The sequence below is a fragment of the Dermochelys coriacea genome, chromosome 20 (assembly GCF_009764565.3).
Source record: "Dermochelys coriacea isolate rDerCor1 chromosome 20, rDerCor1.pri.v4, whole genome shotgun sequence".
NCBI classification, from domain to species: domain Eukaryota; kingdom Metazoa; phylum Chordata; order Testudines; family Dermochelyidae; genus Dermochelys; species Dermochelys coriacea.
Genome location: NC_050087.2, coordinates 11,372,034 through 11,638,439, shown reverse-complemented (window position 1 = coordinate 11,638,439; position 266,406 = coordinate 11,372,034). Strand labels below are relative to the sequence as shown.

Genomic DNA, 266,406 nt, shown 5'->3' with positions numbered 1-266,406 from the left:
GCATGGCCACTAGGGTGATCTTGGGCTAAGCTCAAGATCTTTTCCCTATACTTAGTTAGAACTAAGATCCTTTCATGGATTGAGAACTGGTTAAAAGACAGGGAACAAAGGGTAGGAACAAATGGTAAATTTTCAGAATGGATAGGTGTAACTAATGGTGTTCCCCAAGGGTCAATCCTAGGACCAATCCTATTCAACTTAGTCATAAATGAGCTGGAGAAAGGGGTAAACAGTGAGGTGGCAAAGTTTGCAGATGATACTAAACTGCTCAAGATAGTTAAGACTAAAGCAGACTGTGAAGAGCTTCAAAAAGATCTCACAAAACTAAGAGATTGGGCAACAAAATGGCAAATTAAATTTAATGTGGATAAATGTAAAGTAATGCACATTGGAAAAAATAACCCCAACCATACATACAATATGATGGGGGCTAATTTAGCTACAACTAATCAGGAAAGAGATCTTGGAGTCATCATGGATAGTTCTCTGAAGACATCCACGCAGTGTGCAGCTGCAGTCAAAAAAGCAAACGGGATGTTAGGAATCATTAAAAAAGGGATAGAGACTAAGACGGAGAATATCTTACTGCCATTATATAAATCCATGGTACCCCCACATCTTGAATACTGCGTACAGATGTGGTCCCCTCATCTCAAAAAAGATGGGTAAGGAATGGTGTCCCTAGCCTCTGTTTGTCAGAGGGTGGAATTGGATGGCAGGAGAGAGATCACTTGATCATTACCTGTTAGGTTTACTCCCTCTGGGGCACCTGGCATTGGCCACTGTCAGTAGACAGGATTCTGGGCTTGATGGACCTTTGGTCTGACCCAGTAAGGCTGTTCTTTATGTAACTGTCCCTGAGAATGCCAGTCTTCCTTGTGCCCACCAGAAAGCGTTTCCTTGTATAAGAGGAGTTCTTCTATAACAAACCTGCATCTATTAGAAGAGCTGAGAGGCGGTAGGTCATTCTCTGCCACCGTCCAAGCTGCCTTGAGGCTTTCATCTGCTTCCTGCTCTGCCTGGAACTGCTCCCTTGATGCTGGAGACATTAGTTCCTAACTGGGTTGTGGACTTGGGCTTGGTCCCACTAGAAGCGATGCAGGTGATGGGGGGGTGTATCCATCGATTGTTAACCACTCTCCACTAGTGAACTAGGTTGTATTTCAGGCTCCGGTTGAGCTTTTTGCACCGGTTTAGGTGCTGCTGCAGTGCAGGCTCTCTGGCACCGTATGGTACTGGCTCCCCTGACTCTTGTGGGGTTGCAAGCACGGGCTCTGGTGCTGACTGCTCCACCAGTTCTGATCCTTGGGTTGGTTCTGGCTGGGTCCCAGGAGCTGGATCTACAACTGCTGCCATAGACTTTGGTCTGGGGTCTGGTTCCACCACCTCTGGCTGTGTCCCCGGGCCTGTGGTATCAGGGGACATAGACTGGGTCCTTGTAGGAGACTCAGGAATGGAATTAGGTGTGGAGGCCTGTTTAGCCTGGCTGTGGGTGATCATCCCCACCCTTTTTGTTAGCCTAAGTCTTCTCCCAGCAGCATGGGAATGGGAATGGGATTATTGTCATAGACTGCAAAAGTCCGTATTCCTGACTAGCCCTTGTACTGGACAGGCAACTTGACCGTAGGCAAGTTAAAAGAGTTGGCCTTCCGAGACATTTCCTGATCTACTTACATATCTGGGGTTTTAGATGAGTAGTTTCTAGGTGTTAAAGGGTTGCACCGTCACTTGGGCCTCTTGGTCGATGAATTTGGGGTCCACCAGGGATTGGTGAATAGTTGACACCTGTGCTCCAGTGTCTTTCCACGCAGTAATCTTCCTCCCACCCACACTCAGTTTTCCTTCGCTCTGGGGGTATTTTTGAGGCATCTGGGCCTGAAGGCTCTCGGTGGGATGGCTGGAGAGTAGGGCGGTAGGACAAGAGGGTATCTGGGGTTTCCCTGACTGTGTGGAGGGCTCCTCTTTGCAAGATGGGGCCTTGGGCTGACTCTGATGGAGGGATGTTGTCTCGGGTTGCCCCTTCTGGTATCTGTTCCAACTGCTACAAGCTTTCTTCTTCTCTGCCATCTCCACCCATTTACAGTTTTGGGCTTCCCATCAAGGATGTACCTTTCTATTTCCTCAGGGACACCCTCTGAGAACGGCTCCGTTTGCAGTAGGAGAGACCGATCTTCCCGAGACTCAACATGTGCTCCGGATATCCTGGCGTCCCAATTTTTTACAGTGTGGTGGGCGTGCTGGGAAAATGCCACATCTGGTTTCCACCGTCGGGCTCTGAGCCACTGACGGGCCTGCTCGGAGGTTAGTTCCATCTGAATTCTGGCCTTGTGTTTAAAACGTTTGTACTTGTTCATGTGTTCTTTAGGCATTTCAGCTGCCACCTCTGCTAAGGGTCCACTGAGTTGTGGCTTCAGCTCCACAATATACTGGTCTGGAGGAATGTTGTACCCATGGCAGGCCCTTTCAGAATTTTCTAAGAAGGCTTTTGTATCATTGCCTACATTGTTTGTGAGGAATTTCTTGGAATGGGGAGTGGTATCTGGAGAAAGATTGTTAGGGCTACCTGGTTGATCCACCTTAGCCATTTCCAGCTCTAAGAGCTTCAGCTCCATTTCCACCTCCAAGTGCTTTGCCTCTCTCTTCTCCTCCACTTCCAAGCGCTTCGCCTCCACTTCCAAGCGCTTCATCTCTCTCCTCTCCTCCACCTCCAAGTGCTTTATCTCTAGGAAGAAATTCCTTTCTTCTGCAGTTAGAACTCAGTCTGGGTTAAGGGCATCTCTCCATCCTGGCACCGGGATCTTGGGTTGGGGAGGGCTAACCCTTCCCTCCTGAGAAATCCCAGGTCCCCCATCCCCTCCCTGCATTTCTATCATGGAGCTGGATGTCTGGGCTTGATCTGGGTCTGTCTTCTCTGTGGCATGCTGCTTAGGGAAGACTGGTTGCTCTAGGGTTTCCGTGCCCGACTGCAACCTCATGCACAGGGCTGCCCTGCTCTAGCCTAGCTATTTCATTGCCATGAAGCTAGAAAAATATAAACTGCTTGTTGGGCTCCCTGGCTTTGCAGGCCAAACCCTTTGCGGGCCTGTTCCCCCTCAGGCAGCAAAGAAAAGAAAAAAAAAACAAATTCCCTGGCTTTGCAGGCTGCCAAAAGGAAAAAAGTGTTCTTTTAAAATCCTGAGGTCTGTGCCTCTGGTTCAAAGTGATCCCACCTCTCTGCCACCAAGTCAAGGCTGATTGCCTACTCTGGCACTTCAAGTGCAGAAGGTGGGGGCCCACAAAAAATTAATACTTACCACTCCAGGTTTGACTCACAAGGTTACAGCTTTTTTTTTTTTTTTTAATCTTGGATGGGTAGATGCTGCCACCACCCAAGTGCAGCAAACCTTTGAGAACCCAGGGAGGCGCACTTGGGAATTCCTTCCTGTGGGGTGCCCTCAAGCCCTTTAACCCCCGCTCCCCCGGGGAAGAGCTGAGAAAGGGTGGGGGGAATGGAAATCGGCTGTTGCTACCAACTAATTAAACATATGCACAAACCTCTTAAGACACAAAAATCCAATACTGTTCTTAAAAAAGGTAAATTTTATTAATTAAAAAAAAGAAGAAAATACATCTGGGAATTTAGGCTTTTGCTAGATTAAAATAAACCAACTACAAGGATTGAGCATCAAAAATAGCTTTCTTGAGGTTCAGCTTAAAGGTTACAAGCAAAACAAAAGCACCTGGGGTTAGCACAGAGGAATCCACAGCCATAAAGAAATAAAAGGGATAAACCTAATCTTGTCTTCGTAGACATTTTCTGATCTACTTACATATCTGGGGTTTTAGATGAGTAGTTTCTAAGTATGATACTGATGATTTTTCATACCTGGCCCAAGCTTCTCACAGTATAACTGCTCCATCTGCCTATGCCCGAGAACAACCACAGACAGACAAAAGGGGAGTCTTGTTTCAATTTTAAAAAGTTCTAGCCTTCCCACTGGCTCTTTTGGCCAGATGGCCACTCACTTTCTTTTACCTATGCATAGCGGTAAGACTTTTTAACCCTCTACAGGTAGAGCAATTAGCGAACAGCTACAAAGGGGGATTTTATAGCTATTGGCTGGTTGGGTGTCCATAAAAGGGAACTACCCCCCCTTCATTTATCACAGGGGGTTCCCTGTAGGGTGGTGCACCCCCCCCAACACTGCCCTGGAGCTGCCTGGGTTGGGGTCCCTGTGGGAAGTGCAGCCCCCATCACTGCCCTCAGGCTGGTTGGGTTGGTTGCCCTGGGGCTGGCTGGGTTGGGGGTTCCTGCAGGGGGGTGCATCCCTCCCCACCCTGGGGCTGGCTGGGTTGGGGGTCCCTGCAGGGCTGTGCACCCCCCAACGTTGTTCTGGGGCTGGCTGGGTTGTTGGGGGATCTCTGCAGGGCTATGCACCCCGCATGTTGACCTAGTGCTGGTTGGGGTGGGGTCTCTGCAGGGCTGTGCACCCCCACACTGCACAGGGGCTGGCTGGGTGGGGGTCCCTGCAGAGCAGTGCACCTCCCTGTGTTGACCTGGGGCTGGCTGGGTTGGGGTCCCTGCAGGGCAGTGTACCCCCTGACTCACCATGTGCAGGTGGTGTAGGGAGCCCCTCAGCCCGGCCCCAGTTCGGGGGAAGTCCCTCGATAACACGGTACCTCCTGTAGGGCACTTCTGAGCTTCTTTAGCTGCTGGAGGACTCAGTAGCTCTGTGGTTGTATCACTCCTGTTCCCAGCTGTGTGCAGGGCTGGTCCGATCCACACACCCCATTCCTGCAGGACAACCTGGGGTGCTTGCCTGTCACGGCTCTGGCCAGCAATCCCACCGCTTTATCACAGTAGCAATACTGGGGGCTTTCCCTTGCTGCCTGAGCTTTTAGGGTGCACATGGAACTGGTTCTCTAGCGCTTCTCAGTGCATGCCAGAGCCAGACACTAGCTCTGGTTAAAGTAAGAGCTGAGACTTCTCTATGTTCACTGGACTCCAGGAACTGGGGCTTGAAGAAGAGCAACAGAAGTCACCAGTGTCAAAACGTGACCCCCTAAAGGCTTAGGGAGGCAAGTAAAAGAAGCCCAGGATGATTAGTTTATTTTAAAAAACTCTTTGTTCTTAATCTCTTGATTTTGGAATGTGTTGCTGACTTTTGAAAAAGATGGCTCTGGGTAGTATTTAGAGTTCAGGGCTGTTGTTGGGTGTTCCTCCCCTCCCCAAAACTATTTAGTTATGGCTTCCCTGCTGCAGCATTTCTCAGTCCATAAAGGGGAAAGGGAATCCAGCTTTTGTCCCAACCACAAAGAGTAGAAATGTTTAAAAAAATAAAAGCTGATTGTGACATTGCACTCCATAATGTTTTATGGAATTATGCTTATGAGTGTGAATATGATGTAACTGGAATATGCTTTATGCAAAAGATCTCTTGTAAGGTATCGTTGCAAAGTTTGTGATCTATTGAGTGTGTTCATCCCATTTGTTTGCATGTGTTATTTCTATGGCTGGAGTTAGGAAAATAAGATATAAACTTGTATTACTGATGTAAGCATATTACGTGGAAGCCATTAAAGGTGCTTCAGAATCAATGACCTGTAAATGCCTCTGTTTACTTGCAAACCTTCCTGGGTACGTGCGGGCCAGCCCTTGAAAAATGGAGGCTGGGGTCTCACATTGACCTTATACTGGAATCCATCTTAAACCTGGTGCTTTTCCATTTAGAAGGAGGAGTGGGGACTCAGAGAGACAAGATTCCTACCTTGTGCCAAAGCTATAAAAGGGGGTGGAACAGAACAAAGGGGCTTCCAGTCATGAGAAAACCCCTAGTTTCCATCTAAGATATCTGCTGTAACTAACAAGAACTGTACCGGGAAAAGGATTGGGCCCAGACTATGAAGGAGTCTAGTCTGTGAAAGAAGCTTATTGGAACAGCTCTGAGGGTGAGATATTACCTGTAATCAGTTTCTTAATGTGTTAGGCTTAGACTTGCGTGTTTTTTCTTTATTTTGCCTGGTCACTTACTTTATGCTGTCTGTTATTACTTGAAACCACTTAAATCCTACTTTTTATACTTAATAAAATCACTTTTGTTCATTATTAATGAACCCAGAGCAAGTGATTAATACCTGGGGAAGCAAACAGCTGTGCATATCTCCCTATCAGTGTTATAGAGGGTGGACAACTTATGAGTTTACCCTGTATAAGCTTTATAGAGAGTAAAACGGATTTATTTGGGCTTTTGATCCCATTGGAAACTGGGTGTCTTGGTGCTGGAGATAGGTAACCTGCTGAGCAATTTTTGGTTAAAATCTGCAGCTTGGGGGCTTGGAGCAGACCTGGGTCTGTGTTGTAGCAGGCTAGCATGTCTGACTCAACAAGGCAGGGTTCTGGAGTCCCAAGCTTTGGCACGGAAAACAGGCACAGAGGTATAATCTCATCACATCCGGTGACAGTCCCAAGGGTGTCTCTGTAACCAAACCCATCACACTGATTTTGCTGTCAGGAAATTTCTGTCCTTCCTCTCCTGTCTTACATGACAAATACATAGTTAAAAATTGTAGGGATTTAGCATTAAGGTGGAATTTATGATTGCATGCAAATTAACCAGTGACATAACTTTTTAACATGTCGCACATGGAGTGGTACCAAATTTGGCAGCTGTTGAGATAGTCTACAAGTGAAGACCCTGATCCTGCCAAAACTTCCCACACTGTATAGGCTGAAAACTGAGCATGTGCATAAATCTTGGTAGAATCAGAGCCTAAACAAACAACAGAAAGCTCATTAAGGGAAGGGATGTTGCATACAATCAGGGTGATAGCTTGCAAATGTCATGTTAGTACCATGATGTTTTGTGTCTTGCTTAGAGACCCCAAACTGAGACTAGATCACCTAGCACAATGGTTCCCTAAATAGCTTGGAGTATAAATAGGGTTGGTTTGGTTATAATGCAATATTGGGTATTTTTTGCTCTATTTTTATTTATCTACTTTAAATGTGTGACAGGGCGGGGGTGGCTGGCTGTGGGAGGCGCTAAGGCAGGCAGGGGTGAACTAAGGGGCAAGGAGCATTGAGGGGAGCAGGTAGAGTGAGAGCATGAGGGAAGAGTCTAGAGCCAGCAGCCAATCAGCAGAGGGATGAGAATGTCTAGAACTGGACCAGCCCCTGTGATGACATAAGTGCTTGAAATTCCCTGCTGCTGCAGCTGCTCCTGCTGGTTGGAGGCTTGGAAGGGATTCTCCCTTACGCAGCTCTGTCTGGGTGCTGGATGCCTCACACCTGTCCCTGCCTGCAATGTCCTAGCCTCTGGGCAAGAGATGGGAACAAGTCGTGGTGTCTGGGCTACATGCATGGTGGCTAGGAACAAAGGAGATGGGGGTGGGCTATGCACTAACTGCCCAATAACAGCTATGTGGGTGAAACCAGACAGACACTACACATTACACTCTCAAATGAACTTCCACAGACAAATGATAAAAGACAAAAATACCCTCTCTCCCATGGGTGAGCACTTTTCACAAAGCGACCACTCTGTATCTGACCTCTCAGTCCTCATCTTCAAGGGAAACCTGCACACACGTCTCTCGGGAGTTGATTTTTCACACCCTTGAGAGAGAGAAAGCTATGCCAATGTAAGTTTTCTGTGTAGACCAGCCCTGAGCACCTTTCTCAGATCTGAACAAGAGCTCTGTGATAGCTCCAAAGCTCGTCTGTTTCATCTTCAGAAGTTGGTCCAATAAAAGATATTACCTCATCCACCTTGTCTTGCTCTTGTTAGGATTGGGGAGAGAAAGACACAACACTGAGTGTGGGAGCACTGATCTAGGGAGCAGGGGACACACTTAATATATCCAGAGATTTGAGCTTTGGGGAAGGGGAGATTGTGGTGTTGACAGCCCCACAGTGTTAAAAAATTATGAGTCAGACCTCAAAAAAAACACATGCTTCTGGCTGAAAAATCATGATTAAGAAATACATTTTTGGCTTAATTTTCATAGAATCATAGAATATCAGGGTTGGAAGGGACCTCAGGAGGTCATCTAATCCAATCCCCCGCTCAAAGCAGGACCAATCCCCAATTAAATCATCCCAGCCAGGGCTTTGTCAAGTCTGACCTTAAAAACCTCTAAGGAAGGAGATTCCACCACCTCCCTAGGTAATGCATTCCAGTACTTCACCACCCTCCTAGTGAAAAAGTTTTTCCTAATATCCAACCTAAACCTCCCCACTGCAACTTGAGACCATTACTCCTCGTTCTGTCATCTGCTACCACTGAGAACAGTCTAGATCTATCCTCTTTGGAACCCCCTTTCAGGTAGTTGAAAGCAGCTATCAAATCCCCCCTCATTCTTCTCTTCTGCAGACTAAACAATCCCAGTTCCCTCAGCCTCTCCTCATAAGTCATGTGTTCCAGTTCCCTAATCATTTTTGTTGCCCTCCACTGGACATTTTCCAGTTTTTCCACATCCTTCTTGTAGTGTGAGGCCCAAAACTGGACACAGTACTCCAGATGAGGCCTCACCAATGTTGAATAGAGGGGAACGATCATGTGCCTTGATCTGCTGGCAATGCCCTGACTTATACATCCCAAAATGCCATTGGCCTTCTTGGCAACAACGGCACACTGTTGACTCATATCCAGCTTCTCGTCCACTGTAACCCCTGTTCCTTTTCTGCAGAACTGCTTCCGAGCCATTCGGTCCCTAGTCTGTAGCGGTGCATGGGATTCTTCTGTCCTAAGTGCAGGACTCTGCACTTGTCCTTGTTGAACCACATCAGATTTCTTTTGGCCCAGTCCTCTAATTTTCTCTCCTTTCTGCTTTCTGAGCCTTTAAGGTTACACTTGGGTCACATTTTTAAGCATTACTCCTCAACATGGAGAGCTGGAGACTTAGGGTGTGTCTATATTACAAGCACTGCGCCCGTGCTACTGTAATGTAGACACTACAACAATGGAAGGTGTTTCTCCATCACTGTAGTAAATGCACACCCTTAAGAGCTGGTAGCAAGGTTAATGACAGAATTCTTCCATCGACCTCCCTGAGTATACAGGGGCGGTTAGGCTGACCTAACTATGTCGTACAGGGCGCAAAATTTTTCACAGCTCTGAGCAATGTAGTTAGGTTGACCTAAGTTCTAAGTGTAAAGCAGGCCTCTTTTTTTTTTTTTTTAAATAAAGTATGCTGCTGTTCTCACTCAGTCTTGTGACTCCAGAAGCTGGGGCTTTGGGGGAAAAACCACCAAATATTGGAAGACTTGTGAGAACTGGTGTCACTGAGACAGCCCTATGGGATGGGGAGACGGAACTGACCATGGCGATCATTGGCTGTTGGGAAGGAGAGGCTATTCTGTTGCGGGAGTGGGAGTGTGGGAACTGATTTTTGGAGTCTATTGTGTGGTGGCAGGAATTGGTTTTCCAGAGGAAAAGAGATTTGGGGGAACTATTTTTGGGGTGGGATGGTTCTTTGAACAGGGAGATAACAGATTGTGGGATGGGATGGGATGGGAGAGAAGAGTGTTATGTAGTGGGGAGGCTAGCTTGTGGGGTACCATTCACAAATCACCTCTTACCCTTTGACTCAGCCCCAGGGTTGTGGTGGGGGAAATAATCATAATTGTTGGGTCTGGGGGCCCTGAGGAAGGCTGGGTGGCCAAGATGAGCTCATTAGCCCTCTGAGTTTTTCAGTGGGCCTGCAAGACCCATTGGTAGCAGGATTGATAGGGAGAGGGGTCGTGCATGAACTTGAAGATGCTGTGAAGTTGCTTCAGTGGGAAGCTCCAGGGCATGATGCAGGCATGTTTATTTTGTTTGGACTTCTGTTGCAGTGTAGGGAACAAAACAAGAACCTTGCTGCAGGTGACACACTGCTGGGGGCAGCAGCTGGCTTAGTGCTTGGTGGAACTTCTCTGCTAACTCTTCCACATAGCACTTAATTTTATTGATAAAGGGCAGCCCCCTGGCTCCCGGCCCAGCCACAGCTCCACCACCAGCCCTGGCTCCGCTCATGGCCCTGTGTCCAGCCCCAGCCCTGGCCCCAGTCCCGGCTTTTGGGTGGGGGGAAGGAGAGGAGGATGTGGACAGGGGTAAGAGGGGAGTGTGAGGTAAAAAGTTTGGAGACCACTCATCTAGGTTGTAAAAAGAAAAGGAGTACTTGTGGCACCTTAGAGACTAACAAATTTATTAGAGCATAAGCTTTCATGAGCTACAGCTCACTTCATCGGATGCTAGGTTGTATTTCCCTAGTTTGTTTATGAGAAAGTCATGCGAGACAGTATCAGAAACCTTACTAAAGTCAAGATATACCACACCTACCACTTTCCCCACATCCACAAGGCTTGTTACCCTGTCAAAGAAAACTCTTAGTTTGGTTTGACATGATTTGTTCTTGACAAACCCATGCTGACTGTTACTTATTATCTTATTGTCTTCTAGGTGTTTGCAAACGATTGCTTATTTACTCCATTATCTTTCCAGGTACTGAAGTTAAACTGACTGGTCTGTAATTCTCCAGGTTGTCCCTATTTCCCTTTTTATAGATTGGGGCTAGATTTGTCCTTTTCCAGTCCTCTGGAATCTCACCCATCTTCCATTACTTTTCAAATATAATCATTAGTGGCTCTGATATCTCTGCAGTCAGCTCCTTGAGTATTCTAGGATGTATTTCATCAGGCCCTGGTGACTTGAAGACACCTAACTTGAGTAAGTCATTTTTAACTTGTTCTTTCCCTAATTTAGCCTCTGCTCTTACCTCATTTTCACCGACATTCACTATGTTAGACGTCCAATCACCACCAAACTTCTTGATGAAAACAGAAACAAAAAAGTTGTTTAGCACTTCTGCCATTTCCACATTTTCAGTTATTGTTTCCCCTCATCCTCTCATTGAGCAACGGGCCTACCCAGTCCTTGATCTTCCTCTTGCTTTTAATGTATTTGTAGAATGTTTTCTTGTTACCCTTTGTTATTAGCTAGTTGAATCTCATTTTGTGCCTTGGCCTACATACTTGTGTTATTTGTTTATATTCATCCTTTGTAATTTGACCTTGTTTCTACTTTTTGTAGGACTCTCTTCTGAGTTTCAGGTCATTGAAGATCTCCTGGTTAAGCCAGGGTGGTCTCTTCCCATACTTCCTATCTTTCCTACACAGTGGGATAGTTTGCTCTTGTGCCCTTAATAATGTCTCTTTGAAAATCTGCCAACTCTCTTGAACTGTTTTTTCCCCTTAGACTTGCATCCCATGGGATCTCACCTATCAATTCCCTGAGTTTGCCAAAGTCTGCCTTCTTGAAATCCATTATCTTTATTGTGCTGTTTTCCCTCCTACCATTCCTTAGAATCACAAACTCTGCCATTTCATGATCACTTTCACCCAAGCTGCCTTCCACTTACAAATTCTCAATCAGTTCCTCTCTATGCGTCAAAATCAAATCTAGAACAACCTCTCCCCTGGTAGGTCCTTCACCAAAGGATCTTATGTAAATTAAGTTGTCATGTGGAAACATAATGGGAACTGAGTATTCAAATCAGGTGGCTTTGAAAATCTCAGCCTTATTTTCCTGTTGTATAGGGTGACCATCTGTCCAGTTTTTAGAGGGACAGTCCCATTTTTGGGGACTTTTTCTTATATAAGCACCTATTACCCCCCACCTCCATCCTGTTTTTTCACAGTTGCTATCAGGTAACCTTACTATTGTACTAAACTAACCAAAGATGACTGCTGGGCGGGGGGATGGGGCAAGTAGGGGTGCTACTCGTTGCCTAGGGGCATCTGTTGCTTGCGGCTCCTTTGCATGACACCTCCCATAAAGTGACTCCTTCCCTGGGTGCATACAGGGCTTGGGCAGGCTGTACCTGCTGCAGGGAGCCTCACATCAGAGTGAAACCAGACTCAACGGCTTCCTGCCAGAGATACAAAGAATACGAGAAAGGAGTGAGAAACCACAGCCATCCCCCTATGACTTGTCCCCAGCACTGAATGGGCTGTGATTGCTCTTGAGAAAGCATTGTGCCTTGCCAGCACCCACCACCCCAGCTCAGCGGGCGCCCCCCCAAGCAGTGCACCTGGGACTGACTAAGCAGAAGCAAGACACGAAACCTCTTTGGGACTGGCGCCCCTGCTCTTGCCACTGCCTGAATGGCAGGGGCTCTGGTGCGGGAGGAAATGGACCACACAGCAGGGACAGACAAATTGGAGCTCCTTCCTCTTCTATCGATTCAGTTTCTTACATGGGCACCTCCTTATCCGGGGGGCATCTGAGCGCCTCCAAGAGAGGAGAGTTCAAGGAAGAGACTCGGGGGAGGGATAGCTCAGTGATTTGAGCATTGGCCTGCTAAACCCAAGGTTGTGAGTTCAGTCCTTGAGGGGGCCATTTAGGGATCTGGGGCAAAAATTGGGGATTGGTCCTGCTTTAAGCAGGGGGTTGGACTAGATGATCTCCTGAGGTCCTTTCCAACCCTGATATTCTATGAATCTATGAGTCAAGAAGGAAGATCCTCTCATGGATTGAGAACTGGTTAAAAGACAGGGAACAAAAGGTAGGAATAAAGGGTAAATTTTCAGAATGGAGGGGGTAACTAGTGATGTTCCCCAAGGGTCAGTCCTAGGACCAATCCTATTCAACTTAGTCATAAATGAGCTGGAGAAAGGGGTAAACAGTGAAGTGGCAAAATTTGCAGATGATACCAAACCGCTCAAGATAGTTAAGACCAAAACAGACTGTGAAGAACTTCAAAAAGATCTCACAAAACTAAGAGATTGGGCAACAAAATGGCAAATTAAATTTAATGTGGATAAATGTAAAGTAATGCATGTTGGAAAAAATAACCCCAACTATACATACACTATGATGGGGGCTAATTTAGCTACAACTAATCAGGAAAAAAATCTTGGAGTCATCATGGATAGTTCTCTGAAGACGTCCACAAAGTGTGCAGCGGCAGTCAAAAAAGCAAACAGGATGTTAGGAATCGTTAAAAAAGGAATAGATAATAAGACAGAGAATATCTTATTGCCCTTATATAAATCCATGGCATGCTCACATCTTGAATACTGCATAGAGATGTGGTCTCCTCATCTCTAAAAAGATATACTGGCATTGGAAAAGGCGTTGATATGACGAGATAACTCTGCCCTTCAGAGTCAGGTGAGCATTACTTAGTCTGTCCAAGCAAGGTTGAGCAATTCCCCTGGTGGGGCCTCATGCAGTTGAGTTATTGCATTGTAGCTCCTTTGCTGGACAATGGCTGTTGATGGCTTGTTTGACACCTTACCTGGGTGTTGATTACTTTCCTTGCTGTTGCCTCTGCGCAGCTAATATCTGGCTGATTCCCCCAATTTACAGCATGTTTTAGAGACAACCATACAACACAATCTCATAACTTCCTATGCATTAATGATAGACATATATGGATAGAGAAATGACTTTCAGCAGATCATAACCTTTCCCCTGATACCTTACAAGGCCTGCTTTATATGCAAGATCACAATTATATGAAAATGAAAAATATGGGGGTTACAGCACACTCCCCCAAGGTATAAAATGTCACATCCTCCCTGAATTCACCTCACACTCTTTAATGTTCTTATCATCTTCTCACCCCTGGGAGGCAGGGTAGGGGTATGGACTATGGAAAAGTCCTCTTTGTACAGATGGGGAACCTGAGGCACAGAGAGATGTGACTTGTCTGAGGTCACACAGGAAACTCATGGCAGATCAGGGAATTGAACCCAGGTCTCCCAAGTCCTTAGCTAATGCCTTAATCACTGGCCCATCCTGCCTCTTACCAGGGCCTTAGCTGGAGACACTTGGGCTTGTTACGCCGGCTCCTGAAACTTGTCCTAGTTGAGAGTCAGTGCTGTTGGCTGACTCTTCTAGAGAAGAGAGAAATAGGCTTGTCTGGATATTCCTCATTCCTTTGTCTCCTTCCAAATGCCAGGCAGCTCAACTTTGCCTTTCTGGATTGTCCTAGTGAGCTGGTTCTTGCAATAATGGAACCTCTCTGTGAAGAAGGAAGACAGGAAGGCCTGATACAAGGTTGATCAAACCAGAAAAATCCTGTCTTCTTGGTCAATAAAGAGCACCCAGACTTACCTTTGCTCTCCCCTCCCTGATCTTCTATAGGATCTAGGACAGCATAAACGCTGGATGGAAGGGATACCAATAACTCTGGCTGTACCTGAGACAGAACAGGAACAGTGGATACTGTGAGATCTCACCTCCTGGAGATGACTATCTCATGGATGCAAATGGATACATTTAGCCAAAGCACTGGGCAAAGGACCTCGAGCCCATTGACTGATTGCTCAAGCCAATCTGCTTTGGTACTCAGCTTCCCTTTTAGTGTGCAGAGAAGTAAGGATGATGTTCTCTGCCTGAACAGGAGGGAGAGGATATTTGGTTCTTTCTTGCTCACTGATCTGTGGCATGGCAGTAATGAAGTGAGGGCTCAGATGCTGTTCTGTATCACCCTTAGCTCCAGGTAGCCAACACCGAGTCTCCTCTCCTCCCTCATTCAGGTGCTTTGCACTGTTTATTTCTGCCTGCAGAAGTTCTGCAGTTCTCCAGTTTTGTGTATAACCCATGCTGGCACAATCTTGTCAGAACCTCACAGATGTGGTGGTCATGGCTTGCTTGGTCACTGGAGTAGATCATAGAATCATAGAATCATAGAATATCAGGGTTGGAAGGGACCCCAGAAGGTCATCTAGTCCAACCCCCTGCTCAAAGCAGGACCAAGTCCCAGTTAAATCATCCTAGCCAGGGCTTTGTCAAGCCTGACCTTAAAAACCTCTAAGGAAGGAGATTCTACCACCTCCCTAGGTAACGCATTCCAGTGTTTCACCACCCTCTTAGTGAAAAAGTTTTTCCTAATATCCAATCTAAACCTCCCACATTGCAACTTGAGACCATTACTCCTCGTTCTGTCATCTGCTACCATTGAGAACAGTCTAGAGCCATCCTCTTTGAAACCCCCTTTCAGGTAGTTGAAAGCAGCTATCAAATCCCCCCTCATTCTTCTCTTCTGCAGACTAAACAATCCCAGCTCCCTCAGCCTCTCCTCGTAAGTCATGTGCTCTAGACCCCTAATCATTTTTGTTGCCCTTCGCTGTACTCTTTCCAATTTATCCACATCCTTCTTGTAGTGTGGGGCCCAAAACTGGACACAGTACTCCAGATGAGGCCTCACCAGTGTCGAATAGAGGGGAACGATCACATCCCTCGATCTGCTCGCTATGCCCCTACTTATACATCCCAAAATGCCATTGGCCTTCTTGGCAACAAGGGCACACTGCTGACTCATATCCAGCTTCTCGTCCACTGTCACCCCTAGGTCCTTTTCCGCAGAACTGCTGCCGAGCCATTCGGTCCCTAGTCTGTAGCGGTGCATTGGATTCTTCCATCCTAAGTGCAGGACCCTGCACTTATCCTTATTGAACCTCATTAGATTTCTTTTGGCCCAATCTTCCAATTTGTCTAGGTCCTTCTGTATCCTATCCCTCCCCTCCAGCGTATCTACCACTCCTCCCAGTTTAGTATCATCCGCAAATTTGCTGAGAGTGCAATCCACACCATCCTCCAGATCATTTATGAAGATATTGAACAAAACGGGCCCCAGGACCGACCCCTGGGGCACTCCACTTGACACCGGCTGCCAACTAGACATGGAGCCATTGATCACTACCCGTTGAGCCCGACAATCTAGCCAGCTTTCTACCCACCTTATAGTGCATTCATCCAGCCCATACTTCCTTAACTTGCTGACAAGAATGCTGTGGGAGACCGTGTCAAAAGCTTTGCTAAAGTCAAGAAACAATACATCCACTGCTTTCCCTTCATCCACAGAACCAGTAATCTCATCATAAAAGGCGATTAGATTAGTCAGGCATGACCTTCCCTTGGTGAATCCATGCTGACTGTTCCTGATCACTTTCCTCTCCTCTAAGTGCTTCAGGATTGATTCTTTGAGGACCTGCTCCATGATTTTTCCAGGGACTGAGGTGAGGCTGACCGGCCTGTAGTTCCCAGGATCCTCCTTCTTCCCTTTTTTAAAGATCATAGAATCAGAGAATATCAGGGTTGGAAGGGACCCCAGAAGGTCATCTAGTCCAACCCCCTGCTCAAAGCAGGACCAAGTCCCAGTTAAATCATCCTAGCCAGGGCTTTGTCAAGCCTGACCTTAAAAACCTCTAAGGAAGGAGATTCTACCACCTCCCTAGGTAACGCATTCCAGTGTTTCACCACCCTCTTAGTGAAAAAGTTTTTCCTAATATCCAATCTAAACCTCCCCCATTGCAACTTGAGACCATTACTCCTCGTTCTGTCATCTGCTACCATTGAGAACAGTCTAGAGCCATCCTCTTTGAAACCCCCTTTCAGGTAGTTGAAAGCAGCTATCAAATCCCCCCTCATTCTTCTCTTCTGCAGACTAAACAATCCCAGCTCCCTCAGCCTCTCCTCATAAGTCATGTGCTCTAGACCCCTAATCATTTTTGTTGCCCTTCGCTGTACTCTTTCCAATTTATCCACATCCTTCTTGTAGTGTGGGGCCCAAAACTGGACACAGTACTCCAGATGAGGCCTCACCAGTGTCGAATAGAGGGGAACGATCACGTCCCTCGATCTGCTCGCTATGCCCCTACTTATACATCCCAAAATGCCATTGGCCTTCTTGGCAACAAGGGCACACTGCTGACTCATATCCAGCTTCTCGTCCACTGTCACCCCTAGGTCCTTTTCCGCAGAACTGCTGCCGAGCCATTCGGTCCCTAGTCTGTAGCGGTGCATTGGATTCTTCCATCCTAAGGGCACTACATTAGCCTTTTTCCAGTCATCCGGGACTTCCCCCGTTCGCCACGAGTTTTCAAAGATAATGGCCAAGGGCTCTGCAATCACAGCCGCCAATTCCCTCAGCACTCTCGGATGCAATTCGTCCGGCCCCATGGACTTGTGCACGTCCAGCTTTTCTAAATAGTCCCTAACCACCTCTATCTCTACAGAGGGCTGGCCATCTCTTCCCCATTTTGTGATGCCCAGCACAGCAGTCTGGGAGCTGACCTTGTTAGTGAAAACAGAGGCAAAAAAAGCATTGAGTACATTAGCTTTTTCCACATCCTCTGTCACTAGCTTGCCTCCCTCATTCAGTAAGGGGCCCACACTTTCCTTGGCTTTCTTCTTGTTGCCAACATACCTGAAGAAACCCTTCTTGTTACTCTTGACATCTCTTGCTAGCTGCAGCTCCAGGTGCGATTTGGCCCTCCTGATATCTTTCCTACATGCCCGAGCAATATTTTTATACTCTTCCCTGGTCATATGTCCAACCTTCCACTTCTTGTAAGCTTCTTTTTTATGTTTAAGATCCGCTAAGATTTCACCATTAAGCCAAGCTGGTCGCCTGCCATATTTACTATTCTTTCGACTCATCGGGATGGTTTGTCCCTGTAACCTCAACAGGGATTCCTTGAAATACAGCCAGCTCTCCTGGACTCCCTTCCCTTTCATGTTAGTCCCCCAGGGGATCCTGGCCATCTGTTCCCTGAGGGAGTCAAAGTCTGCTTTCCTGAAGTCCAGGGTCCGTATCCTGCTGCTTACCTTTCTTCCCTGCGTCAGGATCCTGAACTCAACTAACTCATGGTCACTGCCTCCCAGATTCCCATCCACTTTTGCTTCCCCCACTAATTCTACCCGGTTTGTGAGCAGCAGGTCAAGAAAAGCGCTCCCCCTAGTTGGCTCCCCTAGCACTTGCACCAGGAAATTGTCCCCTACGCTTTCCAAAAACTTCCTGGATTGTCTATGCACCGCTGTATTGCTCTCCCAGCAGATATCAGGAAAATTAAAGTCACCCATGAGAATCAGGGCATGCGATCTAGTAGCTTCCGTGAGTTGCCGGAAGAAAGCCTCATCCACCTCATCCCCCTGGTCCGGTGGTCTATAGCAGACTCCCACCATGACATCACTCTTATTGCACACACTTCTAAACTTAATCCAGAGACACTCAGGTTTTTCCACAGTTTCGTACCGGAGCTCTGAGCAGTCATACTGCTCCCTTACATATAGTGCTACTCCCCCACCTTTTCTGCCCTGCCTGTCCTTCCTGAACAGTTTATAACTATCCATGACTGTACTCCAGTCATGTGAGTTATCCCACCAAGTCTCTGTTATTCCAATCACGTCATAATTCCTTGACATCACCAGGACCTCCAGTTCTCCCTGCTTGTTTCCAAGGCTTTGTGCATTTGTATATAAGCACTTGAGATAACCTGTTGATCGCCCCTCATTCCCAGTATGAGGCAGGAGCCCTCCCCTCACAGACCTTCCTGCCTGTGCTTCCTCCCGGTATCCCGCTTTCCCACTTACCTCAGGGCTTTGGTCTCCTTCCCCCGGTGAACCTAGTTTAAAGCCCTCCTCACTAGGTTAGCCAGCCTGCTGGCAAAGATGTTCTTCCCTCTCTTCGTAAGATGGAGCCCGTCTCTGCCCAGCACTCCTCCTTCATGGAACACCATCCCATGGTCAAAGAATCCAAAGCCTTCTCTCCGACACCACCTGCGTAGCCATTCGTTGACCTCCACGATTCGACGGTCCCTACCCAGGCCTTTTCCTTCCACGGGGAGGATGGACGAGAACACCACTTGCGCCTCCAACTCCTTTATCCCTCTTCCCAGAGCCACGTAGTCCGCAGTGATCCGCTCAAGGTCATTCTTGGCAGTATCATTGGTGCCCACGTGGAGAAGCAGGAAGGGGTAGCGATCCGAGGGCTTGATGAGTCTCGGCAGTCTCTCCGTCACATCACGAATCTTAGCCCCTGGCAAGCAGCAGACTTCTCAGTTTTCCCGGTCAGGGCGGCAGATAGATGACTCAGTCCCCCGGAGGAGAGAGTCCCCGACCACCACCACCCGCCTTCTCCTCTTGGGAGTGGTGGTCGTGGAACCCCCAACCTCAGGACATCGCATCTCATGCCTCCCAACCAGCGGAGTCTCCTTCTGCTTTCTCCCCCCAGACATATCATCTGGTCCACTCTCCGCATTGGTACCTGTGGAGAGAACATGAAAGCGGTTAGTTACCTGTGTCTGTGTTACTGGAACCCGGACATTCCGCTTACCTCTTCTGGAGGTCACATGTTGCCAAGCTTCTTCACTGGCCTCTTGGCTCCTCTGTGCAACCTGCTCTATATCTTTAGAGCTTTGTGCCCCTAGAAGGCTATCCTGAGTTTGGTCCAGAAAATCCTCAGTCTCTCGTATACAACGCAGGGTCGTTACCTGTTGCTCCAGACCTTCAATCTTTTCTTCCAATATGGAGACCAGCTTGCACTTTGTACAGACAAAGTCGCTTCTGTCCTGTGGAAGAAAGACAAACATGGCACATCCAGTGCAGGTCACAACAGCTGAACCCCCCCCTTCCATATCACCTACCTACTATGAGCTTCCTCAGAGACGTTGGCAAGATGTAAGCCTCACTGGGCTCACTCCAGGCGAACTCCCAGGCAAACTCCTGCTGTGAGCTGCTCTGCTGTCCCCGCTGCTCAGCTGGTTCGCGAGGCTCTGGCTATTTTTAAACAGCCAGGCTTCCCTGACGCAAACACACAGACACCCTAATGCCCGCCCCCTGCAGGCTAGCAGCCAATCAGACACTCACTCAGGCTCTCTCCCTGCCCTCCCAGCAAACACACGCTCGGATACTTCCTCAGCAAGCAAACACACACACTCGGATACTTACCAGTCCCAGGCAAACTCCTGATCAAGATATCATCTAGATTTGTGATCACATAGTAGTCTAGGATGTCTCAAAGTATGTTGTTAATTAGGAACTGAAAGGTGGCATGGGCTGAAGCGCATTACTAGATATTCAAAATACCCAGGCCTATTTCTAAAGGCTGTCTTCCACTCATACCTCACCCAAGTGGAAACTAGGTGACATGGTCCCCTGCAATCCAATTGGGGGAACATCGTGGCCAACAATTCTCTATACAAATGCTCTGGAATTAATAGCAATGGGTAACAATTGCATAGTTATTTAGTTAAGTGCCCTGTGATCCATACAAAGTCTCAGTAAACTGTCTTTCTTTTTAATGAAAAGTAACAGCACACCTGTGATGGAAGTAGAGCGGCAGATAAAGTCTTTGTCTAGGTTTCCTGGATGTACTCTCTTAAGGCTGCTAACTCTAGCTCAGACATAGAATATATAGGTCTGAATGGAATTTTAGCTTCAGGTTGAAGGTCTATGGAACATTTGTAATCATGATGCAGGGGTAATGCGTCTGCATTTCATTTTTTGAAAACGTCTGGTACTGTTGGTATTTTATGGGAAGGCATGGTTCATCATGGAGAATTGGTATTTCTGGATCCAATAGAGTGGCCACCGTGTGGGAGAGCCCTCTGTGTTCTTAGATCAGGGTTCTCCAGCTTGTGTTCTAGGATACCAGATTCTTAAACTGGAAGATGGTTCTCCCTACAGAAGCTAGATGGGAAAGAGAACCTGGGCTATGGAAAAGGCCATGAAATTATCCCCTGCTCCTGAGTCAGTCAAGGCTCTTTGCACTGCAAAGGTCTGCTTATCCTGCAGGATCCACAATTGCAGGGCTGGCAGAGATTTTGACAGGGCATATGGGTGCTTGAAGTCCTGCTCTTCCACAGTAGCAACAGAGGTTTCCTATCTCTGGTGCTCCAGAAGGGGCTGCCCCTCATTTATCTGCATGAACTCTGACAAAGTGTGGAATGTAGATGCGGGCTTCATGCATTCCAGTTGTTCATGAAATATGGTGTCTGACCTGATGAAAGCCTTGAACCTGGCAGGAGGGCTGCCCATGCCAGCTTGTCCTTTAATTCATTACAGAGACTGAGCTGAAATTGATGGAGGAGTGTGACATCATTCTGTGTGGTGTCTGCAGACAAGCATCTAAATTGTGTGGCATAGGAAGGGGCTGACACCAGAGTTTGCTGAATATTACGTAAGTTGGTCTCTGCCGTGTCAGCTTTACACAGGTCATAAAAATGGTGGCAAATGCGTGCAGGAAAGAATCCCAATTGGTCAGCACTGAGTGGCCCTGCTCTAGGAGGGGAGAGGTCCATTCTAGGGCTTCTCCTATAAACAAGCTGCCCCATCTTGACCTGGTCCATGGCATATTCCTGGAGCCTAAACAGGAGTCTTCACTGGGTAATAAACCCATGAAACTTGCTACAGGTGCCATCCTATCTCCCTGGGAATGAAACTCTGGGGATGGTCACCCAAGCAGGTGTTGTAACGGGAGACACGTGGGTACCCGCAGCTGTCCCAAGTGTTGCAACTTGGGAGCAATTTAGTTTCCATCTAAGATATCTGCTGTAACTAACAAGAACTGTACCGGGAAAAGGATTGGGCCCAGACTATGAAGGAGTCTAGTCTGTGAAAGAAGCTTATTGGAACAGCTCTGAGGGTGAGATATTACCTGTAATCAGTTTTTTAATGTGTTAGGCTTAGACTTGCGTGTTTTTTCTTTATTTTGCTTGGTCACGTACTTTATTCTGTCTGTTATTACTTGAAACCACTTAAATCCTACTTTTTATACTTAATAAAATCACTTTTGTTCATTATTAATGAACCCAGAGCAAGTGATTAATACCTGGGGAAGCAAACAGCTGTGCATATCTCTCTATTGGTGTTATAGAGGGTGGACAATTTATGAGTTTATCCTGTATAAGCTTTATAGAGAGTAAAACGGATTTATTTGGGCTTTTGATCCCATTGGGAGCTGGGTGTCTGGGTGCTGGAGATAGGTAACCTACTGAGCAGTTTTTGATTAAAGTCTGCAGTTTTGGGGACGTGGCCAGGACCCTGGGTCTGTGTTGCAGCAGGCTAGTGTGTCTGGCTCAACAAGGCACGGTTCTGGAGTCCCAAGCTGGCAGGGAAAATGGGCTCAGAAGTCATTTTAGCACATCAGGTGACAGTCCCAAGGGGGTCTCTGTGACCAAACCCATCACATAATCAATGCTTTTTTTGCCTTGGTTTTCACAGACAAGGCCAGCTCCCAGACCGCTGCACTGGGCAGCACAGTATGGGGAGGAGGTGAGCAGCCCTCAGTGGTGAAAGAACAGGTTAAGGACTATTTAGAGAAGCTGGACATGCACAAGTCTATGGGGCCGGATGCAATGCATCCAAGGATGCTGAGGGAGTTGGCTGATGTGATTGCAGAGCCATTGGCCATTATCTTTGAAAATGTGTGGCAATCGGGGTAGCTCCTGGACGATTGGAAAAAGGAAAATATAGTGTCTATCTTTAAAAAAGAGAAGAAGGAGAATCCAGGGATCTACAGACAGGTCAGTCTGCACCTCAGTCCCTGGAAAAATCATGGAGCAGGTCCTCAAGGAATCCATTTTGAAGCACCTGGAGGAGAGGAAGGGGATCAGGAACAGTCAACATGGATTCACCAAGGGCAAGTCATTCCTGACCAACCTGATTGCCTTCTATGATGAGATAACTGGCTCTGTGGATATGGGGAAAGCCATGGATATGATATACCTTGACTTTAGCAAAGCTTTTGATATGGTCTCCCACAGTATATTTGCCAGCAAGTTGTAGAAATATGGATTGGATGAATGGACCATAAGGTGGATAGAAAGCTGGTTAGATTGTCAGGCTCAATAGGTAATCGTCAAAGGCTTGATGTCTAGCGGGCAGCCGGTATCAAGTGGAGTGTCCCAGGAGTGGGTCCTGGGGCTTGTTTTGTTTAACATCTTCATTAATGATCTGGACGATGGGATGGATTGCACCCGCAGGAAGTTTGCGGATGACACTAAGCTGTGCAGAGAAGTAGATACGCTAGAGTGTAGGGATAGGGTCCAGAGTGACCTAGACAAAATGGAGGATTGGGCCAAAAGAAATCTGATGAGGTTCAACAAGGACAAGTGCAGAGTCCTGCACTTAGGAAGGAAGAATCCCATGCAATGCTACAGACTGGGGACCAACTGGCTAAGCAGCAGTTCTGCAGAAAAGGACTTTGGGATTACAGTGAATGAGAAGCTGGATATGAGTCAACAGTATGCCCTTGTTGCCAAGAAGACTAATGGCATATTGGGCTGTATTATTAGGAGCATTGCCAGCAGATCGAATTACCCTCTATTCGTCACTGGTGAGGCCACATCTGGAGTATTGCGTCCAGTTTTGGGACCTCCACTACAGAAAGTATGTGGACAAATTGGAGCAAGTCCAGCGGAGGACAACGAAAATGATTAGGGGGCTGGAGCACATGACTTACAAGGAAAGGCTGAGGTAACTGGTCTTATTTAGTCTGCACAAAAGAAGAGTAAGGGGGGATTTGATAGCAGTCTTCATCTACCTGAAGGGGGTTCTAAAGAGGATGGATCTAGGCTGTTCTCAGTGGTGGCAGATAACAGAACAAGAAGCAATGGTCTCAAGTTGCAGTGCAGGAGGTCTAGATTGGATATTAGGAAACACTATTTCATTAGGAGGGTGGTGAAGCACTGGAATGGGTTACCTAGGGAGGTGGTGGAATCTCCATCCTTAGAGGTTTTTAAGGCTGGCTTGACAAAGCCCTGGTTGGGATGATTTAGTTGGAGTTGGTCCTGCTTTGAGCAGGGGATTGGACTAGATAATCTCCTGAGGACCCTTCCAACCCTAATCTTCTATGATTCTAAACTCTACAGTGGGAGCCCTGGTCATGCAAGTGTGTCGGGCCATTAGTTGTCTCCTGCTATATAGGACTGTGACTCCCAGCAACGTGCAGGATTATAGTAGATGGATCTGCAGCAATGGGGTTTCCGAATGGCAGGGGGCGTTATAGACCGCATGCATATCTCTCTTTTGGCACCCACCCACCTCGCCACAGAGTACATCAACAGAAATTGTCACTTTTCTCTGGTTATGCAAGAGATGGTAGATCACCAGGGACACTTCCCTGCATCAACATTGGCTGGTCAGGGAAGGTGCATGATACTCACCTCTTTAAGAACGCAGGACTGATCAGAAAACTACAAGCAGGGACATTCCTACCCAACTAACAGCTTACCATTAGTGAAACTGAAATGCCAATAGCTATTCTGGGGGACCCAGCCTATTCCTTACTACCCTGCCCACCTGGACAGCACCAAGGAAAAATACAACTACCCGCTCAGCTGGTGCAGAATGACCGTTGAATGTGCGTTTGGTAGATTGACAGGACGTTGGGGGTGTTTACTTACAAGATTAGATCTCAGTGAGAAAAACATCCCAATGGTTATAGCTGCCTGTTGTGTCCTGCAAAGGGGGAAAAGTTGCCAACTGGGTGGAGGTGCAAGAGCTGTCTGCTGAGTTTGAGCAGCCAGACACAAAGGCCGTTACAAGAGCTCAACATGGAGCTGTGTGGTTGAGGGAGGCTTTGAAAGAGCGCTGTCAAGTCACAGTAGTGGTCTATGCTGGACTATTCTCTGGCGCTGGAGCTTTGGGTTCTAACAGGAATTGTGTAGTGCTTGCTGTACATTTATAAATATTAGATGTGTTTTACTGAAGCTATGAATTATATGGTGCTTGAATCATAGAATCATAGAATCATAGAATATCAGGGTTGGAAGGGACCCCAGAAGGTCATCTAGTCCAACCCCCTGCTCAAAGCAGGACCAAGTCCCAGTTAAATCATCCCAGCTAGGGCTTTGTCAAGCCTGACCTTAAAAACCTCTAAGGAAGGAGATTCTACCACCTCCCTAGGTAACGCATTCCAGTGTTTCACCACCCTCTTAGTAAAAAAGTTTTTCCTAATATCCAATCTAAACCTCCCCCATTGCAACTTGAGACCATTACTCCTCGTTCTGTCATCTGCTACCATTGAGAACAGTCTAGAGCCATCCTCTTTGAAACCCCCTTTCAGGTAGTTGAAAGCAGCTATCAAATCCCCCCTCATTCTTCTCTTCTGCAGACTAAACAATCCCAGCTCCCTCAGCCTCTCCTCATAAGTCATGTGCTCTAGACCCCTAATCATTTTCGTTGCCCTTCGTTGTACTCTTTCCAATTTATCCACATCCTTCCTGTAGTGTGGGGCCCAAAACTGGACACAGTACTCCAGATGAGGCCTCACCAGTGTCGAATAGAGGGGAACGATCACGTCCCTCGATCTGCTCGCTATGCCCCTACTTATACAACCCAAAATGCCATTGGCCTTCTTGGCAACAAGGGCACACTGCTGACTCATATCCAGCTTCTCGTCCACTGTCACCCCTAGGTCCTTTTCCGCAGAACTGCTGCCGAGCCATTCGGTCCCTAGTCTGTAGCGGTGCATTGGATTCTTCCATCCTAAGTGCAGGACCCTGCATTTATCCTTATTGAACCTCATTAGATTTCTTTTGGCCCAATCCTCCAATTTGTCTAGGTCCTTCTGTATCCTATCCCTCCCCTCCAGCGTATCTACCACTCCTCCCAGTTTAGTATCATCCGCAAATTTGCTGAGAGTGCAATCCACACCATCCTCCAGATCATTTATGAAGATATTGAACAAAACGGGCCCCAGGACCGACCCCTGGGGCACTCCACTTGACACCGGCTGCCAACTAGACATGGAGCCATTGATCACTACCCGTTGAGCCCGACAATCTAGCCAGCTTTCTACCCACCTTATAGTGCATTCATCCAGCCCATACTTCCTTAACTTGCTGACAAGAATGCTGTGGGAGACCGTGTCAAAAGCTTTGCTAAAGTCAAGAAACAATACATCCACTGCTTTCCCTTCATCCACAGAACCAGTAATCTCATCATAAAAGGCGATTAGATTAGTCAGGCATGACCTTCCCTTGGTGAATCCATGCTGACTGTTCCCGATCACTTTCCTCTCCTCTAAGTGCTTCAGGATTGATTCTTTGAGGACCTGCTCCATGATTTTTCCAGGGACTGAGGTGAGGCTGACCGGCCTGTAGTTCCCAGGATCCTCCTTCTTCCCTTTTTTAAAGATGGGCACTACATTAGCCTTTTTCCAGTCATCCGGGACTTCCCCCGTTCGCCACGAGTTTTCAAAGATAATGGCCAAGGGCTCTGCAATCACAGCCGCCAATTCCTTCAGCACTCTCGGATGCAATTCGTCCGGCCCCATGGACTTGTGCACGTCCAGCTTTTCTAAATAGTCCCTAACCACCTCTATCTCTACAGAGGGCTGGCCATCTCTTCCCCATTTTGTGTTGCCCAGCACAGCAGTCTGGGAGCTGACCTTGTTAGTGAAAACAGAGGCAAAAAAAGCATTGAGTACATTAGCTTTTTCCACATCCTCTGTCACTAGCTTGCCTCCCTCATTCAGTAAGGGGCCCACACTTTCCTTGGCTTTCTTCTTGTTGCCAACATACCTGAAGAAACCCTTCTTGTTACTCTTGACATCTCTTGCTAGCTGCAGCTCCAGGTGCGATTTGGCCCTCCTGATATCTTTCCTACATGCCCGAGCAATATTTTTATACTCTTCCCTGGTCATATGTCCAAGCTTCCACTTCTTGTAAGCTTCTTTTTTGTGTTTAAGATCCGCTAGGATTTCACCATTAAGCCAAGCTGGTCGCCTGCCATATTTACTATTCTTTCGACTCATCGGGATGGTTTGTCCCTGTAACCTCAACAGGGATTCCTTGAAATACAGCCAGCTCTCCTGGACTCCCTTCCCTTTCATGTTAGTCCCCCAGGGGATCCTGGCCATCTGTTCCCTGAGGGAGTCAAAGTCTGCTTTCCTGAAGTCCAGGGTCCGTATCCTGCTGCTTACCTTTCTTCCCTGCGTCAGGATCCTGAACTCAACCAACTCATGGTCACTGCCTCCCAGATTCCCATCCACTTTTGCTTCCCCCACTAATTCTACCCGGTTTGTGAGCAGCAGGTCAAGAAAAGCGCTCCCCCTAGTTGGCTCCCCTAGCACTTGCACCAGGAAATTGTCCCCTACGCTTTCCAAAAACTTCCTGGATTGTCTATGCACCGCTGTATTGCTCTCCCAGCAGATATCAGGAAAATTAAAGTCACCCATGAGAATCAGGGCATGCGATCTAGTAGCTTCCGTGAGTTGCCGGAAGAAAGCCTCATCCACCTCATCCCCCTGGTCCGGTGGTCTATAGCAGACTCCCACCATGACATCACTCTTGTTGCACATACTTCTAAACTTAATCCAGAGACACTCAGGTTTTTCCACAGTTTCGTACCGGAGCTCTGAGCAGTCATACTGCTCCCTTACATACAGTGCTACTCCCCCACCTTTTCTGCCCTGCCTGTCCTTCCTGAACAGTTTATAACCATCCATGACTGTACTCCAGTCATGTGAGTTATCCCACCAAGTCTCTGTTATTCCAATCACGTCATAATTCCTTGACATCACCAGGACCTCCAGTTCTCCCTGCTTGTTTCCAAGGCTTTGTGCATTTGTATATAAGCACTTGAGATAACCTGTTGATCGCCCCTCATTCCCAGTATGAGGCAGGAGCCCTCCCCTCACAGACCTTCCTGCCTGTGCTTCCTCCCGGTATCCCGCTTTCCCACTTACCTCAGGGCTTTGGTCTCCTTCCCCCGGTGAACCTAGTTTAAAGCCCTCCTCACTAGGTTAGCCAGCCTGCTGGCAAAGATGTTCTTCCCTCTCTTCGTAAGATGGAGCCCGTCTCTGCCCAGCACTCCTCCTTCATGGAACACCATCCCATGGTCAAAGAATCCAAAGCCTTCTCTCCGACACCACCTGCGTAGCCATTCGTTGACCTCCACGATTCGACGGTCCCTACCCAGGCCTTTTCCTTCCACGGGGAGGATGGACGAGAACACCACTTGCGCCTCCAACTCCTTTATCCTTCTTCCCAGAGCCACATAGTCCGCAGTGATCCGCTCAAGGTCATTCTTGGCAGTATCATTGGTGCCCACGTGGAGAAGCAGGAAGGGGTAGCGATCCGAGGGCTTGATGAGTCTCGGCAGTCTCTCCGTCACATCACGAATCTTAGCCCCTGGCAAGCAGCAGACTTCTCGGTTTTCCCGGTCAGGGCAGCAGATAGATGACTCAGTCCCCCGGAGGAGAGAGTCCCCGACCACCACCACCCGCCTTCTCCTCTTGGGAGTGGTGGTCGTGGAACCTCCAACCTCAGGACATCGCATCTCATGCCTCCCAACCAGCGGAGTCTCCTTCTGCTTTCTCCCCCCAGACATATCATCTGGTCCACTCTCCGCATTGGTACCTGTGGAGAGAACATGAAAGCGGTTAGTTACCTGTGTCTGTGTTACTGGAACCCGGACATTCCGCTTACCTCTTCTGGAGGTCACATGTTGCCAAGCTTCTTCACTGGCCTCTTGGCTCCTCTGTGCAACCTGCTCTACATCTTTAGAGCTTTGTGCCCCTAGAAGGCTATCCTGAGTTTGGTCCAGAAAATCCTCAGTCTCTCGTATACAACGCAGGGTCGTTACCTGTTGCTCCAGACCTTCAATCTTCTCTTCCAATATGGAGACCAGCTTGCACTTTGTACAGACAAAGTCGCTTCTGTCCTGTGGAAGAAAGACAAACATGGCACATCCAGTGCAGGTCACAACAGCTGAATTCCCCCCTTCCATATCACCTACCTACTACGGAGCTTCCTCAGAGACGTTGGCAAGATGTAAGCCTCACTGGGCTCACTCCAGGCGAACTCCCAGGCAAACTCCTGCTGTGAGCTGCTCTGCTGTCCCCGCTGCTCAGCTGGTTCGCGAGGCTCCGGCTATTTTTAAACAGCCAGGCTTCCCTGACGCAAACACACAGACACCCTAATGCCCGCCCCCTGCAGGCTAGCAGCCAATCAGACACTCACTCAGGCTCCCTCCCAGCAAACACACGCTCGGATACTTCCTCAGCAAGCAAACACACACACTCGGATACTTACCAGTCCCAGGCAAACTCCTGCTGTGAGCTGCTCTGCTGTCCCCGCTGCTCCGCTGGTTCGCTGCCGCTCAGCTGGTTCGCGAGGCTCCGGCAATGTTATAAAGCTCCTTGCTTTACATTTATACATATGACTGGGTGTTTTCTTGAACCTGTGAGTTCTGTAGTGCTATACATTTACAAGTACTGGGTGCATTGGGTATTACTACGCATTCTGTAATATGTGTTGTGAACTAATAAAGATAATCATATTTTTTAAAAATAGAAATTTATTAAGTGGCAAATTCAGTCTAGAAAAACAATGTGCAAAAAAAAAAAAAGCAGTTCAACACCAACTTTCAACATAAATGAACAGAACTTTAAAACTGAAAAGGCAGTAATCATTGCCAGTCACTTTAGTGCATTAATGTAGTCTGATCTGGCTATGCATATACTGACCTGTGAGAACCACAGCTGGTGTATGTGAAGCTGTGGCTTTCCTTGCTGTCTCCTGGCATGGAGTGGTAGGGTAAGGACATGGCCCATGATGTACGTGTAATGTTAAGGGGTGGAGGGAGCTGTATCATGGGGTTACCCAAAGAGTGGAGAGTCTGGGATTTTTAGACCTGTAAATCAATGAGGGTCTGCAACATTTGTGTTTGATGCCTGAGAAGCCCCATTGTGTCCTAGTGAATCTCCCTCTCCTTTTCCTGCTGGGACTCTGGGCCTTTCTCCTGTCTGCTCTGTCCTTCCCCATGTCGACTCTCTGGGCCCTTTCTTCTCAGTCAGATGCAGCACTGGCTTGTAGGATCTCACTGAACATCTCCTCCTGAGTTCTCTTCTTTCTCCTCCTCCTCAAGGTCAGGTGTTCTGCGGGTGTGGAGAGGGCACCGCTCAAGGCCACCAAGGCAGCAACTGCTGATAAAAACAGATCGATGTATTATGAATTTACAATCACAACAGAAAGGGAAAGATATGTTTCAAAACGCCCCTTCCCTTATTGCCATAAAACTTTTAATAAGAAATGTTTATTAACACTTCAGCTTTGCAATGCCTCTGCACAGCACACTCTTGAGCCTCAGCAAGACTGAGTGTGGCCCATGGGGGTGGGGGGAATTTTCTGTTGCATGGAACAATAACATTTCGCTCCCTAGTCCATGGGTACAAGCAGTGGCACTATCTTCCAGAGGTGATGGAGATTTTAGCTGATATCATGAGGGTGAGAAAGGCAGAGCTGCTGTTGGTGTCCCAAAGCTGCCGGGGGATGTATGCTGCTAGCCTGTTTACCATAATGATACCAGAGTGGTGTGGGAAAGCTACCTATTGCCGAGGAAGAACTAAGGCAGCCATCCCTAGAAACTTTGGGAGAAAATTGCAGAATATCTCCATGAAAGTTTCACTGAGATCTCTCAGGAGGATAAAAGGAACAACTCTATGTGCATAAACAAACTGCTCTGCCTGGAGCCCCCTCCACATCTAACCCAACAGGGTAATGAAAAGCAGATAACTCTACCTCTGATTGTTGCCCCACTGCCTCTTCTCGTACAACAATGAAAAGTTGATACCAGTGTCTTGTTAATTTGTGGCTGGGCTGGGCTTTAAACATAGTAAGGAAAAATGCATGCATGTACTTATTTATGAATGTCAAGGCTAGAAGGGACCATTGTGATCATCTAGCTTGACCTCCTGTATAACACAGGCCAGAGACCTGCCCCAAAATAATTCCTACAGCAGATTTTTTAGAAAAACATCCAATCCTGATTTTAAAATTGTCAGTGATGGAGAATCCACCACAACCCACAGTAAATGGTTTCAATGGTTAACTACCCTCACTGTCAAAAATTAATGTGTAATTTCCACATCTGAATTTGTCTAGCTTCAACTTCCAGGCATTGGACGGTATTAGATCTTCCTCGGCAAGACTGAACAGCCTATTATTAAATATTTATATTTATCCAAGGGCCCCTCCCCTTCATCAGGCTCTTCTATGCTGGGCTGGCAGCACTGGCTAAAGTCGCAAACCAGTCCTTGGTCATGGAATAGCTGGATCCCCTGCTGCCTCTCCCCCCTCCTTCTTATCTGTCTCACTGTTAACAGCAGGGTCTTGGTTCTGGGCTCCTCTGAGGTATCCATGGCACTCTGCAAGGTGCTGGTGGGGTCTCTGGCTAAATTCCCTCTAAGCTGCATGGCTGTGCAGCTGCCTATTAAGCCCCGTGCAGTGGCTTAGGGCTGCGGCAGGGAGAGATGCCTCTCCCACAGTGCTGACCTGCCGCAGCGGGGAGAGGCACCCCTTCCCACCAGGCACAGCACAGACCTGCCACAGCGGGGAGAGGCACCCTTTCCCACAAGTCCCGCCATGGCGGGGACAAGTGCCCTTTCCCGCCAGTCCCAGCACAGACCTGCCGCAATGAGCAGAGGTGGCAGGTTTGGATAATTTTTGGTGGTGCCCAGAACGGGTCCAAGTCCCCCTGGCCTAAGGCTCTGGGAGGGAGTTTGGGTGTGGGAGGGGGGTTGGGCTCTGGGAGGGAGTTTGGGTGTGGGAGGGGTGAGGTGTCGGGCTCTGGGAGGGAGTTTAGGTGTGGGGTGTGGGCTTTGGGATGGGGCAAGGGGTTGGGGTGCAGGAGGGCATCAGGGGGTTGGTGCTTACCTCAGGTGGTGCCAGCTCCCGAAAGCGACCCACACACCCTCTGGAAGTGGCTCGGCGCAGGGGCAGCATGTGGAGACTGCCCCTGCGGGGCTGCAGGGATGTGCCGGCCACTTCCCAGAATGGTGTGGAGTGAGCAGGCAGGAAGCTGCCTTAGGCTGAGTCTACACTACCACTTTCAGTGCTAAATCTTTAGTCATTCAGAGGTGTCAAAAAACACCCACCTGAGAGACAAAAGTTTTAGTGCTGAAAAACGCCAGTATAGACAGCGCTTTATCTCCAAGAGTGTGGCTCCCGGCAATAAAGCTACCACCCTTCCTTCGGAGTGGTTATTTTAAGTGTGGGTGGAGGGGTCCTTCTGTTCTCTGTGACCCTTGGACAGTGGGCTCACAACAGAACAGTCATTGTTGGACATTGGGGGACAGCTGCTGCAGGACTGTTAGGGCAATATTCTTCATGCAGTACCTACATTTGTGTTGCATCAACCTCAATAGGTTGTCCATGGCTCGGTGCCATTTGGGGAGCTTTTTTTTTTACTGAATCACCATAATGGGACACTCATGTTAGCCAAAGACAAATTTGAGTGTAGACACAAGTACAAATCAGTCGATGCATAGTGACTTACATCAACATAACTTTGTAGCATGGACTAAGTTTTTCAGGTTCTCCTGGTCTCTGCTGAGGGCATACAGCAGTTTAGTCTCCTGAGGGCTGCAACATTTCAGTCTAACTCAAGCTATTTAGCTAGGGGGTAAATGGGTGAAAATACATGGCCTGTGCTAGGCAGGAGGTCAGACTAGATGATCTAAGGGTTCCTTTGGGCCTGAAACTCTATGAAACTATGACAAACAGTTGCCTCCATTGCAAGTGAGAAAGAATGTTGGACTCCAAGTAAGTGTCCTGCAATTGGTTAAAGAAGCAGCTCTCTGCCAGCTGCACTGAAGTCGCACATCACAACCATCCTGTGTGCTAGCCTTGCCGGAGGTAGAGAAGATATGGAACAGGCCCAGGGATGAGCCTGATGACCTGCTTCTTGAGGACACCCAGAATGCTGCTGCCAGCACGACACTCACCTCCCCAGTCACTGGCAGCAGTTGCAGCAAATGCAGGCTCCAGCGGGCAGCTCCATTCCAGCAGCAGGTCTCCAGTGACAGAGAGTGAATCATCATGCATTTGAGCTGACTCCTGGCTGTCTCTGCTGGGCCAGGCGTGTCAGTGGCTGCTGTGTGTTTGTATTGCACTTTATTTAATGAGAAGGGGGTAACAACATCACTGGACTAGTGAACAAATGCATTGACAGCCTCTGAGTTGCGACCTGGTGATGCCACTACCCAGAGGCTGGTATGGGCAACTCTCACTGGCTGCAGTCTGGAGAGCCCCTCGTGTCCTGGTTGTGCTGGGAAGGAAGCTGGTACCTGGCTCCTCAAGCACTAGCCACTGACCATTGCAGAATGGTGAGGCTGGCAGGGAGCCATCAAAGACTGTCCAGGACTCTTGGGGCCAGCAAAGAGTGTAGGCGAATGACCAGAAGGCGAAGGTGTTGACCCGAAGGGTGGCACACCAGGGAGTGAGAAGGACGACTCCACTGGCCAGGCCAGTGGTTAGAGGGTAGCCTGGGCGTGGGAAGATCTGAGTTCAATTCTGTCTACCAGACACCCTGTGCCCATCATTAGGTCTCTCTGTGATACCAGCCCTGCCCCCCAGAGCATTGTGACTCTACAGTAACGGGGCTGTCTAAGTACCATCAATCGCTCCAGCCCCTTGTTACTATTGTGATGAAACAGGGCTTGGAGCTGGAGCCTGTGCTATTAGGAGAGCAAAGGGTCAGCATCGCTGCAGTACCTGGGGAGAGCTGTGCACTGCTGCTTGGGGTACATCACTGACCAGTGCTTGGCCTCACACTACAGAAGGGGAGAAGCTCTTGGCCCCTTGGCTGTAGCTGATGGCTCATCATGAAAGCCCCAAACCAACTGACTGCTACTAAGTATGTGTCCATGGGGCCAGAGGGTTGATCCTGCTTTAGAGCTGCGGCTCAACAGAGGGAGTGCAGCAGTGTCTTGTATGCAGATGAGTAATGGGAAATTCCCCACCCTCTGCTACTGGGCCAGGATTCCCTGGTGGCCAGATCAGGAACAGACCAGTCCCCTTTTGAGCTGCACCAGGATTTCTCTCAGGAACTGAGGCAAACAGAGAAGGGAGGCAGGGTTTGGGGTGTGGGCAACTCAAAGGCTGCAGGGGCAGGGGGTTGTAGAATCTACCACCGACCATGGTCCCCCTCCACTCCACCGATTCCCTCCTGCCTACTCCTGGGAATAGTGAACAACACTGGGGGTCCCACAGAGAGCGTAAAAACTACCTGAGGTGGACCCAAATGAGAGCTGAAGCTAGAGGAGGACTCGCTCTGTAGGGGGAGGGGGGACACAGAGGCACTAATTCCAAAGGGCTGAAGGGAAGGATCTGAGCACAGGCTCCGCTCTCCTTGGGGGCAGCAGATAGTTCCCTCAGCCTCTCCTTATAAGTCTGGTGCCCCAGCCCCCAATCATTTTTTTTGCCCTCTGCTGGACTCTCTCCAATTTGTCCACATCCCTTCAGTAGTTGGGGGTCCAAAACTAGACGCAATACTCCAGATAAGGCCTCACCAGTGCCGAATAGAGGGGAATAATCACATCCCTTGATCTACTGGCAATGCTCCTAATACAGCCCAATATGCCATTGGCCTTCTTGGCAACAAGGGCACACTGTTGATTTATATCCAGCTTCTTGTCCACTGTAATCCCTAGGTCCTTTTCTGTAGAACTGCTGCTTAGCTAGTCGGTCTCAAGCCTGTAGCGGTGCATAGGAGTCTTCCTTACTCTCGAGGGCAGGGACTGTCACATACGGGTAGGGCTTATGATGGAGCCTTGATCCAAACTGCTGCTGCAATAGAAATGAATGAGTCCATTGAAGCGAAATCACTTTGAAAGTCACTTAGTTGTAGAGGGAACAACTGTGCTTTTCTGCCGGCTTTTCTCTGTGAGAATAGCAGTACTGGAAGGTGTTAATGGCTGCCATCAGTCACTGTGCTGCGTTAAGTCAATGCGTGTACCAAGCACCCTTCATTCAGGCTAAATGAAGGAGCGATTAAATGCCCCTTTGTGTAGTGATAGTTGGAAACAGAAGCCATTGCCCAAGGCACTGGCCAGCCATGTGGGTCTGAGGACTTATTGCAAATGCAGGAGCTGGGCCGTGACTGGTCGCAACTATGCATAAGGCAAAAAGGGTTGGGAAAGTGGGAGAAGCAGAGGTGAGGGCTGTCCTGAGAGGAAGCAGAGCCAGAGCTCTTCAGGCACAGGACTGGCTGGTGGAGCCGGCTAGGAAATCATGAGCAAGAAAACTGCCTGTTGCTGTTTGTTCCTGCTGCATCGATCGAGACAGGGTTTGTTGCAATCCTGTTTATTTCCAGACAAAGAAATATAGGACTTAGAGCATCTTTTCTTCTCCTCATGGAAACAGTGTTGCAAGGCACTGAATACTGGGAAACTGCTTGGGCCAAAGAGATGGGTAGAAAAAGCCACCGGGTGCTTTGGGCCAGCCCATCTCCAGGACAGGGGCACCCAAGCAAAGTGTAACTGATGGCATCTGACTTACATTTGCAAGGTGGTGCTCTGGTCATATCAGAGTTAAATTTCTTAAGCCTGTCACCCATTAACTCCTAGTCTGGGCTAACGATTCAGCTGGACTCTGAAACCCATGTCATGAAAACGTAACCCATGAGAAACAAACAACTTCCATCTTCATTCTTGCCTCTAACAAGGGGCCTCAACCCCACCCCCGGGGAGAGGGGTCTTGCTGGTTGAACTTCTTTATGACCGCGTGTAGTGGTGGAGGGATGTGCCTTTTACACACTGCAAGGGAGACACCAGTTGGCAGACAGGAGAGAACCACCCCAGTAGCTGAGGGATATAGCATGATGCACAGACATGGGAATTGATTCCAGAGCCACCTATGCTGCTGCCACCAAAAGGCAAGGCCCTAGAGGTTTTGAGGAGGGAGCGGTGCCCAACAGGATTGTCCTGTGTGAACATGGTCAGAGCAAGGGGGGCCTGAGACAGCAGACCAGCCTGGTGCTGCATGAGGTTCCTGGGGCTGAGGCTGTGGCCCAGCCTGGCTCATGGAGGGAGGAGCAGCCTTACCTCAAAACATGCCCCTTTGGGGTGGTGGGGGGCAGCCTTGCAGGTTTATATCGTTGTTTTCAGGTAGGACTATGGCATGATTCACCATCCTCTGCTCAGCCTACCCTGATCCCTTGGTGAGCTACTCATTGACCCTGGGAAATGGACGCAGCCTCTGGAGAGGCAGAACAGCTGCTGTGATCTTCTGTGTGTGTGTATGTGTGTATAAGTGAACACCCTCCTGGGAAGACGAACAGCCACTGTGAGCTTGTGTGTGTTTGTACGCATGTAAATGACCTGCTAACTTGGCCCCCCCAGGAGGACGGCATGATGTGATTCTGTGCAGATTTCTGAAAGCCTGATGTGCACCCAGGCTAGCCTCACAACTCCCAGCTAGGCCATGTCTACACTTCACATGTTGGGCGACATAATTTATGTTGGTATACAGCTGCCAAAGTTTTCATATGGCTTGTGTGTGTGTACCTACTTGGCTGCTTGTGCCCACAGTGCATATACTCACTGTGTGTGCTTGTGTGTCTGCACAGTGTAGTGCACCACAGGTGGGTATCCAAGTGTGCCATACACCACCATCCAGTGCAATGACTTTTGGGAAATTTTCATGTGTTGAGGGGTAGAAATGAGTTACACAGGAATCTAGGGATCAAGTTCCCAGCATGCAACTTTTGCCATCCCATTATGACATCCAGATCCCATCATTTTTGCAAATTTTTTAAAAAAGATCCCACAAACCCGCATAGCACTTTTTAGCCTCTGTCATCTTGGACAGAAGCTGGTAGCCTGAACAGCTCTGCACTGTTTTCATGAACATTGAAAATGCAGGCTGAGTGATCCTGTGGTATTTACAGACCCGCAGGAGGAACTGCAACAACATGGGCCATGACAATGTCGTCAAAGGCTGATTGCTAAGGGACATAGTGAAACCCGTTCAAGACTGGTGGTGGTAGAGCAGCTGCAGACAATGGAACGCTGCATCTGCACCTGTGAAATGAGCCCTGCCTAGTGGGAGCGCATTGTAATACAGGATTGGGATGATGAGCAGTGGCTGCAGAACTCTTGGCTGCGAAAGGCCACATTCCTAGAACTGTGTGCTGAGCTCACCCCAACCCACCAGAATGAGCTGCACTGACACTGGGGAAGCGAGCAGTGATCACACTCTGGAAGCTTGCAATGCCGGATTGATACCAGTCAGCGGGAAATAATTGTGAACTTGGAAAATCCACTGTGGGACTGCTGTGATGCAAGTGTGGAGGGCCTTTAATTGTCTCCTGCTATGTAGGACAAGGTGCAGGGCAATGTGGATGGATTTGCAGCAGTGGGGTGCCCGAACTACAGTGCGGGTGATCGCTCGTATATTCCTCATTTGGCCCCCAACCCATCTTACCACAGAGTACATCAACACAAAGAGCTGGTTTTCTATAGTTATGCAATCAGCAGTGATGCTTCATCAACATCAATGTGACCTGGTCAGGGAAGGTGCATGATGCTCACATCTTTAAGAACACAGGACTGTTCAGAAAGCTGCAAGCAGGGGCATTCTCCCCCCACCGCCCCCAATGGGTTATCATTGGAAATATTAAAATGCCAGTAGTGATCCTAAGGCCCAGCCTACCCCTGGCTCATGAAGCCACGTACCAGCCATCTTGATAGCACCTAAGAAAAGATACAACTACCAGCTCAGCAGGGGCAGAATGGGATTTGAATGCACTTTTGGCAGATTGATCAGACACTGGTCGTGTTTACACAGCAGACTGGATTGACATGAGAAAAACATCCCAATGGTTACAGCTGCCTGTTGTGTCCTGTGTAATATTGGTGAGGCAAGGCAGAAAAAGTCGCTGCCAGGTGGAGGGCGGAGGCGGAGGCGAAGGTAGCTGTCTGCTGAGTTTGAACAGCCAGACACAAGGGCCATTATGAGAGCGCAGCATGAAGTTCTGTCGTTGAGTGAGGCTTTGGAAGAACACTTAAACAGCCAGCCATATTAATGTGCTGTGTTAGACTGTTCTCTAGGCATGAAGCTTTGGGTGCTGGAAGGATTTGTGAGGTGTTTGCTGAAGATTTATAAATATTACACTGTTTTACTGAACTATGCGGTTCTTACAGTACATTTACACATATGCCTGGGTGTTTTCTTACTAATTTGTATTCTGAGGTACTGTACACTTACCCCTATTGGGTGCTTGGAATATCGCTATGCATTCTACAGTATGTAGTGTAGAAACTAATAAAGCAGATTTTATCACTCAAATTTCTATTATTTGAAAAAGAAAAAAAAACCATCAAAACAAACATCTACCATAAATTAGCAGAACTTCAAAATTAGAAAGGCACCAAACATTTCTGTCCATTTCAGTGCACAAACATAGTCCCTTTTGGCTACACATACACCAACCATGGTTCTCCCAGGTCATTGTACGTGAAGCTGTACTGTCCCCTAGTATGGAGGGGTAGGATAGGGATGGGCAATGTTGGAGTGGTAGGGAGCTGCTAAACTGGAGTTCTCCAAGGACTGTAATGGGTGGCGAGTCTGTGAATGTTGGATCTGTAGGTCAAGCGGAGTCTGTAGCTTGTGTGTTTGCTGCCTGAGAAGCTCCTTTATATCCTGGTGCATCTCCCTCTCCTTTTCCTGCTAGGGCTTCTGGGTCTTTCTCCATTGTCTCCTGATCTCTCTGTCCCGCACCATGCCATTGCCATGTTGGCCCATCAGGCATTTTATTTGCAGTCCGATGCAACACTGGCTTGCAGGATCTCATTGAATATGTCACCCCAGTTCTTGTTTTTCTCCTCATCAGGATCAGGCATTTCGAGGCTGTGGAGGGGGCACCCCTCAGGCTGCAACGGATAAAACAGACAGATGCATCATTGGATTCACAATCAATGGAAATTGGGAGTTTTCAGAAATCCCTTCCCTTATTCCCATTTAAAAAAAATAAGACATGCTTATTTGCACTTCGCCTCTGCACAACACAGGCTCTAGGCCCAGCCATGGTGAGTATGGCCCATGAAGGATGGGGGGTGGGGGTGGGAAAGGAGAAAGGCACTAAGAGTTTTGATTGTATTAAATAATACAATCCTGTTTCCATGGGTATGAGCATAGGGCACTGGCACTGAATATTGGCACTGTTGTCCACAGGCGGTTGTGATGTTAGCTGCTCTCTCACTCCTGAGGGTATCAAAGGCACAAGAAAGCAAGGCTGTTGCTGGCATCTTGAAGCTGCCCAGGCCCATATGTCACTAGCCTGTTTACTGCAATGGAGCCAGCTGAACTCATGTCTGAGTGGCATGGGACAGAATCCTACAAGGGAGGAGGAAATAAGGCTGCCATCCCATGAAACCTTCAGGAGAAGATTGCAAGAGGATTGCAGAGTACCTCCATGGACATTTCATTGAGATCTCTCAGGAGGATGTGAAGAACATCCCTAAGTATATAAACAAACTGCTCCACCTCCCCGCCTAATCCTATAGAAGAATGAACTGCACATGCCAACTACTCTGCAGTTTGTTGCACTGCCATCACTCTTGTACAAGTAAAACAATGAAAAGTCGATACCTATGTCTTGTTAACGTGGGGCTGGACTGGGGGCCACCTTTACATTTAAACGCTGCAAGAGAACATGCATGCGCACACTTACTCGAGGTTCTTCTCCCCTCATAGGGATTGTCCATGCCCAGCTGGAGGGACAGGCTAGACTGCAGTGGAGTCTTGAACAGGTCCTGGCTCATGGCATAGCTGAACCCCCGGCTGCCATGTCTCCCTGATCACAGGAATGGTTTCTGTCTTGGTGTCCTTGGAGGTAGCCGCTGTGGTCTGTGGGGTCCTGGCAGGATCTCTGCCAAGTACGGCAGGCAGATTTTTGTAAAACTGGCAGCTCTGGGGCTCAGCGCCAGCTTGATTGTTGGCCTCCCTGGCTGTGGTCTGCGTGCTGCTGTTCCTTTGCTTTCATGTGGCACTGCTGCTGATCCCGGTCATATGCTGTCCCCTGCATCCCCTGTGCAATCTGGTCATAGATGGCCACATTTCTACAGCTGTTCTGTAGCTGTGCCTGCACAGCCTCTGCTTCCTGAAAGCCCAGGTGATCCCATATCTCCAGTCTCCTGCAGGCAGGAATGTCTAGTGCATGGAGCTGGCCTGGTCCGTTGGGCAGTTGCACACAAGGGAGTGGAGCTAGGCATATACACCATGCTGGGCCATCAAGAAAAGGCATTTCAAAAACATGCAGGAGGCTTTAAAGGTGTGGGCAGGGCTGCCAGTCTCCATGACTTGAGGTCCTGAGGTCCCTTCCAACCCTGATATTCTATGATTTGTGACAAAGTTTCTCCTCTACCTTGGTAGGTCTTGCAGTTATTGGCAGATTTGCTCACCTTGGAGCTTCACGGCAGCCCTCAGCTTGGCCATTTTTCTGAACCCACAGTCCAGGTTGGTGGGGCTGCGTTTTCTGAACCCACAGTCCAGGTTGACTCCTCCTGTGTCTGACCAGAAGTTGGAAGGATTTGGGGAGAATCCAGGCCTGCCCCGGCTGCCCCTCCCCCGCCTGCCCCTCCATCGCCCCCCCAAGCCTCTACCTCAACCGCCACTGTCAAACCACCTGCCACCGCCACCGTTGGAGCACCGGCAGCGGCGGGCACCAGGGTGACCTCTGCTGTTGCCACGTCCCTTGCCCCCTCAGATTCTGGGGGAGCGCCCCCAGCCAGCGGGAAGGGCCAGGGTAAGAAGAAGGGGACGGGCCCTGCTAAAAAGACCAGGCCCTTCACGGCAGGGGCTGCCCCCACTGCCGCGGCCCCACCACCGGCTGCGGCATCCCTACCTGCTATTCCCTCCACCAGCTCTGCGGGTGTCCCTCCCCTAACCCCAGGGCGTATACCCAGGTGGTGGCAGCCCCCCCGCCTGCTGCTACATCATCTCTCCCGCCCACCCCCTCCGCTACCAGCTGTAGCGGCCGGGGCCCCTTTCCCACCATAACCAGGAAGCACGGCGTCCGTTGCCTCCTGGGGCCCACCTCGCCCCATGTGGAGACGTATGTGCAGGCGTTGGCGAGGGTGGTGGGGCCCACGGCCATTGTGGCGGCCTCCAAACTGTACGGGAAGGTCGTCTTCTTTATAGCATCGGAGGCCGCCACCCCGGAGGTGGTGGAGAAGGACCTGGCAGTGGGGGGGGGGCGTGTTCGTTCCCTTGGAGCCGCTGGATGACCTGGGCGTCTGCCTCGTCCTGACCTCAGTCCCTCCCTTCCTTCCCAATGCAACCTTCCAACCCCGCCCTCCATCACATCCTCTCGTTCCGCCGGCAAGTGCAGCTTCAACTGCCGCTGGCGGTGCGTGACGGAGAGGCGGTTGAGGGGTCATTCCTGGTCCCCTACCAGGGGGCCCATTACCAGGTACATTATTCCATGGGGGAGGCCCGGTGCTACCTCTGCCGGGCGATGGGGCATGTCTGGAGGGACTGCCCCTTGGCCCGGCAAGGAGGGGCATCCGGGACCCCCGAGCCCTGGCGGGGCACCGGCCCCATCATTGCTGGTGCCCCTGGCTGCCCGGCACCCGAAACCACCCCTCCTCCTTCCCAGTCCACCACTGCTCCCGCTCAGGCCCAAGGGGCACCCACTATGCCCAGACGAGCGGGAGAGCCCCGCCCCCGCTGCTTGCAATCTGGCAGGGCCTGTGGAGGAGGGTGCAGCAGGGACACCGTTGAGCATGGGAGAGGGCCCGCCCCAAGGGGAATCTTCCCTCCCTCATGCTGCCCCACCATTACCCCCCCGAGTCCCTGAGCCATCGCCCCTGCCCCCTGACATCAGCCGTGCTAGCCAGCCCGCGGATGATGCCATGGAGGGGTCCAGGGGAAGCGGGGCAAGCGGAAGGCTCGAGCTCCTCCCCTCCCATCTGATGCAGAGGCCCCCCCAGAAGACCAGGAAGGGGGGCACCAATGCCGAGCCTTCCGCTTTGCCCACGGGTGTGTTCCATCTACCAGTGCTGGCTGGGGAAGACGTGGCAGCACTGGAAGGCAGTGTCTCCCCTCCACCAGAGTCCGTCCCCTCCGAGGTCCCCGAGGGAGCTCCCCCCGCCCTGGTACCATCTGAAGCCCCTGTGAGCCCTGAGGTGACCGTTGCGTTGGGTGCCAGCAGGGAGAACCCCAGGGTGGTGGAAAGCGATCTCCCCTCCATATACGAAGAGATCGAGGCCCTGGGTCTGACCCCAGTCACCCAGGGGGAGGACGACCCTATGCCAGCGGGCCTCAATCTGAGTGACCTCACTCCAGTCCCCCTTTCCCCATGCTCCCTCCCCCAACCATTGCTTCCGCTCCCACCTCCGAGGAGCCCCTGGACTCCTCCATCAAGCCAGCTGCAGAAGGCACCCCACTGACGGCCACCGAGCCTGTTCAGGCGACGGCCAGTGCCACATGGCCGGGAGGCGAGCCACCAGGGGTACCCCTCGTTGGTGTGGAGCAATCGATCTCCTTCCCAGGTGGGCCCTACAGAAGATAGTCCACCTCCTGATGCCGTGGCTGCCAAACCCACCATAGAGCCTGCACCCGGCATCGCTGAGAGCCCCCTCCTCACCCCCTCAACCCTGGAGCCTGATCGGGAGGTGCCACCATCCAGCTGCTTGGCTTCTGAAGCCCAGAATCTTGTCTCTGCCCCTACCCCTGTCCCTGATCCCGGTCCTGCCCTTGATGCTGACCCTGTCCCTATCCCGTCCACCTCCCGCGATGTTATTGCCGCCCCAGGGGCTGTCTCCTTCCCTTTTCCAGCAGATGACCCCCAGGGAGCGGCCTTTGTATTTCTCTGTCCCAAACCAGTAGGGGCTGCTATCCTCCCTCCGCCACCCCCTATTGCCCCAGGGTTCAAGGCGGGCCTAGTGGCGCCAGCCCATCAGGCACCCCATCGGGAGTCTGCACCCTGTCTGCCCGTCTCGGTGGGCAGGGGTAACCAGGAGACTGTAGCCCCACCTCCCCCATGCACTGCGAGAGGAGTTGTGGGAGTTTTTAGAAGACATCCGTGGCTCCCACAACAAGGTGCAGCTCGCTCTCCAGCAATGGGGTGATTTCCATCAAATCCTCCGGGCCATGAGGGCCCTCATGTGGGAGGGTAAAAGGACCAGAAGCAGGCCGCTGCGGCCTACCAGCAGGTCCGCCTCTTCCATGATTCCTTACTCACCTATGGGGTGGGTTACGGACTGTTGCGCGGCCTGTTGGGAGCCGCAAGCATCCCTGCCAGCGAGAATCGCCCCCAGCCCTCCTCATGGCACCTATCACCATCGCAACGCTGAACACCCAAGGCTGTAGGATGGTTCTCCGCAGGTGCCAGGTGCTCTCCTTCTCCTTCCTTTGGGGGGGGGAGGGTACTCTGTGGTTTTCCTGCAGGAGACCCATACGGATCCAGCTGCCAAAGACAGCTGGTGGCTGGAATGGGGGGACAGGGTCTACTTTAGCCATCTCACAGTTCGTATGGTTGGAGTGGCGGCCCTGTTCTCCCCCGACCTACGGCCCGAGGTGCTGGGGGTCGCTGAGGCTGTGCCGGGCTGTCTGCTGCACCTCCGGGTCCATATGGAGGGGTTCGTGGCCAACCTTGTTAATGTCTATGCCCCGACATCGGTCCCGGAGCAGCTGCAATTCTATCAGCAAGCGTCCGCCTTCCTCAGCATCTTGGATCCTCATGAGTGCCTGGTCCTGGGTGGGGACTTTAATACCATCCTCGAGGAGCGTGACTGCTCGGGGACTGAGCAGTGCCCGGCCTCCGCGAACGTCCTCCGGGAGATAGTCGAATACCACTCCCTGATGGACGTCTGGTGCGACCACCACCCGGATGATATTTCCATGTTCACCTTTGTCCAGGTGGAGACCCATCGATCGTGCCACTCCCGGTTGGACCGCATTTATTTATCATGCTTCCATCTTTCACGAGCCCACTCCTCCAGCATCTGGCCGGCCCTATTTGCTGACCATCATTTAGCCACCGTGACGGCCTCCCTCTGTGCAGAGAGGCCAGGGCTGGCCTATTGGTATTTCAACAACAGCTTGTTGGAGGATGTGGGTTTTGTGACGTCCTTATGGGAGTTCTGGCTGGCCTGGCGAGGGCAACGGCATGCCTTTCCCTCGGCGTGGCGGTGGTGGGACCTGGGGAAGGTGTACGTCTGGCTCTTCTGCCGTGACTACTTGCGGGGCGCCAGCTGATGGAGGAATGCGGTGATAGAGCAGTTGGAACAGGAGGTCTTAGAGCTGGAGAGGCGTCTGGCCACCAGCCCCGAGGATCCGCCCCTCTGCGGAGCGTGCGTGGAGAAGCGGGAGGAATTCCAGGCCCTCGAAGACCAATGGGTCCGGGGTGCCTTGTTTGATCCCGCATTCGTCTTCTTTGGGAGATGGATCGTGGCTCCCGCTTCTTCTATGCCCTGGAGAAAAGGAGGGGGGCCAAGAAACACATCACCTGCCTTCTGGCAGAAGACGGCACCCCCCTCATGGATCCGGTGGAGATGTGCGGGAGGGCGAGAGCCTTCTACACAAGACTTTTCTCCGTGGATCCAACCGATCCTAATGCTTGCAGAGTGCTCTGGGAGGAGCTCCCTACGGTCAGCATGGGTGACCAAGACCGGCTAGAGCTGCCCCTCTCTCTGGCCGAGTTCTCGGAAGCCCTCCATCGCATGCCCACCAATAAATCTCCAGGCATGGACGGGCTGACCGTGGAGTTCTACCGCGTGTTCTGGGACATCCTCGGCCCAGACCTAGTCACCGTCTGGGCTGAATCTTTGCAGAGCAGGGTCCTTCCTCTTTCATGCAGGCGAGCTGGGCTCGCCTTATTGCTGAAGAAGGGGGACCTCCAAGATTTACGAAATTGGTGTCCTGTCTCGCTCCTCAGCACGGACTACAAAGTCGTGGCCAAAGCAATCTTGCTGTGGCTAGGGTCTGTGCTGGCGGACGTGGTCCACCCAGACCAGACCTACACTGTCCTGGGCTGCAGCATCTTTGACAACCTATATCTGGTCCGGGACCTTTTAGAACTCGGGTGTAGGGATGGTCTGTCGTTCACTCTCTTGTCCTTGGATCAGGAGAAGGCATTTGACAGGGTGGACCATGGGTATCTCCTGAGCACTCTACAAGCGTTTTCCTTCGGACCCCAGTTTATGGGTTTTCTCCGGGTGCTGAACATCTCCGCAGAGTGTCTGGTCAGGCTCAACTGGACCCTGACCGAACTGGTCAGCTTCAGACGAGGAGTACGGCAGGGGTGCCCCCTCTCGGGCCAGCTGTATGCTCTGGCAATCGAGCCCTTCCTCTGTCTCCTCTGCAGGAGGTTGACAGGGTTGGTGCTGTGGGAGCTGGAGCTGCGGCTGGTCCTGTCGGCATACACCGACGATGTGCTCCTCGTGGTCCAGGACCCAAGCGACTTGGCACGGGTGGAGGCTTGCCAGGCCATCTATTCGGCAGCCTCCTCCGCCCGGGTCAACTGGGTCAAGAGCTCTGGCTTGGTGGTCGGGGATGGGTGGCAGGCGAGCTCCCTCCCACCCTCGCTTCAGGCCATCCGGTGGAGCGCGGGTCCGCTGCTCTATCTCGGCGTTTACCTTTCTGCCATGCATTCCTCGCCGCCAGAGAACTGGCACTGTTTAGAGGGCGGGGTGATAGAGCGGCTCTGGAAATGGACAGAACTACTCCGGTGCCTCTTCCTTTGAGGGAGAGCGCTGGTGCTTAATCAACTAGTCCTGTCCATGCTCTGGTACCGGCTCAACACCCTGGTCCCAGCCCCGGGTTTCCTGACCGACCTATGGACATCGATTCTGGAGTTCTTTTGGTCAGGACTGCACTGTGTCTCTGCAGGGGTTCTCCATCTACCCCTGGAGGAGGGAGGGCAGGGCCTGAAGTGTCTGCACACTCAGGTCCATGTCTTCCACCTCCAGGCCCTGCAGAGGCTCCTTTATGGTGCAGGTAGTCCGGCGTGGAGCATACTGGCGCACGCCTCCCTGCGCCGCTTCCGAGGGCTCCGATACGACCGGCAGCTCCTTTATCTCCATCCGAGAGGTCTTCCGCGAGACCTCTCCGGGCTGCCGGTCTTCTACCAGGACCTCCTCCAGACCTGGAAACTCTTTTCAACGACCAGGTCCGTGGCGGCCTCCGAGGGGGCAGATCTCCTCACAGAGCCCCTGCTACACAACCCCCAGCTCCGTGTGCAGGAGCCGGAGTCCCGCTCAGTGCGCCAGAGGTTGGTCCTGGCAGAGGTCACAAGAGTCGGAGACCTCCTGGACTATGACCGGGGAGACTGGCTGGATCCCCTGACGCTCGCTCAGCACATGGGGCTCTCCAGACCTCTTACTCCCCGACGCATACTTCAGGAGGTGAGGGCCGCTTTGCCACCCGCTGCTCAGGTTTACGTCGACCGGGTCGTGCATGAGGGCACGCCCCTCCCACCCTCCATCCCAGACCCGCCGGACCTTTTAATTGGGCCCCTGCCCCGTGGACTCAACCAAGCCCCCCACCCCTTCACCGTGAGCCGGCTGCATGAGCTTCAGCTGGTCTGCTTCCAGACTGCACCAAGGAAACATCTATACACACTTGTGCTCCATACCCTTCACGCCCTCATGTCCCACCCCGATACAAAATGGTGGGACCTCCTGCCACCTTTGGAGGGTGAGGAGTCCAGGTGGGCCAGCCTATATTCCACCTTGGTCCTGAGGCCTGCTGGGGATATCAGTTGGCGGCTCCTTCACGGAGCTGTGAGCACGGGCATGTACTTGATGCGGTTCACCCCTATCCCAGACACGTGCCCCTTTTGCGGCCTGAGGGAAACCCTGGCACACATATATTTGGATTGTGCCAGGGTGCAGCCCCTATTCCAGCTCCTCACCAATATTTTATTAAGTTTTTGGTTGCACTTTCCCCCTCACCTTCTTATTTATGCACTCCCTATCCGTGGCCCCACAAGGTCAGGGGATCTCCTGGTCATCCTCCTCCTGGCCCTGGCTAAAATGGCCATCTACAAAACCAGGGTGAGGAGGTTGGCCAATGGAGTCTCCTGTGACTGTGGGGCCTATTTCCAATCCTTGGTCTGTTCACGCCTCCGGGCAGAGTTCCTCTGGGCAGCGTCCACTGACTCCCTTGACACCTTTGAGGAGCAGTGGGTACTGTCTGGGGTTCTCTGCTCGGTGTCCCCGTCCGGTTCCCTTCGTTTGACCCTTTGACCACACTCCTGTCCCTGTTATTTCATTAGTTGTCCCCCATATTTATTTGGTGTCCAGGTCCTGTGGATCCCGCTCTTAGGCTGGGGGGGATCCTTTAGCAGTGGGCGGGCTTCACCAGCCCATTTCCCGGATCCATTTTATGACCCAGGTAGTGGAGTTTGCAATTGTGACCAAAGCTGTCACTGTGGCTGGAAATGGGGCATTGTGGGACATCTACTGGAGGACTGTTGGGGCCATGCAGTGTCTAGATTTGCAAGCTTCACACTCAGTATGTTGATCATGGCTGATAGTGGTTCAGGCAGGTGGTTTTACTGCATGGCTGCAGCCACATACACAAATAGGGTGACACAAGGTGCTTAAGATGATCTAACAGTGTAGTGTAGCCCACCCCTCAGACTGAGGGCGAAGAGGCAGTGAATCAGGTATACCTCTTCCCCAGGAGCTGGAGGAGCACTGTGCACTGGCCACCCCACATTGCCTGTAGCTGTTAGCTTGCCTGCTGTTTGGTCTTTGGCAGGCTGGCCGCACTCCAGAGCCGAACGCATACATCGTTCATGAGGAGATGTAAATCCTGTGAACGAGGCCTTTAGTGCCTCCTGGAGGGACCAGCTGGAAAACCTCCCAGGCAGATACTGCCAACAGGTCCAGAAACCAGGTTAGCAAGAAACTCCGGGCTGCGTGTGGACGAGGAGGAGGTTAGGGAGCCAGGGGGCATGTGCAGTGCAGGTCTTGTGGGGCCTCCAGTGGCAAAAGGGGCTGCAAGGACAGAAACAAAAGACACAGGTGCTTAAGCCACACCTTGGCATTTAGCTTGGAGGAACAAGTGCCTTGTTGGTCATATTCCAGTGCTGGCAATATCCCTGCCTGATAACAAATACGCTAAGGGTGGTAGAGGGACTGCATATCACCTGGCCCTTGGACACCCTGTGCATCAGCTGAAACCCATGGCTCCAAATGGCCATCTTTGCAGTTGGCTGGGGAGAAGCTTCACTGCAGAAGAAGGAAAGACCGTGCTACCCAGCCAGCTCCAGGGATAGAGGGATGCTGCTGGAAGAAGGAGCAGGCTATGGAGGCTTCAGAGAGACATATATAGGAGATGCTGTATTCTTGAGTCCCCCACAAAGCATCATGGTGGCTTCAGAGCCTGAAGGTGCCAGCCCTTGGATACAGAGGTGGAGCTGTGGCCATGTGACTTGGGGAGCAGGGGAAAGGCTCATGACAAGGACAAGCCAATTCTGAAGAACAAGATTGACTTGTCCTCTCTATTAGTGCCCAACGAGTGGAGCAGTGAGAGAACAGTGCGTCAGAGCCTCCCATTTATCCCCAGCAACTGCAGCCTGGGCTTTGAGAGGAAACATCAATATTTTGCCCTGGAGGACTGTTGGCCCCACTACAGAGTGAGCATTAACCTGCCTGAGCCTCTCCTCTTGGCAAAGCATGTTGGGAAAGAGTAGGATGGGCTAGGCTGAGGATGGCTTTGAAAGCCAAAGCTGTGGGCGCACAGGGCAGGACTCACGCACCTCTAACTCTCATAGAAAGCCCTGGCACTCTCCAGCCCTTGGAGCCCGCTGTCCTGCTCTGTGGGTTAGGGTACAGTATTCACAGCTGGGATTTTAGGAGTGGGTGAGATGTGGGGCCATGTGCTCCCAGTGGTGGACGGTGATAGGGGATATTGGTCAGATGAGTGGACCAGGAAATAAGAGGAAGTTACTCACCTTGTGCAGTAATGATGGTTCTTCAAGATGTGTGTCCCTATGGATGCTCCACTTTAGGTGTCTGTGTGCCCCTGCACCTGTAATTGGAGATTTTTGGAAGCAGTGTCCCGTTGAGCCCGCGCATGTGCTCTCCCTCCCTCGTGGTCTGCCTCGAGGCTATTTAGCACTGCATGGATGAATCTCCCTCACTTCCTTCTCTACCACAGAGCCCTATAGAGAACTCCAAAGTAGAGGAGGGTGGGTTGTGGAGCACCCACAAGGACACACATCTTGAAGAACCATTGTTACTGCACAAGGTAATTTCTCTTCTTCTTCGAGTAGTGTCCCTATGGGTGCTCCACTTTAGGTGACTCTGGAGCAGTACCCACCACTGGAGGCTGGGACTTCGGAGCAGAGTCTTTTACTACAGCGAGTACTGTTGAGTCGAAGATGGTGTCAGCAGCCAAATCTTCAGTGATCGCATGATGTTTTACGAAAGTATGGACAGAGGCCCCAGTCATTGCTCTATAGATTGGGGAGATAGGGGTATCCATGTGGAATGTGATTGAGATAGGAACTGATCTCATGGAGTGCGTATGGATGGAAGCAAGTTGCGCCCTTGCTAAGCGATTAATGCAACTAGAGACCCATTTGGATAGTCTTTGAGGAGAGCTTTTGGATCTTTCTGTGGATGAAAGGAAGAGTTTAGGGGATTTCCTGAAGTCCTTAGTCCTGTCTAAGTAGAATGCTAATGTCCTTCTAATATCTAGCATATGCACAATTGTCTCCCAGTTGCCACAATGTGGTTTTGGGAAAAAACAGGGAGATGGATCTGTTGATTCATATGGAAAGTGCAGAAAAAGTAGGGAGAAACTTGGGATATGGCCTTAGAGTTTTTTGTTTTTTAAAGACAAAGGCTGTGAAAGATGGGTGTGCCATCAGGGCCTCTATTTCTCCTATGTGCCTAGCTGAGGTGATGGCAATTAGAAATGCTGTCGTCATGGACAGGTGTAAGAGAGAACAAGTTTCCCTGGACTCGGAGGAGGTCTAGTCCAAGCCCTGAGAACTAGATTAAAGTCCCAGGCTGGAGCAGGTGGTGTCACATGGGGGAAGAGAGTCCCAATGTCCTTAAGGAGTCTACACATTAGTGGTTGAGCAAACTCCAAGTGGGAAACCATTTTTGCCATAAGATGTACCTGAAGGGAGCTGAGTGAGAGTTTAAAATGTAGTGCAAAATCAGAGGGAGGAAAGATGAGGTTGGATCTGTCCGTTTGGAATGGTACAAACTTGGAGTCGTTTCCATTTTGTAGATAGGTATGTGGAGTGGTCAACTTGTGGTTGTGTTGCAACGTGTGTTTCAGCTTGTCAGAGCAGTCTGCTTCTAAGCCTTGGAACAAAGAAAGATCCAAGCCTGGAGGCGGAGGACCCATGGGCTGGGGTGAAAGATCAGCCCATTGTTTTGAGAGAGCGGGTGAGGAATGGGCTGACATCAGAGGAACAGGAGGGCGTATTGCCATCTGCGTCAGGTAAGGGAGCCAGACTTGTCATAGTCAAGAGGGGCAATCACAATAACTCTCACTTTGTTTCATTGAATTTTCAACAGAATATTGGATAGGGTAGTAAACTGGGAAAAGACGTACAAGTGGGCCCTGTCCGCTGGGAAGATGAGGGCAACTGCCAGTGAATGTTTTCCCAGAAGGTGGCTATATCTTGAAGTACCTGTGAATTCAGTATACGCTCATTGTCGTGAGAAAATTCCAACGGAGACTGTTGATTATTCCGTTCTGTATCCCTTGTAGACAGACAGCTGAGATGAGCACATTGTGATGGGTGCATCAATTCCAAAGTTTGAATGCTGTCTTGTAGAGGGAGGGAGATCTGGCAGCTCCTTGGCAGTTTATACAAAACATACAGGTCACATTAAGTCCAGCATAACCTTTGTGTGTTGTTTTTGATGAAAGGCAGAGTTTGTGCACAGGCACTCCTGACAGCCCCTAGCCCCAAAAGAGTGATATGGACGGTCATTTCTGTGGAAGGCCATTTGTCCTGAACCTTGTTGTTGTGTAGGTGAGCTCCCCAGCATATTAGGGAGACATGTGTCGCAGGGTGGTGAATATGGGCAGTGAGAGGAGCGCTCTCGCTTGTACTGCATCAGGTTGGTGCTGATAAAGTCCAGTCACTGTACCGGGGTTAGTGTGCCACTACAATGAAGTGAACCTTGGAGACTACCCTGTGTGGAGCAGTCTGTACCTATAATGATCCTGTCCCAAAGATAAGCAGTAGGAAATCTCCTGTATGATGGTTGTATTGAGATATGGAAGTAGGCACCCTGTAAGTTCAGAGCTAGAGATCAATCTCTTTGCTCTAGAGCTGGTCCTAACTGCTGTGAAGTAAGGTAAGGTGACTTCTGAGTGGCGTGACAGGTGTATAGATGGCCACTGATGCTGTAAGGTATCATTGCTCAGGACCCCAACCAGCTCATCAAAGTGCTTATAAGAGGCAGTTTGAGAGGTCATGGACTAGGATGCAGACTGTTCTCACTTTTGAGCCCTGGGCCTTTTACACTATGGATCATAACAGCACAGAGATGGTGAGTACTGAGAAGATTGTGATCTGTGGTGTTGTTGAGAAGTATATCTTCTCTTCTGTTCCACAGTGTAGATTCCTAAGGAGTGTAGTGCAGCCCGAGAATCCTTCAGGATGTGAAGAGAAAATCTGTCTTCTCCGCAAAGCGTTTGGCCCTTCAAATTGGAAGTCTGTAGCTCTTTGGACAATCTAGAGAGGTGTAGCGAACAAAAAAAACCCCACAACCCACCTCAGTACCACTGTCATGGAGACTGGGTGGGCAGCTGTAACAGCTACATCCACTGATGTCTCTAGGACTGGTCTGGCTATTAACTGACCTTCTCTAAGAATGAATGGTCTGAATCTGTTCTTTTTCTGTTTCCAGTAATGTTTCAGAAACATCCTGGGTTTCCCAAGATTAACAAAATTGTTTTGGCCATGACAGTTTGGTAATTTATGACTCTAAACAGTAATTTTGTCGATGAATATGCCATCTTGTGAAGCCTGATCCCATGAAGTTGACTTGGCATTATGTTGCTTGCTTCATGCATTAACCACATCCACTATGATGGAGTTGGGTTGCGGATGTTGAAAACAAAGTCTGCCTCTTTGAGTAGAGATGTAGGGTTGTTTTTGTTTACACTCTGTTGCTGGTTGGTGCGATGGAGGCTGGCTCTGCCAGATGATTTTAGTAGGATCTAGAATCAGCTCATTAATTGGGAGGACAGTTCTAGATGAGAAGGTAATGTGCAGAATTTCCACCATCTTGTGATGTGTATCTGCCACCTCCTGTAAGGGAATTTGCAGCTCGTCTGCCACTGTCTTGGTAAGAGCCAGAAAGTTCTTAAATCTTCATCTAGTGATGAGGGGTGGGCAGCACAGTCTCATCTGGGAGAGATGAGGAGAAGTGTGCTGAAGAGGTAGCTTCCTCTTCAGGTGTGTTTTTTTTCCCCCTTCTCCCTTCTTTCCTGTTCTAAAAAAGCTTTCTCCTATCCTGGTTCAGGTGCTCTCCTGCCCTGGCTCAGGTGCCAGGCTGTAGGAAACCATCTGGTGGACTCTCCCTGAGAGACACCGGAGACGGTTGCACCATGTGTGTGTATATACCCGAAGAGTTACAATATGGCCTTGGGAGGGAGAGGCAGGAAGGCAGGCACGGGCGATTGGCGTGATGGAATTGGGGATGACCGTTGTAGTGTGGTGGTGGGCCACCATGAGGGACCAGGGAATGATCTCCTCCTGGCCAGTGTCAGATTTGTCAGTGGGTAAGGGTGCTGCTGACTGGGGTATTGGCAGTATACAGCCCACTGCTAAGAGCGATTCTGGGTGCCGGGATGTGCTTGATACCGGGGTCCTCGGACCAAGTAATGGGGATTGTGGTTCTTCCCCAGTCATCAGGTCTCCAGGGTACCAAGCTCATGCAGTACCATGGGTTCATTTGGTACCACAGAGGAGGGTCCGTGGTACATTGTCAGTACCGATAGCTGAGCAGAGCACGCCCTAAATGAGAGTTTTGCCCAGTACAAAAAGTTTGTTGGCGCCACTTTTTTAGAGACGGTATGTTAATTGTCTCTCTCTGGGTACTGAGGCCACAGGTCTCCAGAGTATCAGAGCAGCTGTGTTACCCCAGAGGAGTGTCTGTAATTGGTATCAATGGTTGGGAAGGTGCAGAACACTTCCTAGATGGGAGTTTTGTTGCATCTGGTACCAAAGGGTTTCTCTCTGCTGCTCTTTTAGAGATGGTACGGTAACTGTCCCTGCTCCTTAGGGGACAGTACTGTTGCTGGTGTCTCGGTGCAGAAGCAGAGCTGACAGCAGGGCTTCTCTGTGCTGCTCTTTTAGAGCTGGTACGGTAACTGTGCCCTGTCCCTGCAGTAGTTGCCCAGAGTAGAGCTCAGAGCAGCTCAGAGCTCACAAAAGCCCCTTGTCAGGGCGCAGGGCAGCGCTCAGAGCAGGGCAGAGCTGGGCACAGGAAGCCCCGTCTCAGGTTTCAGCTTCCAGAGCTTCAGGGCCCAACTCTGAACTGTGCAGCAGCTGAGCTCACAGCAGGAGGCGCCTCTGCTGGTATTGTCCTACCGAGATGGCCCCGCTGGGGAACACCCCCTGGCTGGCCAATTGCTCAGGGTCGGTGCTGAGATGGCCGCACTGGGGAACACCCCCTGGCTGGCCAGTGGCTAGGAGGAGCCTTTCCAGGGGGAGTCTGCTGGTAGCTGCTGCTTCTTTTTCTGGTTTCACAGTAGCAGCCCTGTTAGTCTGTATTTGCAAAAAAGAAAAGGAGGACTTGTGCCACCTTAGAAACTAACAACTTTATTTGAGCATAAGCTTTCGTGAGCTACAGCTCACTTCATCGGATGCATTCCAAGTGAGCTGTAGCTCACGAAAGCTTGTGCGCAAATAAATTTGTTAGTCTCTAAGGTGCCACAAGTCCTCCTGTTCTTCTTTTTCTCTCTCTTCTCCTCTTCACCACTTGACCCCTTTTGAAGTGAAGGCTCCGGGGATGATCCCACCGGGTGAGTCCCCTGCAGACTGAAGTGTTTTCTCTAGAGGGAGGAATTTTTACTTCAGCTCCCAGCTCCTGTGAGGCTGCAGTTTTAGGTGTGGCAGGTAAAGCGCTTCTGTGAGGGTCTCCCAGGCGCCATGAGTGTCTGGCCATTACAGGAACTGACTCCTAGCAGGACAGGCCCCGCTTGGAGCAGAGAGAGCCAGGCAAGCCCCTGGGCAGGGGGTGTCATCCTCTAGCAGGGAGGAATATGCAGAAGAACATCTCTTTACTTTTTTTTTTAAACTGAAAAAGAAAATAATTAAGGGTCTACTAGATGCCTGGGGGAGGCGGGGGGCAGCCCCCAGACAGGGAAGGAAAGTGAAGTTCTTTTCCTTTTTCTCTTTTCTTTTTAAACCAAAGGAATAAAATAAAATAAAACAAAACCCTAGCCTGCGTATTTTTTAGGGAGAACAAAGGTAACAAAACCACCACTTATGCTAATGACACAGATAAGGAAGGGACAAGGGCTCCTTCTGTCAGAGGCCAAAGGCGGTAGAGAAGGAAGTGAGGGGGGTTCGCCGTGCACCTCAACAGGACACTGCTATCAAAAATCTCCGATTAGAGGTGCAGGGGCACACAGACACCTAGAGTGGAGCACCTATAGGGACACTACTTGAAGAAGAACATGGAGTTCCTGAGAAAGTCTGTTGGTTGCTCTTTTAATGATACTTCCTCGGATACTTTTTTGCACCTCCCCCCCCCCTTTTCCATCCACCCACTCAGTTTGCACAAGCCCCAATTGCCCCTTTGCAACCCTGCCTTGCACCCAGAGGTGACATTTGGTGGAGGGAGTCACCCTCCCCACCCCAGATTTCTGCCAGGGTGAGAGTTGAGCTGAGTGTGGCTGAGGAAAGGCACTATGCTCCTCCTGAGCCCTGCTAGGAGGCACCTGGAGAAGGAAGAGAGATGGGGTGGCCGTGCAGCTCAGCCAGAGGGGGTGCGGGGAAGCCCTCTGAGTCCTGTCCCTTCCTCACCCGCAGCTGCAGTTATCTGCTCGACAGTAGGTGTCTGGAACCCACCCCAGCCTGCGCTGTGTCTGCAAAGGGAGGCAATGGGAGAAATGGGGCAGGAGCTTTGAGAGGATTGGGGGCAAGGTGGTGCCACCACGGAGAGTGTGTGGGAGGCACTAGGGGATTGGGAAAAGACCAGAGGCAACATGTGGGGCCATCCCCCAACCTTTAAATTGTGACACCCCTCATCAAGAGTTACAGGTCATTTCTGCTTGCACCATTCACCCCCTGCCACAGCTGCTCCCTTCAGCCTTTGCACCTACCCCCCTTCCCAGACTGAGGGTTGTCTTGGGCTTCTCCTGCCAAACTCCAGGGGATTTGCTGTGGCCCCTGTTGGGTCCCCTATGCCCTGGCTGCAGCAGTGCAGTGATTCAAACTCTTCTCTGGTTTTTGATCATCTCTGCCCCTACAGCAGCTGCACAGCCAGCAGAGCTGGAGTCTGTCACATATTCCAGCCAGTGTGTGCAGCTGCACAGCGGGTTTTGTTGTGCAAGAGGCCTGGATTTTAATTGTTGAAAGCAAGTGAAGGGTACCCAGAGCACAGCTTGGTCTCTAACACTAAGCAGAAGCTGGCGATACAGAACCCATCATCAGCTGGCTGCGTTTAAAGGTAAAACACACCCCACAGTTTGGGATTGCTAACACTTGTCCCCCCCACGCCCAAGGACACAGGTGGCACAATGGTGTGCTGAGGGATGGTAGAAACGGGCTCCGGCTGGAATCCCTGGAGGAGTGTTTTGTTGGGTAGCTCTGAGGAGATGAGGCTATTTCCTGCTTCCTGGGTTCCTTAGTGACTGGAGATTGCAAACTAAACAGCTCAGCTCTACCAAAAAAGTGAACACAGTGGTACCAGCCTGCAGCTCTGCAACCTCAACCTATCATATGGCTGGGCCTCTCTTCTGCTCCCAAAAGCTGCCCTGATTTGCCTGGGCCAGCACAAGCACAAGCTCCCCTCCTATCTGATTTGGCAGGTCCTGCCCACCAGCTGGGCTCTGAATTCCTAGTTCCTTTGGCCACACTCTCCCTAATGTCAGGTTTCAGAGTAGCAGCCATGTTAGTCTGTATTCGCAAAAAGAAAAGGAGTACTTGTGGCACCTTAGAGACTAACAAATTTATACGAGCATAAGCTTTCGTGAGCTACAGCTCACTTCATCGGATGCATTAATGTGTCATTCTCTTCCCCACCTTGTAACCTGAAGAGAGGCTCAGCTACCAAATCAACTCCACCTTCATCCTGCCTTTATCATAGCAGCATGGGGGTGGAGGGTGTGCTTCAAAGAGCCCAATGCTGGTAACAGCTGGCCAGCTCTCAGGGGCGCTGCTAAGGCTGCTTACCACACTGGTAACTTCCCAGCAAGAAGAGACGCTGCCTTGTCCAGCTTTATGACTTTTCTCTGTGTTTTGTCAAAGGGAAAAGGAGGAGATTTGGACAAGACCTCAAAATACAATCAATGCCATGAAATTCTTTCTTTGGACAGTTACAGGGAATAAGAAAAACTCAAAGCTCACAGTTTCAAAAGCTTTCACTGTATTTCCTAGTGTGTGTTTAACAAAAGTCCAGGGGGGTTCTGAGAATGGAGCTCAGCAGGGAGAATTACGCAACCCCCAAAACACAACTGACTGGTCAATGTAACGGTAACCAAAGGGTTCATAGAATCATAGAATATCAGGGTTGGTAGGGACCTCAGGAGGTCATCTAGTCCAACCCCCTGCTCAAAGCAGGACCAATCCCCAACTAAATCATCCAAATCAAATCCATTTATTCAAATCCAACTCCTGCTGGGCCCAAAGTCACCCCTCTCCAAAGAAAGCAGCTGGACAGGCCTGTGGAACACCAGGAGCAGGGAGGGAGGTAAGCTGCAAAGCTTTCTGGAGTTAAGTGCTCACAGGCTCTGGCACAGCTGAAGGGTTCACTTTGACCAGCTGTCCCCAGGTAACACTCGACCTTGGCCCTGCCTCTGCGAGGATTTTACACCTTTTTTCCAAGCATACAAATGGCCTGAAGGTGGGAAATACCTCAGTTCACTTCCACTCAGGGCTCCCAAAGGGGATCAGAGAAATCAGACTTGACTTTTTCCTCTGCCCAACTCATTCACACGGAGGGGGAGGCAGCATCAGAGAAAACAGATATGGTTTCCTATAGCAGGTGAGATGAATCGACAATCCCAACTCTTAGCAGAATACAAGCTTCAGCTCAACTACAAGATATAGGAGACATGGGCTGAAATTCTCTGGCCTGTTCTGTATGGTTGGTGGGAGGCCTTAACCTTGATGAGATGCACAGAGGAAGCCAGCATTCCTAGGGAGTCCTTCTATCAGTTTCTGAGCTCCTTGCAACGTGAATATGCCTTAGCTTTGTGTTGCATGAACTCATGGGGCGTCCCCATGGATGGATCCTCATTGCTGGCTGCCTTCTGACACCTGTAGTAGGCAGAGGCAATGCTACCCCTTCCCTTCTGGGCAGCTCAGTTACTGTGTGAGTGGAAAGATTCAGTTTAAACTGGTGTTTAATGATTGATTTTTATGAGATTAGCTCTGTCTAGAAGACATGCTTTTATCCAGCCCCTGTGAAAAATTCTACAACCTCTGGCTACAGCTGGTCAGATCAGTCATAGCCATTACTTCTAGCATCAGAGTCTGTGAATTGAAATTGGTGTCCATCGCTGTAGTGAAGAAATGTGAATTACAGTTACAAGGTTTTACTGACTCTGGTTTGAATGTTGCCTTCTGCGGCCATTCCATTCTGAACCAGTAATGGGGAGTAAGGGGGAGGGCGATTTCCTGCTAGTGCAAAAATCTAAGATACTTGGAAAAACATCTGCAGAAATTCCTAAAAACGAATCTTCACAAGCTGACTTATTATGGTCAGTAAATTAAGAGGTAACAATTCATAGAAAACTCCCAACTGGGTTTATCTATCAAAGCATCACAGAAGGAATTTTGCCTCTTAAATTGTGATGGTCCTCTGTGCAACCAACATCCGATTCCCACTCCTTTCTGTCTGGATAATATAAATGCACACACTGTAGGATGCTTATCTTGGTTTCCAGAAGAGAAGTTTAATCTAATTTACATATTCCTAGGTACATTAATAACCAGAATATGCCCAATGAAAAAAGTTAAAAGGTAAATTCCTTCCAAGCTCTGCTCAGCTTGGGATTCCAAATAAAAATGAATGCTTGTTATTTCTACACAAAACTAGAGTTAAAAAAGTTGAGGTTCTATGAAGCTAGACATAAAAAGCAACAGCAAGCAGGGCTGTATGGAGAGAGTCCAGGTTCTCCTGGAGAGCACTGGCGACCACCCCTGCTTCTGTTTTGGAGTCTGAATTGGCAGGAAAAGTGTTAGTAGCACTCAGCACTTCCCCAAAGAACCCTGGAAGCCCATGCCCGCTATTGCACCTCCTGGGATAGGCTTGGCTGGTATTTACACACCTGAACTCAGACAGGAGTTTACACACCCACCCTTCAGACAGGTGGGGTGGGAGGTTGCACTGCGGAGATCTTAAGACATTCTACAATTGAAGGCTAAGAAAGGAAAGGAAGGCAGCGTGCAGCCTAAAGCTACCCCCTCCGCTAGAGGTGGGTCACCGCCACGGGAAGCTAACAGAAACAGGAACCCGCGGGGCACTGCACAATCTCAAGTGAAATGGTTAGGACGACAACTGGACAGCGAGAAGTTGGGGGGAGGGAAAGAATGAATGTAGACATTACGAGATGGGCGGAGGATCAGTAAATCCATGACTTGCCATTTAATGTGTGGGATAAAGTTGACCAATGATGTATTGTCTCGGAGGGGGATGGATAACATGCAGCGCAACCCAATAAGAATGGATTCTGACATCTACGTGAACTAAATTCATCATCGTCTAAGGAATTGAATATAATTAACTCTAGGGCCATATACATAATTAACAACATTCACCATCACAGACAGAGTTGCTTTCTCCTCTCTCCCTCTCTTGTTACAGATGGCCTGATGGACCGTCACGTTTGCAATTCTCATCGAAACCTGAATCGCAACAGAGCAAATGCATTCCCCTCCCTGGGACCAAAGTCTCTGGACTAATCTGCATTCATTAGAGGGATCCCCACATTCATCCCTCTTTTGCAGGGAGCTCCCCTTCCCGGATGGGAAAACAAGTCTCATTTCACACCCTCCCTTCGTGACGGGAGCATGGCCAAAGTGTATCAAGATTCTGTGCAGCAGCCTCCTCGCCTGCTTCAGGGAACCCCCATGGGGTCCCGACTCTAGTCTGTATGGATTGTCTCCCCCAGGAGAATGTCTTATGTCACGTACTGCTCAGCATTGGCACTCCCATGCTATGCGAGTCAGCACAGGGGAAGCTGGGCTCCGGGAGGCTGCAGAGCCCAGCAGTAAAAATTTAGCTACCTCCCCTTGGTAACTGTCTGCAGCAGAGTCCTTCAGCATGCTCCTTTGGACATGTGCTCGTACAAGAGAGGGGCAGAGGGATGCCGGCCAGCGGGCTCCGTTACTGAGCCTCAGCTATGGCCTGCACCTCGGGGGCCTCTGGCTCGCTGTGCAGGGGGTCGGCTTTGGAGAAATTCATTTCCAGGATGTGTCGCTGAAGATGTCGCACCCACTCCTCCTGGATGGAGAGAGGGCCCTGGAACTCCACCTCGCAGAACCTGCACGCAAGGGAGGGGAAGGGGGAACAATGTCAGATCCTGGATTAGATGCTCATTGAATATTTCTATTATGGCTCCTGTTGTTCTGGGCACTGCAGCCCAACTCTAAGGAACAAACTCTAAGGAGAGGGGATACAGATGTGTGCAGTGCATCAGAGGAGGTTGTTTAATTAACTGTCAGGACTTTGCATTGACTGTCAGGCATCCAGAGAAACCAGTCTTGGGGGAAGCAGCTACCACTGACCTCAGCACCAGACAAAGACAGACATGGCCCTTTCTGGAAACCAAACGTTACCTTAAACTCCACACATGGCCACTACTGGGAAGGACCTTAAAGGAAGAGGGGTCCCATAGCCAGGACTGGCTGTAGTTACACAGCATGAAAGGGCTCAAAGACTAAAGGCACTAACGGCAGGCTGAGGGACAGCTGCTGGTATTAGGAATCATTGTGAAATGCTACACGTAGGTGGGGTCTCTCTACATGTACTGCACAGTCGTTGCCAGGAGTCCCTGCCCCCAAGGAGAGAGTGCTGTGGACTGGGTGCCATCCAGTACTCCGGATGGGGGAGCATGGATCCCTCTCTGCAGACATACCTGCACTTCAGGGTGTAGATGTTACCCACGAATTTCACCAAGGATGTCTGCGGAGGCCTGGGGACCAGCGAGGGCACTGGTCTCATCCTGGGCGGGGGCTGGCGAGCTTCCTCCATTTTCTGCTGGAAGTCACTGGCCTCCTCCTCTCGGGAGAGGGGGGCCTCCAGGGGCTTGGCTTGTCTTCGTTCAAACTCTAGGGCAGAAGAGGCATCTTAAGAACACAGCGCCATTGGCAGGCACATGCCACCCAGGCTACAAGTTTGATGCTGCGCTGCAAGGGCTTACGATGCCCCCCCCCCGCCCCGCTTTCCATTCAAGGGCACTGGCCGTATGATCCCACCATGGGCGGCACATAATGGCTGGGGGAAGAGGAAAGGCAGTGGCGGATTATTGCACTGGCCCATGGGGCCTGTGCCCAGGGGCCTCTGGCAATTTGGAGCCCCTGGAAAAATCTCTCTCCCACCCCCCAACGGCCTCAGGGCTGGAGGAGTTCTCACTCCCAGTGGTGGGGGCTCAAGGCTACTGGGGGCAAAAAGGAGCAAGCAGGGGTGTGGCCTCGGGGGGAAGAGGTGGAGTAGGGGTGGAATGGGGATGGGGCTGCAGGGCATGGGGCCATGGGCAGAATGGGGGAGGGGCTCCAAGCTTGGAATTCTGGCCAGGGCTGAGAATTTCATCGTGGTCCTGGCCAGGGCCAAGCTTTCAGCCCCACCAGCCTCGGACCATGCGGGGAGAGGCCAAGCTCCCAGCCCCCTCCTGCCCGGGGGCCACAGGGGGGCTGAGAGCAGCAAGTGGGAGCATGGCCTCTGCCGGAAGAGGCAGGGCAGGGGGCTAGCCTTCCCAAGAGGAAGCTTCACCTGCTGCCCATGGATCCCACCACCCCTCACCAACAGGAACTGTGTCATCATGCAGTGGATTGGCTAGGGAGGGAGGACCGGAAACACAGGATGCCGACTGCCCACCTGTGGGCTCATCCTTCCCTCCCTGGGGGTGGTGCTCTGGACAAGGGTATCCCAAGCTTTGCCAGCCCACAGCACCTCCAGAGAGTCCCCAGGGTAAAGGTGTTTGCATGCTCCTGCTTGGCAGCGAGTTCAGGGGCAATAAGAGGTGGCTCCCAACTCACTGTTGATGTTCTGGCGATGCTCCTCCACCTTCACCAGTGACAGCGGAGAGGTGACCATGGGTCGCTCGCCACCCCCACCACTGCCCCTATCCAGGAGTTTGCTGGGCTCACTGTGCCCCATTTCGCCCACCAGGCTCTTGCTCATCAGGGGTATGGTGCCTGGCTGCAGGCCCAGGGGCAGCCTCTTTCCCGTGCTGTCCTGCTCCCGTGAGTGGGATGAGTTGCGGAACTTCTTGGTGAAGGGCCGGCCCCCCTGGATGTAGCTGCGATAGGCTCCGGCCTTCTGGGGCCTGTGCTTGATCCACTCGCTCAGCGTCTCGATGGGTGAGCCGTTCACACACCACTCAGTCACACCAAACTGCCGCAGATGAGCCCGGGCATGGCTGGCCAGTGCCTTGCGGTTCTCGAAATAGAGGCCGCAGAGCTCACAGCAGGCTTCACTGGCTGGAGACAGAGAAAGCAGGGAATGAAAGCTTGCAGAGGGCCTGGGAAGCAGTTGGCAGCCAGCAGGGCACCACCCAGCAGCTGGAAGGCAGAGAAACACTGGGGTGCTACAATGCAGCAGGAAGGAGTTGCTTGCTCCCTGGTTCTCCCACCAATCCTTCTCCTCCTCGGTGGTGTCTGTTTGGGGCGGGGTGACAGCATTTCCATAGGCTGTGGAATCTGCTTTGGAGCTTACCCTTTACCATCTGTAACCTACAAAATGGCTGGATCTGTCACGTGACCCAACTCCCCACAATCCTTTGCATCTGCAGAGGGCTGTGGGATGGAGTGGGCTGCATGATGATTGTTGGCCATTCTGTGAGTCACAGACCACTAGCCCAGGCTACCCAGTAGTGAACTGGGCTACTTTGGCTACACGGTGTCCGGAGACCACCGGCAAAGGTCTTTGTAGTCCACTGAGAGCTGCAGGGGGCTTTCAGGCCAGGAAACGGAGGCAGCTAAACTAATCTTGCTGCCTGTGCCCTGAGGTGGTCTCACTGCTTGTTCAGCCAGCTCCCTCTGGGTGTTGGTCTGCTCTGCAGCTGGGTGGCTACTTCCCAGCGCAAGTAGACAGACAGGTGCTAGCTCTGCTCAGGCTAGTTCTTATAGCAGTGTAGCTGGGAATAGCACAGGTGGGCATCTCTGACTAGCCATCCGGATACATATCAGGTGGTCTGGGCAGGTTTGTATCCAGGTGACTAGTGTGAGCCATCGCTCCTGCTACCCCAGCTACATTGCTATTGTTAGCCGCTCGCTTCAGCAGAGCTAGTGCCACTACCTGTGCTGGGAAGCAGCCTCGCAGCTGCAGTATAGATGTACCCAGGGTAAGGGCTCAGAATATCCTCTGGTACCAGACAAGCTGCTCCAGTGATGTGACAGGTTTGTGGCACCAGATCAGAGGCCCAGAGCAGCAGACTCCACAGTCCCTTTATGCTCTCTTGGTTTCTGGGCATGGGGTAGCAATGGAGGAGACAACAAAGCAGGAAGTCTTTCTGCTGGGAAGTGCGAAGGAAAGCGTTAATACCCCAGCAGGGTGCTACCTGTCCCCCTCCATGGGATACAGCTCAGCAGGGCTCTCCACCCGCCCATCCCTCCCTATAAGATGGAGCCCTGGCATGGCACTCCACTGGGCCCTCTATGAAGGGACACAGCCCCTGCAGGGCTCTCTGCCTGTCTCCCCGCTACGATGGAACCCTGGCACAGCTCTCTGTCTGCCCCCGCCCCCACTTACATGTGTGTGAGGGCTTGTCATGAGCTGCCTTGGCTTTGAAGGGCAGCTCAGTCTGGATGTAGGTCTTCTGCTTCACTTCACCATGGCCCCCAAGCCGCTCCTCCTGCAGTGGCCGCTTGGTGGAGAGTGGAGTCAGGAAGCCCCCGTGGGGTTTGCTGGTGAGTGGCGAGAGCGAGATCTCCCGACTCATGCTGGAACCACTGGGGCTGGGCTTCCCCGTCCTTCCACCCAGCGGGGAGAGGGACATGGCCTGCAGCATTTTCCCAGGGGACTTGAGGGCTGCACCTTCCTCTGACATCGGCTTGGGGGGCTCAATGCTGGAAGCATGGGGCTCCTTCTTGATCATACAGGGCTTGGACTTCTTTTTGAGGATCTCCCGCAACGTGTCGATGGGTGACCCATTGACAGACCACTCGGTCACCCCCATCTGGCGCAGGTGGGACCGGGCATGGCTGGACAGTCCCTTCCGGTTCTCGAAGAACTCACCACAAAACTCGCACCGGATGTCTCTCACAGGGTCAGCACGGGAGGCTGCAGGGGGCAGAGACAGAGAAGGGAGTGCCTAGGGTCCCCAGGCAGCATCCAGCCAAACCCCTCCATGCCACAGGAAGGCTCACCAGGCAGTGCAGACTGGTACCCCCCCCGTCAACCTGCACGCCACAGAAGATCTAACAGCAAAGGCTGGCGAACCACACCTCTGCTACGGCAGCCCTCTATCCCCGTAGCAAGGAGGCACTAGGACATCATGTAGATTAAACAGTTGCTAATATTCTGCCACACCTATAATGTGGTACCTGAGGATCTCAAACCACGCTGCCAACACTGTCACCCCCACGAGAGATAAGTGTGATCCCCAATTAACAGATCGGGAAACAACGTGCCCAAAGTGGCCAGTGGCAGAGCTGGGAACAGAACCCAGAAGTCCTGACTCCCAGTCCCCTGCTGTAGCCAAACACTGATTTGTTTCCCCCCAAGCTCTTGCCTACTATGGCAGGTGATCACTGAAGTCAAAGTCACCCCATCATGCGAACAGGAGTGCTGCTGCTCACACTTACAGAGGTTCAGGGGGGACATCTCCTCCCGTGGAGACCAGGTCCTGTCGGATGGATGGGGCTCACCGTGGAGGCTTCCAGATATCATCTCTCGCTTGATCTCCATTCTCATTTGGTCTTGTTTCAGTTTCTTCTGAAAAGAGGGAGGGGCCATCCCTGGAAACATCTTCCTGGCTGTTGGGGGAGGGGAGGAGGTAGGAGAGTGTCCCATGGGATTTCCTGGCTGCTGGACCTTTTTGGGCATGGAGGGCATGTGAATCTCTCCTGGGCTGCGAGGCTCCAGCGATCCCATGCTGCTGATGACGCTCTTGGTCATGGCTTTCTGCCCTGGGGCTGGTGGGTTTGTGGTGCCACCTCGGGGCTGAGCTCTGCGCTTGAGGATCTCCCGCAACGTGTCGATTGGGGAGCCGTTGACATACCACTCAGTCACCCCCATCTGGCGCAGGTGGGACCTGGCGTGGCTGGACAGCCCTTTCCGGTTCTCGAAGTACTCTCCACAGAACTCGCACCTGATATCCCTCACAGGCTCCGATCCAGAGGCTGAAACAAGGAGAGGAGATGTGCATTTACTGTAGCACCTGGCAGGCGCAGCCCTATGCCATCGGGGCACTGGGACACTAGCAAGATCATCCCCCCCAACAGGACAGCACAAAGCAAACACGGCACACGCCAGAAGTCAAGACAATGGCAAAGCTGATCCCGGAACAAACTCAATGAAAGGAATCAAACCATCAAACGATCCCTGGGAAATGCGATAGGCAAGGGCAGTGCAGGGAGGACAGAGCACAGGGCAGGCTTTGATGGCGGGGCAGAGAGCAGGCACTCTTGGTGAGCCTAGACACAGCAACCGCTATGGCTAGAGGCCTTGCTAGGAGCTGTGGTCCAGGAGGCCTGGGAGAATACAGTCACTTCAGTGTCTTCCTTTGTGTGCATGTCCTGCTTGCCCAAGGCTTTAGAAGTGGGTGTCTACGTGTGTTGGATGCTGAGGGAAGGAAGGGGACCTGCAGGCATGCTAGAGCCCGGATGAAGACATACATTCCACGTTTGTTTGAATCTCCTTCCCACAGACACTGGAATGATCTGTCCAGTAAGCCTGGCAACCCAGGTTTGTATCACGCACTGGCTTGCTGTCCACCAAGCAGCTAAACCAAATGTGTCCTAGTCACTTTTGGCTAATCAAAGTGCTGAGCACTCTTCCTTCAAATGCAATGTATCCTTAACCCCATCCCCTCTTGGATTCTGCAGATCTCCTGCCTGCAGCGTGATCCGGGAAACCCTGATTTCTCAGTGTGTGCTTGGAAGGAGCAAGAGGAGTAACACGACGCAGTATATATTTTTTGCCACCATAAGCAAGCTGCAGTCTGAGCCATGCAATCTCCTGGAGGTAAATGCTTAGCGGTGAGTGGGTGCAACTTACACATCGTCTTACAGGCTGCTTGAAAGGGGGAAAGCTTAGCAGCCAGTCAGCATTAAATCACCAGTTTATGGAGAAGAGTGCACACAAACTTGCCACAGTTGCTGATCACCCCTCCCCATTTGAAGGGGAAAGCAGAACCCGCCCCCTTCTCTGCACCAAGGTAAGGGGAGAATAGAAACAGATACCCTTCCCCCCCCCCGGCCCAGAACGGGGACCGGACTCAGGCCAAAGGCCTGATGAATGAAAGGACAAGAGAGGTTGATTCCCCCTCTGCCAAGGATAGACAGGGCAATTTCAACCCAAGATGAAAACACCCAGCAGTGGGCTTTCTAGCAGGGTCCAGGCACTGAGTCACCATGACATACTGTACAGGTTAGGCCACCAAGTATCCTAGAAAGTGCAGCAGTCTCTGTGTATCAAGCAGCACTGAGAGAGCTCAGCCTGCACAAGGCGACAGGCGTTCTGCAACATGAGAGCACCAAACAGCCTGGCCTCCCCTCCCTGAGCTGGGTGGTCAAGCAGTCAGAACCTGTTTGATTCGAGGATTCCTGAATGGACAGTGTCCAAGCGGGTGCCTGGTGTTACCTGGGAAGGGAAGGGAAGGGGCTGGGCTTTTTATCTACTCAGGACTGAGGTAGGAATGTGGTGTGTGTGCCTGGCTGAGGAAGGACACAGAAGCTGTCTCAAAAAGCGGTGTGAGAGTACTTTATGGGGAAAAGGAAAATCGAAGGGCGTGCGACCAAGAGCCCAGTTTATTCTCTGTCATTGCCCTGACACAGAACCCAGGAGTCCTGACTCCCAGTCCCCTGGGCCACACTCCATCCCAGCACTGGGAACAAAACCCAGGAGTCTTGATGCCCAGTTCCCTGCTTTAGCCAAACAATGGTGAAGGCTTGATAGAGAGTGGCATCAGGCCTTGCTTAATGTAAACAAGGGGGAAAGGAGGAGGGAAGAGGAGGCAGTGATGAGAGAGAACCTACAGAGGTTGAGTGGAGACATCCCAGCATCTGAAGCCCAGTATGCGCTGGAGGAAAGGCCCTGTTTCCTTTGCAGATTGGCCTCAGCTGACAACCTGTGGGTTTGTGGCTTCAGTTTCTTGGATGGTGGAAGGGAGTGAGGTGAGAGGATGGCTGGCTGTTTGCCCAAAGGCCTTGGTGGAGGTGGTTGTTTCATATCTGTTGCAGGTGCTGCTGCTGTGCTCTTTGGGCTGGGTCTGTCCGAGCTCCCAGCCTCCACTAATGATTTTCTCTCACTAGGGAGGAGAGAGGAAAGACGGCTTTTGAAGTCTTCATTTTGGATGAGGTCATTTAAAACATCAATTGGAGAGCCTTTAGCATCTGGATCATTCACTCCCAGGTGTCTCAGGTGGGCTCTAGCATGACTCGATAACCCCTTTCTGGTTTCAAACCAGGCACCACATAACTGGCAGTCAATTTCTTTGCCCGAGTCACTATCTACAGCTGCGAAAAGAAAACACATTGATCATAATACATACGGTCACTGAGGAGAATGTCTTTCAAGCACCAGTTACAACCCAAAAGGGACTTGGTTCAAGTGGCCTGGGTTGTCTCTCCAATGAAGAAGTTATATGCTGCGTTGTCTAGAGATTTTAAACAGGCAAACCTAAAGGAAAGGTAAATTATCATACTGGCCCGCAGCATTGCTGCTGCTCCCTGACGGTTATGCTGGAATTCCATCAGAAACCTTGACTTTCAGGGCTTCTCCATCATTTCTGTGTCTCCACTTACAACATGTGCCAAACAGCTTTAGAAGGTGGTAGCCAAAGGCTGTGCATAGTAATCAGGGATCAACATTTTATTTTCTGTTCGCTGGCCCAGGAGCAGCCTCTGGAGAATGTTACTGTTCCTGAAAACCTGCGTGTTGCTCCTCCAGCTAAGCAGTCCTTCCCACATTACTTCAATAGCCAATATCCCATGAATTGCTAAATTTAGAGATTAGCACTTTACACCATTTGAAAGCTGGAACTCCCAAGTGTCAGATGGCATAAGGCTCTAGTTTCAGCTCTAGCTGACCTCAGTGGTACGAGCTGCTACAATCAGGTCAGATTTAAAGTTGGAAAAAGCAAGAAGATAATCAGAATGGAGTGATTTTAAATTCCAATATTTTGCGACAGAATGGGACTAAAAACAAAGCTTTAGTGTAAGTGCTAAATGCCTGGTGTTCCCTAGCCCCAGTTCTTTGCAATACCAAACCTTAAAACTATACTGGGGACACAGACTCCTCACGCTAGCTGTGCTCCTTTGACACTGGTACAGAACTGAATACAACCAGCTCCAGAGCATTCTCTTTCCCCATCCCTGCTAAGTAGTAAGGAACATCTCAGACCTCATTTTAAACATGATCTGATTTTTAAAAGGGATTTCATTTTAAGAAGTTGGTGACTTCCACAAGGCCATGCATGGCAAGGCTATCCCACAGGTGGTACCAAGAGATTAACGAGGGCTGGGATTTTCTGAGGCAAAGAGCCCTCACTTGAACAGCTAAGAGTGAAGACTGGAACATTGTTACTGAGCACGTGCAGAACTGGTGCGTTGATCATTACAAGCTCACAAAGTTCATGCAAATTTCTGCAGCAAAACTGCCATATGTGCTTACAGTGGCAGTCTCTTCCATGCAAGTCTATGAATGTCAAGCAAGCACATAAGATGTCAAAGTAATGGCAAACCTCTTGATTTGACATCTGCACTCAGGTATATGGCTGGCTACTCCCCAAATTGCCCAGCCAGACCCCAGCAGCCTAGGTAAAGGTTAACACGTGGGCCCTAATATCAATGGGAGCACTGCCTACTGCCGTCTCAGTGACTTGGATAACTGAAGTCTAGGCCTCGTCGTCGTAACTGAGCTAAGGAAGATTGGTACATGATGATGCCAGGGCATGAGACAGTCAGAGAAACATGTCAAGCAGACAGTCACTTTCCCAACTGTTTCTTTCAGCAGAATAAGAGCAGCAGAATCACCCACATCTAATCAGACTGGATTCAGGGCTTTAGTGCTCAGGTAAACTAGGCTGTGGAAGAGTTCACTAAGTGATACATGAAGGTCAGTCACCCATTTGGAATGACATAAACCTTGATGAACAATAGAAAGGGAGACTGGGACATGGAACTGTTCGTCTGCAAGGGCCTGGGTAGGATGGCTGGTCTGTGAAAGTCCAGATCCAAATAGATGATAGACAAGACACATCAGCACAAGTAGGACTGATTGCCACCTCGCAGCAGAGGGTGGGGACTGGATGTGCCATAGAGGCCAAACTCCCTTTAGTGCTAGAGGAGGTCGCTCCAGGTCATACCCGGGACCCTGGGGAAAGGGGAGTATGCAACAGCTTGTGCTGCTGCAGCCCACTTCCACGGAGAGAGTTCAGTCTAGTCCTGTCAGATCAAAACTAATGTTATGTGAAAAGTAACAGAAGTTAGGCTCCAAACCATACTCTGCTGAGCTTAGCTATGGTAGCATTTACATTATGTAAATCCATGGGCTGCCTGACACAGGAGATCTAGCACGGAGTGGAGTGCATGTGCGTGGGCTAGAGGAGAGTGGGTAATTCGTTGTGTGTATTTAGGACTATTTCCAGTTGCCAATTCCACAAGCAGTCAGCACCCGATGCCTCACCTCTCGCTCGGGGTTAACAGATACTGAACTGCTGCAGCCCAGTTTGGACAAGAGCTGCTGAGAAAATCCACCTGCGCTTTCTATGCAGAACTGAAGAGTCTTCTCAGAACTCAACCACGCCGCGTTGAACAGTCGCTGCACTGACTCAGTCTGGCTTACGGGGTGTCTCAGCTCAGATTTTGTAGAAAAGGAAAGCTAGTTGGTTGGCAAACTAGTTCAGACTAGGATTCCTCCCGGCTGGCTGTTGTATCCCCACAGGGCACTGCAGGGAACAGTTATACAGAGTCTAGGAACAAAGCTGGAAGGCAGCAAGTGGCATCTTACAGGAGGGTGCCCTCTGTGAGCTCCCCTAGGACTCCCCTCCAGGAGTAAGTGGGGTCAGACGCATGGCTAATAGATTTGCTTAGCCCTCAGGACTAGGGGGTTGGCTGCTGCACGCATGGAGAGAAACAGCAAGATGGACGACCAATTTGGCTACCCTGGTACAAACACACAGCAAAAGCAGAAAGAACAGGGGTCTTTGAGGAGATGGCCTGCTCCACTTCTCTGGCTGGAGAGAAATGTGGTAGGAGCTGCGGGGGGGGGGGGGTGGGGGTTGGAAAGCTGCAGGTGTAGCAGGGGCATTTACTTTACCCAGAACTGTTTGGGCGGGGGAGGAGAGAAGGAACGAGGAAACCCATACCAGCTAAATCAGAAACAGATGACAATCACCTCCCACAATGAGCTATTAGCACTCATCCTCCAGAGACAGGAAAGGAGCCACACGCTTGTCAGCAAGACACACAGAATGCAGTCCAGGACCAAGTTGGGACTCACTGCCCTGTGGACGTTTGCAAGGCATATCCAGATTAGATGGCAGCAGCCCTTATGGGATCTTGCTGGAAAGCTGCCGACAGCTACACTGAGTCCCACCCATGGATGAAAGACAGGAGAGCCCTGCACCCATTCTCCCCACAGAGCAGCGAAGGGATGCCTTGTAGCAAGTTACCCAACAAGCCAGCAGTATTGAGTTTTGGTCAGCAAGTTCCTACACACTCAGCTCTCCTGCCACGTATATAGTGGGAAACATCAAAGGTAAAAAGACTCACTTAGATTTAAGGGCCCTTCCTCCTCCGGCTGCGGCCACTGTGCTTTTGGAGAGCTCTGCAGGGGGCTCAGGGGCAGCTTGGGGGTCTTGTCCTCAGGGTGTTTTGGAGGGGGGGATCCCGAGAGCGTGGGTGGCACTTTCTTGAGGAGGGGGGATCCTGGCTGTGAAAGACTCTTTGAGGAGAAGCCTGGTGGGGACTTGATCGCTTTGTTCACGGGGGGATCTGGCAAGCGATCGCCTGTCTTGCTGAGTGACAGCAGTGTTGGCCGTGGGGAGCTGCCTGTCCCTTCTTTGGGGGAGCTGGATTTTTTGCTGAGTGTTGGGGACAATGGGCTGCTGTCAGGTTTGCCCTTCTGCTTCATCAGTTCATAGAGCAAGTCGATGGGCGCTCCACTGCTCTCGGACTCTGCCACGCCAAGCTGCCGCAGGTGAGAGCGAGCGTGACTGGACAGGCCTTTGCGGGTCTCAAAGCAGGCACCACAGACCTCGCATGTTGTGAGGTTTTGAGCTGAAAAAGAAGAGCAGCTGTTAGCGAGTCACAGAGCTCCACAAGATGCAGCGCACAATCCCTGCACGTTTCATGCCGGGTGCCCTGGTCCTCAGTGCCTGTAAGCCACCCCTCCATCCTAAAGTGCAATTCTAAACTACTTTAACTCCCAAGACTACTTATGCAAATGTAGCTATCTTTCTTGTTGCCACCTATCAGACCCTTGCACTGTGAGCACTCAGAGGCAAGGACTGCCTTCCGTCCAGTTGTCTCTAGAGCGCCTAGCACATTAAGGCCCTGACCAAGGCCTCTGGGTATCAGTGCAACCACCAGCAATAAACTGGAAGAAGCTGGGGATGAGGGGGAAGCAGACAACACATCAGACACGAGTCTGCAGTGTGATATGGCAGAAAAAGGGCAACAGATCTGGACCATTCCTCTACAGATGTTAACTTTGCTGCTCCCCTTGCAATCCCTTTCCCCCTCACAGTATGTTATTCTTTATTGTATTGCTTCTTAGGTTATAGTGTAATTCTCAAGCCAGGGACCACAGGTGACATTTTCAGAAGCACCTATGTTCCTTTTCAAAATGGTACCCGAGGGGTTTCTGCTGTCTGTACAGTGCCTGGCCCACTCTAGGACCTACAATAAGGGATATGGTGCAAATTGAGCTGGCACGTTGTATACATTTCTAGGAATCTCATTATCAGCAAACCCACAAACTGGAAGAAACCAAGGGGCTGGAGGGACTCAGTTATGAGGTCAGACAGACTGTTTAAGTGAGCCCTAACAAGGACAGAGAAGGGACATACCTGCCTAAAGACATCTGAAAGGTGCAAACACCCAAGACAGAGAGGAATTATTTACAAAGCTACAAGGGAGTGTAATTAAACCAATCTCTTCCACTAAGGGCAGAATTCAAGAAAGACACCAGGAAAAGCTTCCTGATCATGCAACCTTCTACTTACGCTGTATCACCTGCTATGGGAGGTACTTGCCAAACCCACATTTAGTGTACTGAAGGTATCATGGGAACTATCTTGGTTGGCAGTAGAGTGGAGCAGATAGCCTAAGAGGCCATGCAATGCTCCATCACAATGCGTGTTGTTTGGCAAATTGCCCATGACAGTTCTGATCACAATAAGGTGCTGTAGTCTGAGACCTCTAGCCTCCAGACCACACTAGAGTACTAAGAATAAAGGTGGCAGCAGTCCCCTCCCATTTATTCCTATTAGAGCCAGCCCATCCGCTCATGACAAATTGCCAACATGACTCCTCACCACAGCAACACGTGAGCACTGCCCTGCTCCAACAGGACCATCTTTCATTCTATCACCCCATGCAGTGAATAGGCTCAGAGGCCCAGCCTGCCTGACAGCTCCATTCCTTTCTCAGAGAGGGCACATTTGATGCTGTTTTGAATGAAAAGGGATTGCAATAGAAGAGCCCAATGGTGCTAATCCAGTGATTTTAAGAGAGATTACTTGAAAACTCCACCTGTTGCCCAAGGCAGACTAACACCCCAGAGTCTCTTTCTGCCAAGTTATGATGAGAATGGAAGAAGTCTGAACTGCAAATACATCAATGACCTTCCCACATCAATGACAATTACTCATAATTCCGGGCAACAGGAAAACAGCCAAGGGCAAAGAGTTTTCATTTATTTTTTAACATGACTTGCTGTCTATTAAATCACAAACAGGAATGTGGGGTCTGGGTGATCAGGAACAGGAGCCAATAAAGGCCTTGTCCTGTTCTTAATCCTTGGAGCAGAGACCATCCTTCTTAAAGTTTTGGAAAGTGACTGGCACACAGTGAGTGTGATCACAAATAAATCATCATCATTGAGCACTTTCTTTACGGATATCTTCCCATTTTGTCACGCCCACTAGCTTGCTATTGTAGGACCTCTCTTGTGTGCTGGTTCATGACGGCAAGATGCCTTGTAAGTGATGGACTTGGGCAATAATTTGTTCATGTAGGGAAAAAAAAGCTTAATTTTTTTGAATGAAAATTACATGCAACAACAAAACAAGGCTCCCAGGGTTCCTCTGAAATAGCTGAGAAAAGTGCCTCCCCCTCAGTACGAGAGGCCAGCTGCTACGGAGATGAATTACAGAATGAAGTTGAGCCATAATCTGAAAAACACTCACTTTTGGTATCCTGGGAGTCTGGCTTGTTTCCAGGAGGCTCAGGAGACAGTTTGGTCCCTATTCTGTTTGGAGTTTGATCCAATTGCCCGGCGGAAGTACTCTTCTTTGGGATGGGTGGTGACCCCACTTCCATAGCAACCATTTCTTCCTCCTCAGAGGCCATAACTGCCAGGGAGAGAAGGAAACATTCAGTCTGAGCTGTAAACAGTAAAGCATTAATGAAACTCACTCAAGGGGAACAGTGAATAAAGGTTAAACCATTCCACATTTGATTAAAATGCCCTACAAGTTACTCATTAGCTCAATGTTATCAGCCAAGCACCAAGAACAGAAGTGAAAAAAAATCCCATTTAATAGTATCTATTAATGGAAAAACAAGTTTTTGATAGGTAGGTTTACAGCAAACAGACGCTTTTGGAGCTGGGTCATTAAGAAAATAGGGACTATAGCTCACGGATGCAAATGCAGAGGTCAAGTCATCACTGCATTAGAATATACAGAAATCCACAGTGTAAGCTTTGAATCATAGAATATTAGGGTTGGAAGAGACCTCAGGAGGCCATCTAATCCAATCCCCTGCTCAAAGCAGGGCCAACTCCAACTAAATCATCCCAGCCAGGGCTTTGTCAAGCCAAGCCTTAAAAACCTCTAAGGAAGGAGATTCCACCACCTCCCTAGGTAACCCATTCCAGTGCTTCACCACCCTCCTAGTGAAACAGTGTTTCCTAATATCCAACCTAAACCTCCCCCACTGCAACTTGAGACCATTGCTTCTTGTTCTGTCATCTGCCACCACTGCGAACAGCCGAGCTCCATCCTCTTTGGAATCCCATTTCAGGTAGTTGAAGGCTGCTATCAAATCCCACCTCACCCTTCTCTTCTCCAGACTAAATAACCCCAGTTCCCTCAGCCTCTCCTCATAAGTCATGCGTCCCAGCCCCCTAATCATTTTTGTTGCCCTCCGCTGGACTCTCTCCCATTTGTCCACATCCCTTCTGTAGTGGGGGGATCAAAACTGGACAAAATACTCCAGGTGTGGCTTCGTCAGTGCCAAATAGATGGGAATAATCACTTCCCCCGATCTGCTGGCAATGCTCCTACTAATATAGCCCAATATGCCACTGGCCTTCTTGGCAACGAGGGCACACTGCTGACTCACATCCAGCTTCTCGTCCACTGTAATCCCCATGCTTCCATGCTATCAGCAGTGACTCAGGGAACAAAAAGTGGTATGAAATGATGGTATTCGCCACAGAGTGCGAAACACATTCCATATCTTCTTGTCTCTAGACTGATAGGACCGATGAGCCTCAGCAATGGATCAGGACACCACTGAGCCTGGCATCGTACAAGCACAAAACAAAAAGAGGATCCCTGACCATTTCTCTATAGCTGGTGAGTTGTTAGTTTACATAGCATCACTGATATCCATAGCGTTTTACAGTCAAGCCAACAGGTCCCGGCCTTGGGGAAATTACAATCCTGCCAACACTTCCTACTGTGTATAGCACTTCCTATCAGGATATCAGTAGGACTGTTCAGAGCACAAGGACTACGCTTAGTAGTGTTTACATTACAAGGTTAGATGGCTAAAGGCACAAGAAGTGACAATCACAGGGAAGAGAGAACACAACTGGATTGGTACATTGCTTCTGGGAGAGCATTAATTACGGACAGTTGGACTGTTTATGTTGTGTTTGTAATATTTGTTTTATTTTCATTGAGAGCCAGCAGGATAGGGGAAGCACGCAGTGGCACAGCTGAGCTTACTGAGTGCAAATTGTATAAAAAAAAGTTTTGAAGGGGTATTTGAATGGACACTGTACCAGGCATAGAGATCAGTTGAATCCCAAAGAGGAACAGACAGAAAATATTAAAGATGACATGAACAGACAGGGCAATGGGAAATCTTCAAAATAAAATGTGGGAAGTTTATAAAAATCACTTTTATTTTACCTAATTCTAGAAGCCATAAAACAAAACAAAAACTTAAAGGTCATTTAGAGAAAAACTGCATTGTAACACAAAAAGGAATTCATAACAATGTGTCCAACTACAGGGGAGTAAGCCACTGCTCTTTAAAAGGCCTTAAATATTGAATGTGTTGTTTGGAGTGTTGTAGCCCAGGATATCAGAGAGACATGGTAGGTGAGGTAATGTTTTTATTGGAGCAATTTCTGTTGGTGAAAGAGACAAGCTTTTGAGCTTAAGAAACGCCCTGTGTGTGCTCAAAAGCTGGTCTCGTTCATCAACAAAAGTTATTCCCTTTAGTTAAAACAATCAGACAGGAAGCTGTCATTTTGACAGTTTGGAAATGCAAGGTAGGGCTTTAGCTGCTTTATTATACAACAGGAAAAGGCTGATTGTTTCAGTTATGCTAAGGTAAACTGCTGCATAGATTTGGTTTTTATGGTTAGTTTTACAGATTAAAGTGACTCAAGCCTTTTCTTTTGGTTAAATTTAACTAGAGCTGTCTCTGTGACTCTGAAAGTTTCTGAGGGTGACATCAATTTCCTCTGTTCTGTTTCATATCCTCAAACTGGGACTAGTCACTTTCTGCAGAAACACCTCAGCCACATTCACTAGCCAGAAACACACAACAGGATAAGAGTTTTTAAAAATGATTCAAAAACAGTGTCTTTTAACAGGCTCTTGGTAAATATTGATGTTGCTTCCTGAGATTAGTGCTTGAGCATCATGGTGATACATAAAATCCTACAACATGAAGGGATGAGTCTGCTTATATGGTGAGGGCATCCAGAATTTATATCAGCAATGACTGACATCCCCCCCACATTCCCGCCAAGAGTTTGGAAGAATTAAAAACCCTCTTGCTTCAGGATAACAGGCAACTGCTAGCTGTGGGGTTTAGGAAGTAGCTTCCCGCATAGGCAGGTTATTCCACAGCTCTCCATTACAGGGTTTCTTGCACCTTCCTTTTAACAGCTGGCACTGGCTGCTGTCAGGAACAATAGACAGGGCTAGTGGGTCCCATATCTGGACTAGCAAATCCTCTGCTCCTAGATTCATGGTGTTAGAGCTACTCCTCACTGGGAGGGCACAATCAAGGAAAAAGAGAATAAGGTTGGGCTCAATTAAACCCATCCACGAGAAAGGGCCCAGACCTGGGAACAGCTACCCCCGACCCCAGAGGGGAGCCAAGTTTATGGTCAGGGCAGGGGGCAGTAAGCCCAACCTGTCAATGTGGAGAAGGATAGAGCTGAATTGAGGGCGGGAGGAGAAAGCAATAAGCCCAACCTGTCACTATATTTGGGGAGGGAAGAGGCACACTGGGCACAGCTCCCAAGGGACCAGGGGGAGTCAGATGTACTGGTAGAGAAGTAGTCAGCCCAGCCTATCAGTGCAGAGAAGCACAGCCCCATGACACCAGGAAACCAGTAAGCCTGGCCTGTCAGTGTGTGAGAAGCAAAGAAATAGGCAGAGCCCTGCCATAATGGAGGCGATCTGGAAGAAGGAGTGAGGACAGTGTTCCAGGCGTCCTGTCAGTATGCGTTTTGTATGTGGGAGGAGCTGAGCACAGCCTCCTGGGAGTGAGAGAGGAGGCAGAGAGGGGAGCAATGAGCCTGGCCCATCAATGTGAAAGGGGAGGCGGGGGAACGGAACTAGGTGCAGCCCCTGGGGAGCGAACCCTGCATGTCAGTATCGGGGGAAACAGGGCACAACCCCCGGGGTGGAGACAGGGAGTGCACTGAGCCTGGTCTAATAGCGTGTGTGTGCGGGGGGGAGGGGGGGCGGGGGTAGTCCAGGGGGAGCAAGCCCAGTGTGTGTGTGTGTGTGTGTACTAGGCACAGCTGGGAGGAGTGAACCAGTCTGTCAGGGCGGGGGGGCCCAGAAGTAAGCCCAAGCTGTGTCTAAGGCAGGGGGAACAAGCTAGGCAAAGCCCCCAGGAAACCGGGGATCACACTGAGCCCAGGCTGTCAGTGCAGAAGGTGATCGGGGCAGAGCCCCCCGGGGTGGGGGCAGGGGAGCGAGCCGAGCCCGGGCTGTCAGTGCGGGGGGGAGGGGAGGCGCTCGGCAGAGCCCGGGGGTGGGGGTGGGGGAGCAGGGAGCGCGCTAAACCCGGGCTGTCAGCGCAGGTGGGGGTGCTACATAGAGCCACGGGGGCGGGGGCGCGCGCTAAACCCGGGCTGCCTGGGCAGAGCCCCCGATAAGGAGCCGGGGAACGCTGAGCACGGCCCGTCGCGGGGGACGGGGACGGACTACAGCGAAGGGCGTCTTCTCCCCCAGCCCACTCGTTCTTCGACGGGAAGGGCCAGGGAGCGGGCTCAGACACCTGGGGAGACCCGGACCCTCCACCGCCCGGGGCGGGGAGCCCGGCCTGCTCCCTCCGGTTCCCTCTCCCGTCTGGCTGCGGGCTGGGTGGGGCCGCTCCCGCCGCCCAAGCCCGGGGGTGGAGCGGGGGGTCCTCACCGGTCTCGGGCGCCGCCTCCAGCTCAGGCTCCCCGTCCCCGCCCTGCTCCTGGGGCCGTGGCGGAGCCGCCGCTTTTGTCACTTTCAGCGGCGAGGAGGTGGAGGCCGCCATCTTGGGTCCGGCACATGCAGGGCGGCCACAAGGCGGGGCAGCCGAGCGCCGAGCCACGGGCCGCGCCAGGTCAGGCGGGGCAGCCGAGCGCCGAGCCAGCCGCCTCCGAACCAGAACCCACAAAGCCAGACAGGAGCAGTCACCTGCCGAGCAATCGATATCCAGCCCTCGAGGCGGAAGCGCAGACATTTGCCACGCACGTAGGCAGGCAGGAGCAGAGGAGAGCCGAGCTCGCGTAGGGCCCACAGGCCCAGAGGTCGCCAGGGGACTGGCCGGGGTCTTGAGGCCGAGTCTGGCTGGTGCTGCCTAGGGCAGTGTCAGGCGGAGTCCCCCCCCCCATATGACCCCTTGCCCCCTGCCAGCAGGGCGGCTCCAGCCTTCGGACAACCAGCGCTTGGGCATCTCTCCCGTGAGGGGCAGCCCCTCTGGGCCCAGAAAAGCCCCCCCCTCCCCCCACTCTTGGCTCATGCTACAGGTTCCCCCATCTTCACCTCCCCGGTTACTGAAATCCTAGTTCTCCCTCCTGCCCCTGGTCCCTCACACCGCTCGACTTTTCCCCACATGGCCCGGCCTGCTGCTGCAGCTGGCTGCGCCTGTCCCTTTCCCCTGAAGCAGGTTCTCAATGGAAGCAGACTGTCCTGCTTGGCTCGGGGCAAAGCCTGGCAGCAGGAGGTTGATAGATGGCTAATGTCTTTCCCCCTTTTCCTGCCTGCAGTGCCAAGAAAGGCTCAAGGAGGGAAAAGGGCAGGACAGGCCCCCTCACAGCAGCCCCAGGGGACAGGCGGTCAGAACCGATTTTATATCCCATGCTAGTCTGCTAACATAGCACAGCAGGGACAGCCAACACATCCCTACTTCCTGCAGCTTCTGGAATGCACTGCAGCATTAATTGCTCCATGACATGTCAAGAAGTGGCTCATTTTGAACCTGCCTAAATACAAGGAAAAGAAAGGGCCCTGTCCCCCAACTTCCCCTTTTTAAGAGCCATAGAATGGCCTGAACCTAAGGGGTGCTTTGCTGGATTCGGAACCCCAAGGCAGCTAACGAGCCTTAATTCCAAATCACTCATTAACTTGTGCAATGTAAAGAGAAAATGATTTGCCCTCACCAGGAGAAGAAATACATTTGACTCTGACATAGTTCTTAAAGAGGAAGTTACTCACCTTGTGCAGTAACAATGGTTCTTCAAGTGTCCCGCTCGTGTCCCTGTGCTGCTGCTCAGAGAACTTTGGTAGCAGTATCCTTTCAGCCCGCACATGTGCTGTCCGCCCCTTGTGTTCTGCCACAAGGCTAACTAGCGCTGCGCCCGCAAACCCCCCTCAGTTTCTTCACTACCACAGAGTCCTTGACAAGAACGCCAAAGCAGAGGGGAGGAGGGTGGGTCATGGAGCACCCATACAGACACACATCTTGAAGAATCGTCGTTACTGCACAAGGTGAGTAACCTCTACTTCTTCAAGTAGTGTCCCTATGGGTGCTCCATTGTAGTTGACTCCCGAGCAGTATCCCTAATGGGAGGCCTAGGCTTCGGAGTCGAGTCAGTTATGGATGACAATACTGCAGAACCGAAGATAGTGTCGGAAGCAGTACCCAGTAATTGCATAGTGTTCTGCGAAGATACGTGCAGATGCCCAGGTTGCTGCTCTGCAGATTTCAGAGATAACTACATTCTTGAGGAAGGTAACAGAGGAGGAAACTGACTTCATGGATCATGTGCATATTCTGGCTGGAGGTACGATGATGTGACCTGATCGCTGTGTTTGATACTCTCCAAATGGGTCTCAAACTGTGTCTGGGACGATAATGCTGTGCCTTTAGACCTTTCTGCAGTGGAGAGGAAAAGTTTAGGAGATTTCCTAAAGGCCTTCGTCCTGTCCAGGTAAAAGGCCAGAGCTCTTCTAACGTCTAGTGTGTTCAGAATAGTCTCCCTGTTATCACAGTGAGGCTTAGGGTAAAAGGTCTGGAAGTAAATCAGCTGGTTTATGTGAAAAGACAAGGTCACCTTGCGGATTAATTTTGGGTGCGGTTTGAGAGTAACCTTATCCCCAAAAAATAATATATGAGGGGGAAGTGCCATAAATGCTATCTCTCTTATTCTCCTTGCCAAGGTGACTGCCACCAAGAATGCTGTCTTCACAGACAGGTTTTTGACCGAACAAGGGGCCATGGGTTCAAAGGATGGCCTACTCAGGGTCTTTAGTATTAAGTTTAGATTTTATGTTAGGGTGGACTGTCTGGGGTGGGGAAAAAGGTTTACTGTTCCCTTGAGGAATCATACGTAGTTGGGTGTGAGAGCACTGAGTATCCCTCTATTTGTTGATGGAAGGCTGCTAAGGCCACTAGGTGAACTTCGAGTGAGCTAAGAGAGAGTCCTGATTTCTTGAGAGTCAGTATATAATCTAGGACCATTGGGAAAGTAGCAGATGTCGGGTAAATTTGTCTTGAATTACACCAAGTCTGACACCTGGTCCACTTTTGCAGGAAAGTACGACAGGTAGCCAATTTTCTACAATATAGTAACACTTCCTGTACCTCCTCAGAGCAGAATCTTTCTATGTGCTGGAACCACGAAGGACCCAACCTTGAGTCGAGTATCCGCAGGTTGATGTGGAGAGTCGTCCTTTGTTCTGCAACAGGAGGCATGGAGTGGGTTGAAGGGAGATAGGTGGACACATTGCCAGTTGTGATAGCTAAGGGTACCATGTTTGTCTTGGGCAGGAGGGAGCAATCAATAAGACATTTGCTCTCTTTTTTTATTTTTAAAAACAGATCTTGTGATAATGGAGGGAACCGGAGAAAGGTGTATATAAGGTCCTTGTCCCATAAAAGGAGAGCATCCCCTAAGGAGTGCTGTCCGAGGCCTGTTCTGGAGCAGTAGCATGGACATTTCTTGGTCAGGTAAGTGGCTAAAAGGTCTATAGTTGCTTTCCACCACTGTCAGAATACGTCGTGTAGTACTGTTGAGTTCATTTCACATTTGTGGTCGTGTGGGAACTTGCGGCTGCGACTGTCCGCTATCAGGTTTAGTACTCCTGGAAGGTATGCTGCTCCTATTGTGACACTGTGGGAAATGAACCAGTTCCATAGATTTAGTGCTTCTGTGCAAAGGGAGGGCGATCTGGCACCTCCTTGACAATTTATGTAGTACATACATGCTATATTGTCTGTCAAGACTCTTGATTGTGTACCTCTGATTATCAGAAAGAAGTGGTTGCAGGCTTTCCTGACTGCTCTGAGTTCGAGGAGACTGATGTGAAGAGATATGTCTGTGGATGACCACTTGCCCTGTGTCGTAAGATTGTCGAGATGTGCACTCTACTTTGAGGCATGCGTTGGTGATGAGAAGTAGTGATGCGGAAGGTTGTGAGAAGGGGATCCCTGTGCAGACATTTGCTGGGTCTTTCCACTAGTCCAGGGAGTGTTTAACTTTGGTGGGCAGTGACAGAGGTTTGTCTAGTCTGTCACTGTTCGGCCTGTAGACCAAGCTGAACCATGTTTGGAGGCACCTCATGTGAAGTCTGGCATGAGATATCACAGACATGCCTGCAGCTGTATGGCCAAGGAGTTGGAGGTAGTGTCTAGCTGATATTTGAGAGTTGGTTTGTGCTGCCTCGATGAGCGTGGACAAGCTTTGGAACCTGTGCTGTGGTAGGAGTGTCATCGCCTGTGATGAGTCTAGATTGGCTCCTATGAACTCTAGGAGCTCTACGGGGTGCACATCGATTTTTGGATGTTCATCTGTAGGCCCAGATCCATGACCAAGTCTACAGCTGTTCAGTTGGCCCGAAAGGCCTCATCAAAGGAGCAGGCTCTGAGGAGGCAATCATCCAGGTAGAGGCAGATCATAATCCCCTGGGAGTGTAGGTGAGCTGTCACCATGGAGAGAACTTTGGTGAATACTCTCAGAGCTGATGAGAGGCCAAAGGGGAGTATTCTGTACTGGTAATAGTCCTGACCCAGGATAAATCTGAGGAATCATCTGTGGGAAGGTAAGATCAGAATGTGAAAACAGGCATTCTATATGTCAAGGGCAGAGAACCGATCTCCGTGTTCCAAAGATGGAATAATCGCTGCTAGTGTGACCATCCTGAATTTTTGAGCCTTTACAAATTTGTTCAATGCTCTGAGGTCCAGTATGAGTCTCCAACTTCCCTCCTTCTTGGGTATCAGGAAATAAGACCTGTCTTGTAAGTGCTGAATACAGGTTCTATGGCTCATAGACAGAGGAGGTGATCTATTTCTTGTGTTTCTTCAACAAACTCATGAGAAGGGTCTCTGAAGAGGGACAGGGAAGGGTGTTGGGGGAGGGAGGGAACAGTTGTTGTGGAACGAAGCAAGGGGTACCCACATGGATGCAATGGGTTGGTCAACTGCAGTTGGTATTGAAGGGAGGGGTCTGTCAGCGCCCTGACGAGGATGTCAAAACTGATGTTTTGAGGCAGATGGTTGTGAAGAGGAAGATTGAGGGCCTGATGGTTTATGTTTGGAAATATGGATTTTTTCCTTTGAGGCTCATAATAGCGTTGAGTTAGAGAATGGGGTGTGGGGGATTTATACTGAAGTTGAGGACTAAATTTTCTTTTTTGTCCAGGTGTATAAATTCCTAATGACTGGAGAGTGGCCCTGGAATCTTTGAGTGTATGGAGGGATGTGTCAGTCTTCTCAGCAAACAGTTTGGTGCCTTCAAAGGGGAGATCCTCTACTGTTGTCTGTACTTCCTTAAAGAAGCCAAGACATGTGCAACTAGGACACTCACCACATAAAAAATGTTTACTAACCTTCCATAATTGTTCTTCAAGATGCGTTGCTTATGTCCCTTCCAAATGTAGGTGTGTGCTTGTCCCAAGCATCGCTGCTGGAAAATTTTCCCCTCAGTGGTATGTCGGATCAGCTCTAGTGCCTCCTGGAGTCATGTTCTCATAGCTCTGGTATTAAGGGCCCTGCTGACCCACTACTCTCTCAGTTCCTTCTTGCTGGCTAACTCCAACAGAGGGGTAGGAGGGTGGGTTTTGGAATGGATATGAGCAACACATATTGAAGAACAGTTACGGAAGGGTTAGTAACGGTTTTTTCTCCTTTGAGTGCTTGCTCATGTCCATTCCAATGCATGTGATTCCCAAGCAGGTTTAGGAGGTGGGTTCAGAGTTCATTGACTAGCAGACTATAGCACCTCTCTGCCAAATCCAACGTCATCTCTGGCCTGCTGACTGATGGCACAGTGAGATGCAAAAGTGTGGACTGAAGACCACAGTGCTGCTCTGCAAATGTCCTGGATAGGGACCTGTACCATGAATGCAGCTGAAGATGCTTGTGCCCTAGTGAAATGTGCCATCAGGGCCAGAACAGCCAGGTTGTAATGTGTGAATACAAGAGGTGATCCACAGTGAAATTCTCTGGGCCGAGACTGGAAAGCCTTTCATCCTATCTGCAATTGCCACAAACAATTGACTAGTTTTCCAAAATGATTTAATCCCTTCTATGTAGAAAGCCAGTGCACGTCTGATGTCTAACGAGTGAAGTCTCTGCTGCTGACTCTTGGCATGGGGTTTCAGATAGAAGACCAGAAGGCACATGTCCTGGTTACTATGGAATTGTGAAACCACCCTCAGGAGGAAGGCTAGATAAGGACGCAGCTGAGGTGAGGGCCCTAATCTCTAAGACCCTTCTAGCTGAAGTAATGGACCCCAGGAAGGCCACCTTTTAGGACAACTAGGGAAGAGAACACATTGCCAAGGGCTCGAATGAAGCACCCATGAACCTTGACAACACCAGGTTAAGATCCCAAGGTGGAATTGGTCATCGTACCTGGGGTATAGTCTGTCCAACCCCTTCAGAAAATAACTACAAATTGAGATTGCAAAGACAGATTGGCCATTCACTCATGGGTGAAATGCTGAAATAGCAGCTAGGTGGACTCTAATTGATGAAACTGATAGCCCTTGCTGCTTCAGGTGCAGCAAGTAATCCAGAATGAATGCTACTGATCACTGTGTGGGTGAGATACCTTTCTGCCTTGACCAGATGGAGAACCTTTTCCACTTTGCCAGATATGTAGGTCTAGTGGATGGCTTTCTGCTCCCTAGAAGAGCTTCTCAAACCAGACTGGAGCATGCTAGCTCTAAGGGGTTCAGCCATGGAGCTTCCAGGCCGTGAGGTAAAGCGACTTGAGATTCAGGTGACGCAGGTGGCTGTGGGTCCTGGGATATCAAATTTTGAACTTCAGGTAGCCAAATTGGCATTTCCACTGACAGGTTCATGAGTGTACTGAACCAGTGCTGTCGTGGCCAGGCTGGGGTTATCAGGATGACTTGCGCTCTGTCCCATCTGATCCTTAGCAAAACCTCACATATGAGAGGAATGGGTGGAAATGAATAGAACAGATGACCCATCCAGGCAAGAGGAAGGCGTCTGACAAATAATCTAGACTGTGGCCCAGGAGGGAGCAGAATTCGAGACACTTCCTGTTGTGCTTGGTTGCAAATAGATCTATTTGGGGAGTTCCCCACATCCATAAGACGACCTGTAGGACCTCTGGATGAATGAACCATTCATAGTGGTTGGAGAAGACCCTACTGAGGTGATCTGCTTGCTCGTTCTGAGAGCCTAGCAGATAGGAGGCCTTGAGGTGAATCGAGTAGGCTATGCAAATTCCCATAAATAAAGTGCCTCCTGGCACAGGTGAGAGGAGCGTGTTACACCCTGCCTGTTGATATAGTACATGGCTGTTGTGTTGTCTGCGAAGACTGACATGCATCTGCCCAACAGGCCAGGTGAACTGCCCTGAGCGCTCTGATATTGATGTGTAACAAGAGTTTTTCCAGAGACCTGAGGCCCCGAGTTTTGAGGGACCCTAAGTGAGCTCCCCATCCCATTGTGGATGCACCTGTGATGAGGGACTCTGATAGTTTGTTCTCGAGAAAGGGACTCCTGCGCAAACTGCTAGCGGGTCCAGCCACTATAAGCCTTTTTAATGCTTGGAAGTGTGCTTCTGGAAGAGAATCCCTGGCCTGTACTGAGTCCAGAATTGCCCCAATTAATTCTATCCTCTGGACCAGGGAGAAGGTGGATTTCTGCGCATTTATGAGCAGACCCAAGTCCTGGAAGATTGACTGAATTAGACTCACATCTGCCTCTACCTGACATCTGGACTGACCTTTTACCAGCCAATCGTCGAAGTATAGATCGATCTGGACCCCCTGCTTCTTGAGAAAGACCGCGACCACCAAGCATTTTGTGAACATCTGAGGGACCAAAGAGACCGAACGGGAGCACCATAAATTGGTAGTGCACCTGGTTGAAAACAAATCTGAAAAATCTGTGTTTCTGAAAGATGGTAATGTGGAAATAAGCATCCTTTAAGTCGAGGGTGGCATACCAGTCCCCGGATCCAAGGAGGGAATGATGGAGGACAAGGAGACCGTGCAGAACTTCAGCTTCTTCATGAATTTGTTGACGTTTCGCAGATCCAGAATCGGTCTGAGACCACTGTTGGCTTTCTAGATTAGGAAATAGCAGGAGTAGAGCCCTCGGCCCCTTAGCTCTGGTGGAATCTCCTCCACTGCTCCTACCCTTAGGAGAGACTGCACCTCCTGGGCTAGAAGCTGCTTGTGAGAAGAGTCCCTGAAGAGGGATAGGGAGGGAAGGTGGAAAGGAGGGGTACAACAAAACTGAAGGGTGTATCCCAGTGCTATCGTGCGTAGCACCCATTGATCCAAGGTGTTATGGGCCCACACCCAATAGAAGTGGGATAACCGGTCTATAAAAATTGGGGAACTTGGATCCAAGCATTGTCCCGGCATGTCATCCCCGAGCGTACCATTAAAATGCCTGCTTTGACCCCCCTAGTGTGTGGGTTGCAGATACAGATGAAGACTGTGTTGGAGGTCTCTTCCTGTAGCCCCTGCTCCTTCTCTGACTATAGTATTGTCAAACAGGTCGGGGGGAGAAGCGAACCACCAATTGTGGCCTATAATGCTTCCTCACTGGGGCTAGAGTGTGAAGGCCCAAGGATTTAAACGTAGCTTGAGTCCTTCAAGCTGTGTAATTTAGAGTCCATCTGCTCAGAAAAGAGCGACATACCCTCAAAAGGGAGGTCCTGCAGAGTTTATTGGACCTCATGTGGCAAGCCCAAGGATTGAAGCCATGAGCTTCTGCACATAGTGACTGCTGAAGCCATGGGGTGGGCTGCCAAGTCTGACGCAACAGGAGCTGCAAACTCTGGTCTTGCTTCCTGAGGTAGCAACTCCTTAAACTTTTGCATAGAGTTCCAGGAGTTGAAATTGTATCTGCTCAGGAGTGCCTGCTGGTTAGCAATCCTGAGCTGGTGACCCCCTGTCAAATAGACCTTCCTCCCAAAAAGGCACCTCCAATGAACCCAGTGGCATCTATGTGTACAGGAACTCAAACCCTTTCGCTGGGATAAAATATTTCCTCCTCTGTTCTTTTTGCCGTTGGCAGCAGGGATGCCGGGGTCTGCCACAACACCTTGAGAGGGTCCATGATGGCATCATTCAGGGGCAGTGCCACACTTGTGGGGCTCGTTGCTGCCAATATGTCCACAAGAGAATGGAAGGATTCCCTAATTTCCTCCACCTGGCTCCCCAGGTTTTGAGCTACCCTCTTTAGGAGCTCTTGATGCACTTTATAATCCTCCTGTGGGGGTACAACATCATTTCCTACAACTGCCTCATCTGGGAAAGAGAGGAGGATGCTTGGTCCGGCACTGAGCCCTGCTCTTTGCCTTCAGCACCCACCAGGTCCCCGCAGTGCCGTTTCCTGATACACAACAGAGGCCTCGGTACTGGAGTCTGGATCACGTTCTGGTGGTGGAGGTAGTCTGGGCTCCAAAGCCACCAAATATGACCTCCTGGCATGGGACCCAGTTTGCACTGGGAATGCCCAGGGCTTCCAGAAAAGCCATTGCATGGGGAACTGCCACTGCCCTGGTGGCCACACCGCTGGTTGGACCTCTTGACTCGAGTCCATAGCCCAATAGCGTCTAGACTGATGATGTCGGCTTCTTTGTGAGACGTAAGACTCCACCTCCGAGTCCATCTCTGAGGATCCCTCTGGATACCAGGGTAGAGTGGTGCTGACTGGTGCTTCTGACCGGGGCCAGGAGTGGGAGGGGACTGGGACTGCGCCATAATGGCTGGTTTCCCCTTCGAAACTATCTGCGGCCTCGAGCCTGCAGTGCCTCCCTCGACAGTTCCCAGAAGGCCGGAGATGACAGTACTGGTAGCACCCGTAAGTCTCTCGCTGCCGCAAAGGCCTCCTGTGTCAATGCCATGGGTAGGATTGTGGGGTTCTGGTGCCTCTCTCTCGGTGGTGAGTCTATCGGTGCTGGACTCATTGGCTCCCTTTCCAGGACTGGAGTCAACAGCACGGCATGGAATGCCGGTGCCACAGGATGGCCCTAGCCAGGTTTCACTCTGGCAGTATCCCTGTCTTGCTGATCTGTGTTGGTGATTGGCCTCTGTTGGTCTTTGTTTCTTCATAGACACCGACGATGGTGAACCATGCCTAGTGTCTCTCACCGGAGCATCTTGTCTTTGTCCCTGGAGATGCAATCGGAGTGTCTCTCCTTGGTGCTGGAGATGGGGAATGGTGCTGGGTGTTGTGAAGTAAGGCCGGGGTGCTCCTCACCGAGGCAGTCGGTAGTTTGTGATGGGTCTGAGTGTGCTGGCTCCGATGGAGGTCAGAGCAAAGTCTAGCATCCCTATCCTTCTTGGTGCAGGGCTTAAATTCCCTACAAATGTTGTACCGCTCTCGTACCTGAGCTTCCCCCAGGCACTTAAGTCAGCTGGATCAGGGGTCACTCACAGATATAGGCTTGTGACAGGAATCACAAGGCTTAACGCCTGGAGATCGAGGCATGTCCCAATGCCAGGGAGGGAGGGGGGTTAATCCCAGTTAACAAACCCTGCTAAGTAACTAAACTAATAAACTTGTTTCTAAACTGCAATAAACTATATATAAACAAGAGTAGAGAGATTCCACTGGGGAATACTTGCAGAAACAAGAACGAAAAGCAGTTCCAGCAACCATCATGGGCGGTAAGAACGAACTTGGGGGGGGGGGGGTGATGGGTCAGCAGGGATCTTTATATCGGTGCTATGAGAGCACAACTCCAGGGGACACCAGAGCTGACCTGACGGATACCAGTGAGGGAAAAACACTTTCCAGCAGCGGTGCTCGGCGTGAGCACATACCTATATTGGAATGGACATGAACAAGCACTCTAAGAGGAACCACAGCTGTAGAGATGAACCAAGCTGCTGTGTTGGCTGCATCAAGCACAGTGTGACTCCGGGAGCTGGTCAATAAGTGCGTTGAGCTTGACTTAATTGATGTAGTTGTATTTTGCTGTCAGAGCTTGATAGTTTGCAATTCTGTATTGTAGCATGGTGGATAAATAGGCCTTTCTCCCAAATAGGGATTGGAGTGGTGACTCAGACCCCCCTGCCCTTGTGAACAGAAGAGAGGGCACTTCCTGTTCCCGAAGGTGGTGAAAAGATGGATTTCTGGCAGTCCCCATTTCTGGAATATGCTTTGGAGAACCTGAGTGTCTAGCTCCCTTTCACAGATTGTGGAAGAAGTGTCTGGTGTTCTGGATGCCTGAGAGGTAGAGTGCTGAAATCTGGATCTGGTGGGCAACACACCAGTTCCAGAGCTTTGTGGCTTTGGCACACAAGGAGGGGGATCTTGCGTCTTCCTGCTTGTTGATTTAGGGCATGCAGGACATATCCATAATTATCCTGCTCCTGATGAGGGGCAGGAAATGGTGGCAAGTGATCCTGACCGCCCTGAGCTCCAACAGGTTGATGTGGAGACTGGCTTTGTGGGCTACCCATCTGCCTTGAACTTTGAGGGTGTTGAGGTGGACTCCCCATCCTAACAGGGATGCACTGGTTGTTAGAGTCACTGATGGGGTTGGATGACAGAAAGGGAAGCCCACACAAACATTGAGTTGCTCCTTCCATCAATTTAGGGACTTCTTTATGTGGAAGGACACCATCACCTGACTGTCCAAGGTGTTGCTGCTTGGAGAGTATGTTGTTCTGAACCAACCTGAAAGCAGTGAAGGTGTAGCCCTGTGTGATTGGCCACAAATGTGAAAGCTGCCATACTGGGGACAGTTGAAGACAGTTCCTTATTGTGGTCTGAGGGCTTCCCTGAATTGTCCCTACCAGACCTGACAAGGTCACAAATCTGTGCAAAGGTAGGTAAACTCTGGTTGTCAATAAGTCTAAGTATGCCTTTGTAAAGAAATCCACGCTGGTAACAGTTGAAAGGATACAGGTTTATATTCAGGTGTAGGTCCAACTCCTGAAGCAGAGCAAGGCCTGTCTGGGTGGAAGATAGCACTGCCTAGAAGGAGCATCTCGAGTCATCGAGGTACAGGAAGACCAGGATTGCTTCCTGCTGAACGTAAGGTGCCACTATTGTTAGAACTTTTGAAAACCCCTTGAGATGGAGGATAGGGCGAAGGGGAGAACTTGGTACTGGAAATTATCTTGGCCTCTGGTGAATTGTAATGGCATTGGTACATGCCTCTTGTGAGCGTCCCCCTCCTTCCCCCCCGGCCAATACATGCCTGCAGTCATTCAGTTTTGAATGGGGCAGCACCCACCTCTTTCTGGTCGTGTGTGAGCTTGCTTTTCTTTCAGTTCTTACAACAGAGTGGTACCACCTCTCATGGATGTCCCTGGGCTGATGGTTTGTCAGTGGGTCTTCAGTGACACATCCCTTCGGCCAAGTCACACACACTGTCCCTCTTTTGGGGTATACAGTGTCTAGTTCTTTCTCACAGTCTTGGTATGGGGCCGTAACACGAAGGCTTCCTCCGCAGAGACACTGCCTTCTTTAACAACCCAACGGGCTCATCTTGGTACCCTCAATTGGTGTTCTTTCGGCAGCCCTCCCTGGGCTCAGTCTTCAACCAGACTAACGGGCCCATCACGGTACTCTTGCCTGGTCTGACTAGGTTCTGGGCTCAGTCCACTGGATTCAGCCTGCCTGCACTGACCTGTTCATGGTCCTGCTGCTCTTCCAGCCAGCCAGGTACCCAGTCTCCAACAGCCTTCCCTGGGCTCAGTCCTGTCTGCAGTAGCTGTCCGCAGTCCTCCCTCTTTGAGTTCCAGGTAGCAACTGCGTGCTCTGCCCCTGCTGCTTCCTTTTATATGGTCCCCCTGACCCCTCATTGGTTGCTACAGCAGCCCCTCTGATTGGCTGCTCTCCGGTAGCCACTCTATGCTGCCCGGAGGACTTCTCTGATCTTTTCTGGGGCGGGGTGAGGAAGGGCTGCAAGGCCTTCAGCAGGGGGCCTCCAGGGCTAGTCCAGCCAATCACAAAAATCATACGTATTTCTTGTGCAGCGGGTATATAGTTACATGGAAGTAGGTGTTTTGTAGACTGAGGGCCGAAACAAATCCCATTCCTCCAGTAAAGGAATTACAGTTGCTAGAGTCACCATTCTGCTTTTGAGGCTTTACAAAAATTTGTTCAACAGTCTTAAATCTCAGATCAGCCTCCATCCTTCTTTGGTACTAGGAATTATTCTGAGTAGCACTCCTTGCCCGCTTGAGGGGAAGGGACTGGTTCTATAGTTCCTAATTGCAGGAGAGTCTATCTGTCTATCTCTTGCCTCAACAGAAGCTCGTGAGAAGGTTCCCGAGAGAGGGACATGAAAGGGGGGGTGGAAGGGAGGTGAAAATGGATAGTATAGCCTGCTGTTATGACCTCCAAGACCCACTGGTCTGTGGTAACCTGTTCCCAAACCTGGGGGAAATGGGCTAAAAGGCCCAACTGTAAATCCAGAGGAGTGGGAGCATTTGAACCTTTCGCCAACACCTCAAGACTGCTGTTTATTTATGACACATGGGTGGTTGTAGAGGGTGCTTGGGCAGCCCTCTTCCTCTAAAATGTCTCTCTCTTTCTGGGCGAGTTCCACGGGTCTAGGATATCCTGAGAATTGAGCAAGGTGTGACATCTGGACAGTCTGTATAAAATGTTTCTTGTTCACAGGTGCGTAAATGCCCAGGGGATGTTGGATAGCCCCGGAGTCCTTCAACGTGTGAAGGGAATTGTTCAAGGTCTCTGAGAAAAGCGTATAACCATCAAAGGGGAGGTCCTCTACTGTGTTCTGAACTTCTCTCGGAAACCCCCAAAGTTGGAAACATGACGCCCTGTGTATAACTACCACCATGGAGATGGATCTGGTAGCAGGGTCCACAGCATCTAGGGACACTTGGAGAGTTGTACTGGCGAATAGCTGATTCGCTGCGACTATGGAATTGAATTGCTCCCTGCAGTTACACGGCAGCTGTTCAATACAGGCCATGGGCTTGTTGTAATTAGTAAAGTTGTATTTGACCATGACCACCTGATAGTTTGTGATCCGGAACTGGAGGGTTGCAGATGAGTATGACTTTTGCCCAGAGAGATCCAGTCACTTTTGGTCCTTGTCATAGATCTTGAAAAGTGCTGCCTATTGCTGCATCCACCACTAAGGAGTTAGGTGGGGGATGGGAAAATAAAAAGTTAGACTCCTTAAGAGGCTCGTAGTATTTCTTATTTCCCCCTTTTGCATGTTGGTGGAATAGTGGCAGGCATTGGCCACACTATCTTAGCTGGGTCCAAGAGAGCCTCAGTAATAGGTAGCATCACTGTGAACTGCAAGATATCCAGCTTGTGTTGTGAATCCTTGACCTCCTCCAGAGGGATTTGCAGAATGTCTGTTACCCTTCTAATGAGATCCTGAAACTGCCTGAAGTTGTTGGCTATGGAAGGTGGTGGAGGCACAACCACCTCATCCAGAGACGATGATGAGATGGGAGTCTCAGGGGTGGCTTCTTTATCTACTCTAGGCTCATGCTCCTCAAATGTCTCTTCCCGTGGGGGGTGGCGGTGGATGGGGATGGGGAGGATGTGAAACCCTGGTCTGTCTCCCTGAGGGATGGTACTGGTGGTCTGGTATATTGCTACCAATAGGCAACCCACGGGTACCTATATGGCTATTGCAGGAGTCCATAATGAAGCAGGGGTGGCATACAATGCTGGTTCCACCATCCTTAGTGATCTGAGTGGTCCTCCCTGTGACTGGCCAAAAGCATATTCCCAAAGGAATGTAGGAGAACCCCTCACTGAAATCAAGGAGACCAATTAGGAGTCTTCTTTCTCCACATCCTCCTGTGGTGAGGCAGCTATTGAAGACGGAGGAGAATCCTGTGCCACAGGATGGCCGCTTGGACACTGATGGCTCAGTATCAAGAGATGCTTGGTACCAGTCAACAACGGGGACTGGTTCATCTGATGCTGAGAGGCCCCTCGAGTATTGGAATTCCTGTGGTACCAGGGTCCTACACAATGCTGTAGGCTACGTCACAATAGCTGAAGCCGATGGTATTGATGATGATGAGCATACTACTGGCATTGTAGATGTCTGGCATTGAGTCTTGATCAGTACTGAGGATACTGCTTGCATTGGTACTGATAGCTGGGTTAAGGTACACGATGGCACCAATGGCTGTCATGGTGCTGATGGCAAGGCTGAACTTGATGGTGCCCTGTGCTTGCCCTCCTTACTGGTGGAGGGTAGAAGTGCCCTATTGCAGTGGTTCTCAAACTTGTTTGATTGTGCCCCTCTTCTTTGTGTCTGTAGTAGTTTATGCCCCCCTTCCCCCAGTGTCTGGCCAGCAGTCACCTTTCTCTGGCTGTCCAGCTCTGAAGGCAGAGCGGAGAGCACCCAGCTCTGAAGGCAGTGCCACTGCAGTGCAGAAGGGTGGCAATACCATGCCTCCCTTACTTCTCCGTTGCTGGTGGTGGTGATGCTGCCTTCAGAGCTGGGCACCCAGCCAGTATCTGCTGCTCTCTGGCCACTCTGCTCTGAGTGTGTAGAGTAAGTTTTTTTTCCCCCCTAAAGTGTCTCACGCCTCCCCAGAATATATTCTGCACCCCCCCCCCAGTTTGAGAACCTCAGCTTTATCGGAGCTGTGATTCTTATGCTTAGAGCTCAGGAGTTCACAGGCCTGCCAGGACTGGTGGAAGAGTCCTTGGCCTCAACAATATCCTCTGAGCCTGAGGACCTTGACGGGAACCTGTTCTGTTTTGAAGTTGGCTCCTTAGAGTGAGAGTGTGCGTTCTTCTTTCTGAGATCCTTCCCAGTGGGCTCCAAAGATGTCCTTTACTTAGGAGAAGCATGCCCCGAGGTTGAGGCAGCCAGGTCAGGAGACCCCTGTCCCATCCAGTTATATAATTTGTTGAGGTCATTTGTTGAGTTCTGTCCTCCAAAGTGCCTGCAACCTCTCCCAGCTTTGTGTTATCTGCAAATTTTATAAACATACTCTTCACTCTATTATCCAAGTCATTAATGAAAATATTGATTAGTACCAGACCCACAACTGACCCCGGTGGGATACTGGTACTATTCAATATTTCCAGTGTTTACAAAGCCAGAGCCATCTCAGTGGCCAACAGCTATAGTCTCAGAGGGTGCTATTCCAGCTACACAGGAATGACTGGACACCGAGGACAAATTGCTCCAGATCGTTTTCAGGTATGTCCAAATAAATAAAAAAATACATCTGGTGAGCAGCACATAGGTTTGCAAGACATCTGGAGGATCTTGATTTCAGGCTTATGACTGACCAAGAGCCACTCATAACATTAAGAAATGGCAAAGATATGGAGCAGGTATCCTTTAGATGCCAGAGACTACTCACATATTTGAGATTTAAATTTACATCAGAATAGGCACCAGCAAAGTCCCTAGCGGTGGCCAATATCTACAAGTCCCTAAAAGCCTGGAAAGCCTAGAAGCGCACACTGGGGTCAGTTTGAATGGCCTGCCAGCTTCAGCCCAGAAATTAGAACTCAAAAGGCCACAACAACAACTCATGCAACCTCACATACCAGAGCATTACAGTCTCAGCCCTGAAGGAGAACCGCTGCCTCTGTGGTGAGCAGAAGACACAAACCTATTTGTCAGCCAGTGACTATTTTTCTAGATTTGCAGAACTACCTCTCACTACACTCACCAAGTAAAAAGACATCTCTCTCTCTCTCTCTCTCTCTCTCTCATTTTGGCATCCAGAAGAAACACAGTCACTGACTGTGGAACACAATTTCCCATCACAGAATGCTAAGCTTTTGGGATACAGTAGGATGTCAAGCATATTGCTTCTAACCACCACCTCCCACAAGAGAATGGGTTGGCAGAGAGATTTGCTGTAGAATTCGCTTAGCTAAGACCTCCTTTTAGCTCTGCTGAGCTCTAGGGCAACCCAAATTGTAATCACTGCAGTAAGCCCAGCTCAGTCAACAGATCAGAACAGTGCTGCCAACTTAGAGTTAACACCTTTGTCCTATGTGGCCGTACTTAAAAGGATGTGAAACAGAGGAACACCAAATCTAAGAAACCTCAGGCTTTAATTTGTCTGAATACAGCCAGAAACTCACCCACATTTAAGCCAGGAAACCCAGTCCTAACAAAATTAGATGAGGAAAAATATTGGACACCGGCTAATGTCATTGGACACAGCTGCATCCCAATATCCTGTGTGTCAGAGTGATCAAGTTATTTGATACAGGAGATGCAGGTGGTACCTTCCACTGGTTCCAAACTGAGCTAAATTTTGCGTGATCCAAGTGGAAACTACACCCTTATTGCAAGGACACTGTCTTGCTAAGAAGAGTTCTAAACCAAAAAGAATCTACTCCAGTAATGCAAACCCCTGTAGCATTCAAAAATCAGGAGTGAAACCTCAAAACCAACCTCAAAATTGGCTTAAAAATTATGAGATTATTACAACAACATCTATTGTTTTTGTCTGCCGCCTTTTGTAGATTTTAGGGCCAGAAGGGACCATGAGATTCATCTAGTCTGACTTCCAGATAACCTCATCAGTGATTCCTACATCAAGTCCATAACTTCTGGTTGAGCTGCAGCAGATCTTTTAGAAAGCCTTCCCATTCTGAGATAGAGTCTGCAAGTGATGGAGAATCCACCACAGTCCTAGATAAGCTGTTCCAATGATTAATCACACTCACTGTTAATAATGTATACCTTATTTGTAATCTGAAGTTGTCTAGCTTCAGCATCCAATCATTAGAGCTCATTATGCATTTGTTTGTTAGATAAGCATAGTCTATTAAAAGCATATTAAAAATCTTCTCCCCATGAAAGTATTTAGAGACTGATAAAGTCAACACTTAACCTTCCCCTGGATAAATTAAATACATTCTATTTAAGGTACTTGTCTGGCTCCATTATCACAGTAGCCTAGCACATCACGATCTTTAATGTATTTATCCTCATAACATGCCAGGGAGACAGAGTAGGGCAGTTATCCCATTGTACAGAAGGGGGAATTGAGGCAAAGATAGTCTAAGTGACTCTCCCAAAGTCACACACGGAGTTTTGTGCCAGAGTAGGGAATTGAAGCCAGGCCTCCTGAATCCCAGTGTAGCACCTTAACCCTTGACACCCTCCCTTCCTCTCAAAGGGCTTAAATGTAATAGAAGGCAGGGGAAGCCACCTGCCCGCAAGTTTTGTGTGAGACCATTTCAGGTGTAAATTCACCCTAAAAGCATCCCAAAATGCATCCTTACTGCTGGCCTCTTGGAAGAGACTTCCCTCTGCTAGCTCCTGGGGTAGGGGAGCTGCCCTCATATCCCTTCCACATCCTCCTCTGGCATTCTCCTGTCATCTTCCCCATCCACCTAGCCTCTCTCCATCTCCCTGTTCCACATTCATTAGCCCCCCCAGTCTACCACCTCTGCTCCCCCCCCCGCACCATCTCCCACCAGTTCCCTGTTTCATTCCTTAAATATAGAGTCCAGGTGAGAGCCATCTTCTGAGGTCAGCCTGTGTTCAGTCTCATTAAAAATAATGGGACGAGGCAGCCATGGTGACTTGGGGCAGCCTCACCTCCACCTAGAGTTACCACTTTTGAAATGCAAAAAACCCAGCACACCCCTTCCCCCCTGCCTTCCCCCCCCGACAAGGCAAGTCTACCCCAACCACAAGGCAACTCCGCAACCCCCCCTTCAACAGCCACTGAAAGTATCTAGAGAGAGAACACAGAGACAAGATTGATAACGTTGCACACCTCCTTGCTCTCGTGTGACTCAAATTCTCTCTCACACACACAAGGGGCGCTTGTGTGTTGGTGGGCAGACAGCGGCTGTATTTTCAACCATTTTGATCTGTAATTGCTTAAACTGTGGAAGTGGGAACACTGCAGTATCTTTAGCTGGATACAAACTTTAACATTAGATATCCCAGTGTATTGTGATAATGCAAATCTTTAGACCCACATAAAAAAACATGGCAGCTTAAATTATTTTTCTGGAAACAAGCCAGCCACGCCGGTCAGATACCAGCCTATCTTCTAGGCCTGCAAAGGCTCTTTGTAAATGGCAACCAATTTGACAGTGGAGAGCCTGTAGCTTCGGTCCCATTGCAAGAAATGGGGTGGTGGCTATTTTGAGCAATGCAAAAATTCGTAAGAGTCCTGCCAGATACCAGGAGATCTGGAGGAAGCTTTAAAAATGCACAATATTGCAAGAGCTGGCCACTGTTATACCTTTGAGACTCGATAACACAAGGGAATCAGCTCAGGGCTAGGAGATGAGGAAACTGGTGACTCACCTGGCCTCCACAATTTGTTGATAAACAAAATCTTTTAAAAGATGTTTTTATATAGGAAAAAAAAGTGAGTGGCTATGAGAACATGTGCACTGTTTCTTTAAACTGGTAGCAGTCGGCCAAGCAGGAGGGATCCGGGGAAGGTCCCAGGCAGAACCTCTGCAGTGAAACAGAGGGAGAGAGAGAGAGCAGCTTTAAAGGATAGTCTTATTTTCCTTATTCTAACAAATCTCCTTGTTCAGTCTCAGAAACAAGTGAATTCTTTGCTGTTGTTACATGACCAGCAAGGGGTAGCAGCACCTGTCAGGACCCTTAGTCTCTGGGGCTAAATTGCTCAGGTAATGGAACATAGCTCACTAGATCCTGTCACTCCAATGGCTGGCCATTCTGTTCAAGATGAAGCACTGCTCACTGAGACATTGTATTCTCCATATAGGCTGCATGGATCAAGGACTATTGAATGTCGGGAGTTGTGGTCTCCATGGACCCAAATGCTTAGTTCAAGATGAAGCATTGCATGCTGGGATCTATAGTCTTTATGAGTAGCAATACAGAATATTCAGAAATAGAGGGCAGCTGCATTCTGGTCTTGTCTGCAAGTCAGATGTGGCCCTTGTGTAACTGGCAAGTTGCCAACATGACCCACGCCTGGGTGAGATGTGAATGCTCCTGCATAGAGCAGGAATGGGATGTGTGTTTGTGGAAGAAGAACTACTTTCTAAAAATTATAGAAAACTTTCTAACAAAAAATGTATTGGAATATATCGAGTATCAGTAATAACTGGGAATTGTCTTACAACACTTTATTAGATGCTCCCCAAAACCATAATTTTGCAATCATGATATGCTTCTTTCACTAAAAAAAATCCTGTTTAAGAGGGGAGATGAAAGAATCATTAAAATATAACATCTGATATAACATTTGATATATTTATATATAGTACTCCTGGGGGAAATCTGCATGTGCGCATAATTCATGTGCTGTGCATATTTTTAATATTTTTACGCAGAAAATAGCTTCTGCCAGAAAGTTCTGCCTTTTGGCCCCCAGAGGGCGCTGTGGCACTAGAACAGAGCAGCTGCTCCCGGCCAGCCCCAGATACCATAGGGAAGAGAAAGACCCTGCAGTGCCGCCTTCACAGCACCTGTCGGGCCAGGTCAGGAGACGAGACATGGGAGACTGACAGCGTGGAGCACATGGGACTGCTGGGGGTAACACACGGGGCATCATAAGGGATAGTGGGGGAGGACAGACTGGGGTAGGGGCTGAATGGGAATGGAGGCACAGGGCCACATGAGGGAAGGGGGCTGAGTGAGGGCATAGACACATGGCGATGGGTAGGGGGTACAGTGCTACATGAGGGATGGGGGATGAATGAGTGGGGGCACGGAGACACATGGGGATGGGGGGGAGGAGGTGCAGGGCTGCAGAAAATGTGGAAGTGGCTGAGGTGCTTAATGACTTCTTTGTTTTGGTTTTCACCAAGAAGGTTGGTAGCAATTGGATGTCTACCATAGTGAATGCCAGTGAACATGAGGTAGAATCAGAGTCTAAAATAGGGAAAGAACAAGTCAAAAATTACTGAGACAAGTTAAATGTCTTCAAATCACAAGGGCCTGAAGAAATGCATCCTAGAATACTCAAGGAGCTAACTGAGGAGATATCTGAGCCATTAGCAATTATCTTTGAAAAGTCATGGAAGATGGGAGACATTCCAGAAGACTGGGAAAAGGGCAAATATAGCGCCCATCTATAAAAAGGGAAATAACGACAACCCAGGGAATTACAGACCAGTCAGCTTAACTTCTGTACCCGGAAAGATAATGGAGCAAATAATTAAAAAATCAATTTGCAAACACCTAGAAGATAATGTGGTGATAAGTAACAGTCAGCATGGATTTGTCAAGGACAAATCGTGTCAAACCAACCTGATAGCGTTCTTTGACAGGGTAACAAGCCTTGTGGATGGGGGGAAGCGGTAGATGTGGTATATCTTGATTTTAGTAAGGCTTTTGATACGGTCTCGAATGACCTTCTCATAAACAAACTAAGGAAATACAACCTAGATGGAGCTACTATAAGGTGTGTGCATAATGGCATAGAGAGTACACTTATAAAGTTTGTGGATGATAACAAGATGGGAGGGGTTGCAAGTGCTTTGGAGGATAGGATTAAAATTCAAAATGAATTGGAGTAATGATCTGAAGTAAATAGGATGAAATTCAATAAGGACAAATGCAAAGTAGTCCACTTAGGAAGGAACAAATCAATTGCATGCATACAGAATGGGAAATGATGCCTAGGAAGGAGTACTGCGGAAAGGGATCTGGGGATCATAGTGGATCACAAGCTAAATATAAGTCAAGAGTGTAACACTGTTGCAAAAAAAGCAAACATCATTCTGGGATGTATTAGCAGGAGTATTGTAAGCAAGACATGAGAAGTAATTCTTCTGCTCTACTCCGCACTGATTAGGCCTCAACTGGAGTATTGTGTCCAGTTCTGGGTGCCACATTTCAGGAAAGATGTGGACAAATTGGAGAAAGTCCAGAAAACAGCAACAAAAATGATTAAAGGTCTAGAAAACATGAGCTATGAGGGAAAATTGAAAAATTGAGTTTGTTTAGTTTGGAGAAGAGAAGACTGAGAAGGGACATGATAAAGTTTTCAAGTACATAAAAGGTTATTACAAGGAGGAGGGAGAAAAATTGTTCTTCTTAACCTCTGAGGATAGGACAAGAAGCAGTGGGCTTAAATTGCAGCAAGAGCAGTTTAGGTTGGACATTACGAAAAACTTCCAAACTGTCAGAGTGGTTAAGCACGGGAATAAATTGCCTAGGGAAGTTGTGAAATCTCCATCATTGGAGACAGACACCTGTCAGGGATGGTCTAGATAATACTTAGTCCTGCCTTGAGTGCAGGGAACTGGACTAGATGACCTCTTGAGGTCCCTTCCAGTTCTATTATTCTATGATTCTATGGGAACGGGGGGAGGAGGTGCAGGGGGATGGCTGAGTGGGGGCACAGAGACACATGGGTATTGGGGTGCAGGGACACATTGGGACAGGGGCAGATGTGCCTGACTGAATGGGAGAAGCTAGGGGTTAGCCAGGGTCTGCATGGGGGAAGCTCCCCACCCTAAAAAACAAAAACCTGTTCCATACTTTTTCCACCCATATCCAACAACCTTCCAAGTTCACACCCAGACTCCTTCCTAGCAATTACTTCCTCTCTCTCAGCTCCTCTGTTATCCCTGGCTCCCTCAAGCCTTTGCATTGCTTCTGAGGGGTGTGGGAAACACAGTTCTGTATTGTAGTTTAAATGAATTATTATCAGAGTTCTGTATTAATATGCCTAGTAAGGAATCTATTCGTCAAAAAACATTTCCTGAATCTTTTTTGTTGTCTGTATTGTTACAGACATACTTGCTAACAGGTATTTTGAAATAAATTACCAAAATAATTGAAACTGGTGTGATTATATTGTGTTATTTTGACAAATAAAATGCAGAATTTTCAAATGTTGTGCACACAATTTTAATTTTTGGTGCAGAATTCCCCCAGGAGTAATACAGGAAGCTCAAATCAATGAAAGCAAATCAGCAGTTAGGCAATGCAGATAGTGGATAAGGGAAGCTAAAGGTATTTATGGCTAGTAGTGTTTTTTAAATATATCAGGAATGAATGAAATCCTAGCAGTAATATAAGTCTGATACTAGACAAGAAGAGTAAAATTATCAGGATGAAGCAGAAAAGGCCAAAGAATGCAATAAACATTTCTGTTCTGAATTCAGAAAGAAGCTGGATTATGTATCTGATAGTGATAATGAAATACTTTCTGTTCCATTAATAACTAAGGAGGACATTAAACAAAAACTTTTAAAGTAAAACATTTTTAAATCTGCAGGAGTGGATAACTTGCATCCAAGAGTATTAAAAGAATTGGCTAAGGAGCTATCTGAACCATTGATGTTGATTTTTAACAGGTCATGGAACGTAAAGGAAGTTCCAGAGGCCTGGAAAAAACTAATGTGTAAAAAGGGTAAAAACTTGAATGGATCTAGAAAACTTTAGGCTGGGCAGTCGGACATAAATCTTGGACAAAATCATGATAAGGCAGATATGAGATGCAAGTCAGTGAAGGATTAAAAGATGCTAGCATAAATAATGCCAGTCAACACTTTTTTTTTTTAAAACAGAACAATCTTGATTTTTGTTTTATGAGATTACAATTTTGCATCCGATGAAGTGAGCTGTCGCTCACGAAAGCTTGTGCTCAAATAAATTTGTTAGTCTCTAAGGTGCCACAAGTACTCCTTTTCTTTTTGCGAATACAAACTAACATGGCTGCTATTCTGAAACCTTTCATGATGCACTGACACAATACACTTAGACATCTGTAAGTGCTGGTAAAAATTAGCACAATATATATTTAAAAAAAATCAATGCAACCTACATAAAAAGGATTAAAACTGGTGAAGTGATAGGTTGTAAAAAGTAATTCTAAATGGGAAGTCAAAATCTAGTAATCTCTAGTGGGAGCCTACATGGATCGGTGATTGGCCCAATGCTATTCAATATTTATATCAATGATGTAAAAAATGACATAAAAATTAATGGAGTGGTAAATAATGATGGGGACAGGTCAGTTGTACAGACGGAGCTAGATAACTTGGTAGGATGGGTTCATTTGAGCAACATGCATTTAAAAAGAGCCACATCTAAGAATAAAGAACATAAATCATACTTGTAGGATGGGTTACTGTATTCTAGAAAGCAGTGACTCTGAAAGAGACTCTGGAGTCATAGTCGAAACCAACTGAACATGAGCTCCCAGTGTGATGCTGTAGCTCAAAGGGTGAACATCATCCTCAGATGTATAAAACAGGGAAATATCAAAGCAGAACTAGGGGTAGTATTATATCGCTATAAAACATTATGAGACCATTACTGAACCCTTTGTACACATCTGGTGTCCAAACTTGAGAAGAATTTGAAAAACGGAAAGAGAATTAAGAATGATTTGTGATGTATGAAAAAACTGCCTTGCAGCAAGAGACTGAAGATGCTCAATCTATTTAGTTTATTGAATAGAAAGTTAAGAGAGGACTTGAACATGGTCTACAAGTACCTACGCGGAGGGGAGATTTCTGATAAGCAGAGGGCTCTTTGATTTAGCAGAAAAAAGGCATAATGAGATCCAATGGCTGGAAGCTGAAGCTAGACAAATTCAAACTAGAAAAAAGGTTCAAATTTTTAACAGTGCGGGGAATTAACCATTTGAATAACTTACCTAGGGGTGTGGATAATTCTCCATCACTTGCAGTCTTGAAGTCAAGACTGAATGTCTTTCTAAAAGATCCACTCTAGCTCAACCAGAAGTTATGGACTGAATGCAAAAAAATTATTAGGTGAAGCTCTCTGGCCTGTGCTATGCAGGAGATCAGACTAGATGATCATAATGGTCTCTTCTGGCCTTAACATCTATGAATCTATGGGGAGAAAAAAGTTGCAGTTTAGTCAGATCTTGAGACCACAATGTGGTCATGCCAGTGGTGCGCAAACTAAGTCAAACAACTGGGGCTCCTTCAAGTTCATGCGATATTTTTTAGTGCATTATGCACAATTAAGAACATCATATCCACCTTTGTTGAGGCTGCAGCCCATTCACTCCATGCCCCCCTCTCCCCCGCAAACAAATTGAGATGTTCATGGAGTGCTACTAAGCTAAGGGCCTTCTACTTGGGGTTATAAGGAGTTGAGGCCTCACCTCTGAGACATACAGCCAGCACAAGGAGAGTGTACTTCACTACAAGACTAAGTGAACTGGGAGATATGGAGCCAGGAAGAAGTTCTATTGCATTAGATTAGATTTCTTAATTTTGTAGGGGCTTTGGAGGAAGTGAATTATCTGGATATACGGACCATAAATTCACAGGGTCCTCTTAGTCTGAGTCAAGTTCACAGGATTGTAGGCTATATTTGATACTTATCTGAAAATCCAAATCAGTGGAAGTAGTAAATTTCTGAGGGAAGGAGCCCAGATCAGCAGAGGTGGCAACTTCTCACAGTTGCCAGCTGGGTTTTCATGTGCACACACTTGCTGTGAAAGGTCGCTGCACACATTGTTTAAACAAAATCTGGGCAGGCAAAGCTGCTCAGGTCACTCCTTGCTCTTATGAGTAACTTTCCATTCCTCACACTGAGCAGCAGACTATCACAGAGAGAAACAGCAGGAAGCTAGACTCTTGCCTCTAGCATAATGGAAACCATGGTGGAAGAGCATGAAGTACTAACAGAAATAGATGTGCAAGAGTTAGCACTCGGTCAGTCCTAAGTCATGAGCTACCCTCCGGTGGATGTATTGCAGATCTCATGAATGACTGCAATCCAGTATGAGTGAAACAACTAAAAAAGGATCCCTTCTGATCGCAATCTGTTAGGGATAGACTACACTGCTGGATGCCTTACAGACCAGACTTTGTAATGCTAGCATAGTAACCAAGGACAGGCTTTCTACTACTTTAGATTGTGGCACCTGTGGCGTGCGCGTGCGCGTGCGCGCGCACACACACACACACACACACACACACACACACACAAGTAGTAGGATAGAAGAGCTTAAAATTAAGTCTGCAGGTGGAGCTTGAGAGGGTGGCAAGGCTTTCAAAAAGGGAGAAAAAGACCTTTGGATAAACAAGCTGGGGCTAGGCCAAAGGGAGAGTCATGATGGAAGGTGGTTGAGCCTTCCTGGTTGAGGCAGTTCAGCATGAAACCTGCAAGGGGAGTTTGGAGAAGGGAGGTGAAAGGAGTCCTGTGCATGCACACACAGAAGTGCTGAGACTTTCTTTTCTCAGGGGGTACCTTATAGCATGCGGGTATGACAGGCAGACATATCCTCCTTGGAATATGTAGGCTCCAAACAGATATACTGGTCTCAGGCACAGACAGACATGAGTGTGACTTTCCCTTGTCACTACAAGCAGGTAGCCACCAACAAGCCACACCTAGAAGGCTCCTTCTTAGAGCAGCTGGTTCCAAGAAAGGTGAGCACTCTGCACAAATTAAAACCACAGACGCAGTGATCCATGAAAACATCAAAGAAAACCTCCAGGAAAAGCACAGCACGACCGATATCCTTTCCAAAGGGATACACGTGTAGGGGATGGCTTTGTTTAAGTGGCATTCCACTTTCAACAGGTGATGCTAAATCATAGAGGACCACTGCTGTGCACATGAATGGGAAGCCTGGGACCATGGTCAGCTCTAAGCACCTGCTGATATTTGCATGCTCTCTTATTAACCATCCAATCAGTCTTTGAAAAACTTTAGTCCACCAATGCTTGGGCTGCAAATGGACATTACAAAACCAACAGGGCTGCCTCTGAGTTTAGCTATGAAGAAGCTCTATCTGCTGCATAAGAGCTTCAGGTTCACTCACATTAGCTAAGTAGTGATTGATTTATTTATCTCTGAGCACAATGGGGGCAGCTCCCTTTTAAACACTGGTTTGGGTTTCTCTTTGAACAATCCAGCAGCCAGCTCAGATTAGGAATTGCTGGATTAGTTCAGACCATCAGTCTCTCTGAGCTGGGATAATCTCCCTGTTCTCCTCGACCATGCATTTACTCTTTAACACCCACTTCTTCCAGCTGCTTTCCAGCCATAGGGGCAAAAGTCCACCTTGTTGGCTCTGCGTTGAATGTCCACAGGGCAGCAGGTAAACAAATGATGCAAATGCACATTTGCTCCTTACACACTACTGCAGTTCAGTGCTGTGCCTATGGAAAATGACACATGGGTTTGGGTAAGGCAGCATAACATCTGTTTTCTATTTCTTCATGATTAACATTCTGCTCTTTTAAATTAAGGTGCAGATCAGTCAAACAGGCAGGCACCATTGCTACTGCATCAGCTGTCCCAGAACAGGAAGAGGTGAAAAGGTACAAGAAGTCTCTAGATTTATATCTAATATGTTTCTTGTATTTAGGGTCAATAGAGAAGGCTTGGGAATGGCTGCTAGATATGAGAGCAGTCCCCAGGACAGAGAAAGGCAACAACCGCCTAGGGGAGGAGAGCTATAGTACGTACTTGAAAGGATATAGATCATGAAGAACACTGAACAAGTGGAGAGGATAAACCATGGGCAACAAAACAACATCCTAGCTAAGTTTATCTCTAGCGAGGAGCAGCTCACATTTCCCTAGTACCTTCCATATCAGAAAAACCTTGAAGTGCTTTACAAGCAATCAGCAAAGATCGCTTTGCCAGCCACTTAAGCACAACCTCCTGTCAGGTGATACTGGCAGCTGTTTAACAGAGCACAATAGGCGAGGGCAGGAAGTGAAGAATACAATAACCACTTGAAAGTGGAGTGGGGGAAATTCAGGGAGGCAGAATAATTCCTCAGTTGGAATTTGACCAAGACACTCCGGTTAACGTTCTTACTCAGAAAAGGCATCGTGGGGTTTTCAGTTACCACCAGGGCCAAGACCTCTTTACATTTCACACAAACATGACAGTTCAAACAGCACAATTTTCCCTTTGAGCCATTGGTTCAGTCCTGACTCAGAACACAAATTTTTTTGCACAACCCTATTTATACCTTGTGTTTTTCCATCCAAATACATGTCCCTAGTTCTTATGGTCTATTGGATCCAACTTAAAACTCTTGCCATGGGCTTGAGCATCAGATATTTCCATCCCCCCCCCCACTTTTATTTTCATTTGTTCAGATGCTTTTACGAGCAATCAGATTTTAAGGTCAGAAGGGACAATTATGATCAACTGGTTTGACCTCCTACATAACCCAGGCCAGAGACCACCACCCAATAATTCCTGCATCCAGCCCATAACTTCTGGTTGAGCTAGAGCAGATCTTTCAGCAAGACAGCTCTTTTCCACTGATACTCTCTAGTTAGTTTTTGTTTGTGTATCATGCATCATGGGAGGTTTACAGGAAAAAGACAGTAGGAAGACTAAGGTCTGGTCTACATCTAAAACTTAGACAGAAAAGGAGTACTTGTTAAATTTGTTAGTCTCTAAGGTGCCACAAGTACTCCTTTTCTTTTTGCGAATACAGACTAACACTGCTGCTACTCTGAAATCTAAAACTTAGGTTGACCTAGAAAAATTCACACCTCTGAGATGTAGTAAAGCCGGCCTAACACCCAGTATAGTCACTGCTAAGATGGAAGAATTCTAGCTACCACCTCGGGAGGGGTAGATTTACTACAGCAATGGGAATAGGCCAGTAGCAATTGACTACACTACAGCGCTACTGTGGCATACCTGAGGTGCTGCTTTTTAGGGCTTTATCTGGCTAATTCCTGTAACACCAGACAACTGACATAACGTATAATAAAATGCTAAAAGAAATTAGTGTCTTTCTATCTTCTGCAGAAGCTGAGCTGCAGGTCCTGACAAACAAAGTGTATCCTGACAACAGGGGCCCTGCCACCAGAAATTTATGATTTAAATGTAGGGTTTAATAGCGAGCTAGTCCCTGCCTGGAGAGAGGCTTCTCAAATAACCAGAGCCAACACCAGTCAGATTTTTTCCAGGATCCACATGTGGAAGGGGACAGGAAAGAAACAGGAATTCTGTTCTGAAATGGTCCAGGGACAGGTTTGATGCATCTCAGCTAAGCCTTATGATTCCACAGCAACTGTAACTCCCAAGAGGCAGTGTGAGTTAGTAGTTAAAATCAGAGGAATGGCAGACAGGAAATCTGGGTTCTATTCCTGACCTGCCACTGATCCTTTTAGTAACCTTTGACAAGTCAGCTTGCCTCCCTGTGCCCTTAATTACCCACCTGTAAAATGGAGATTGGATGCTGGGTTGTTGTATAATACCCACCTTCATAAGGGGCTTTGAGATGAAGAGTGCTATGCAGTGCAAAGTCATATACTTTACAAGCATAAATTCAACAGCAGACATAGCAAAACATAAAATACTATCTATCCCAAAGGAGCAGCTGTATGAAACTCTTCACGTGCTGGCTTTTGGGGTTATCAATTGCAAACTACAGTGTCCCATTAACTTTTTTTTGCAGTGACAAAAATTTGTATATTATGGAATGAGTGTAAAAAAACTTCCAGAAGTCTCTCACCAGAGAGATTTGTTAGGTAACTCCTTCTCCTGACACTGAGTGCTAGAGGTCTTGAAGGAGCCATTTTAAAATTCAGTTGGACTCAAACTAATTAAAAGATTTACTCAAATTCTCAGAAAGTAGATTTCTGTACTTAGGGACAAAGAGTCCTGTGGCTTATAGACTATGCATCTGACGAAGTGGGTATTCACCCATGAAAGCTCAAGCTCCAATATGTCTGTTAGTCTATAAGGTGCCACAGGACTCTTTGCTGCTTTTAGAGATCCAGACTAACACGGCTACCCGTCTGAAGCTTGTACTCAGGGAGCGAGTGCTGTAAATTGGGGTGGATACTCTGTGTTCTCTATGCATAATCAAGAGGCTTTGTTTCCTATTTAAATGCAACACTCAAATCACTCTTAACTCTGAAGTTGTGACTACCACAGACGTAATGCTGGGTGTGTGTTAGTTACACTTCAAGTTTTTCAAGCCCTAAATATAGGCCTTAGCTTTCCAGATTAATCCCCCTTTTCTGAGATCCCACTGACCCAGCACACTAGTAATGAGACTATAAAACAGAATAAAGTAAGCAATATTTAAATCCAAGAGATAGCTTTTAAAGGATTTGCCATATTCTTGCCATGGTTTCAGAGCAACAAGGCTTGTCGCTGGATTTTCCCCACAGCCGTATCATTTAACACATACACTTTGGAGAAAACAAGCTGATCGGGGTTTAAATAAGAAATGGAAGTGCAGGAAACTATTCCACTCAGGCTCCAGTACGGTACTAATCACTGTGGGACCTCAGTGCTTTCCGAGATGGCAAGACATTTCTTTACTGTTTCTTTGACCAAACACAGGAGTCTCATTTTATTTCTGTACTTCATGGGACAGGTTTTTGAATAGTTTTTGACACTGTAGCAGCATCAGATGGATGAATCCGATTGTAAGGATTCCGTGCAGTAGCTTCAGTATTCACATGATTGTAGCAGTAGCTTTCCTTTAAGCAAAGCTTAAATGTTACGCTCTAAGTGGAGTATACTTTGGAGGGCCCAGAGCATGACACAGTAAGGTTGGCTTTGTATTGGGAAGTCAAGAGAATGCTATTTTTATGGAGAAAGATTCACACTGGATCACACAGTTGAACAGTTCAACTATCATGGCACAAAGTGACAGGTAGATTGGGGTAGGTAATTTTTTCCTGGACTTTGATAAAAGCCAAACAGTTGGCAATGCTCTGAGGCTGATGGGGTGTGATGTGTGCAGTGGTCAAAATTTAGCAGGAAACATTTTCAATTTAGGTACTGGGTCTACATTTCTTCCTAAAGGTGACTGTAATGGCATAACAATTGAGATAGGAATCAACACTAATATTAGCAATACTGGCCCTAATTAATATGCCTGAACTTAGAACATTGGATCAATCACCCTCATTTCTTGTTTGCATTTACTCCTGTTTATTGGAATGGCCTGGGGACAGCTGGATTTTGGATAACTGGGTGTTCGAATAAGCAGAAGTGCTATTAATTAACATTGGGCTACTTGAGGGATACTTTTCAGAGTGGTAGCCGTGTTAGTCTGTATCAGCAGAAAGAACGAGGAGTACTTGTGGCACCTTAGAGACTAACAAATTTATTTGAGCATAAGCTTTTGTCGGCTAAAGCCCACTTCATCAGAAGCATGCAGTAGAAAATACAGTAGGAATACACACTTACACACACAACATGAAAAAATGGGGGTTGCCATACCAACTCTTAATGAGACCAATCAATTAAGGTGGGCTATTATCAGCAGGAGAAAAAAAAAACTTTTGTAGGGATAATCAGGATGGCCCATTTCAAACAGTTGACAAGAAGGTGTGAGTAATAGTAGGGGGAAAATCAGCATGGGGAAATAGGTTTTTAATTAGTGTAATGACTCATCCACTTCCAGTCTTTATTCAAGCCTAATTTAATGGTGTCCAGTTTGCAGATTAATTCCAGTTCTGCTGTTTCTTGTTGGAGTCTGTTTTTGAAGTTTTTTTGTTGAATAATTGCGACTTTTAGGTCTGTAATTGAGTCTCCAGGGAGATTGAAGTGTTCTCCGACTGGTTTTTGAATGTTATAATTCTTGACGTCCGATTTGTATCCATTTATTCCTTTGCTTAGAGACTGTCCGGTTTGGCCAATGTACATGGTAGAAGGGCATTGCTGGCACATGATGGCATATATCACATTGGTGGATGTGCAAATGAACGAGCCTCTGATAGTGTGGCTGATGTGATCAGGTCCCATGATGGTGTCCCTTGAATAGATATGTTGACAGAGTTGGCAATGGGTTTTTTTGCAAGGATAGGTTCCTGGGTTAGTGTTTTTGTTGTGTGGTGTGTGGTTGCTGGTGAGTATTTGCTTCAGGTTGGGGGGCTGTCTGTAAGTGAGGACTGGCCTGTCTCCCAAGATCTGTGAGAGTGAGGGCTTGTCTTTCAGGATAGGTTGTAGATCCTTGATGATGCGCTGGAGAGGTTTTAGTTGGGGGCTGAAGGTGACGGCTACTGGTGTTCTGTTACTTTCTTTGTTGGGCCTGTCCTGAAGATGTCATCAATGTAGCACAAGTAGAGTAGGGGCGTTAGGTGGACTCAGGAGACGAGAGCTGAGGAAGTGTTGTTCTAATGCCCCTAATCTACTTGCGCTACATTGATGACATCTTCATCATCTGGACCCATGGAAAAGAAGCCCTTGAGGATTCCACCAGGATTTCAACAATTTCCATCCCACCATCAACCTCAGCCTGGACCAGTCCACACAAGAGATCCACTTCCTGGACACTATAGTGCTAATAAGCAATGGTCACAATGGTTCCACCCTATTCTGGAAACCTACTGACTGCTATACTTACCTACATGCCTCCAGCTTTCATCCAGACCATACCGCACGATCCATTGTCTATAACCAAGCTCTAACACACAACCGCATTTGCTCCAACCCCTCAGACAAACACCTACAAGATCTCTATCAAGCATTCTTACAACTACAATACCCACCTGCTGAAGTGAAGAAACAGATTGACAGAGCCAGAAGAGTACCCAGAAGTCACCTACTACAGGACAGGTCCAACAAAGAAAATAACAGAACGCCACTAGCCGTCACCTTCGGCCCCCAACTAAAACCTCTCCAGCACATCATCAAGGATCTACAACCTATCCTGAAGGACAATCCCTCACTCTCCCAGATCTTGGGAGACAGGCCAGTCCTTGCTTACGGACAGCCCCCCAATCTGAAGCAAATACTCACCAGCAACCACACACCACACAACAAAAACACTAATCCAGGAACCTATCCTTGAAACAAAGCCCGTTGCCAACTCTGTGTCCACATATCTATTCAAGGGACACCATCATAGGACCTAATCACATCAGCCACACTATCAGAGGCTCATTCACCTGTGCATCTGCCAATATGATATATGCCATTATATGCCAGCAATGCCCTTCTACCTTGTACATTGGCCAAACCGGACAGTCTCTAACAAAAGAATAAATGGACACAAATCAAACGTCAAGAATTATAACATTCAAATACCAGTCGGAGAACACTTCAACCTCCCTGGACACTCAATTATAGACCTAAAAGTCGCAATTATTCAACAAAAAAAACTTCAAAAACAGACTCCAACGAGAAACAGCAGAACTGGAATTAATCTGCAAACTGGACACCATTAAATTAGGCTTGAATAAAGACTGGAAGTGGATGAGTCATTACACTAACTAAAAACCTATTTCCCCATGCTAATTTTCCCCTACTGTTACTCACACCTTCTTGTCAACTGTTTGAAATGGGCCATCCTGATTATCCCTACAAAAGTTTTTTTTTCTCCTGCTGATAATAGTCCACCTTAATCGATTGGTCTCATTAAGAGTTGGTATGGTAACCCCCCCTTGTTCATGTTCTCTTTCTGTGTGTGTGTGTAGATCTATATCATCTATATAGCTTCCTACTGTATTTTCTTCTGCATGCATCTGATGAAGTGGGCTTTAGCCGACGAAAGCTTATGCTCAAATAAATTTGTTAGTCTCTAAGGTGCCACAAGTACTCCTCGTTCTTTTTGAGGGACACTGTTTTGAATAATTAGGACTTTTGGATAATTTGTATAATTAGAATTACACTGAAAATCCAAAGTGAAGGTCAGGGTCTCCCATTTTTTAAAATCTGTCTTCACTGAGAGTGATTTGCTACTGAAAGGCTTTTGAAGCAACTTAGCTAACTGAGGCACCTTCCCTTTCCATTCATTTAATTTATTAACAAGAATACATGTACATTCTGGGAGTAGGGCTAACTTTTAACAAGATCAACACAACATTCTAAGTAAACAAACTGCACATAATAGAAAAGCATCTCTGCAGTCTTTCATGGAACCTGTGGCTTGAAGCTGCTGAAGTGCCAGCCAAAGACAGTAACATTTCTAAGACACTAAAACTACTTATGAGCGTATGTAAGAGTTGCACCTAAGCAGTGCATCATAGCACTGTGTCTATGACAAGCCCATAGCTCACATCTTACTAGCAGCCAGTCACAATCACAAGGCTATATGTATCTATTGTGATTTGACTTGCCAAGTAGAGCTGTGTTTTTCAGATAAATTATCTATATTCATCTTCAAGAATCCTTTTAGACACAGCTAGGGTACGAGGAGCATGCCAGCACACCCTACATTGCGTGCTCCTTATTTTAACTAGAGACAGCTAAGGTGACTGCTAAGTTTGGAATTCCAGTGACCATCCTTTTTTCATCTGTTTCAAGGACTTTGAGAAAGTTGTCAGGATATTATTGCAGTGGTAGGAGTCAGCAGAAAGTGCTGTCATACACAGCCTTAGAAGTCCCTTTTATCGAGTTTTTAGTCTTTGAAGAAATGTTGTATTATTGTTAGTTTTGTCCTTGGAGAGAAGCTGTGGCAGATAGGAGCGTTTTTTGGTTTTATTCTCTGCATTTGGAGTGAATTCTTGGGATAGAGAAGCTTCCTGGGAACTGGGCTGGGATTTCTGGAAGAAGGGATTGCCTGCATGCTGTATGTGACTGCCTCTGCTCCAGAACTGGTGTGCATGGGTAGATAAAGCAATGCACACCTAGGATAGACCCAGACTCTGCATCAGTAGTTTCTCTTCCACTGGGAAGCAGACTTGCAAGGTCCAGAGTTCTGCCACCATTCAGCAGAAGGGCTACCCATAGATGGGTGTTGGAAGACTCAGACTCATAGACTTTAAGGCCAGAAAGGACCATCACGATCATCTAGTCCAGTGGTTTTTAGCCTTTTTTCATTTGCAGACCCCTAAAACATTTCAAATGGAGGTGAAGACCCCTTTGGAAATCTTAGACAGTCTGTGGACCCCCCAGAGGTCCATGGACCACAGGTTGAAAACTACTGATCTAGTCTGACTTGCACGTTGCAGGCCACAGAACCTCCTCCATCCACTCCTGTAATAGATCCGTAACCTCTGGCTGAGTTACTGAAGTTCTCAAATCTTGATTTAAAGATTTCAAGTTCAAATCCACCATTTACTCTAGTTCAAACCAGCAAGTAACCTGTGCCCCAAGCAGAGGAAGGCAAAAACCTCACTGTGCAACAGCACTGATATAATCTGATTTTGTATCCAGGAACCTGACAGAAGTAGCCAGGCAGGCTATCCTGGTCTCTGTTTAAGGCACTGGATGGAGATTTGGGAGGTTTTGGGTTCAATTCCAGGCTTTGCCATAGACTCCATGCAAGCCCTTGGAGGAGTCACTTATAGGGTGACCAGACAGCAAATGTGAAAAATCAGGATGGGAAGTGGGGGGTAACAGGAGCTTATATAAGACAAAGTCCCAAATATCGGGACTGACCCTATAAAATCAGGACATCTGGTCACCCTCGTCACTTAGTACCTCTGCACCTCAATTTCCTTAACTGTAAAACAGGCATACTAATCCTTGCCAATATGAAAGGCATGTCACAAGGATAAATTAATGTTTGGAAGGTGCTCAGACGCTGCAGCAGTGGGAGCCATTTTACCAAAGGGAGGCACAGAAAGATCCTGCCACTTTTTGGACTGCACTTCAGAACATGAGATTACATGTGTTGAAATTTGTAGGGCAGCCACTGGTTCCCTACAGCCAGAATTCTGGAATTAAGATTGCAATAGACTGCTCTGGTGAATGCTCTCTAGCCCTTTCCGATGTTAACGGGAGCTGCAGTTCTAGATTAATGCACCCACAGTTTCAGATAGATATTTTTAAAAACCAGGACATTGGGTTTCTGTCACTTGCATCCACTAATCTGGGTGAGTTTACCAGCAACCAGTTTTGTTTGGGGTGGCTGATAGTTACTTTGAGCACTTACTTGTCCCTCAGAGTTATGTTAGACTCAGAGAGAGTGCAGCAGATGGGGCAAATGCACATCTTCTCAGGCCATGGACTCTACTCACACCTGAGTGCTAGTAGAATTAATAAATAACTGGAAGCCACTGAACTGGTCCCAGTGGCTTCAACTTTGCCATTTCTCCCTCCTATCCAAGTTCTGCCGAGTGAGGAAAAAACTGGGCCAACTCTCATTCCAGGTTTATAGGTTTAGTGACAGAAACCTAATTCCATGCAGGAGATTGGTCCTTCTAATAAAAAAAATAAAATAAAAAAAAATCCTTCCCTTTCAAATACAGGTGACCGCTCCTAAGTGGTAAGACATGGATCTCTCCACAGGAGCTTTCAAGGTTGTGCTGTGTGTGAAGAGAAAGGCAGGTTCTTTTGTCTATTGCTCCACCACCACAGATCTATTTGCCTGCTCAAAAGCCAGTGTCAGGTTTCATTGGCACAGCTCAAGCTTCAGTTTATCGCAAGACACAGGGATAACAATGTCTGGATGGAGATTAATAACAAGGAGCCCAATTCTGCCACCTTTATTCATGCTGAGTAGAACCTTGCTCTGCAAATTGTCCCCTCCTTTGAATTCTACTCAGTGTAAGGATGGCAGGATCTGGCCTTAGATTAGCAGTAAATACACTTTCCAGCTTGCAAGGTAAGTTCAGGACTTGCTTACCGTCTCGGAAGGACTGCATGGACTCGTCTCCCCACGCAGGTGGGAACGGGGATAAAGGAGATCTTGGAATGCTGCATTCGGACATGGGGGTCATGCTTTTTCGGTGTCCAAACCCGTGCATCTCTCTCTCTCGATTTGGGGATGAAGGCTCCGTTCCTACTGCAGATTGCAGCATAGGGTGTTGGGATGAATTGGCCAGCAGCTCCTTTAAGATGTTAATTGGGGAGATGGTGAGCTCCCAGTTGGTGATACCGAAGTCCCTCAGGTGGGCTCTGGCATGGCTGGACAGACCGGCACGTGTATCAAAACCAGCCCCACAGAACTCGCATCGCATTAAACTGAAAGTACTTGGGTCAAAGTTGGCAACTGTGAAAAGAAGGACAATTTGTCAGCATCATCCAGGAGCAGCTAACCAATATTAAAAGCACCTAACAAATATTTCCAGACGTGGGAAGCCCAAGGGAGGACTTTACTGCACATAACATGGTAAAAGCCACAGCCAGGTGGTAATGCCAAAAGAGAAAAGCTTAATCAGATGAAAAAGCCATGAATGGATATTGTATTGTGACAAGACACTCCAAGATTCAGGCCAGCTACCATAATATACATACCCATCCTCAGTGGGAGGAATTAAAAAAAAAAAAAGTTAAAAAAAGTTTAAAAAAAAAAGTAAATAACAATAAATTGAATACATACTACCTTTTTTCTTCTTCTTTTGGAAGGAAAATTTTTGCTCAATAGCTTTCACTTCTTCTGCTGAGATGAAATGACGGACATTGTAGCTCACACCCACCCTGTTCAGGTGTCCCCGCACATGGTTGGCTAGGCCAATCCCATTGTGAAACCTGTCAGGACAATATGGGCATTTCCTCTCTTCGTTCTTCAGCATGGACGAGTCTGTATCCAAGAGGTCATCTAGCTCTAGGGAACCCTCTAGAGGGGAGTCCAGCAAGAGAATATCTAAGGGGAGGGACTCGTCCATCATGAACTCCCTGGAAGGAGCTGCTATTTTCTTCTTGTACAGCTTCCCCTTTGGCCGCTTTGTCTTCTGGGGATGAAGGTTCATCTCCTCTAGAAGGACAACAGGGACCATTTTCCGTAACTGGTACTGCTGTTCTTCCGATGCTATAGAAGAGTCTGTTGCTTTCAATGTGTCTCTGAAAGTCCTCTTGAGGGCCAAAGCAGACTGAGGAATAGCAAAGGGTTTGAAGCGACTATTCTCAGTCAAATCTATTTCCGTGGTTAAAGAAATTTCCTCTTCCATGCTCCCAACATCATTTGCCAATGCCCATTTGTGCCTGAGCTCCTCCAGCTCCCCTGGGTGACTCCTGACATTGTCCCCGTCACTCTCAAGGTGGTGTACTGTGCTTTTTTTTTCCATTTGCTGCAGGGCCAACTGAGAATAAACTTTTGCTGAGGTAAGGGTGGACAGCCCTAAGTTTTTGTGCAGGGCACCGTACGGGGCTGCTTTTCTGGTGTGAAACCCTGATGTCTGGAAGTCCTTTTTATTAGTTCCATTGCTTTTATTGAGTCTCTGGTGACCCATGGCAAAGTTATGGACAGATTCATAATGGGATGTGCTTTCTCGGTGAGGCTGGGGAAACAGTCTCTCGGCTTTGCCAAAATAGTCCGTCTCTGAAAATCGGCCTGGCCTAGTGGGGCTGTAGGCATCCCTGCTAGTTCCGGGCTGATTAGAGTCCTCTTCAAAAGTCTCTGTGTCCCAGGGAAGATGGGAATGGGCATATTTCATGTGTTCCTTTAGGATATTTTCATTGGGAGCAGGGAAGCTGCAGAGCGTGCAGGTGCTGAGTCCTTTACTGCTGCTGTGTGGCTGCACCTGCACAGGGGTGTGTTTGTTTGGTTTGAAGTGTTTGTAGATGTTGTGCACCGGGCTGTCATGCATTTCTCCACTGCCAACTCTGCCAAAGAGATTCACATTCTTCATACTTTGGTCCTTCCTCTCCTTGACGTGCATCTTGGCATGCTGGACGAAGATCTTAGAGGAGTTGGTTCCAAAAACACACTTGGGGCACTGCAGCCGGGCTTCTCGACCTTCATCTGAAAACTCATTGAGCTTCTGGATTTCTTCAATGATTTTCTCCCTGGACTCCTGATGAAGCCTCTTGTGCTGCTCCAGAGAGCCAGGGTCCCCAAATGCCCATCCGCATTCATTACAGGAGAACTGACACTGACCCCCAACTGCATCTCTGTCTTGGTCCTGCCCTGGTCCCCGGTTATGCTGAAGCATGTGATCCATCAAGTGTTCCTTTTTCTTAAAGTAAATGCTGCATTCAATGCATGTGTACACAGTGGGATCCTCCTCCTGGCCAAGCTCGTCCTTTCCATGCTCCTCTAGCAAGACACTGCACACATACGGCCTCATCTCTATGTCATAGGAGCTGCAGGGAGTCGGTTCTAGAGACATCAGTGGGATTCGCTCCACAGAGTCTTCAGCGTTTACGGTCCAGGACTGTTTGCTGACAGCAAGATCTGCATTTATCTGGAGGCTTGGCTTTTGCAATGTCCACTCTGCAGCATTAAGAGAACTCAAGTCACTCAAACTGGCCTCCATTTCCAGCCCCGTCCTGTGGGAGGATACACTCTCCACTGTTTTCGACTTGCTCAAGACAGGGTTTAGCGTTTTTCTGAATACCGGCAGAGTCAATGGACGAGGCACTTCGTGCATGGCCTGTCCCCTGGAGGATAAGTTAGTTGCTACATCTGTTGGCTTGTTTATGTCTTTATAGTGAGGACTCGGACTCTCATTGTGCCCAGAAATCCAGTCAAACCTCTGAATGCACTTCTTTTTTTTATCTAAGTGCTCTTTGCTGAAGGCTTCAAGTTGCTTTGGTTCATTTTTATGATATTTTTCCTCTCCACTAACAGACCGTACTCCAGGACAAGGGATGGAAGTTTCTGCTGTAGCCTTGTGAGTGTTCAAGTCCTCAGAGTTGCTCTCCAGTTGATCAGTGTCCATCTGCACAGTATTTACAATCTTGGACTCCACTGTAAATGTGGACTCCATTGAATGTGAAGGATTTACACACTGCACTTCCTTTAAGCCTGCTGAGTCCTTCAAACCGGAGAGTCTTTCTAAAGTGCTTTCTTCTCTCAAGTCACCTCCTCTTGTCTCCAGAGTGGAACAATCCCATGATGTGCTGCCAGACACAGTCATGCTTCTTAGCTCTGCTGAACCCCTGGAATCTGCTCTGTAAAACCCTTTCTTGAGTTCTACAAGTTCTTCATTCCTGGTGCTGCAAATAATTTTTGACATTTATTAGCTGGTTAAAGGATATGAACCAACACTTCTGTTTACATAAAACACATCACTTCATTTTCATAGTTTTTAAAGTCAGAAGGGACTATTAGATCATCTAGTCTGAGCTCCTACATAATAAATGCCAGAGAACGTCACCAAGCTTCCCCTGTATGTAGCCCATTTAAAATTAACAAGGCTGATCTGTTAATCTTAGAATATCAGGGTTGGAAGGGACCTTAGGAGGTCATCTAGTCCAACCCCCTGTTCAAAGCAGGACCAATCCCCAACTAAATCATCCCAGCCAGGGCTTTGTCAAGCCTGACCTTAAAAACTTCAAAGGAAGGAGATTCCACCACCTCCCTAGGTAACGCATTCCAGTGCTTCACCACCCTCCTAGTGAAAAAGTTCTTCCTAATATCCAACCTAAACCTCCCCCACTGCAACTTGAGACCATTACTCCTTGTTCTGTCATCTGCTACCACTGAACAGTCTAGATCCATCCTCTTTGGAACCCCTTTCAGGTAGTTGAAAGCAGCTATCAAATCCCCCCGCATTCTTCTCTTCCACAGACTAAACAATCCCAGTTCTCTCAGCCTCTCCTCATAAGTCACGTGTTCCAGCCCCCTAATAATTTTTGTTGCCCTCCACTGGACTCCTTCCAATTTTTCCACATCCTTCTTCTAGTGTGGGGCCCAAAACTGGACACAGTACTCCAGATGAGGTCTCACCAATGTCGAATAGAGGAGAATGATCACGTCCCTCGATCTGCTGGCAATGCCCCTACTTATATAGCCCAAAATGCCATTGGCCTTCTTGGCAACAATGGCACACTGTTGACTCATATCCAGCTTCTCGTCTACTGTAACTCCTAGGTCCTTTTTTTGCAGAACTGCTGCCTAGCCATTCGGTCCCTAGTCTGTAGTGGTGCATGGGATTCTTCCGTCCTAACTACAGGAATCTGATATATACTCAAATATACTAAGGACGGAAAGGACCTATTAGGCTGCCTATTCCACTTTCTCCTTCTCCCTCCCAATGCCACGTGCAAGATGAATCTCTTTTGCATATCCTCAAGGACTTGGTCCAGTTGTGTTTCAAAGACTCCAATAGCGTTAGCATCTTCCCTAGAGAGGCTGACTCACATATTAGAAGTGACCCTGTTAGAAAGGGTTTCCTGAAGTCCAGCTGAATGTTTCCATCATCACTTCTTGGATTCCTGCCTCAATCCACTTAAACAAAATTTTCCCTTTCCCCTCTCAAAAATCCACCCCATCCTCTGCAGAGACCTTTGGGACAGAGGCTCCTAGACAGTTCTATCCCTCTTTCTACCAAGCTGCCCATGGACATTTGCTGTTGTGGGAGGACACATATTTTATTATGAGGCCAAACAGGAACCAGTGAGGCTTTCATAGAGCTTAATGGACAGTGCAGACATGGCCCCGAGCACTCTGCCTTTTGGATCCATAAATTCCTTGGTTAGAAGGGACCATTATGATCATTTTGTCTGACAGCCTGTGTAACACAGGCCAGATAACTGCACTGCAATAATTCCTAGAACAGAGTTTTTAGAAAAACATCCAATCTTGATTTCAAAATGGTCAACGATGGAGAATCCACCAAGATCCTTGGTAAACTGTTCCAGTCATTAATTATTCTCCTGTTAAAAATTTACATCTTATTTCCAGTCTAAAGTAGTCTAGCTTCAACTGCCAGCCATTGGATCATGCTTCAAACTTTCTCTGCTAGATTGAAGGGCCCATTATTGTTCCCTATGTAGGTACTTACAGACTAATCAAATCACCCTTTAACCTTCTCTGAGTCCAGACATAGGAGCCTGGGGCTCCTCACCAGTGGCTTGTTCAGAGGAAAGCTCTACTGGTTGGCAGCTCTCTAGAGGAAGTGTGAGAAATTAGGATCCATTTTGCTCCTCTTTATTGTTTTTTGTTTCTCCAGCTTCAATGTTCTGTACAGGGGCCACAAGCCAAGGGGGGGCAGGAGCAGCAGGTCAGCTTACAGAGAAGTTTTTGGCTAATTCCATCCTCTCACACCTTGGTGGGGCCTCAAAGTAGAGAGAATACACCCTAAAAAGGTTCTTCCCCACACCTACTCTTTTTACACTGGGGCACAGGATAGGATAGTGCTAACTGTCTGCAAGGATCTTGAGGGCTGCATCTCATCTGCATTAAGTGGAGCAGGGCACTGCTGCTAAGGCAGTTGCAGTCTTGCGGGGAGACATTACAATCTCCATCATTCACAGATGATCCCTATGGCACTTGTACCAGTTTTGAAAGGGTCGAAGGCTTTTTATTGCCAACATGGCTGCTGGTAAGAAGGGGAAGGAGAGGGGCAGATGCCCAAAGGTACTAGGGTTCGAGAAGCAGTGCCTATAAGTCAGCTATGGCTAAAATTTCAACCCTTGGGGCAGAGGTAGTGCAGAGATCTAAAAAGAGGTGCCTGTGGATGCTACATGAGGGCAGCTGCGGATCAGATCGGGCTCCTTTTCCCTTTCTGCCAGTGACCAGCTGCTGAACTGCTCTGAGCCACTCCTACTCCCTCTGCAAATACAAGAATAATTATTCTACCCACCTTTACAAAGTGCTTGGAGATCTATGGATGAAAAAAAGCTAGGCAAGTGTCTTTATTAAAATGGAGGTGCAGATGGTGGAAACCAAGGTCCCAGCAGGTTTTGATTGAGAAAGAGCATTGCATGCTGAGAGCGATATTTCTGATGGCAGCTATCAGAGATACTGCTTCACAGACCATTGGGTTTAGCACAGACAGTGGAAAAGGCAGTACAGTGACAGCCATACAGACTCCAGGCCTCTGTACAGCCAGAGAGCAAGGTAAGATTCCGCCACACACCGGCTTCTGCCAATATACCTTATTCCTGGATTATCAAGGACTACACTTGAATCTCCATGGCCTACTCAGTCCTCGGCTTCCCTGTCATCAGTGACAAACATGGCAGTGATTGTGTGATGCGGACGCTTGTCAAACAACATCTGGGTTGAGATCTCCCCTTGTTCAGTTCATCTCAGCCACCAAATACTAATAGCTTTGGCTCATTACAAACCTGGTTCAGTGGAAACCCCCTGAATTTCTTTTATCAATCAATCGAGTCATCCAATACACCACCTCTCTCTCGTTCCAAACCTTCCTCATAGAAAAGCACTGACTAAGACTTCCACTTGCCCCTTATGATGTGCACTGGGGCCAGAGAACCTAACAAACAGGGGACTCAAATGCCTCCAAATGCAGAGGTGACCAGACATGATAAAAACCACAACAGTCTCAAGTCTATGAGACAGGATAGCTTTATCTAACAGGTCATGTTCTACTGAAGTGAGAACAAAGCACCTTTGTTGGCTAAGATAGAACAGCTGCCAAGCCCATAAAATTCCCACACAGCACTGCTGTTTTCTGTTTTAAGAAACCTCTTCTCTCCACCAATTCACATCCATTTTTCCAGCTTAGTAAAATCCTTATTTTACCCAAGCAAAATAACTGCTGGTTGGAAGAGAGTTTCTTTATGGTCTCCAAGGAAAGATGATTACCATATGCACTGCAAATCCCATGTGTATTATTAAGAATAACTCAATAAGAAAACTCCTAGCCCAGGAAGGATCAGAACACTGAGCAACACTGATACAAAAATAAACCCATTAAAATGTGCTGGGCACTAGTTATGTTGCATAAGCAGGATAAAAGAGGGGGATTCGGAGCAGGTCAGTGGTCCGTACTGCCCTGCAGAATTATCATTCAGTGCCACAATGTGGGACATACAATATCTGACATACTTTCTCCATCGTGTTCCACAGTTACTCCCTGAACATCTCTCAATCAACCTTAAATCTCTGTTAGACTGCCAGCCTCCTGGGAGATAATGGCTGTAGGCAGGCCCCCAGTGGCCATCATAGTGGCACTGGGAGAGGAATGGTAGACTACCTGGCCTCAGACACCCCCGCAGGAGGTGATGTGCATGCAGGCAGCTGGAGGATATGGGGGAAGAGCAAAACAAGAAAAAGCAAAAGACTGAATGGCAGGTCATGCACCCCATTCCCTCCCAAAAGCCACTTGTAGCATGTTATCATGGGAAACACAGGTCACTTGAGAGGTGTAATCGGGCGAACTGGGTTTGATTCCTCATCCTAGTCTTATACTTTAAGACTGAGAATGTTGCACGGGTTGGGCTTGGAGGCCCAATGATGTCATCAAGCAGGACACCTGGGTTGGACTGCATTCAGCCCTGGCCTGGCAAGCGTGAGTCAGAGTAAGATGCCCACCGTTGCTCAACAGCAAGGAGCGGCACTGGCTGGCTCCAAAGGGGAGTGCCTCTTTGGCCAGGAAGGATAATGATGGCAGGGGGAGGGGACATCCTTAGGGCTTTACTACCTACAAGCTCAGTTGAAAGCGAAAGTCCTTGGGATCGGTTCAGTGGCAGTGACACAAATGTGTGATTTATCCCAGGAGTATCAGCACTTACCAGAGTTCGTTTCTGTGAGGCGTGGTCGGGACAGCACCACAGAGGGCAGGATCGGGCTCATCTGCAACAGAGAAAAGGAAAGCTTCAGTCGATCAGGGCCCAATCTTGGCTTCTTTACTGCCATTTGGAATAATGTCATTTTGTGTTAAAAAGCTTTCCTGGCAGATAATCGCCCCCCTCCTCTGCTTCCGCTGTGCCTCCTCCCCTTCTGCAGCCGGGTTGAGATTACTGCAGCATTTCTAACCCACACTTAAGAGGGTTTAATCCTGTGCACCAATGATTTGATGTATAATCATTCTTGCAGTAAGCAGTTTAAAATAAAAATGCACATGCTTCAATGCCTGGCTCCCACGCACCCTCTCCTGAGAGGGGCACCCAGTCCATTTGAAGTCAAACAACTGGATGGTGGTTGATTTTTTGCGAAGAACCCTTGCAAAGGGAACCTTGTGAAAATGATGGAACCTGTGCAGGATGTCACACAGTAACACAGTGACATGCCCTCTGCTGCCCTTGCACTGGAGTGACCTGCCCTTAGGCTAGAGGTATCCATTCAAAATGCTGATGCAAAGGATCATTGTCCTAGCCCAGTGGTTCTCAACCTATTTATTTTATTGTGGGCCACATGTTATGTGGGCCGAATCAAATGCTACCTCTAGGGCCCTGAGGATGTCACATGGGCCGCAGCTCTGTGCTGATTGGGCCGCAGGCTGAGAACCACTATCCTAGCCTATTGCTTTGACCATGTCATCCCTCTCTAAGCTGCTTGTCTTCACTTCCATGGCCCTTTGTGGCCTATCCCCACAGCCTACTTATCTCCCATTCAGTATCAAAAGGTCTACTCTCGCCTCTGATCAACCCACGATCATAGTCTCCATCACCCACTTGTTAAATTTTCAAATAGCACCTTTGTGCTTTCTCCCATGCTGCCCCACATGCGCCCCATAAACACCCACAAAACTAACTCATTATACTCCTTCAAATCTCTCCTTTGCCATGATGCCTACAAAAACGTCACAACAGTTAGGCCGCTGGTGTGCTGAAAGCCCTGCCCATCAAGCTGATCACAACTGTCTCATTGTTTCCTTATGCCGCCCCATCTGTCTGTATCCACCTGTTATCTCTTCTCTTATACTTGGACTGTAAACTCATTAGGGCAGGGACCATCTTTTTGTTCTACGTTTGCACAGTATAGCGGGGTCCTGGACTGTGACTGGGGCTCCAATGTGGTCCCGTAACACAAATGACAAGAACAATTTCTATGTTCCAGTGTACACCTGTTCAAACTTGTTCACACCCTACACAGCCTTCGACCTTGACTTCCAGGCACAGCCTGTGGGATGAACGTTTATCCCAAGAACACAAAAGCCAGCAGCAGGGTGGAGCTGTTCAAACTGTACGATGGGTATCCACATTAAGTCACAGGAGTGTCAGGCCAGGGAGGCTGCACTTGTTGGAGATATGGACAATGTGAGCAGCCATTAAGGCTGGGATTTACAAGAGCCCAAGGGAATTAGGTGCTCAAATGTCTAATTTCAATGGGTGTTGGATACTGAACTCCCATAGGCTGCTTTGCCAATTCCGTATTGCCATAGTCTGGAGTGTCATCAGCACAGTGGTCTGCTATTGTACACTGCACTATCAACTCAATACAGGGATGACATTTTACCAAAACATGCCTACTGCAAGCAGGGATCAAAGTGCTGTCAGTTCAGGAGAACTCCAAAATGAGCAAAAGTAACTCAGGGAAAACCACAGTAAGACAGGCCTCTCAACATGCCCTATCAATCTTTGGTACTTATCTGCCCCTCCTGCCTCCATTACCATTGTATCTGGACATCTCACAATCACCTCACAAACCCCCTGGGAGGCAGGGCAGCACTGCCATCCCTATTTCAAAGGGGGGAACTGAGCACAGAGAGTGAATGACCTGCCCCAGGACACACTGGAAATCTGTGACAGAGCAGAGAATTGAACCTGTCTCTCCCAAGTCCCAGACTAGTGTTCTAATCACTGGAAAATCCTTCCCTCCAGTCAAAAAGGCTAAGAGAATGTTAGGAACTATTAGGAAAGGGATAGAAAACAAGAAAAAAATAATACAGTGCCACAATATAAATCCATGATGCGCCCACACCTTGAGTACTATGTGCAGTGCTGGTCCACCCGCCATCTCAAAAAGGATATAATGGAACTGGAAAAGGGTCAGAGAAGGGCAATAAAGATTTCTGAGGTGTTCATACCAGGAGAGACTACAAATATTAGGGCTGTTCAGCTTAGAAAAAAAAGAGACAACTAAAGGGATGGGGGGAATATGACAGAGGTCTATAAAATCATAAATGGTGTGGAGAAAGTGAGTAGAGAAGTTTTATTTACAATACACAAACCAAGGGTCAACCAATGAAATTAATAGGCAGTAGGTTTAATACAAACAAGAGGAAGTACTTTTTCCACAATGCATGATTAACCTCTGGTACTCATTGCCATGGGACATTGTGAAGGCCAAAAGTATAACTGGGTTCAAAATGAACTAGATGAGTTCATGGAGGATAGATCCATCAATGGCTATTTGCCAAGATGGTCAGGGATACAACCCATGCTTGGGGCAACCCTAGACTGCCAGAAGCCAGGAGGGGAAGACGGGGTGGATCACTCCAACTGTCCTGTTCTGTGCACTCCCCCCCGAAGCTCTGGCACTGGCCACTGGTCAGAGACACGATACAGGGCTAGATGGACCATTGGTCTCACCCAGTCCGGTAGGTCTTTGATCTTAACAATGGCACCGGCACCCTGTCCACATTAGGACACACAACATAGCTCCACTGATGATAGAGCCAGTATCGGCAACAGTGGGATGTTTTAAACCATTTCCCTAGAACAGATAGGGTCTTAGACAGCGCAGACCTACACTACTGTAGATCCCAGCTAGCAGTCAGTACATTCTATGGAGCATAGGTGTGATATGCTCCATGCCTGAATCATCTCTAAAACAAATGAGAGCCACAGCTCCATTCAGCTGAAGCTTTCAGGAAGCACAGGCTGCGTTACATATAGACTGCAGTGCACAATTCCAGGGCCTGCTTCTCCAGGGACCTGCTGCCACTTTACCCGCTTTGCGGTAGTGTAATTGTCACCATTGTGAGCTGACCGCGTTTGACAGCCACTTTGCTCTGTGGTAAGGAACTATCCAAGATGCAGGGCAAGGGAGATTCAAGGTGCCAGTCAGTGTCCAAGTCACTCCAGTCTCTGTTTTGCCAGAATAGGCCTGCCATACGGATGGCTCAGGTTGTCAGAACAACAGTCAGTTAAACCCGCTTTGCTTCCTGTTTAGTTTTAGAATCCCAGCCTGGCAACCATGTTTGATTTCTGTCACCAAATGGAAAAGGTTTCTATACCCTTGTCATGGTAAATCAGCATCTCATGACCTTGCTTCGGTCATCATCATCTCGGGTCACAGTTCTCCTAGCAGCTACAATGCTGCCTTCCTCTTCATCCCAGTATCCTGTAGCTACCTGGCTGTAACCCAGGAAGCCAGCTATGCCTTAGGATTACCCAGTTAAACAAAAAGAGATGCAGCCTGCGGAGACCACAGGTCCAGTCTCATAGCGCTCCTGCACCCTTACAGATCGGGTGAAGGGGTAATCAACACAGGATTCTTACACAGTAACCAGAGAATTTACTGAGCATTTCACACTACAAGCAGAGATGAGGTTCAAAATGCACCAATTAACAGGTGCAACAGCCACCAACATTGACCGTACAAGGGAGCTGGGCCATTACTAATGAGAGATCCATGAATATTTAGCCTTAGACAAGTTACGGAGAGAGAGGAAAGGGAAGCTGCCAATGCTGACAGAGGCACGATGGGCTCTCAGGGAATGTGGCACTGCAGGGGAGTCAGGCTTTACTTCGAGTACTCTGCATATGCAGGCTCAGACCTCGGAGAGCTACTTTAGACATTTAATAGGGGGCAGCCCCCTTCCTCCTCTTCCATGGAAGAGAACAGTTTGGATCTTTCCAATTCTGACCTTCTCATGGGTGTTGCCTCTTTGCTTTTTAGCGTCTGGGGTTTGCTTTCCTCTGTTAGGACAGCAAATTCCAAGGCAGCGACCTCGTAATTTTCAAGGATCTTGCATTTGTTTCATGAAGCGCCAACTACATTTACTGTGCAATAAAAATAACTGAATAATAGGATACCCCAAGCAAATGCAGAGTCCAGAATGTTGTCGTAGCTATGAAGGGAAGTGAGGAGCACAGACACTGTGGTAATTCAAAGAAAAGAACTTTTACTTAAAGACTCAGGCTGAGATTTAAAATCATGGAGTGGACGTGTAAGCTCCATTAATCCAGAGTCCCAAATCCTCTAGTCCACTTTGAAAATCTCAGCCTTAAACATTCTGCCTGTGATTCAAAAATATCTCCCAGAGTGAGTGCTGAATTCTGATCTCATTTACACCAGTCTAAAACCAGAGTGACTCCAGTGAAGTCTCTGGGCTTACTCTGGATTTACACCATTTGGTGATCACGTCTGGCCTGAAAATGCAGCACCAAAGGACAATGTTCCTAGGATCCAGAGAGAATGTTTCAAAACACTTTTCTTTTAAAGGGGAATGGTAAGAGAGCCCGGTAACAAACTGCAGGATCATGTTAAATGGGTAGTGTTCAGGAAGCTGAGTCACACCAGTTTGGAATGCCGGGGGGGGGGGGGGGCGGGGGGGGGAATAGAAGCTGCAATCTTTAAAATCTGACGCTCCAAAAAAATGGCAGATTTTAAAGACTTCCAAAATATACGGCGCATAGATGGCATTTGGGAGACAGGCATGTAGCTATGTGTGGAGTGGCAGAGAGCACAGATATGGAGAGGAGGACAATGGCAGAGGTGGTTCCCAAGTGTTCTTTTGTTCTCGGTAGCTCCAGCATGGCTCCTATTTTTAGAAACTGTCTCCTTTAGAGGAAAACATGCAGTGATTTATCTTCCTCTGGATGAGCACGTAGCTGCACTCCCTGCAAACCCTGGTATCTTGGAAACAGTAAGAAACAAGGGAGTTTAATGTCTTGGACTTGGTGGGTTCAATTTTACCCTCTATGGTAATCCAAGGACAACTTCTCCTCTAAGTCGCAAGAGTAGGGACTGTACATTTTTCCAGGAGAGACTGAATGCAGACTTTACATGCTGCTCTCAACAACAGCAATAGCTCTCAAGTTTATGCTCTTTCCATGAATTACAGGAACATTCAAGAGGTAAAATGCCATCATTACACAGACACAGGCCTTCACTACTCTGCCATATTGCACTAGGGAAATTCAATCCAACAGTCTGGGACATTAAAACATTTTCAAAAGCAAAAACACCACATGAGCGCACAGCGAAGAGGTGGCCAAAACATGCAGCCAAACAAAAAAATAAGCTTTGCATTCTGGGGTTTTTCATAGGAAGCACCACATGCTAGAGCAAGAGGTAAGAGTCCTTCTCTACACGATGGACTTAGTTCTAGATCACAGGTGGGCAAACTACGGCCCGCAGGCTGGATCCAGCCTGTCAGGGCTTTGGATCCGGCCCATGGGATTGCCAGCCCTGTGGCACAGCAGGGCTAAGCCAGGCTCCCTGCCTGCCCTGGCCCTGTTCCCGGAAACGGCCAACACCACGTCCTTGTGGCCCCTGGCGGGAGGTGGGGGCAGAGGGCTCTGTGTGCTGCCCTTGCCAGCAGGCACCACCCCTCTGCAGCTCCCATTGGTCGGGAATGGGGAACTGCGGCCAATGGGAGCTTCAGGGGAGGTACCTGCAGGCGAGGACAGCGCATGGAGCCCTCTGCCATCCCTTGCCACTCCCCACCCCCGGGACATGGTGGTGGCCACTTCTGGGAGCGGAGCGGAGTTGCATGGGGCCAGGGCAGGCAGAGAGCCTGCCTTAGTCCCGCTGTGCGCCGCTGCCACCCCAGAGCTGCTCAAGGGAAGTGGTGTCAGGCCAGAACCTGCACCCCAAACCCCATCTGCATCCCACATCCCAACTCCCTACACTGAGCCCCCTAACCCCCTGCCACACCCCTCCTGCACCCCGACCCCCTATCTTGAGCCCCCTCCCGCACTCTGCACCCCCTCCTGCACCCCAACCCCCTGCCCTGAGCCCCCTCCTGCACCCTGCTCCCCCTCCCACACCCCACAGTCCCTCCCGCACCCCAACCCTCTGCCCCAGCCATACATTCATGGCTCTGCATGCAATTTCCCCACCCAGATGTGGCCCTCGGGCCAAAAAGTTTGCCCACCCCTGTTCTAGATAAACTCTTTGCTGAGGACTATTTTCATGCCATGTTTTAAAGTTCAGGTAATTGTGAAATACCAACTTTTCAAGAACACCACTAAAAAAAATAATAATCTGTGGCTCATTTAGAAAAACTATTGCAACTTGAACCAGGGTAAATAGAGGTGAATTGCATATTGAAGGGGCATCCATAGCCCATCAACAGTGTGAAGATTTTGCTTAGTCACTAATCTATTATCAAAAGGAATACCCTTGCTCACATGGGATAGCAGATGAGGAATAATTCAGACATGCTTTGTGTAGGTGAAAGTTTGTAAAGCACAGAACCATCTTTCATTGCACCCACTGAACTCCTAAGGAAAACTGCTAATAAACCCTTGTATAATAAATAGCTCCCAGTCTGGACTGGGAAGTGATGTACAACTCTATAGATGTGGATGGGATATACCATCCACAGCAACAGAACTCCTCTGTAATATCTGAATGCAGAGAAATGTTCTGCAAAATAACACCAGCTTCATCATAAATGAAGGTCCCAAGAAGGACTATGCTAATTTCAGAGGCATCTCTAGAGAGAGCTACAGGAAGCATGGCCTAGAACAGAGATTCCCAAATTGTTGGGGGCAAAGAGGAACATTGGAGGGGGCACAGCAGGGCCCAGGCCAGCCTCCATGGGAGGGGAGAGCACCACTTAGCCCCTCCCGGCCCTCATCCACATCCCTGGCTCCCGTCCCTAGCCTTGGTGTGGCTCTGCTCTTGCCCCACCCCCAGTCTTGGCCACTGGCCACAGCTCCGTTCCCTGCTCGGGACTGAGGCTGGAGGCAGGGCTGGAAGCGGAGCTGCACCTGGATCCAGACCCAGCTGCTGGCCCCCACTGCAGCCTGGTTGCGGCTCCGCTTCCACTCCTGGCCCCAGCTGCGTCCTTTCACCTCTCTGTTACTCAGTTTCCCCATCTATAAACTGGGGGTAATGATACTGTCCTCCTTTGTAAAGCACTTTGAGACCAACTGATGGAAGGTGCTATACAGGGACTGGGGATTATTATTAATAAAATGTTTCAGACGGATTTCTGGACAAAAAAGCATGGTGCCCACAAATAATAAATCAACTTGAAGACTGTTAGTATTGGCTTTTCAAAGGCATTTAACATTGGCCTGACTCCCATATCAAAGTCAATCTTAGTGTTACTTAATAGGAGCAAAAAGAAAAGGAGTACTTGTGGCACCTTAGAGACTAACAAACACCCACCTTATAGTAGCTTCATGTAGGCTGTAGTTCCCCAAGTTGCTTATGAGAAGATAGTATCAAAAGCCTTACTAAAGTCAAGATATATCACATCATCTACTGCTTCCCCCCATCCACAAGACTTGTTACTCTGTCAAAGAAAGCTATTAAGTCAGTTTGACATGATTTGTTCTTGACAAGTCCACGCTGAGTGTTACTTATCACCTTATTATCTTCTAGGTGTTTGCAAATTCATTGCTTAATTATTTGCTCCATTACCTTCTTGGGTACTGAAGTTAAGCTGACTGGTGTAATTCCCCGGGTTGTCCTTATTTCTCTTTTTATAGATGGGCACTACATTTGCCCTTTTCCAGTCCTCTGGAATTTCTCCCATCTTCCATGACTTTTCAAAGATAATGGCTAATGGCTCAGATATCTCCTCTGTCAGCTCTTTGAGTAGTCAAGGATGTATTTCATCAGGTCCTGGTGACTTAAAAATTTCTTACACAAATTAGATGTCTTCAACTTGTTCTTTCCCTATTTTAACCTCTGATCCTACCCCAGCTTCACTGGCATTGACTATGTTAGATGTCCAATCGCTACTCACCTTTTTGGTGAACTTTTTTTCTTTGAGCTTGATGTGGATGTAAAGTGCAGATCATCATGGCCAGACCCAAATTGCGCGATACCTTCTGGCCCCCTGCAGGTGAAAGAGGAAGTGTTTTGCAGCTGTGGCTATTCAGGGCAGAGCTGAAGGGAGCTCCCAAGGCTGTAAATTGTTAAATCCATTTAGGTACAGATGCCCCTAAAAATGGGAGTTGTTATGCAGGAAGGGTGCTGCCCCTGGCTTCACCTCAGCTTATTTGGGTTTTGCTTCACTGAGATGCCAATTTTAGGCACTGTGCAAGCGGGGAAATGGAGTCATTTATGTTTGGCATTCAGGTTTTGCAGAACTGGGTGCTGTCTGCATACTGCTGGGGCACCAGCCTGTACCACCTCACTAGCTCTCCCAAAGGCACTGTATGAATACTGAATAGGAGGATAGTAGTTTGGGTTTTGTGCAAGAGGAACGTCCTGAGCCATTTCAGGACATTTCCATCGACCTCTGCTGGAGAGGGTCAGAGCAGGACAGGAGACCTGGGTGAGGATGGCATGGATTGCACCCTCAGCAAGTTTGAAGATGACACTAAACTGGGAGGAAAGGTAGATACGCTGGAGGGTAGGGATAGGGTTCAGAGTGACCTGGACAAATTGGAGGATTGGGCCAAAACAAATCTGAGGAGGTTCAACAAGGACAAGTGCTGAGTCCTGCAGTTAGGACGGAAGAATCCCATGCACCGCTATAGACTAGGGACCGAGTGGCTAGGCAGCAGTTCTGCAAAAAAGGAGTTAGGGGTTACAGTAGACTAGAAGCTGGATATGAGTCAACAGTGTGCCGTTGTTGCCAAGAAGGCCAATGGCATTTTGGGATGTATAAGTAGGGGCATTGCCAGCAGATCGAGGGACGTGATCATTCCCCTCTATTCGACATTGGTGAGGCCTCATCTGGAGTACTGTGTCCAGTTTTGGGCCCCACACTACAAGAAGGATGTGAAAAAATTAGAAAACATCCAGCGGAGGGCAACAAAAATGAATAGTGGACTGGAACACATGACTTATGAGGAGAGGCTGAGGGAACTGGGATTGTTTAGTCTGCGGAAGAGAAGAATGCGGGGGGATTTGATAGCTGCTTTCAACTGCCTGAAAGGGGGTTCCAAAGAGGACGGCTCTAGACTGTTCTCAGTGGTAGCAGATGACAGATCAAGGATTAATGGTCTCAAGTTGCAGTGGGGGAGGTTTAGGTTGGATATTAGGAAGAACTTTTTCACTAGGAGGGTGGTGAAGCACTGGAATGCGTTACCTAGGGAGGTGGTGGAATCTCCTTCCTTTGAAGTTTTTAAGGTCAGGCTTGACAAAGCCCTGGCTGGGATGATTTAATTGGGGATTGGTCCTGCTTTGAGCAGGGGGTTGGACTAGATGACCTCCTAAGGTCCCTTCCAATCCTGATATTCTATAATTAAGAGAGGCTGGTTTTAAAACAGAAGTTATATTCACTTCACTTGATCAGGATCTAATTCTCTAGTGTGTGGACAGATCATTCCTTATTTGTGCATCATGCTGACAAACTCAGGTGGAACTGCTTGTATGGCTGGCTATTCGTGGGTTGCTGTCAGTCTGGCTGTCTTAGCGCTCTACTGTTCGCTTGCTTTCACATATCTTATGCAAAGTGCAGCCGGCAGATACGTTAGTGGCTGAACAATCGTTCCAGCTCAGCAGACACATCCATCTAGCTTTCAGTCTCCTGAGCATACACTCCACCATCTCCCCGCACCTGCTGAATGTATTGCTCAATCTGTGTGTCTGCCGTGGCAAGGAGAAATATGAGGTCATCTCCAGGCTAAAGGGAAAGCATGTCCATGCTCTTGCTGCCTAACCTCTCTGCAACATTTCATTGATCAGGTCCAGAGTGGTTAGCTATCGGGCCTTGCCTAACTGATCAACTGATCGTCAATGCGTGGTATCGGATAGGCATCGAATTGGGATACTTCATTCAACTTCCGGAAGTCATTGCAAAACTTCAGGGTGCCATTAGGCTTGGGGACTAGGATGATAGGGCTGAACCACTGGCTGTGGGATTCTTCAATAACTCCGAGTTCTAGCATCTTCTTCACTTCTGTCCTAATTTCTTCACTTTTAGCTTTCAGTATTCGGTACGGTCTTATCGTCACCCTTACTCCGGGACTAGTGACAATATGATGTTGGACCAGTGTCGTACGGCCTGGCTGTGTACAGAACATGTCATTGATATGATCTAGCAGAACCAGGACCTCTGTTCTTTGTTTTGGAGTTAACTCAGGAGATATCTTCACCTGCCCCTGTGGGTCGTCTGTCTGGGGTGGAGCTCCCCGAATGACCAGGCACGTCTTTCGGTCACGCCAGGGCTTCAGTAAATTGATGTGGTAGATTTGCTTTGGCCTTCAGTGGTCTGGTTATCTGACCTTATAGTCCACCTCCCCAATGGCTTCCACTATCTCATATGGTCCATGCCAGCTGGCTAGGAGTTTGCTTTCTGCTGTCGGCACTAGCACCATCACCCGTTCCCCAAGCTGAAATCTCTGTACTTTCACCCGACGGTTGTAATACGTCCGCTGGGCCTCTTGTACTTTTTCCAAATGTTCTCATACTATAGAGGTTACTTGAGTTATTTGCTCTCTCATCTGTCACGTACTCAATGACATTCTTTCCTGGGTTGGGTTGTTCTTCCCAATCTTCCTGGGCAATATCTAATATTCCACATGGGTGGCATCCGTATAGTAGTTCAAAGGGAGAGAAACCTGTGGACATCTGGGGGACTTCCCGTATAGCAAACATTAGATACCGTAGAAGGGTATCCCAGTCTTTTCCATCCTGTGCTACCACCTTCTGGATCATACTTTTAAAGGTATGGTTAAATCGCTTGACCAGTCCATCTGTTTGTGGATGGTAGACTGAGGTCCTTATGGCCTGGATGCGGAGTAGGGTACATAAGTCTTTCATTAATTTTGACATGAAAGGGGTTCCTTGGTCTGTCAGGATCTCCTTAGGGATGCCCACCCTTGCAAAAACCTGGAGTAGTTCTTTTGCTATTGCCTTGGATGTGGGGTTTCTTAAAGGAATGGCTTCCGGATACCACGTGGCATAGTTAAGGATGACTAATATGTTTTGGTGGCCCCATGCTGATCTTTCCAGTGGGCCCACTATGTCCACGGCTATCCTCTTGAAAGGGACTTCAATAATAGGCAAAGGTACTAATGGGGCCCACAAGTGAGGTCGGGGGCTACGCAACTGGCATTCAGGGCAAGAAGCACAATAGCGTTGGACCTCTGCACGTATTCCTGGCCAATAAAACCTTCTTAGGACTCTATCCAGTGTCTTGACTACTCCTAGATGTCCCCCAAATAGATGACTGTGAGCTAACTCTAGTACTGCCCTTGTGTGTTTCCGTTGAACTAAGAGTTGCTCTACTTCTTCCCCTCGTATTTGCTCTATCCTGTACAACAGATCACGTTTCAGCACATAATATGGCCTTGGGCCTTTGGTCTTTCCTTCCACAGGTATGCCATTTACTTCCACTACCTCCTCCCTCACATTCACATATAGTGAGCGGGTCATTGGCTTGGTCCTGCCCGAAATTCTCCCGTGCGGTACCAATCTGACCTAATTCCAGGGGGCCTGTTTCTACTCCGCCCCCTGGGTTGCCCCTACTTGGGCTAGGAACCGCCTTTGAGTCCTCACTGGCCTGAATTATCTCCTGGCCTCCTGAATGGGTTCACCTACCAACAAGGGAGGTTTTCTGGTTCTCTGCTAGAATCCTGGTCCCTAATCTTTTATCTGCTCTCCTTTCCCGCCTAGACTTTCAGGGATTTCTGGGGGAAATTAGAAAAAAGAAATTAGAAAAAAGAACTCTGGGGCAAACCATGATTTGAGGACTTCAATAGCTCAGACATAAGTGAGGTTCTTCGTAGGAGTGGGTGGGTGAGATTCTGTGGCCTGCGTTGTGCAGGGGGTCGGACTAGATGATCAGAATGGTCCCTTCTGACTTTAGTATCTATGAATCTATGAATAAATTCGGCAAACACAGGGATAAGGCTATCTGTAGGTGCCTCCGTCTCAGCCCAGGGGTTGCTACCCTCCCCTGGCTCTATTGGGGAAAGTAAGTTCTCAAACCCGGGGAAGTCCCTACCTATTAAGACAGGGTAGGGGAGCCTGGGGACCACCCCTGTAGTCATCCTGGTAGTATTCCCCTGTATCTCAATACGTACTGGATTGTGGGGTAGAAATTTACAGTGCCATGAACTGTGTTTTTGGCCTGGGTTAGTTGGTCTTGCCCCACCAACTTCCCCGAGACCAGCGTGACAGCACTCCCGGAATCTACTAATGCTATGGTCTCAATACCATTCATTTTTACTGATCTTGTATACCCATGTGAGGTCACTGCGACCCCTACCAGGCCGATTAGGCCACATTGCTCCCTGTGATCCCCCAGATTACATTGCATAGGCTCTTCTCTGTTGGGGCATTGGGCTGCTATATGCCCCAATTCCCCACACTCGTAACACTTCCCCCTTATTCTTGTTGCCGCCCTCTGCCTGGGGCTATTTGGCCGGCCCCCACATCACTCTCTTCCCAAACTCCCAGATCCCCTCTTGGCCTCGGGCCATTCCTCGGCGTCTTTCCTTCCAGTTATGGTTCTCCTGGAGTTCTCAACAGTCCGGGGCCTTGGGTTTGGGACTGGCTTCCTGATTTGCCGTGTCTCACCCCCGGGGGTCTGGAACAGTTCACGGGCTGCCAGCTGTCTTTCCACGAGGCCAACCAACTCATCATAGGTGGAGGGGTCATTCTGGCCAACCCAAGCCTTTAATTAATTGCTATTACATGGGCATAATTCCCACCTCCCAAGAGTGCTGGGAGGCTAATTATGTGCAAAATGCATTTAGGTCTTTTCATGAATGGCATCAGGAGTGTGTATTTGCATTACCATAGAGTCTAGGAGCTCCAGTCATGGACCAGGGGTCTCAAAACATCAGCAGCCTAAGTGTTGTCAAGTTTGTTATAAAGCATCATTATTTGCCTCAGCTTTATAAAGGCTTTGATCTGTCCTATGACCTCACAGTTATGGCCACTGGACCATTCAGAATATTTCTTGTGCCATGAATGAGTCGTTCCACTAAATTATTGTACAACAAGCATTGTCTCACCAAACCTTTGACCCACTTCAGCTTCCAGATTGTTACGTAGAGGAAAGCTTGGTTACAGAAGAGTCAAGCTCACACCCATCTCACATTTCAACCACTCTCAGCCATCTTGCCTCCCAGGAAATTAGTTCGTAGGTCACTTTGCTTAATCTACAAGCCATTACTAAGATGCCAACATGCCACAGGTATTGAGCTTGGCTCCTCTGCATCCAGGGCAGAGGAGAGCTGGCAACTGCTGCATCAGACCAACAATATAACCTTGACTTTTACAAGCCACCACAGCACACAAATAAAAAACATTGAGAGTTTCCCCTCCCAAAGCCTGCTGCATGCCATGTCTGGCTTGTAGGCTTTCTGCAGCAGGTTGAAAGGGTAGCAAGACAGTAGACACCTCACTGCTAGCTCTGGAGCCTGGGTAACTAATTCCATTTGGCCTGTGGAACATCATCTCCTCCTGCACTTGGACTGGGTGAGTGCTTGGAGACAGTTTCTGGAGCAGTATGTCAAGGCAGAGGGGGAGGGAATTAAATGAAGGTCCTTCTCACTGTTCATAGCTCCCAGATGTCCCTCACGTTTAAGGTATTTCTCAGATCTAAGCTCAGAAGCATGTCTAAAGAGCTTCACCAGGGGGAAGCTGCCAAAGCAAGAGCTGAAGATTTATGAAGTTGACCCTTGTGTGCTGGCAGCCAGTCTTTAAGAAGCTGGCAGATGTGAAGCAGGCTCAGTGTGACATGAGAGCATAGGCTGGTAAGTTCTCTCAGTCAGCAGCGCTTGTTTCATCAGTCCTCTCTTCTAGCTCCAGCAGCTGTCCTGGATGCCTTCCTCTCCATCAGACAGAAGCTAGGGCTGCTGCCCTCCCCAGCAATTGCTTTGGGAAGGCAGGAAATTAGCTGTTGCTGTCTTCAGCTCCACAATAGCTTTATAAATGGTTTAAAATCTGGTTTTTGATGGCAATCCTGATGAACCTGGGATCATCTCTCGGTGTGTGTACAACACCCAGCACCTGGGGGCCCCAGTCCCTCCATGGCAGGGATTTTCCCTCTGGGTCCGTACCGCACCCGGCACCATGGGGTCCCAATGGGGTAGCCAATCCTCCAGGATTAGCCTGGAGTCTCCCAGAATCGGCATTGATTTCCCAGTGACTACTGAAAACATTCTGGGATTTTAATAATGTCATTTTCTCAAAATATCCTATGTCATGTTGTGGGAAAAAAAAATCTCCCGAAATACCTTCAGTCAGAATTGGCAACTCTAGGTCCCAATGAGGACTTTGGGCTCTACCCTGATCTGTTTAAATCAGGGGTGAGCAAACTTTGTGGCCCAAGGACCACATCAGGGAATAGAAATTGTATGGTGGACCATGAATACTCACAAAATTGGGGTTGGGGTGTGGGAGGGGGTGTGGGCTCTGGGTTGGGGCTGGGGATGAGGAGTTTGGGATATAGGAGGGTGCTCTGGGCTGGGACCGAGGGGTTCGGAGGGTGGGAGTGGGATCAGGGCTGGGGCAGGGGTGTGGGTTCTGGCTGGGAGCGGTGGTTTTGGGGTGGGGGTGAGGCTGGGGATGAGAGGTTTGGGGTGCAGGAGGGTGCTCCGGGGTGGTATTGAGGGGTTTGGAGAGAGGGATCAGGGCTGGGGCGAGGGTGTGGGGAGAGGCTCAGGGGTGCAGGCTCTAAGCGGCGCTTACCTCAAGCAGCTCCCAGAAGCAGTGGCATGTACCTTCTCCAGCTCCTATGTGGAGGTGCGGCCAGGCAGCTCTGCACACTGCCCCATCTGCAGGCATTGCCCCTGCAAGCTCCCATTGGAGCGCTGGAGGGGGCCATTGGAGCGCAAAGAAGGTGAAGCAGGGCCTTGCTGTGGTTTCCAGGAGCCGTGTGGTGCAGCCCCTGACCCAGTGCCTTGGCTAGAGCGCTGGAGTGGGGCCGAGCGGCGTAGTGCAGCCCCCGACCCAGCGTCCTGGCTGGAGTGGGGCTGAGCGGCATGGCCCTCGACCCAGCACCCCAGCCGGAGCGGGGCTGAGCAACATGGCCCTCGACCCAGCGCCCCAGCCGGAGCGGGGCTGATTGGTGTGGTGCAGCTTCCAGGCCAGCTTAAAATAGCTTGTGGGCCGTAATTTGCCCACCCCTGGTTTAAACATTTTTTATTCCAGTTTGTACTGATCAAAGGGGAAAAACTCGGAATGAAAGTCATCTTCCAGTGGGGTTCTTCTGGGGGAAATAAATTGCTCTTTTGTGTCTATACAGCACAGTGCGCAAAAGGGTAATAATCTATGACTGGGGCTCCCAGATCCTATTGCAGTAGAAAAACACATCTTTCCCCAGGAGCACACACTAAGGTCTCACTGGGTTTAATCAAGCCTGGTGGTAACCCTTGATTTAACTGTTCAGCACTTTGGCTACTGAACTCAGACTTCCTGACTGGTGGCTCTTGCAAATGGCTTGATGCAATCAGATAGTAGCTTGCCCTGTTCTCTGCTTCCCCTAGAAATCACAGGACTCCAGCCCACAGCCTTTCTCCCCATACAGCACACAATATTATTGCTCAGCCAGATATACACACAGCCCATGGCGGGAGGTACCCTTCTCAGTGCAATCCCCAAGTTACTATTCCTCTCCTCAACTGCCATGCTGGAACAGACCATCAGCCTGGTGCCTATCCCCTGCCTTGCCAGGGGAGACCATCAGCTCAGTATCACACTTTCTACTATACTGTAAATGATGTGTGTGCCCATCTATCCCTATATTTCACCTCAGCAACCCAGCTGCTGTGGGATCCTGCCTCTGACAGAGGCTTGAACCATTCACATATTCCACATTTGTTCTCCTTTGAGACCTCTGAGCAGTGACAGAGGTAGAGACCTCTCATGAAGTGGTTTCGGCAACAGATGGCAGGAAGAGATGGAGAATATCTATGCTGAAAGAAGAGAGGAGGTGGTGTTGGATGTGCTAACTTGGCAGTAAAATAAGCACTTACTTGTCCAAGCACCCGGAGGACTCCAGTGTTTGAATATAATTTTATTTCTAATCAGTGTTTGTGTAACACAGGCTCACAATGGGTGGATCTGTCCCCCTCTTGTGGCCACACTTCATACTGAGGTTAATGAGTCTGCTACTGCCTCTGGGGCTAACAGAGCTGAACCTTTAGCTCAAGCAGCAAGGACTCCTGCTTTTCAGCCATGAGGTGCAAGGTTCAAATCCTTGCAGACAATGAGCACGGGGGAAGTTGTTTTAGTGGCTCATGATCATTTAGCTACCACTTATACTACTCCCACCATTCACAGCTTCTCCCAAGCACATAGAAATCTATGCAGGTTAGCAGTACTGGCTGGTCTAGACTGATCATTGTCTTCTATCACACATCTGGGGGAATACTCAGTTATAACCATCTAGGTAGCAGAGCAGTGTTAATACCCAGCAGACTCAATAGCAGGCACAGCAAAAAGACAGTTACCTTTTCCCTAACTGGTGTTCTTCGAGATGTGTTGCTCATATCCATTCAACTTAGGTGTGTTTGCTCGCCACATGCACCAGTGCCGGAAGTTTTCCCTCAGCAGTATCCATAGGGGACTGGCTCTGATGCCCCCTGGAGTGATGTGGTATATAGGGCGCCACTGGTTCCCACTGCCCTCAGTTCCTTCTTGCCGGAAACTCCGACAGTGGGGAAGGAGGGCAGGTTGTGGACTGGACATGAGCAGCACATCTCGAAGAACACTAGTTACGGAAAAGATAACCGTCTTTTCTTCTTCGAGTGATTGCTCATGTCCATTCAACTTAGGTGACTCCCAGGCAGTACCCCTCAGAGGTGGATAGAAGTTCACGGACGTGTAGATTGCAATACAGCTCTGTCAACCCAGCGTCGTCTCTGGCTTGCTGAATAATGGCGTAGTGGTCCATGAACATGTGCAACGAGGACCACGTCACAGCTCAACAGGTGTCCTGGATCAGGAAGTGTGCAAGGAAGGCTGCCAAAGATGCCTGCACTCTAGTCAAATGGGCTCTGATGATTGGCGGCGGAGGGACTCCTGCCAACACGTAGCAGGTCCTAATGCAAGAAATGATCCAGTTAGAAATCCTTTGCGTGGACACTGGGAGGCCCTTTATCCTATCAGGTGTAGAGATGAAAAGCTGAGTTGACTTACGGAAAGGTTTTGTCTGATCTAGGTAGAAAGCCAGAGCCCTTCTTATGTCCAAAGCGTGAAGGCGCCTCTCTTCACTAGTCTCATGGGGCTTAGGGCAGAAGACCAGAAAGAAGATGTTCCGGCTCATGTGGAAAGCGGACACCACCTTGGGAAGGAAGGCAGGGTGGGGCCGGAGCTCGACTTTGTCCTTCTAGAAGACTGTGTATGGCGGTTCTGAAGTCAGGGCTCACAGCTCGGAGACTTGCCAATGTCACTGCCACCAGGAAAGCTACCTTCCATGATAGGTGAGATAGGGAGCACGAGGCCAAAGGCTCAAAGGGTGGGCCCGTGAGCCTGGACAGAACCAAGTTGAGATCCCACTGAGAGGCCAGGGACCAGACCTGAGGAAAGAGTCTCTCGAGGCCTCTAAGGAACCTGACCATCATGTCATGGGAGAACATCGTCTGCCCCTGGATTGGCAGATGAAAAGGTGATATGGCCACCAGATCTATACCTTGATAGAGGAGTGTGCCAGTCCCTGGTTCCTTAAATGAAGCAGGTAGTCCAAGATCGACTGCACTGAAGAACGTGAAAGAGATGCCCCGTTTGCCTGCCAGTGGGAGAACCTCGTCCACTTTGCCAGGTAGGTCTGCCTAGTCGAGGGCTTTCTATTCTCAAAGAGGACCTTCTGGACCCTTCCGAACAGGCCCATTCATCTGGGTTCAGCCATGCAACATCCACACCGTGAGGTGGGAGGACACAAGGTTGGGGTACAAGAGTTGGCCGTGATCCTGTGACAGCAGGTCCAGTCAGTTCTGCAGGGGCCAGGGAGGGATTGCTGACAAGCTTGATAGCATCCCGAACCAGTGTTGGTGAGGCCATGCCAGGGCGATCATGATCAGAGACAAGGCGCAGGTTGATTTTCACTAGGACCTTGCTGATGAGCGGAATTGGAAGGAACGCATATATCAGGCTTCCTGCCCATGGCAGGAGGAAGGCATTGGAGCGGGAGCCCTTGCCCAGATCCCGTCTGGAGCAAAACCTGTGGCACCTCCTGTACTGCCTGGTGGTGAACCAATCCACTTGGGGAGTTCCCCACCTCTGGAAGATCATGCCAGCTACCTCTGGGTGGAGCACCCACTCGTGGTGAGAGAAGAAGTCCCTGATTAGATGATCTGTTAGCGTGTTCCTGGCACCCGGAAAGTGACACGCTTCTAGATGGATTCCATGGTTGATACAGAAGTCCTAGAGATGGAGTGCCTCTTGGCAGAGGGCCAAGGATTGTGCTCTGCCTTGCCTGTTCATGTAGAACATCGAGGCCATGCTGTCCGTGAGGACTCTGACCACTCTGCCTGACAAGTGAGGTAGGAAGACCACTCATGCTCTGCGCACCGCCATGAGCTCTTTGACGTTTATGTGTGGTGTCGATTCCTCTGGGAATCACATGCCTTGCGTCTGGAGGGTGCCGAGGTGCGCCCGCCAGCCAAGGTCGGAAGTGTCTGAAACCAACTTGACTGAGTGAGAAGTGCTGATGAAGGGAACTCCTTCCAGGACTTTCCCGGAGTTGGTCCACCATAGCAGCGAGGTAAGTACAGTCGCAGGAATGGGGATGATCTTCTCCAGGTGGTCCCTGGACTAGGAATAGACCATCGCCAGCCATTGCTGCAGGGCTCACATCCAGAGCCTGGCATGGCGCACCACATATGTACACGCTGACATGTGACCTAGTAGGCACAGGCATTTCATGGAGACTTCCGCGATGAGGTCCGTCAGTACCCTGAATCCCTCCAGTGGCAGAAACGCCCTGGCACAGGTCGAGTCGAGCTCCGCTCAAATGAACGCAATCCTCTGTACCAATCCTCAGAACCAACATGGATTTTTTGTCATTCACCAACAGGCCAATGCGACAGCAGGTGACTAACATTGCGACATCCCTTTGGACATGGGACCTGGCTCTGCCCCTGACTAGCCAGTCGTCGAGGTATGGGTAGATCTGTACACCCCGAAGTCTGAGGTAGGCAGCCACCACTGACGTGCACTTGGTAAATACCTACGGTGCTGTCAGTAGGCCAAAAGGGAGGACCGCAAACTGATAGTGGTTGGGACCTACCGTGAACCGGAGGAAGCGTCTGTGACCCTTGAAGAGGGCGATGTGAAAGTATGCATCTTTCAGATCGAGGGTAGCTTACCAGTCTCCTGGATCCAGGGAGGGGATGATGGAGGCCAGGGAGACCATGCGGAACTTCAGCTTTGCTAGGAAGCGGTTCAGGTCTTGCAGGTCCAGGATAGGTCATAGACCGGCTTGCCCTTTGGGATTAAAAAGTAGCAGGAATAGAACTCTTTGTTCCTGAACTCTGGAGGAACAATCTCCACCTAGCTGCAGTGACCCCTCTACCTCCTGCATGAGGAGACTCTCATGAGAAGGGTCCCTGAAGAGGGACGCGGGGGTGGGTGGAGAGGAGGGGTAGAAAGAAACTGAAGGGTAACCCCGCGCCACCATACTGAGAACCATTGGTCTGATGTTATAGATGCCCATGCAGGGAGGAAAGGAGAAAGGCAGTTGGCAAAAATAAGGGAGGGCGGATCCTGGAAACAGTCCAGTATGGCGCTTTCGGGCATACCCTCAAAACGAGCGCTTGCCCACCAGCTTATTGCGGGTCAAGCTTGACTGAGAGGCCTCTTGTAGCCTCTGGATTTCTTATGGGGAGACTCCTGGTGAGGGTGGCTCCCCTGGCCCTGAGGCTACTGCAACTTGAACCGCTTGTGGGCAGGGCCGGGAACATACAGGCCCAGCGTTTTAAGGGTCGTGTGGGAGTCCTTTAGGCTATGGAGCTGATTGTCCATATGTTCCGCAGACACGGCTTGCCCATCGAAGGGAAGGTCTTGCATCGACTGCTGAGCCTCTGTGGACAAGCCATAGAGGAGCAGCCAGGACGGCCCGGCGCATGGCGATGGCTGAGTCCATGGTTCGGGTGGCAGTTTCCATCACATCCGCCGCTACCTAGAGCGTCGCCCCGGCCGCAGTCGTGCCCTCCTCCATAACAGCCCAGAACTCCTTCCTAGAAGCCTCAGGAAGGGAGCCCTCAAACTTGGCCATGGCTTGCCACATGTTAAAAATCATAGCGTCCCAGGAGGGCTTGATGGTTGGCCATCCTCAGCTGGAGGCTAGAGGACGAATAAACCTTATGCCAAACAAGTCTAGTCTCTTGGAGTCTGTTCTTAGGGGTAGCCCTGGGCTGACCTTGTTGCTCCCTGTAGTTAACCGCTTCTACCACTAGGGAGTTGGGAGCAGGGTGGGCGTATAGGTACTCATGACCTTTGGATGGCACAAAGTACTTGCGCTTAGCCCTCTTGGAGATGGGTGGCAGGGAGGAGGGAGTTTGCCACAGGGCATTAGTGATCTTAGAGATCCCATCATGAAGGGGCAGAGCCACCCTGGCCGGTGCCGTGGACATCAAATGAGAGAGTCTGAGGGCTCCTCTAGCTCCTCTGCCTGAAAACCCAGGGTGGCAGGGACCCTCTTCAGTAGTTCCTGGTGCACATTAGCATCTTCCTGAGGAACTGGGGGAGGGGGCCCTGTTATAGCCTCATCTGGTGATGATGAGGAAGATGCTGGTGTCGTAGGGTCCTCCACAAACATTGGTGGCCCAGAGTCTTGCTCCCCTGCTCTCTTGGACTTGGGGGGTCCTTGTGCTCGAGGCTTCGTGCGCTGGAGGAGGGTAGGATAGAGAGAGGCAGCTGGTCTCTCTGAGGCTCCGGACACCGAGCGAGTGGCCTGGAGGGCTGTGTGAACCCTCACAGGTTCCATGGCTACCACGGCACTGGCCACTGTGCCTGAGGCCACGGGGCCAGTTTCAGTGCCGACAATGTAGCCAGTACTGCCAATACCGGAGCTTGTCCAGTCATCAGGGAACCTCGCTCCAAACCTGGTCTGGATCCTGAATGTTTGCTTCCAGGTGACCGTAGCAGAGAGGAACAGTGGTTCTGTCCCGACCAGTGCCAGTCACTCCGCCTGGAGTCTGATCTGGAATGAGGTCTCAGGGACCAGCGGTGCTCAATGGATTTATGACCGCTTGCAGCTGGTGATCTACATCCAATGCCTGATGAGAGGAATCGGGATGAGGCGCGGGAGCGGGACCAGGAAGCGCCCGCATGCGGTGATGCTCTTCTAGTGGATTGATGACGGTCCAGGGAATGGTACTGTCGGTCCCTCGACGGGTCCCTGGAGCAGTACTGCAGTCTCAGAAATACTGGGTGCTGTGACCAGTAGAATCATAGAATATCAGGGTTGGAAGGGACCTCAGGAGGTCATCTAGTCCAACCCCTGCTCAAAGCAGGACCAATCCCCAGTATTTGCCCCAGATCCCAAACGGCCCCCTCAAGGATTGAACTCACAACCCTGGGTTTAGCAGGCCAATGCTCAAACCACTGAGCTATCCCTCCCCCCAGTACTCCTGCTAGGGGGGTGCATACCTCCAAAGATCTGTGCCCGGTGGCTGGCGAGTTGCGCCTCAAGCCTCTCTGCCCATGCCCAAGGTCCAGGGACCAAATAGGGCTGCACTGCATCTGCCTATCATGGTCAGATGCGTGGCGGCTACAGGAAGGTGAGCGCTGGTGGGACGAACGTGGGTTTACCCCATGACTGGGAAACCGCAGGACTTGGTGTGGGCGGCAACGGGAGGCAGAAGATCACCTGTGCCGCCTGCAGGGCCTCCAGTATGGATGGCACCCAGAGCTGACGGAGGCCTCTGCCACTATCCGGGGTAGCCTATGAGCAGTGGGCTGGGCTACGTTGCTCCCTTGGAGCTTGGGCCTAAGATCCTGACGTGGGTGAAGAGTTGCCCAGCATGGGACCTTGATCACACCCAGTCTTATCCTATCCCTTGTGGGAGGTTGGAGACTGTCCTCGTCCCGTCTTCTTGGTCGGAGCCACGGATGGGGACTGGTGCCGGCTAGTGGACGGTTCCAGTGGGGCACTGCGCACCGAGATCATGGTACTCGGCGCCGAGTCGGAGTGCTGCTCCAGTGCCGGGGTGAGGGCCAACTCCATAAGGAGTGCTCTTAAACGAATATCGCGCCTCCTTCTTAGTTCTTGGCTTTAAGGACTTGCAAATTTTGCACTTCTCACTAATTCGTCCTTTGCCCAAGCAACGCAGACAACTGCTACGTGGGTCACTAACGGGCATGGGCCTCTTGCAGCAATCACAGGGCTTAAAGCCTGGGGATTGGGGCATGCCCCGACCCGAGGTAAATTCCCATTCGGGACCTACAAAGTCTCTAACTATAGCTAAGGGATTTATAAACACTAATAGAAAACTATATACACAGTACAATAAAAAGGATAACTAGTTTGTACGAACAAGCAGCTCCAGCATTAACCAAAGAAGCAACAGTTCCAGCACCGTCACTGGCTCAAGAAGGAATTGAGGGTGGGAGGAACTGGCGGTGCCCTATATACCTGCGGCATGTGCGCTCCACTCCAGGAGGCGCCAAAGCTGGTCCCCTATGGATACTGCTGAGACAAGAACTTCTGGCACCAGTGCATGTGGTGAGCACACACACCTAAGTTGAATGGACATGAGCAATCACTCGAAGAACAACACTCCCATACTATTTGGTTTCCTGAAGAGCAGATGTACGCCATTCCCATTCATCTAAGGGGACCCCCCCCAATTCATACAGCAGGCCATGTTGCTGCTCCATTTCAGCTCCACCAGGACTGGAGGATTTTACTTATCATTCAACACAGCCCTTGGAGGTTTGGCATCTTATAGCCCACTCAAGGTGTCTTTCTAAAGCATCTCTTTCCTTCCATTGCCAGCAACTCAGGTAACATGACAGAATATCCCTTATAAATGGGCCCTGCTGAAATCCTGAAGTGCCTAAGCATGAGTTTGTGTCTTCCCACAGGGATTCTGTTGTGTTTTTCTCACTGGAGAGTGATGTCCATCTTCCTCAACTCCTTATTCTTGAGAAACTGCCCAAGCCATGAAACAGCTGATCGGGAGGTGCAGGAGGGAGGAGGCGGCATTGATAGCTCATCTTAAGTGATCACTCTCCTTACAGTAAAAAGAAAAGGAGTACTTGTGGCACCTTAGAGACTAAAAGAAAGGAGTACTTGTGGCACCTTAGAGACTAACAAATTTATTAGAGCATAAGCTTTCGTGAGCTACAGCTCACTTCATCGGATGCATTTGGTGGAAAAAACAGAGGAGAGATTTATATACACACACACAGAGAACATGAAACAATGGGTTTATCATACACACTGTAAGGAGAGTGATCACTTAAGATAAGCCATCACCAACAGCAGGGGGGGGAAGGAGGAAAACCTTTCATGGTGACAAGCAGGTAGGCTAATTCCAGCAGTTAACAAGAATATCAGAGGAACAGTGGGGAGTGGGGTGGGAGGGAGAAATACCATGGGGAAATAGTTTTACTTTGTGTAATGACTCATCCATTCCCAGTCTCTATTCAAGCCTAAGTTAATTGTATCCAGTTTGCAAATTAATTCCAATTCAGCAGTCTCTCGTTGGAGTCTGTTTTTGAAGCTTTTTTGTTGAAGTATAGCCACTCTTAGGTCTGTGATCGAGTGACCAGAGAGATTGAAGTGTTCTCCAACTGGTTTTTGAATGTTATAATTCTTGACGTCTGATTTGTGTCCATTCATTCTTTTACGTAGAGACTGTCCAGTTTGGCCAATGTACATGGCAGAGGGGCATTGCTGGCACATGATGGCATATATCACATTGGTAGATGCGCAGGTGAACGAGCCTCTGATAGTGTGGCTGATGTGATTAGGCCCTATGATGGTATCCCCTGAATAGATATGTGGACAGAGTTGGCAACGGGCTTTGTTGCAAGGATAGGTTCCTGGGCTAGTGGTTCTGTTGTGTGGTGTGTGGTTGCTGGTGAGTATTTGCTTCAGATTGGGGGGCTGTCTGTAAGCAAGGACTGGTCTGTCTCCCAAGATCTGAGAGAGCGATGGCTCGTCCTTCAGGATAGGTTGTAGATCCTTGATGATGCGTTGGAGAGGTTTTAGTTGGGGGCTGAAGGTGATGGCTAGTGGCGTTCTGTTGTTTTCTTTGTTGGGCCTGTCCTGTAGTAGGTGACTTCTGGGTACTCTTCTGGCTCTGTCAATCTGTTTCTTCACTTCAGCAGGTGGGTATTGTAGTTGTAGGAATGCATGATAGAGATCTTGTAGGTGTTTGTCTCTGTCTGAGGGGTTGGAGCAAATGCGGTTATATCGTAGCGCTTGGCTGTAGACAATGGATCGTGTGGTATGATCTGGATGAAAGCTAGAGGCATGTAGGTAGGAATAGCGGTCAGTAGGTTTCCGATATAGGGTGGTGTTTATGTGACCATCGCTTATTAGCACCGTAGTGTCCAGGAAGTGGATCTCTTGTGTGGACTGGTCCAGGCTGAGGTTGATGGTGGGATGGAAATTGTTGAAATCATGGTGGAATTCCTCAAGAGCTTCTTTTCCATGGGTCCAGATGATGAAGATGTCATCAATGTAGCGCAAGTAGAGTAGGGGCATTAGGGGACGAGAGCTGAGGAAGCGTTGTTCTAAGTCAGCCATAAAAATGTTGGCATACTGTGGGGCCATGCGGGTACCCATCGCAGTGCCGCTGATTTGAAGGTATACATTGTCACCAAATGTGAAATAGTTATGGGTCAGGACAAAGTCACAAAGTTCTGCCACCAGGTTAGCCGTGACAGTATCGGGGATACTGTTCCTGACGGCTTGTAGTCCATCTTTGTGTGGAATGTTGGTGTAGAGGGCTTCTACATCCATAGTGGCTAGGATGGTGTTTTTAGGAAGATCACCAATGGACTGTAGTTTCCTCAGGAAATCGGTGGTGTCTCGAAGATAGCTGGGAGTGCTGGTAACGAAGGGCCTGAGGAGGGAGTCTACATAGCCAGACAATCCTGCTGTCAGGGTGCCAATGCCTGAGATGATGGGGCGTCCAGGATTTCCAGGTTTATGGATCTTGGGTAGCAGATAGAATACCCCAGGTCGGGGCTCCAGGGGTGTGTCTGTGCGGATTTGTTCTTGTGCTTTTTCAGGGAGTTTCTTGAGCAAATGCTGTAGTTTCTTTTGGTAACTCTCAGTGGGATCAGAGGGTAATGGCTTGTAGAAAGTGGTGTTGGAGAGCTGCCTAGTAGCCTCTTGTTCATACTCCGACCTGTTCATGATGACGACAGCACCTCCTTTGTCAGCCTTTTTGATTATGATGTCAGAGTTGTTTCTGAGGCTGTGGATGGCACTGTGTTCTGCATGGCTGAGGTTATGGGGTAAGCGATGCTGCTTTTCCACAATTTCAGCTCGTGCACGTCGGCGGAAGCAGTCTATGTAGAAATCCAGGCTGCTGTTTCGACCTTCAGGAGGAGTCCACCCAGAATCCTTCTTTTTGTAGTGTTGGCAGGAAGGTCTCTGTGGGTTAATATGTTGGTCAGAGGTGTGTTGGAAATATTCCTTGAGTCTGAGACGTCGAAAATAGGATTCTAGGTCACCACAGAACTGTATCATGTTCGTGGGGGTGGAGGGGCAAAAGGAGAGGCCCCGAGATAGGACAGATTCTTCCGCTGGGCTAAGAGTATAGTTGGATAGATTAACAATATTGCTGGGTGGGTTACGGGAACCATTGTTGTGGCCCCTTGTGGCATATAGTAGTTTAGATAGCTTAGTGTCCTTTTTCTTTTGTAGAGAATCAAAGTGTGTTTTGTAAATGGCTTGTCTAGTTTTTGTAAAGTCCAGCCACGAGGAAGTTTGTGTGGAAGGTTGGTTCTTTATGAGAGTATCCAGTTTTGAGAGCTCATTCTTAATCTTTCCCTGTTTGCTGTAGAGGATGTTGATCAGGTGGTTCCGCAGTTTCCTTGAGAGTGTGTGGCACAAGCTGTCAGCATAGTCTGTGTGGTATGTAGATTGTAATGGATTTTTTACCTTCAGTCCTTTCGGTATGATGTCCATCTGTTTGCATTTGGAGAGGAAGATGATGTCTGTCTGTATCTGTGCGAGTTTTTTCATGAAGTTGACAGATTTCCACTCTATACGGCTAAATTCAGTGCCTTGCATAATCACAGGTTTCAGAGTAGCAGCCGTGTTAGTCTGTATTCGCAAAAAGAAAAGGAGTACTTGTGGCACCTTAGAGACTAACAAATTTGTTAGTCTCTAAGGTGCCACAAGTACTCCTTTTCTTTTTGCGAATACAGACTAACACGGCTGCTACTCTGAAACCTTAGAGACTAACAAATTTAGTAGAGCATAAGCTTTCGTGAGCTACAGTTCACTTCATCGGATGGATTTGGTGGAAAAAACAGAGGAGAGATTTATATACACACACAGAGAACATGAAACAATGGGTTTATCATACACACTGTAAGGAGAGTGATCACTTAAGATAAGCCATCACCAGCAGCAGGGGGGGGAAAGGAGGAAAACCTTTCATGGTGACAAGCAAGGTAGGCTAATTCCAGCAGTTAACAAGAATATCAGAGGAACAGTGGGGGGTGGGGTGGGGGGGAGAAATACCATGGGGAAATAGTTTTACTTTGTGTAATGACTCATCCATTCCCAGTCTCTATTCAAGCCTAAACTTATTGTATCCAGTTTGCAAATTAATTCCAATTCAGCAGTCTCTCGTTGGAGTCTGTTTTTGAAGCTTTTTTGTTGAAGGATAGCCACTCTTAGGTCTGTAATCAGGTGACCAGAGAGATTGAAGTGTTCTCCAACTGGTTTTTGAACGTTATAATTCTTGACATCTGATTTGTGTCCATTCATTCTTTTACGTAGAGACTGTCTGGTTTGAGCAATGTACATGGCAGAGGGGCATTGCTGGCACATGATGGCATATATCACATTGGTAGATGCGCAGGTGAACGAGCCTCTGATAGTGTGGCTGATGTGATTAGGCCCTATGATGGTATCCCCTGAATAGATATGTGGACAGAGTTGGCAACGGGCTTTGTTGCAAGGATAGGTTCCTGGGTTAGTGGTTCTGTTGTGTGGTGTGTGGTTGTTGGTGAGTATTTGCTTCAGATTGGGGGGCTGTCTGTAAGCAAGGACTGATTGACAGAGCCAGAAGAGTACCCAGAAGTCACCTACTACAGGACAGGCCCAACAAAGAAAATAACAGAACGCCACTAGCCATCACCTTCAGCCCCCAACTAAAACCTCTCCAACGCATCATCAAGGATCTACAACCTATCCTGAAGGACGACCCATCACTCTCACAGATCTTGGGAGACAGGCCAATCCTTGCTTACAGACAGCCCCGTACCTTGCTTGTCACCATGAAAGGTTTTCCTCCTTTCCCCCCCCTGCTGTTGGTGATGGCTTATCTTAAGTGATCACTCTCCTTACAGTGTGTATGATAAACCCATTGTTTCATGTTCTCTGTGTGTGTGTATAAATCTCTCCTCTGTTTTTTCCACCAAATGCATCCGATGAAGTGAGCTGTAGCTCACGAAAGCTTATGCTCAAATAAATTTGTTAGTCTCTAAGGTGCCACAAGTCCTCCTTTTCTTTTTTACATTTTCTAAAAAACTTGGGACAAAAGCACTTGACCCTGAAGACAGAGTGACACATCCTGTTGGTTTTCCTACCACTTGCCAAGGAAGGATCTTAGCCAATGACATGGCTGTCTGTGTTCCCATAGCTTTCTTCCTAAGATTCTTGGGACCAAATTTTAGCTAAGGCCTTAATCAGGTCTCCAGTTCTGCGGGAAGAAAATTACAGCACCATTTGCCACCTCCAGTTTAGGTCACTAAGAAATCTAAGTAACCCCCTTCTTGCTGCAAATTGGGACAGACAGCTAAATGCTCTAAACTGGGAGCATAAAATGGTTTCCAGAAAAATGAGGAACGGCATTTGAAAGTCCCTTTATTTAAAAATCACATAAAGCAATCCTCTTTGAAGAGGAATATCACTATAGCTAGACAAAAAAGATCATGCAGATTAGCATGAAAGAGCCTGTAGAGTATTCAGACAGAGCCTGAATATGCAGGCCATCCAAAAACCTAACCACAGGGTTAAGGAATCAAGTATTCAAGAACCAAGAAGCACAGCTAAGGCTGAAAGTTTAAACCTTAACTCTGCCCTCTTGTGCTTCCGCCTTCAATGATGGGACCAGATTTTCAACTGGTCTAAATCAGCATAGCTCTACTGATGTCAATGGAGCAATGTAAACTCATGATTTTATCATGAGTCTCTCAATATTTGGTGTTTCATTTAAGCCCATCTCCTAGGATCAAAAGTTTAGGAGAATCTCAACTTTAGTTTTAAAAGTTTCTCACCCTGGTGGTTGCAGAGAACAGCTCAAAAACATGCCCTGAGTGCAGCCTAAGGGCTTAGAGATAAGACAAGGATAAAGGACCAAAATGTACTGTTTTAATCTCTCATGATTTGGGTGGGGAGGGGAGACTCAAGATTTCTGACTGCTTGCAGTTAGTGATACCAATGAAGCTACACAGATGTAGAATCCAACTGGCAATTTCTTATGCAACCCTGTTTACAGCAAGTTACAGCACATACAGCCTCCAGATTTGGCTTGCTTCCCCTCCCCCCCTCAAGTTTCACTAAGGGTGCAGGCAGTTCCAGACTCAGTGCAGCTGGGCAGAAACTCAGCAGGAGCCCAGGGATTGGTCCTGCTTTGAGCAGGGGTTGGACTAGATGACCTCCTAAGGTCCCTTCCAACCCTGATATTCTATGATTCTATGACTAACAGAGACTCACCACGACCTCTTGCGGGAGTCAGGTGCATGTATAGGTTCTTCTGGCACAACAGATTTGCTAAATCCCTCTCCCGCATCCACCGTGTGCAAACGGACCTGGGCAGGAAGGTTTAAATAGCAAGACAACTACGTTGGTTCTCCAGGATTCCTCACCCGCCCCAAGAAGATTCTGATGATGCTGGGTGGTGAAAGGAAGCACAAAAAAGCTTGCTGAAACGGTGGCCTTTTCACCAACCAAAGACACACATCTGCAGACAGGATTGGAGTGCTTCATGGCTCCTCACTAAACTGGAGTGTGTCCATAAAAAGCTTGACCATCCCTTCCCGAATGGCCAGAAACCCCAGGCCCTATTCCACCTGATGACAATTTGGTCACAATCCTACCCTGCACCTTCTACCCCTGTGCACACAATGTCTCCCCGACCTCACCACATACAGATCCTCCCAGAGACCGACTTCTTCTGCAAAGCCTCCCCACCCTTAATTCAAAAGTTATCTAAGGTAGTTTCTTTCTCTGGCTTTCCCAGAACAACTTATTTCTCTAGTTCCGTTTTCTAGAGAGCATGGCCCTTTGGAGATGGGACTGGCTCATCTGTGTATTGTACAGCACCAAGCACATTGTCAGCACATTACATAGAAATGATGTGCACCAACTCTCACACTATGGTTTTCAAAAGCCTCAAGGAGTTTGGTATTCAAAACGCGTTGAAATCCAGGACAAAAAGTTAGATAACTCATTCCCTTCAGCTCCTTTGAAACCAAATCCCTAGCCTTAGCTTACATCTTTTAATGAATTTGGATTGGTGCCACTTCCAAATATCAGGATGCCCTGACCAAAGTTAAATATGCTAATTTCACAGGTATTCTTGCTAGAGGGAGGAATCAAATGTGCAAACCTACTGAAGACTCAAGACATGCAGAACAGCAGCTCCTTCCACTGGCATCTGTAATAAGGTTTGCAGTTACTTCATGCACACACTCAATCTTGATTTTAGAGTGCATAGCCACTCAGTCTTCTGCTTATGCTCTCTCCCACCGCAAATTTTTGTTTCTTTCACCATACCTCACAGGTTCTCTGAAACCATTCTTTGGTATTTGTATCTGATAATACAATACAGAGTGCAGCAACAGGTTGTTTTGATTTTATTCCTAGCTCGCTGTTTTCCAGCAACCACATTCTAAGGTATCACAAATTCATCCTTGGAATCCTGAATTGTTCCATCCAACTTTAAACAAGCTTTAAAATGACATGTGGCAGAAACTTCCCTTGTCCTTTCAGTAGATGCTGACATTTTCTACCGAAGGTGTTGAAAGGCATCCAGACTCAGTCACAAGCTCTTGTTCGGTTTCATCTCTGAAGTTTTCATAGCACGGTTGTTGCTCTGCTAAAGCTGTTGCTCTGATTCTACTGGCACTGAATGCAGCCAATTCAGACTCCTATTCCCCTTCCCTCCAAATTTCATCAAACTCTCTTAGCAGCCTCATCAGGTACAGGATCCTGTCAGCACAAGGCCTGACTGCAAACTCTCCTTGCCAATAACTGCAGTGGAAGCAGGTCTGGGCCACTGGAGGCAATGTTAGGCTGCTGGGCACTGACTTGCCTTGAATCGTTCAAAACCATCAACTGGTGACAGACTCCATGGTTCAGTTGAGATCTCACCAGAGGTGAAAGTAAGCTGGTACGCCCCGGTATGGCGTACCGGCAAGAGCCGGTGTACTGTACTGGGGCAGCCTGGCTTCCCCAGGCAGGGCTGGCTCTAGGCACCAGCAAAACAAGCAGGTGCTTGCGGTGGCACATTTCTAGGGGTGGCATTGTGACGCTGGCCACGCACCCCTAGAAATGTGCCTCCGCTGCCCAGCTCGCCTCCTCTCCGCCTCTGCCTGCTCCCCCGAGCACGCTGCCGCCGCTCCGCTTCTCCCCCCTCCCTCCCTCCCTTGTCACGCGCGAAACAGCTGTTTGGCACGGCGAGGGAGGGAGGGAGGAGAAGCCGAGCGGCGGCGCGCTCAGAGGAGGCGATGGTGGTGGTGAAACGGAGGTGAGCTGGGGTGGGGAGCGGTTCCTTTACCCCCCCCATTACTTCCTGCACTCCCCCATCAACACCCTTGCTCACCTCTGCTCCGCCTGCTCCCCTGAACGCGCTGCCTCTCCCTCGCTGAGAGGGAGGGGGGAGAAGAGGAGTGGTGGTGTGTTCAGGGGAGCAGGCGGAGCGGAGGTGAGCTAGGGCAGGGGGTTATGGGGGGGAGCCACAGGAAGCAATGGGGGGCGGAATGCAGCACGCCTGTGGGAGCAGGTGGGGGCGGGGTGGCCAAAAAAATGTTTTTGCTTGGGGTGGCAAAAATCCTAAAGCTGGCCCTGTCCTCAGGGGGCAATTTAAATGGCCAAATTCAGCAGTGGCTGAAGCCCCAGACCCTTTAAATTGCTTCCAGAGCCCTGCTGCTGGAGCCCTGGGGTAGCTGCTGCGGGGCTCCGGGAGCTATTTCAAGGGCCTGCAGCTCCCCTGCTTCTATCGCCCTGGCCCTTTAAATAGCCGCCGGAGCCCCGCAGCTGCTACTCCAGGGCTTAGAGCCGCTGGGGGCTATTTAAAGGACTGGGGTGGTAGAAGCCAGAGAGCCAAAGGCCCTTTAAATAGCCCCCAGAGCCCTGGGGTAGTGGGGGCTCCAGCTGCCTCTGCCACCCCAGTCCTTTAAATAGCTGCTGAAGCCCCGCCACTTCCCCAAGACTCCGGCAGCTAATTAAAGAACTGGGGCAGTAGAAGCAAGGGAGCCCCGGGCCCTTTAAATAGCCCCCGGAGCCCTGGGATGCTGCTGCTACCCTGGTGGGGGAGGAGAAGGAGGGGGGGCACTTACCTTACAGGGTGGGCTGGAGCTGTCTCTGATCCCCTCAGCCCCGCCCCTTCCACCCTAGGCCCCTTCCGGGGGCCAGTGCTGTTCCCAGCGTACCAGTAAGTCACTTGACATACTTTCAACCCTGGATCTCACCATGCCTGCTTGATGTGGTGTGCCTGAGGGATCCTTCTCAGGTTCCTCTTCTTAGTATAGCTGGCGGCTATCAGGGCCTATAAAGCTGTCCTTTCTGCTACCGAATAATCAAGCAGTGATATGTAACTGCTTACAAGCCACCCAGAAGTCGAGTTTTCATGCATGCCATGCCATGCCATGCAAGTCAAACAAAACTGAGATCTCCTTAGTTCCAAGTTCTTGCTGAGCAAGGATCCAAACCTACAGATTTCATTTGACTGAACTTGTGTATTAACTACACAGGATTACTTCCTTGATTCTACTCTGGCCTCTTTGTACCACCCCAGCAGTGCAGAGGAGCCAGAAAGCTAGTGCAGCCATCCAGCCGTGGATTTAGCTGGCATGGTGGAATCCCTGAGTGATGCAGTTTGCACCGCCAGGTCTTACTCATGGTGTGCCAGGGGCGTGACCAGAGAGTGTTATGCAGGAGCAATCCCCTGCTGTGTAATGGCCTATTGGGGGCTGTTGCTAGCTAGCATAGTTTACAGCAGATCTGGGACTACTCCAGGGACAGGAACACTGTAGAACTAATCCCAAGATTACATTGCTGCAAATGGCTCCTTTGTGATGAGAATTCAGCCCCAAACAGTCTGAGGCTGTTCCTCTGACATTATATTATCTTTTGAAATGGCAGCTCTGTTCCATTTCAAGACCATTTTCAAATATTGTAGGAAATACAGATGGACCAAGCAACAAGAGTCAGTGCCATTGAAATGTGCTTCTGATTGTCTCAAAACTCAATTAATGCAGCTTGTTAACTGTTGGAGTACCATGTATTTATCAATGTTACTGGAGTTCTTAGGACCCTCCAAGCAGACTTGCACTTTTGAGCACTCTGACCAGATAGGGAAGAAGGAACCCGTATCTTCATAATCTCTCAAATTTATCTCACTGATATTTGATTCCAGTGGAGATATTAAGAAGGTGCCAGTTATTGCTCCACAGTTAAGGCTGAGCTAAGTTTAAAAGCAGAGAGATTCAACCTCTTGTTTTATGTATGAAAAAATCATGGAAGATTAGAGTTGGAAGAGACCTCAGGAGGTCAACTAGTCCAATCCCCTGCTCAAAGCAGGACCAACTAAATCATCCCAGCCAGGGCTTTGTCAAGCGGGGCCTTAAAAACCTCTAAGGATGGAGATTCCACCACCTCCCTAGGAAATCCATTCCAATGCTTCACCACCGTCCTAGTGAAATAGTGTTTCCTAATATCCAAACTAGACTTCCCTGTTGCGGGGTCTTATTGGAAACCTGGCAGGTGGGTGGGCACAAGCTCACCCACTTCTAAAGGCCCCTCCCCCAGCCTAATGGGAGGGACCACTGGATCCGGCGACCAAGTACATGCGGAGGACAACTAATGAAAAACAGGGATTGGAGTGAAGGTCAGAAGTTCAAAACAAGGATACCATATGGGGACACCAAACAGAGAACCCCGGACAGCACCCACTGCTCCTCAAAGCTGTCAAGGGAGCCAGCGGACACTGCCCAGTGGAACTCTGCCGGATACGTGAAACTAGGGAGGCTTCAGGTATAGGAGTGAACTGCGCCAGGTGCACGCCCGTGCTCATTGCTCCATGAAGGAGCCGCCAACCGATGTCCCCGGCGGGCCGTGGGACCAAGGTGGAATAAAGGATGGTCCACGGGGGCTCCTTACCCTCTTGAGGTGGAAGATAGTCCCGCCATTTGGTGTCAGGGCGGGACACGAGAGTGAGGAAGTGCACTGTATGGAGCACAAGCGTGTACAGAAGGGCGCGGTTTCTAGGTGCAGTTCGAAACCGGACTAGCTGCAGGGTATGCAGCCGGCTCGAGTGTGGGAGCAGGGAGGCCGGGGGGACTCGCAGAACAGGGGCTGAAGAAAAATGTCCGAAGGGCCAGGGGTGAGGGGTAGGCAGGGAACGCCCTCTTGCAGGGCTCGCCACAGGAAAGCGAGAGAATTGGGTGACAAGGCAGCCTTCATCTCCTGGAGTACGCACCTAGGGGTCGGAACGGTGGAAAGCCCCATGCGTTGACCGAGCACGCGGGGCGTCATCCAGTCCCCCCCGGTTACCCAGTCTTGCCTTGAAGGGCTTAAAACAGCCCTGGGAGAGGGCTGGGGCAGGGGAAAAGCTGGGCTGATTGGGAAGCAGCCTCAGCTGTGGTCACGCCCCAATGAGGGCCCAGCTGGCCCTTATAAGAGGGCAGTGGGCCAGGAGCAGGCAGTCTCTCTTTAGCTTGCTGATGGAGAGGAGCCTGGCTGCTGGGAAACTGAACAGAGTACCTGAGGGGAGCAGGGCTGGGGAACCCCGCCTAGTAAGCCCCCAAGCTGTGGCCCTGTCAAAGGCCAGAAAGGTCAAGGGTGCAGCCCCCGGTAGGCACCGGGTCTAAACCTCTCTTATCTATGATGAGTGGCGTTTACACTGCAGTCTGCCCCAGAGAACGGGGGCTAGTTGATGACTGGTAGTGGTCATAGACTGAGGTGAGGTGGGGGTAGAGGGTTGGGGTTCTCCAGGGTGGGGAGACCCATATGTGGGGGGTACTGCCAGGGGGCAGCACCCTGGCATGAAAGGGGGCACTGGGGTCTGGGAGGGACATGCGGGCCAGGGGGATACTGGCTTGCAGAGGGTGCTCTAAAGCTGGAAAACAGCTAATTCCCAGAAGGACAGCAGGAGGTGCCACAGGGGAGAGTCTTGCAATGCTACACTCCTCCATGCAACTTGAGACCATTGCTCCTTGTTCTGTCATTTGCCACCACTGAGAAAAGCCGGGCTCCATCCTCTTTGGAACCCCCTTCAGGTAGTTGAAGGCTGCTATCAAATCCCCCCTCACTCTTCTCTTCTGCAGACTAAATAAGCCCAGTTCCCTCAGCCTTTCCTTGTAAGTCATGTGCCCCAGCCCCATGATCATTTTTGTTGCCCTCTGCCGGACTCTCTCTAATTTGTCCATACCCTTTCTGTAGTAGGGGGCCCAAAACTGGACACAATACTCGAGATATGGCCTCACCAGTGCTGAATAGAGGGGAATAATCACTTCCCTCAATCTTCTGGCAATACTCCTCCTAATGCAGCCCAATATGCCGTTGGCCTTCTTGGCAACAAGGGCATGCTGCTGACTTATATCCAGCTTCTCATCCACTGTAATCCCCAGGTCCTTTTCTGCATAACTGCCACTTAGCCCAGCCTGTAGCGGTGCATGGGATTCTTCCATCCTAAATACGTGGTAATCTCCCCACAACTACTGTGCTGCCTTTCTGAGCATCGAATTTATGCTCGAATGGATTCAGTTATGAATTCTCAATTAGTTTACAGATTCATAGATTCTAAGGCCAGAAGGGAGCATTGTGACCATCTAGTCTGACCTTCTGTATAACACAGGCTGGAGAATGTTGCCACAATCATTCCTAGAGCAGATCTTTTAGAAAAACATCCAGCCTTCATTTAAAAATTGTCAGTGATGGAGATCTACCATGACACTTGATAAATTGTTCCAGTGATTGATTACTCTCACCATTAAAAATGTATGCCTTATTTCCAGTCTTGATTTGTCTAGCTTCAACTTCCACCCATTGGATCATGTTAGACCTTTCTCTGCTAGGTTGAAGAGCCCATTATTAAATAGTTGTTCCATATGTAGGTATTTATAGACTAATCAGGTAGGTATTTATAGACCGAATCTCCTCTGAGTCTCACTGTAAGGCATGTTTTCTAATCCTTTAACCGTTCTTGCACTCTTTTCTGAATCTTCTCCAATTTATCAATCATTCTTCTTGAATTGGGACACCAGAACAGGAAAAAGGATTGCAGCAGCAGTCACATCGGTGCCAAATACAGAGGTAAAATAACTGCTCTACTCCTACTAAACTTTCCCCTATTTATGCATCCCAGGATCAGATTAGTTCTTTTGGCCACAGCATCATAGAGGGTGCTCCTATTCAGTGGATTATCCACCACAACCCCCAAATCTTTTCCGAGTCATTGCTTCCCAGGATAGAGTCTCCCATTCTGTCAGCATAGCTTACATTCTTTGTTCCTAGATTTATACATTTATCTGTATTAAAACGCATATTGTTTGCTTGCACACAGTTTACCAAGCAATCCAAATTGTTCTGAATCAGTGACCTGTCCTCTTCAATAGGTGACACAAAAATTGGAGGAGTGGTATCTGCAAACTTTATCAATGGTGATTTTATATTCTTCCTGGTCACTGATAAAAATGTTAAATAGTGAAGGGCCAAGAACCAATAACTATGGGAAACCCTGGAAACACACCCAATCAAAGACTATTCCCTGTTTACAGTTACATTTTGAGACCTACCTACCCACCCATTAGCCAATTTTTAAACCACTTAAGGTATGCAGTGGTAAGTTTACTTTTTTTTTTTAAATGAAAATGTTGTGTGGTACCAAGTCAACCACCTTACAGAAATCTAAGTTATTACCTCAACACTATTATCTTCAGCAACAAAACTTGCAATTGTATCAAAAAAGAAAGTTAGACAGGATCTATTTTCCATAAACCCATGTTGATTTGCATTAATTACATTACCCTCCTTTAACTCTTTATTGATAGAGTCCCGTATAAGTTGCTCCATTATCATTGTAGGCTGACAGGCTCACAATTACCCAGTTGATCCTGTTTATTCTTTTAAAAAACTGGTACAACATGGGCTTTCTTCCAGTCTTCTAGAACTTCCCCAGTGCTCTAAAATTTATTTAAAAAAAAAAAAAACACACCCAACAACAACAAAAAAGAAATCACAAAAACCATTAAAGGTCCATTGAGCTTTTCTCAGACAATTCTTAACTCTTGGGTGCAAGTTATCTGGACTTGCTAATTTAAAAATGTGTTACTTTAATCGCTTTTCAGAGTAGTAGCTGTGTTAGTCTGTATTCACAAAAAGAAAAGGAGTACTTGTGGCACCTTAGAGACTAACATTTGTTAGTCTCTAAGGTGCCACAAGTACTCCCTTTTCTTTAGTCACTTTTGTTTAACATCCTCCAGAGATACTATGGAATAGAAATGAGACTATATAACCATTTTTCCCCCAATTATAGAACAGAAATATTTATTGAACACTTCTGCCTTTCTATTGAAAATTCTACCATTTCCATCTGGTAATGGACCAGTACCATTGTCAGGATTCCTTTTGGTCCTAATATATTTAAAACACTTCTCATTATTGTCCTTAATTCTACCTGCCATAGATTTCTCCTTGTGTTCCTTTGCTCTCCTCATCAATCTTTCTACAATTCCTAACTTCTGATTTATATTCATTACGTCTTATATTATAGTTGCCTTCACTTTCCCTTAAGTTTTTTTTTTTGTTTTGTTTAAAACCAATATAGCCTTCTTCCTCTGCTGTAGGATTGTGGCTTTTTTGGCATCTAGTAAGGTGTTCTTAAATCAGGGGTGGGCGAACTTTTTGGCCTGAGGATTGCATTGGGTTTCAGAAATTGTATGGAGGGCAAGTTAGGGAGGCTGTGCCTCCTCAAACAGCCAGGTGTGGCCTGCCCCCCCGGGACTTCTGCCCCATCCAAACCCTCTGTTCCCTGAGGGGGGCCCCCCAGGGCCCCTGCCCCATCCACCCCCCCGCTCTGTCCCCTGACCGACCCCTAATGGCCCCCCGCTGCCTGATCACCCCCCCTCCTTCCTGACTGCCCCCCACCCACCCGGGACCCCTGCCCCATCCAATCATCCCTTCTCCCTGTCTGCCCCTGGAACCCCCACCGCCCCATCCAACCCCTCCTCTCCTTCCTGACTGCCCCCACCGGAACCCTGCCCCATCAACCACCTCTTCTCCCTGAGAGCCCCCAGAACCCCTGCCCCCATTCAACCTCCCTGTTCTCCACACTCTGACTGCCCCCTTACTGTGCTGCCTGGAGCACTGCTGGCTGCCAGCACAGCTGCACCAGGACAGGCAGCTGTGCCGCCCAGCTACAGCCAGCCACACACCACGCAGCACAGAGCTGAGGCTGCGGGGGAGGAGGAACAGCAGGGGAGGGGCCAGGGGCTAGCCTCCCTGGCCAGCAGCTCAGGGGCCAGGCAGAATGGTCCTGCGGGCCAGATGTGGCCCATGGACTGTAGTTTGCACACCTCTGTCTTAAATTATTCTCATTGGAGTTAAAATTAACTAAGAACAGGTCTTTCAAGAAATTTAAGACTCAGGTCAGACTTTGTCCCTTTTTGCCTGGAGGGACAATTTAGGCTACTAGGTAAGAGATTGAAGTCCAGGCATCCATGGTAGCATTCTCTGAAGTGCTTCCAGTTCCACACGCAGGGCCAGTTAGATGAGCAGAAGTGCAGGGTCTCATTGCATGGAAGAGACAATGGTATAAGGAGGAGGGGGTTAGATTTATTAGGAACAGGGGAAACTTTGGGGAAAGGGGGAGCCTATACAGGAAGGATGGGCTCCACCTAAACCAAAATGGAACTGGATTGCTGGCACATAGTTTAAAACTGTTCTAATATCTTTAAATTTTAAGGGCTGGGGGAAAGCTGACAGGTGTGGAGGAGCACATGGTTTAGACAGACAGCCCTTAGGCGAGGATCTATTAATAGAGAGATTCTCTATATCCTAGTAAGGAGGAGAGGATGGAACATGATAAAGTACAGGTAGGATCTCATGAGAAACAGTCAAATGAAAAAGAGACCCCATTCAATTACATCACATAATAGCAGACAGCTAAAAAGTGACAACTTAAGTGCTTATATTCAAATGCTAGGTATCTAAATATTAAGATGGGTGAATTAGAGTGCCTCATATTAAATGAGGCTATTGATATAATAGGCATCACAGAAACTTGGTGGAATGAGGATAATCAATGGTATAAAATATATATATAAAAATATTTGTCCTTCCAATCAATCTATATATAGACAGAGAATGAATAGGTCATGCTGGCTGGGGAGTGGCACTAGATGTGAAAAAAGGTGAATCATAGAATATTAGGGTTGGAAGCTCAGGAGGTTATCTAGTCCAATCCCCTGTTCAAAGCAGAACCAAACACCAACTAAATCATTCCAGCCAAGGCTTTGTCAAGCCAGGCCTTAAAAACCTCTAAGGATGGAGATTTCACCACCTTCCTGTGCAACCCATTCCAGTGCTTCATCATCCGACTAGTTTCAGAGTAGCAGCCATGTTAGTCTGTATTCACAAAAAGAAAGCAGTACTTGTGGATGCATCCGATGAAGTGAGCTGTAGCTCACAAAAGCTTATGCTCAAATAAATTTGTTAGTCTCTAAGGTGCCACAAGTACTCTTTTTCTTTTCACCCTACTAGGTAAATAGTGTTTCCTAATATCCAACCTAGACCTCCCGCACAGCAACTTGAGACCATTGCTCCTTGTTCTGTCATCTGCCACCCCTGAGAACAGCCTAGCTCCATCCTCTGTGGAACCCCCCTTCAGGTAGTTGAAGGCTGCTATTAAATCCCCCCTCACTCTTCTCTTCTGAAGACTAAACAAGCCCAATTCCCTCAGTCTCTCCTTGTAAGTCATGTACCCCAGCCCCCTAATAATTTGTTGCCCACTGCTGGACGCTCTCCAATTTGTCCACATTCCTTCTGTAGTGGGGGGACCAAAACTGGACACAATACTGCAGGTGTGGCCTCACTAGTGCTGAATAGAGGGGAATAATCACTTCTCTTGATCTGCTGGCAATGCTCCTACTAATACAGCCTAATATGCTGTTGGCCTTCTTGGCAACAAGGGCAATTGAAGTAAAACTCTTAAATGAACCAAACTGTGCCACAGAATCTCTAGGGATAGTACTTCCATGTTTGAATAATAAGAATATAGCAGTAGGGATATACTTCTGTCCACCTGACCAGGATGGTGTTAGCAACTGAAATGCTCAGGGAGATTAGAGAGGATAAACAAATTGAAATCCCCCTTTATTATTGGGTTTACTATCCCCATGTTGACTGGGTACATAGAGAAAGTTTGATACCTTAAATGACTGCTTCTTAGAGCAGCTAGACCTGGAATCCAGAAGAAGAGAGGCAATTCTTATTTTAGTCCTAAGTGGAGCACAGGATCTAGTCCAAGAAGTGAATATACCTAAACAACTTGGTAACAGTGACCATAACATAACATTTAACATCCCTGTGCGGGCGGAAACACCACAGCAGCCTTTAGCATTTAATTTCAGAAAGGGAAAGGACACAAATGAGGAAGTTTTAAAATTCCTGTTTAACAAGGTACAATGCCAAAAGTGAAATCCCTGCAAGCTGCATGGAAATTTTTTAAAGACACCATAATAGAAGCTCAATTTAAATGTATACCCCCAAATTAAAAAACTAGGTTCACAAGCCTCAGAGGCATTTGCTGCCCTGGCTACATGGCAGCTCCCATCTGTTTCCAAAATTCTGCACCAGACCAGACAGGGAAAGAGGTACTTTTGGCCTTGGCTCTGCATGGGCAGCCCCAGCTCCATAGCTCAGAGCTCCTTGGGACTCAGGGGGTAGTATACACAGTGTGACTAGAGGACATAGTGATTGAAGACACAACCTATACTGGAAACAAAGGACAGCAGATTTTGCTTATAGTACAAGGAAGGAGAATCTGAACAGCTATTATGCCTTCCATGGTACTAATAAAAAAAACCAACAAAACACTTTATGCTGAAAAACAAATAGAAAATGGTCTATTACTTGAGATGAAATGAAATGAGAGAGGTGGCAGAAATAGCATGGGATATATCGCACCTTGCTCTAGTTTAGATGTGTTAAATTGTTAATTAGAATTAACTTAAATGTTGCAAAAGCAGCTCTTTCTCATCAGCTGCTATTTGTTCCACACAGGCCCCAGCTAACTTTGTGCAGCTTGTCATGACAAAGTTATTTGAATAACCTTTCCCAGAATGCAACATTCCAGGATCTCAGGGAGCAGTGCTGCAGCTGAATTTTAAGAGGAAGTTAAATACTATGGCCAAGAACAGCTTGCAAAGCTACAAATACAGGATTAATCTGATCTTGTACTTCAGGCATTAAGGCTTCATTGCTGGGGTCAGAAGGAAGTTACTTCATCACCCCCCCCCAACCCTACACAGTCACTAGGCTTGGATTGGGGAATTGTTTGCCCTTCTGAGAAGCATTTCGTGTGGGTCATTATCAGAGGGAAAAATGAGCTTGCATAGGCCACATTCTAGTCTCACACTTTATGCCCAGTTGTAAGTGACAGGCATAGCCCCTTTCAGGCCCGTAAGCACTTCCCTGAAATGGCTTTCGGAGAGGAATGGAGCGCTTGTGTAACGTCGCTGAGTAGCCTTGTAACATGGTGCTGCTGGGGGAAGAGAGCTGGGAACGTCCTAGTTTGAAAGGCTCTTGAGAGGGAAAGGTGGCAAGAGGATCCAGAGCCTCTGCCCGGATTGCCCCAGCAGCTTATTTTTAAAATGCACCTTGGTTAGCGTGAGTGACAGCATGGGGCATGCACCTGCTCTTGGGTGCTGTGAGTGGGAGGCTATTTATAGAGGTTGAAAGACTGGCATGGCAGGTGCTTAGTGAGCTCGGACAATCGCTACCAATAGCAAGATTAAAACCCTTTCCTCCACATCAGGGACCATCCTGACTGCTAATCAACATGGAGAGAAGAGTTTGGGAATAGATCCCCCACGAGCAAGGTCAGCTGACAAACCCTGAGCACTCATCTCACTTCCAAATTACTTTGCCAGAGACTAGCACTGCAATGAATAAGCATTTTATCAACTGTGGCATGTCCTGCTGGTGGCATGTTCAAGGACTACGTTGCATGCCTCCTTCCCACCGGCCCCCACAGGGAGCCAGTTTGCCTAAATACAGATTTGTTTTAATGAGGGGCAACCAGGGAGCTCTGGGTCAGTAATCAGTTCTAGGATACAGTCAGTTAAACCAGCAAAACTCTTGGATGAGACTTTAAATTGAGGCCCTGATCAGTCCATCATCAGAACCTGTGGCACTTTTTGCAACAGATATTAATTCCACTGTGCATCCTGGCCAAAGCTCCATTAGTGATTACCTCATACCTAAATCCTGCCCTCCTGGATCTTCTACTGGACACTGTATTCTTCACTTTTTGTCTAAAACTGATTGTGTAAGTGTTGCCATTAAACCAGCAAATTATGTATGAAGCAAAATTATACACAGGTCTGTAAAATGCTTTAGGATATTCTATACGAAAGACCTTATATAAACAAACATTCTTACTGGACTACAGATTAAAAAAAAAAGGATTATCTTTTCATTGATATGAAAGCCAAAAATAACTTTGTTCAAACAAGGTGGCTCAACATAAAAAGTTACACAAATTCGGTGTTAGGATAAGAAACATTAATGAACATTTTATATTTACAAGATTACCTTATTATTCATAAGAAATTGGGAACTGGAGTGTTGCTATTAGAATTAAAATTAAAATCAAGGCACTAAAAACAGCCAGCATATTAAAATACAACTATATAGTTAATAATCAGTGTACGTGAACCAAAGAATATAAAGTTTCCCAAAGCACTTGTCAGTCATGCAGGGATCAGTCATGCAGCCACCTCTGGGGTGGCACATAGCAGCCATACTGTGGCAGCTACACTACAAAGTTTTGTGGGTTGTTTTTTCCTCCAAATATCTGTTACATGCAAAACACTTCATTCATGCAACAGTGATCTGAACACAGTCAGAACAACAAAGGGAAAGTGGTTACATTGCACACACTTGGCCAGAACCTCAGCAGGTTCAAACAGATGTGGCTCCATGGGTTTCAGTGAAGCTATACTGATTTACACTAGCTGAAGACCTGGCTTAGGGTATATTAAATATATTCACAGACTAACACCAGAGGGGAGCTCTGTGATAGTCTAGTCCAGGGGTTCTCAAACTTCACCGCACCGCGACCAATGTTCCCTCTAATTTTTGACAGGCTGTGTGCGCAAAAAATTTCTTCTGTGCAAATTGTTGTTTCTATGCAAATTTTTGTGCGTGAGGGGTTTAGGATCTGTGTGCGCGCGCACAGCTTAGAGGGAACAATGACTGCAACCCCCTTCTGCCAACAAAAATTACTACACAAACCCGGGGGGGGGGGAACTGGGGGACTGAAACCTGAGCCCTGCTGCCCAGGCCGGCAGGGGCCAAATCCCAAGGGCTTCAGTCAGAGGTGGAGGGCCTATAACGTGAGCCCTGCCATCCAGGGCTGAAGCCTTGGTCTTCGACTTTGGACCCAGATGGTGGGGCTCCAGCTTCGGCCCCGGGCCACAGCAAGTCTAACACCAGCCCTGGTGACCCCATTAAAATGGGGTTGTGACCCAGTTCGGTGACCTGCCCCACAGTTTGAGAATCGTTGGTCTAGTCTGACCACCTGTATATCACAGGACTTCCCGGAATTTATTTCTGTTTGAACTGGAGCATGCCTTTTAAAAATAAAATAATAATAATAATAAGCTTTGATTTAAAGATTTCCAGGGACAGAATTCACCACAGCCCTTGGTAAGTTGTTCCAAAGCTGAATTACCCTCACTGTTGAAAATTTGCAAATTTAGACTAGAAATAACATGTCTAGCTTCACCTTCCAGCCACTGGATCATGTTAGACCTCTCTCTGCTAGACTGAAGAGCAATCTTATCAAATATTTGTTCTCCATGTAGGTACTTATAAACCACCATCGAGTCACCCCTTAACGTTATTTTTGTTAAGCTAAATGAGAAAAACATGTTTTTGTTAAGAAAAACTCTAAAGGATTAGAGAACCTGTTTTACAGTGAGACTCAATCATTCTTGTGGCTATTCTCTAAATCTTCTCCAATTTATCAACATCCTTCTTCAATTGTGGACACCAGAACTGGTCACAGGATTGCAGCAGCAGTCTTACCAGTGCCAAATACAAATACTCTCTACTTCTACTTGGAATTTTCCAGTTTATGCGTTTAAGGATCTCATTTGTTCCCACTAGGAGATGATTATCCACCATGACCACCAAATCCTTTTCAGAGTCCCTGCTTCCCAAGATACAGCCCCCCATTCTGTAAGTATGGCCTACATTCTTTGTTCCAAGATGCATATATTTACATTTGGCCATATTAAAAGCTACATGGAGTTTATGTTCTAAGCAGCTAAGAATCGGAGCCATCACCATGACATAGATACACTAAAAACACTAGGGCTTGTCTATATACAGAAGTGGCATCGGTTTAACTAAAGGTGCAACGTTGCAGGTGTTTCATTAGTAATAAGATACACACCAGGCAGGCAGAGGTCTAGGAAAGAGATCTTTATTATGCAAGTTGAGTTGCCGGTATTACTTGCTGATGCTCTTGTGTTTGAGTACCAACAGACTGTGCCCTGACTTGCATTCTTAAGCCCTGATGCTACAAACTGGTTCCCTCCTGAAACTTGACCCTTTCTCCAGTTCCCCTCATCATATTACAGCATCAATTTAGTTAAACAGGTCCAACTTTGCAAGTGGACACATTACACTGATTTAAGCCCAGTTAACAGGGAACAAGTAAACCAATACAAGCCAAGTTTAAACTGATGAACGTGTGTCCACATTAGGGTTGCCAAGCCTCCCACTTTGGACAGAAGTCTCTCGGAATTGGGCTGGATCTCCCGGAGGTGACTGAAACCAATCCAGGAGATTTTAGGCCACTAAAAGTCCAGCGGCGCAGCAGGGCTAAGGCAGGTTCCCTACCTGCCCTGGCTCCCAGAAGATGCCGGCATGTCCGCAGCACCTAGGCAGAGGCGCGGCCAAGGGCTCTCTGTGCACTGTCCCCACCAAGAACACTGACTCCACAGCTCCCATTAGCCAGGAACAGGGAACTGTTGGGATGGTGCCTGGGTAACCCACACACCTTCTGGGTGTGGTGTTCTGTGCCATCTAGTGACACTGAGACCACTTAGAGAGGGATATAAAATGAGTGTGCTCTACAGCCTTAGCTAAGAGCCACTTGGCTTTTAGCTCATGCACTAAGCTCCAGAGGTCCCAGGTTTGATCCTGCCCGCTGACGACCAAGGTCTGTCGGTGTTAAACCTGCAGGCAGGGGTAGTGTGCACAGCTGCCTGGCCGCCCCTGAGCCTAGGAGCTGCTGCTGGACATGCTGCCACTTCCAGGAGCCACCCAAGGTAAGTGCCACCCGACTGGAGCCTGCACCCCAAACTCCCTCCCAGAGCCCACACCCAGCATCCCCAACCACCTGCCCTAGTCCAGTGAGAGAGAGAGTGAGGGTTGGGGAAAGCTAGCAATGGAGGGAGGGGGGCTGGAGTGAACAGGGGATGGAGCAAGAGTGTTTGGGTTTGTGCGATTAGACAGTTGGCAACCCTAGTCTACACACAAAGTTGTGGCAATTTTACAAAAGTCACTGCAGCATCACACCTTTACATAAACTGGACCAACTATGTGTCTGGATGAGGCCTAGTTGCACTCTGGAACTCTGCACTAAACTGTTACAGGTTTTTACAAATTCATAATGCCAAGGGCAATTATGAAACAAAAGCCCCAAGTAATCGCTTATGCATAAAAGTGGATTTTTAAAGTCACTGCAACATGCTATACAAGACCTAGGTATTATTGTAAAACTTATTACTTTTAAATAACTTTTCAGGGAGGAATAGAAGTTTGAAAACTAGCTCCATGTGATGGGCAGCTGTAATTCTGTTCAATGTTTAATTAAAACAAAAGACCCTCAACCTCTCTCTCACCCCCCCCCAAAAAAAAAACAAACAAACAAACACACACCCACCTTCTTTAAGGATTATGCTCAAACTTTCTATTGAGGAAAAATAAATAAATTAAAAAAGGAAAACCACCACCAGGTCAAGACCAAGAACAAAGATAAAATTGTCACATTATTACCAAGAGATCATGAGGTTTTTAATGGAAACGAAGATGCAACCTTTAAAATAAAGCTGTCACCACTGCAGAAATCATCCATTTTCTTCTGTCTCATTAGGGAAAATGAAGAGGAACTCTGACACAAGGCAAACAAAAATATTTCCATGTTAGGAGACACTATACTATGCCATGAATGTCAGTCTTCTAGCAGACCAGAGAATGAGAGACCTGATTAAAATGTTCCATTTGGTGAGAGGGAGGGAGGGAAAGATGCTCTACTTAGAGAAGAAAGAAGTCACTAGTGGCCTGTGTCCAATATAAGAGAATTAGGCAGCTCAGTAAATTATGCAGATGATCCATTTATGATTATGCACATAGAAGCAAATTCACCTGCTTTTGGTGCTCCAAAGAGCAACACAGGTTTTAAAGGCTGGAAGGCCCCATTATGTTCTATCCAGACCTCCTGCAATACAGAGGCCATAGAATTCCACCTAAAGATTCTGGCACCCAGGCCAATAATTTAAGATGAAACTAGAGCTGATTTGATCCATGTTTTGAACAATTGAGAATGTTCCTTATCACAGTGCTCAGTAGAAGAGAACCATGTGACAAGACTTCAGATGTGTCTGTAACAGGGTCTTTTTCCGAAGCCAGAAAGCTGGAGCAGTCCTTGAATGTGTGCGTGTGTGGGGGGGAACACTTTAAGGGGCAATACTAAGGTTATTCACCTGTGACTAGTTCAGGCATGCTGCTTCATGTATTTAGGCTTGTGGGATATAGGGCTTTGGCAAGGTACAGGCACACAACATGGCTTCAGACTTCCCTAAAGCACAGGTCCTGGGTGCCAGAATCCTGGATCCACCTGTAGCATACAGACTCTATTCTCCCTTTGCTATTATGCCTTCTAATTAGGGGAAAAAGAAACCTAGTGTGCCAGGACCTACAGTTAGACCCAATCAGTGAGCAGTTCAGAGATTGTGCTGCTTCTGAAGGCTTCAGTGATCTGACAGGAGCTAGCTGGTGCAGACAATCTCTTCTTGGCACAGGAAAAGCCTCTGGCTAAATGGCCTGTCTGCGCTGAGCTGCTCACAGTCTAGTAAAGGGTAATGAGAGGGCTTCCACATTAGCAACCTCACTAAGTGAAAAGAGAAGTCACTATGGCTCCAGGGATGGCATCCCAAACATTAGCTTGAGTCCCCAAGGACTATTCTAGTAGGACAGGAAAGTGAGTCCAGCAGTTTGGGCACTAGCTTAGGATTTGGGAGACTCAGATTCAATTCCCTGCTCTATCACAGACTCCTGGTAACACCTTGGGCAAGTCACTCTCTCTCTCAGCCTCAGTTTTCCACCTGTGCAATGGGAATAATAGCCCCACCTCACTCCACAGGCACTACTCCAAGGGTAAGACTCATCCATGCAGGAGATGGAACTTTCTCAGGGCTGTGAGAGACTGTGGAACAAACTCCAACAAGATCTAGGAACCTTGCCTCCAAGTGTGAGGCTCATGTCTTTGACCTGCCCTTGCTAGTTAAAAGCACAGAGTGCAGCAGATGTTAAAAATCCACAAGCAATTTCCCCACCCCGAGGAAAGGAAGACTTCAACATGAGAGATGCTAGCTTGTCACTTCTCATGCTGGGATGGAAGGAATTCGGAAACAGTGAGGTACAGCATAAGACACTGGAAAGAAAACTGCAGGAGCAGAGAGAATATTTTCTTCATTTGGAAACTGAGTGGGTAAAGCGAGACAGGAATTTCCACATTCCTGTTCCAAGTAACAAGCAGAAAAGTCACAGGTGACAATACTACAGCAGAAAACCTTAAAATTAAAGAGATCTGTTCTGTTCTGCAGTAATTAAGAAATTATTGCAAATCAGAGTGTGTGTAAAGCAAGCACCAGGCAAGCAAAGGCTGTAAAACTCCTCTATCACAATTTATTTATAAGCAGTTTTCTGACACTACACTGCAGTGCTGTCCAGGGCAGATGTCCTGGGTCCCACTGCAATGACCACTACGGGACTTACCCCCTGCCCTTTCCTCCCCAAAAATGTATTCACAAGATATGGGGCCTTAGCTCTTGAGACAGAGGACTTAAATACAGGCTTTTTTGAGGGGCTTTTTTTTTTTTTTTAAACATTGATTTTTTTTAAAGCCATTTACTCAAGTTAACTTCACACTGCAAAGCAAAAATCCCTCATGTCCTAACTGTAAGGATGATGATTCTCTAGGGAGGTGGTGGAATCTCCTTCCTTTGAGGTTTTTAAGGTCAGGCTTGACAGAGTCCTGGCTGGGATGATTTAGTTGGGGATTGATCCTGCTTTGAGCAGGGGGTTGGACTAGATGACCTCCTGAGGTCCCTTCCAACCCTGATAGACTATGATTCTATGGTACAGGGCAATCCAGATCACCTCACTCCCACTGCACAACTGAACCTGCAGGAACCTGGCCTATAGTGGTCCCGATCCCATCACTGCACTGACTTGGCTGGCTCAGAGAGGCCTAGGGGAGCTAGCGAGTGAGCTGGGTGTAAGTGAATCTGCCAAAATGGCTCCCTCGACCAATCTGTTGGGCTTCGGCTGCCACTAGCAACATCTTCAGCCCTGGAAAGCTGAGGAGTGAGAATTCCTGTAGGAAGCAAAGAGCACAAAGCAAATAGCTCCAACTCAGGAGACTATGCAGCACTGGAGAGTGGCTTGGCTGGACAGATGGAGGCGACTGCATTCGCTCAAATTTTCAACAGCTGCCTACACATGCAGCATTACAGGGAACATACCAGGAGAGGGTCTCTTTCCTTCTCCACTGAGGGAATGCAAGGTTCTGCCACTTGACCTTGTAGCCCTACAGTCAAACAAACAAAGAGGAAAGTGGTCCTGGGCAGCTTCTTTCATTCTCTGTCATGTGGCTGCAGGCTCAAGTGGGGGTCTTGAGTTTTGCTCTATTGGCAAAGGAAAACCAGTTTATATATTCAAGAGATTACGGGCAGGAGTCTCCCTATCGGGTAAGTGATCTTTCCAGAGCCACAGGAGAAGGGATAAGCCCTTCCTAGAGAGCGCTCTTAGCTACAAGGGCAAGCCCCTGATGAACTTAGGAGAGACTCTTGGATGAATCATGAGATCCTCTCCCACCATTGGCAGCTCCACTTACAAATCAGAAGAGAGTCAGGGGGACAAAAGGACAGATAGAGGGAAAAGACAGATGGAGAGGGAAGAAAACAAAGACATGGAATACAGGCCGAACCTAGTCCCTAGCTCCATGCAGTGCATCCTGGGTACTGCCTGTGGAAGAAGGGCTATAAAAATTAGACTGGAGATGCAAGGACCTCCTCTTTAAAGCAACTTGCTCGCCTTTGTGAATGGGAGCAGGGGAGATTTATAACCAGTTTTTATTTATAAGTTTCCAAATATTTAAGGTGTCTGACCCTATGCTAGCCTGAATGTGTGTTATCTACAAAGACTGCTGGATTCTACTGGGGTAGCAATGGAGGAATGGTTATTTTTTATTAGGTGTATTATGGTAGTGCCTAGCAGCACCAGTCATAGAACAGAGCCCCACTGTGCTAGGCACTGTACATTATTTATTAGCAAAAAGAAAAGGAGTACTTGTGGCACCTTAGAGACTAACAAATTTGTTAGTCTCTAAGGTGCCACAAGTACTCCTTTTCTTTTTGCGGATAAAGACTAACATGGCTGCTACTCTGAAACCTGTCATTATTTATTAGGAGCCACAGCCATGGCCCAGGACCCTGTTGCGCTAGATGCTGTACAAATAGGGTGACCATATAGCAAGTGGAAAAAAATCAGGATGGGGGGGGTAATAGGAGCCTATATAAGAAAAAGCCCCCAAAATCGGGACTGTCTCTATAAAATCGGGACATCTGGTCACCCTATGTACAAAACACACAACAAAAAGATGGTCCCTGCTGCATAAAGAGCTTATGTGCATACAAGCTACATGCTTGGCATTCAATACTCTATCAATTTAATATTTTAGATTGGTTGCCAATAAGATGTGTCATGTTTTAGAAAAGCCAGTCACCCTGTTTTCTTGAATATTCTGCAGAAACTTTTATCCAATTCTCCTCTTCCCAAATGAGCCAGGTAATATGACCAGAGATCAGAGGCAGAAACTAAAGAAGTTTAAGAATTAATAGTAGGAGTACTACTATGTGGTATCCCTTATGACCCCCAGTCATGGGCCAGGAACCCATTGTGCGAGGTGCTGTACAAACCCGGGACAAAAAAAAGACAGTCCCTACCACAAAGAACTCACAATTTTAACAAGTACAAAAATATGCAAAATATCTCATGTTCCCCAACCATTTCAATCAAGACCCAACAGAACAGATGATTTCTTAAAACTTTGAAGAACAAAGTGCCCTCAGGACAGATATGAATGATAGAATGTTCTGCCTCCCCAAAAAATGGATGTTGGCTAAAGTTATAAGCATCTGAAAAACAGACATAATACATTTAATATACTCATCTGCTCGGACAATTACAGTCACATAGATAAGGGGTGTCATACTCAGCCTGTGGGGAGGGCCAGATTACACTAGCAATTACGGCTGAAGTTACACTGAGGCTCTCTTACCAATAAGAGCAAACACTTGCACAGAGATTGAGGGCACAATATGGCCCTGAGGTAATAATTAAACCTTTAGTTATTGAAATCACATCTGTATTGGGCACCACTCTAGACAAAAGAGACACCAAGCATTTTAAGTCCAGTGCTATTTCTGCCCTTTGCTAATCTGGCCATTTGTCTAGTAGTAGCTACCCAATTAGCACACAGCATTGCTATAATGACAAATTGGTTGCAAAATTGTGTACCTATATTATAGAAAAATCTGGCTGAGTGACATCAGGCTTAAGAGTTAACACGTTACTAAAACAGACAATAGCCATTCACAATACCAGTGCCATGTTTCAATCTGTCAGACAACACAGGAAGAGAACTCTGAACACTTGGAATGTTTTATTCACAATCTTAAACTAGAAACTCAGTCTTGCCCATTACAACATGCATACAGAGCCCTACTGAAGTCAAATGGGACTCCCTGCAGCCACAGCAGTCCATCTGTTTGATGTGAATCACAGGATCAGGGCCTCACTTGCAAAATCTGAACCTATTGTGGTGTTAGATAGATATCTCAAGCGAGTGAGGTGCTTGACACCGAGAGTGTCAAGACAAAATGAATACTGCAAGGTGACTAAAGCTGGAGGAAAAAGCCTGTTGCTATCATATTGTAGTATTTGTGAAATTGTATACTGTTCATGTAATTAAAGAGACTAATCATAAAGCACAGGCTAAAAAGGAGACAAGATTAAGCTTTTCCAGGCAACTTAAGTAGTAGGAAACAAAGCACAATTCTTAGCTATGTAACTATCTCTTGACAGAAGCATTATTAAGGTTTTCCAACACCTCCCATTATAAGATCCTGTTTTCAGTTGCTTATAATTTTGCAGACTAACTCTTTGGGTTGAAATTTTCCATGCCCGTTGTCTGCCTCAGGCTGAATTGTTTTGGAAAGTTTCAACCAAAAAACAGTTTAGTTGTTTCTGAGCCTAGGAAAATACGTTGTTTTGCCACATTAAAAAATTCTTACAGTCATCTAACTGAGAATCTCTAGTGCCCAGATGCTTTGGAGCAGGAACTTGAAATTTGGCAGAGTAGGGCGATGAATAATCACTTCAGAAAAGGCTATTAGTTGTAAGCAGAGCCTACAAGGAATGGAAGAAGGAACTGACTGCAAAGAAAACTACATCTTGGAGGTCAGAAAGTATAGAGAATTGCAAAAGCTGAGTTAAATCTTGTAAAGAAAATTAAAAGTAAAATAGGAAGCGGTATTTTAGATACAGTATATGTAAATAAAAAGATCAAGAAGAGAGAAAGTGGGGCTGCTATGGAGCAAGGATGGGTAGAGATTAAAGATAAACTGGTATGACCCAAAAACCAAATGAAAACTTTGCTTCAGTTTTCAATAAGGATGATAATGTAGAACATGGGGGCAGAGGCAGAATGGCTGATGGGAATGAGTGTACAGAAATGGAAGTTTCCACATCCAAGATGGAAGCAAAACTCTGAGTTTAATGTGTCAAAATGTCCATCTCCGAATATTGAAAGATTTGACACATGAAAGTGCAAGTCCAGTTGCAGGGATTTTTAATTAATCTATGAAATTGGGGGTGGTGCTGTATCACTCGATAATACCAAAAGTCAGACCTATATTTAAGAAATGGAAAAAAGTGACCTTGGCAACTGTAGACCCGTTAATCTGACCTCAAGGCTTTAGAACAAATTTTGAAGGAAAGAAAAAATAAAGCTATGGCAAATGAGACAAATGCAAGATGGATTTACCAAAGGTAGACCACGTCTAACTAATGTGATTTTTTTTTTTGACAGTTGATTTGTTGACAAGGGAAATGTGGTAGATCTAATCTACTCTGATTTCAATAAAGCATTTGATATCATACCACATGGGAAATTAGTTAAACTAGAGAAGATGGGGATCAATACAAGAATCGTAAGGTGAGTAAAGAACTGGCTAAAGTAGAGAAGACAACAAGTTGTGTTGAAAGAGGAACTATCAGGCTGGAGGGAGGTTAATGGTGGTGTTCAAGGATTAGTCTTGGGACTGATCTTATTTAAAATTTCATTAAGGAGTTTTGCATAAAAAAAAGAGCTTGCTAATGAAAATTCCTCATGACAAAATCGGGAGCACTGGCAATATAAAGACGACTGGAATACTATACAGGAAGAATTGGGCGACCTTGATGACTGGAGCAATAGAAATAGGATGAAATTTCATAGTACAAAAGGGCAAGGCCCATTTCTCCCCCTAACCTGTTTCCCCATATCCAGTGGGTCCCAGTCTCCATCTCCTCTCCACACCTCCTATGCCCACCCTGGCTCCTCTTTGCCCAGCCAGTCCCAGTTCTCATTGCAAATTTGAGCCTCAAGCAAATAGGGTGCTGTCACCCACCAAGAACAGGAAACAGCTGAACAAGAACTTATACATGGGGGGTGTGGCATGACCAGGAGACCAACCACCCTAGTCTCCACTTGTTAATACAGGGAAGATACCCTACCTGTTTGGGGTGATATGGAAGCACTGTGTATAGGGAAGAGTTACCATGGCCTGCTAGAATGCAGCACAGGGCAGTTTTGAGACAAGATCCATACCCGATAGACTAATCACAAAGCTGGGACTACCTCATCTGAATCTGTCTATGGTTCACTGTGCTCGTGATTCGACCTTGTATTCTTGAGAGAGAAATGGACCCCAAAATGAAGAAAAAAGCAAGGGATGGGGGGGGGGGGGAAACGGGGAAATGAGCAAGAGCCCAGTGGCACAGGGAGAAGAAGAGGGAGTGGTAAAGGGTTAAATGTAGACACACACACACACACACGCACGCACACACACACACACGCCACACTTCCCCTATAAATGTTATTAGATTAGTCTCCATAATAGCAAAGCTACCATCATCCATGACAGGGAGGCTAGGTTGCTTGAACTATTTTCAATTTCTGGGTCCATCTCCCTGAACCATTTTTAAGCTCCAGGCCTCTCAAACTACTCTTCAGATGGGCCCCTCCAGCAGAGGGCAGACACAGCGTGGCCCTGGGGGGAGCACCCTGAATAACATCCCAAGAAGTGCCACATGACCTACAGAACAAGCCAGATGCCACTAGTTAAACTGGAGACATTTTCATGGATATGGCAGGGGGTGAAATGAGTGAGCAGGAAAAACAAGGAGCTGAAAGTTGAAATTAAAGCTGGTATCTAACCAGTCCTGGTTCCACACTCCAGGCCCTCTCTCATGTTCCCAGTCCCTGATGGAGCCCTGTGAATGCTGGTCTGTAGGACTGTTTGCAGCACACACCACTGTGCAAACCCAGGATCTTATACAGATTACTTTCTACATAAAATATTGACATTGCAGCCACAAAGGGTCACCGATCACTTAGGAACTCCCATATACCCGAGAGCAGGTGCCAAGCCATGTCTGGGTTCAGAGGGCCAGGAATTCCCTCAGTGGCAGCCTGACAGCCAACCTTCATTCCAGGATTCCCTGCTTGTGCTGCTCAGAGTCAGAGCCAGAGCCAAGCAGCAGCAGCTTAACTCAGAGATTTGCATAGCACTCCTACGGCAACAAGCCCATTCACAGGATCTGCACTGAGCCTCATACAGTAAAGAGCCAGATCATGGTTCATCAAACATGTGCAGTCACATACTGAATCATCCATTTGTTAGCACTCTCATGGGGCAGCACGCAGCACAATATTCCACAGCATTCTTCCATTCTCCACCCCCCGCCCCTGTTTTAACTTCTCCTCCTTACAGTGCCCCTCCCCACCCCCAAAAAAGTTCCATATTGCAGCCACCATTTTTCTTGCCAAGGACTTATGAATGGCATTGGCAAGTTCCATCCAGATTGTCTAAAGGAGTTGCTGTGAGCAGTGGCCAGGGGAGAGAAGGGGGAGGAGGACAACCCAACTATCCATCCCCAGTGCTCCTGCCACACCTTGGAATGCCAACTTTGCACAAACAAGTTGACAGAGCAAGAACCTTTTCAACTTTTTCCAGCCCAGATCCACATACCTGTCCCATTCCTAGACCAAGAACTCAACATATGTCTACACTGTAAACAAGACCTGTGGTAGCAAGTCTGAGAGCCCAGGTAAACTGACTTGAGCTCACAGGGCTCATGCTAGGGGGCTAAAAAGGGCAGTTTAGATGTTCAGGCTTGGGCTCAAGCCCCTGCTCTGAAACCCATCAAGGGGGATGGGTCTCGGAGTCTGGGCTTCCACCCGAGCCCAAACAACTCCACTGTTATTTTTAGCCCTGCGCATGAACCTCGTGAGCCTGGAGTCAGTTGACCCAGGCTCTGAAAGTCGCTGCCACAGGTGGTCTATTTTTGCAGCGTCGATGTATCCTCAGAGCGATCCATCTCACCTGGAGAGGTGAAAACTGCCCGGACACCACAACGGTACCCTGCTCTCACCAGAGCAAAACGTCTAACGTCCCGGCACCTTCGGCATGGATCGCCTATAACATGCAGGCTCCCAGGGAGGCACTTTGCAGGGCAGGACAAGCCATTGGGAGAAGCTCTGTCTAGGCCTGACCTGACACCTTCGCTGAAGGTTTGTCCTTTCAAGCATGCTAAGTGGATCTACTGGAAGCCACAGAAGGCTGGCCAGGATACATGTGATTAGACGGCATGGGACACCAAGCAAGGGGAGTGAATTTGCTCTGTCACTTCCCTCTTCTACTCTGCATGGTGGCCAGGAAGGGGAAGAGATAGTTCAGTCTATTGTTACACACTCCCTTTCCATAAAGCAGTTCAGAGCTATGATATGCATGGCTTGGCAAAGTTTAACACATCCTTTGGATTGCTGCAGGTGGAGGGTCATCTTTCATTTCTGGCTCTTTGGACCTTTCACAGCAGTATTTGATACAACTGACCATGACCTTCTGTTGACTTGTCTGCAGCATTGGCTGGAGCAGCATGGACTTGGTTTTGTGCTGCTCTCTCCCAGGAATTTCTGAAATTGCCTATGGAAGGGAATTTACAAGTCTGTGCTTTCAAATCTGTTTTGGGTCCTTTAACTTACGTGCATTTGTATGGTAACCACTGGGATTTCCTTTTTCACAGATATGGGCTATATTACGCCCCTGCTAAAATGATTCAGTTATTACCACTCGATTCTACACATTCTAGTGCTAGCCAGCTGCCAGCATGCTGTTGAAGGGTAGCTAGCAGGGAATCCTATTAAATTAAGTCACTACAGGCTGAAATGTTGTTAACTGTACAAAAACGCTCATTAAATCTGGTTTCTTTAGCAAGCAGTTTTGATAACACAATTATACCACCAACCCATGTAAGAGGCCTGCATGCTACACATTAGCCACTGATAAACGTTCTGCTTCTCTTACTAAACTGCCTTAACTATCTTCATACTAAAGCAAGTGGAAGTTCATTGCACAGAGAATGGATATGGTGGAGATGCTAAATAGTGGCTATTATCCCTAAAGTTAACTGCGATTGGACACAAAGTTACCTGGGTCCCAGAGACTAAGATTTAATTACCAGGATTCAATGACCAAACATAGGCTGAATCCCAGTTTGTCACCAGGAAGAGGAAGAAGCTCAAGCACTCTGTCACTGGTTGACTGGACAACCTTGGGCAAGTCACTTCACTGCTCTGTGTCTCAGTTTCCCCTTCTGTAAAATGTGGGATTCCCAGACTGCCTTGCTGTAAAAGGGACAGCATCTTAATCACACAATGGTCATTTCAAACATGACAGATATGACCAGGCTTTTAACTAGACTCAGATTATCCGCCCATATTACTCAAATGCTACCAATACAGTTTCACACTGATCAGAAAGGAATCATCAACTTATACTTTAATACTGGTACCTTGTAGATTGTCTCTATCTGATAGTATCTGAGCACCTCACAATGTTTACTGCATTTATCCCTGTAACCACTCACCTGTGAGCCAAACCAAGTCTATCCCCATTTCACAAATAGGAAAATGAAACAGAGTAAGTCACTCACTGAAGGTCATACAGGAAGTCTGACGCAGCAGGGACTTGAACCCAGCTCTCCCAAGTTTTCAAGTAGCTCCCAAACCACTGCACCTCACTAGAAAGAGGTGTTTTCTTTATGTGACAGGCTGCAAAGATATGTCTGGTCAACCTGTTAACTCCATTTTTATTCTGTGGACACCCATCTATGAGGATTTGGCTTTGCACATTCATTCTGGAGCAGCAGCCTGACACCTACTGCATAGACTATGTCTGGGAAGCTGACACAGAGCAACCAAGGGTCATCAATATTTCCTAGCTCTCCCCTGCTGGAATGGTGGGGTTGCTATGGGCAGGCCACTAACTTGAACAACTCTCTGCCCAGAAGCCAGTATGGGGGTTAGAGCATGGAAGTTCCCTAGCAGAAGAACAGGGGCGCATCAGATGTCAGAGTCTGCTTTAAAAAGAGAGAGACATGCTCTCTAAGCAACTGTGTAGTTTCATTGCCAGAAACAGAAGACACAGCTGGAGAGTGCGCAGCAGGTAGAACTTTGCCTCCCCTTTGGCTCAGGCCAAAACCAGGACTCTCAAAGGTGGCAAGATCAGACTGAGGGGGCTACATTCAGGAATTTTTTCCCCATAGATCTGTAACTCCCCTGTGCTTTCTAAGAGTAAAGCATGTGTGAATGGGAAATCCCTTAGCATAGCCCGTTCATTGCTTTACTGCTACGGTGTCCCTGAAGGGCATAACTAGGAAACCAGAACTTTCTCAGCCAGGTAGACTCTGGGGGAACATGTCTAAGTAACTGGGGGCTTGTGAGGGCTGGTTCTGGGGTCCAGACTGCCCAAGAGGAGCGTCAGACCCAGGAGGGTGCAAGACAGAACCAGAGTTAGGATCAAAGACTAGTCACTGCCCAGACCTAGGGTGCTGAGCAGCATGTGGGACCCCATCACAAACTGCTAACCATTCAGAAAGAGGGACTAGACCAGGTTGTGCCACAAATTTTATCCATCAGGGCTAGAGCCTGCCAGTTGCCAAGCACCCTCAGTTCTCACTGATGTGGGTGGACCTTCACACTTCCCCAGATCTGGCCCTTAGGTCATGGTGTGATGGGAGGTGATTAGATGCCAATAACTGAAATTAAAAGATTTTCAGGCCTTGATTTTGTTTGTTAATTATTAGAGTGCCTTGACTATGGAAAATACAACTGCAATATCTCCCAAAAATGGAGTTTATTGAAGCATTTAACACAGATGCGACACTGCATTTGATTGTATTTATGAAAAGGCACTAAGAAGAGTTCAATACTACTCATTGCCTCTATGGAGCATTTTCCTTTCCCAGCACTAGTTATGATATCCAGTTCCTTCTGGCCAGCTACAAGATGTGCCTTTGTGAGCCATTCATCCTCCTTTGGGCACTCTCTCTGCTCCACCAAGGTCCATCGTACCTAGTGAGGAACCCAGATGTGGACACTGGACCCTGACTGCAGCTTTACTAGTTAAGAGGGAATGTCTTGCACATGCATGTCCCAAGGCAGCACACAGGAGGCCTACACACAGGTTTTGTACCAGTATAACTATGTTGGTTAGGGGTGTGATCTTTCTTTTCTTATAAACCAGTGGCGTTATACCAATACAACCCCTAGTTTGAACACTTATACTGGTATAAAAGGGCCTTATACCACATAGCTTATTACCCTCCTCATATGGGAACAGTTATACCAATAAAACCTCTTGAGTTTTACTAATCGGATTATCATTATTTGTATTACCATCATGCCTAGGAACCCTGGTTGCTGTCCAGGGTCCCATTGTGCTAGACGCTGTACAAAAAACAAAAACAAACGGACAGTCCTTTTGCCTACAATGTAAGTAGTTAAATTGTACTATACTATACAGTTATGTGCACACAATGCCTTTAATTTGGGGCTTTTCCAAGAGATCACCACATACTCATCTGATTTCTCTACTCTCCACCTGGCTCCTGCACTACGTTGCTTGTTAGAAAGTTATATTCTCCCAGCTTTGTTTCCAGTCATTCCTTGTCCCCAGCACATAATGTGGATTTAACCATGTTCCACTTCACGCTGACCCTGAAACACTTCTTTAAACTTCCCTAGTCCTTGTGCCATTTCATGCTCCTCCATCCCCCAAATTGGGAATAGGAACTTTGGGTTGCTTTACCAGTTCTTCCAGATCCCTGGCCCAGAGAATCTCACCCCAACGTGGCACAGCAGTACTCCTGGTTACTCTGAGCGGTTCATGAGACAGCTTGTCCTGCTGCTAGGCTGCAAGGTGGATGATGTCTTTCCGATAACCAGCAGATACTCTCATGGGACTGGATTAAAGAAACATCTAGAAATATTACACTCATTAAGTTTCCCATTGCTATTAAACGTGGGATTTTTCAAACCAGGACGAGGTTAAGAGAAGGGTTTCACTCCAACCACCCAACTGTACACTCCAATCTCAGCCCAGCTGACTTCACAGAACCCTTTGCTCTAACCAGAGTGTGACACAGCCCACTAACACACTGGGTAGAGAGAGATGGTCCATGCTTTTGTGTGCGCCACTGCACAAAGGGGATACAACGCTTTCCTTCCATTCTATACACAGAGGCCGAGGGCTTGGCTACATACAAATTTGTCCTGGTTTAATTAAACAAATGTAAACTGATGTGTTTACAACACATCAGTTTAGACTGTCCATACCCAACTTACCACAGTTTAACTAAACTGGTTTTAAAAAAAAAACACCACATCACAGTTACCCAGGTTTAACTATTGTGTTTAGTCCACATCCTGGTGACTTCTTTCCCAGTCCCCTTTAGAGCATCAGGCTCCCAGCCCAGCCTGTTGCTTGTGGCTTTATCAAAAAATGTATTCAGGTTGGATTGGAATCATCTAGCCCTGCATCCTCCAAGCCATTAAACTGTCATTTAAATGTTTAAAGCTTCCTCATGATCATAGAAGTTCAGCTAATGCTTCCTTCATTCCCCAATGGCTCCTCTTGAAGGATCAGTTCACTGCTGTTCTCCATCCTTCTGGCCAGTCCCCTGGGTTAGTGATTTATTGCAAATTATTGCTAACGAGCCCGCCATTTCCTCTTGTATGGCCTTCAAAACCTTGGCATGGAAATGGTCAGGGCCAGCCCACTGAAAGGTGTTTATCCTATCTGATCTGTCATTACCTGAAGCCACATCACCTCCTGTTAAAATCCTGTAGGCTCCCAAACACAGCATGGCTTGGCATGGCCAGTACTTGTATGTGGGTGACCCAGCAGGACGCACTCTATCCCCCAAATCAGTACTGACCCAGACGTCCCAACACAGTGCTAGGGGCTGCTGTGCTGCAAAGAGAGGGGCTACTCACTCAAATCATCAGAAAGGAGTCAACAGCTCAGCACAGGGGGCTACCAGAGATGCCCTAATTGAGGGGAAAGAGGGCTGAGGGCCTGATCACTTGTACTTATTAGAGACCCCACGGCCGTTTTTGTTAATGAAGGAATGTTACCTATGGTATCCCCAGACACAATCCAAACTGGGTTATGTTTTGCCTCATAAAATTGCCCTTGGTCTTTCATTTGGATACGGCATTCCTCTTCACTTCCTGTCCTAAAGAGATGTGCAGTGCTGATGTGTACATTTAAGCCTTGGACTTTTACATTTCACTGGCAGTCAAAGACAATCCCAATACATAAAGGGAACGATTCCGGCACCCTTACTCACGTGAGTAATCTCATGAATTAGACCCCAAGTTTGTAAAGCACTTGGGGTAAGAGACACTATGTAAATGTAAATCATCGTTCAGGCTTATGCCAGTATTTTGCCAATTCAGTTCACTGCAGTGATGGTCTTTGAATGACAGTATTTTGGGTTCCACCTTTGGTCTTTAACACATTAGGTGATTAACACAGTAAAAGCTGCCTTGGAAATTACTAGAGATGATGCATCATTAATGAGACACATTTTAAAGGAGGTTTTTCCTTTCTCCCTCTCACCCCCTTCCTCCAAAGAGTAAACAAAATTTCAAGCATGGAAGTCATTGGGGACTCAACAAATCCACAACACCTTCCCAACGGTGCATCATTGCAGACGCCAGCTCTTACTCATGTGGTGCACTGTCTGCTCCAACAGATAAGATTCTAATACAACAAGTGTTATGCTGGTAAGACAAGCACACATCATGGAAAATAAGCTTTAATAGACAGCCATAACTGAAGCCAGAGATTCAATAAATAGGACAGCTTTTTAAACTGTGCACCAAGCTGCCTATTCATGGAGGTCATTAATAATGTGAATAACCTACCCTTGTTAGGCAGGAGAGTCCTGGTAGTCTACTTGGCCGTCACCATGAGTTCTGGCCAACAGGAAAAGACCTAGTTTTAGCAAACCTAGGGGTGGGGGAAGCAGAAGAGTCCCAAACACACACTCCCCAAATAATTCCTAGAGCAGATTTTAGAAAACCATCTAATCCTGATTTAAACATTGCCAGTGAGGGAGAATCCACCATGACTCTTGGTTAATTACTGGAACAATTTATTACTCTCACTGTTGAAAATTTATGCCTTATTTCCAGTCTGAATTTGTCCAGCTTCAACTTGTTGAACTAGTAACATCGGGGTGGAGTGTGTTTTCTCCCCCAACCCTAGGTTTGCTAAAATTAGATCTGCTCCTGTTGGACAGACTTCATGGTGAAGACCAAGGAGACTACACCAGGACTCTCTTGCCATTGGATCATGTTATACTTTTCTCTGCTAGACTGAAGAGCCTGTTATTAACTATTTGTTCCCTATGCAGATACTTTTAGACTGGAACCAAGTCACCCCTTGACCTTCTTGTTAAGTTAAACAGATAGAACCCATTGAGTCTCCCATTATAAGGCGTATTTTCTAATTCTTTAACTATTTTCATGGCTCTTCTCTGAATCCTGTCCAATTTATCAATGTCAATCTTGAATTGTGGACTCCAGAATTGGGCACAAACTGATGCCAAATACAGAGGTAAAATAACCTCCGTACTCCTACTCAAGAGTCCTGTTTGTGCATCCCAGAATTGCTTTAGCTCTCTTGGCCACAGCATCACATTTGCAGCTTACATTCAGCTAATTGTCCACCACAACCCCCAAATCTTTTTCAGAGCCCCTGCTTCCCAGGATAGAGTCTCCTATCCTGTGAGTATGGCCTACAGTCTTTGTTCCTAGATGCAGACATTTACATTTAGTCATATTAAAATACATACTGTTTGCTTTCACCCAGTTTATAAAGTGATCCAGATCACTCTGAATTGTGACCTGTTCCCTACTTCTCCCCCAATTTTTGTCATCTGCAAACTTTACCAGTGACGATTTCATGTTTTCTTCCAGTTAAATGATATTAAAAAGAAAAAAAGTTAAGTAGTGTAGGGCCAATAACGATCCCTGCAGGACACAACTAGAAATATCAATGATGAGTCCCCATTTACGATTACATTTTGAGACCTCTCAGGTGCCGAGAGCCTTCAGGTTTAATGCTATTTATTCCAAGTGGTTGGCAGTTCTTGGGTTGGTTAGACACAGTCAGGGTCAGGAGGCCCCTAATCTGACACCTTGCACTTTCCCCACTCCTCCACCACCAGGTTTGCAATAATAATAATAATAATAATAATAATAACAACAAATCCTTTATATGTCATACATATCCTTCCCTAAATACATGATTCATACTTTTCTGAAATAAAAGCCAGTGCCAGCAGTTACAAGTAAGGCTAAGATTACGTCACGGAGGTCACGGATTCTGTCACTTCCAGAGACTTCCTTGATATTTTCTGCTTCATCCCCAGGATGGTGAGTCTAGAGCTGTCAGCTGGTGGGGACCCCAGAGCTCCCAGCCACTGTGGGTGGCAAGGAGAACCCTGGAGTTCTCAGGGGCTGCAGGCAGGATCCTCCTCCCCTCCTGCAGCAGGGCTCGGGCTCTCATCCCCATCAGCCCCATTTTGTAACAATTTTTAGTAAAAGTCACAGACAAGTCACAGGCAATAAACAAAAATTTCACAGAAGCCCATGACCTGTCTGTGACTTTTCCTAAAAATAATTGTTACAAAATCTTAAACTTATTTACGAGCAACCCTACAACAAATCAAAGTGTACTCTTCCCTAGCTCCTTCCAAAGATCTCAGAACACTTTACAGACACTAACCAAGCCCCACAACCCATTTGGGATATAGGGAAGGATTATGCATAAACCAGTCAGAAGGTAGGGATGCTGAACAATGATTGACCCACAACTGTACAGTTTTCCAGAACATTTTTTACACCAGATCATGCAAATCCCTTCCTACCAACGGGCTATTGCTCTCACAACTCCCGTCCCCAACCAGCACAAAGCCACCTCCACTCCAGACCCCACCCAATACCGGTTATTAAAAGGAATTCTTCCCCAGGGGAGGACGTGGGCTGAGCGTTATGGGAACAGAGCCAGCAGCAGGGGAAAGCCCGGGGTGACAGGAGTTCAGGTGGCCATGTCTGGGTGGGGATTTCTGAGGACATCCGTCTATCAGGCCAGAGGAGCTGGCTGCTGTCATTCAGAGCGCAGAGGATGCACAGCATGAATCACTACAACTCCCTGGTGTTAACTCTGCAACAGCCATGGGGACCACGGTCAACCTGTAGGTTATGTGCCCTCAGTGGTTCCTATCTCCAAGTGTGACATTGGATGAGACTCAGAGGACAGTGGGTTTGGCCTGCAAGCTCTCAGACATTTACATATAGGAGCACTGAGAGGCCTCTGCTCAGTCAGGCCAGGCCCCATTGTGCCCAGTACTCACAATACCAGTACATGACAGCCCCAGCCAGCACACAATCTAGAAGACAAGGCCTCTAGGTGAATTTAAACAAACTGTCACAGGGTGGCTGGCCCCATTAAATGAAGCAGGTCCACCCCCTGTGTGCTAGAACAAGTGCTCCCAGTCTGGCCAATTAAGAGGGTGGGGCAGTACTTGGGACCATAAGGAGACAACCTGTTGGGAAGGAAGTGGGAGGAGGAGCAATAGGGAGTTCCAGAAAAAGGCTGCCAGAGTCCCCTGCCAGGGGAGATAGAGGGAACCTGCTTGGGGAAAAGGGCCTGCAGGGAGAAAGCCCTGTGAGGTGGGGCTCAGCTAAAGAGCACAGAAGAATCCTACAGTAGTCCCTGAACAGGAGGGGCTGAGAGAAGCAAAGGGGAAATTCCCCTGGAAGCTGTAGCCCAGGGTGGGCTGAGGAACTGTATGTTTGGAAAATAAACCAGTGCCCGGAGAGGGACTCTGGGTTTGAAAGTGGGTCCTGGGTAGGCTGCAGACAAGCCAACACCTGACAGACCATCTTTTTGTTCTGTGTTGTACAGCACCTAACACCATGGGTTCCTAGGCACTACTGGAGCACACCTAATGAATAACGTACAGTGCTAGTGCAATGGGGTCCTGGGCCACATGTGGGGCTCCTAGGCACTGCCACAGCCATGTAATTGATGGTAATAATGACGAGAATTAAACAAGCCAGCTGGAGGAGGACCAAGTAATAAAAAAAGGTCGGTTTGGCATAAACTAGCTGTGCACATAGTTGATGGTTTTCCCAACCAGCCAGAATGGATTCTAATTTGCAAAGCATAAGGCACATAATTCACAGTGGGGAAAAGTGAAAATGTTGGGACCACCAGGCCACCCACTACTTGGAAAAAAAAATGTCCCTGGTCTGGGGAGAGAAGAGAGTGGTTTTCCCTCCTCCATCACATCAAGAGACAGCAAGAAGTTTATGGTTGGGGGGGTCACATGCCCTGGAGCCTCCTGTCTAGGCACATCGTTTAAAGCTCAGAGCTTTACCCATCACACATTGACCACAAAGTCGCCATGTTGTAGGTGCAATGTATGGAGAAGAGAAGAGACACTGTCAATCTAGCACAATGGGGTCCTGGGTTTCCAAGTGCTACCACAATATAATGATAGAGGACAAGAGGATCTGTGGCCCAATGGCTGAAGGCTTTTCCTAAGGGAATTCCAAAACGTCACTGGTCTAAGCAGATCGATGAACTAGGATCCTGTTCTTGGAGGTGTGAATAAAAGGATTAACCCAGTTTACCCCTTTTAGCATGTGCTTGGAAAGAAAATGGTTCAATGCTGTTTTATTTACAATGTATTGATTCCAATTGTCTTCTGCACTTTCTATCTATCCCTTCATGGTTTTTTCCTCTCTATTCAGCTACTTCTGAAAAGTTATAAAAGAAAAACAGATTGGTCTCCAATGCTATGTCTGACTTTACACTTGAAGAAGGAGATTGTCTGCCCAGGACAGAATACAACCATCTAGGAGTGAGGGCAGAGATTCCATGTCTGACATCTTTACAGGGGTATCATTCAGCACAGGCAAGTGCAATGCCAGGCCAGACAAGAATTCAGTCATTTCAAGTGGCCACAGGACTGTCTATGCACCAGCACCATCCTGACCCTGATCACACACACTTGGATACAAATCAAACCCTGGGCACCTGCCATAGCCAGGCCAGATATAATCAGCACAGCTCCATCCCTTTCCCAGCCTCATGAGGCACATTTTGCACCAAGTATCCAACAGGAGAAAGCTGGACAGAAATTTCTGATGCAGCAGAGGGAAATAAAGACTATGTGAGGTTTGAACCTTCACCAGGGCCAGGATCCTGCTCTCATTGACATCAGTGAGACCTGGCCTTAAAATTACAAGACATTAAAGAAGTTGGGCTCCTCGCCCAGGAGAGAGTCACACACACAAATCAACAGTGACATTTTTCACACTAATAAGGGCTTCAATCCATAGGTGAGAAAGCTGCTTATTAACAACCGAACTTAGGTGGAACTTCTCTGCAGAATCAAGAACAAACATATGAAATAAGCGGCTAGGAAAGGTAATAGGACACAGCATTTGAGAGATAACTGGAAAGGGCTGCGGCAGGATTGTATAGCAAGGGCTAATGCAGGGGAGCATAGCAAGAAACTGGTTGGAGTAAAGGTCCCTTCTCTGTTTCTATAGTAGGAGCTCTAGATTTTTTAAATGGAGAGAATGGATTTAGGCATGAGCTTTCCAGGCCTCCCCTCAGCCAGCACAGAGATTGCATTCATAATCTAATTATACAGAGCAACACAAATCCATGCCCAACTAACGCAGCCATGTGAGCTCATACATTCATCTCACCTGGAGAGGCCACTGTTACTGGAGATAATATATCACAGCCTCCTTCCCCCAAAACTATCGCCTACCCAGGATTCCTGGGTGCAGTGGGTGGGGAATGAAGCCACTTAGATAACACATCCAGGCCAGATGATTACCTGGGAACAGCTGCATAGCTAGAGAACTTCTTTCCCTAGTTCTTAGTATAGAAACATGCAATAGGAGAGGCATCACACAGAGCCCAAAAAGATAACTGACAAGCCATAGGTTCCTGGGAGGTACAGCTTTTCACAGTGACAAAGACTGTAATCAACAGCATGTTTTGTGCCTATGAACTCCACTTAGCAAAGGAAGAAATCACTCCATTTCCACCTGGTGGCAGAGGAGTCTATCCCCACAGCTCTGGACTGGTACAAGGAGAACAAGTGGGAGGTATTGCAACCCACAGATGTGCAAAGGGCCTAATTAGGTCTCCCAATGCAAGATTGTTAATATGTGTTTTAATATATAGAGACACTGTGCTTGAAGAGACAACATACCCAGAGGGTTACTATGCTAAGCAAATAGTAACTCCCCCCCCCACACACACACACACAGTTTACATGCACGGGTCACTAAATTATCAAGTGCCACTGGCGTTTCAGCATCTAACTGGCACCATTTAATGGGTCTGACAAGTCTAAGATTCATGAATTGAACAGGTAGTTTTGACTGTGGCAAACAGAACTCCCAAGAGCTATTAGCTCATGACTGTGACACTGAATTTTACATCCCTGTCTGTGGTGCTGAACTTGAAGATCGTTATCATGTTGCTAAATTACCAATTGGCACATTACATTTGGATTCTCTTCTGGTTGCCCCAACATATGTATGAGCTCAAACTAGAACAGGCACTGTTCCGCATGGCTGTGTAGTCATCACACTCCCACCCCCTCCAAAACTTTCAACATCACAAGGGGAAAGATCTTGGAGCTATTCACCTAGGAAGGAAGCCCAGTACTGCACTCATATCCACAGCCTATCAGCAAACAGGGAGATCTCCATGTGAAATACCATTAATTCCCAGACCTCTGAGAAAGTGAAGCCAGGAGAAATAGGGGAGGAGGAGGGGAAACAGCTGTGAAAGGCCCAATTCCCAGGAGCTTTCATCAACTGAGTGCTACCAGGAGCTGTGCACCAAGGCAGAGGCTGCATGGCTGGCCACTGCAGGCTGGATGATCACCAGGGACAGTCCAATGCCAAGAAAGCTCAAAAAAAAAACCCCAAACCAACCAACCAAAAAAACAACCCCACCAAACCCACTATCTGCTAGCCAGAGGCCAAAACAAAAGATGAGGGGGTCCCTCCCCACCTCCCCAGCCTGGAGCAGGTGAGACACCCAGATACACACCCCTTCCCACTACCATCAGATGCTGGGAAAGGCTGCAGATGTAGGAAGGAAAAGGATGCTGTTCACGGAATTTGCTTCTTTTCTAGGCACCTCTGGCTCATAGATACCTGATAAATTTGAATGCCTCCCCCTGCCATCCCATCCTCTGGTCTCTTGACTTTGCCCACAGCCTCCTGAAAGACTCCTCCCTTCTCTCCTGCGAGCATCTCCAGTGCCTGCCTTTCTCACTACTTATAGCAACAGCAAAGCAAAACTGGCAGGGATTCTAATCAGTTTCACTGCAGCCTGCAGGGTCCTGAATAGCAGCAGCTGCACTAAGCAGGGTCTCCTTAACTCACTCTGCAAATGAGCAGAAGCGGGATGCCAAAGCAGTCTGCAGACTCAGGAAGATTCGCTGCTCTGCTGTCCCTTTTAGAAGGTTTCCAGCACCACCACAAATGCCAGGTATATTTTTAAATGAAAATTAAACTCTGCAGCAATCTAGGCTTTTGACCTCCCTTCTGTTCACCAGAAAAGAGGCTCTGACTTGCCGTTAGCCAATGGTATTTGAGTCACACCTATTGATTTAGGGTGTGGAACTTACCTGCCATGTTGTGTGCTTCCAAAGCAACATCTGGCTCCTGGCGGGCTAGCGGCAAGAAAAAAGTGGGATCCTTCTTATGGCTGCACATGTCATCAGCAGCCGAATTCCCTTTCCCATCTCTGCTCATGGCTGCCACATTGTCAGAAGCATAGAAGGCAGCCTCCTTGAGATCAGTACCCCCTTCCACTGATGTCCCTGATAGAGCTGCACTCTCCAGAGGCATTTTTGCATCTTTAACAAAAGCAGTTATTCTCTGTTCACCTTGGGGGCACTCAAGGGCAGCAAAATCTTCTTTGTTTGGCTCCAGTGTCATTAACACGCTTTTGCCTCCATCACACCGATGCGCTCTCTGCTGCTCTGATGAAGAAGTAGAGACAGCTTTCTCCATTCCTCACAGATTCTGTTGTGTCACTCAGGAAAAACAAACATCAGGACTTCATAGGATTCACAGGCAGCTGTAGCCAGAAAAATCTAAAAAGGGAAAAAAATGATGAGGATTTCTCAGTTGCAGAGACACTCCCCAGCCTTCCCTGGTCACACCTGCTCTCTTTAGGCCCAAGGGCATGACCTGGAGTAAGAACAGATAGTAACAAAAGAATCTTACTGTGCCTTTCAGCCCAACATCTTTACAGTGTCACTACATGACTGGCTTCAAGTGGGGCAGAGCAGCAGCTGTTTCAGCCATGAAGTGAAAAATTTCGATACCCAGTTACATCCCATACTGGGATTTAACCAGGACACCCGAGTCCATGCACTTGGTGCTATGGGATTCCAGGAGGCAATTGGTCAGGACCTTCATTTTACATTTCCTATGTAAACATGGCATCTCTGGCAGCACAGTGCTCTCTAGCACCATGCTAGAGCATTGGAGCTTCTACCCCAAGAACTTGTTGAGCCTAGGAGCATTTCAAGGTGATGCAGAAGGGCTTGGGGAATGAGAAAGAACAGTACAGTGCCCAAGGCACCACATGACCCTGTAGAAGACTGACCTGCTTAGCAAGATTCTGCATCACTCCCTGGCTGCAGGGTTAGCATGGAACAAGGATGAAAAAGGCTAAACGAGGTTATACAGGTGAGAAGGGCAGAGGGTAGAAGAAGCTGCTGAATGGCCAATACAGAGACTGGGAAATAGTTTAATATCTGTGCCTTGAGAGCAGTGTATCCTGCCCACACCTTGGTTTCCTCCTTGCTGAAGGAGTCAATGGGGAAAAAGATACAAGATGTCTGGAGCTACCCACTTGTGACGCAAGACCTTAGTCACATGCCAGGACATGTATGTGTACATAAAAATTGGTTGTGTGTCTATGTGTATCATGAGCTGTTCTGCAGAAGGGCAGGATTATTCCACTGGTCCCTACCATGCAGCATCTCTCCTCGTTCACAGGCTAACACTGCACATTTCCATCACACATTGTTGCTCTTCATTTGCACCATGCTTCCTGTTACTACAGAGCTCCATTATCGTAGGAGCATTTTCTGTCTCCAAGTTTTGTGTTTAGTGTTGACCTAACACATGTAAACGCTCCTAAAAAGGTAAAAACACACAACTTTCAATATCCCATATAATTACATGTATCCCACCCTCTGTGACAGGTTCAGGTATTTTTATGGCCTACACGCTCTCCCTTTATATCACCAGAGGCTACTAATAGCTGCAGTTACATTTTTTAAATGGCATTTCATGCTGGTGAAAAGTACCATGTTAACAGACTATTTCTCCCCAAGCAGGTACAGCAGCAAAAGTGCCAGCATATCTCCCACTACCTGCCCCAGGGGTAAGAGGTTTGCTATACAACAACTTGTTGGGGCCACCAACAAGGAAGCCGTAGTTCTGCAAAATGGACACCTACCTAAGCAGGATCTGGACTGAAGCTAGCCACTCACTTCATATAATCCAAAGAGAAACAGATTTCAGCTACCACTCTCCTGGGATGCACTTGAACCAGCCAACTAGAGGCTAAAGACTTGGTACAGCCCCTTACCATCTCCCCAGGGATTTATACTGCTACTTACAGCGTTCGCGCGCCTCACAAGCCACAGACACCCTATACACACAAGTTTGGGTCTCTTCCTTCCCCCCCCCATCCCTCTGCCTGTTGAGGGGTTTTGGGAGACAGGGAGGAGAAAGGGTAAATGCTCAGTTAGTTATTCTTTCTGGGAGGTGGGCTTTATTGTAGGGCAAAATCTTGTCTCCATTTGCTTCCCCAGAGGCAATGAGATTTAGGACTGTTCTAGTCTCTCATGGAAGAAGAATTCCCCAGCTATGGGCCAGCAACTAAAGAATGCTCATGTCCCCCGGTTCCCTTGAGCAACACCTGTCCTGTTGACAGTTCTACTGTTCCTGAGGGCCACAGCTTCATGGTAGGTCCTGACTGCAGAGACAGCTCCAGCCCACTGAGGGCTTTGGGACCTTGAACTTGTTCTAGTATTAAGTAGATAGCCAGTATAGTGTCTGGAGCACAGGATGTATCCGACGAAGTGAGCTGTAGCTCACGAAAGCTTATGCTCTAATAAATTTGTTAGTCTCTAAGGTGCCACAAGTACTCCTTTTCTTTTTGCGAAAACATTTCATAGTGGGTCTAAACAGAGCCTGAGCTATACTCAGGGAAAAGCAGTGACAACCATAGCTCCCAGAATCACAGCCACTATCTCTCATGGTGTGCTGCAAGGCAAAGTTATTATTGCACGTAGGAGGGTGAATCCCATATATGAGCTGGAGAGGAGATAAGGCTGCCCTACACAACCCCAATATGGCCAAGTTTCAAATAAGCATGAATGGCTCCAGACTCTACAATCCAGAAAGAATGCTAGCGAAAGCACAAGTGACAGCAAGCAAATGTACCAGAGAGCTAGAGAATAAAGGCACATGAGTAGAGGGAGCAAGAGAGCTAAGTTTATGTAGTAAAGGAAAGAGAAGGCCAGAGGAGAGAGAAGAGTCTATAAATACCTTCAAGGTAACAATATAAATGAAGGGAGGGAATTATTCATTGTCTCTTAAGAGGCTATTACCATACAAGGAGCAATAGCCTGGAGCCATTTACATAAAAAGTTCTTAACCATGAAAGCAAAGGAGCCCTAGAAGAGATGATAGGAGATGGAGTCTCCATCACTGAGAGCCAGGAATGAGCAGAGATCTAGCATTTCTGGGAATGATGTAGAGAAGAGTCCTGTGAGCTCTGCAAGTGGGGAGGTGAGGAAATCAAACCGACTACCCATTGTGATGGGCTTGATTCCCTACGATTCTCTGCCACCCCCCACACACACAATTGTGCCAGCTACTCTACAGGAGCTACAGAAGAGGAAGGAAAAAACCTGAACCAAACAATCACACGCTAGCATGTCAGTAACAAAATGAATTTGATCTTCATGCTTGTCTCTTTCAGAGCTTTCTGGAGAGGACTCGCACTGAGGAACGCTTGGCTCTCCCCCCAGTGTTTGGGAGGAGGGGACACAGCCACTGCACAACAAACAGAGATGCCTTGTGCTCATTTAAATCTCAACTCTTCCTGTCCCTGCAGCCTTGGCTCTCACACACAGTCCCCACAAAACCAGGCATTACAAAACAGAGGGCATCCCAGCAGGAAAGCCCAGCCAGTTCCAGTAACTGAGCCAAGGCTGCAGGCCTGGTTAACCTGATACCCCTTCCTAGTCCAGCTTCACCCTCAGCAAGACACAAAAAAATTGCTTCATATGTATTTGCTCTTTTTCTAGCCAGCAGGGGTAAGACCTACCAGCTGGCTTTGATTGCCAAGAGCTTCCTTTAGCAACAAGCGCCATTCCACCTGGAGCCAAGACACCTGGAGAGGGCTGACTGACTCCATCAGGAGCCCATGCATGGCATGCCAGTGCAGCACTAAGTCCAAAACATGGACAATGAGGAGTTGCTGAAATCTTTTCCCTAGGTTTTTTTAGGATTCCATTGGGCTCTTTCCAGTCAAGCCTACAGCTGCACATTTTCAGTGCTTCAAACTGTGTACAAGTCCCTCAGGAACATATATAATCATCACTCAAAAAAAACCCACACTGACCTCCCATTGGGATTCACAGCATGTACCCAATACTTAAGACTGATACATGGCTCTCCTCAAGGGACCCTTTGTGCTCACTAGAGCTGTGAAAGGTCCCTTCTCCGGGTCCTTAGGGCAGGGCCCAGGGCCGCATCCAGCCCTCCAGATGTTTTAATCCACCCCTCAAGTTCCTGCTGGGGAGTGCGGTCCAGGGCTTGCCCAACTCCTTGCAGCTTCCAGAAGCAGCGGCAGATTCTCCCTCCAGCTCCTACATGTACAGGCAGCCCCAAGCCCCAGGAACTACAGCCAACAGGAGCTGCTGCAGCAGTGCCTGCAGACAGGGCAGTGCATAAAGCTGCCTGGCTGCGCCTCCACTTAGAAGCCATAGGGGGAAATGTTACTTCTGGGAGCTGCTTGAGGTAAGTGCTACCAGGAGCCTGCACCCCTGACCCCGTCCAGCACCCCAGCCCTGATCCCCCCCACCTTCTGAACTGCTCGGTCCCAGCCCAAAGCCCTCACCCCCACCCCTTGCACCCCAGCCCCTCCCCTGAACTCCTCATTTCTGGCCTCACCCCAGAGCCCACATCCCCAGATGGAACCCTCACCCTCTCCTGCATCCCAACCCACAATTTCATGAGCATTCATGGCCCACCATACAATTTCCATACCCAGATGTGGCCCTTGGGGCAAAAAGTTTGCCCACCGCTGCCTTAGGGTCTCATATTGCAGTGCCCATACTCTCCCCCAGAAGGGCTGAACATGAACACTAAGGATTCTCTCTAATGGTAGGAAGATGTCACTGCCATGTGGCACAAGATACCCACCCCCTCTGCCAAGGAACCAAGTGTTCCCTCTCTAGAGTGTGCCAGCCCGAGACAGAGAGAGAAAACAGGCTTCAGATGCTGTGCTGCCACATGAAGACCAGAGTGCTAATTTCTTTGCTGCCAGCACAGCACTTGTCACCTATTTTTAAAAGGCGCAGTAGCGAGGAAAGGGTGACTCATGCTTCTCAACTGTTTTCTGCCCAAGGATCCCAGAGCACTTCAGACATTAGTTATCCCAGTTTCACAAATAAGGAAACTGGAATTAAGACAAATTTCTTTGCTAAAATAAATACTGAATATCTACTAGTTTGGGGCATCTGACATGAGCCACTTAATACAGAGCACCTGCAGCTCTTATCGATTTCACCTGGAGTGGAGGATGCTCAATGCCTCTGAAAAGAGTAGCAAAAGAAAACCCCTGTCTAGAGAGCTGAGTAACTGACCCATTGTGCCCGATCATGCTCCACATTAGGAAGTGATCCAGGCCTGCTGGAGGTCAGAGGTTTCACTATATGTGGTGTACATGGTACCACAGACCCACAAAAAGCCACAGAGCCTAAACAAGAGGTAAGATTTTCAAATTCTAATTTCTAGCACTCATTTCAAACACGTCTCTTCAGAACTCTAGAGAGACAAGGTGGTTGAGGTAATATCTTTTACCTACACTGGACCTACACCGGATCCTTGCGAGAACATGGGATTTGGGATCCATGCACGGGACCGTGTTAACGCGGGGACCACGTTACCATGACTACCAATGAAAGTTACTAAATTTTGAATCCATGGCTGTGACCGCATTATAAGCAAATTCGCGCTATATAGATGCACATTCTAGCGAGGGTCCGCCGTTCTTCTATTTAAGCAAGAAATCCAGAACTATCAAAGAAAGAAGCTGGTCCAATAAGAGGTATTGCCTCACCCAACTTGTCTCTCTAATATCCGGGGACCAACATGGCTACAACTACACTGCATATATTCAGAACTCTTACAGTTCTGACCACAGAGGAGGTTTTCTAGAGACTGGTTGTACAAAGCATATGAAAGTTTCATTACCCAGACTCCAGATAACCTAAAAATATTCTCCATAGTGATGTCAACCCTCGAAGAGCACAATAAAAAACAGCATTTCTAATCTTCAAAACACTTTACAAACAACTAACTCCAGTGGCATTGACTAAAAGGAGCGAACATCAACTCTATATGATGGATGTCATCATCAGGAGACAATGTGTGTGAGGGGCAATTTTAATTTCAGTTTACAACTACAGGTTTTGTTTCATGTTCTCTGTGTGTGTATATATAAATCTCTCCTCTGTTTTTTCCACCAAATGCATCCGATGAAGTGAGCTGTAGCTCACGAAAGCTTATGCTCTAATAAATTTGTTAGTCTCTAAGGTGCCACAAGTACTCCTTTTCAGTTTACAACTAGAATCTGTGGGAGTTCTCATGGGTTTCCCTCCTTCTTGGAAAGGGCTAGTTTGTTTCTGTGTGAGGAATCACATAACCCTTTGTCAATGCCATGCAATGCAGAGGGAAAGTGGCTGGGAGTGGGGTGAGCAGGAAAGACTCAACAGCAGGAGAGGGAAAGTTTGAGAACCCAAGTAGTGCTATTTGGAGCACTGGGGAAAAACAGGAGAAGGCTTCCAGTTACCAAATTAACTTTGTACAGCTGCATTTCCAGACCCATCCAGCTCCAGAGACCAAGGGAAGAAGCAGAGAATAGGGTCTCTGGAGCTGCTACCAAGACTTTGTGAGATCATGAATGGGCTTGTGGGAGGTACATCCCCAGGACACTCTTGTTAAGGGATGATCATGCTACAGAAAGCCTGTGAATTCCTGAGCTAACACAAACAGCATGCTGAGAAAGTGAAAAAAACCCAGAACAAGGAAGTGGTTATACAAACAACTAACGGGCCAGCAAATCTAGGGAATTCACTCAGGACACCAGCTTTGTGGCCAACTGAAGATTAAGAGGTAGCTTGAGCATAGTCTATAGATACCCACGGGGGAAGATTTCTGCTAGCAGAGGGCTCTTTAATTTAATCAGACAAAGACAGAAAAGCTGAAGTTAGACTGAAAAAGCGCTTAAAAAAAATGGAGGGTAATTAACCCTTGGCATAACTGATCTAGGATCTGTGGTGCATTATCCATCACTTGAAGTCTTTAAATCAAGACTAGATGTCTAAGTCAACAAGAAATTATGCACTTGATGCAGAAATTATTAGGTGGGTTCTCTGGCCTGTGTTATGCAAGAAGTCAGACTGGATGGTCATAGTGGTTCCTGGCCTTAAAAATCTATTAATCAATTTCTGCTGCCCTGCTCTTTCTGGAGCTCTGGCCAACATAAGAATTTCTCTTTACTGGTAACCTGCTCCTTTGTCCCTGAAGCTTTATCTGACATCACCAAGAACTCTCCTGACAGCCACAGTTCTAGGTTATGCAGCAGGATCACAGGCAGTGAACACTTCTCTGCTGAACCTGCATACAATACCTGGCCACTTCAAGTGCATCCAGAGTCACCAGCTATCGTGACCCTAAGCAGCCCAGCAGAGTAGCTGCCTGGTTTCTGTAGCAGCCCAGTGGTAGATTAGCTGCTGGAAGAACATTCAGGTCATGAGCACCAATGTCATTAGCCTATAAAGCAAGCAGAGGATTTGGCATCCCTGTACTGGCCCCAATATAGCGTTTTTGAATTAGAAATAATGGACATCACCAGAGCATAAGAACATGTAGGAGGGTTTTCCCCGAAGTGTCTTACAAAGAAGTAGCCATAGAAGAGTAGATTGTCTGACCTAGATGACAAATAGGCAGAAAGAAGAGCATTATAAAAGAGAGGAGTTTTAAATTGTATATCAGGAGTCAAGGTCATGCATCTGAGCAGGAGAACAAACAATGGCCCATAGACTCTCCCAGTTTCATTGACAGCCAATCCCAACGTACATTGGATTCTTCCCAGAGTGAGCCACCGTGCAGTGGAGCCTGACAATGCTGCCATGCCTAGCACAACCCACAGATCACTTTCTCTTTGCTTTCAGCTTGCTGAAGGGAAAGACCGGCAGAACTTCTACCAAGCCCTGAACGAAGACAGTCTCCACTCCGTGTAGGCACTAAGGGATAAAGACAACAGCAGTGGCTTGCTGGTGTGTTGGAGATTAGAGCGTGCAATTTGGTGAAGATCGGAGAGGATTTTGACAAGCTAGGAGTCTGACATTTAATTCCGCAGTGGCTAGGAGGAAGGCTAGTCACTGGAAACCTGCTGTTGACCAATCAACACCATCTCAGACTTTGAGTAACTATATCTGGGGTGCTTTAGACTACTGTTATTTTAGATGTGTGCTTGAGACAATAAAAAAAAAAACCACAAGGATTTTTGGGTGAAAGCACTTGTGCGTACCAATCATTTATCAGACAGAGGAGCTGTGTCCACAAGGATTTATGTCCTGAAACTGCCTGAAAAACAAAGACTAGTTACCATAGTTGCGGGTTCAGAAAACCCCAGGTAACAGACTCTCCAAAATGTTCTAGCTCCGTGTCCAATCAGCAGTGGGAATGAGACTTTCTTCCTCTCTTCCCAAACTGAGAGCCCCTATTCCCTCAGAATCACAGGCTGCTTCCTGTGGGTAATAATGCACACAGTCAAGGACCTTCGCCACCTGTGACCCACCACCACTAAACAAACTGTGCTTTCTGTAGCTTTTTGGATATTTTGCACAATTAATTCTTTTCACTTTTCTAATACAATCATGTTCTTTGGTAGCATTTCCCCAAAGGATAGAGGGACACACTTGTAAGTAGTTAATTCATTTTATTACATAGCAATGATTGACTGACATCACATCAGTCAGCTCAAGAGAATGCAAGTTGATAGAGGGCATGTGACACTGCCACATGACAAAGTCCCTCTTCTTCCCCCTTCCCAAGTAACCCAATGAACCCAAAGCACCTTGATACAGCACAAGTACCAGCTGTGTAGCTCTCTTAGGGTGACCAGATGTCCCGATTTTATAGGGACAGTCCCTATATTTGGGGCTTTTTTTTTTTTTTAAATATGGTCTCCTATTCCTCTCCACCCCCGTCCCGATTTTTCACACTTGCTATCTGGTCACCCTAAGCTCTCCTATTATTTTAGCTTAAGTCAATTAAAAGAGATTTAAGATAACCCAATAGCATCCACACATATACATCAGCTACACCTGTTTAAAGTCACACCATTAGTTAAACTGCTGCAACTACATGTTTAGACTGAGCTGTCGGCTGGTGCTATCGCTCCAGGTAAACTGGTAAATGTTCAAATCTACATGGTGCAGTACCATGGGACAAATTTAGCTGGGGTGCCACCACTGAGATCCATTCTATACTCCCCACCTTGTCTTGTGTTTCACGCACTTAAGTGACACAAAAGCAAAGCCCCTCCCCACCCTCAAAGAGCCAAACAAATGCATCCTGGGACAGAAGGCAGAAACCAAGGCCATGTCCACATTCAGGATTTTCCATGAGTGTAGCTACTTGGAGGGAGCTGTGCTGGTGCAAACCCCCTGTGCAGACAAACTGCACCAGTGCAACTTATCTTTGGGGTTTGCTCAATCAGTGCAAACCCCCTTGACACCAGCACGTCTACTCTAGTGTAGCTATACCAGTGCAAAAAAATCATGGACATAGGCAAGCCCCAAGCCACTCTATTCCAGTGGCTACATAAAATCAATGGGGTTATCTTGGCAACAAGCAGCAGAATTTGGGCCTGGGTTTCTAGACGGGGAACTACAGACCAGTCAGCCTCACCTTCAGTACCTGGAAAAGTCATGGAGCAGGTCATCAAGGAATCAATTCTGAAGCACTTAGAGGAGAGGAAAGTGATCAGGAACAGTCAGCATGGACTCACCAAGGGCAAGTCATGCCTGACTAATCTAATTGCCTTCTATGATGGGATAACTGGCTCTGTGGATGAGGGGAAAGCAGTGGATGTGTTGTTCCCTGACTTTAGCAAAGCTTTTAACATGGTCTCCCACAGTATTCTTGACAGCAAGTTAAAGTATGGGCTGGATGAATGGACTATAAGGTGGATAGAAAGCTGGCTAGATCATCGGGCAGTGATCAATGGCTCCATGTCTAGTTGGCAGCCAGTATCAAGTGGAGTGCCCCAAGGGTCAGTCCTGGGGCCAGTTTTGTTCAATATCTTCATTAATGATCTGGAGGATGGTGTGGATTGCACCCTCCGAAAGTTTGCAGACGACACTAAACTGGGAGGAGTGATAGATATGCTCGACAGTAGGGATACGATACAGAGGGACCTAGACAAATGAGAGGATTGGGCCTAAAGAAATCTGATGAGGTTCAACAAGGACAAGTGCAGAGTCCTGCACTTAGGAAGGAAGAATCCCATGCACTGCTACCGACTAGGGAACAAACGGCCAGGCAGCTGTTCTGCAGAAAAGGACCTAGGGGTTATAGAGGACGAGAAGCTAGATAGAAGTCAACAGTGTGCCCTTGTTGCCAAGAAGGCTAACGGCATTTTCAGCTGTATAAGTAGGAACAGCAGACCAAGGGATGTGATCATTCCCCTCTAGTCAGCATTGGTGAGGCCTCATCTGGAGTACTGTGTACAGTTCTGGGCCCCACACTACAAGAAGGATGTGGAAAAATTGGAAAACATCCAGCGGAGGGCAACAAAAATTATTAAGGGGCTGGAGCACATGACTTATGAGGAGAGGCCGAGGAACTGGGATTGTTTAGTCTGCAGAAGAGAAGAATGAGGGGGGATTTGATAGCTGCTTTCAACTACCTGAAAGGGGGTTCCAAAGAGGATGGATCTAGACTGTTCTCAGTGGTAGCAGATGATGGAACGAGGAGTAATGGTCTCAAGTTGCAGTGGGAGAGGTTTAGGTTGGATATTAGGAAAAACTTTTTAACTAGGAGGGTGGTGAAGCACTGGAATGGGTTACCTATGGAGGTGGTGGAATCTCCTTCCTTTGAAGTTTTTAAGGTCAGGCTTGACAATTCTATGAAATTTGCTGGAATGGGAAGACTCATCACACTCCCAATCTCATAACCCTTTCAGGTGAATTCCTGCTACTGGAAAGGTTGCAAAACAATTTCATATGTGACCTACTGATTTCATTCAACTATCACTTGGCACAAATTTGTGTTTGGCCTGAAGTTTTCCATACTTGGTCTCAGGAGAACATGAAAACTAGCCTCTAGTTAGGAAAGACAATTCTTATTTCATGAGCAAAATACATATTTTCCACCCCAATTGGTCCTGTCAAAATTTCTCCTTGTAAACCAGTTTCTATGGAGTGTCACTATTTTTCCCCTTCTCAAACACCTGTTCAGTTGTTTTTAAATTGCATGATGATGGGTGGCGAGGTGACATGGTGATCTCCACACCTCTTTTTAATGTTCAGTATCTGACCAGGCTCCTCAGAAAATCTGCATGAGAAAGATCATAAACACAACACAATCCTCTGAGCTCACATTTGCCTAACCAGGAATCTAGGAGTCTAATAAAAGTTGCAGATCCCTCAATTGTGGGGCTACCACACAATTTTTGTAGCATTTTGAAAATTTGATGGTGTCATTTAAAAAATGTTTCTATCTTTCCTCTTTGCCAAGACAGCGTCCCCCACCCATGTAAACAGATGCACATTTGTCCCGTTAACCCAGACTTGCAGAAAAATGCCTCTTACCAAATGGCAGCATCATAAACTTTTTCCAGCTCCATTCACCTCCGTGAGATGCAAGCTTCAAAGCCGAACCAGGGAATTTTAATGCTAAAGTGGTTAAGTATGGGCAATCACCTCCTTTCCTAAAAATCAAAAACAAGGCTCTTCCATGCCAGAGCTTTGGAAGCGGAATGTAGTAGGTGCACAGTTATGCATCTAAAAACCGTTACTTCACCCAAGCTGCCCACACTGTATACTTTATGGCAGGGTCTGCTGGGCATGTGCTTCTGGTCCACAGAGAGCCAACAGGCTACATGGACTTAGGTTCTTCCCAGTTGCTTTTTCAGGCACCCAGGTTCTTCTCTAAGGGCCTAGGCACATAAGCATGGGAGATGCTGCTGCTATCTAAGGCCTGATTTACTCTTAAAACTTATATTGGGATAGTTATGTTGCTAAAAGTGGGAGGGGGGGGGGGAGAAATCATACCCTTAACATCATAGCTGTGCCAATAAAACCTGCAGTGCTGCCGACAGAACAGTGCTCCTGTCGGTGTAGCTAAAGTTATTTGAAGAACTAGTATTCCTGTACCAGCAGAAGGACTCCTATCAGCTTATGCTGTGTCTACAGTAGGGCTATGCAAACATAGCTATGCCCACACAGGCTCCATAGTGTAGACATGACCTACAAGCAGGATGAGGTGCAACATGAGCAGCTCCCAGGGGCCAGAGCCAACAGCAGGACTGAAGTGCTAGTCACCCCCAAGAGCCATCAACAGATCCATAGCCACTAGTTGGAAAGGAAAGGCTGGGGAGAAAGAAGCAGAGAAGAGGCAGCAACTGGGCAACAAGTCAGCCTGCATGGGAAGAAAGAACAGCAGGACAGAGGAAAGGGGAGCAGGAGACAGTGTGATTAACTTATTTTTAAATGGGAACGACAAATAGACACAAAACACTTCCCTGATGTTACTCTTCCATGAAGGATTTGCTGTAGTTGCTATAGAGATACTGCATAATCAGCCAGGGGATCATGAATTTGTCTTAGACACACTTCTTCCCAAAGACACACTCCACCCTATGAACAACTCTGAGAGCCCCATTTCATGGTACAGACTTAACAGCATAAAACAGTTTAAAATAGCCTTTCGCATTAGAGGTGCACACAGACCCATGCCGTGTCAATGAACCTTAACTTTTGCATCAGATGGATTATTTAATCTGTGAAATTTAATCTTCCATGCAAAACAACTATTGGTGAGTCAAAGAAGATAGATGAAAATAAGAACAATTGTTCTAGAATCAAATCAAATGGGAATTCAGGGAACTTGGGAAGCTCCCAAAGCAATTCCTCCCCCCCTCCCTCCCATTAATGGCAAAGCCACATCAGGGGCTGAAGTCAGATTAGACAGGATCCCATAAGATTTCCTTCCTCAGAGAAACCTCAAAAGATCAGCAAGACATCTCCCAAATGCCTGAATGGCATGGATCTTTCTCTGAAGACACACTAATGAGAGCATTTAGCAGAGGAAGAGGGGCTTTTCTTCTCCCAGAGCTGGAACTGGAAAGGGATGCATCCCCAAAGGAGATCTTCCTTCTCTTCTGCTTACACAGTCGTAGTGCTGAGGCTAGGCAGGCTGGCCAATCTAGCATCAAGCATTTAGCTATTTGGGGCTTTGTTGGTATTTGGATTATCTGAATTTTGTTGGTGCTAAAATCTTCAGGGAATTTGGCTCCAGGGTCTTCCATGACAATGAGCTTACTGAAGAATCTGACAGGGAGAGATTTCATGCTGCAGTAGGATAAGCAGAGATATAAGCATTCAGGGACTTCAGCAACATTATCTGGGAAAGCTATTCCTGGGGCACCTCTCTCCCCCCAGGATGCCAACATTCCCTTCCCACTACTAGTAGGGTCCCATGGCCATGTACATTTCTGCACAATTGTAGGGGGGTTTTTTAGTTGCTATCTAATTACACACTGTTTCTCCCCCACCCCCAATTAAAAAAATATTCCAGCCTTTCTGATTGCAAAACAAGCCTTCAATACACGTCCCATGTTTAAGCAATGCCCGAGTCTGCAGACAGCCTGAAACAATTGCTCTAGAGGGGGACAGGGGAGATGAACTGGCCTATTCACTGTATTGGGCTGTACTCTGCTATTTAAATGCCTACATTGTTAAATTATTTCACTGCTGATCACCTTCACGCCAAAACCTGCAACTGTATCATACCTGCTGCCAAAGCCTTCAGCTTCTCCCTCCCTGCCTGCCTGCCCTCCAGCTCCCTCCAAGGCAGTTGCTGGCTCTCAACACAGAAATCCAAGCCTTGAAAAAAATTGACAGTTCAGAGGCTGCATAAAATAAACTACAATGAAGGTTCCTGTACTTGTGAGGGGGAGAGGGCTACATAAAACACAATAATTCAGGTACGATGAACCTCATGGGATGAGCCTTACCCATTAGCATGAATCATAGACTATTAGGGTTGGAAGGGACCTCAGGAGGTCATCTAGTCCAACCCCTACTCCAAGCAGAGCCAATCCCCAATTTTTGCCCCAGATCCCTAAATGACCCCCTCAAGGATTGAACTCACAACCCTGGGTTTAGCAGGCCAATACTCAAACCACTGAGCTATCCCTCCTTCCATGCCCATTGCCTCCCTCCCTGGTGTTGCCTGGGGCAGGATACCTCCCTTCAGGGGCATACCAATAGCATCACATCCTTAAAGTACAGTCAATTGTCCTATTGCCCTCTTTGCCCATGCCTGTAAGGATCCCCACCGCCTAGATCACCAGCAGCCTTCAATCCTTGGGCATTACCAGCCTCCCTGTCACAACATCCTCTACATCATCAGCATCCCTACTCCATCAACTCCACATAACCCACTTGGGCACCATCAGCATCCCTGACAGCTCCTTTACAGGGGGTTGTATCAGCCACCCTGACATAATCCAACCACAGTCACTGGCTAGGAAGAAGCTTGCATCAGATGAGTCATGTCACTTAGTGGTCTTCTGGAAGATGTTCGGACAGTACAATGATAGGCATGAGAACCTTGAATAGAAAGGTTCCCTATCTCTCCTCCCGCCACTGGTGTGTTACTTTATGGGGTTTTACACCCAACTCCAAAAAAGATTTGGCACTGTGTTTGGTCTCTACAGTAGGATTTTTTCATCTTTAAATTCTCACCGTTGCTATCAATAGCTGTGCTCCATCTACGGGAGCAGCGCTGGTAGCACTAGTGGCCACATGGGTCTAACTAGCCCCCAGCGTTTTAAGCACCCTACTGTCTCACTCTGCTCAATACAGCTCTAGATTACACTGTGGTTAGAATGCCAACAGCTGCTGGCACAGTATCCACACTCCCACTGGTGAAGCTGAACCAGCAGCAGCAATAGAAGAAAACTTTAGGGAGAAAATCCTAGCATGGGCCAGGCCTTTCCGTAGCAAGCCAGCACATCCCAAAGCCCTCCGCATGCCAAGCATTGTGCCTTATGCACTAGCTGCCTGGTAGGATGATCCTCATTGTTATTGGCATTATGTTAACACCTAGGAACTCGAATCAAGGAGCATGTTCCCACTGTGCTGCGAGTTGTATGCACAAGTAAGAAGGCAGACAGTCCCTGCCCCAGAGAGCTCACAACCTAAATGACAGGCAGCTCATAACAGATGGATACCATGCCTGCGGCCCCCTTTTCTCATGAAAAGACAGTCTCCCTCCTGCCTCCCCAGGCCCCATCAGCTTCCCTCTCATTTGCTTCCTGGAGCAGCATCCGCCCACTGTCCCCTACACTCCCTGCCCCAGCAGTCTGCCCTCCACCCCCAGCACCTGTCTTTCAGCACCGCAGCATCCACCTGCACTCATCTCCAGGCACCAGCCTCCCTGCTCCTTCACTCCTTAGAGCACCATCATTTTCCCAGCTACTGAGCACCATTGACTGCAGGACACCGGCTGACCCCCAGTTCTATCAGCCTCTCTCCAGGACACCTGGCTCCCAGCCACTCCAACGACCCCTAGCACCAGGCTCCCAGCCCTTGATCATCCCCCTGCCATCAGCCTTCCATCCGCAGGCACCTGGGACTCAGCCCCATAGCATTCCCTCCGCTGTCCCTCCCAGACAGCTGGGTTGCCCTTCTGCAACACCAACCCCCTTACTCCCTTCCCGGAATAGCTACGTCCCTTCCCCACCTCGGACACCTGGGTCCCCACCCCCAGAATTCCCCCCTTGCTCCCCTCATCTGCCGCACCGCATGCCCCCACAACCCAGACACCTAGGGCCCTGCCCCAGCATGTCCGCTCCCCACTCCAGACACCTGGTGCCCGGCCCCCAGAATTCCCCCCTTGCCATACACCTGGACCCCCAGCATCCCTCCTTGCTCCCCTCCCCGGACACCTAGGTCTCTGCCCCCAGCATCCCCCGCTCTCCAGCCTGGGCACCTGGGCTCCCGGCACCTCCCTTGCTCCCCTCCCCGGACACCTGGATCCCTGCCCCCACCCCCAGGACTCCCCGCGCCTCGCCCGGACACCTGGGTCTCGGCCCCCGCCCCGCACTGCCCAGGTTTCAGCACCCCGGACGGGGCCGCTCCCCAGGCTCCGCGCCGCCTCCCCGCAGGGCCGGGCCGGGCGCCGAGTCCCCGGCGGCGGCTCCGCTTTGTCCCCGGCCGGCCGGGCTCCCAGCGGACACTCACCCGGTCACGCGCCGTCCCCGCCTCCCGGGCGCCCAGGGGGCCGGGCCCGCAGGGCTCCTCAACGGCCCCGCTGCAACCGCCGCCTCCTGCCCGGCTCCGGCCTCCGCCGCAGCAACAGCGCTGGGGACATGGTCCCTTTAAATCCCCCCCCCCTCCAGGGGCCCGGCCAGTCCCGCTGCTGCCGCTGCCTGGGCCGCTTCGGCCGCTCCCCCCGCCCCCCTTTCCGCGGCGGCGCCAGAGCGCGTCACTGAGCGCGCGACACTGCCGCCGACGACATCTTGGAAGAGGCAGGGGAGGTAAGTGCCAGGGCCGAGGCCGGACCTCTCGCGCCTCGCGGCCGCCATGTTAGGAGAGGCAAAGGAGTCCCTCCCAGCGGCACTGCTGGATTACGTCACTCGCAGCATGGCGGTCCGAGCCCCCCCATCTTGGGAGAGACAAGCTACACGGACCGGGGAATGCCACGCCCCATTGTCGTGGCTCAGGTGTATTGCGTCACCGAGTAGCGACGGCTATTTGCTGCCGCCATCTTAAAAGAGGCAGGGGAGGGAAAGACGAGACCCAGGGTCTCGTTCATCCGCGCGTGGGTAGGAGGCTCTAACCAGAGGGAGGTGGGCGCCTCTCCCACCCGGGTGGGGTGACCAGATGTCCTGATTTTATAGGGACAGTCTGATTTTTGCATCTTTTTCTTATATAGGCGCCTGTTACCCCCCCAGCCCCGCCCTGATTTTTCACACTTGCTCTCTGGTCACCCTACTCCCAGGGGATCACAGGCTTGGGGTCAGCCTCTCTGCCCCCTCCCATGGATGACAGGCTTGGGGGAGACTGGCAGGCTCTCCACACCTCCCGCAGGGTGACAGGCTCTTCTCCCTCACATTGGGTGACCTACTTGGGGGGTTGCCCCCTCCCCCTCATCGGGGGGACCCTCTCTGTGGGCAGCAGGCTTGGAATCGTGCTGCAGGTGGCTGCGTGTCCTTCAGAAGACGAGGTGTAAAAGTAACCCCTAGAGCAGGGGTTCTCAAACTTCATTGCACCGTGACCTTCTGCCAAAAAAAAATTACTACACAACCCCCGGAATGGGGACCGACACCCGAGCTCCAGATGACAGATGACAGAACGAGGATAGCAGATGACAGAACGAGGAGTAATGGTCTCAAGTTGCAATGGGGGAGGTTTAGATTGGATATTAGGAAAAACTTTTTCACTAAGAGGGTGGTGAAACACTGGAATGCGTTACCTAGGGAGGTGGTAGAATCTCCTTCCTTAGAGGTTTTTAAGGTCAGGCTTGACAAAGCCCTGGCTAGGATGATTTAACTGGGACTTGGTCCTGCTTTGAGCAGGGGGTTGGACTAGATGACCTTCTGGGGTCCCTTCCAACCCTGATATTCTATGATTCTATGATTCCACCACCCCAGGTGGGGAGGCCAAAGCCAGAGCCCCACTGTTACAGGTTGGGGAACCAAAGACCAAGGGCTTCAGCCCCAAGGGGGAGGCCTGTAACCTGAGCCCTGCTACCCAGGGCTGAAGCCCTCATGCTTTGGCCCCAGGCCCCAGCAAGTCTAATACTAGCCCTGGCAACCCCATTCAAATGGGGTTGCGACCCACGGTTTGAGAACCGCTGCCCTACAGCAGTAGTCTCCAAAGTGGGGTGCGTGCACCCCAGGGGTGCACCAGAGGTTTCCAGAGGTGCACAGCAGGAGGAACGCTGCCGGATGGCACTCCGACGTGTTTTTTTCTTCGGCGGCTGCTCTGCACCCCTGCAGCAGGTCTTCCCCTCCAGCAGCATGCCTGCGGCAGGTCTTCCCTCTTTCTTTCTTTCTTCAGCAGCATGCCTACGGTAAGTCTTCCCCTCTCTTTTCTTCGGCGGCACCGTGGGGGTGCACGATCCAAAACCTTTGGAGACCACTGCTCTAGAGTGATATCAGTGGATATTAACCCCAGCCATGTGACTTGGATAGTCACCGTATTTTCTACCCATCACATGATCAGTCCCCACTGACTCAAGAAACTGGAGCAAAAAGATTCTAGGCTAACACAATGCCAGGTACTGTCATTGGTTTTGGGAGAACAATAGTTTCCAAAGAGCATGTGACTGGCAACCTGCAAAAGAAGTGGCTACACCACAATCTGCGCCACTACCACCAACACCACTGAAGGTCAGCCTAAAAGGAGGGCAGACAACATCAAGCAGAGCAAGGAGAATGCTGAAGCTAAAGACACAGAATTCTGCTGACAAAAGGAACACTCCTCCAGCCTGACAATGGGAAGGTAGTAGAGCTGTAGTGGTGGTCATGTGATCAAAACCCCACTGATGTCCAGATAGAATTATTGCCAGGTGTGCAATAAGATTCATAGACTCCAAGGCCAAAGATGGATCATTATGATCATCTAGTCTGACCTCCAGTATAACACAAGTTCCCCAAAACAATTCCTACAGCATAGCTTTTAGAAAGTGACCAATTTTGATTTCAAAATTGTTAGTGATGACCCTTGGAAAATTATTCTAGTGGTTAATTACCCTCACCGTTAAAAATTTACACCTTATTTTCAGTCTGAATTTATCTAACTTCAACTTCCAGCCATTGGATCGTGTTATTTCTTTCTCTGCTATATTGAAGAGCCCATTATTAAATAGTGATTCCCCCTTAACCATCTCTTTGTTAAGCTAAATAAATTGAGCTCTTTAAGTCTATCACTCTAAGGCATGTTTTCTAATCTTTTAAATCATTCTTGTGGCTCTTCTCTGAGCCCTCTCCAATTTATCAACATCCTTCTTGAATTTTAGGCATCAGAACTGGACACAGGATTCCAGCAATGGTCACACCAGTACCAACCATAGAGGTAAAATAACCTCTCCACTCCTACTTGAGATTCTCCTGTTTATGTATCCCAGGATTGCATTAGCTCATTTGGGCACTGGGTCATATTGTGAGCTCATGTTCAGCTGATTATCCACCACAACCCCCAAATCTTTTCCGGAGTCACTACTTCTCAAGATAGAGCCCCCATCTTATAAGAAGGGCCTACGTTCTTTGTTCCTAGATGTGTACGTTTACATTTAGCCATATTAGAACACACATTGTTTGCTTGTGCTCTATTTATCAAGTGATCCAGATCACTTTGAATCAGTGACCTGTCCTCTTCATTATTTACCACTCCCCAAATAGAAAAGGAGTACTTGTGGCACCTTAGAGACTAACAAATTTATTAGAGCATAAGCTTTCGTGAGCTACAGCTCACTTCATCGGATGAAGTGAGCTGTAGCTCACGAAAGCTTATGCTCTAATAAATTTGTTAGTCTCTAAGGTGCCACAAGTACTCCTTTTCTTTTTGCGAATACAGACTAACACGGCTGCTACTCCACTCCCCAAATGTTTGTCATCTGCAAACTTTCAGTGATGATTTTATGTTTTCTTCCAGGTAATTGATAAAAATGATAAACAGCATAGGGCCAAGAACCAGTCCCTGTATGACCCACCAATATCACACCCAATCAATGATTCACCATTTACAATTACATTTTGAGACCTATCCATTAGTCAATTTAATATGTGCCATGTTAATTTTTTATTCTAGTTTTTTTTTAATCAAAATGCTGTGTGGCACCAAAACTTCTGAAGGCATTTGATTAAGTATATTACATCAACACTATTACCTTTATTACCAAACTTGTAATCTCATCAATAAATATATCAAGTTAGTTTGACAGGATCTATTTTCCATAAACCCATATTGAGTTGTATTCATTACATTACCCTCTTTTAATTCTTTATTAATCGAGTCCCATATCAGCTGCTCCATTATGTTAGTCCAGGATTAGTGTCAGGCTGTCAGGTTATCCCATTTACGATTTAAAAAAATTGGCACAATGTTAGCTTTATTCCAGTCTTCTGGAACTTCTCCAGTGTTATAAGACGTTGAAAATTAACATTAACTGGCCGGCAAGCTCGTCCGGCTACTCTTTTAAAACTCTTGGATGCAAGTTATCTGGACCTGCTTATTTAAAAATATCTGACTTAAGGAGATTCTGTTTAACATCTTCCATTGATACAGTGGAATAGAAAGAGTATTATCACCAAATGATGAGACTATGTCATCTGTTTTTCCCCAAGTATAGTACAGAAATATTTATTGAACATTACTGCCTTTTCTGCATTATTGCTGAGATTTCTACCATTTTCACCTAGTAATGCAGCAATATCATTGTCAGGATTCTTTTTTGTTCCTAATATATCTTTTAATACTCCTTATTGTTCTTAACTCTGCAGATTTCTGCTTGTGCCCCCTTGCCTCCCTTATCAGTTTTCTATAATTCCTAATTTTTGATTTAAGAAATTCCAAGGATGTTTTAGTACTAGCAGGGTAAGACCTCCAGGATATGTCACTCAGATTTAAGTCCCCCATGATCATTTTTGCTTTTTTTCCCTACACTTTATAGACAGGCACATAAGGAGAAAACGATATAACCGCATTTGCTCCAACCCCTCAGACAGAGACAAACACCTACAAGATCTCTATCATGCATTCCTACAACTACAATACCCACCTGCTGAAGTGAAGAAACAGATTGACAGAGCCAGAAGAGTACCCAGAAGTCACCTACTACAGGACAGGCCCAACAAAGAAAACAACAGAACGCCACTAGCCATCACCTTCAGCCCCCAACTAAAACCTCTCCAACGCATCATCAAGGATCTACAACCTATCCTGAAGGACGAGCCATCGCTCTCTCAGATCTTGGGAGACAGACCAGTCCTTGCTTACAGACAGCCCCCCAATCTGAAGCAAATACTCACCAGCAACCACACACCACACAACAGAACCACTAACCCAGGAACCTATCCTTGCAACAAAGCCCGTTGCCAACTCTGTCCACATATCTATTCAGGGGATACCATCATAGGGCCTAATCACATCAGCCACACTATCAGAGGCTCGTTCACCTGCGCATCTACCAATGTGATATATGCCATCATGTGCCAGCAATGCCCCTCTGCCATGTACATTGGCCAAACTGGACAGTCTCTACGTAAAAGAATGAATGGACACAAATCAGACGTCAAGAATTATAACATTCAAAAACCAGTTGGAGAACACTTCAATCTCTCTGGTCACTCGATCACAGACCTAAGAGTGGCTATACTTCAACAAAAAAGCTTCAAAAACAGACTCCAAGGAGAGACTGCTGAATTGGAATTAATTTGCAAACTGGATACAATTAACTTAGGCTTGAATAGAGACTGGGAATGGATGAGTCATTACACAAAGTAAAACTATTTCCCCATGGTATTTCTCCCTCCCACCCCACCCCCCACTGTTCCTCTGATATTCTTGTTAACTGCTGGAATTAGCCTACCTGCTTGTCACCATGAAAGGTTTTCCTCCTTCCCCCCCCTGCTGTTGGTGATGGCTTATCTTAAGTGATCACTCTCCTTACAGTGTGTATGATAAACCCATTGTTTCATGTTCTCTGTGTGTGTGTATATAAATCTCTCCTCTGTTTTTTCCACCAAATGCATCCGATGAAGTGAGCTGTAGCTCACGAAAGCTTATGCTCTAATAAATTTGTTAGTCTCTAAGGTGCCACAAGTACTCCTTTTCTTTTTACATAAGGAAATGGTCATCCTGTTCCCTAGTGTGATTTGGTGGTCTGTAGCTGACACCAACTAATACCCCATCTTGTGCTTTATTGGTTAGGACATTGATCCATAAACATTCAAGAGGCAGAATAATCCTCTTATCACTTGGGGCTTCAGGTCATGTGTCCTGACTTCCATCCTAGACATCTCCATTTCCATGTTCTATTAATTAGCTGTATTTTGTTAATTTTGATTGGTATTATGATTTATTTGCATGTGATGTCATAGTACCCAGGGATATTGACCTCTTCATGTGACAAGGGTGTAAATTTCATAAACAAGACAAGTCAGCTGTCTCTTACCAGCTCTCCTGTGTGTCACAAGTTTACTGTACTGGGATCTGGCAACCACAAGTGGTTTGGGAGTCTGACATCCATAGTTACTGAAGGGTGCATGTGACAACAGTAAAACTAATATCTATCGTGTTTCTTCCTAAAGTGTTTTTCATACTCTGGAAGCTCTGTATAATCAAACAAGCGTGCTAAGAGGGTATTAGCAGTCCACAATCCATCATCATGACAGTCCCACAGTTAAGCACTCACAAGTCAGGCAGTGCCAAAGTTAATGTTAATGAGAGCAGATCTAGGAAATTTCAGCCTAAAAAGTTAGTCTGGGAAAGTTATTTGTGACCGAAAATAGGAAGTTGGAGTGGAAACTGTTGCAGAACATTAATTTTTGCTATTGCTAGTCCTGCAGCTACAATACACTACCGCCATCACTTTCCACTGAAATGCAGCCACATCTGGGGCAATGCAGCTGTTTAACACCACACAACAGCGCACATCATATTAGTTCAGAAAGTGAGGAAGGGAATTTAGTACATATCATTATCCAAGTTGGAATTGGGTCAGGACGCCAGGGTTAATCCCCTTAATTTCCTAAAGAGAGTCTGGGATTTTTAGTAGCCAAAAGTGGTTTTGCATCCCCTCCCCAAGATGGCCTCCCAACAACAGAGCTCCTCCTAATGCCGTAACGGGGTTTAGTACCAACTCAGAGGTAAAGGGAAGCACACTGTATACCTCTGCATTAGCGCACTTTCTGTCACACAGCCCAAGATTGGGGGAACAGGCTCAGAAGTGATTCAAGAGAAAAAGCTCCTCTACTGAATCACTAACACTTCCTGAAGCCTCCTCCAGCAACACGCTAGGGCACTGGTGTGAGTGCTGGCCCTTGCTATTTCTCCACATCACTCCCCATACAGATCTCCCTAGTACCACAATGAAGCACTGGGGGCAGTGCTGGCCCAGAGGCCCCCAATGAATGACCCACACCATTCCCTCTAGCACAGCTCCCTCTAGCACCATGCTGGGATCTTGGGGTCAGCATTCATCCTGAGAGGAGAGCACTCCCTACTGAATGATACTTCCCTACTGCAGCACAGTGATCCCCACAGCTCACTATTGTCAACCTAAGCATTCAAAAGTCATGAACTGGACACCAAAATAAATACATAAATAAATGAATCAATCACAAGCCTGGCTCCAAAATTACTCACTTTCTTTCCCCCATCAGCTTTCTGATTTCAGTGATGCACCCCATTCATGAACCAGACCGCAAAAATCATGAGACTGATTTAGAAATTAATAAGGTGTGTGGAGAGGAGACCAGCTAGGCACTCCAGCCTGTCAGGGCAAAAGCAGCCAATGCAGGGACCTTTGGTTCTTTGGACATTCAGAAAACTTCCTTCAGTTTTGACTGGACTTTCTCTGCCATGTGCTTACTGGCTGTTTGCTCTAACCCTCCCCTCTCTCACATTGTCTCTCCACCCCAGCATTACTCCATACCTGCATCTCCTCCTCTGCCCTGTCCACCTTACCCTCCTTCTCTTATCTTTCCATTTAGCCGATCCCCTCCTAACTAACCCCTCCTCCCCTAAATCAATCAATCATGGACCTACCATGCCATCTGCTGCCATCCTGTTGTTCACTCTGCTGGGGTGTTCTACCCCTTCCCCACCCTGTGTTTGTCTGGTCTGTTTAGATTGGCAGGTCTTCAGGGCAGGGCTCATCTACCAGTCTGGGTTTCGCAAAAAGAAAAGGAGTACCCGTGGCACCTTAGAGACTAACAAATTTATTAGAGCATAAGCTTTCGTGAGCTACAGCTCACTTCATCGGATGCATTTGGTGGAAAAAGCAGAGGAGAGATTTATATACACACACACAGAGAACATGAAACAATGGGTTTATCATACACACTGTAAAGGAGAGTGATCACTTAAGATAAACCATCACCAGCAGCAGGGGGGGGAAAGGAGGAAAACCTTTCATGGTGACAAGCAAGGTAGGCTAATTCCAGCAGTTAACAAGAATATCAGAGGAACAGTGGGGGGTGGGGTGGGAGGGAGAAATACCATGGGGAAATAGTTTTACTTTGTGTAATGACTCATCCATTCCCAGTCTCTATTCAAGCCTAAGTTAATTGTATCCAGTTTGCAAATTAATTCCAATTCAGCAGTCTCTCGCTGGAGTCTGTTTTTGAAGCTTTTTTGTTGAAGTATAGCCACTCTTAGGTCTGTGATCGAGTGACCAGAGAGATTGAAGTGTTCTCCAACTGGTTTTTGAATGTTATAATTCTTGACGTCTGATTTGTGTCCATTCATTCTTTTACGTAGAGACTGTCCAGTTTGGCCAATGTACATGGCAGAGGGGCATTGCTGGCACATGATGGCATATATCACATCGGTAGATGCGCAGGTGAACGAGCCTCTGATAGTGTGGCTGATGTGATTAGGCCCTATGATGGTATCCCCTGAATAGATATGTGGACAGAGTTGGCAACGGGCTTTGTTCCCTCTGCCATGTACATTGGCCAAACTGGACAGTCTCTACGTAAAAGAATGAATGGACACAAATCAGACGTCAAGAATTATAACATTCAAAAACCAGTTGGAGAACACTTCAATCTCTCTGGTCACTCGATCACAGACCTAAGAGTGGCTATACTTCAACAAAAAAGCTTCAAAAACAGACTCCAATGAGAGACTGCTGAATTGGAATTAATTTGCAAACTGGATACAATTAACTTAGGCTTGAATAGAGACTGGGAATGGATGAGTCATTACACAAAGTAAAACTATTTCCCTATAAAAAGAAAAGGAGTACTTGTGGCACCTTAGAGACTAACAAATTTATTAGAGGATAAGCTTTCGTGAGCTACAGCTCACTTCATCGGATGCATTTGGTGGAAAACACAGAGGAGAGATTTATATACACACACACAGAGAACATGAAACAATGGGTTTATCATACACACTGTAAGGAGAAAAAAGAAAAGGAGTACTTGTGGCACCTTAGAGACTAACAAATTTATTAGAGCATAAGCTTTCGTGAGCTACAGCTCACTTCATCGGATGCATTTGGTGGAAAAAACAGAGGAGAGATTTATATACACACACACAGAGAACATGAAACAATGGGTTTATCATACACACTGTAAGGAGAGTGATCACTTAAGATAAGTCATCACCAACAGCAGGGGGGGGAAGGAGGAAAACCTTTCATGGTGACAAGCAGGTAGGCTAATTCCAGCAGTTAACAAGAATATCAGAGGAACAGTGGGGGGTGGGGAGGGAGGGAGAAATACCATGGGGAAATAGTTTTACTTTGTGTAATGACTCATCCATTCCCAGTCTCTATTCAAGCCTAAGTTAATTGTATCCAGTTTGCAAATTAATTCCAATTCAGCAGTCTCTCCTTGGAGTCTGTTTTTGAAGCTTTTTTGTTGAAGTATAGCCACTCTTAGGTCTGTAATCGAGTGACCAGAGAGATTGAAGTGTTCTCCAACTGGTTTTTGAATGTTATAATTCTTGACGTCTGATTTGTGTCCATTCATTCTTTTACGTAGAGACTGTCCAGTTTGGCCAATGTACATGGCAGAGGGGCATTGCTGGCACATGATGGCATATATCACATTGGTAGATGCGCAGGTGAACGAGCCTCTGATAGTGTGGCTGATGTGATTAGGCCCTATGATGGTATCCCCTGAATAGATATGTGGACAGAGTTGGCAACGGGCTTTGTTGCAAGGATAGGTTCCTGGGTTAGTGGTTCTGTTGTGTGGTGTGTGGTTGCTGGTGAGTATTTGCTTCAGACTGGGGGGCTGTCTGTAAGCAAGGACTGGTCTGTCTCCCAAGATCTGAGAGAGCGATGGCTCGTCCTTCAGGATAGGTTGTAGATCCTTGATGATGCGTTGGAGAGGTTTTAGTTGGGGGCTGAAGGTGATGGCTAGTGGCGTTCTGTTGTTTTCTTTGTTGGGCCTGTCCTGTAGTAGGTGACTTCTGGGTACTCTTCTGGCTCTGTCAATCTGTTTCTTCACTTCAGCAGGTGGGTATTGTAGTTGTAAGAATGCATGATAGAGATCTTGTAGGTGTTTGTCTCTGTCTGAGGGGTTGGAGCAAATGCGGTTATATCGTAGCGCTTGGCTGTAGACAATGGATCGAGTGGTATGATCTGGATGAAAGCTAGAGGCATGTAGGTAGGAATAGCGGTCAGTAGGTTTCCGATATAGGGTGGTGTTTATGTGACCATCGCTTATTAGCACTGTAGTGTCCAGGAAGTGGATCTCTTGTGTGGACTGGTCCAGGCTGAGGTTGATGGTGGGATGGAAATTGTTGAAATCATGGTGGAATTCCTCAAGAGCTTCTTTTCCATGGGTCCAGATGATGAAGATGTCATCAATGTAGCGCAAGTAGAGTAGGGGCATTAGGGAACGAGAGCTGAGGAAGCGTTGTTCTAAGTCAGCCATAAAAATGTTGGCATACTGTGGGGCCATGCGGGTACCCATCGCAGTGCCGCTGATTTGAAGGTATACATTGTCACCAAATGTGAAATAGTTATGGGTCAGGACAAAGTCACAAAGTTCTGCCACCAGGTTAGCCGTGACAGTATCGGGGATACTGTTCCTGACGGCTTGTAGTCCATCTTTGTGTGGAATGTTGGTGTAGAGGGCTTCTACATCCATAGTGGCTAGGATGGTGTTTTTAGGAAGATCACCAATGGACTGTAGTTTCCTCAGGAAATCGGTGGTGTCTCGAAGATAGCTGGGAGTGCTGGTAACGAAGGGCCTGAGGAGGGAGTCTACATAGCCAGACAATCCTGCTGTCAGGGTGCCAATGCCTGAGATGATGGGGCGTCCAGGATTTCCAGGTTTATGGATCTTGGGTAGCAGATAGAATACCCCAGGTCCTGGCTCCAGGGGTGTGTCTGTGCGGATTTGTTCTTGTGCTTTTTCAGGGAGTTTCTTGAGCAAATGCTGTAGTTTCTTTTGGTAACTCTCAGTGGGATCAGAGGGTAATGGCTTGTAGAAAGTGGTGTTGGAGAGCTGCCTAGTAGCCTCTTGTTCATACTCTGACCTATTCATGATGACGACAGCACCTCCTTTGTCAGCCTTTTTGATTATGATGTCAGAGTTGTTTCTGAGGCTGTGGATGGCACTGTGTTCTGCATGGCTTAGGTTATGGGGTAAGCGATGCTGCTTTTCCACAATTTCAGCTCGTGCACGTCGGCGGAAGCAGTCTATGTAGAAATCCAGGCTGCTGTTTCGACCTTCAGGAGGAGTCCACCCAGAATCCTTCTTTTTGTAGTGTTGGCAGGAAGGTCTCTGTGGGTTAATATGTTGGTCAGAGGTGTGTTGGAAATATTCCTTGAGTCTGAGACGTCGAAAATAGGATTCTAGGTCACCACAGAACTGTATCATGTTCGTGGGGGTGGAGGGGCAAAAGGAGAGGCCCCGAGATAGAGTCTCGGGAGTCTCGGGAGTCATTGGAGTCTGTTTTCTACCAATGTGATATATGCCATCATGTGCCAGCAATGCCCCTCTGCCATGTACATTGGCCAAACTGGACAGTCTCTACGTAAAAGAATGAATGGACACAAATCAGACGTCAAGATTATAACATTCAAACACCAGTTGGAGAACACTTCAATCTCTCTGGTCACTCGATCACAGACCTAAGAGTGGCTATACTTCAACAAAAAAGCTTCAAAAACAGACTCCAATGAGAGGCTGCTGAATTGGAATTAATTTGCAAACTGGATACAATTAATTTAGGCTTGAATAGAGACTGGGAATGGATGAGTCATTACACAAAGTAAAACTATTTCCCCATGGTATTTCTCCCTCCCACCCCACTGTTCCTCTGATATTCTTGTTAACTGCTGGAATTAGCCTACCTTGCTTGTCACCATGAAAGGTTTTCCTCCTTTCCCCCCCCTGCTGCTGGTGATGGCTTATCTTAAGTGATCACTCTCCTTACAGTGTGTATAATAAACCCATTGTTTCATGTTCTCTGTGTGTGTGTATATAAATCTCTCCTCTGTTTTTTCCACCAAATGCATCCGATGAAGTGAGCTGTAGCTCACGAAAGCTTATGCTCTAATAAATTTGTTCGTCTCTAAGGTGCCACAAGTACTCCTTTTCTTTTTGCGAATACAGACTAACACGGCTGCTACTCCACTCCCCAAATGTTTGTCATCTGCAAACTTTCAGTGATGATTTTATGTTTTCTTCCAGGTAATTGATAAAAATGATAAACAGCATAGGGCCAAGAACTAGTCCCTGTATGACCCACCAATATCACACCCAATCAATGATTCACCATTTACAATTACATTTTGAGACCTATCCATTAGTCAATTTAATATGTGCCATGTTAATTTTTTATTCTAGTTTTTTTTAATCAAAATGCTGTGTGGCACCAAAACTTCTGAAGGCATTTGATTAAGTATATTACATCAACACTATTACCTTTATTACCAAACTTGTAATCTCATCAATAAATATATCAAGTTAGTTTGACAGGATCTATTTTCCATAAACCCATATTGAGTTGTATTCATTACATTACCCTCTTTTAATTCTTTATTAATCGAGTCCCATATCAGCTGCTCCATTATGTTAGTCCAGGATTAGTGTCAGGCTGTCAGGTTATCCCATTTACGATTTAAAAAAATTGGCACAATGTTAGCTTTATTCCAGTCTTCTGGAACTTCTCCAGTGTTATAAGACGTTGAAAATTAACATTAACTGGCCGGCAAGCTCGTCCGGCTACTCTTTTAAAACTCTTGGATGCAAGTTATCTGGACCTGCTTATTTAAAAATATCTGACTTAAGGAGATTCTGTTTAACATCTTCCATTGATACAGTGGAATAGAAAGAGTATTATCACCAAATGATGAGACTATGTCATCTGTTTTTCCCCAAGTATAGTACAGAAATATTTATTGAACATTACTGCCTTTTCTGCATTATTGCTGAGATTTCTACCATTTTCACCTAGTAATGCAGCAATATCATTGTCAGGATTCTTTTTGTTCCTAATATATCTTTTAATACTCCTTATTGTTCTTAACTCTGCAGATTTCTGCTTGTGCCCCCTTGCCTCCCTTATCAGTTTTCTATAATTCCTAATTTTTGATTTAAGAAATTCCAAGGATGTTTTAGTACTAGCAGGGTAAGACCTCCAGGATATGTCACTCAGATTTAAGTCCCCCATGATCATTTTTGCTTTTTTTCCCTACACTTTATAGACAGGCACATAAGGAGAAAACGATATAACCGCATTTGCTCCAACCCCTCAGACAGAGACAAACACCTACAAGATCTCTATCATGCATTCCTACAACTACAATACCCACCTGCTGAAGTGAAGAAACAGATTGACAGAGCCAGAAGAGTACCCAGAAGTCACCTACTACAGGACAGGCCCAACAAAGAAAACAACAGAACGCCACTAGCCATCACCTTCAGCCCCCAACTAAAACCTCTCCAACGCATCATCAAGGATCTACAACCTATCCTGAAGGACGAGCCATCGCTCTCTCAGATCTTGGGAGACAGACCAGTCCTTGCTTACAGACAGCCCCCCAATCTGAAGCAAATACTCACCAGCAACCACACACCACACAACAGAACCACTAACCCAGGAACCTATCCTTGCAACAAAGCCCGTTGCCAACTCTGTCCACATATCTATTCAGGGGATACCATCATAGGGCCTAATCACATCAGCCACACTATCAGAGGCTCGTTCACCTGCGCATCTACCAATGTGATATATGCCATCATGTGCCAGCAATGCCCCTCTGCCATGTACATTGGCCAAACTGGACAGTCTCTACGTAAAAGAATGAATGGACACAAATCAGACGTCAAGAATTATAACATTCAAAAACCAGTTGGAGAACACTTCAATCTCTCTGGTCACTCGATCACAGACCTAAGAGTGGCTATACTTCAACAAAAAAGCTTCAAAAACAGACTCCAAGGAGAGACTGCTGAATTGGAATTAATTTGCAAACTGGATACAATTAATTTAGGCTTGAATAGAGACTGGGAATGGATGAGTCATTACACAAAGTAAAACTATTTCCCCATGGTATTTCTCCCTCCCACCCCACCCCCCACTGTTCCTCTGATATTCTTGTTAACTGCTGGAATTAGCCTACCTGCTTGTCACCATGAAAGGTTTTCCTCCTTCCCCCCCCTGCTGTTGGTGATGGCTTATCTTAAGTGATCACTCTCCTTACAGTGTGTATGATAAACCCATTGTTTCATGTTCTCTGTGTGTGTGTATATAAATCTCTCCTCTGTTTTTTCCACCAAATGCATCCGATGAAGTGAGCTGTAGCTCACGAAAGCTTATGCTCTAATAAATTTGTTAGTCTCTAAGGTGCCACAAGTACTCCTTTTCTTTTTACATAAGGAAATGGTCATCCTGTTCCCTAGTGTGATTTGGTGGTCTGTAGCTGACACCAACTAATACCCCATCTTGTGCTTTATTGGTTAGGACATTGATCCATAAACATTCAAGAGGCAGAATAATCCTCTTATCACTTGGGGCTTCAGGTCATGTGTCCTGACTTCCATCCTAGACATCTCCATTTCCATGTTCTATTAATTAGCTGTATTTTGTTAATTTTGATTGGTATTATGATTTATTTGCATGTGATGTCATAGTACCCAGGGATATTGACCTCTTCATGTGACAAGGGTGTAAATTTCATAAACAAGACAAGTCAGCTGTCTCTTACCAGCTCTCCTGTGTGTCACAAGTTTACTGTACTGGGATCTGGCAACCACAAGTGGTTTGGGAGTCTGACATCCATAGTTACTGAAGGGTGCATGTGACAACAGTAAAACTAATATCTATCGTGTTTCTTCCTAAAGTGTTTTTCATACTCTGGAAGCTCTGTATAATCAAACAAGCGTGCTAAGAGGGTATTAGCAGTCCACAATCCATCATCATGACAGTCCCACAGTTAAGCACTCACAAGTCAGGCAGTGCCAAAGTTAATGTTAATGAGAGCAGATCTAGGAAATTTCAGCCTAAAAAGTTAGTCTGGGAAAGTTATTTGTGACCGAAAATAGGAAGTTGGAGTGGAAACTGTTGCAGAACATTAATTTTTGCTATTGCTAGTCCTGCAGCTACAATACACTACCGCCATCACTTTCCACTGAAATGCAGCCACATCTGGGGCAATGCAGCTGTTTAACACCACACAACAGCGCACATCATATTAGTTCAGAAAGTGAGGAAGGGAATTTAGTACATATCATTATCCAAGTTGGAATTGGGTCAGGACGCCAGGGTTAATCCCCTTAATTTCCTAAAGAGAGTCTGGGATTTTTAGTAGCCAAAAGTGGTTTTGCATCCCCTCCCCAAGATGGCCTCCCAACAACAGAGCTCCTCCTAATGCCGTAACGGGGTTTAGTACCAACTCAGAGGTAAAGGGAAGCACACTGTATACCTCTGCATTAGCGCACTTTCTGTCACACAGCCCAAGATTGGGGGAACAGGCTCAGAAGTGATTCAAGAGAAAAAGCTCCTCTACTGAATCACTAACACTTCCTGAAGCCTCCTCCAGCAACACGCTAGGGCACTGGTGTGAGTGCTGGCCCTTGCTATTTCTCCACATCACTCCCCATACAGATCTCCCTAGTACCACAATGAAGCACTGGGGGCAGTGCTGGCCCAGAGGCCCCCAATGAATGACCCACACCATTCCCTCTAGCACAGCTCCCTCTAGCACCATGCTGGGATCTTGGGGTCAGCATTCATCCTGAGAGGAGAGCACTCCCTACTGAATGATACTTCCCTACTGCAGCACAGTGATCCCCACAGCTCACTATTGTCAACCTAAGCATTCAAAAGTCATGAACTGGACACCAAAATAAATACATAAATAAATGAATCAATCACAAGCCTGGCTCCAAAATTACTCACTTTCTTTCCCCCATCAGCTTTCTGATTTCAGTGATGCACCCCATTCATGAACCAGACCGCAAAAATCATGAGACTGATTTAGAAATTAATAAGGTGTGTGGAGAGGAGACCAGCTAGGCACTCCAGCCTGTCAGGGCAAAAGCAGCCAATGCAGGGACCTTTGGTTCTTTGGACATTCAGAAAATTTCCTTCAGTTTTGACTGGACTTTCTCTGCCATGTGCTTACTGGCTGTTTGCTCTAACCCTCCCCTCTCTCACATTGTCTCTCCACCCCAGCATTACTCCATACCTGCATCTCCTCCTCTGCCCTGTCCATCTTACCCTCCTTCTCTTATCTTTCCATTTAGCCGATCCCCTCCTAACTAACCCCTCCTCCCCTAAATCAATCAATCATGGACCTACCATGCCATCTGCTGCCATCCTGTTGTTCACTCTGCTGGGGTGTTCTACCCCTTCCCCACCCTGTGTTTGTCTGGTCTGTTTAGATTGGCAGGTCTTCAGGGCAGGGCTCATCTACCAGTCTGGGTTTCGCAAAAAGAAAAGGAGTACCCGTGGCACCTTAGAGACTAACAAATTTATTAGAGCATAAGCTTTCGTGAGCTACAGCTCACTTCATCGGATGCATTTGGTGGAAAAAGCAGAGGAGAGATTTATATACACACACACAGAGAACATGAAACAATGGGTTTATCATACACACTGTAAAGGAGAGTGATCACTTAAGATAAACCATCACCAGCAGCAGGGGGGGGAAAGGAGGAAAACCTTTCATGGTGACAAGCAAGGTAGGCTAATTCCAGCAGTTAACAAGAATATCAGAGGAACAGTGGGGGGTGGGGTGGGAGGGAGAAATACCATGGGGAAATAGTTTTACTTTGTGTAATGACTCATCCATTCCCAGTCTCTATTCAAGCCTAAGTTAATTGTATCCAGTTTGCAAATTAATTCCAATTCAGCAGTCTCTCGCTGGAGTCTGTTTTTGAAGCTTTTTTGTTGAAGTATAGCCACTCTTAGGTCTGTGATCGAGTGACCAGAGAGATTGAAGTGTTCTCCAACTGGTTTTTGAATGTTATAATTCTTGACGTCTGATTTGTGTCCATTCATTCTTTTACGTAGAGACTGTCCAGTTTGGCCAATGTACATGGCAGAGGGGCATTGCTGGCACATGATGGCATATATCACATTGGTAGATGCGCAGGTGAACGAGCCTCTGATAGTGTGGCTGATGTGATTAGGCCCTATGATGGTATCCCCTGAATAGATATGTGGACAGAGTTGGCAACGGGCTTTGTTCCCCCTGCTGTTGGTGATGACTTATCTTAAGTGATCACTCTCCTTACAGTGTGTATGATAAACCCATTGTTTCATGTTCTCTGTGTGTGTGTATATAAATCTCTCCTCTGTTTTTTCCACCAAATGCATCCGATGAAGTGAGCTGTAGCTCACGAAAGCTTATGCTCTAATAAATTTGTTAGTCTCTCAGGTGCCACAAGTACTCCTTTTCTTTTAAAGAAGTTATTGTTGTTCGTAGACCATATGAAAGTTATATTGGGGCTGTGGTGGTGAAAAGGGATGTAAAAAAAACTACTGCAGATCAACCCTCGTTACTCCCTGAAAAATATAATGTCACTTCAGTTAGATATCTCTGCGTATAGTATAGGTATGCACCTTATGTAATGCCACTCAGGATGGGATGGTACTTCTGGCTGAAAAGCGTCACAATGAGGAACTCTAGATGGACCAAAAGAGACACCCTAGCTACGATCCTAGGAGGAGTGGGCACTGGCCTAGGTGTCCTTAACACTATAGATAAGGAAATCTTGGCTAGCAAGATAGAGGCTATAGGTGCAGATATAGCTTCCCTATTGCATCCACAGACAACATCCCTAAACCAACTGAGTGTCATGCAATGTAGAATTGCTAGTGTACTGCCAGAGTGGTTAAGGCTCCAGGAGCAGGATCATCTGAATATTATAACTGCTTTAGATGTCCTGCAGACCAGTGTGTCCCTGACCCTGTCCTGTATTCAGTCTCAGGACTAGATATTCACAAAAGATCTAATCAGAGATGGGTTTAGTGGAGTTCTGCCAATATAGTTGAGGGGAGTCATCTGGAGAAACTTCACCATCTCCTTTGAACAAGATCACTAAGAATGGTGGAGGTTAGTAAATTTCTCTTACACAAATGAGAATATTATAATTATTGCATTTGTCTTCACTATTGAGCAGGCCCAGAAGGAACGGATTTACTCTTTGGTTCCACTAGGACTTAATGTCAGTTAGTCTGTCTTTATGCCAGTAGAGTTGAATAAGTGGGTGTACGAGAAAGAGGGTACCTACAGGAGTGTTAACTTGAACTCCTGTGTAGAGGAGTATGGTATAGGTTATACCTGTGGCTCAGGGGTAATTGAGACATCCCATATCTGTTTAGATCCTAAAGAGGGTAAATGTCACTACAGAGTAAGTGCCATTGATTATAACTGATCTGTTATTGTATTCGTGGATACAAAATGCATCTGCATTAGAAGTTGGTATCCAAAGTCTGTGGTAAATTATTTCTATGAGGTATTTCACAATCCCTATGTTAACCCGTGCCTGTGCTCTGTACCATCTGTGTGATGGGATGTGGTATTAATTTTGTTCTGACCAATGTGTCAATGCAAACCAAGAGCATGCATTATGTGCTATATGACCATGTAACACCAGTACACGTGGGTGCAAATCTTTCTGTGCTCAGAGAGATTGTACATCATCCTGAGCTTAGACAGCAGTTGAGGCAGCTGGAGAAAGATGGAGAGGAGGTGATGCTGACAGTCCATCACTCCTCTAGGCTAATAAAGAGGATTCTGAAGTGGGTGGCTTCAGAAGCTAGGTTCAGCCACTGGTGGGAAGGATTATTCAGTGGGTCGACTAATCTGAATGAGATATGGAGTATGTTATTGCACCCAAGAGTAATGGTATTGATCGTTCAGATTCTAATGATAATAGGAATGGTCATATTGGTTTGTTGGGTCAGAAGAAGAGTTAAAAGGGTTACCAGTATTAACCAAAGGTTAATATCAGGGTAGTACTTGGAGGTAATGGTTCCTTTCAATCAACAGCTGTGAAAGAAATTAACCAAGGGTTTAAATCTAGGTAACATTTGGGGTTACTTGGACAATGGACAGAATACCTTATACAGATATGGTAATGTGGGGGCTCAACATTTGTATTACTGCACATGGCCACGAAGGAGGGGAAATGTAAACAGTGAATTGCCATTTTGGTTATTCTCACACTCCTGTGTCCTCCATTTTAGATGGGCTTCTTGTTGTCCCTTAGTCCCAATTTGGCGCCCTTTTTCCAAGTACTTGTCCCTGATTGGACAGTCACAGCTTTGTTGGAGTTTGAAATCTTTTAGGCGGTCCGTGTAAGTAACGGATACGGCAGCTGCCTGGATACTGCTGGCAAGTCAGCCCAGTAATCAGAAAGAGCGGGAAAGGATATGTGATCAATGTGAAAATCTATATAGACTGGTTCATAGAATCTCAGGGTTGGAAGGGTCCTCAGGAGATCATCTAGTCCAACCCCCTGCTCAAAGCAGGGCCAATCCCCAATTTTTGCCCCAGATCCCTAAATGGCCCCCTCAAGGATTGAACTCACAACCTGGGGTTTAGCAGGCCAATGCTCAAACCACTGAGCTATCCCTCCCCCACTTATGAACCAGGTAGTACTATAGACTTGGGGAAAACAGAGGTTAGCGCTGCTAGTAGTGGAGATGAAGAAAAGAAGACGAGGAGACCTGCAAGCTTATCATTGCTCCTGGTCCTTTCCTTGGCGGAGTAGTCCTGACGGCAAGTTCCTGAGCAGTGGCTCCTGGGTTCCAGAGGCTGGTTCCTGGTTGAAGACTTTGGGGTTCTAGGTCCGTTACCCTCATCCTTGTTTCCTGTGTGGATACAGTATTATAGAGACTTTTTATACACCTGTTTTCCACTTTTGGTTTGGGTTTGGGTTCAGGCTTCATGCCATAGTTATGTTAAACCTACTGAGTGGTTTGTTAATAAAATCCTTTTTGTTTAAGTATATCACTGTGATAGTTTTCACTGTCAGGGAAGGTTGGTGGAGGTGGGTGGATGACAGTTGATAGATGCTGTTGTGGGCATTCTTAAACTGGGAGGGGTCCTGTTATTTTGGATTCCTAATTGCTCAGGCAGTTCAGGAGGAGTAAATTGTGTGACCTCTCTTTGAATTGTGTAACATCACTGTTAAAAATGTACCACTTATTTCTAGCCTGAATTTGTCTTGCTTTAGCTTCCAGCCATTGGATCCTGTTCTGCTTTTGTCTGCTAGATTGAAGAACCCTCTTCTAGCAGAAATCTTCACAAAGTATGAGCTCATGTGGGATTGTTTTCTCACATGCTAACTGTGAATCACACCCTAAACCAATAAACCAAACCTAGCCTAACAAACTGACCCAGGAAGCAGCTGTTGTGCTTGTCCTGACTAGGAAAAGTGGCTGGACTTAGCCCATGTGTGTTTTAGCTGTAGATATCTGTAACATTGGAGTTAAAGGCCCTACCTCTACTCCTGAGCTAGGTCACCAGCTCAAGTTAGCTAAGCTCAAGCCAAACTAGACCACTTGTCCTAGCACGTGCTTCCCATAACGCTTCCTTTAATGCCAGCAGGGCAAGGCCAGCTCCACAAAGTTTGTTCTTCTTTTGGATTTACAGAGGGACCCAGATCCTCAAAGGTATTTAGCTTCTAACTCTCATTGATTTAAATGGGACTTAGGCACCTACATGCATTTGATGCTCTGGGCCCCAGTGTCTAGAAATGGAGAGAAGTGAATGATGCCCCCTCTCACTGTGTCCTATCTGTAAGTGCTTGGGGGCGGGGGGCATGTCTGTTTAGCAGAGCACCTGACATACCTTGGGTGCTGTAAAATTAACAGTGTGAGTGAGGGCCTTCACAACCTTCATGGAAATCCCACCAAGACATCCTTAACCTTGCTGCAAGCTGTCAAGTGTTCTAAGATAATTTCCAAACTAGGTCACCCAGCCCAAGGTCTGCTGTGTGGAGTTCTCCCCAGTGGAGAGTTCGGCAAAGGTCCCCAAGCATCACGTTTGCGATCAGTTTCATTTTCACTCATTACATTTCTCTCCCTCAGGGATGGGATTCCAAGAGTATAACTCCTTTCCCCAGAAGGGATGGTGCGGGATCTGGGACACAGACATGCCCAAACATGACCTAGAAGGGAGATTAAATCTGTGTCCATCCGTTTTCCGGTTATTAACCCAAGGGGATCATATGTGTCTTTAAAAGCTAAGAACTAGCCGATTGTCTGGGTTATTGCAAGATGTTTGTATGCAAAATTAATTATAGAGTTGTGTATGATATTGTGTTCCAAATCTGTTTGGAAGAAAATCACAGGCCTGACCCACTCAACATGAGAACAGTGGACTCCTTTGACTGAGCCAGTTTTTGTTTACTGGGTGGGGAAGATGCAGCCTTGAGCATACTTGAACGATTCCCAGGCGAGTTCTCAGAAGAGGAGCCCCTTGGGGTAAGAGACAGTGATCTGTGATGGTACAAAATTGAAGAACAGGCACATGTGGGGATTCTGCCAGTGTGGGACTCTCATGAAACTTGATCCCAGTTTCTGGAACTGGACAAGCACTGCAAGGAATGAGAGAGACCTTAATTAGATAGGAAGGCGACTTGTTAAGAAGTGTAGGCTATAGATTGCATGTTGTGGGTTTTCTTTTCTTTTTTTAACCTGTAACCTTGTTTCCTAACCCTTACACTTCCTTCTAATTGAATTGTTCTCTCAAGCCCTGGTAGATACACTTCAGTTTGTTTTTACTATAATGCTGTCTCCGTGCCTTGTGCTAAGGAGAGCATTGAACTGAGGTGAAGCTAGCAAATGGGGAGTACTGCTTTCTCAGAGGCAGCAGTGTGGTCCAAAGACCCCTTGATACCAACTGGCAGAGGACACAGAAGTACACATGGGTTACAGAAATTCCCTGGGTCTGGGATCCACGTTCCAGACCCAGTCTGCCAAAAAATATAATGTAAGGTCACTAATGAAAGCCTGTGTCACACTGGTTGCCATAATCATTGTAATATTTATGCAAAGAGTTGTGCATATACTAAAAATTATGTTCTCTACATCTGTGCATTAAGGCAGGTCACCAAAATGTGAACCACAGACTGGTCAGGCAGAGGGGAAGAGACACTTATCTCACTTGGGCTGGTTGTGTGAAATTGAGTATTGTCTGATTCACAATGGTACAAAGGGACAGTCTGAGCAAAATGCTAATGGACAGATTAAGGGGGCTGCAGGAAAAAACAAAAACAGCTGGGGTTCTCCTCCTTAGGAGTAAGACAATAAACTACTGGATCTGGGCTGCAGATGAACCCCCAGTTATTCCTTCAATCTGTGAGGACAAGCAGCCAGCTGGCTTGAAATCTGCAACTAGAAATAAGGTGTAAATTTTTCAGTGAGGGGAAATTACCCTTGGTAAGTTAAGTTTCAATGGTTGTGATGGATTCTCCTTCATTGGCAAATTTTAAATCCAGGTTGGAAGTTTTCCTGACAGGTCTGCTGTTGTTCAAACAGGAATTATTTTGGGGAAGAAGAATGAGGAGGGATTTGATAGCTGCTTTCAACTACCTGAAAGGGGGTTCCAAAGAGGATGGATCTAGATTGTTTTCAGTGGTAGCAGATGACAGAACAAGGAGTAATGGTCTCAAGTTGCAGTGGGGGAGGTTTAGGTTGGATATTAGGAAAAACTTTTTCACTAGGAGGGTGGTGAAAGACTGGAATGCGTTACCTAGCGAGGTGGTAGAATCTCCTTCCTTAGAAGTTTAAGGTCAGGCTTGACAAAGCCCTGGCTGGGATGATTTAGTTGGGGATTGGTCCTGCTTTGAGAAGGGGATTGGACTAGATGACCTCCTGAAGTCCCTTCCAACCCTGATATTCTATGATTCTAAGGTCTTTGGCCTGTGCTATGCAGGAGGTCAGACTAGCTGATCACAGTGGTCCCTTATGGCCTTGGACTCAATGAACACATCTTTGTCTGGGAGACAGTTCTGGCTCTGGTGATACCACCTCTTACTGGTTATTGATTTTCAGCAGTCTTCCCAATATGCTAGTTACTTTGCAGACACAAAGGAAGGGATGGTCCTTTCCCCAAAGGTTTTACAGCCTCCAGTGTCTCATTTGCCACACCTGCCTGGCTGATTGTGGGGCATATTTGCTCCTCCAAGAGCAGGCATTTTCACCCTGATGCACCAATGTTCCTGGACCAGGATTAGCAAAGTGGTGCTGAGGTTCTGCGAGTGGATGGTGCATAGGCTGTAGGCTTTCCTCCCCTCCTGGCATGGTTCCATTTGCTTCTGGGGCAGAGAAATCTTTGGAAGCACCTGCTAGGACTGAATGAACAGAAGAGAGGTTTTCTTCCCTCCTTCCCCCCGCCCACCCGCTCTCCTGCTCATCTTAAGTGATCACCCTCCTTACAGTGTGTATGGTAACACTCATTGTTTCATGTTCTCTGTGTATATAAATCTCCCCACTGTATTTTCCACTGAATGCATCCGATGAGGTGAGCTGTAGCTCACGAAAGCTTATGCTCAAATAAATTTGTTAGTCTCTAAGGTGCCACAAGTACTCCTTTTCTTTTTGCGAATACAGACTAAAACGGCTACTACTCTGAAACGTGCATGGATGTGTCACCTCCTTTCTTGGTTTGGCTCCTCACTGTGCAAGGGAATGTTTCTCCTTCCTGTCATGTGCTGTTCCTGCTTTGTCCCATGAAGGGTTTTGGTAACCTGCACTGTTGGGACTTTACTCTTTGTAAAACTATAATTTTGCTGAATATCCTCAACATGCCAGGTCTGGCTACACATTGTTGCACTGGGGGCTGGGCAATGACATCTTGCTGAAGGTGTTGGGTGTGACAGCTGCCTTCCATTCAAGCTAAAGGAGGGGGCAATTAAATGCTTCTTTGCTTTATGATAGCTGAAACAATGGAAAACCACTGCCCAACAACCACATCCTATGCAAGCTTGGGCAGTGGCTGGGTCTTGCAGTCTAAGAAGTTTCATGGGTGTGGGGAAGTGATGGGACTGAGGTTGTGCATCTGTACTGTAGCAGAAACACCAAAGAAGCACATGGAGAAAGCGGCAAGGAAGCCAAGATGGCCCAAAAAAAAAAAATCAGTTTGATCTTGAGAAAAGCTAGGAGAAAGCGAGCTTTTGGGCTGAGTGCTGGCTGGAAAGTGGTGGTAGTATATTGAAAGCTGATCAATCATTTTAAATTCATGGGGTTTCCTGGCCCTGCTTGCAGGCTAGGAGCTCTGTAGGGAAGTGTATGATCTGAATCAGTCTGGAAACAGCCAGCCTGCAGCAAGAAGGGGTGTGTTGTGCTTCTCTGCCAGAGGGAGGAGCCTGCTTGGTCTCTATTTTGTATTCTTGTATGTTATCATTCTGAACTCTAAAAAGTAAACCACACTGGATTGGAAGGGGTTAAGGAGCTGCTCTGGACCCAGGATGCTCTGCACCACCGCACCTGCAATGCATGCACAGGCTGGAGGAGCTGAAAATGGGATCAGAGTAGCTCGCTTGCAAGGTAGCAGACCTGCAAACTCTTGCAAATTTATCATGAGTGATGCAATTTCTAAGTAAAATTAAGCCTCGCTTGTGAGCGAACTATCAAATCTCAGGATTTTTTCAGCCCTAGCAGTGGGGCTCTGGCCTCTAGTACCTTTTTCTACTAGAAAGGTAAGTTTCTAGCCTGCATGGTGGCAGAGGAAAATGGGACCTGAGAGCACCTTTTAAAGGACCAGAAACCAGAAGGGAAATAGAGAACCCACATTTCATTTAAAAAAAGAAAAGGAGTACTTGTGGCACCTTAGAGACTAACAAATTTATTTGAGCATAAGCTTTCGTGAGCTATTGCTCACTTCATCGCATGCATTCGGTGGAAAATACAGTGGGGAGATTTATACACACACACACACACACACACACACACACACACACACAGACAGAACATGAAACAATGGGTTTTATCATCACTCTCCTTACAGTGTGTATGATAAAACCCATTGTTTCATGTTCTCTGTGTGTGTGTGTATATATATATATATATATATATATATATCCCCACTGTATTTTCCACCGAATGCATCCGATGAAGTGAGCTGTAGCTCACGAAAGCTTATGCTCAAATAAATTTGTTAGTCTCTAAGGTGCCACAAGTACTCCTTTTCTTTTTGCGAATACAGACTAACACGGCTGCTACTCTGAAACATTTCATTTAAAAAACCTCAATTTTTAAACCAAATCTCCTGATTTACACATTTACAGTACTGAAAGGCTTCTGTTTTCCATGAGAGCCTGGTGAGCCTGACATAACAAGGACATGAGCCTCTAAAGACACATTACATGTTCCTCCCCGCCCTGCAATTTTTTAAAAGAGCGAGATAAGTTTTATTGAAGAAACCAAAGAGAAGGGAAAAGTATCTTTGAATTTTTGGCAAGCCTGAAAAAGCTGTCTGCTCCATGTCGGTTTGGTAATTTTCTGACAGAGACTCTCAGAGATCAATTTGGTTTTGGTGTAAAACATCCTGAATTAAGAGGGAGGCTGTTGAATATTGTGTATAACAAGAAACTGCCACTAGAGGGAGCCATGAAGATTGCGCTCTTTGAATCCGCAAAGAAAAAAAGCACAAACATTTGAAAATAGCCTGGCCCCATGGGGCTAGGAAGAAGGGTCTCCACAGGGGGTGAGGATGATAATGACAGGCTAGGACATATCATCCCCCTTGTTATCTTAACGCAAAAGGAAATGATGTGACCCTGGAACTAGATACAGGAGGGGCAATGCCAGAGGTCGCTCAGGGGGTTACAAATCGCCTGGGGGACGACTGAGACACTGAGGTGCTTTTACAGAATTACAATAATGGGCAGAAGGAGTATTAGGCAGTCTCCCAGTCACTGCAGTATATAAAGGTAGCTGTTCCTCATTAGAGTTAATTGTAACATAAGGAAATGGTTCCCCGCTGATGGGCAGAAAGTGGATATCCAGTGTTTGACTGAATTGGAGTGTGGTGCACCACATGCCAGACAGAGAGGGGGAACTGAAAGAAAACTACAAAGCTGTATGTAATACAGACATGGGATTGGTAAAAGGCACAGCAGCAAGGCTGGTTGTGTCTGACAGGGCCATTTCTAAACCCCTGAACACTAGACTGTGACAAAATGGGAATTTTCTGTAATATTTTTAATGAAGCCTATGAGCTTCAGGGTTACCCTAGGGGGTAAAAAGGCTTGTTTGCTCTCTGCAGAGGCTCAGAGACTGGTGTGAATGGCTCCTAGCTATCTGTGGTTTGGACCCCATATCAATGGAGTTCTCAAGAAGACAATGGCAAACCCAATCACCGCAACTTTGATACCTATAACCTTGGATGGCCCACCTCTCAGCAGGAAGCAAACAGTGTTTGCCCAGCTGGAGAAGAAAGGACTGGGGAGGTGCCAGGGGTGATTAAGTGTTGGCCACTGAGGGCTTCTGGGCACACACCTGAACTGGGACAGTGATCAGAGGGACTGAGCTCTGGACTCTGTGCTGACCAGGATGGACTCTGCTGTAACTTCCTTTTCTCTGTGCTTGCCAAGGGCTTCCTTTGCTGTGTTCCAGCCAACTAATAAACTTTTCTGTGTGTCAGCGCTGGCTGGGTGTCCCTGTGGATGCTGGTGGAGGAGGAGGAGCAGCATTGCTCCCTGAGATTGTACAAGTCTCCCTCAGAGATCTGCCTCAGTTGGACTTGCTGAGTGGAGCACACGGTGTGAAGCAGGGGTGCTGAAGGCCCAGAGGTCCAGCCTAAGGAGACGATGAAGCCATGTGCTTTCCCTGGAGGAAGAGTGAGACCACTAGGGGTCTGGCTCATTGAAGAAGTTCTCCCAGAGACTGTTGCAAAGCTAGGCTCATAGCACCAGTCCTGTGATAGAGCACTGGATTGGTGGCAGAGACCTGTGCCATATGCTCTGCGATAAACAGCAGAAAACCAAATGGAGGAATTGCAAAATGGTGTAAGTTCAGATTAATTGAATGGGCTGCCCCAGTTGTGTGTACCCCAAAGAGCGATGGCAGCAGACGAATTTGTGAGGACTAACATCACCATAAACCCCGGGCTGAAAGTGGACCAATATCCAATTGCTAAACTACAAGATTTATTTGCAGAACTGGCTGCAGGAGTGATGTTTCCCAAACTAGACTTGTCTCAAGCCTACCAGCAGGGGGTGCTAGAACCAGATTAAAAATATCTGGCAGTGAAGCCACATAAGGGGCTATTGGGGGTGAAAGCTGACCTTATGACCCCCTTGTGGGGAGCTAGTGCATCTGCTGTGTATCAGAGTAACAGTCAGGCATGGCAGGGGATGAATGGTGAGGTCTATTTTGATAACCTATTAATAACAGAGGAATTAAGAACTTTTAGAAAGGCTAGAGGAGGTTCTACAGAGATTGCTAACTCTAACGCTATATTTTTGTAAAGATAAGTGTACATGCTTCAAAATCAGGTTACTCACTTGGAGCATTGTGGAGGTGGAGAAGGGTAAACCCATTAAAAGAGAAGCCACTGAGAATGCACCAGTAGCACAGAATGTCTTGGAGCTTAGATTATTTGTTTCTGGCCACATTAAACTACTATGGAAGGCTACTTCCAAATGTAGCCACATTAAGCAGTCCGATGTCCGTGCTGTTATGGACAAATATGAAGCCAATTTGGACAGAAGAGGAAAACAAGGGTTCTGAGGCCACAAAAAAGAATCGGAGTCATTCCAGACTCCTGGAACATTTCAGTCTGGGATCCCCTAGCACTGGTCTGTGAGTGAGGCCTCTTCTGTAGGCGCTGGGGCTGTCACTGCACACACTGATAAAGATGGGAGTGAAAACCCCAAAGCATTCACTCCAGAATGTTATCAATGGCCGAGAAAAACTATTCACAGATAGAAAAAGAGGCTTTCGGCACCATTTTGGGGGTAATTAAACTCCATGAGGACCTGTTCAGACAAATGTTTGCCCTCATCACTGATCATAAACCCTAGGCCCAAGGCAGGGCTTCCACTGCTAGAGGCAGCTGAGCTTCAGAGATGGGCTGTGATCTCAGCTGCCTACCAGTAGGGTGTGTATCATACACCATCAGAGGTGCTGTCCCATTTGTGTCTTTACACAGGGAAGCAGGGAGAGGAAAACTTTGTGTGTACAGTCTCTTTCCAAGATCACCTCCCTATTACAGCTAAGGAAACTGCTCTGGAAACAAGCAAAGACCCCTCTTTAGTTAAGGTGATGCACTAAGCACTTTCAGGGTGGTCAAATCACACAATCAAAGAGCAACTTGGCCCTTGCTATTTCAGGAAAGTGGAGTTATTCATGGACAATGGTCATTTGCCATGGTACCTGTAGCGAAGTGACAACTCACCAGTGCGGCGCCTTTTGCTGGTCATCCAGGGAATTACCTCTCCAGCATATGCAGCGCCTTCTGCAGGCAGGTGTCTTGCCTGCCGCTGGCCCTGTGTCCCTCCTGGACCCCGGTGCCCTTTACCTCAGGGCTCTGCCCCAGCAATACCCCCTCACTCTGGGTCTCCCCTCTCAGGGGAACCCCCAACCCTCTAAACCCACCTTGCCTCAGTGGCTACTGCCAGTCATCAGCTAGCCCCCACCCCCTCACTCACTGGGGCAGACTGCAGTCTGTAAACCACTCATCATTGGCAAGGAGGGTTTGGACTAGTTGCCTCTGCCTAACCCCAGGCTACACCTCTGTAGCCTCAGTACCTGCTCTGGGCTTTATCCAAGGCCTCAGCCTGGGGAGTTGCCAGGCTGGAGATCCCCAGCTCCTCTTGCCTTTCCCCAGCTTTGCTCTGCCTCTAGTACCCTGCTCAGCTCCCAGACGGCCAGGTCCATCTCTCTCCACAGCTAGAGAGAGACTGCCTGAGCACCTTTTATAGGGCCAACTGCGGCTAGGCTATTGGCTCCCTGGGGCAGCCCTTTCCCAGGACTGTTTTACCCCTTCAGGGCCGGACCAGGTGACCACCCTGCTGTACCGTCTATTAGTAATAATATCAGAAAGCTTACAGAAAAGGCTGCTAGTGGAATGCCCCTCTGCCATATACATTGGTCAAACCAGACAGTCTCTACATAAAAGAATAAATGGACACGAATCAGACGTCAAGAATTATAACATTCAAAAACCAGTCGGAGAACACTTCAATCTCTCTGGTCACTTGATTACAGACCTAAGAGTAGCTATTCTTCAACAAAAAAACTTCAGAAACAGACTCCAATGAGAGACTGCTGAATTGGAATTAATTTGCAAACTGGATAACAATTAACTTAGGCTTGAATGGAGACTGGGAGTGGATGGGTCATTACACAAAGTAAAACTATTTCCCCATGTATATTTCCCCCCCCCCACCTCCACCCCCCACTGTTCCTCAGACATCAACTGCTGGAAATGGCCCACCTTGATTATCACTACAAAAGGTTTTCTTCCCCCCTCCCCCCCCCGCTGGTAATAGCTCATCTTAAGTGATCACTCTTTACAGTGTGTATGGTAACACCCATTGTTTCATGTTCTCTGTGTATATAAATCTCCCCACTGGATTTTCCACTGAATGCATCCGATGAAGTGAGCTGTAGCTCACGAAAGCTTATGCTCAAATAAATTTGTTAGTCTCTAAAGTGCCACAAGTACTCCTTTTCTTTTTGCGAATACAGACTAACACGGCTGCTACTCTGAAACCAGTGGAATTACATGAGCAGCACCAAGGGGTGGTAATAACAAAAGGGGAGGTGTGACATAGAGACTCCTTGGCAAAGGGTCCCCTGTTCTTTACAAACATCTCTCACCTCTGACCTGACAAACTCTCTACACCAACCTACACTATGCAGGATATTGCTCCATAAACAGTAACATATAAGGTATCTACAGAAAGCTCATAACTTGTCAAGATTCGTACTCATTACAAGACATACGTATGTACAGGTAATATTTAGGAATAATGTATTAATATTGACAGCACGCTTTATAAACTTGGAGTAAAAGTCAGTCACCAGGGGATAATATGTCTCAGTGACGGCCTGTTTAAGCAGGAGAGAGTTGTACCTGCCCTGGCTGGCCGGTGATATAATGCAAGGCTGAATTGTCCAGCCTTGCTCCATCCGAAGACTATCCATGGAAAACCATCAGAGAGAACTGCAAATAATCTCAAAACCTCTTGGAGGTAAAGAAAGGAACATTACAACAGACAGGGAATCACCCAGTCTAGGAATTGAGATTATGATGCTGGCAGACCAGGTGCCAGCTCATGTCAAGGCCCCTAGGCCTCAATTGAACCCTCACAAAGACATAGCTGGAACCAGTCTGGCTCATCTGGGTGTTAGTGTTGTTAAACTTAGTATTAGGGTTTGAGATACAGGGCCAGAAAGGGTTACACAACTAGCAGGCTAATTGAACCTGATTCAACCTTTAAAGACATAGTGGATAATGATTGTGGTTTGTGTGTTTACATATGTATTGTTAGAGTTTGACAAGCTAACCAAATGGTTCCTGTGTATCGCTGTATTCTGTTAATTCAGAGATCAAAAGGAAATGTTAATATTTAGATGAATTGTGAATGTAGTAATATCATCGTCCTTATTTTTCTTTGAAGTTTGTAGTAAACTACCTGTAAATAGCTGAAGATGGGCCGTTGCCTTATGTTAATCCATGCAGCTAATTTATCAGTGATGCTTAGGAAATAGAAAGTCTACTTCAAAGCTAGGATAATTGCCTATTGTTCACCCAAGGACTGGACGCTGTCAAGAGGCTGCTAGAAAACTATAAAAAGAACTCTAGGGCCCTGATCCTATCATCTCACATCTGCTTAAGCTTCATCAGGGGAAGTTTGAGTCACAAGAATGAGGTCTCCAGTCCCATCTGAATCACCCTGATATTGGACATTGGGCTGCCGCACATGGACTAATTCTGAAAGTACTTTTTTCAACTCTAAAGCTCACCATCTCTACTATGAAACTGATCTAAGAACTCTATTCATATCTGTATGTATAATGATCTCTACCCAATACTCTCTTTTCTTTTTTAATAAATTTTAGTTTAGTTGATAAGAATTGGTTGTAAGCATGGATTTGGGTAAGATCTGAAATTCATTAACTTGGTGGGTAATGTGTCTGATCCTTTGGGATTGGTAGAACTTTTTATATGATGAATAAGATTTTCAGTAATCCTCATCATATTTGACTTGGCTGTCTGGGTGGAAGCTCAAGGCTGGGTTGCTATAAGGGAACTGTATTTCTGGCTTCTGGGTAACCAGTAAGGTATTGGGGAAGCTATTTTGTTGCTGGCTTGGTGAATCTAAGTATTAGAATAACTGCCAGTTTGGGGGATTGTCTGCCCCATTCTTGGCATTTTGCCCTAATTGAGCAGCTGCAGCATGGCCCCCTCAGTCACATGATTATAAAAATGTGCTTTGTGTTTAGACTTTATGGAATGCTTGTAAGTTGCTGTATGTGTTAACCTCGCTTATAGCTGTAGTCCATGTTGTAAGGTAATATTTAAGTGTTTGCTCTGTAACTGTAAATCTCCAGTCAGGAGAGAAGCATTATTGAGTGTGAAATACTTGTTTGCCTCAGGAGGTGTCATGTCCTACCCAACACAAGAAGGCCCATCGACACCAGACAAACCATTGTGGAACATCAGAGGACAAAAGACTTTGTTGATTGCTCCCCTGTCTTCCATGAAGAGGAGACTGAATTCCTTGCAACAGCTGAACTTTCACCTTGCTGCAGAAGGGGAGAAGGTAAAAAAGGCCTTAACAAGGAGAAACTGGATCTTTAATGCTATTTGCACTCTGAGGGGCACAGATTATTAAGGAAAAGTAAAAAAAAAATTCCCAGTACTTGGCCTGGGATAGTCCTAAAGGACATATAGCACTTGCTTATTATAGATGCTTGTATTACTACTTGAGACTTAAGAGTGGAAGCATTTGTGTATGTATGTTTACAGGCTTATTTCCTTTTCCTAGTTAATAAATCTTTAGAGTTTATTATGAGATTGACCACAAGTGTTGTCTGTGGTGTGAGATCTAAGGTGCAATGGACATGGGGTAAGTGACTGGTCTTTTGGGACTGGAAGTAACCTGAATATTGCTGTGATCATTGGTATAAAGGACTATCTATCATGAAGGTAAGCTTACCTGCATGGCACGTACCCAAGGGGACTGTCTGTGATTCCATGTTAAGGCCATTATAGTGCTTGTGGAGTTCCCACTTGATGATTGGTCAGTGAAATCTAAATATAGAAGTCACCACCCAGTTGGAGTTTGTACCCTAGGGGTGGTACTCCGGCTCTCGAGCCACTGCAGAGACAAAAGACTGTTTGCAGTATAACAGAGGGGAAGGGCACTCTGTATCCTTGAACTGAAGAGACATCCTGAGCAGCTGGGGTGAGCTCATGAAAAGTTGGATCCTGGTTCCTATGAAGTCAGCTAGCTCTGCAAGAGATTGAAGTTTGGGGGTGGGAGAAACCTACTTTGTTAGCTAGAAAAGGTAGCTTTTAATAAGTGTATATTCAGGTTTGTGTTTTATCATTTTGTTTTGTATTGTAACCTTTTGTTTCCATCACTCTCTCTGTTGTTTCTAGTTAAATACATAAATAAACTGTTTTTATTACAAGTGTTGTACAGGAATGGGGGGAGGTTAAGGTAAAACTAGTAAACTGGGGTGCACTGCTCCTAAGGGGGCAGAGGATCTGGGATTTCTGTGAGTAGCCAGTGTCAGGGGCTGGATATCACAAGGTAATGTTTCAAAGGGACTCGGGCTGGGGTGCACCTCTTGTAAACCTGCAAAGTGAAGTCAGGACTGGCACACCCAAGAGGAGAGTGCTTGGGTGGCTGACAGGCTGGTTATGTTAGGGAGCTGACCCCCAGTTACCAAGACTCCCTCACCCTAGAAGCAGGGCTAACGAGTTGACTCAGGCCGGGATACCCCAGGAACCAGCCCAGTGGTGTAGTCAGTATGATCTTTACCCTGCTTGCTAGCTAACCACAGCCCATGCTCACAGTGCTTATAAACCGGTGACCGAGAGCCTAGAGAGTGTGAAGGTTGGAAAGAGGGGAAGAAAGGGTTACTTTCTGTTGTCTGTGTGTTTGTTTCAGGTTAGGGAATAGAGTGGCAGAAAAGGCCGGATGAGCAGAGAAATACATGCTAATCACACCAAGAAGCAGTAGGAGGAGCTGTGTGCTCAGTGCTGGCTATTTGCTGCAGGAAAAAATATGGCTGGGTTAAGACCCTCCTCATGGAATATGCCAAGCCACATGAAGGACAGCCGAATTCCAGGTGAGCGTAAAGACTCAGGGAACCCATGTGGTGCCACCACCACCAGTGTGACAGCCCTGGACCTGAACAAGGCCAGGGCAGAGCTCTGTAAAATGGACCTAGCAGAAAAAGAGAAGGAGGGTGAGCATCAACAGAGAATGGAAGAAATTGCAGCCAAAGAGAATGAAGCAGCACATCAGAGACAGCTGGAGCTGGAAGAAGCTGTATGCCAGCAATCCATGGAGTTGGAGGAGCAAAAGTGTGAACCAAAAGATCATGAGCAAAATGCTGGAGAGGTATATACTGAACCCCCAGACAGCAGGCAATCCTCCAAAAGGGGCACCAGCTGGGACAGACTGTGCCTTACTCCCTGATACAATCCGTCTCTTTCTCTCCACTCTTGAAAGAATATATGAACTGTACAAGATTCCAGAGGAAAAGAGTGTACCCACGCTGATCTCCAAGCTGACTGGTAGAGCATTAGAAGTGATTAATGAGATGGACAAGGGGCAGGCACTGAAAGGACAAGTTGAAACAAGCTGTGTTTCAAAGGTTTCAGATCACCCCAGAGCTGTATCGTTTAAGGTTCAGAACTCTCAAAAGCATGACAAGGTGAGTCCGAGAGAACGTGTGTGCACAACACGTGATTAATGAAAAGTGGGCAAAGGGAAGAGGGGTAGAAGATTCTGACCAGTTATTTGACCTCTTTCCACAGGAACATTTCCTGAGTAGATGTATGGAAGGAGTCAGAGCGCCGATCTTTGATAACCCCTCTGCCACTGTATGGAGTATAGCTGATATCAAGACTCCTACATACAGGCCAGACTGTTCAGTGAGCACAGACTCCAGAAGGACGGGCAGAAGCCCAGAATAAAAGGGGGACCCTGTTTTATGTCTGGGAAAAGGGAGGGTATGGTGGTGGGTCCAAGCACCCACCACCACAGAACTGATCACCTCCCAGTAGTCAAAATTACAGGCCTCTAGCACAGCAGGACGGCCCAAAAAAGTGCTTCTCATCTGACTCTACTGAGCACATGAAAAGAAATTATCCTAAGCAAGGGGTATCCAAATATAAACCCTGTTGAGCCCAGGTTAATGTGACAACTTTGGACTGATGGGACCCTAGTCAATGCTGTAAGGTCTGACCTATTGGTGGTTGATAAAGAGTTTATTAAAGATTCCAAGGTGAATGCTAAGGTTTGCCAAGGTCGACGGGTCACTTACACCCAAATTTCTCTGGTCAGAAAAGATCTGGTTGTGGAATCTGATCTACTCCCCGAGGAAAATGTAAAACTCCTTCCATTGGGAAACTCTGAAATCCGTGCAACCTTAGTTCATTGGAGTGGGAAGGTTTAATAGCTGCTATACTGGATAGACAAGGTGGATGAGGTAATGTCTTCTATTGGACCAATGTCTGCAGATGAAAGAGACAAACTTTCGAGCTGTACAGAGCTCTTCTGCAGGGCTGGGAAAGGTGCTCGGGGTGTCTCAGCTGTCACTGCTGTACAGTAGAACCTCCCATTTATGAACATTGACTTAATAAAGCTTTGAAATGTTACTATTCAGAAAAAATGCTGTTTTTGACCATCTTAATTTAAATGAAACAAGCACAGAATCAGTTTTCCTTTATTTATTTATTTTTTGTAGTATACGTTTAACACAATACTGTACTATATTGGCTTTTTTTGGTCTCTGCTGCTGCCTGATTATGTACTTCCAGTTCCAAATGAGGTGTGCGGTTTACCGGTCAGTTCGTAACTCTGTTGTTTGTAACTCTCAGGTTCTACTATGTTTGTGTTCACACCCAAAGCAGGCTCAACCAAAGAAGCTGATTTCTCAACTTCCTGCTCTGCAGACGTGCTGCTCCTGCCTGCTGCTAATGGTGCAGAGCTCTCAGCTCCCTGTGTTTAGGGACTAAGGGTCTGTCTACACTGGCAGAGTTACAGCGCCGGTCGTTACAGCGCCACTCAGAGAGCGCTGAAGGGAAACCGCTGTTGTGTATTCACATTGTTCGCTGCCTGCACGATAGCGTGTTCACACTTGCGGCACTTGCAGCGGTATTCGGAGTGATGCACTCTGGGCAGCTATCCCACAGAGCAGCTCTTCCTCCCCTGCTGCTAAGAGTTGTGGGAAGGCAGAGAGGGTTGCAGGGCATCCTGGGTCCTATCCCAATGCCCCGTGATGCATTGCTTTGCGTTCCAGCAATCCCAGTGCTTCTGTCCGCATTTGGTGCCATCTGTCAATTGTTTGTGTACTGCGTGCTCTGCCTCTTCGGTCTGCAGGAATGGCTCCCGAACTGTGAACTGTTTCCCTGTGGCCATGACCTGATCTCATAGGAGCAAGCTCAGTTTATATTGTATGTGCACGATTGTGTTTAGCAATATAAGCTGGCTGAAATGCAAGCAGGAGGACATAGAATCGCAGCATTTAGGCTTGGCAACCCCTAAGCAAGGCCTAATAAGGCACTGAGTCCAAGTGCTTGACATGAGATCATAAGATTTGGTAATATATAGCTTGTAACTCACATGTACACCCACCACAGAAACTTTAAGTAGTGGATTTCTAGGGGATTTTGGGATATATGTAACCACGGAGAAACCACACTGATGTGTCAAAACTACTTGCCAGTTAGGTATTAACTCTTGGAAGTTTAACTGTGGTTAGCCGGAATACCATGCATGGGCAGGGGCTGAAACGTTATCAGATGTGGTCATGTACATATGGGGGTGGAACAGGAAAAAGGCTGGATATTAGGAAAAACTTTTTCACTGGACTGTGGTAAAGCACTGGAATGTGTTACCTAGGGAGGTGGTGGAATCTCCTTCCTTTGAGGTTTTTAAGGTCAGGCTTGACAAAGCCCTGGCTGGGATGATTTAGTTGGGGATTGGTCCTGCTTTGAGCAGGGGGTTGGACTAGATACCTCCTGAGATCCATTCCACCCTGATATTCTATGATTCTATGAAGTCCATAGTAGTATTTGCATGCTTGTGAATGAGACTACTGTATCTTATCTTACTACAGTTGTGACAAGGAACTTAACTTATTCTTAATTACCTTTAGGTTTATAGTATTTATAATTTTTGGTCCAAAACCAACTCCTCCTAAAATGGTGTCTACTACATTTCGTTTTGCTCGGCCATTGGAGTGTTGATGTGTTTTTATCCAGGATGTTATAATAGGAAGGGAGTAGGGTGAACATTTGAGTTCCAATATAGACATGTTTAGCTAAGTCCAATTCATACTAATTTTTATTTTTTACTAATAGGGGATTTCACAAGACTTTTACTGGATCACTTTGAGTCACAAACAATGCATCCGATGAAGTGAGCTGTAGCTCATGAAAGCTTATGCTCTAATAAATTTGTTAGTCTCTAAGGTGCCACAAGTACTCCTTTTCTTTTTGTGAATACAGACTAACACGGCTGCTACTCTGAAACAAACAATTTTGGTTTCTTTATTTTAATTGGGGTACCTTTCTTGAATGCATAGTCTCTGGTCCAGGTTCTGGTGCATGTGTCTGGGAACCATAGGTTCAATTCACCACGGGGTATTGTTCCTGTCTTAACAGGCTCGTCCCACTGATATGGTAGTTGTGGGTAGCTGGAACTCCAGGTGGTATCCCCATAGGGACCCTCTATTTTAACCCCTATTTCCCAGTGGTTTGGTATTTTTGTTGTGTTTATAAGGTACACTTTAAATCCCACTTCCCCTTCCCAGGCATACACATTGGTATTTCCTAAGGGTCTTAAGGGTTGGCTAGTGTTTTTATTATACTGTTTCATGAGGATCACCGGATCACAGGTAGGAACCTATGATTGGTTGGCAGGGAGTGAATTATTCCTTAAATATTGGCTCTAATTATCTGGGCACTACAAGTTCCCAGAAGCAAGTAAAGCCAGACCTTACACTGGAGGAGAAGGAGGCACACCGCCAGCTCCCAAGGAGGGACAGCCAACGCTCCAGGATCCAGGGGCCAGCAAAGCTGGGAAGCACCCTGCGTCCCTGACAGAGGTGTCGACAGGAGGGGATGGACCGGAGGACCTCCCCTCCCCGCCCATTTGGAGAACATGACATTGAGGGTAGGAAGTGACCCAGGGGAACTTTAGAGACAAGCAGCGTTACAGCTGCACGGATACTCGAGGTGTTGCGGGCGGATCCCCGCCAAGCTAAGCACAAGGGGGAACCCCGCCAATAGGCAAGCCCTGGGTCGGGACCCGGTGGAGAGGGTGGGCCCAGGTCCCCCTACCACTCCGGCCATTAGGATACTTCCCCACCTGAGAGGAGGAAGGCTATGGACTCTGGCCGTTGGGCCACACCCTGATATGCAGGGCGAGTTGTATGGATCCTGGCCATTGGGCCACACTGCCCTGATACATGGGGAGAGTTATATGGACTTTGGCCGTTGGGCCATGCTGCCCTGATACTTGGGGTGAGTTGTATGGACTCAGACCATTAGGGCCCACTACCCCGACCAAGGAGCGAGCACAGGGAAACCGGCCATTGGGCTACATTGGGATGCCCTTAAAGGGACGGGCGTGGGAACTTAAGAGTGGTGAGGCCCCGACGCCCCATCCGCCCCATCCACCCCGCCACAAAGAGGCGCAGCGGTGCCAGACCTATGACACTCCCCCATTGTCAGAATTTATTATTTTGGGGGTGCCATATTTACATACTACCTTATTAAATAACTTTTTGGCCACCACCCAAGTGCTGTTATTTTTTAGTGGGATATGCCTCTACCAATCCTGAAAAGGAATCAATTTATCACCAATAAGTACTGGAATCCTTCCTTACTCCTTGGCAATTTATTAATAAAATTAATTTGAACCCTGTGCCATGGCCCAAGCCTTCATTGGTGCATCATGGGTTGCCAGTGTAAAGGATGAACCTTGTCCTGAGCACACCGCACACAATTCTGCACCCATGTTTTAACATCATCCTCCATACACTCCCATTCTGCTACTTGCTTTAGCCTTCTTAAAGTTCCTTCTACTCCTTCATGCATAAACTGATGGGCTACATTAAGTAACTCCTGTCTTTCTAATTTTTTTGGAAAAAAGAAAAGGAGGACTTGTGGCACCTTAGAAACTAACAAATTTATTTGAGCATAAGCTTTCGTGAGCTACAGCTCACTTCATCGGATGCATTTGGTGGAAAATACAGAGGGGAGATTTATATACACACACAGAGAACATGAAACAATGGGTTTTATCATACACACTGTAAGGAGAGGTTTCAGAGTAGCAGCCGTGTTTATGTGACAGTCTCTACGTAAAAGAATAAATGGACACAAATCAGACGTCAAGAATTATAACATTCAAAAACCAGTCGGAGAACACTTCAATCTCTCCGGTCACTCGATTACAGACCTGAGGGTGGCTATCCTTCAACAAAAAAACTTCAAAAACAGACTCCAACGAGAGACTGCTGAATTGGAATTAATTTGCAAACTGGATACAATTAACTTAGGCTTGAATAGATACTGGGAATGGATGAGTCATTACACAAAGTAAAACTATTTCCCCATGTTATTTCTCCCCCCCAACCCCCCAGTGTTCCTCAGATGTTCTTGTTAACTGCTGGAAATAGCCTACCTTGCTTGTCACCATGAAAGGTTTTCCTCCTTTCCCCCCCCTGCTGCTGGTGATGGCTCAAATGCATCCGATGAAGTGAGCTGTAGCTCACAAAAGCTTATGCTCAAATAAATGTGTTAGTCTCTAAGGTGCCACAAGTCCTCCTTTTCTTTTTGTGTTTTTTGGAACTCGGTTAGGATGGTCTGTAGTGCCATCTGTTGACTCAGATGTGTCAGCACAGACCTTCCTTTTCTGACCTTTGGTTACAACTGCTATGTCATGCTGTGGGGCTAATGTATCTACCTCATTGTTCCAGGATGTTCCTTTACTGTGTGCCTTTACATGTTGCACCTTTAACTGTTTAGGGTTCTTTGTTACCCACTGGTAAATCCATTTCCATTCCTCTGAATATGCAAAATCCTTTCCATCTGCTACTTTCCACCCATTCCTATACCAATCTTAGGTTTCAGAGTAGCAGCCGTGTTAGTCTGTATTCGCAAAAAGAAAAGGAGTACTTGTGGCACCTTAGAGACTAACAAATTTATTAGAGCATAAGCTTTCGTGAGCTACAGCTCACTTCATCGGATGCATTTGGTTTTTTTTTCCCACCAAATGCATCCGATGAAGTGAGCTGTAGCTCACGAAAGCTTATGCTCTAATAAATTTGTTAGTCTCTAAGGTGCCACAAGTACTCCTTTTCTTTATACCAATCTTGTATCCAAAACTAAAGGAGTACTTGTGGCACCTTAGAGACTAACAAATTTAAAATTTTGAGAGTGTGTGGCACAAGCTGTCAGCATAGTCTGTGTGGTATGTAGATTGTAATGGATTTTTTACCTTCAGTCCTTTCAGTATGATGTCCATCTGTTTGCATTTGGAGAGGAAGATGATGTCTGTCTGTATCTGTGCGAGTTTTTTCATGAAGTTGACAGATTTCCACTCTATACAGCTAAATTCAGTGCCTTGCATAATGACAGGTTTCAGAGTAGCAGCCGTGTTAGTCTGTATTCGCAAAAAGAAGTAGTCTCTAAGGTGCCACAAGTACTCCTTTTCTTTTTGCGAATACAGACTAACACGGCTGCTACTCTGAAACGTATCCAAAACTGTATCCCCTTTACACAAAAATCACTGTCAGCAAAAATTACTGTCAGATAGACGGGCCATGGGGAATTTTCATACAGTCTTAAAACCTGATAAATTGCGGGGAGCTCAGCATGCTGAGCCGATCCATGGTCTAGAAGTCCCTGAATGACTTCCTCTTCTAAGTTAATGGCAGTGTATTTTACACTTTATTTAATTAATTAATTTATTTTTACTATTATTGCACTTCTGTTAGTAAACCAGATGTGCTTTTTTTGACCCACGTTATTAATTTTTTTTAGTGGGGGTGCCTCTACCAAAGTAATTCTTTGCTCCAGAGTGACCTCTGGACATTCATGTTGATTCCCTTTTTTAATTAGGGCATATGTTAGCATGTCCAGCTTGGACACTGTTTCTGTGGTCACCCCCCTCTGTTAACTAAAATAAGCGTCCATTGAGCCATTCGGGTGTTTGAGACTTTACCTTCCATTAATTTCCCTGACAAAATGTACTTGAGAGGAGTGTGGGTGCTTTGGATAGTAATAGGGGCCGTTCCTCTGAGTGGCTCACAAGATTGTACTGCCCAGATGGCTGCTAGACACTCACGTTCACAGGGATTAACATTTATTTTTGCTTCTTGAAATTTTCTGGATTTATATGCTACCGGCACTAGCTTTCCCTTTATATTGCTTTGTAATAGTGTGGCAGCCAAGGTCATGTTATTAGTCACCAAACGAATAACAAAAGGCAGTGATTCATCAGGGAAATGCAGAAGTGGGGCTGTGAGAGCCTTCGGTTTTAGCAGGGTTAAAATGGAGTTCTGCTCTTTTCCCCTTTTTTATGCATCCAATGAAGTGAGCTGTAGCTCACGAAAGCTTATGCTCTAATAAATTTGTTAGTCTCTAAGGTGCCACAAGTACTCCTCCCCTTTTTTATTGTGTTCTTTTTTTAGCAGTTTTTACAATGGGTGAGTTATTTTAGCATATTTATAAATGTGTGGTTTAAGAAAATGGAATCGTCCTAGCAGTAATTTTAAAGAGTGGCCATCAGTAGGAGCCGGCCTGTCTACTAGTGCCCTTACCTTTCTTTGATTACCTGTTTTCCTTCTTGTCCAACGACTATGCCGAGGTATATAACCTGAGGTAGTACCAACTGAGACTTGTCTAAGGCTACTTTGAACCCTGTTTCCTGAATTAGTGCCAAAACTTTTTCTGTTAGTATTTGAGTTTTTGTTTCAGTTTCCCCAAATATCAAAATGTCATTTACATATGAAAACACACAAGTCTTTCTTGTGGACTCAATGGGTCTAGTATATCCACAATATGCCGATGGGCAATAGCCGGGCTATTGTGATATCCTGGGGCAACCGACAAAAGGCCCATTGTTGCTGCTTTATTGCAAAGGCAAACCAATCTTGTGAGTCTGGATGTAGGGATATGGCAAAGAAACGGCCAAATCAATAACTGAGAAATATTTAGGCACGAAATGCACTTTTTGTATGACCTGTGTCATATCAGCCACAATAGGGGCCATATGGTCAAATCACACACCAATACATTTAATGCATGCTACATTATTCTTCTTTATTCTTCATCCTAAATTATACAAAATACAAACATAAAATCCTACTACTACATGAGCGTCCTGCAGTAAGTGACTGGGGAGCAGTAGAAGGAAGGGGGATTAGCAGGTGTGCGCTCCAAGAGGCGTGGTTCCAGGAGGCAGAGGAGCCTATGGCTTAACCCCAAGAGAGAGTGGGCTGTTGCACTGAAGGGGTTCCTCCCAGGGACCGTGCGGAGCTGAGAGAGAACACATGTCTGCTTGGGAACAGCGGGAAGATGGCCTATAACCATCGCCTGAAGAAGAACATTGTAGAGCTGTGCAGAGAAAGAGAGGGCTGCGCAGTGGAAGATTCACCAAGGCACAGCTGATTGCTCCATTGGAAGAGAATGATTCCTCTAAGGAGCCGGTTCCTGACCTGGCTGGGAGCAGCCAGCTGCGCAGCCCCCGGGGTCACCCCAGCCATCGACCCTGTCAAGGTTCCCTCCCCACTCTGAACTCTGGGGTACAGATGTGGGGATCTCTATGAAAGACCCCATAATCTTATATTCCACCAGCTTAGGTTAAAAACTTCCCCAGGCACAAATTCCTTTCCTTGTCCTTGGATGGTATTGCTGCCACCACCAAGTGATTTAAACAAACATTCAGGAAGGGCCACTTGGAGCCCTATTCCCCACAAAATATCCCCCCAAGCCCCTTCACCCCATTTTCTAAGGAGGCTTGAGAATAATATACTAACCAAATAGGTTAACAAGGTGAGCACAGACCAGATCCTTGGGTTTTTAGGACACTAAAACCAATCAGGTTCTTTAAAGAAGAACTTTATTATATAAAAAAAAAAAGTAAAAGAAGCATCTCTGTAAAATCAGGATGGAAGGTAATTTTACATGGTAATAAAAAGATTCAAAACACAGAGGATTCCCCTCTAGGCTCAAATTCAAAGTTACAAAACAGGAATAAACCTCCCTCTTGGCATAGGGAAAATTCACAAGCTAAAACAAAAAATAATCTAATGCATTTCCTTACTATTACTTACAATTTCTGTAATTTTAGATGCATCATTTCAGTAGGAGCTGGATTACTTGCTTGGTCTCTCTCTTTGTCTCAAGAGGGAACATACGGAGAGCACAAACACCCCCCCCCCCGATTTGAAAGTATCTTCTTTCTCCATTGGTCCTTCTGGTCAGGTGCCAGCCAGGTTATTTGAGCTTCTTAACCCCTTACAGGTAAAGAAGGGATTTTACAGCTAAGGGTAGCATATGTTTATGACAGGGACGCAGGAGAGGATGAAAGCAGCCAGGCAGCCCCAGGATCCACCTACCCGACCAGCAGGGGATCTTCACAACCGAGTTCCCCGTCAGTGGAGCTGAGATGGTTGGAGTTGGAAATGGGACTGAAACTGGAAGAGCTGGAGGACCAGTGAGAAGGAACAGCAGGACCGTGAGAAGGAATGGGACAACCGTGAGAGACAGAGGCAGCATGAACTAGCAATGATGAAGCTGAGAAGTAGAGAGATCCCTGCTGGGGTGAGTGGGGATGGGCCCAGAGTGGCTTAGCCCACAGGGTACTCTGATATAAAAGTGCTACCTAAGTTTAAGGAAGGGGATGATATAGATGCCTTCCTCACTGCCTTTGAGAAGGCCTGCAATGTGCACCAGGTTGGCCCTGCAGACAGGCTTCAGCATGTCACCCCCTTACTGGGTCCCAAGGCCATAGAGATGTTCAGCCAGATGGATGGGGTGGAAGCAGGGGACTATGAACTATTCAAACAAGCCCTGTTGTGCAATTTTGAGCTGACCCCCAAGCTGTAGAAGAAAAGGTTCCAGAGTATGCAGAAGACCCAAGGGATGACCTATCTGGAACTGGTCACACTGATGGGGGAATACACCAGCAAGTCGGTGAATGGGGCCGGGGCCCAGACCAAGGAGGACGTGATTGAACTGATGGGGCTGGAGCGACTATATGAACTCTGTCCCCCTGACCTTAGGATGTGGCTGGTGGACAAGAGGCTCAAGGACCTGTGCCACGCAGGGCTGCTGGCTGACGAGTTTGTAGACAGGAAGTCAGGACATGGAATGGAATCCCAGGGGGACAGGCCCACATCAGTGCAGAAGGGAGTCACCCAGGGGTTTTCCAGAAGAGAGTCTTGGATAAATTCCTCCCAAGAGGCACAGCCTACCGACTGGCCCCAGGGGACCAACAGGACCTGAGGTGTAATTACTGTGGGCAGAGGGGCCACAGATGGGCCCTGTGCCAAAAGTTCAGGGACAGGATGAGCAAAACAAGTCCTCACAGGGTTAACTGGGTGGGAGCCCAGCCGGAGGAGGGGCTGGCTCCCCAGGCAGGAGGGCCTGGTAATTTAGGAATGTCCCAAAAGGTAGGAGTCTCCCAGGCCAGCTTCTGTGGGGAGCTTGATGCTGCAGATTCAAAGTTCTCAGTCTACAGGGTGGGCACAGGACGGCCCCTGAGGAACAAGTGCCTCATTCCCCTGGAGGTAGATGGGAAGCAGGTCACTGGGTACTGGGACACGGGCGCTGAGGTGACGCTGGCCCGACCCGAGGTGGTGGCCCCAGACCAGGTGGTGCCCAGTATCTACCTGACCCTGATGCGTGTGTGCAGGCCCCTGCTTAAGGTACCCAGGGCGAGGGTACTTCTGAAAGGGTACTTGAGGGGAGGGATAGCTCATTGGTTTGCGCATTGGCCTTTTAAACCCAATGTTGTGAGTTCAGTCCTTGAGGGGGCCATTTAGGGATCTGGGGCAAAAATTGGAGATTGGTCCTGCTTTGAGCAGGTGGTTGGATTAGATGACCTTCTGAGGTCCCTCCCAACCCTGATATTCTATGATTCTATGAAATGGGGGGCCAAGGAGGGGCCCAAAGATGTGTGGGTGCACCATCAGTTGCCAACCGAGGTGCTGATGGGGGGGGTGACCTGGCAGATTGGCCCAGAGCACCCTAGTCATCACCTGGAGCTGGAGCCAGCAAAGGGAACTCTGTCCTGACACTGGGGGTGGTGTTCTGCTGGGGGTACAGGTCCCTACCCCGACGGGAAAGGAGCCACTGCGGACAGAACTTGGTGGGGCTATGGCCTCGGACCCAGCCACTGAGAGGGAGCAGTTCCCCATCCCTTCTCCAGGAGCTGAATTCCAGGCCGAGCTGTGGAAGGATCCCTCCCTAAAGAAGCTGAGGGAACTTGCTGGTCACAGCGCGGCGAAACCCCTGGGAGAAGGCTGCCGGGAAAGATTCCTGTGGGAAAAGGGATTCCTGTACCGGGAATACGGTGACCACATGTCCTGATTTTATAGGGACAGTCCCAATATTTTGGGCTTTGTCTTATATAGGTACCTATTACCCCCCACCCCCCGTCCCAATTTTTCACCCTTGCTGTCTGGTCACCCTAACTGGGAATGGGCTCCCCAAGGGGAAGCGGAACCATTGAGGATCAGGAGACAGCTAGTGGTCCCCCAGAAGTACCACCGCAGGCTACTGTACCTGGCCCACCATGTCCCTTTCTTGGGACACCAGGGAATCCAGTTCACTAGGCAGAATCTGCAATGGAACTTTTACTGGCCTGGGGTCTTTGATGCCGTCCAGCAGTACTGCAGGTCCTGTGAACCCTGCAGGAGGGTGGGGAAGACCTGGGACAAGGGAAAGCAGCTTTGAGGCCCCTGCCCATCATAGAGGAGCCTTTCCAGAATGTGGCCATGGACATAGTGGGGCCCCTCAGCAAGGCAACTTGGACAGGGAAAAAAATACATTCTGGTGGTGGTAGATTTCGCTACTCACTATCCCGAGGCAGGGGCTCTGTCCTCTATCGAGGCAGACACTGTGGTAGACGTGCTGCTGACCGTTTTTAAGCCGACTGGGGTTCCCCAAGGAGGTCCTTACAGACCAGGGCTCCAATTTCATATCAACTCTGCTCCGGTGCTTGTGGGAGAAGTGTGAGGTCCGACACACCTGGGCCTCAGTGTATCACCCTCAGTCCAACTGGCTGGTGGAGAGATTCAATGGGACTCTAAAGATGATGCTGAAAACCTTCATGAACCAGCACCCGCAGGGCTGGGACAAGTATTTACCCCACCTGCTGTTCGCATACAGGGAAGTGCCCCAGGAATCTACAGCGTTCTCTCCTTTCAAGTTGCTGTACGGGAGGAGAGTGAGGGGACCCCTGGACTTGATGAGGGATGAATGGGAGTGGAAGGTCTCCCCCGATGGAGAATCAGTGGTGGAGTATGGACTGACTTTCTGGGAAAAGCTCTCAGATCATGGGTTTGGCCAGGGAGAATCTAGCCAGGGCCAAAAGGAAGCAGAAGGTCTGGTATGACTGCACAGCACGTGCCTGCTCCTATGCCACCAGGGACCAGGTGATGGTTCTCATTCCCGTGAGAAAGAACAAACTACAAGCTTCCTGGGATGGGCCATTTAAGGTCATCAAGCAGCTGAGTGAGGTGAACTATGTAGTGGAACTGCCGGGCTCACAGCCACTGGGTGCACCATGTCAACATGATGAAGCCATACTGGGACAGGAAGAATTTGGTACTGGCGGTGTGTAGCCAGTGGGAGGAGCAGGGAGATGATCCCCTGGTGGATCTATTCCCTCAGACGGGGCCAGCCCTTCACTGGAATCAGTTCCCCTCTTTGACCAGCTAACCCCTACCCAGCAGGCAGAGATCCGAGGGATGCTGTGATCCTACCAGCAGCTGTTCTCCAAATGGCCTGGGCTCATTAACCTGGCTGCTCACCAGGTGGAGACAGGAGACCACCCTCCTGTAAGATGTTCCCCATTCTGGGTCACTGGGAAAACAGCCCAGGACCTGGAGAAAGAGGTCAAGGACATGCTGGCTTTAGGGGGTGATTCAGCCATCCTCCAGCCCTTGGGCCTCTCCCATGGTGTTGGTCCCCTATGTGACAGACCCAGACCAGTGGGGTACAGGAGTCTGGTCGTATTGGGATCCAGGAAGTGGGCGGGCAAAGCCTGCCCACTGCTAAAGGATCCTCCCCCCAGCCTAAGAGGGGGGTCCACAGGACCTGGAAAGCCAAATAATTACAGGGGACAACTAATGAACAACAGGGACAGGAGTGCGGTCAAAGGGTCAAACGAAGGGAACCGGACGGGGACACCAAGCAGAGAACCCCGGACAGTGCCCACTGCTCCTCGAAGGCATCAAGGGAGTCAGTAGATGCCGCTCAGAGGAACTCTGCCCAGAGGCGTGAACGAGCAGAGGATTGGAAATAGGCCCCACAGTCACAGGAGACTCCATCAGCCAACCTCCTCACCTGGTTTTATAGATGGCCACTTTAGCCAGGGCCAGGAGGAGGTTGACCAGGAGGTCCCATGACTTAGTGGGGCCATGGACAGGGAGTGCATAGATAAGAAGGTGAGGGGAAAAGTGCAACCAAAATCTTAATATTTGTGAGGAGCCGGAATAGGAGTTGCAGCCTGGCGCACTCCAGGTAGACGTGCGCCAGGTTTTCCCTCACGCCGCAAAAGGGGCAGGTGTCCGGGATTGGGGTGAACTGCGCCAAGTACATGCCCGTGCTCATGGCCCCGTGAAGGAGCCGCCAACTGATATCCCCGGCGGGCCTCGGGACCAAGGTGGAATAGAGGCCGGGCCAGCACGGCTCCTCACCCTCTAGAGGTGGCAGGGGGTCCCACCACTTTGTGTCAGGGTGGGACGCAAGGATGAGGATGTGAAGGGTGTGGAGCATGAGCATGTATAGATGTTTCCTTGGCGCTGTCTGGAAATGGACCGGCTGCAGCTCATGTAGCTGGCTTACGGTGAAGGGGCGGGGGGTGGGGGGTCGGTCGGGTCCACGGGGGCAGGTGCCCGATGAAAAGGTCTGGAGGGCCTGGTGTGGAGGGTGGGCGGGGCACGCCCTCCCTTAGGACCCGGTCAAGGTAAACCTGAGCAGCGGGCGGCAAAGCGGCCCTCACCTCCTGAAGTATGCGCAGGGGAGTACAAGGTCTGGAGACCCCCATGCGCTGAGTGAGCGTCAGGGGATCCAGCCAGTCTCCCCGGTTGTAGTCCAGGAGGTCTCCGACTCTTGTGACTTCTGCCAGGACCAACCTCTGGCGCACCAAGCAGGACTCCGCCACCTGCACACGGAGCTGGGGGTTGCGTAGCAGGGACTCTGCAGAGAGATCTTCCCCCACGGAGGCCGCCACAGACCTGGTCGCTGTGAACAGTTTCCAGGTCCAGAGGTCATGGTAGAAGACGGACAGCCCGGAGAGGTCTTGCGGAAGACCTCTTGGCTGGAGCTAAAGGAGCTGCCAGTCGTATCGGAGCCCCCAGAGGTGGCACAGGAAGACATGCGCCAGTATGCTCCACGCTGGACTACCTGCACCATAAAGGAGCCTCTGCAGGGCCTGAAGGCGGAAGACACGGACCTGAGTGCGGAGACACTTCAGGCCCTGCCCTTCCTCCTCCAGTGGTAGATGGAGGACCCCTGCAGAGACCCAGTGCAGTCCTGACCAAAAGAACTCCAGAATCGATGTCCGGAGGTTGGCCAGGAAATCCGGGGCCGGGACCAGGGTGTTGAGCCTGTACCAGAGCATGGACAGGACTAGTTGATTAAGCACCAGTGCCCTCCCTCGAAGGGAGAGACATCGGAGCAGTCCTGTCCATCTCCGGAGCCACTCTACCACCCTGCCCTCTAAACTGTGCCAGTTCTCCGGCGGAGAGGGATGCATGGCAGAAAGGTAAATGCCGAGATAGAGCAGCGGACCCGTGCTCTACCGGATGGCCTGAAGCGCGGGTGGGAGGGAGCTCGCCTGCCACCAGTCCCCTGCCACCAAGCCAGAGCTCGACCCAGTTGACCCGGGCGGAGGAGGCTGCCGAGTAAACGGCCTGGCAAGCCTCCACCCACAACAAGTCGCCCGGGTCCTGGACCATGAGGAGCACATCGTAGGCTTACGCCGACAGGACCAGCTGCAGCTCCGGCTCCCGCAGCACCAACCCCGTCAACCTCCTATGGAGGAGACAGAGGAAGGGCTCGATCGCCAGAGCGTACAGCTGGCCCGAGAGGGGGCACCCCTGCCGTGCTCCTCGCCCGAAGCTGACCGGTTCGGTCAGGGTCCAGTTGAGCCTGACCAGACACTCTGCGGAAGCTTACAGCACCTGGAGAAAACCCACAAACTGGGGTCCAAAGCCAAACGCTTGCAGAGTGCTCAGGAGATACCCCTGATCCACCCTGTTGAACGCCTTCTCCTGATCCAGGGACAGGAGGGTGAACGACAGACCGTCCCTATACCCGAGTTCCAAGAGGTCCCGGACCAGATACAGGTTGTCGAAGATGGTGCGGCCCGGGACGGTGTAGGTCTGGTCTGGGTTGATCACATCCGCCAGCACGGACCCTAGCTGCAGCGAGATGGCTTTCGCTACAACCTTGTAGTCCATGCTGAGGAGCGAGACGGGACGCCAATTCCGTAAATCGCGGAGGTCCCCCTTCTTTGGCAATAAGGCGAGCATGGCTCGCCTGCACGAAAGAGGGAGGACCCCGCTCTCCAAAGACTCGACCCAGACGGTGACTAGGTCTGGGCCGAGGATGTCCCAGAACACGCGGTAGAACTCCACGGTCAGCACGTCCATGCCCGGAGATTTATTAGTGGGCATGCGACGGAGGGCTTCCGAGAACTCGGCCTGAGTGAGAGGCAGCTCTAGCTGGTCTCGGTCGCCCACGCGGACCGTCGGGAGTTTGTCCCTGAGCACTCTGCAAGCATTAGGATTGGTCGGATCCGGGGAGAAAAGGCGTGCATAGAAGGCCATGGTCCTCCCGCACATCTCCGCCGGATCCGTGAGGGGGGGTGCCATCCTCCGCGAGGAGGCAGGTGACATGCTTCTTAACGCACCTCTTTTTCTCCAGGGCATAGAAGAAGCGGGAGCCGCGATCCATCTCCCAAAGGAGGCGGATGCGGGATCGAACAAAGGCACCCTGGGCCCGATGGTCCTCGAGGGTCCGGAACTCCTCCTGCTTCTCCCGGCACACCCCGCAGAGGGATGGATCCTCAGGGCTGGTGGCCAGACGCCTCTCCAGCTCTAAGACCTTCCGTTCCAACTGCCCTATTGCCGCATCCCTCCATCAGCTGGCGCCCCGGGTGTAGTCACGGCAGAAGATCCGGGCGCTCACCTTCCCCAGGTCCCACCACCACCACGCCTAGGGAAAGGCACGCCGCTGCCCTCACCAGGCCAGCCAGAACTCCCGGAAGGACGCCATGAAGCCTACATCCTCCAACAAGCTGTTGTTAAAATGCCAATAGGCCGGCCCCAGCCTCTCCGTGCAGAGAGAGACCGTCACAGTGGCTAAATGGTGATTGGAGAACGGGGCCGGCCGGATGCTGGAGGAGTGGGCCCGTGAAGGGTGGAAACGTGATAAGTAGATGCGGTCCAACCGGGAGTGGCGCAACCGATGGGCCTCCACCCGGACAAAGGTGAACGTCGAGATGTCATCCGGGTGGTGGTCGCGCCAGACGTCCACCAGGGGGTGATGGTCAACTATCTCCTGGAGGACATCCGCGGTGGCCGGGCACAGCTCGGTCCCCGAGCGGTCCTGCTCCTCGAGTGTCGTATTGAAGTCCCCGCCCAGGACCAGGCACTCGCGAGGATCCAAGGTGCCGAGGGAGGCGGACACCTGCTGAAAGAAACACAGCCGCTCCGGGCCCAATGTCGGGGCATAGACGTTGACAAGATGGACCACGAGCCCCTCGATATGGACCCGGAGGTGCAGCAGGCGGCCCAGCACAGCCTCGGCGACCCCCCAGCACCTCGGGCCGTAGGTCGGGGGAGAACAGGGTCGCCACTCCAGCAGTACAAACTGTGAGATGGCTAAAGTAGACCCTGTCCCCCCAATCCAGCCACCAGCTGTCTTCAGCGGTCGGAACCGTATGGGTCTCCTGCAGGAAAACCACAGAGTACCCCCTTCCCGAAGGAAGGAGAGCACCTGGGACCTGCGGAGACCCATCCTACAGCCGTGGGTGTTCAATGTTGCGATGGTAAGAGGTGCCGTTAGGAGGGCTGGGGGGGATCCTCGCCGGCAAGGACGCTCATGGCTCCCGACGGGACAATCTGTGACCTACCCCGTAGGTGAGTAAGGAGTCACGGAAGAGGCGGACCTGCTGGTAGGCCACGGCGCCCTGCTTCCCAGTCTGTTTACCCTCCCCCATGAGGGCCCTCGTGGCCCGGAGGATTTGATGGAAGTCCCCCCATCGCTGGAGAGCGAGCTTCACCTTGTTACGGGAGCCACGGACGTCCTCAAGGAACTCCTGCAGCTCCTCTCGCAGCGTATGGGGAGCCGGGGTCACTAGCCCCTGGCTTTTCTCCGGAGGGACCACCGACCCAGCCCCGTGGCCCACCAAAACGGGCAGGCAAAGGGAAGACCCCCGGCATGGTGCCCGATTGGCTGGCACCACGTGGCCCCCCCCTCAAACCCCAGCTCAATTGGGGGTGGCGGAGGGAAGATAGCAGCCCCTGGTAAGTTGGGACTGGGAAATACAGAGGCCGCTCCCTGGGGGCTATCCTCTGGGAGCGAGGAGATGACAGCCCCAGGGGCAGCAATGATATCATGGGAGGTGGAGGGGACAGGGACGGGGTTGACATCAAGGGCAGGGCAGGGATCCAGAGTAGGAGCAGGGCAGGGGTCGGAAGCAGAATCAGGGAGAGGGGCAAAGGCAGGATCCTGGGCCCCAGGAGCCACGCAGCTGGAAAATGGCCCCCCTCGATTGAGCTCAAGAGACTGGGGGGTAGGAAGGGGGCCCTCCATGATGCTGGGCTCTGGCACCACGGCCAGTGGAGTAGCCACAGCATCTTCAGTGGGTTCCCCGCCCGGGAAGGAGGTCGGTTGCCCCACGCCCACAAGGGACAGCCCGTGGGGCCTGGGTCCCAGCCGCACACACCGGCCGTCGCCTCAATGGGCTTGGCGACCGACAGTGGGGTGCCACCCATGGCCAGGCAGATGGAGGAGCCCAGGGAACCCTCAGAGGCAGGAGCAGAAGCAGCAGTCGGGGGAGGGAGCATGGAGAAAGAGGGACCGGGGTGAGGTCGCTCAGATTGAGGCCCGCCGGCAGAGGGTCATCCTCCCCCGGGTAACGGGGGTCAGACCCAGGGCCTCGATCTCCTTGTAGATGGAGGGGAGCTCCCCTTCCACCACCCCGGAGATCTCCCCACCAATGCCCAAAGTGACGCTCACCTCTGGGCTCACAGGGGCTCCAGATGGTAACTGGGCAGGAGGGGCTCCATCGGGGGCCTTGGAGGGAAGGGGCTCCAATGGAGGGATGGTACTGCCCTCCCGTGCTGCCATGTCTTCCCCAGCCGGTACCCGGGGATGGAACGCGCCCGTGGGCAAGGCAGAGGGCTCGGCATCGGTGCCCCCTTTTCTGGTCTTTCTGGGGGCTTCCGCATCGGTGGAAGAGAGCGGAGCTCGAGCCTTCCACTTGCCCCTCTTCCCTTGGACTATGGCCCAGCCCTCCATGGCATCATCAGGGGGCCGGCTAACAGGGCAGGGCGATGGCTCAGGGAGTGTGGGAGGCATGAGGGAGGGAAGAATCCCCCTGGGGCGGGCCCTCTCCTACGCTCAGTGGTATCCCTGCTGCACCCTCCTCTAGATGCCCCGCTGGACTGCAGGCAGCGGAGGCGGGGCTCTCCCGCTTGTCTGGGCGTGCTGGGGGGAGCGCCCCTTGGGCCCGAGCGGGAGCAGTGGTGGACTGAGTGGGAGGAGGGGTGGCTCCGGATGCCAGGCAATCAGGGGTGCCGGTGATGATGCCGGGGCTCGGTGGTCCCAGATGCCCCTTCTTGCCAGGCCAAGGGGCAATCCCTCCGGACGTGCCCCATTGCCTGGCAGTGGTAGCACCGATGCTAAAAAGACGACCACCTTCCCGTACATTTTGGAGGCCACCACAATGGCCGTGGGCCCCACCACCCTCGCCAACGCCTGCATGTATGTCTCCACGTGGGGCGAGGCGGGCCCCAGGAGGCAACGGACGCCGTGCTTCCTGGTCATGGTGGGAAAGGGGCCCCGGCTGCTACAGCTGGTAGCGGAGGGGGTGGGCGGGAGAGATGACGTAGTGGCAGGCGGGGGGGCCGCCGCCACCACCTGGGCATATGCCCTGGGGGCCGAGGGAGGGACACCCGCAGAGCTGGTGGAGGGAGCAGCGGGTAGGGATGCCGTGGCTGGTGGCAGGGCCACGGCAGTGGGGGCAGTCCCTGCCATGTAGGGCCTGGTCTTTTTGGCGGGGCCCTTCCCCTTCTTCTTCCCCTGGCCCTTCTTGCTGGCTGGGGGGGCTCCCCCGGAATCCAAGGGGGCAAGGGACGTGGCAGCAGCGGAGGTCACCCCAGTGCCCACCGCTCCGGTGGGGACAGGTGGTTTGGCAGCAGCGGTTGAGGTAGATGCTTTGGCGGTGATAGGGGGCAGGCGGGGGAAGCGTATCCGGGGCTGCTGGAGGGGCCCCACCCATCACATCCCCCGCCATAATAAGCAGGGAGGGAGGGGAAAACACCAGAGAGAGAAGGGGAAAGGGGAGGCAGGTCGACCGCTCCTCCCCACTAGGCTGCAGGCAGGGAAGGAGGGCGCCAAAAGCAGGGGGCTGGACATGGGGTTATCAAGGGCTCATAGGGGACAGTCACCGACTCAGGATAGGAATCTGGCTCCTCTAACTGCACTAGGGGAGGGAGGTCATAACAACATTAGGGGGGTGCAGTGAATAGGGGCAAACTCAAACAGGGGAAGGGCACAAGCGCATGGGCGGGGGCATGGGCACACTGAGTAAGGGGCCAATCAGGGAGGGGGTACCCCGTGGGGAGCGGGGAGAAGCAGGCTGGAGGCAGGACAGGGAACCGAGGAGCTAGCTTCAGAGGCCGGGGCAGGGCAAACAAACAAAAGCTGCAGAGGGAACAGGGCGGGGCAGGCAAACGAACTGAAGCCTGCGAGGTGCTGGGGTAAAGGGGAGGGCGAAAAGCTGCAAGGGGCAAATGGGGCAGATAGCAAGGGACAAAGCTGGGGCTTGCTGAAGAGGGCCAGTCTGGGGAGGGGGAAACATGCACCCACGTGCGCTTGCAGAGAGTCAGTGCGGGCTGGCTGCTGCATCAGGCCCAAAAGGTGGGGAAAGGGCGTGGCCGGCCCAGCAAGCAGCAGAGTCCCAGAGGCAGGAGCCGGAGGCAGATGGTACACAGCCAGTGGGGGGTGGAGGGGGCAGCAATGACGACGGTGGTGGTGGGTTGGGGGGGACATGCAGATGGACTGGGGGGCAGGCTCCACACCATACCCCTGGTGTCCCCACAAACACAGTCAAAACCCCCACCACAGGAGCACAGTTGAAAAGTTATTCAGCCTGAAGGCCCCCTCCACACTGGTCTGCAGAGTCTCCGTGTGCTCTCCCAGCAGTAGATGGCCCCATCCAATCCTTCTTTAGGGTCCAGCAGCAGCCCGGTGGCCAGGCAGGCAGGACCCCACACAGGTGGTGACGGTGTCCACAGCAGCAGTAGCAATAGCTGGGGTAGGGGTCCCTCACTCCCCCCCTCCCAATGGGCTGCAGCTGGAGCAGCAGCACCCAAGCTGGGGGAATCCAGCAGCTAGTCAGCAAACAGGTAGCAGAGAAGGGGGGTGGGTGGTGTCTGGCCCAGCCCAGCCAGGGAAGTAGCTGGAGCGGTAGTGGCAGCAGCAAGAGCCCAAGGCCTAGCAGTAGCAGTCTCCCTTCTTCCTCCGGGCCCATTGGGTTCAGCAGAGGAGTCAGAAGCAGATCTACAGGATGAACAAGGCAAGGGCTACCCTAGAGCAATCAGGAACCTGCTAGAACCAATTAAGACAGGCAAGCTAATTAAGACACCTGGAGCCAATTAAGATTTTACTAGAATAAATTATGGCAGGCAGGCTAATCAGGAGACCTGGTTTAAAAAGGACCTCCCATCAGTTACTGAGGGGGCATATAAGGAGCGGGGAATGAGAAGGTGTGCTGCTGGAGGACTGAAGAGAATAAGAAGGCCCCATGTGACAAGAAGGATGTGAAAAAATTGGAAAATGTCTAGTGGAGGGCAACAAAAATGATTAGGGGATTGGAACAGATGACTTATGAGGAGAGGCTGAGGGAACTGGGATTGTTTAGTCTGCGGAAAAGAAGAATGAGGGGGGATTTGACAGCTGCTTTCAACTACCTGAAAGGGGGTTCCAAAGAGGATGGATCTAGACTGTTCTCAGTGGTAGCAGATGACAGAGAATGTCATCATGAATAGGTCGGAGTATGAACAAGAGGTACTAGGCAGCTCTCCAACACCACTTTCTACAAGCCATTACCCTTTGATCCCACTGAGAGTTACCAAAAGAAACTACAGCATTTGCTCAAGAAACTCCCTGAAAAAGCACAAGAACAAATCCGCACAGACACACCCCTAGAACCCCGACCTGGGGTATTCTATCTGCTACCCAAGATCCATAAACCTGGAAATCCTGGACGCCCCATCATCTCAGGCATTGGCACCCTGACAGCAGGATTGTCTGGCTATGTAGACTCCCTCCTCAGGCCCTTCGTTACCAGCACTCCCAGCTATCTTCGAGACACCACTGACTTCCTGAGGAAACTACAGTCCATTGGTGATCTTCCTAAAAACACCATCCTAGCCACTATGGATGTAGAAGCCTCTACACCAACATTCCACACAAAGATGGACTACAAGCCATCAGGAACAGTATCCCCGATAATGTCACGGCTAACCTGGTGGCTGAACTTTGTGACTTTATCCTCACCCATAACTATTTCACATTTGGGGACAATGTATACCTTCAAGTCAGCGGCACTGCCATGGGTACCCGCATGGCCCCACAGTATGCCAACATTTTTATGGCTGACTTGGAACAACGCTTCCTCAGCTCTCGTCTCCTAATGCACCTACTCTACTTGCGCTACATTGATGACATCTTCATTATCTGGACCCATGGAAAAGAAGCCCTTGAGGAATTCCATCAGGATTTCAACAATTTCCATCCCACCATCAACCTCAGCCTGGACCAGTCCACACAAGAGATCCGCTTCCTGGACACTACGGTGCTAATAAGCGATGGTCACATAAACACCACCCTATATCAGAAACCTACTGACCGCTATTCCTACCTACATGCCTCTAGCTTTCATCCAGATCATACCACACGATCCATTGTCTACAGCCAAGCTCTACTATATAACCACATTTGTTCCAACCCCTCAGACAGAGACAAACACCTACAAGATCTCTATCATGCATTCTTACAACTACAATACCCACCTGCTGAAGTGAAGAAACAGATTGACAGAGCCAGAAGAGTACCCAGAAGTCACCTACTACAGGACAGGCCCAACAAAGAAAATAACAGAACGCCACTAGCCATCACCTTCAGCCCCCAACTAAAACCTCTCCAACGCATCATCAAGGATCTACAACCTATCCTGAGACCCATCACTCTCACAGAACTTGGGAAACAGGCCAGTCCGTGCTTACAGACAGCCCCTCAACCTGAAGCAAATACTCACCAGCAACCACACACCACACAACAGAACCACCAACCCAGGAACCTATCCTTGCAACAAAGCCTGTTCCAACTCTGTCCACATATCTATTCAGGGGACACCATCATAGGGCCTAATCACATCAGCCACACTATCAGAGGCTCGTTTACCTGCGCATCTACTATCACCTGCTCGTTCACCTGCGCAGCAATGCCCCTCTGCCATGTACATTGGTCAAACTAGACAGTCTCTACGTAAAAGAATGAATGGACACAAATCAGACATCAAGAATTATAACATTCAAAAACCAGTTGGAGAACATGTCAATCTCTCTGGTCACTCGATTACAGACCTAAGAGTGGCTATCCTTCAACAAAAAAGCTTCAGAAACAGACTCCAACGAGAGACTGCTGAATTGGAATTAGTTTGCAAACTGGATACAATTAATTTAGGCTTGAATAGAGACTGGGAATGGATGAGTCATTACACAAAGTAAAACTATTTCCCCATGTTATTTCTCCCCCCCACCCCATCCCACCCCACCCCCCACTGTTCCTCAGATATTCTTGTTAACTGCTGGAAATAGCCTACCTTGCTTGTCACCATGAAAGGTTTTCCTCCTTTCCCCCCCCTGCTGCTGGTGATGACTTATCTTAAGTGATCACTCTCCTTACAGTGTGTATGATAAACCCATTGTTTCATGTTCTCTGTGTGTGTATATCAATCTCCCCTCTGTTTTTCCACCAAATGCATCTGATGAAGTGAGCTGTAGCTCACGAAAGCTTATGCTCTAATAAATTTGTTAGTCTCTAAGGTGCCACAAGTACTCCTTTTCTTTTTGCGAATACAGACTAACACAGCTGCTACTCTGAAACCTCTCATATAAAAGGTTATTCTGATCCCAAAGGACCAGCCACATACCCAGGTTAATAAATAACTCAGATCTTACCCAAAAATCACACTGTTGACAATCCTTTAGTATCTAAAACGAAAGGTTTATTTATGAGAAAGAAAGAAAAAGGTGAGAGTTAAAATTGGTTCAAGGAATCAAATACATACAAGAATTGCAAAGTTCTTGGTTCAGGCTTGTAGCAGTGATGGCATAAACTGCTGGCTTAAGTCAAATCTCTGGATGTTTCCAAATAATTGGAAGCACCTCAGTCCCTTGGTTAGAATGCTCCCATTAGTATAAATCCATAGTCCAGAGGTCTGAGCAAGAAAGAGGCAAAATGGAGATGTTTCCAGGGCCTTTTATAGCTTCTGCCATGTGTGGAGGGAAACCCATTGTTTCAAACAAAGCCTTCAGCACAGCTAATGGAAAATTACACGTAAAAGATGGGAGTTTGGAATCACATGGGCAAGTCCATGTGGATGTCCATGCTGTCCATGCTGGATTTCGCTTAGTCATAGCAGGAAGCCATTACCTATACTTCAGATGGAACGTTCACAGGACAGTCCATTCAGTTTAGATGGGCATCTCCCATGGTCCATTGTGAGTTAAGTGTCCTTTTGATGGGCCACTCAATTTGAGCAGTCCCTCCGAGATGTGATGGCTAAGTACCTTGTGGGCATTACCCCAGGAGCAAACATTCGAAATCCAGGTAAAGAGTCAATACTCATAACTTCAAATTAAAAAATGATGCAGGCATGCATAGAGATGGCATCATCATAACCAGCAAATCATAACCTTTTATAGACATCTTACATACCACATTTTGTACAAGATTTGTTGCAAATATATAACAGTGGTTGCAACACTGTTCTATATGGTCATATTTTAATCAGATAACATCACAGAAGGGCATGGAACAGCTTCCAGATGAGGAGAGATTAAAAAGACTGGGACCCGTCAGCTTGAAAAAGAGACTAAGGCGGGGACATGATAGAGGGCTATAAAATCATGACTGGTGTGGAGAAAGTAAATAAGCAAGTTGTTAATTACACCTTCTCATAACACAAGACATAGAGGTCACCAAATGAAATTAATAGGCAGCAGGTTTAAAAGAAACAAAAGGAAGTATTTCTTCACACAATGCACAGTCTATCTGTGGAACTCTTTGCCAGAGGATGTTTTGAAGGCCAAGACTATAACAGGGGTTAAAAAAAGAACTAGATGCATTCATAGAATCATAGGACTGGAAGGAACCTTGAGAGGCCATCTAGTCCAGTCCCCTGCACTCATGGCAGGACTAAGTATTATCTAGACCATTCCTGACAGGTGTTTGTCTAACCTGTTCTTAAAAATCTTCAATGATGGAGATTCCACAACCTCCCTAGGCAATTTATTCCAGCGCTTAACCACCCTGACAGTTAGGAAGTTTTCCCTAATGTCCAACCTAAACCTCTCTTGCTGCAATTTAAGCCCATTGTTTCTTGTCCTATCCTCAGCAGTTAAAAAGAACAATTTTCTCCCTCCTCCTTGTAACAACCTTTTATGTACTTAGAAGACTGAAAGGGGACATGATAACAGTTTTCCTTTTCCAGACTAAACAAACCCAGTTTTTTCAATCTTCCCTCATAGGTCGTGTTTTCTAGACCTTTAATCATTTTTGTTGCTCTTCTCTGGACTTTCTCCAATTTGTCCACATCTTTCCTGAAATGTGGCACCCAGAACTGGACACAATACTTCAGTTGACACCTAATCAGCGTGGACTAGAGCAGATGAATGACTTCTCATGTCTTGCTTACAACACTCCAAGAGCTAGAATCCAAGAGCTTTTCTATGCCCATGTGCTGTGAGCTTGTGTTTGGGACAAAGGATGTACAGCTACATGGCAAAGGATATAAAAGGCAGCTGCATCTTCTCAATTTTGTCTTCAGTCCTGCTTCTCATCTCTGGAGTAACTTCTCTACAAACTGAAGCTTTGAAGATAGGACTGATAGACCCATATAAGCTTTGGATGTGTTCCAGAGGAACTTTCAAGCCAGCAAACTCACCAGCATTGCTAAGAACCTGATATATGGACTCTGAAGTCATATGGATGTATCTGATTGCTTTAACATTTAACAACTCTCTTCTCATTTTTTCTTTTCTAATAAACCTTTAGTTTTAGATACTAAAGGATTGGCTGCCAGTGTGGTATTTTGGGTAAGACCCAAACTAGTATTGATCTGGTAATGTGCCTGGCCCTTTGGGGTCAGAAGAACATTTTGTATAGCGAGCAGAGTTTTAAATAACTTTTCACTTTACTGTACCTATTTGCTGATTGGGAGCCAGAGAACTGGAATGCAATAAAGGGGACTATGTGATTTCTTTTCTTCAGCTTCTTCAACCAGTGTGGGGGATCAGGAGCAGAGTTTGTGACTGGTTGGAGAATCTAACTGCGGTGTTAACCACCAGTTTGGGAAGAATCTGCTCCCCTCTTTGCAGCCTACCCTGACCTTGGCATTTTCAGTGTGGGCAATTCTAGGCACCTCGGGTCACACTGGGTAAATACATGTGGACTCTGTGTACACACATGTAGTAAGGAGCAGGGAACCATCTTTTTGTTCTGTGTTTTTACAGCACCTATCACAATGGAATCCTGGTCAAACACTGAGGCTCCAAAGGGCCACCATAATACACCTAATAAATAATAACAGTGTGTGTGTGAGCGTGTGTGTATATACGCTGTGGGGGGGGAGAGAGGGAGGGTACTTGTGTGCACTGTGTTTGATATAGTATGTGTGTGTGCACTATGTGAATTTGTACACTGTGTGCACGCATGTGGAGTCTGTGTACATGTGTGAGTAGCATTTCCTGGGGGGCAGCTGCGTCTCGGCGGGAGCTGCACTTCAGAGTTGCCAGCTGAGCTCTCACAATTTTATCATGTATCTTATGATATTGGGATGTGTGTTTCTTAACACCCCCTCCCACACACACACACAACACACACACAGCCACCTCCCCTCCAGCTGGACTCATGCGGGAGAAACTCAAATGGCATCTTAAAAAATGTCAGTTTCCAGCCTTGGTGGTTGCAGACAAATGCTGGGCAAGGTGCCCAAGTGCAGCCCAGTGGCTCAGAGACCCCCAGGGGAGGAACCAGCGCCCAGTGAGCAGTTCATTTTAAAACTGTCTGGTGATTCTGGGGTCTGGCTGCTGGTTTCTGATGGCTGGAGGCTGGCAATGCAGGGGTGGCAGTGAGCTCTGAGAGCCATGGGCCCTGGGGGTCTCCTCTGTTTTGTGGGGTCCGATTCCATAGTCCAGCTCCTGTGAAAGTCCAGCCTCTGGCACTGCCACCCCCATCACGGTCAGCAGTTCCATTGTCACTGGAACAGAACTGATGCTGCTTTGGGGTAGCAGGGCCTGTCCCATGCAGAACACTGGATATTAACACAGAGGCCTTGAACTAGGTCTTAGACCACTTGGGGAGGGGAGAGGGGAACAGCACCTGGTTCTGCTGAGCAGACGGGCTACTGCATCCTAGGGTGTGCATATTGATGGCTGTGTTAAATTGATAAGCTATCAATTTAAATTCGCTTGCAGGCGGGGGGCACTGTAAGGAAGGATGTGATCTGGTCTCCTAACAGCTCAGCGGTCAGTCTGCCCCCAGCCAGACTGGAGCAAAGGGGGATAAGTTGTACCTCCCTGCCTTAGGGAGCAGCAGGCTTTGTCTCTCTCTGGTTTGGGGTTCTTTTTTGATATCGTTCTGGAGTCTATGAAATAAAGTTGTGCTACAGCACAGCCTTCCAGGCAGTACTTTATGTTTTTGTCTCACTTGTATGTGTGTGTGTGCATGTGTGTGCTGTGAACATAGCAGGGCATGGATAATAATTATAGTGAGGTGATAGGGAAACAATGGGGGCTGAGAGCACCCTTCTCCCAGAAGACAGGTAGGGATCCGTGGGGAAGAGATGTGATGGAGCCTCTCCCTGGGGGGAGGAATCTCTCCATGGATGTGCATGTGTGTGTCATAGGGCACAGCCAACCCATAGCACGCCCTTCTGTGCAAACTGCTGCTGGCCCTTCCTGCCTCAGCTTCCTTCCCCAGGGTGGGTCTCCTTGGCTTGCCACACACAGATCCGCCAGATTGCCAACAAAATTAACCCGTCCTGGGATAACCAAAGTCCAACTAAAAAGCTCAACGAACAAAAAGATTCTTCTGCCCTTTGGAGCTTCTCTTCAGCTCACCCAGGGGGCCTGTTCCCTGGGCTACCTTGAAGTCTTTCCCTGCTCTGGCCCCATGCTGAAACATTCGGCTTCCTGCAGGCCCTAGCTCAGGCCCTTTCACAGGAACCAGCCAGCCTGCCTGGGGTTCCACATTCAGGACCCTGTGCCACAGATCCACAGGAGCTGTGCTATGTCCCAGCTTTTAAATAATCCCTTGGAGGAACCCTTCAGTGGGCCAGACCCCCAAGGGGTCCTGCTCTTTCTTCACGTTAGCCCACGTGGCCTCCCTGCCTCCGAGACTGAGCCCCTAGGCTCCAGTCTTCCTGCTTCACCCCGGGAGCTCCACCCGGTGCATCCAGCTGAGAAAGACACCAGTCCAGACACTTGCCCACCCTGGCAAGGATGTGCAGCAACACCAGGCAACGTTTTCAAACAAAGTCAGGTTTATTAGTCGGCTGGAACCCAGCCTGGGAAGTGCTCAGGTTAGAGCAGAGAAGCAAAGGCTAGACACCGTCCATCCTGGCCAAGTTAGTGTGCTACCCAGCTAAGTGGCCGTGGACTCCATTTTTGGTCCTCTCCCCCCTGGTAGTCCCTGATGAGAGCACAGTGTCTCTCCCAAAGCCAGCTCTTCTTCCCCACTGCAGATGCCTACTGAGTTCACATGTTCTGCCTAGGAGATGCTCATGGGTAGGTGTCAATTGTTGGGGCTCCCTTTGTCTTTCCAGACCCTCCATTGACATGGGTTGGCCTGAAAGGATCTCTTCACTCCACCCCAACAGTCATATGACCCCTGACACCGCATGGCTCCTGCTGTGCCCCAAGAGCAGCCTTTTAACCCTTTTGCACCCCCTGAGTAGCAGAGGGAAACTGAGGCACCCACAGGCATAAAAATATTCCAGACAATTCCGACTTTGTCACCCCCTGTGATGAGGGGTTGTTGAAAGGGCCCTTCCCAGCAGGAGGAAACTCTCTGTGCATGTGGGAGTGTGTGTGGAAGAGCCCTTCCCTGAGGGAGAAGGGGATGCAGCCCAAGGAGGGATGAGAATCCCCAGAAGTGGATACTCTGTGGCACCTCAGGGCAGGGCACCCTCCTGCCTGCCCCTTAGTGCACATCAGTGCCTCGAATTTCCCTGCACTTGGACGGTGGAGCCCTTGCCTCAGCCAAAGGCTGGTACCTGGCACCCCGCAGCCTGGCACATAGCAGTTG

The 266,406-nt window shown here is 48.2% G+C and overlaps 1 protein-coding gene and 3 long non-coding RNA genes across 20 annotated transcripts; 2 read left to right on the top strand and 2 right to left on the bottom strand.

Annotated features, from left to right (window-relative positions):
* Positions 1-57,578: 57,578 nt before the first annotated feature.
* On the bottom strand, positions 57,579-204,552 carry WIZ (WIZ zinc finger). 14 transcript variants are annotated; one of them, XM_043506251.1, is made up of 14 exons: positions 204,222-204,361; positions 188,049-188,519; positions 120,508-120,568; positions 113,462-116,019; positions 112,766-113,131; positions 76,874-77,128; positions 72,443-72,607; positions 69,804-70,310; positions 66,066-66,545; positions 63,672-64,208; positions 62,617-63,147; positions 60,903-61,346; positions 59,783-59,975; positions 57,579-59,188 (listed from the first exon to the last, which is right to left on the bottom strand). In XM_043506251.1, the coding sequence occupies exons 2-14, from the start codon at positions 188,434-188,436 to the stop codon at positions 59,032-59,034; spliced, it is 6,642 nt and encodes a 2,213-aa protein (XP_043362186.1). In that variant the 5' UTR covers positions 188,437-188,519; positions 204,222-204,361; the 3' UTR covers positions 57,579-59,031. The 14 variants fall into 14 exon arrangements, with proteins under 14 accessions (XP_043362186.1, XP_038234297.1, XP_038234299.1 ...); XM_038378369.2 differs by lacking the exon at positions 76,874-77,128 and adding an exon at positions 128,592-128,684 and having other exon boundaries at positions 204,222-204,360; XM_038378371.2 differs by lacking the exon at positions 76,874-77,128 and adding an exon at positions 128,592-128,684 and having other exon boundaries at positions 113,465-116,019; positions 204,222-204,360.
* Positions 77,051-90,525, top strand: LOC119845717. Of its 2 annotated transcripts, XR_006278292.1 has the most exons (6): positions 77,051-78,717; positions 79,755-79,883; positions 87,421-87,609; positions 87,976-88,206; positions 88,299-88,415; positions 90,012-90,525. It is a non-coding gene; the product is annotated as an uncharacterized LOC119845717 (long non-coding RNA). The 2 variants fall into 2 exon arrangements; XR_005289698.2 differs by lacking the exon at positions 88,299-88,415 and having other exon boundaries at positions 90,012-90,521.
* Positions 204,512-239,003, top strand: LOC122458308. Of its 3 annotated transcripts, XR_006278291.1 has the most exons (4): positions 204,512-204,850; positions 207,004-207,059; positions 235,749-238,043; positions 238,147-239,003. It is a non-coding gene; the product is annotated as an uncharacterized LOC122458308 (long non-coding RNA). The 3 variants fall into 3 exon arrangements; XR_006278290.1 differs by lacking the exons at positions 204,512-204,850; positions 207,004-207,059 and having other exon boundaries at positions 235,251-235,915; positions 237,272-238,043; XR_006278289.1 differs by lacking the exons at positions 204,512-204,850; positions 207,004-207,059 and having other exon boundaries at positions 235,251-238,043.
* A 1,696-nt stretch (positions 239,004-240,699) lies between these two features.
* LOC122458309 lies at positions 240,700-241,149 on the bottom strand. The gene is made up of 3 exons (XR_006278293.1): positions 240,976-241,149; positions 240,850-240,853; positions 240,700-240,710 (listed from the first exon to the last, which is right to left on the bottom strand). It is a non-coding gene; the product is annotated as an uncharacterized LOC122458309 (long non-coding RNA).
* Positions 241,150-266,406: the final 25,257 nt, after the last annotated feature.

Coding starts and splice junctions, on each gene's coding strand:
- WIZ (XM_043506251.1), bottom strand. CDS start 188,436: ATGGAGAAAGCTGTCTCTACTTCTTCATCAGAGCAGCAGAGAGCGCAT. Junction 116,020..120,507: donor CCTCACAGAAACGAACTCTG/GTAAGTGCTGAT, acceptor AATTATTTGCAG/CACCAGGAATGAAGAACTTG. Junction 77,129..112,765: donor CATGCAGTCCTTCCGAGACG/GTAAGCAAGTCC, acceptor ATTGCTCGGCAG/GTGACTGCTCCTGTCTGGCT.